Consider the following 288,358-nt stretch of genomic DNA (forward strand, 5'->3'; position numbering starts at 1 on the left):
ACGTTGCACTGCTCCATTGACTTTTTCGTGTTCCTAATAGATTTTTCTGCTGCAACAAGCACAGCTCCTCTGTTAGACAAATTAAGTCTAAAAAAAAAAAAAGATATGATGAAGAAAATAATTTTGTGCTGCAGATTTAAGCATATTTCGTCCTCAGCATGTCGTACATCAACAGACTCATTAACTCAAACAAGAAATGATTTCAGTCATAATGCGACTCGACAGGGAGCTGCTTTGAATTTGTCCTCCTCAGTAAAACTCTGCGTCTATTAATGTTCCACCCAACCCCACACCCTCCACCTGTCACGCAGCTATACTTCATCTTTTGTTACATGAACCAAGCACCGCTTCCCGTGAGTTGTTGAACTTCTGGATGCAAGATATTCAAACAATGTGTAATTTATTTCACAAAAAGAAGAAAAAGTGATAATTTTTTGCTAGTGGTGGAACAAAGTGTAACAAATTGCATTTGTCAGATTAGTGCTTGGATGCGCGTTTGTGGCGTATGCAGCAGATACATCAAGATTTCCCTGATGGGTCGGCAGCCGCTTCAGACTAGCTATCCATCGATTTTTACACATGCATCTAAAACACTTTTTTTCCTCCCCTTTAGGACCTTTAAACTACATGGGGTAATTCCGTTTTAGATTCAGACTTAGATTTAGCAAGAAATGGTTTATTCAACTAAACTATAAGTAAACTTGTTTTATCCTAAAACTGAGGTCGTATACTTAGTGTAATTTTTAAATACTATGCTGTATAAATTTCACAGACGTATGCTTGGCGTGAGTATACTTGGCGCGCACTTTAAAGTATACAGAAAAGTCTAAGATAAACATATATTTATATGGACCGTTAAAGTGCTCATTACTTCTGTAAGACATATGGAAAAATACAAGACTAACTAAACGATTGAAGCCCTGAACTAACCTTTCTCAAAAAAGAAATATTTGATATAATAATGATTTGATGGTCTTTAATTACATTATATATTTGTAAATGCACTGTAGAAGTATAATAGTGTATAAATAAGTGTCCTTTTGGTCCACTTTGAATATAAACCTGTCAACTAAACTGTGGACTATACTGTATACTAGTAATATATAAATTAGTTTACGTGTAGTGCACTTCATATATAAACCTGCAAACTAATTTGTTCCAATTTAGTGTTAAAAAGTATAAAATTACTCTACTTTTAGTACTCTACAAATACATAGTTCAGGGTACTCTTTTTATACTTATATTTTTGCTTGAGTATACTTGTAAAAATATACTTCATATATACTAGTTTTTCATGAGTTTTTTTTTTTTTACTTAAATGAGTTTAGTAAAATAGGCAGTTTAGGCACAAGAATCTGTACCTCAAATTATGTGAGTATGTACACATATACAATCAAATGACCATAATTGAATTGAAGTGATTATTTTACATTCATTGGCCCTTGTATGTGACAAACCCATTCTAATAAAGTTCAAACAAAAGTCCCCAAGCTAACAATGACTACCGGCCAGCAGATGCATGGACATACAGAGAGAGGGATGGTCCCGAGTCAGCTCCCCTGGCAACGGCCTCATTAATGCAAACACTGCGTTGCTATGGAGGCTGCGACACACAATTACTTCCTCCTCTCGCGGTTTGGGCCCAGAGGCCAAATTCCCCAACAGACATGGACGAGTCACCTGCTGAGGACCACCGACTGAACTTTATAGAAGACTTCGTGCTGAGGACTCTCAAAGTCAAACATGACCGCTGGCAAAAATGTGTGTCTTGCGAAGACAACTTGCAGATCCTGCAGGACTTCCTGGACAAACCACAGCAGGGGACTTTGGTGGTGTGTGTGACCGGCACCGGATTGTTGCAGCCCGCCGCTACTTTCACAATCCACTCTAAAAACAAGGCAGTATATTTTCTAAAACGAAGTAGAACAACCCTGACTGCAAAACGCATGGAGGACAACTTGGTGTGCGGTGACTTGTCCTGCTCGCCTCTAGACCAGTTTTCTGCACTGATTGAGGAGGTAAGACAGCTGTGGAATTTCTATTATTAACGTGCATGCAGTTAGTTGAAGAGTTTTGCATTTGGACTTTTTATTCATTTTGAAAGTCAAACTCAGTTGAATTGTGTGATTGGAATCTTGGAGAGATATTTTGTCAGATGTGAAAAAAAAAACAAAACAACAGGGGCATAAGTAGCAGTAAGAAACATGACTTGGAAGGATTAATTCAGCGAAGCAAGATATTTTTCTCTTTTGAACATGTTTTAAATTGACATGCTTAATCACTGTGGTTAATGTTACTAAGTTAACTGGGCTTTGGGCCCTATAGGAAAAAATTGACTTTTGGGCTCCACCACTTCAGTGCCGTAAATTGAAAATATTTTTTTCTAAAAGTTGCTCCTCTTTTAATTACAGGTAGTAGAAATGTACATTATACCTGCTGCCATTGATCTCTTGGTTAATTTAGGATTTTTTTTTAATTTATCATTTATTTTTTATTTATTTTTCTCTATACTGTCATTAATAGAATGAATAAAAAAACATTTATTACCAGTATTATTGTTGCAAAACAATGAAATGCAGTCTTTCAACGCAATCTACGAACAGTTTTTTTTTAAGGCACACAAATCTGTATACGTACTTTGATTTAAACATTTAATACATACAATTATGTCGTATAATAGTTAAAGGGGAAGTCAATGAAAAAAAATCTTTACAAGAATATGTTCAATACACACACACTGGTCTAAACATGGCATTTTGATTAATATGCCGTTTGCGGAATATGAGTTAAACCGTAAAATCCATCTGGGGTGGGGGGGGCGGTCATTTTGTCACTTCTGTTGCCTGAAAATGACATCACAGTTGCTCACGACCAATCATGGCTCTGCTTCAAAAAACAGGTAAGCCGTAAGTGACAAAATGGCACCACATGATGCAGCTCAAAATAGTTCGATTTTACTACTTACGGTAACTCATATTCCTCAAACGGAATTCCATGTTTACACTAGTGCAGTGCTTCTCAATTATTTTCTGTGACGCCCCCCCTCTGAAGAAGAAAACTATTTGCGCCCCCCCACCACCACCACCCACCCACCGCCGCAACTATAAATAGCATTTTCGTTGCAAAACAAACCTACACCGCAGAGCTAATACTCGCTGCGCCCAATGGTCAATGAAAGTGCCACTGCCAACTACTGGAGTGGATGTGTAATTACACTTCATTGTAGTAAGATGAAAAAAAAGGGTCACATTGCACCGCAACCCCCCCCCAGGGGCCCCGCCCCACTGTTTGAGAAGCACTGGACTAGTGAAAGGGCGTAGAATATATTTTTGCAAAGTATGTTTTGGGTTTGACTTCCCCTTTCAGCGTTAAATATGAGGCATGCAATGACAACACAGCACCACTCATTTTGAATATCAGCTGGGCAAAATAAATATTTGAGGATCTTATTCCTGTAACTCTTATAGAAGGCACTTTAACAAGAGTTAAGATGGCTGTTGTATTAAAAGAACTCTGTATGTGCACTTGGGAGGTTCTGGGTTTGAATCTTGGCCTCCTGTGTGTCTTCCAGATTCCAATGAACAGATATGTTGCATTAAAAAAAATCTGAATGCTACTTCCACTTTTGACTGAACCACAAAATTAGTTCAAATCGTCGGTCTTGCCTTCACGGCATTCATTATTTTTTTTTATGTGTTTTAGAGGTGCTTAGAAAGCAATAACCCCAAAATTGTAAGTAATTGCCTTACCTAAGACCCTCGGGGGTTCAACCTCTTGAAGAGGCGTGCGGCAGACGCTCACTGTGTGATGCACTCTTAAATAGCTACTCATTCAAATAACCTTGCAACCAGTGTTGTTTTCATATTAGCGCAAAGTGGTGGGGCATCAACCACTTATGTCGGCTTCATACCAGGGAAATGACATTGCTCTGTTTTTGGGTCTGATGTGCTCTTTTTAAAATTCTAATATGTATTCCAAGGACATTCGTTGTTAGACAACAGAAATTAATCCCTTCTGTAATATTAAACAAACTTTACAAGCTGCTGTATCAACTGAATTAAACATTTAGCTCTGTCAGAGACACATTAGTTAATTAACAGAATGGTGTTGAGTGCTGTTTTTCCTCGCCACTTCACACCTTGGCCCGGCAGCTTGCTGCAAGGCAAAATTCAAAGAGCTCAAACTTTAACATGGGCCAAGATAAGCCTCGGGTATCTCACTTTTATTTGCAGTCGAGCAAACTTAACCTGAAATTGGGCCTCCTGTATTGCTGAAATACTTTGTTTTATTGTTTTAACTCAAATTACAGGCTGAAAAAAATATTTTGGGGGTTTCTCAGATCAATACTGCAACTGGATAATACTTTTCATCATAGGTTCTTCCGTCTTTGGTTGTTACATTGTATCTTTTTGTTGCCCTGCGCTAGGTTGTGGCCCCGCTGCTGTCCAACAGTCTGAACCACACCGAGTGGCCTCAGGTGCTAGCCCAAGATGTCAGGCACCTCATCCACTCCCTCAAGAGCAGCGTGTTTGTAATGGCAGGCCAGGTCCAAGGGAAGACCCTGCTGCCCTTTCCTGTTGGTTTGGAGAGTGTGGAGCAAGCTGCCTTCGACACAGATATCAGGTAACCCGACCAAACTGGACTCGATGATAAAGCATCCCTTTTACACCATGTTGACATTTAAAAGGTGAAGTCAACCCCAAAAATATTGTGCGCGCCTTCACTAGTCCATGGCATTCTGATTAATATTGCGTTTGTAGAAATGAGGTATGCGGCAAAATCCACCTGTTTTTAAAAATCTCAGGCGGCGGCCATTTTGTTACTTCTGTCATCTAAAAATGACATCACAGTTAAATAAAGTTGTATTGCATTGTTCAGGTAACGACCTATCAAGGCTCACCTGTTTCCTCCAGCTGAGCCATGATTCGTCGTTATCTGAGATCTGAACAACTGTGATGTCATTTTCTGTCGGCAGAAGTGACAAAATGGCCATCCCCTGAGGTGGCTAAAAATTTGTGGATTTTACTGCTTAACTCATATTCCCAAAATACAATATTAATTAGAATGCCATGTTTAGACTATTGAAGGCGCATAGAACAAATTCTTGAAAAAAAAAACGACTTCCCCTTTAACACTTGTGTATTTTTGTTACACAGCCAGTATTCATGGTTCTCGTGGACCCGATAGAGCGCGGGTGTCAGACTAATTTTTCTGGAAGGGCCACATCGTAGTTCTTCTTTCCCCCAGAAGGCCGTTATATAATGTTATGATCTCTTTATGTTATCACATACACATAAAAAATTGATGGAAAGCCAGTTTTTAAATCAAAAGCCACTATGTAATTGTTTGTTATTTTAAAAGGGGAGGATTGGTAACAAATAAATGACAATATCTCATATTGCAATGTTGTTAAAAGTGAAGAAAATGTGCTTGGAACAGGAAGTTGATTCACATGATTTTCCCTTCGCAGGACACATAAAATGAGATCGCTAGCTAAATCTGGCACCCGGGCCTTGAGTTTGACACCAGTGCGCTTGAGTTTTGAGTTTTCAACAATCAATTAATTTTCTGTTAAAATACTCAGATGTTTAATTCATCCCAATATAAAGTCATGTAAAATTCTTAATATTAGCCGTTTGACTTCGTTATGTTACATTTAATAAAAAATGTGCAACCCCTTTTTTTTAACTACAATGTAATAACAAACTAAATCAGTTATAATCAAGTCCAGTGAGTGGAAAAACATAACAGCGAGCTTTCCCAACTATTTATTTTCATTTATTTGAACTTCATTAGACAACTAATTCAAGTCTGTTTACATAACGCAAGTTGAACACACTTTAGTAACAATATCAATCTCAACACATCATTCAGCCCGTTGAATTATTTGCCCATTTTTTTCCAGCCTATACACATGAGTTGCAGAGTTGCATATGTATTTCTTACACTTGCTGCATGTATATTGCGATTTCCGGTCCAACTTAGGTTCGCAGACTTCGCAACGCTTCTTTTTGTTTCTGCTGGCCACAACCTCGAAAAACAAAACAATCAGAAATTTTACTATGGCCTCTTTCCTGCAAGGCATATGTGTAAGACATTTATTGTCACACTATCACAAACTTACTTCAGGCTCAGCTTCGTCGACATCATCAGAAGCTTCTCTCTCTCTCAAAATCAATTGAAAAGCCCTCTCAGCAGATAATCTTTTTGGCCATCTTGTGAAAAAGAAACTACAATGGCAAAGCTGTATTTATAGTGTTACAACCCTAATTATCAGGTGGGATACGGTATGAGAAAATAATGCCTGGTTCCTGCAAGACAGAGGGTAAAATATGCAGGAAAGTAAACCATGTTGATTTCAATAATGATGCAACAAAACACTAGCAGTCGACCCAGAAATAAAGAAGCCAGAGTGAAGGTCCACATGACCTACACTTTTATTAGCCCCTGATCCAGTATGTAAAATAAATGCATAAGATGGGTGTCTAGTGTGCTGTTATTTAAAATGAGTTTAGATTTATGTTCTTCGCAGAAAATGAGCCAAAGCCAATGAATTTTAGGTTGAAAAAAGAATTGTTTCATTTTTCTTTTTGTGAAAAACTGAAAACGGGTCCCACAGACCCGAACACCATACAAGGGTTAAACCTGTGAAATTTCTCAGGGGGGAAACAATAGATAAGAGCATCATCCACTCTTTGGAGTCAACTGTGATTGAGTGGAGCCATCAGATCCGTGCGGTGCTGATAAAAGACTCAGCAGAGGCTTTGCTTGAAGGCAAAAATCCTACACCGCACACAGAGCTGCTCTTCTGGAAGAACAGGTCAGCAGATCTGTTACTACGGCTACAAAATATCCACTGGTAACCTCTAACAAACACGTTCAATGCTGTGTCACACGGCTCCGGAGTTAAATTATTGTACAACTTTTTAACTGTTTAATTTTTCAAAAAGCCTGTGCAGTCCCGTGAAAAATGTTATGTGGCATCTACTGATTCCAATAGAAAAGTTGTTTTTTGTCTGATTATATAGTTTTCAGGTTATCAGTATCCGATTTTTCTTTTTTTTTTTTCATCTTATTTGATTAAGGTCATAAAGTAACATATTGTTGCTGTGCTGTTAAACACACTTATAGCCCTTTTTATTTCATTGTTCATATTTAAAAAAAAAAAAAAAAGTTTTACACAGGACAGCGGCGATATAAAATGTAATGTTATTAATTTGAATCAATATTTTGTAAGTTGTTTGAACAATTGGAGACTGGATTCACACTTTTTTTTTCCCATTAATGGTATCGCAATTAGAAAAGAAAGCTTAATTACCATACCATTAGCCTCACAAATATATGAACATGTAGATTATTTGCATTTACACCATTTATTTATTTATTTAAATTACGGATGCAAGTACATTTTCCATATGGATTTTTTTTTCGAGCACCGGGGTCGGCAACCCGCGGCTCCAGAGCCGCATGCGGCTCTTTAGCGCCGCCCTCGTGGCTCCCTGGAGCTTTTCCCAAAATGTTTTAACATGGAAAATTATGGGGGAGGGAAATATATTATTTGTTTTAATATGGCTTCTGTAGGAGGACAAACATGACACAAACGTTTTCCAATACTGTAAAAATGTGTAGAATAAATATGACATTTCAACGTTTTTGTCAACGAAGATTTGTGTCATAGCCTGCGACACACGTTTCTATCAGCAGGGCAGGATGCCAGGCAGGTGGCTGTTGTAAACAAACCGGCGGCTGTGTGATGGGCCATGGATCCCAAAAGGAGAAAGAGAAAAATGACTGAGCAGAACAGAGGATTCAACGTTTCTTGGACCGAATAATTTGCATTCATTGTTACCAATTGGGATTGAGAGAAAAAGTGTGATTAGATTACTTTTGGGGAAACTAGAGGAGCGCAAAAATAGATTTAAGAAGTGGATTACATCTCCAAAACTCCACTACTGCTGCTGGTTTCGTTTGCAACCCGGGATAATAAAACGCTGAGAACCGTTCACAGGAGGTGGAGTCATGAAGAAGTCATTCATCAACATGTCAGAACATCTATTTGCTGACTAATACAAAAAAGTGAAGACATATGCCTCTCTCCGCTAAAACAGTGACGTAAAGGACATTAAAATGGCAAGCAACATCACCAATCTGCTAATCAGGACGTTAATTTAGCGCCAGCATATTCAGTACCCTGTAATGAGTGTAATGAGTCCTGTTATCTGATCGATATTGAACAGACTGCGCTTTTATGCAGGTATGTGAAATCAACATTTTGGGTTGACGACCCCTGAATCTATCTATCCATCCATCCATCTATATGCTTTAATCACAGTTTTTTATAACTGTCGCCATCCATTTTGTTCCTTTTGTTACTAAATAAAAAAATAGGTTTATTACTTAATTCAAATGCAGCCATTGTTACAGCTACAAATAATTTTATTACAAAGACCTTTAGGATTACACATACATTTTCACAATTACATAAGCAGTCAAAGCCAGACAAATGTGACCTTTTGTGTTTGCCATCTTTTTTTTTTTTGCCTTTAAAGATATGCTGATTTGGAGTGCATTTACTCCCAATTAAAATCAGACAAAGGGACCAAAATGGAGATGCTGCTTGAAGCCGTTGAGAGCAGCTATTCTCCTGCTTTTCAAAGCATCCGACGGGAAGTCCTTGCGGGTAATTAAAGACTGTTGCCTGTGACAAAAGTGTTGAAGTGGAAAAGAAAAAAAGTTAAATCTGCTTAACTGTAAAAAAAAAAAAATATATATATATATATGTATATATGTATTATATATTATATATTATATATATATATTATATATGCACACTACTTCTTATTGACTCAAGTAACTTTTCCACTCTTGACTTGGCAGCTGTTGAGGAGGCAAGGGACATCTGTACTTATTTGTCGCCACTGCAGCGCCTGTTTGAGGACCTGGAGAATAGAGAGTTTTCCGATGTCAAAGGTCAGATCGGCCCCTTGATGCACACAGTGTGTCTTGTGTGGGCCAACTCTGCACACTACAGCACTCCACCACGACTTATTGTTCTACTGCAAGAGATCTGCAACCTCCTCATCCGACAGGTCAGCTGTAGTCCTTGAAATTTGATAGAGTAATATTTGGATCGGGCCAAGTTTGGCGGTCCATATTAAAAAGCCCCTTGGGGCCATATATGGCCCTCCGGCCATAGTTTTCCGGTGTCTGCCATTAGGTAAAAGCCTCATTAAAGTTTCCTTACATTATTTCTTTTCAACACCACTCTGAAGGCAAATTCAAGGATTTGTCAGACATTGCTTTTTTTTTTTGTTTGTTTTCCTTATCGCCTGAAAATAAAAAAAGAGAAGACCACTACATGAAAACCCACCAGCACAAAAGTAATGGTCAATTCTGACTTCATCTCATCTGCCCGCTTGGATAAACTGAAAATTTTTTTTCCTTCCCAAAAACAGGCTCGGGGTTATTTAACAGCAGAGGAACTTCTCAAAGGAGAGGTTTCAGAGAGTCTTCTGAAGGTGAAAACAAGCTTGGAGACGTTAGAGCTCTTCAAGAGCATCTTTGAGGACCGCCGAGCCAATCTGGACCAGTACCAGAGAAATGGGAGCTTTGTGAAACCTTGGGACTTTCCCCTCAATTTAGTCTTCTCTGGATTTGATAGCTTTCTCAACAGACTAATGTCCACACAAGTGAGTGCATTAAAATGGATGGTGGCCTTAAAAATGATTGTCACATATTTGTGTCCATTTCTTGTTTCACTCTTTCTACCATATAGGACATCCTTTTGGCAGCAGTGGATTTCTTAAAGCTTGAGAAATTGGAGATTGGAGGTGTTAAAGGTCGAGTGCTCAGCCAGCAGGTCCAGCTTCTCCACCGGGAGTTTGTAGATCATTTCACGATCTTAACAGAGAAGCCTTATGACTGCTTGGACCTCAAAAACAAGGTGAGGAGTATTTTGAATCTTACATTATTACTTGGCCGAGCCGTCTCTTTTTGCGCAGCTTTTGAGCTGACAACCCCACAAGCAATTTCAACCCTGAACACTTCACAGCACACAAGAGGCGGGTTACTCCCGAGAACAGTATCGCGGCCCAAATGTCATCGTGTTGATCAACCAAATTGTTCCTGAGTAACGGCGGGGAAAGCAATTTACTCTGCTTGTAATACCCGGTTGGCAATTCCTGTCGGATGGCTTTGAGTTTGTGGGATGTGAAAATGAATATGTTACTGTGTGTAAGGTCAAGGTGATATGACGCAGCTCAGTGGTGTCTTGGCTGTGCGCCTAGATGTGCTTTATGCCCTGCAGGAGTTTGAGAAAGATGTGCGGGAGTTCAAGTTGTTAGCAGATGACACAGACCGGCGGCTAGGAGCCATTTTCTGTCAGGCCTTTGACGACGCTTCAGGATTGGAGCACGCCTTCAAGGTATTGGAACTTAATCCCACTCTTTGAAACACGTCATACACGCTTTGACTTGATGTCTGTAGATTCTGGATGTGTTTGGTGGCTTGTTGGAGCGTCCATTAGTAGCTCAAGATGCTTCGGACAGATACCCGCCCTTAGTAGGCATGTTTGACAAGGACCTGGACACCTGCAAATTCCTCTACCATGAGCATATTAAAATTGCAAAAGAGCTGGGTAAGTTTTATGTTAACAGTCCACATACACTTCTAAAACCCAAACAAACATTGATCCAAAAAGCATGCTCTACTGAAGTAAGTGGCATAAAAATAACAGCTCGGAATATGGCTCCAACTCACCCTTGACACTAATGAGAAAAAAAGGCATAGAGAATGGATGAATGGATGGCTGGATATATTTTTATAGCACCTTTCAGGGAACTCAAGGACCTGAAACGACTCCTGCATCGGATATCATTACTGTGTATTGTGTAAGTTGTCAGTGTACATGCCGGTACTTGCTACCTTCAAAGGATACTGAATAAAACTCATTCACTGCCATTGACAGGTATAGAAGTCAGAAAGTGCATTCTTTGTACCTGGGATGGCAGTGAATGACTAAATATGGATTTTTTTATTTTTAAATTTAGGTACTATTGCATCACTTAATGCATTTACAATACTAAATAATTGGATTCTTGCAAACTAAAGCAATTGATTAGAAATTAGGCATGATAATTTAAAAATAGAAAAGACCGTGTTTTAGTGACCTTCGTTGTCGTCAAAGTTTTTCGCAACTTGCCACTACTTTAAAACTCTTGAATGGGTGAATTAGTGAATTTTACAGCGGCGCCCGCGACAGACATTTCCTCCCACTGAATGCAGAATATTCTAACAGCATAAAGAAGTTTACACGAACATGCAGGTATAACTGATGGTGTTTTTCTGACAATAGCCGGTAACCTCTTCTCCGGCTTTAATTTGAAAGAATAATTCATACCTTACTTAAACAATGCACATATAATTGTTCCCGGTCACCGGTTTTGTGGTAAGCGCACGAATAATAGTAATACTACTTTACCACAGGTTCCGCTCCAGTGAGTAAGAATATGCCAGTGGTAGCTGGAGGGCTCAGATGGGCCCAGGAGCTGCAGCAGCGCATGCAGAGCCCCTTCTCCAAATTCAGGCACCTTTCCTACCCGTGAGTGTCCTCTCATCTCATATATAAAAAAATATCCACACTATATAGACACAAGCATCACACATAATGTCAAAATGTTATCTTTTAAAAATTAGGATGCAGACTATCATTTCCTCGTCTGTGTTTGGCTATCATTTCCTCGTCTGTGTTTGGCGTTCAAAATTCCATACACATTTTCATTACTGTAGTTTCAGTGACCTTGCTTCCCTAATAGTTGTATCCATAAATTGCTTATTGCTTTTAAGAACATTTCCAGAATCTATTCTTTTGAACAATGATTCTCTGAGCCAGGTGCCTGGACTCCTCACAAGGTGTTTGGGTCATCCAGAAGTACGAGGAGCTGATGCAACTGCTTGACAGGTTGGAGAATCTCATCTTCCGATATTGCATGACATGTCATCATGTGCATATTGCTGAAAAGAAATAGCAGAAAGGGAGATTGATCAGAACTGTTAGTTAAAGTATGGAATCCCAGTATTATCAGAAAAATATGGCACCTCACAAAACATAATTTGTACTTGATTCAACGTTCTGGTTGCATTTTGCACACAGCTACACTACATCACGGGTCTTCAATCCTGTTCGTCGAGGTCCACTGTCCTGTTCGTTTCCCATCTCTCACTGCTGCAACACACCTGATATAAATGATCCGGATCTTTATTCAGCTTCTGCAGACCTTGCTGATTATCTGATTTTTGACTCAGACGTGTTGCAGGCAGGAAAGCGGCCCAGGTGGAACAGGATTGAAGACCACTGCTTTAGTGCGTTGCAGAACTGAAATTGGCAAGGTATTGGCACGAGAGGCAAACAGGATTTTCTAAATGATTACCACAAACCAGTGGTGGGCGGTGCCTTTCGGCGTAAAAAAATTGGAGCGGTAGAAAGTTTGCTAAAATAAAATTTTTTTTGTCATATTTGTGAAAACGGTCAATATGACCTGAAACAGGAGCGCTTAAAATGATCTTTCTCTGGCCTCACCTTGAATTGTAACAAACCACAGCACCTGAGGGAAAACAACCAATCAGAGATAGATGTGACTGACAAGGTTTCAATCATATCTCATGCACTTGCGGGTGCTCTCTTGCAGAAGTTTGCTGAAACTATGGTGGAATATCCTCTCAATTTGCCAACAACCAACAATAAGACAATAATAAAATGTAATTACCCAGTGCCTACGTCCTCATGCAATTGTTTGAGCTACTGTGGCCTCATATAGCTTCAACTATTCAATTTTCTCTGCTTCCCGTCTGGGCTCCTCTGCTACCCTGTATACCGATGTAGTCAATCACAAGCAGCCATTCGCTCCGCCTCTTCGGAACATCTACAACAAAAGTCATGGACATTGACCCTATTGAAATGAATGCTGTTGATATGTTTTAGCATTTCCTGAAGCTAGCTGTTGCTAAAAAAGCAACTATGTAGTCAATCAAATGTGACTGATGCCTAAGTGAAGTTTAAGTCAAACAGGAAACACGAATGATTCTTTATGCTTTCGGTAGCCCTCAATGTCGCAAGGGTGAGGCGGACTCCTGGTTTCAAGCATGAATTGGATAACAGCCCCATCTGCTAAATATGTGATTTCGTTGGTTTATGAAGCAGCCCACATGGAACGCAATGTAGACATTCGGCTCCAGGCATGATTGATGTTCTCATTAGCGGGGCACTGCTCTGTAGATGATTTTACAGGAGTCTCATAATCTCACATGCCCTGTCGCCAGTCCCTGATGCCAAGTGAGAAATCGCCTTTTAGACCACATTTAACACCTCATTGAGGGGGGACCATTGCTGCTTTGAATTATGAAAGAGCTAATAAAAGAAATGTTTTTTTATTGCTTACTTTCTGTGACAATTCACCTTTACCCTGAAAATTTAAAGCTTGTAATGTCTCAAGGATTAATCATCGCAGTAACTTTTCAACATTTTTTGTTCCAAAGTGGCCTTCTGTCTTTGACTTTAATGTAATTGCTACACACACATTATATTGTTAGATGAAATGCCCTCTTGTGGAATTTGTCAGGACAGAACTTTGCATATTTGCTTCAAGCGATTCCCTTTTGAATGCTTTTTTTGCGCTCAGAAATTGGACACTCGAATGATCTGGCCAATTAATGTGGTGAGCAACAGGGCACGGCGCCTTTTTCAAAGCTAGTTTGATGAGAGCCAGTTTTCCCCCATGGCGTAAAGTTAAAATAACCAAAAATACGCAGTACAGAAATCTCAGTATCACTATTTTGGGCCAGGTATTCTTTCAAAGCTAAATGCTGGCATTTGAATTTAGCATTCTCATCATACTAGCACGATTGAAAAATCTATTGATCAGATTGTGCGGTTGCCGCAACAGTGCTGACAATTTTTATGAATAAGGCCAGAGGGTCGAGGTCGGAACGGTAACGAGATTGCGGCCGCAGGGCGTTGGACTTACTGGCATGAAAGGGTCAAGTGCCCAGCTATGGTATTGATGACGAGTTCACATAATTGCTCTGTTGTTGACCACTATTTCTAATAAGAATTAATACAAGTCTAACATGCTTGTTGGTATGCTAAAAAAAGAAGACAACCTGTATAGAGAACATGCCAAGGCAGATCGATCAGGGTTCCCTCGCTAATGGTGAAGGTTGTTGATATTTTATTTGTTGGTTTGAATCTCGGCTTGTCGAATCAAAGGGTCGCCGTAGCATGTCACTGAATCACTTTGACACAATTACAAATTACGAAACGGCACAATTAGTTCTATAGACACGATTGTGATGTTCGGGGGAGTTGTTTCAAATAATGCGGTTCCCCCCAATTTTTTGGAGTAATATGTTCTATGAGCCTTCACGAGCCCAAACATAGAATTCTGACTAATATTGCGTTTGGGGAATATGAGTTGAGCAGCAAATTCCATCAATTTTTTTTAGCCATCTCAGGGTCACTTGCCGTTGACTGGAAATGACATCACAGTTACGCATCACTCATTACATCACCCCACTCAGGGAAACCAATCATGGCTCACCTGTTCTCTGAAGCTGAGGCATGACTGGTCATGAGCTGAGCCCTGAGCAACTGTGATGTGATCACCAGTCGACAGAAGTGACAAAATGGCCGTTCCGTGATACGGTCAAAAACAAATAAATTTTGCTACTTCACTCATATGCCACAAAGGCGATATTAACCTGAAGGCCATGTTTAGACAAGTGCAGGTGTGGGCAAACTACGGCCCGGGGGGCACATGCGGCCCGTTAAACGTTTTAATCCGGCCCACCGAACTTGATAAAAAATAAATGAATAAACCTTGTTAATGTTTTATTTTCTAAATACTGTGGTTTTTCAATTGGTATTTATTGTTGTAATGCTTTTGTTCATTTTCATCTAAAATTAAATGTATTTATTTTCTCAGATAAAGTGAGATTACCAAAACACTCCATCCATCTGCAACTGGTCCGGCCCCTCTGGCAAATTTTAGAACCCATTGTGGCCCACCAATCAAAAAGTTTGCCCACCCCTGGACTAGTGGGACTGCGTAGAATATTCGTAAAGAACATTTTTGGGTTGCCTTGCCTTTTAAATACAAAAAAAAAAAAAAAACAGTTTTAATTGTATGTCCACATTTCATCTTTTTTTTATTATTATTTTTTTTTATAAAAAAACTAAACATCTTAAACTAGTTGGGACCAGTCTTTTTATATAAGATTATTTATTATTATATTAATAATTATTTTTTCTCAAGTAACGAGCTCTATGCATCCTATTTAACTTCCATTAGAGTTGCTGTTATATTCTAACAGTCTTCATTGCTGCCATAGGTGAGTGCCATCATTATTATAAACATTCCAGTCATGATTGAGATGAGCATCCTTACTCATTACTCCCCACTGACAAAACGCTGCATGATTTATGACCATTAGCAAGACATTGGATTGCCTCTGTGTCTGCAGTGCCACTATCCGGAAATGAAGCTCACGGCAGGAATCCAATAAGAAGCACAGTTTGCGCTGAATTACTCATCATAATAGTTGCTATTTACAGATTGATATAGCCGTACAGAGGCCTGACATATTGTCTGTCCCCGTCGTCTTGCAGATGAAGCAATGTTTTTCCTTATCCAACCTGGCCCACCGAACCTTCCATTTCTCGCTCCATCTCCTTGCCATTTGCACTTCTGTGACTATTTCAATGGAAATGTTGAAACCTCTCCGGTGCAATATTTGCGAGAACTGCTTTTGTCCCTGAAGTATACATGTTCCGAGTATTACTATTTCAGATATTGTGCCACCCTGTATGAGACTTGGACGAGGACTGTCGACAGCAGTTGTCGTCGCAACCTCAGCCTGCCCTTGATCTGCCGAGACGTATCCTCAAAGCTGATCTCGGTCAACTTCAACACGCAGGTTAATCATAAAATGTACATGATAAGGCAGAACAGTACGTCTGTAATGTGTCTGAATCACACCCCTCCTTCTTTAGCTTGCATCTGTATTGAGGGAAGTCAAGTACCTGGAGGCCAGACAGACTGAAGTGATTCCTGACGCTGCAGTGCAGATTTATACCACCAGATGGCAGTTGTGGCAGTTTATTTCCAGCCTGGAACTCGCGGCAGGACGATACAACAAGGTTAATATTAGTGTTGGGAAAATGAAGCTTCATGAAGCAATTGTAATATTTTTTTGCTCCTCTACATGGTGCTCTTGGTTTACAGCTAAAGGTTAGTACATTTACATCGCAGCTTTCAAACAAAGAGTGCCATCTAGAGGAGACAAAAATGATCACATTATTAGCTTCAATGAAGCTTCATGATTGCATCATAAATTCATATACATTCTGACTTAAAATGACATGTGAAGTGACTCTCATCAATAATTAAAAAAAATGGTGCCGTTTGTTTTCAGGGGTGGAGCAGATTAATGCCATTTCTTCATTTCATTGTGGAACAGTGATTCGAGATTCGAGTTAAGATACAAGTATAATCACAGGATTATTTAGTCATAAGTCAAGGTGCTGCTCTATTTAAATGGACAGTTCAAAGAGACACTAATTTGATTTTTTTGTTCGTTCCTCATAAATTAATCAAGTATTTTTTTATAGCCTCAGCAATGTGTTTGAATATCACAGATAAAACTTGACAGCGTCGTCAACCAACTTGAGGACGACAACACACAGCATGTCATTATTCTTGCTGATATGATCCTTTGTTAAATTATCTAATGGAAAGAAGCTTCATCCAAATCTCATGAAAAAACTTTTGTGTCCACATTTTTTTTCATTCCATTGGTACTCTGTAGGAGTGTCATTCAATTAATTATAATTGATTGTGTGTGTGCGCGTGTGTGTGTTTTTTTTTGTTTTTTTTAAATCGTCTGCTCTCTACCACATATTCTAGGTGATTCAGTCCGTGCTCGACGTGGAGAATCCGCTCCTCCAGACGCAGCTCGGGGATATCGAGACCCGGCTAAGAAAAGCTGAAGAAAGCTTGAGTTGGAACAGCCAAGGTGTGGATGCTCGACCTTATACACATGGACACTAAGAACTGATGGGAAAAAAAAAAACGTACTGTAGGACATTGCAAAACTGACTTTGTAAAAATATACCTTCAGTTATTCTTGACCTCATCTTTGGCATTTTAATAGCAGTAAATAGACAGCTGGTTGACACAGTGATTCCACAAAGATAACAGCAACCACCCGGACAAGTGTTTAAAAAAGGCCAGGAAAATAATCATAGCAAAATGGAAAGAGGACTGGATAAACATTGTATTAATCGCATCCATTACGGGTCAATTCCATGAAAGTACAATAGTAAATTAAATGGCACCTGCTGAAAGGGGCAATCCAGTCTCTTGCTAAGGGTGAAAACAAAAACATCATTATTGTCGTCATTTATTCTTCTTTCAATGGCGTTTTATGGTGTCCACTTGTAATAAAGCGGCGGCTGCTGCTGCAATATAGCATCCAGGCAATTTTCTGTGGGGTTACCATGGGTAACAAACACGTAGTTTCTAATCCACACAGCCATGAACTAATTGTAAAGACGTGTTTGGACTGTGATTGGCAGAAAGTCTGCTGTAGTTAAGACGTATCCATACAGATGACCTTAGACGTCCTACACGATTACTCTGAAGTTTCAAAAAAACACATTTCCTTAAACTCCAACTTCTTCGCTATTTCTAAGGCATTTGGCAGTATATTCAAGAGTTGCGGGATTCCATCTGTGACCTGGAGAGCCGACTCCAGAAGACTAAAGACAATGTGGAGGAGATCCAGAATTGTATCAAGTCCTGGGCAAGCCCATTATATGAGAGGAAGGAGGGGAAAAAAGACACTTTGCTGAGTCTGGATGATCGGGTCGAAAGGCTGGATCGTTTTTATAATATGATACGGTCATCTGGAGATAAGATTCATTTCCTCATGAAAGTAAAAAAACAAGTTTCCTTCAGTAAAAAATTCTAAATTAGTTTGCAACTTGGTCGACGTAATTGCAATTTTCCAATGTTATGTTCTCAGAGGAATCTTGAGCTTTTTATGACGGAACCATCGTCAGATGAGTGGAAAGCATATGTGGACTACATTGACGACATGGTCATTGATGGATTTTATCATTGCATAGAGTCTTCACTCAAGTTTTTCCTGGACAATACAGGTAAGATTGGTGGGGGAAGACAAAACAAAACTGCGTGTTCCCATTATATATTTTTTAGTAAACCACCGCTATTCACACCTGTAACCCAATTAATTGTCTTCAACAAATTGTACTTTTTTAAAAGAGAAAAATGGTTCCGATATTATCCTACTAGTGTTTTATTTTATTTATTCAGCTCTCACAGGCATGAGAAGGCATTCAAGTCACTCAAAATGAATGTGTTTATAACGAAATGACTTACCCTTTAATGCATCCTTGTGTTGGGGGAAATCAACCTAAATGAGTAATGAGACTGGTCGTATTGCCCCAAAGAACCACTGAGTACATTTAAACCAAAATGAACTGGTTCAAACCCATCAAAATTGCGAGTGTACATGTAAGTGAACGCTTGTGTATTAGCGGGAGCTGAGTTGACCACTTTTCTACTCGTTTTGAAAAGAGAGCTGACTCTAAAGAACCAGTTCATACATCTACTGTGTACTAGGTACCAGTTGTTTTGAGGTCACAGTGCTAACCTACTGGGTCAACCGTTCTGCTCCTTTCTCAAACCTAAATGTAATATCAAAATGTATTTCTTTACTGGACACCAGGGCTGAACGATATTGGAAAAAACTGACATTGCGTTATTTGGTGAGGCTGCGATTTTTTTCAAGTTTGGCCCCCGGGCCATGGTTTGCCCACGCCTGATGTAGAGCATAGCGTAGCGTGCTGCTTTTATGAAACAAACCAAAAGTTTCCGTGTTCTAAAAAAAAAAAAGATGTTACTATTGCGCATGCGGACATCGCAATCGCAATGTTCAAACGGCATATCGTGCAGGCCTACTGAACACTTTAAAGGACGAGCTAAAACTAATCACTGCCTTGGACAGCTTCTTTTAAGACATGTTTTCGGGTGTTTTATATGGCACTTGGTTGTTTTATTGGCAGCCGCCGTGCAATACATTTGTACTCGCTTGCTGTCAAGATGGACCAGGATTAATTTCAAGAATTATTGTCAGACTGCCGTCACTGTGTCCTTCCACTCACTCCCCTCACCGCCTTTTCCTCTTGGATTGCATAGCATGCCGCAAACATGGCCTGAATCGCCGACATTGTTCTGCGTTTTTACAATTTTGGGCAATGGTTCATATCGGAGAATGTCCTGAAATGAGATTCCACCCGTAAGGTCAGAGAACAATATGGTGGCACTGTCAGCAAAAAGTGAGCATTATGTATGCTTTGTGAGGAGAATAGTTCTCAATTCAATAAACTGACACTTAATGTGTCAGTGAGCTATTATGACAGGAGTGAATGCCCCCTAGAAATGCTGAGAAACTAAAACTTTTCCACCTCAAATCTTATAACAACCCTAATATCCATATGAATGTTTAATATTTCTCATTTATTTAAATCCGTTTGATACGCGTGTTAAAATGCAATTTTATTCAGAACCAATTTGTAAACAAGATCCAAACATCCGTGAGAGAAAATCTGAAATATTTAGAGGTTTCTTAAAAAGTTATATAATTTCCATTTATTTATTAATTTTGTGGTATAGATTCAATTCACGGTGAAACATAACATCAGCAGCATAAATAACAAGCGTTTCTTTGCAAATATAAATACTATAATTATTTAATCTCAGCTACCATTGTCTTCTGCATTGTCGAACTGTACGATAGAAAGTTGTCTTTTATTTTATATATCACCAGTATTCTATTTTTCTATTTATTTTGTTGTGGCCCAGATGAAAAAAACATTACAATGCCCCTATTTGAGGCCCAAATGGACCTCAAAATTCCTGATTTGGTGTTTATACCATCTTTGGAGTTTGTTGAAAGAGAAAATTTCTTTGACCTGGTCGAGAATCTCATCAATGATGTGTTCAGAGTCTCTTCATTGGTGCCACGCTTGTCCCAGCACAGTTCTTTTCCCCACTACCAGGTATTGACGTCTCTTGATTTTTGTTTTTCCGTATTTACGTTTTTGTTAGTGAGAGAAAAATGAAGCTTCATGAAGCATCTTTTTGCTCTTGGCGTTTTTGGCTTAAAGATAAAAGGCTAGTGCATTTGAAATTTATCACATTTCCACTGCATCTTTAAACCAAGAATGCCATCTAGAGGTTTCAAAAACTATCACAGGTGCTTCATGAAGCTTCATTTGTCCATGACTAGTTTTTGTCTCAAACAGAAAATCACAGAGCATTCACTTCACTCATCTAAGAATGTTATAAAAAAAATTCGCTATGACCCTCTCGCAGGCTGACATGGAAGACATGACAGACTTGGCAGATATGCGTACTCTTCTCATGGATCGCGTGCGGAGTGCCATGATGACTTGTTGCGTGTTCCGCAATTCATTGGAACGCTACAGCTACCTTTATATAGAAGACAGGAAGGAGTTCTTGTGCCAGTTCCTCCGATATGGCCGCATTCTGACCAGCCAGGAGATGGAGGTTCAAGCTGAAGCTAGTATCCATGAGACGCCACCAACATTGGATAACTTCATACAGCAAGTAGATAGGTGAGTAGTGAGGGACAAATGAAGCTTCATGAAGCACTTGTGAACATTTTTGACTTCTCTAGATGCCACTCTTTGTTTGTTAGTGGAAATGTAATAAATTTCTATTACATTAGGCTTCATCTTTAAAAAAAATATCACAAGTGCTTCACGAAGCTTCATTTTTCCAATTGCTATAGGTGAGTGCTTGCTAGTTTTCCCTTACCTCCTTAGAGACAGTTTCTGAATCATTTTACTACTCCAGTCTTGTGTAATGAAAGTAAGCGACTGGACACCCTTCTCAAAAAATGCCAAGCCAAATGCGAGTCAGGATTTTGTTAAAATGATGTCAAGGCGTGGAGCTCGTAGATTCAACATGGCAAGCATCTAACGGCTTCTAAATGTGAAAGTGTAGGTCAGAGTGTTCATTTAAAAAAAGCGGAAAGTCAGCCAACGGAGTTGACAACTTCACCAAGCAATCAAGTATGTGCCAATTAACCTGTGCATCCAAGTAAACGCAGTGCAGCTCTACTTACCTTTAAGTTTGATGTTGTGTTTATGTCTGGCTGTTGCTTGAAAGTGGCTCAGAATCTTAGCGCAGCCTAAATCATGGGTGAAGGAACTTGGTCTGGTGATGGGTATTATGTGAATTAGTTCCACGGCGCCTTAGTGGGTCAGAAGTTAAGAACCACTCTCACAGACACATTTAGAACAATTAATCCTTTTATATTTTTATTTTTTTTATTTTCATTTAGGTATGAAAAGATCTATGAGGAGGTGCAGGATCTGGAGCCAGTTCGCGTCTTCCACGGCTGGATGCGTGTCAATGGCCGCAGCATGAAGATTGTCCTGCTCAACATCATCAAGAAATGGAGTTTCATGTTCAAGCAGCACCTTATTGATCATTTAACGAACAGGTGAAGCACAGTTTAATATACAATTCAACAATAGTGCATTTACTTCACATTTCATGATCGTAATCTCCGCTATAGTCTTTCTGGTCTCGAGAGTTTCATCATCACGGCTGAGACTGGCCTGGGCCAGCAAGTAGAGGAAGGAGACTACAAAACCCTGGTGCGGGTCCTGGGCTACCTGCTGGCTGTAAAGGAGCGACAACACACAACAGATGTCATATTTGAACCACTGCGGCAAACCGTTGCTTTGCTAAAGGATTACGAACAGGAAATCCCCAATGTCGTACACAAGCAGTTAGAAGTAAGGATCCAAGATTCCATCTCCTCCAATTTATATGGCGCTGTCTTTTATCTTTAATGGAGCACTCTTTTTTTAAATTTATTATTCATACATCGTCGGTGCAAATTCATCATCGCTGCGTCTTTTTCTTCAGGAGTTGCCAGAAAAGTGGACCAATGTGAAAAAGAAGGCTATGCTAGTCAAACAGCAAGTGGCACCCCTGCAGGCTATTGAGGTGGCGAGTTTGCGAAGAAAGTGTGCTTCATTTGAAGTGGAGCAACACATCTTCAGGGAGCAATTTCGAAACAATGGGCCCTTCAGGTAACAAAGACTGCCTTTGTGAAAGGATGTGTCTTCCTAGATAATGTAAATGCAATGTACATTATACTGAGGTTGAAAGTTAATTGCATTTGCAGCAGAGCTTCAACTTGCATCTTTTTATGACTATAAATGAATATATATATATATATATATATATATATATATATATATGTATGTATTAATAATAATAATATTTAAATTTGTGTAATGTTCCGTATGCATTCGTGACACGTAATTGTGATGTTTGTAGGCGATATATTTCGCGTATCTTCGCACGAATGTCACCTTTCTCTGTGTTCTCACTCAAAGGACCGTTATCTTGAGGATCTCACATCTGAGAAGGCTAATTTAATCTTACAATAATGATAATTAATTCTTTGGTTGAGGCGCGTAGTCATAATATCTAATTGTCACATTAGTTACGTGTGTAATTGGTCTCCTAATAACACTGTGATTACATTCCATTTCTGTCTTGGAAGTCATTTTTAATTGTAGTTTGCAATTCGTGATGAGGAAACTCGCTCATGGTTTGGCAGTCATACAGGCCATTATTATCAAAATAAGACCTCCACCAGGGTTAATGTGATCCTGTTTGTATTCATTCAGATTTGACAGCGAGAATCCTCACCAGATGTTGGACGCATTTCACTGGCAGATCCAGGAACAGGAGGCAGTCATGGCCTCCCTGGTGGAATCCGCCAGCTTGTTCGAGGTGACCGTCTCTGAATACAAACAGCTTCGTCAATGCAGGTAAAAGACCCTAAGGAGAATAAAAATTCTATGCCAACTGTGGCAGTAATGAGCAATTAAATCAGCGACCCTTATTTATACTCACACTCTGAATGTGGTTGGGTTCACTTTATCTGCTGTCGTTCATCCCTGAGGCGTGAGGTGGGCCTGCTGAAGGAGCTTTGGGATATGATCACTGTGGTGGAATCCAGCATGGCGGAATGGAAAATGACTCCCTGGAGGGAGATTCATGTGGAGGACATGGAGTTGGAGTGCAAACGCTTCTCAAAAGATATTCGAGGGATGGATAAGGAGGTGAGGCACTAGGAGAGAGGCGCGATAAGTCTGTGAGACTAATCGGGTGGGTAATCTAACCTAAAGGTGTGAATATTGGGGACGAACAGAAATGACTTTCATTTTCCTGTGATGTCACAAAACCAAAAAACACACAACAATGAACATGAGCCTTTTGTAAGATCATACTCGGTACGTAAAGGCGAGTGTTTGACTGTCCTCCTAATATTTCGAGGCGAAGTCAACTTAAACGCGACTTAAAATGGCATTTTGATTATTGCGTTTGTGAAATACGAGTTAAGCTGTAAATGAACCCATTTTTTGCCCATCTCAGGCGGCGGCTATTTTGCCATTTGATGGCGACTGAAAATGACATCACAGTTGCTCAGGGCTCAGATCACGACCAATCATGGCACAGCATCAGAAAACGTGAGCCGTGATTGGTCGTTACCTGAGCCCGGAGCAACTATGATGTCATTTTTAGTTGATAGAAGTAACAAAATGACCGTCCCCAGAAATGTATGTATGTTTTGATGCATAACTCATATTTCATAAACGCAATATTAGTCAAAATGTCAGATTTAGATGCATGAACCATTTTATTGCAAATAATATTTTGGGGTGGACGTCCCCTTTAAGGTGAACAAAGTTACCCAATCTATTGGAACAAAAAATTTTGGATTTAAAAAGTAAAAATAATCTAATTTATTGTCGAATACATAATCAGTTTCAAATATATTCAATATTATTAGCAAATATTAACATTTCATACTGTACATAAAAATATTGCTTACACATTATAGATTAATGAATGAATTTAATAATTTAAAATTCCAGCCATCCTGGGTAGGCTGCCTGCCAATATTTACTGTCTCATAAACAAATTACACACATTCCTCAATTTTTTGTTAATCAGTGACTAGTCGACATCTAGCTTTTTTATTTTATTTTTTTTAATTTTTATAATTGTTTTTTTCTCCATCTCACGTTCGTGCTTCCTCTATTTTATATTGTTAATCACGACAATTAACTAAGGCCAATGTCAAACTGGCACATGGCCGGCAACCAGCAGGAACAGTAAATAATATGTATATAATCAAATAACTGCCAAATAGTAGTAAAGGAATATAGACAAGCTCATAATAAATGTGGCAACTGAATCATGGCTCTTTATTAAATTTAAACATATGGACTGTCTGGGACTCTGGGAGCAGAACTGCCACTGAGTGATTTATTCATCCAGTATTCTGATGGATTTGACGACGTACGTCACTTTATTTCAAATCCATGCATTACAAATGCTGAACGGGTGAGCTGGGACACATCTCACCTGACTTCATCCTGGACTAGTCGTCTGTCTGTCTCAATGCACAGAATCAGTCACGCCTCTGGTCTTCAATTAAACTAAAATGCATGTGTTTGAAAAGCGGAAGTAAACCACGCACACCACAGTGAGGACTCAACACTGACTTCTAACTATGAGGCTGACATGCTAATCACATGCTTCATCGTACCGCCCAAATTACAACTCATCACCAAGATTACGCATGTGAAAAGTTATCAAAGATTTACTGTAAATATAAACGACATAAATTGAAACTACAAATGTTCCCTCATTTGTTTACATTCTGTATCTTCAATGAGGCGTCAGCTGGAAAAAAACAACAACTTTTCTTGCCCTTCACACAAAGGTATGAGACGTAGGACTTCACATAAATAAAATGAACCAAAGCAGAATATTACAAGCTCTTTTACTTGTTTCTTTCTGGTGATACTTGTAGATTAGAGCGTGGGAGGCCTTCACAGGTTTGGACAACAGTGTAAAGAACCTCCTCATTTCCCTGCGGGCAGTGGCCGAGCTGCAGAACAAAGCCATACGCGTCAGACACTGGCATCAGTTGATGGCGGCAACTGGAGTTCGTTTCAACATGGACCAGGTTTGCAATCCATTGTTTTTCATGGGGAACTATGATGAATTATTGGTGGATGTTTTCGTGTGTGGTTTACTGTATGAGTAGCACGAACAGTTGGATTTTTAATTTCTGGCAAGTTTCTCAATGTTAGGGCTAGGGATCGATTAAAATTTCCCAAGTTTCAAAAATCAAGATTCACATCGATACTCAGGGGCCTGATTGCATTTTGGATTCACGATTCTCTTTGATTAATTTCATGCAGTATCAATTTTACATTCATATGGAATGCATTCTCAGAAGAACCAATGCTGCAATTCGTACAAACTGTTTACTCTAACTCCGTGCATTAATAAAAATATTATATGATATTAAATATGATATTATATATTATATTATATTATATTATATTATATTATATTACATTATATTATATATTTACATTAAGAATTGAAGCCTATGCAGTCACATTAATCATGTACGTTTAATGTTGACATGACCTTCCTTAAAAACAATAAATACATCTGCCTTCTTGCTTGTTGGCGCTGACTTCACTGCTTCCCACCATTTTGCTTTGATACGCTACTTTGACGTAGTGACAAGGTCTTGAGTGAAACCTGAATTCACGTAAATTTATGAGGAAAAAGACGTCATTAAAAGTATATATGATTTTAGGAATCGGTTTCTGACTATAGGAAAATCGATTCACTCGATATATCAATTTATTATTAGTTTTTTAAACCCTGCCCTAATCAATGCTATTGATTTAATTTATATTTTTTGTTCTAAATAATTCAAAAGCGTGTATTGCTTCCCTCCGACCTTAAGGAAAGTCAGTGTTGTTCAAACTTGCGCTCTCCGCGCGTCGACTGGGTTCACGGTGATTCCAATTGCGTCAGGCAGTACAGATGGAAACTGCTGATTGTTTTAGAACAGTGGTCCCCAACCACCGGGCCACTTTGGACTGGGCTGCACAGATGGGGGGGGGGGGAAGAAAAACTTGGAGTTGACGGATGTCAGGATGCTAATTGTCTCAGTCGTATTATGCTAATATTAAACACACAAGCTAGCAAAATGAGTAAAGATAGCACGTAAGAATGCGTCGGAAAAAAGGTTGGGGACTACTCTTTTAAAACATGGGCTGCGTTTGGAAATTAATGAGAAGGGAGCACGCTCGCCCTATTTGAACACACACACACTCAGAGTGGTGTAAGGTCGTCAAAGTCAATTTAAGAATGCATTCCTAATCAAAATAAGACAAATTATTAAATAGGTTGAGCCGCTCTTTCATTCTGCGCACGTACGCCACAGACATGAAATTCATGCATGTAGGTTTTCTTCACCGGTGATAGCAGATACACACTCGGTGGAGTCGGCTCACAAAACACGCATTTGTGCTCAAAATCTCCTCATTCGTTCTTTTAATTGTAGCACAAATCTAACACCCCACATTTTTCCTTGCAGCTGATTTGTTGTTTTGTCTTAAATTAATTTTTTCTAACAGATTTTTTATTGATATTTATCACTTGTCTATTGCGATACATATTGAGATTGATTGACTGTCCAGCCCTTATCCGAATGACGTTTTAACTATACTTGGCTGTTCTTGTCATTATCCGTGTTCATATTATTAATATTTGGAGTTTTCCTCTCTTCTGTCGCTGCATTCCCTGTTTGCTCATCATCTAATTGTCTCCACCTGGTCTTGTCAGTCTTACTTCATTTGTCAGCCAATCAGCTCTCTCCAGCTACTTGTATCTAATCCAGGTATGCCTCGTAGTTGTTACAAGTCTGTTCGTATTTAGTTTTGGGCTTCTGTTAAATGTCTTGCTTCAGTGTCCTTTGTCATGGGATCCTTTGCTTTTTGTCTGTAGTGTTGTGGCTGTCGCCTGTGTTTTGTGTTTGCAGCGCTCTTTTCGGATTTGCCAATTTTGATTTTAGATCAAACTCGGTTGTTTAGTGCCGTTGGCTTTTTTATCAAACACCAGTTGAGGTTGGTCAATATCTGTTATTAGTGATGGGAAAATGAAGCTTCATGAAGCACTTGTGATATGTTTAACTCCACTAGATGGTTGTCTTGGTTTAAAGATAAAAGCTAGACCAATGGAAATTGATTACATTTCTACAGCATCTTTTTAACAAGAGACATCTCGAGGAACAAAAGAATTATCACACGTGCTTCATGAAGCTTCATTTGTCCATCAGTATCTGTTAACATTTGCTTCGCTTCATTCAACACATCTCCTTCACATTAAATTGTATTGGTTGTTTATTGTGGTTTGTGGAATGTTGGCCCCGGAAGTCAACCTTAATGGAACTGGAATCTCATACAACAATCTCAAACATGCTCATTCGAGTCAGTATTCTGGCCATGAGGGATTCAGCTTCTCGGAATGAGATGACGGTCAGAGATGAATTAACAGAACTGATCATCTTTATGTGAAGGAGATGTTTTGCACTGCGTGTGGCAAATGGTGATCACACCAGATACTGACGAGTAGTGATCTGGAAAATGAAGCCTCAAATTTGCTTTGCGAACCAGTTATTGCATATTTTTGATTGGATCCATCAAGTCTAGGGTTACATATTTTTTTTTAATAACCTTTTAAGGTTGTTAATGGCCCTCATTCTTTAACACGAATAAAGGAGGTTCGAAAACATTTTTAAAAAAAGTTAGCGAGATGGCGTTGAACTCTGTTTGCATCATCTCTGGTGCGGTTTGCTGACTGCTCGCTATGTTTTGCATGATGACCGTCCAACCTCAGTGTTTGTGACATGTTTTGAGAATGTTTTTCCAAATTGTACAGCCTTTGTGGTATTGGAATGATTATTTTTCTGGTTGTGTACAATCGGTTATTGTGCGCAGGAAACGACTCTTGCTGATCTGCTTCAATTGAACTTGCACTGTTTTGAAGAGGAAGTGAGAGGGATCGTCGACAAGGCTGTGAAAGAGATGGGAATGGAGAAAGTTCTCTTGGAGCTCAACTCCACATGGACAGGTACCGCCTAAACTTCCACTCTGGGTTTGTTATCCTCCTTTTCCACAATATATTTTCCATTCTCTGTCTTATAATACAGCAATGCAGTTCCAGTACGAGCCCCACCATCGTACTCATATCCCCTTGCTGCGTTCAGACGAGGACCTAATCGAGACCCTGGAAGACAACCAGGTCCAGCTGCAGAACCTCATTTCTTCTAAGTACATTGCCCACTTCTTGGATGAAGTGTCATCTTGGCAGAGTAAGCTTTCCGTGGCCGACTCTGTCATCTCCATCTGGTATGAGGTGCAACGGACATGGACTCACCTGGAGAGCATCTTCATCGGCTCAGAGGACATTCGCTCGCAGTTACCTGAGGTGACTAAGAGATTCCTGAGCACTTTTCAAGGGTTATTCAACAGCAAGTATCTCTATATTTCATGCAATTGAACGATCATTTTTGTGTTTGCCATCTTAAACTAGATAAAGTGATCATGGTGGCTTTTAACCAAGAATCCATTAGTTGGCGCACGGCGCTAGTTTTCGAGCTGGACTGTTAATTGCTCCCATGATATGAAGACGGAGCCTCTATCCAGATGTTTATTATTATACCTTTACTTCTCCCTCTCTCAAGTGGAAAGCTAAATCCCTTGGCTGTGCTCCCATGTGGAATTTTCTGCAGGACTCTAAGCGCTTCGAAGGGATTGATGCCGATTTCAAAGAGTTGGCGAACTCAATGCATCAAACGCCCAATGTTGTAGAGGCCACCAATAAAGCTGGTCTGTTCAACAAACTGGAGAACGTCCAGTGCAGGTGAGGGTTAAGCCAATATGAATGGTTGTCGTTTCGACTTTTTTTTTTTTCATGTAGAAGGTTCTCACATGAATGCACAAACATGCTCACGCTGTGTATATTGTGTTTGCCTTTGCAGGCTGTCCCTGTGTGAAAAAGCTCTGGCAGAGTATCTGGACATAAAGCGACTAGCCTTTCCTCGCTTTTACTTCATCTCTTCAGCCGATCTCTTAGACATTCTTTCAAATGGGACCAACCCGCACCAGGTGGCTGCATAATTTTTTTTCTGAAGCACAGCATTTATTTATGCAGTTCAATCTGCTCCGAGTACACGTACTTGCAAAATGGCAAAATTTGCTGTTTATTCAAGTTTTCAGTGGTGGGAAATGTTTGACTGCAGCCTTTAGCTTTATGACTAACCTCAAACTGATCTCAGTGACATTATGAGGCGAAGTAGTAAAAGTTGTTTTCCATTACTACAAACCCCAATTCCACTGAAGTTGGGCCGTTGTGTAAAACCTGAAAAAAAAGAAAAAAATGCAATAGAATGATATGCAAATCCTTTCCTTTTTAATCTATATTCAGCTATACATATTCAGAATACACTGCAAAGGTAAGGTAAAACTGATTGCAATTATTTATTTTTTTAAATTGATTTAATTTTGTTTTTTTTTTTCAAAAATGTTCTCATTTTGTGTTTCATGCCTGCTACACATAAAAAAAAATGCTGGGAAAAGGCAACAAAAGGAAGGAATTTGGGAGATTAGAGAAATGGAAAAATCACTGCAGAGAGTCAAGGCCGAAAACCAACACGGAATATTCGTGACCTCTGATCAAAAAACATCACTATCATTGTGCGAAGGAAATTGCCACATGGGCTCAAGAACACTGGAAAAAAACCTTTCTAAGTTTCTACCGTTCATCGCTACATCTTCAAAAGCAAGATTTCGGATTACAAACCACTATTTTTTTCCCAAACTTTTCTCACATCCTTTTACGTTCAAGCCCAGCTACTAGCTTTGCCCCCTTCCTTCCCAAGTCCATGCTGAGCCCCAGCGAGGATTCCTTTGGAGCTTCGACTGAGATTAGCACGGTCACGAGGGTGCATTACTTGCATAAAAGTGCAAGCGAAGAAGAAAATGACCAAATCCTCTGTTTCAGTGATGTGAATTTTTGTGAGACTGAAATGGATGAGAATGCAGAGGGAGTACCGTGAGCACGGTGGCTCATGCCCGACTGAAACATGGCTACGTAGGGACCCGACTGACGTCAGTCACCTGACTTCAATGGTGCAGTCGGACAGGGATATGAAACAAGCGAGGCGGGACTGCGATTTTTGTTAATGAGAGTTGGTGCAATCGCAGACATGCTACCATGAGGAAACATCTCTAGTAGAAATGTCCATCTCTCCACCAATGGAATTCTCCTCAGTCATTATCACTGTGTACATTCCACCATCTGCTACAGAGACGCAGCTTGTGATACAATTCATGCAGCCGTTGCCAGGTTACAGCGCCTGCACCCAGATGCTCTCATCATCATTTTAGTCACTGCAGTTTTAGACACTGTGCTGCCCACTTTGCACCCGTATGTCCAATGTGGCTGCATTGTGCCCAAGACTTATATGGGAACAGGAAGACGGTGAGATGTGTTGCTAGACTGACAGAACACCTCAAGGTGGAAGTGTCACTGCACTGTGATACTTTGTTTGCTATGGTGATGGACAGATTGACAGAAAAGGTCAGACAGGAGTTTTCTCTGGCAATGTTTAAAGACGACATTGTGCTCTGCACTTCCAGTAGGGAGCAGGTGGCAGAGAACCTTGAGAGGTGGAGTTATGAACTGGTTTGGCTAGAAAGGTAGCACGTACATGTTTGTGGCCAGTGGAGTGGTTACAAAGTGCGGAGGTGCAGGAGGTTTTGTCAACTCTTCAGAGCAATGGGGAGTGTGGAAGAAAGATGATGAAGAGAGTAGTGGCGGGATGGAACGGATGGAAGACGGTGTTCTGTGTGGTCTGTAATAGAAGAGCAAGTGAAAGGAAAGGTTTGTAATGACTTAGAGATCGTAACATTGCTCAAAAGACAATGAAAAGCTTGGCGAAAACCAGAAGACTGCATATTCTCAGTTGAACTGTTTAATAGATGTCAGGAAGATCAAGACACGGGCGCGGAGCACTTTTCTGCAAGATGCAGGGAGTTCAGCTCTGCCTAGCCCATGTGATGCGAGACTCCAGGGGCTTAACTGGTTTCAAGTAAGTGACATGTGCCAGGGTCCAGGTAGATAGGAAGATGCCAAGCCAGGAGAAGAAGTCACAGGGACATAATGTCCTAGTTCAAGTTATCAATCTACTTATGTACCATAGGCCTAAACAAGCCAACCCCCCCACATATTTGTATTTTCATCATTCATCACTATATCATTATGCATTCATACTATACTTCCCACTTTACACTAAATGTAAATATTAGGAAAAACATAATTAAAGTTGCAGCTGTGTTGAACCTATCTGTAGACAAACAGATAAAATATAGTTGGTAGGTATTGGCAAGTATAAATTATCAGAAAGTTTTGTTTAATTTAATAATCGTTATTTCAAATGTGTATCTCTATCACACAATAGAATGTACACCACAGACTACAATTATAAATAATAAATAATTTTGAAAATTTTGGACGGTTCCTCAGCATCGTTCTGTCGGCTTGTTGTAGTACCGCAAGCTTCCAGGCTGAGGCGATGTTGCTCATGGTTTTTGCAGCTGGCATTCTGCATCCACTCTAGTCAAGACAATTTTGTTACCCATTCCTGCCCACGATAAATGAAACTGTTTAATAATATTTTGCACTAAATCTCTCAGAGTGCAAGCAGCACAACATGCCTTTTTTGCTCATAAACCGTAAGAAAACATTTGCATAAAATAGCTGTGAAATTGACTGCTGGTCTGTGCACCTTGAACCTCGACTTACTTTGTCTGTATTTTCCAGGTCCAGAGGCATCTGTCGAAGCTGTTTGACAACATGGCTAAAATGCGATTTGAAGCAGATGAAAAGGGGAGCCCATCAAAGACTGGCCTGGGCATGTATAGCAAAGAGGAGGAGTATGTCCCTTTTAATCAGGCCTGTGACTGCTCTGGACAGGTAAAATTGAATTCTAATGTTGTTTTCATGTCTTATAAATTACTCCGAGGCAGAGTTAAAACTTGATTAGGCAATTACTACAGAATCGCTATAACTATTGAATAATAAATGTGAAAACTCTCAAACACACGCAGTGTGTATATATATACTGTATGAGTGCCATAAAAGTTTAGTTTAATAATTAATCTGCAAATGATGTTGATTAATTGACAAATTGAATAAAAACGTTTCATTTTCAATTATTTTAAATTAGCAATGCATAAAAACAGAAGATATAAATTTGATTTATAGCTTGATTTTTATCGACAAGCTCGATAATTGTTAACCGGTAGTTGTCAAGTTATTGTTGCACCACTAAATCATTTTAATCCAGTGGTCATCAACTACCAGACTGCAACAATTGTTTTTTTTTTTTTGCAGTGTATCATAGGAGTCCAATTGGGAATGTGCGTAATCATGCTTCTACCCATTATAGTGATTAGTTTTTTTTATCTGGGTATCCACCCCCACACACCATATAGTGGATGTACAAGGATATAGGATTGCGGGAAAAACAATATGAACCCTTTTTAATTAGTTTTATATGAATTGGTCAGAACATATGATCAAGTCAAAACAACAGACGAACTCTGTCTGCTGTAACTACTGTGAAACGACGATGATTTTTTTCATTTTTAAAAATTTATTTTACTGATCATATGTCAGCCTTGACAGCGCAGGGTGGAAAAATAGGTGAACCACGGTTTTGCCCTAAAAAAAAAAAAAAAACGGTTTGGAGTTGTTTCTATTTTAGAACCATTTCCCCCGTCTCTGGCACTAAAGAGCTCTCAGAATAATTGCAATGCATGATGCTGGAACGGGTCATAAAATCACATCCAAAAGACTCGTCTTCCATCGTGCTACTGGTAAAACGTTTGAGGTAACCAAAGTTAAGTTGTTTTAAAGGCACGCACAAAACTTTGCGAGGAACAAAAAAAGCACAAGATATCTAAATAAAAACCTTATCCCGACTGTAAAGCATGATGGATGAGCTTGGTGGTTTGGGACTGCTTTTCTGCCACAGGGTCATTGATGGGGAAAAAAATGAATTTTCAAGTTTATCAAGGCAGGAGAATTTAAGACCATCTGTCTGCCAATTTAAGCTTAAAAGAAGATGGGTGAGGCAACAGAACAGTGACTCAAACGACATAAGTGAATAGCATCTGAAGAAAATAAACCTTCTGCAGTGGCCCGGTCAGAATCCTGACCTCAACCCCATTGCGTTGCAGTGGCATGACCTGTTACACCTGACATCCCAAGATGGTCAAAAAAAAATCTGTTATTGTGTTTTAAATGAAGATCAGATCACATTTTATGAAGATTAATTCAGAAATCTATTTGTTTTTCTCTGTGTGTGTGTGTGTGTGTGTGTGTGTCGTCTGAGGTGGAGGTCTGGTTGAACCAGCTTCTGGACACCATGCGTGCCACTGTTCGTCATGAGATGACCGAGTCAGTGACCACCTATGAGGATAAACCGAGAGAACAATGGCTTTTTGATTACCCAGCTCAGGTAATATGACGAAATGAAACTTACACTCGCAAAGTTCGATACACCCGCAAAGTCTAATTAGGACCCAACGAAAGTGTTGTTTGTAAAGTCCTGCCTTCAAAAAGATATGTTTTGCTTGACAATGCCACACATTTATTCCACGGCAAGCTGTTCTGTAGATCTGATTAGATAGTAAGCTGTTATCTATCTGCGTTGGCTGATGACCTTCTTTTATGATTAAAAATGACTCATACCTTCCATCTGAAATGAATCATATGGATTTCGAGCAAACCGTATCATCAAATATTGCGTGATACTTTTTAAAGTCATAAGTAGTGAAGGAGTGAGAACAAAAGTCCTACTTTTCAGGGAAATGACACAAATTTCGTTGCCTTTCCAGAAAACTGGAAAGTAAGAAATGGATGACTAAAGCCAAAAATCAATCGGACGATTGATAAACTCACACTATGACAAAATGGCGACTATTGTTATTAACTCATTCACGACCAACCGAGTAAAAAAAAAAAATGGATCTTTGACGTCTTTAGCTGTCAATGGTAGTAAATTTAGTTAATATAAAATGTCAATTAAAAGAGCGTAGCGCAAAGGTTGTCTGCGGGAGACGGAGCGACCCCGTTAAAAGTTCTGCCTTAACGTTGCCACCTGGGATCTGCTTTAACTCGTACAAACTTGGCCAAACAGCAAAGAAATTATGGTAATAATGCAATAAGTTATAATTAAAAATCACGAAAGGAAGGTATACATTATCATCCATTCAACCACATTCAAGCTGGAACCAGTCCCAGCTGACCTTGGGTGCGAGCCAGTACGGTACAGGGCTTCTATATAAATATCGTCTACACAATGGGAATAATTAAACGTGCTGAAAGAGTTTCTAAAGTAAGCTAAGTCTACTGCAATAAGTATTTCAGTAAGAGTGCAACGAACGTTCCTCATGTGTACGGTTGGTAAGTTGTCGCCGACCTAAATAGTGTGCCACTATTTTACCAACAAGATATTGGCGCTTCCAAGTATCCAAAATATTCTATCATCACTGATTGGGCTTGGCCAAGTTGTCATCTTATCAAGGCAACCTTGTTGGAGACGTGCCCAACTGCTTTCTAATTAATTTTCGGATAATTACAGTGAGCTAAAGCATTATATTGTCTTTTATTTGTGCCCGTATTGGCTCCTCACTGCGTTGTACTGCACTTGCGTTGTGCATTTTTGTATTAGTGTAAGAACAACACAAATATGAATCCAGTGATGACTGTCTAGCTGACATGGAATGTGTAGTCTCCAGACTAATCTATAAAATGGTCATGTAAAGTAAGTGCTCATTTTAATGCCGACCCCAAAATAGAAATGGCTTCTCGAGTTAATTATGTGACCCCCGCTAAAAAATAGAATGAGTTGGCGAATATTTTATGATGTGATTAATTTGCATCCTTACTAATAAGAACGCTTCTGCCCTTTTCTTTAGCCCATTTTTAATTCAGGAGAGCATCATTTATGAATACAAATTGTCATCAGATGACTTCTTTTTTGCATTAAAAGAATGTTACTCAAATGACATTTTACAGCTGTGAGATGCATCAACGCCAGGGCCGGATCTAGGCAGGGGCAAGAGGGTCCTGGACTCCTTGAATAAATGTTGTGTGACCCAACTTCCATTCACCATTTTGTATGTAAATTAGTCAGTGTCAGGTTTCTTATAGCAGTTTGCAGCAGTAATCTACAAATGTGAAGCAAATAAGCTTTTCCTCACAAGGGTCATGGGCGTGCTGGAGCATATCCCAGAGATCTTCGGGCAGTAGGCAGGGTACACCCTGAACTGGTTGCCAGCCAATCACAAGGCACACAAAGGCAAACAACCATCTGAGTTCATTCAAGCTGCCTTGCATGTTTTTGGAACGTGGGAGGAAACCAGAGAACCCACGTATGCACGGGGAGAACATGCAAACTCCATACAGGAAGGCCGGAGCCAAAATCGAACTCACGACCTCTGGACTGTGAGGCCATCGTGCTAACCAGTCGGCCCTCCGTGCCGCCCCAATTACATATCATTAACAAAATACTTTAATTACAGTGAAGCGTTTACACAAGGTGAAAATTTGTGTAATCTTTCACTTGACAAATACTAATAAAAAAATAAAATTAAATTAAATCTAATAATAAAACTAATAAAAAATCAACTAAAACAAAGTGTTTTGGGTCGGGGGAACTAACTCCTCTATTTGAACCCTCTAAAACAGAGGTATTCAATTAAAAGTCAGCGGTCCACGACGAAAATTTCTTCCAATTAAAAGGTCCGAGCCAGAGTCCAACTTCCCTTAATGTCTAGCCCATGTTCACATTTTTATATAGTTTCAATATTTAGTCATTTTCAACAAAGCGCACTTGTATACTAAACATTTAGCAATGTTCCTATTAAACACCTTTGCCAGTCAAACAAATATAAGGCGTTTATTTCACATTCAAGAAAATGTGGCTCCAGGAATTTAAGGGTGCCACTTCCAGAAAAAAACTGGAAAATATCTCGTGCAGAAATATATTAAGTGCTAAGCATTGAGTTAACATCTTTTACCTTTTTTTTAAAATCAAAGAGTTATCAGCCTAAAAAAAATGGAAAGCCTAATTATCCGAGTAAACCAGGTCAACGTGTTCAGTACACAATCAATAAAAATGGCTGTCCTCATGAAAAACTAATTCAAAATGAGCTTTGATGCCACTTTTTCTTTTGAATATTTTTTTAACTTCTCTTAATGAGAAAAATGAGTTTGTGACTGCCCTGCCAGTGACTTAAATCTGGGTTGGAACGGAGTCAGGGCCATTGGGATTTGATAGATTATTTCACACATCTGGGTTTTGTGTTTTCCTTTAAATAATGTTTGTGCAACCACATTTAAGAACTCCTTCACAACTTCCCCATCACTTGAACGTTTTTTTATGTTTCCCCAAAATCCATGATACTTTTACTGAATATTCGTTTGCATGCCGCTGGGATGTAAACGGAAATGTAAAAATCTGTTATACTGCACTCGAAGTTCGATGTTTTTGCCTGCGCTCACCTCAAACTTCAGCGGATAACTGTGCACAAAAGGGCGGTGCTTTGTTGCGTAGTGGCGCGTCGCAATGTTGCGACGGTTTCAGAGCATATGATGCACACTGGTTTTGAATTGGCTGCAGCCAGAACGAAACTAAATTTCTCCGTCAATTCATTTAAAACAAGACGCATCGACCTCGCTAACTTTTTAGCAAGGCATACTGTCAGCAGCACTCTCTTCCGGTCTGCTGCGCAATTGGCAGTGGATCGTAAACAAAAGATTTGATTGGCTCAAATCAGTGACGCCTTTTCCGTATTTACTAGAATTGCAGCGCCAACGTTTGCGAATGCGCCCTGAAAAAAAAATCATCATAGATTGGTCATGGGTCCGGTCCGAATCATCCCACGGTCCGTCATTTGGTGATGCCTGCTCTAAAAACCAATTAAAAATAACTTATTTTTTTAAAGCAAAAGTTTTAACGAAAAAAAAAAAAAATTATAATAAAACGCCACAGAGGAAGGCAAATTGTGAGGTGGACGTGCTAACGTGCTAACCAAGAGATATTTTTCTTGAAAATTCTTCTCGTAGCTAAGTATTTTCCTTACAGGGTGCGTGTCATGTGTCACAGCACAGGTGAAGAGCACAGTCCACTGCCCCCTCATATATTTCTGTCTAGACCAGGCATGGGCAAACTACGGCCCGGGGGCCACATATGGCCCATTAAGCGTTTTAATCTGGCTCACCGAACTTGAAAAAAATTAAATGAATAAACCTTGTTAATGTTTTCTAAAAACTGTGGTTTTTCAAAATCATATATATTGTTGAAATACTTTTGTTCACTTTCTTTTAAAGTTAAATTTAGTTTTTTCTCCGATGAGGTGAGGTGAGCAAAACACTCCATCCATCTGCTCCTGGTCTGGCCCCTCTGTCAAATTTTCGAACCTATTGTGGCCCACCAATCAAAAAGTTTGCCCACCCCTGGTCTAGACCCTGCCTTGATCAACACTTGTACCTTAACTGTGCAAAACTAATAGTCGGTTTGAGTGTGGTATAAATACATGTATCATAAAAGCCGCATGAAGCTGCGTCAGGATCAAGGACCATAAGTGAACAATATGGAGACAAATCATGAATTGTTTTTTTATTCTGATTAGAGGGACCAAATGTCTGCTGTGAGTGATCAATTAGAAGGAATTTAAAGATCATGTTGGATCAACTGCAAGCATGTGGGAGCATTTATTGTGGCTCCTTTCCCAAGTGGTTCATTAAACAAAAAAAAACACACTCAAGGGGGCTATTTATTACCTTTGTCTGGAATGAGGAGAACCCGTAAAAGCACCATTTTTATGCATGAAGCATATGGACATACATTATGTTCATATAAACTGCGTCTATTTTGGCAAAGCTGCGTTTCATGTTTCACCTTCATTTGCTATTTTTTTTCACCCGGACATACAGAGAATGTGATCTTAAACGGCAGGCTTTAGAAAACAAATTTTTAATGTCTGCTTTCAGGTTGCTCTTACCTGCACTCAGATCTGGTGGACATCCGACGTGGGAATGGCGTTCGCCCGTCTGGAGGAAGGCAACGACGGCGCTCTAAAGGAGTATTCTAAGAAACAGGTGTCTCAGCTTAACACCCTCATTTCCATGCTGATTGGCCAGCTTTCGCCTGGAGATCGGCAGAAGGTCATGACCATCTGCACTATCGACGTCCACGCCAGAGATGTGGTTGCCAAGATGATTGCGCAGAAGGTGAAGTGGAGCAAGTTGAAGGGAAAATGAAAGTACATCTCGGCTTGCTGTAGTTATTAATCTTCAGAATTTATATCCAGCGGAACCTTTGAGGTTTTCCTAGTGCTTGTTTGCTGCATCACTTTTCTCAGTTTGCACCAGCTTTCTTCCACATTAGGTGCAATGAAGACTCTAAATTGTCCATAGGTGGGAATGTAAATGTGCCCAGCACGGTCCAGGGTGTCCTCCACTTGACGACCAAAGTCAGAAATTGGCCCAAAGAGAAATTTTCTTCTTGGGTCTCAGGGCCATAGAGGACAAAGCCCCAAATCACTGAATTCAAGTCACAGTACACAGTAAATCACGATGGAGCAAGCATTACGGCATGCAGCTGTTTCTCATACTGGGTCTATTTATAGCATACCAGGGATCCTAGATCTGTTTAAATCACAATACTGGACAAGGTCACATAGCCTTACCGTGTTCCGAAAAAGAAATGGCCTTGAATTAGGTCTTTTAACAAGACAAACTCATAAACAAACAAGATATTGGTGCCGGACCAACACGATTAGCACTGTTGAATCCAATAGTGAACTTCACAGAAATGGTTGTTAGACAAGTAAATATTAGTTCAGTGATCCACAGGAAAGCACTTGTTTTCTCTGCTTTTTACATCGTAAATGTTTGAGTTGTTAAAGCAGAATTGAGACTCTTCTCTATAATAGGTTATTCCTAAACTAGCGGAGAATAATGCATCCAATATATTCATGCAGCGTGACGACTATTAATATATTATTTTGGTCTTTTTAACAAACACTTTGTTGTCACTTGATTTTCAGGTGGAGAATTCTCAGGCATTTGTGTGGCTTTCACAGCTGAGGCACCGATGGGATGAGAAGGAAAGGCATTGTTTTGCAAATATCTGTGATGCCCAATTCCGCTACTGTTATGAGTATCTTGGCAACACGCCGCGACTAGTCATCACGCCTCTAACAGACAGGTACGTTTGTGTCATGAATCCCCGCTTAAAGGGGAAGTCAACCTACAAAAAATTATTTGAAATATGTCCAATGTGCCATCACGAGTCTTAACATGGCACTCACTAGTTAATATTGCGTTTGTGGAATATGAGTTAAACATTAAAATCCACTAGTTTTTAGCCATCTGAGGGGGCGGCCATTTTGTCACTTCTGTCGACTGAAAATGACGACCAATCACGGCTCACCTGTTGACTGAAGCGGATCCGTGATTGGTCGTTCGTTGAGGCCAGCGCTACTGTGAAGTCATTTTCAGTCGATAGCAAGTAACAAAATGCTGGACAAAAACAGGTGGACTTTACTGATTAAGTCACATTCCACGTTAGCAATATTAAGCAAAATGCCATGTTTAGACCAGAGGAGCTGTATCGAACATATTCTTACTTTTTTTTTTTTTTTTTTTTTTTAAGCTGACTTCCCCTTTAACAACTACAATCTAATGATTGTTTCGGACATGAATCTGAATATGAAATTCAACTGTTCAGCTTGGGCTAAAAATGATCACCTGTGAACGTCCTAAAAATGTACCCACGTGATTATGGTTATGATTAGTTGGTAAACTGGTTTAAATAAAAATCTTAAAGATAAATTTTCCAATTATTGTTTTTTTTTTTTTTTTCATTTCCGGTTTCCGAATGAGATTCCAATATTATTTTATGTGCATTTAAATGAATGCAATGCTTTATTACCATTATTATGGTTGAGAAAAATGTTAACATTTTATAGAAAATGAGCAAAACCTAATTATAGCATTATCTTGGAAACAATCAATCAATCAATACACCACCCACATTCAGGAGATCACTTCTCCCATGAGCTTGTGCTTTGAAAAAGTAAAATTCTGCAATCAGATGATAGATTTAATGGAAGATATGAATATTTGGCAGAGAAAAACAAACCGATTCGGAGGGAGAATATATTTCTGCGCTATCCGTCATGCAAGTAATCACAAACACCAAAACACTTCTTCGAGAAAAGAAACCTTTCACCCCCAGTGACGTCCGTTTACGAGTTAATGCACTGAATGTCTACTTTAATATAAACATGATCTCAACATACTCCTACTACATATGCAATGATAATGTGTCATTCCAATTTATAATTTTTGGTTGATGCACAATACCAAGACAAAAAAAGATTCCAGTAATCTTCTCATGGATCACAGCAGACATCCGTGGCAAGCAAAAGCTTTTGGATCCACTCACCTGGAGGAACTTGACCATTATTTAGTTTGTTCCCAAGCACCTGTTCTCGCTTGATTCCTGATAAAGTTTTAACAACACAGAGATAAATACCTGCTTCGCGGAGCCATTTGGCAAACTGCAGAGTGTGATTATGCATCTCCAGATCTGCCAGATTGACCGGTATTCTATTTGAAGCCAGACTAAAGCAGAAACAATGGGCTTTGATGGCCAGATCAGCGGGCATTGTAGCAAGAATTCACCATATGCTGCATGCCCTTGCCGGGAGGCACAGTGTTCGTTTTGATAATGGATCGTGGATTAAGGGGCGTTTTGTCTCAAGATTTAATCCATAACTTGAGGAACTGCTAAAAGCGTGTTTTTTGCACTGCAGGGAAAACCATGTACCTCATCATTCTTTTGACAGCCCAGAACATTTGAACATGCAGTACATCCATTGAACAGGATTTATACCCCACTAAAAAGAAAAAAAAAGTGGAACACTTAAAAATGGAAAGGCCTTGTCCCCTCCAAAAATATTGAAACAGCAAGGCCCAATCTGTCCCACTTTATCATTTTTGCAAAAGGTAATTATGTGCTTCGACTTCATGTTTCTTGCTAAAATACCCAAATTGCAAACTGATTTCACTTTTACCAATTCCTCTTTTAAAATAATGTAATAATAATAGAACTGTTCTTCTGACCTTTGATTTAAAAAAAAAAATATATCATTTTGTCATGTATATGTAATATGAGGTGATCATAGGTTTGTTTGGGTTAACAGTCATGACAGCCCCCCTCAAAAGAAAATATAAATACAATGTGGCCTGCGACAAAAATTAGTTTGACACCTCTGCTCTATTGGGTTAAGGTCTGGTGATTGTCTTGGCGAGTATAAAGGCCTCAACACACCAATCTGACGTTGGTACACAGCATCCGTTTGGTTTAGCGCGACACGTCGTAAATTTGCCGTTGTAGGGTGGTCTGGGGGGCGTGTCCGCCCGATTCAGCTTGTAGAATCGGGTCAGGCTGTAGGGACAAATGACTGTGATTGGTTGTCAGCTAGCGAATCGGCGCACTGGAAAAAAAACAAAAGTGATGATAACGGACAAACTGAAAATTGAATTAAAGAGGCCGCACGGGGGCAACATGTCTGCAACACGATGCGCACACGTCAGAAATGCTTGCTGCGCATAGGTTCTCTCTTGTGGTCCGTTTAGTCACATGCTGCAATGACGTCAATGGCTTTCGCCGGATAGGTTCCTCGACACAAAATCATTTATTTATAAGCATGGAAGAGAGGAACCGCTGCTCGTTGCTCCTGCAAAGAAAGCTAACTTGGCGGTGTGTGCGTACAGTAACCTACACACCCACATATTACCGCCGCCGCTGCCGTCGCCTTGTTGATCCATATTGTGATACAATTAAATGACTGATCTAATCATCTAGGTCCCTTTCTCCAAGCAGTCACGATCTACATTGTTGTCGCGGTCACTTTGTTCGGCAAAGTAGAAAGGCCAACTGGAAATGGCCATATTATAGAGGAAACTACATCCTGGGGGCGTCTTAGCCAGTATCAGCCGTAGCGACACCCCGTGACATTTTCAAAATAACGCGAAAGTGTGAAGGCGAACTGCGTGATGTGCAAAGTGATGCGCGTGCAGACGTCGTCCGTGGGAGTATAAAGAAATTTTAAGACCTTACAATTTTTCGTTTTGGGCCATTGTCTTGTTGCATGATGAAGCTTCATCCAATGAGTTTTCCTTGTTTTCAAACATGTTTTTTTTTTTTAGTCTTTGGAATGAATTCAATAAAATAAATAAAGATGAACGAGCCTGTTCCAGATGCAGCCGCGCAAGCCCTAGTCATGGTTTGCTTTTAACAGCAAATGCAGTTTTTACTGGTGAAACCCAAAACCAAAACAAGCACTATCTAATCAAGCAATCAATGCAAAGTCAACACCTGAGTAACTTGAACCACCAGTCGCATTTAAATACATTTGCTCACTTGAAAAATGGGCCGCTTCAAACAAAAGGTGCTGTATCCTGATTTGTTTGTTCTAGATCAGGGGTGGGCAAACTTTTTGATTAGTGGGCCACAATGGGTTCTAAAATTTGACAGAGGGGCCGGACCCGGAGCAGATGTATGGAGTATTTTGGTAACTCCACCTCATCGGAGAAAAAAAACAAACATTTAATTTTAAATGAAAATGAACAAAAGCATTACATCAAAATATCTGTCTTTGACATACCACAGTATTTAGATAATAAAACAAAACCAAGGTTTATTCATTTAATTTCTTTCAAATTTAGCGGGCCGCATTAAAACATTTAACGGGCCGCATGTGGCCCCCGGGCCGTAGTTTGCCCATGACTGTTCTAGATGTAAATAAAATAAAAGGCTGATGAATAAATAAGAATACAGAATTTTGTGTGAGACCGGATAAAAAAAACCAATAATAATAAAAAGGTAAATTTTTACGACCTTTTGATATAAAGTTAACATTTGTTTGCCATTTTCTCTCTCAGTAATAAGTTCTCTGTTAAACCCGGATAGAAAATGTCAGTTGAAAACTGCTATTGTTTGCATTTAAGAGTTTTCACACTGTCAAACAAAACCACTATCAGTTTAGTGTGCTGTCGCAGTCTCATTAGACGAAAGCAATCGCGCTATTCAATCAATAACAGCAGGAATGATATTGGCACCGTGTGTGCGTCAATATTTACCGCAGGAGTTTGAAAGCCGCAGCATTATGTCAGGAATATTTTACTTTCCTGTTCATGCACACACAAAGCAGATGCAGATAAACACAGACAGATATTGCGGTTTATTTCAGAATGTCCTCAAAAACAGCCAAAGTCCATCTTCTGAGATGACAGCATGTGAGATTTCTGCCCATATTTCACAAGAGTGCCGCAAAGTATGCTGGCACTCAAATTTGGTTGATGCACTGTCTACAGATGGGATCATTTGTCTTCTCGCATTTTCAGTCTCTCTCGTTACTTTCCAATATTTCCCCCCTTCCATACCTCATTTATGAACCGGCCACTCATTAAAATCACGGCTCCACTGGGATTGAATTCAAGCCATTGTGTTTATCACCCCGATCAATATTGTGTTGATTGTCTCCATCAGTTCACATCCACGAAGCTGCTGTTTTTATTGATATTAAATCGTCCGACTCTTTGCTAGTCCCGACTGGTCGGGTCGGAGAAGAAATCACTGCTATTGCTAATCAGCGTCTATGCTAATCAAAGCACAGAAGCTGATTCTATTATCATATAATGAGGTTATGCACAATGACTTCTCAGCAAACACAGGGAAATTATTTTGCTCATAAGAATACAAATGTCAGGGGGTTGTTATTTGTACTGACATGGCTGGAATATAATTTGAATTTTTTTTTTCTTCGTGTGACTGAATCCATCGTTTTTACTTCAGGTTCTTTTACTAATTTTCCTACAAGGATTTTGTCACGGCGTCTACACCATCCTGTTATTGAAGCTGTTATTCCATTCTAAATTCATTGGCCCCCTCGTTCCCGTAGATAAAACAGCTTCCACTCTGCTAACGAAAAGATTTTGGAGCGCGTGTGTGGCGTGTTGTCTAAGCATCGAGAAGGACATTTGTGAAGTCATATCCATTATTTACATACATCCATTACTTTATTTGTGAAACTTATTACAGAAATGGATGCTCTACCGGTCTACACCATAGGTGTCGAACTCTGGCCCGCGGGCCAAATTTGGCCCACAGTTTAATTATATTTGGCCCGCGAGCTAGACCAAATGACTACGATACCATTTTACATTCTACATGACATTTATATTGAAAATGATAATAGTAGTTTTAAAAACTAAACATTGTATTGCATTAATAAAACCACTTTTCAATTAGAAAAAAAAATCTGCATTTCTATTTTAAAAAAATTAAATGCTGGTCCGCTGCTTTGTTCAAGTTTGACTTTTGGGCCCACTGTGTATTTGAGTTTGACAGCCTTGCTCTACACAAAGCGGTAATAAAATAAACACAAATAATGTGCTACGCAATTACAATAATAAAATAAAATAATAGATTCCTCATCTTTTCTCTACTGGGGACTCTTCTAGGAGACGCATTAGTAACTGACTTGGTTCTTTCTTCCTGTGGTATATGTATTTTTTTAATCTCACTTCTGTCTTACATGTAGATGTTACATCACCCTAACTCAGTCCCTGCACTTAACAATGAGTGGAGCTCCGGCAGGGCCTGCTGGAACAGGGAAGACGGAAACAACCAAAGACTTGGGGCGAGCGCTCGGCATCATGGTCTATGTATTCAACTGCTCTGAGCAAATGGACTACAAGGTGAGTCAACAAGTCCTCGCCGTTGGCTTTTACATTTCAACCACCTCATGTTATATCTTCCCATCTTTGTCTCTGTCAGCAGTATGGTACGCTTTTGTCATTCAGGGTGTCAACCATCTTCCCACCCTTTTCTTTTCATCTTCTCTCTTTTCATCCCCCCTTTGGAAGAAGCGCTGATTTGCTCCAACCTGACAGTTATTTCTTCACCGAGTCTTGTCAAAATGCCCTCCCTCAACCATGGCTGCTACCTGATTTATTATTCACTCATGTATACTCCTGCACACCTTCTGCATATAGAGTGGTCAAAGGCGGCATAAACATAATCTTGCTATCCCGCTACCGCCCGCTTCCCCAGACAGGTGCATCATTACAGTATCCAGGCATATAGCACCCCTGGCTATACACATCCCAGCAAGGTGTCAAAGAGAAGTGCTAATATACTCCGGGAGGAACAGGCTCGACAAACAGGCACTGTTTCTCATATTCACTTACTCGCTCACATACGCATTCTCGTACGCTCACAAGTTGAATCAATCCTCCAGTCAGCTCTGTTTTGCGTCAGGAAAGGATTCCTTTGGCCTGTAATTGGAGAGAAGTCAGCTGCCTCCTTCATCTTGCTCCAGCAACTCCCTAGAGGACAATTCACAACTCAGAAGTTGATGCTGGAAAAAAAAAGTTAAATGTGGGTGGGAAGGATTCTGACCGCTCATTTTGCTGTCAGTTTCTTGTTTTATTAAACGGGCTCAGGGGTTATATTCTCCGCTTATTTAGATTTGTGTTAGTAAATTGGCTCTCAAGTTGTAATAGCAAAGATATGCTCACCTGAAGGTGCTTGCCGTCTTGCTGTTCTTTTTATTCTAAATGGGCATTTGTTTATTGTGCTGAAAAGGAACTCATACAGAGATCTCATTTATGGTTATAAGTTATATGAAGTGATTCACTTCAACCAATTTTAAACATCATGCATATTGCTAATACCAATGTCAAACGAACTATGATTGTTTTAACATGAGTTGGCATTTTTTCCAGATAATTTTCCTGAATTCTTCAGTAAATAATGCATGTTTTGTAGTGAAAATACGGCTGCACTGCAGTGTTTGGTGTCACTTAGTACTGATTAGGAAAGTGACGCCAGCATACCCACTGGCGATAAATGGTTATATAGCAATGTAATTTTATTTTATTTTATTTGAATAGTTTAAAATTCAGCCTTTCTAAAAGCTCTTTATTCTGTAAATCACAGTTATTATAGTAATAATAATAATTATTATTATTATTATTGCCGCTATTGTTGTTGTTTTTTTTTTTTAAAGGAGCAATATTTTTAGTTTTCCACCGCTGTGGTTTTGTATTGAAATGGCAAAGGGATTAAAAAATAAAAAAGAAAAGAAAAATAGTAGTTTTTAATAAAGGCTAAATATTTCGCTAACACTTTATTTGAATGTGGGTTCATTAGACTGTCATAAGACTGTCATAATCATAACATGACACCTGTCATGAACATGAATGAATCCTTATGACAGATGTCAGGAAGTGTCATCTGATAAATTATGTCACTTTTGATGCAAAGCAGACATTTTTCAACTGTCTTTGTCAAGGGGTTAAAACTTCCCAAATGAAGAAATATATTCATATCCTGATTTTTTTTTTTTTTTTTTGGTTTCTGTGGTCTTGACTGTGCAGTAACTGTCTAACCTGACTGTCCATTTGAATATCCATCTCCTTGGTTCTCTTTTTGTTCTGTCCATCAGTCCTGTGGAAACATCTACAAAGGTCTGGCTCAGACGGGCACATGGGGCTGTTTTGATGAATTCAACAGGATCTCAGTAGATGTGCTGTCTGTGGTGGCTGTACAGGTAAGAAAATGTCCTGTTCTACCTTGTAATTCCTATTGTGGTCTGTGAATTCCGAAAATGGGCCTTTGCACCACTACTTGTTTATTCATTTCCCCGCGATCTTATATGTCAAGTGGTTTAATCAAATTGGGGTATTGTTTAAAAATAAAAATAAAAAATAGCTTGTAAATCAGTAATTGGCTCAACTGTAAGAGAACGAGAAAGCTTACGTGTAATTGGATCTTTTAGTAATCTGATGTGCCAAGGGTGGGAAAACCTCTTTTGGAAGTCTGCGGTACTTATTGATAAAACACTCCAAAAAGTACAAGTTTGTTAAATTCATATTTATGTCAGTATGTCTTTGAGTGCTACCTCACATTTCTTTAAGTAGAACTCCCTTTCAAAAATAGATTTTTTTTTCTTTTTACTTGGCATCCATCCATAAAATAACCCATCCATCCTTATAGCACATTATCATCACAATAAAGTTCCCAGGGTACTTTGCCATCCCTCCACATTCCAAAAACTTCCATGCTAGGTTAACTGAATACTCTAAATCGGGGGTCCTCAATCCTGTTCCTCGCCAGCCGCCGTCCTGTTTTCCATCGCTCCCTGCGACAAGACACTTGATGATCAGATAATCAGCAAAGTCTGCCGAAGCTGGATAATGATCCCAATTAAAAAAAACTGTAACTTAAAACTCATGTGACTTCTTACTGAATTTTGGTCAATTTCCATCAAAATTCAAATTTTTGGGGCAAAAAATGAAAATGAGCTTTTTGTAAAACATGCTTTTCAAGCATAATTTCAATTTTGATGCTACTATTTTTGCTGTTGTGAGAGCTCAAACATCTAAAAAATTCTCTCCATCGACAAGACAACATAAATATGGGCTTTTGATAAAAAAATAATCTATCTGCGCAATACAAAACTATTGAACGACTGAACTGAACTATATACACAAGCGCATTTGTGTAAAAAAAAAAAGGGGTCAAGGCATTGCCAAGCATCCATTTTTCAGAGTAAATTTAAATGAGCGGCAGTGGTTTTAGCAGTACTCGTCATAATCTGTGTTTTTATCGCTCGATGCCACTGGCGAAACGAGCCGTGAGTCACATGAACCACGCAAAGCATTACTCGATGGCTACTTCTTTCGTTTGTTTCACGAACGAAGCATCATTGACGTCCTGCTTGGAAGTGGATGCATTTTTTTTTTTTTTGTCAAAAAGCAATCCTGTAGGGTTAACTGTTTCGCTACTCCACTTCGTCCACTCCTATAAATCCTCATTCTCTTCTTCTTCAACATGACCCTTCCATGATTTCTAGCTAATCCTTATACTTGCTGGCTTTCTGTCAGAAGTTGTGTGAGACTCCCCTGTACACCCGTGCGTGAAAAGAACGTATACATACGTCTTTGGTAGGCTGTGTGTGTGTTTCTAAATGCGTCTTCTGGATTAAATTAGTTAAAATTAATTAAAATCTGAACTATTTTGAAAATAAGAATAAATGGATTGTTGCACATAGATATTCATTATCAGTACTAGCTACTGTGTAGAAAACAACAAATGTTTCCAGTTGTCTATGCACTCTGTCACAAAGTTCCAGTCATCTCCGGTTTTCACCATCCTACACTTCATACACAGAAACACATAGAACCAGAAATATAAATGCATCTGACCTAGCTCGCCCGTTAGAAGTCAGGCCGTTTCTGTGTTTCAGCTGATGCTCGCTGTTCTGTCATTGCACATTCTGCAATCCCGCATCAAAAGAAGCCTTTCTATGTGGTTGTGGTCTCACGTGCATTCATATCCCACCTTTGCCCATTTTGACATTACTTTCATGCAAGTGGAACACCGTCAAGCGCTATCATATCCAACTGATAAAGATGCTGATGATGGTGTTGATAATGGCGACAGTGCTCTTTAGTCCGTGGCTCATTAGTCACTGCTCAATAAAGCAGTCAGTGCTATGCCCTTGCCTTTCTGTTATAGCTGCAATGAAAGTCAAGCAGTCTTCTCTTCAAGACCCTGCAAGTGAGCGTGGAGAATTTTAAAGAGCCACAGAAATGACTAGGTGTTGCAAGGTTTAATGAATAATAAATCACGGTGCCTTATATGTGGAGAAGTAGACCTTGAGAGAGGAGCATCAAACCTGTACTGTGACAGTCAGCAGCCTGTTTCACTGCTTGGCCAGCATCAGTGGAGCCTGCAGCGCAGAGCAAAAATTCTCACCATCGCAAGCAGAGTCCAGTACGACTAATCCATTCTCTGAAAGCGGGAACGGCTACCATCGCAAGGTGACGTCCTCCATTACCAGTCGGGTCTGCTATGGCGCAGGTGGTGGGGTGAGTCCCATATTAAAAAAGCAGATGCTAACAGACGGCCGCCAGATGTGATATCATGAAGATAAATTGGTTACATTTGAACTCACTTTCAGCCATTACAGGCTCACATTGTCAATATTGTTAAATCACACTAACCATATGCACGTTTATCCGGAATACCATCTTATTGCAGATGTTAGGATTTGTCTTATTATTTTTTTTTTTTTTGGTTTTACCAGTTATAGAGCCGGAAACCCTAACTGTAAGTCTAAAACCGATGCCCCACACCAGTCGAACCTTCTCGGTGAAACACAAAAGACTGTTTAAATAACAACCAGTGAAAGAAAAGCATACTCAACTGAACCATAATTATGATTTCCTTATATTTTAATGACCGTTATTTTGCTGCTTTTTCCCCCCTTATTCACAAAGTGTACCTGGAGTGAGATAATCATACCCTTTAAAAATCATCTATTTTGATGCCCCACTTCTGCATTTTGTGATGCACCAAGTTTGTCTTTTTCCCATCCTCTCTCTCTCTTGTGTTAATACGAGTGAGTGATCTGTTGCCGGGTGCTCATCCATGCGGAGATGTTCTTCCTCTTTCCAGCTGTCAACTGCGTTACACACTTCTACCACACTTGTAGATCCATTTTAACGGCATTATTCCAACCCAAGGAGGCAGCATTGGTTGCTAAAAAATGATACATTTCTCAGATTCTGCTATTAATTGGTACTGAATGTACTTCAGAAAAATTTTAATTTTCTTGTATTTTTTAAATTGACACCATTTTCTAAATTTTGTAAAAATGTAAAATGTTATTTGCTGTTCATTTTCATTTGTCTCACGCAATATTATTAAATCTGAGAAGAATTGTGACTACTGTTTGCCTATGTAAGGCAGGTGCAAATAGTAACACTGTGCTTAAGAAGAAGTACAGACAAAATGGAAGGTGATGGGTGATCTTCTTTTCCGTTATTGTAAACAGTTTTAAAATGCCGGAAATGAAAATGATTGTGTTTTACCTTAAAAAGTAATCTATCTGTATGTCCCATTAGTCCTCAAATGTGTCTTTTGTCATTTTCTTTAAATAACGTAGCCTATATATATAAATAAACAAATCATTGAAAATGCGACAGGTCAAAATCTGATGTTTGCTGCATTGGAAAACATCGACACTGGAGTAAGTTATTTAGAGACGGGCATGACTTCACGAGAAAGGAAAAAATGGTCTGCTCTACCAATAACGGTGTAAAAATATAAAATAAAGAGCCATGACATGGACGTGCTATAAAAAGTCAGGATGGTAGTAACGGTTAAAAAAAAAAAAAAATTATAATGCATTTTCAAGACTATCCATATGCAATGCACGTCATGATGTCACACCCATGGCATATCTGCAATCTACAAAAATGAATTTGCCTCAAATCTGCAGGATGTACATTGATCGATGATAATAATAATAATAATAACAATAACACATTTTATACTTAATCCACTGTATATTTCAACAATTTTAAAGTGCTCTAGTGTAAAATATGTGGCCTTAAAGTGTATGGGACATGGAATAAAAATACCCTAAAACTTTTTAAGAAGAAGCACAAGTACAAATAATAAGATGCCAATGATTACTTTGGTAAAAAAAACAAATGAAAAGGCCTAGAAAAAGATGCAGAAAATGCTGCATTTTTGAGAGCTGGGTCCCCCTATTGGCCGTTTGTGCGTGATGTCACCGGCCCAACGGGGTCGTCTTCAGACTCTGAAGACGGTGATGACAAGCTCTCGGTAAGTATTGGTCGCTCCGTTTTTATTCTTGAATTGAAGGAGAAACAAAATGAATCTAAAAGAAGAGAAAATTGTCAGCCAGAAATGTGGCTCGATGGCATCGTACCTGCCATGATTTTACTCTCGCACTGGACCACCCTGGAAGATTTTTTTAAAGTCTAACGCTAAAACGCTTGAAAACGTCCACCATTATTCCTGTCCCCAAAAAGTCACCCGCCGTCCACCTGAATGACTACCGTCCTGTTGCTCTCACACCAGTCATCATGAAGTGCTTCGAGAGGCTGGTTCTCCAGCACATCAGGGACTGCCTTCCTCCCACTCTGGACCCCTACCAGTTTGCATACCGGGCTAACAGATCCACTGAGGACGCCATCGACACTGCTCTGCATGTTGTGCTGGGCCACCTGGAACAACAGCAGAGCTATGCAAGGATGCTCTTTGTGGACTACAGCTCGGCATTCAACACAATCATGCCGAACATCCTCGTCGCCAAACTGGACATTCTCGGCCTCCCTGCCCTCACACGCATCTGGATTAAGGACTTTCTGACCAACAGACCCCAGACTGTGTTGCTCGGCCCCTACACGTCCTCCACCCGTACGCTGAGCACCGGTTCCCCTCAAGGATGCGTGCTGAGCCCTCTCCTATATCCCCTCTACACCTACGACTGCAGCCCGGACCACGGTAACAACACCATCGTCAAGTTTGCTGACGACACGACAGTGGTCGGTCTGATCTCGGAAGGTGACGAGACAGCCTACAGAGAGGAGGTCCAGAGACTGACGGCTTGGTGCGAGGACAACAGACTGCAACTCAACATTGCAAAAACAAAGGAGATTGTCATCGACTTCAGGAGGAACAAGACGGTGCCGCCCCCCCTCTGCATCGAAGGCGTGTGTGTGGAGAGGGTCCACACGTTCAAGTTCCTGGGAGTACAGATCTCCGATGACCTTTCTTGGACACACAACACCACAGCAGTGGTAAAGAAGGTCCGCCAGCGTCTGCACTTTCTGAGAGTCCTCAGGAAATTCAACCTGGACAGGATGCTGCTGCTGGCCTTCTACCACTCGTCCATCGAGACCCTGTTGACGTACTGTGTCTCCACCTGGTACAGCGGCTGCACTGAGGCGGACAGAGTGAGGCTCCAGAGGACAGTCAAAACAGCGCAAAGGATTATTGGCTGCCCTCTCCCCTCACTGTCGGACATCTACACCGCCCAGTGCCTCAGAAGGGCTCTCAACATCGTCAAAGACAATACCCACCCAAACTCACACCTGTTCGACCTGATGCCCTCTGGCAGGCGCTACAGGTGCATCAAATCAAGGACCAATAGCCTGAGAAACAGTTTCTTCCCAAGAGCCATCTCCATTCTAAACTCACACACACACGACCACCCGTACCTTGCAGAACAGCAACGTGATGTGTTTTTATATACCCTATTCAGTATTATTTTCCATTGCACTAACTATTCTCTTATTTATCTAATTTATATATTTATCTGAGTTATTGTTGTATTGCACTGGAGAGGGGAGCTCTCTAATCTCGTTGCACACTTGAGTACAATGACAATAAAGGGATTTCTGATTCTGATTCTGATAAACCCATTATAATGTGTATCAATTCAGGAAAGTGTTCATTGCGACATGGATATTTTGTTTATTACAATATAACAACATTTTGGGGAAACAAATCAGAGGGAGTACACTTATGTTTGGCACTCACTGTAAACTTCTCTCACCATTTGAACAAAATATATACTTGTCATGTACAATATGATGTAAAAAGATCAATCGATCAGCAATTGCTGCTGGTTCACTCACAGCAGTTGTCTGTTCTGTCCTAAGTTTTAAATGCTTTATTTTGCAGGATAGGCACCTGCATCTAATTACCACACAGCATTTTGACAGTCATGGCAAAATTCTCATCTGAATATCATTAAAATATAGATCCCACGCAACCCAGCCGCCACAATGTGTTAGTGTGCCTTCCCTCCGGACACAAAGCAAACTTTCGTCTTGTGTTACCCGCGTGAGTTTCATTGCTGAAGTTGTGTATGCACCATATGTGAATTCCCTTCATTCACGCCACATAATGTCGCTACGCCAAAAAGCGCAGCTTTATTATCCCATGATGAGTCGTGTGAGTGTGCTCGTGCATGAAAGCAAAGGATCACAGTGTTCGTCCAGCTTTTCAGTAGCCACTGTTCTCTTGCTCCTTCTTTCCTTCCCTTCAAGACGTGGCCCTGAGGCCCTTTCACTTCCTGCAGAATATCTCCTCTGACAGAAAAAAAAAAGAAACATCAACTGTGCCAGTCAGTGAATCAGACAATCACTGTGTTGTTAATTTCGGCTGCAGCGGTTTTGCTAAAATGTTGACTAATGTTATTGCCAGTCATATAAATACACTCACCAGATACACAAACCGCCTCGCTGATAATTCAGGCACGCTCTTTTGCCGTATGGTCCTGTATTGGTAGCTCAATAGGTTTATTGTTCACGTGAATCTTTGGAAAATTGGCCGAAGTAGGGAATTCTCGCGTTTGCCCGACTCGTGTCGCGTCAAACATGTCAGACATGCTGCTTGGCATGAATTTAAGGCTATTTGTTCGTTTGCTTCGAATAATTCAATTGACGACTCTGAACAAACCATTACCGTGAACACGCAATGAGGCCCATCGATTGGTACGCGTATTATTTGACTCACAATAATTTAATCAAATAATGATAATTTTAAAGCTATGGTAATTAGCTTGTCTGACAATAATAAATTGAATATTATTAGAGATGTTAAATTGGACCTGAAACAACCGCAGCATGCACAAATGTTTCGCAAACATTCATTTTGATATTTGAATTTTTTTGTATTTTGAGTCACTTTTAGAAAAGTCATAAATTTTTTGTTGGACAGAATGATATTTAGAGTGTTTTAATTGCTGTCGATTTGTCAAATTGTGCAAGGGTGAAAACATTTATTTGTAGAAAATGACAACTGGTCAAAGCAACAAAAATATTTCAGTGCAGATTTCAAATAACGATGAGTGTACATTCATATCTACCCAACACTAATGTTGTGAATTTGGCAGAGTTCCTGAACCATTATTTAGTGAAATTACCCTGATTTGCAGCTTTTATGAATTTGATAGTTTTTCTTCACTGTTGAGCGACTTGACACTATTTTTGTCGTGACAATTCAAGTAGCTTGGCTATGTTCGTCTTGTAAACATCCATCTGTCTTTTGATCACATTATTTTTTTTTGGATCGCATTTAATAGGTTCTCAATGAAGTTAAGGTCTGGAGATCGGGTTGGCCATGGCCACCCACACTACACCGTTTCCTTTGACAGAACTTAAAAGACAACACACTGTAAATTACCCAATTACTAATTAATTTTTAAAATTTTCTATTCCTTTTCAAAATATATGAACTCTTCCAAGCGAGGCATTTCCATAATCGTTTTGATATATATTTGCGTTGTGTTTGCTTTGTACTGGTATCCAGGTCAAAAGTATTCAGGATGCCATTCGAGACAAGAAACAGAGGTTTAATTTCATGGGTGAAGACATAAACCTTTGCCCAACTGTGGGCATCTTCATCACAATGAATCCTGGTTACGCTGGGAGGACTGAGCTTCCTGAGAACCTAAAAGCACTCTTCAGGTCAGTCAAATGGCTGCAAGCAGCATCGCTAAAAGCTGAAATTTTCTCTGTAATGTGCACACAGTGTTTGTGTGCTAGTGGTCGCTGTGTTTGTCAATTCTTAATCGGTGGTGTCACAAAATCATCAGTAGTCAGTAAGCCCGCTTGGAGGATACTTCATAGAGGCAGCCATAGAAATATCAAATTAATGTTTAAAGAAAGTGATGTCGAGATGCATGTGATAAACCTGCCTCGCATATTTAATCAGACAATGCAGAGCTCACTGACAATTTCATTCAATTTAATCCTGTTGCCTGATCATACAGTCTATGTGATTTTTTTTTTTTTTTTTCACAGACCATGTGCGATGGTGGTGCCAGACTTTGAGCTGATCTGTGAAATCATGTTGGTAGCTGAGGGATTCATCGGTGCACGTGTTCTTGCGAGGAAGTTTATCACGCTCTACACACTGTGCAAAGAACTTCTTTCAAAACAGGTAAAAATATAAATATACATGTATCTTGATTACTTAAAAGTTTGTGATTATTCTTTAGTGTTGAGGTAGCAAACAGTTGAAACTTGTTTTTGTGGTGTTTTTTTTTTCAACTTTAGGTATTACTGTAATTTCCGTAATTTAAAGCTGTGACAGTTGGCTAAAAAACTAATTTTCTCATTCAGTAGTTGTTTCGTATCAATAGCCACGGGTGTCCACCTTATCATATGGCATGGGTGTGCAAATTTTTTTATTGGCGGGCAACAATGGGTTCTAAAATTTGACAGAAGGGCCGAACCGGGAGCAGATGGAGTGTTTTGGTAACCTCACCTCATCTGAGGAAAAAAAAATACATTTAATTTTAAATGAAAGTGAACAAAATATATCTTTGACACAACCACAGTATTTGTAAAATAAAACATTAACAAGGTTTATTCATTTAATTTTTTTCAAGTTTGGCGGGCCGGATTTAAACGTTTAACGGGCCGCATGTGGCCCCCGGGCCGTAGTCTGCCCACACCTGTAATATGGGATATTTTGTCATACACATGGATTAAAAAAATAAATAAATAAATAACCTTAAACACCTTTAATCGTTTTTTTCCCGCCCAAAATTGCCGAACAGCTACTTAGTGCCTTCTCAGTCAAGCTTTTGTCACAAAGGGCCAATTCCCCGACGTGCTTAATCAGGCTGCATTGCATTTACGTGCATGGCAGTGCCTTTGCAACTATATTTATTTTGTGTTTGAGAGATGAGGGATGCAGTCTTCCTTGGCTAGCCGTTAGCACCTGTTGTCAGTTGCGATAGTGGGAGTCGGTCTCCAAAGAAACAACAGAGAAAACGGGGGGTTGTATTTATGGCACTCGTTCCCTCTGGGTATTAAACTCAACTCAATGTTCTACTTTTGCGTGTATATCCTCTTTATTTGCTTCTAAAAAAAAGCCACATACCACTACGCACACAAATCTCAGAATTTCAGGCAGCCGGCATGCACACTCCAACTGTTAATGACCGATGAATATACAGTATGGAGGCGGACTCGGGGCTGTTTCATCGGTCAGATACGACGTGACTCTGGATAAATCTATTGAGGGCTTAAAGCTTGTCACTAACACTTCATAAATAAACCACATCAAATTAAATCAGTGTGGTTGAAATCATGGGGGGAAATTTCGTAGCATCTTATAGTCCCTAAAATACTGTTACTTATTTGTCATATCAAATTAAAACCTGCCGGGGGATTTAATGCTCACGTTATAATTACATCTCCCTCACTGCTGATATATTGTTTCAATGGACATCAACAGAGGGAAATTATTTCATTAGCCCAGGCCTAATTGCTCACTAGTTCCATTATACAGCTGTTTTGAGGAACTCTGATTAATCAGATTGTGATGTGGCTGCCTTGATTTCACTTTAGATTGGAGGAATTTGGGTTTGACTGCAAAAGATGAATTGAAAGATCAGCAAAATTCATTTGAGACAATGTTGTGGAACATGTAATGACAGGCCTGTTGAGTTGAGTTTTGTCTTATCGCATTAGATGTTGAATGAATGTCAACACACCGATTTTGGCATGGCCTGTGAAGACCACAGATAAAGACAATCTTGAAAGACACCTATCCAAAGTGGTGGAAAGAGTAAAGCTTTGCAAATGAAGTTAAGGATCTGCTCATGATCCATCCATCCATCCATTATTTGTACCACTTGTCCTCACGAGGGTCAGGGTGGCTGCTGGAGCCTATCCCAGTCGTCTTCGGGCAGTGAACAGGGTACAGCCTTGACTGTTTGCATATTTTTGGAATGTGGGAGGAAACCGGAGTACCCGGAAGAAACCCACGCAGGCACAGGGAGAACATGCACACTCCACACAGGAAGGCCTGAGTCGGAATTGAACCCCAACCTCCGCACTGTGAGGCCAACGTGCTAACCAGTCGTCCACCGTGCCGCTTGCTCATTCATCTGCAAAACTCACTGAGTCTTAGTTCGCCTCATTAACCAAAAAATTGACCAAAGACAAACAAACAAAGAGACGCCAGAAGTAGGTTTTTGATATGCCAAGTCATTCACCAGACTTAAATTCTGTAGAGCATGTATTTTATCTGTTAATGAGGAAACCGAAAGGGATAACCTACAAAGGTGTGAGCTAACAAGCTTCCGTCACTCCTCACTAGGGAATTTCAATAACACCAAGATGCTCTGTAAATTGTAACATCCAAGGATGATGCATTCTCTCGATTATGGTATAGCTCGCTAGCTAACCGTACACTGTTGTAGCACAAATGGGCATTGTAATAACAACTACAAAACTCACAATTGTGCTGGATAACAATAAAAAAAAAAACACTGGCTCAATGTTGCTTTCTAACTGTTGTGATCCTAACATTCAGCCAAACCGCTTGACTTTTTCTTAACTGCGTGTCTTTTTCCAGTCTCTGGTAGGTGATCCCATCCCCACTGTGGGCCAGTTGTGTGAACTTCCACACTACTAGTGTACTCCTAACTATGATTGTCCTTTTTTCTCCGAAGGACCACTACGATTGGGGTCTCCGTGCCATCAAGTCTGTACTGGTGGTTGCTGGTTCTCTAAAGAGAACTGATCCCAGCCGAGCTGAGGACCACGTTTTGATGAGAGCCTTGAGAGATTTCAACATCCCCAAAATTGTGACGGATGACATGCCTGTGTTCATGGGATTGATCGGTGACCTGTTTCCTGCTCTGGATGTACCCAGGAAAAGAGATTTGGACTTTGAGAAGCATGTGAAGGAATCTATTCTGGACATGAAGTTACAGGCTGAGGACAATTTTGTACTCAAGGTGCGGTAAAACTAATTTCTTGATTGCCGCTGCATTGGATTTGATTTTGTTTACAATTAATTCAAAACGCAGAAGAGTGCAAGCTGTTTGTGAGACCAAGGACATTGCGAAATGCAATCACAAGTTGTCTGAGAAGCAGCAACAAAGTCCCTTAATGGGATTTCATCTTGAACAATTTAGAAAGATATTACAGTTGTGGCACTTTGTTCAGATTTATCTTGGTTCTCACCAAAACCTGTTTACTCCTCATCCTAATCGTCCGATGGGAACGGGCCATTAGTGTCCAACGTGTCCGAGGTTTTGGATGAATTGCGCAAATATTGCAGACGTCAATGGTTGGCTGCGATGAGGCTTCAGGTGCCTGAACTGCCGATCCGATTCCTTTCGTTATATTACATACCGATAACAACCGCCTCTAAGAAGGCACCTTATGTCAGAGACGGATGAAGACAGGGCCACGGGAAATAAGTGCAATTTGCCTCGGGTCAAATGGACACGGAAAACACATAACACGACATCAACGGAGGTTGGGGCTGCACCATACAACTTAACCCTGGCACTGTGTGAGATATCCACGGAAAAAAGAAACAGAAAGGGAGAGAGAGAGAATGGCAGAGCGATCAATAACAAGCATCCACCCCTAGAGCTTGAACTTTTACTGTCTTTGTTTGTGCAGCCAACCTTTTGATTTCACGCAACACAGGGGAAAGCGGCAAAGTGAGAGAGACCGCATGCCTTTAGCATTAGCCCGTGCTAGCGTCAGTTCCCCTCACATCAAAGTTGTAATCAGCCAGGGCCTTTGAGAGTGTAAAGCCACCTGGGCTCTTGCTTGAATGGAAGGGGATGAGGAGCCGCGAGGAGTGACATCGATAGCATTGATTGAGCTCGCCATCTGTATGTTTGAGCAGGAAATGGGAAGAAAGCCCCCTTTTTTTTCTTTTATTCTCTCTCTGTTGCACAAGCTGTGCTGCCACATCTGAACTCACGATCAGCAGACCAATTCAAGAAATGTTATTCAATACAGTGGTTAACTTCCATTTATTTTACATTTTTAACCCTATGGATTTTGTCCCGAGTGACAATGGGAACAGACGAAAATCACCAACTGCTCCCAAAGTGTGCATTTCAGGCTATCCTTATCTTTGTGTTGCAAGTTTAAAATGAGCTCATTATTGTTCACCCAGTTTGCCGTCGCATATGTGGACCAAAGTGGTTTGTGTTGAATAACTACGAGCCTGGAAATATAGGCGCACCCATTCAATGAAATGTAAAATAGTCCAATAAATTATTAAAACACATACGTCAGTGTCAGACCGCGGATTATATTATAGAACAAAGCAGGTCTCTGTCCTTTTCACTTATGCAGGCATGGAGAGTCACTGCTGTCATTCTTTCTAGTTTATGAACAGCGAATATGCCGCAGTAGCCTGTCATTCTCCTCTAAATAATTTACACAGAAAGCCAAAATGTTAAGGATGAGTAGATGAACCACCACCGTCACTTAGTCTGTGTTTTGCCATTATTGTACAAAACAATCTTAAAGGGGAAGTACACTCAAAAATTTCTTTACTCGAATATGTTCTATGCATGCCTACTAGTAAAAAAATCTGATTAATATTGTGTTTGCAAAATATGAGTTTTTAGCAGTAAAATCCACCCATAATTAGTCATTTCCGGAGGCGGCCATACTGTCACTTCTGTCGACTGAAAATGAAATCACAGTTGCTCAGGGATCAGCAAATGACCAATCATGGCTCAGCTGATTGGTGAGCCCTGAGCAACTAAGTCATTTTCAGTTGACAGAAGTGACAAAATGGCCGCCTGAAATGGCTAAAACATGGGTGGATTTTGCTGCGTGACACATATTCTATAAACGCAATGTTAATCACAATGCCATGTTTAGACTAGAGAAGGTGCATAGAACATTTTATTGCAAATTTTTTTATGGGTTGACATTCCCTTGAAATATTTCATTCTGTCTGATGTGCAAGGTGGTTCAGCTGGAAGAGCTTTTGACCGTGCGTCACTCAGTCTTTGTGATTGGGAATGCCGGAACTGGAAAGAGCAAGGTGTTGCGGTCGCTCCAAAAAACCTACCAGACCACAAAACGTCGACCCGTGTGGGTTGATCTTAACCCAAAAGCTGTGACGAATGATGAGCTTTTTGGAATCATCAACCCATTAACCAGAGAGTGGAAAGACGGTGAATACAAATGTTTGTCAAATTTAAGATGTGGAATGACCTCATTTGACCAAAATGCACGTGTATTGTATCTCACAGGTCTGTTTTCTTGTATAATGCGTGAACTCTCCAATATCAGTCACAGTGGACCTAAGTGGATCGTTTTGGATGGAGACATTGACCCAATGTGGATTGAATCACTCAACACAGTCATGGATGACAACAAGGTGTGACCTGTCAGTTGCAGACAATGACAACGAGAACATTTAATGCGAATCATAATAACAAACATATTTGGAATGTGGACACAAATTTGAGTGCAATGTATATTCTGTGTATAAATATAGTTCCGTCTTGTATTAGGTTTTGACCCTGGCCAGTAATGAGCGGATCCCTCTGAACTCAACAATGAGACTGGTATTCGAAATCAGTCACCTTCAGACTGCTACCCCTGCGACTGTATCCAGAGCAGGTACAGGATATTCTTGATAACTTTATAATAGCTTTGGAATTTTCATTACGGTTATTAACTCATTTTTTTCCATTTTCTGATTTATTTAAATTTAGTTTTAATTGATTTTAAGATTTTGTCAATTTTTTAAATTAGTTTTAGTGTTAGTTTTTATTAGTTTTAGTTTTTTTTTAATCAAGTGCTTTGTTTTTTTTAGTCATTTTAGTAAACATTTTTGAGGGTATTTCTTGTGTACGTTAAAAAAAAATCAAGATAAGTAAAAATTCAACAAAAATAGTAAGATTTGCTTTCTCAGGCCACATAAAAAGGATTTGGCTAGCCGGATCTGGGCCTTGAGTTTGACGCCTGTAATTTAAATCATCGCTGTTTAGTATTCAAAGGAGACAAATATGTCATTACTCCTACGAGCATCTGAAAATTTGAATCTAATGACATGAGGCTTGAGCTCCCAAATCAACTACTTGTCCTTTTATCTTGACAGACTAAACACAATTTAATCTGTACAAGTACAACCTCTACAATAAATCTCAGCAACACGGCGTTAGCATTCAAAAGAAATTAGGTTGTATTATTTTCTGCCGCCGCTATGAAGCTATCGCTCAAGGCGAGTTAACGTTAAATCATTTGCGCATTTGACATATAGATGCTCATTTTTGAGGACATTTTTTTTTTGTTTTCTGGTTGTGTTTACAAGCCTGATACATCTTTATTAGTCATGCAACTATGTAAAGTTTATGAGGTAATAAAAATGGAATTTTAATAACCTAGTGTCACATAAGTCACTTCTATTCCTATTAATGCCTATTTAATCGCCAGTTGAACAATTTAGCACTGGTGTAGCCACAGCATTTTTTTTCCCTTGAGTCATGATATGCATAAATCCAACGGGTGCAAAGACTGTTTCACAAATTGAAGCTCCATCTATCCCGATCTCTTCAGGAATTTTGTACCTCAACCCAGGAGACCTAGGCTGGAGCCCTTTAGTGTCCAGCTGGATTGACAGGAGGGAGGTGCAATCAGAGAAGGCTAACCTGACCATTCTATTTGACAAATACCTCCCCTCCTGCCTGGGTGCCATGAAAATGAGGTGAGAGCTTTCGCTCATGGCGTATTATCAGCAAGAAAAAGCAGGATGTCAACATTTGGCTTTACACGGACAGAAGAGTGTCCCAGAGTTGGTGTGTTGGGCTAAAACAAACCAACTCCAAACACGATTTCAAATTCCATATTTTCAGATGTGATCATGTTTTTTGGAAATGAGTACCAAACCCTACAGAGAATGGTGGAATTATGTGAGTAATTGATAGCCCACCACCTCTCCCACAAAAAGATTTGTAATTACCTATAGATGCCACAAGATGGCAGCAGAGCAATAAATCAAGCTCCTTCACTCATATGAACGAAGGTCCTTGGCACCAATCTGCCATGAGTAGTGATGGGGAAAATGAAGCTTCGTGAAATACTTGTGATATTTTTTACTCCTCTAGATGGTGCTCTTGGTTTAACGATAAAGGCTAATGCAATGGCAATTGATTAATTTCCACTACATCTTTAAACCAAGAGTGACATCTAGAGGAGTCGAAAATTATTAAGTGCTTCATGAAGCTTCATCACCATGTGATCATACTTTCTGGGGTAGAATCTGCTGGGGTTCTTTTGAGTATAGGTTGGATTGTTCTATTTAGTGACACGTTTCTCCTCTTTTTTTTTTTTCCAGGTTTAAAACGATCATCCCTATCACTGATCAGAGTATGGTCCAGATGCTTTGCTATTTGCTTGAGTGCCTGCTGACACCAGAAAATGTCCCGTCTGACTCGGCAAAAGAACTTTATGAGCTTTATTTTGTTTTTTCTGCTGTCTGGACCTTTGGGGGAGCTTTGTTCCAGGATCAGGTACTGTTCGTGTATCTAGGCGTATTTAAAATGTCCTAAAAGGTTATTGTGCTAAAAGTATTATTCAACCCCGTGTGGCTTTTATGCAACACTCTCTTTCATAAAAAAATTAACGTGCTATGAATTGAAGAACTAGCAGTCCTTCAGAAAATGAGAGATCCATACATACAAGTTGGAAGATAAAACTGCTCTCTCCCAGGACAAATGTACTCTACTTTATTTCCCCATCACAGATGCATTTAAATGCTAAGTGGTTTTATTGACTGGAGAGTTGGTGGGGAATACACGAACACAACACCAAGTCGTTGAAAAGGAAAAATGGTAGGCTAGCTGTCAGTCATAAGATGATGAGACTACTGTACCTCGCTATCGGAAGCAGACAAATGGATGCATAAGGCTGCCTGCCATCTTTCATTTTTCACGATTTAACTGCACGGGGAGTGCTTGTTGTTTATTGTTTTTATTTGTCTTCTGGTTTTATATTCACATCTGATTGAATGAAACACATGGGTCCATATTTACTACAGTATATAGCACAGAAAGGAAGCAGCTTTAGGATATTGACTGAAATCTGCTGTCTCTGTGTGAATGAAGCTGGTCGACTACAGAGCGGAGTTCAGCAAGTGGTGGGTGGCAGAGTTTAAAACCATCAAGTTTCCATCGCAAGGCACAGTGTTTGATTACTACATTGACTCAGAGAGCAAGAAGTTTGAACCCTGGTCCAAAATGGTGCCCAGATTTGAGATGGATGCTGACACCCCACTGCAGGTACCATGACAACATAAGGTCGATTCAAGTTTTTTTTTTTTATGGACATATAAAGTATTGTCAATTACATCATAGCACAGATTAATGTTCTGCTATTCAAATTTATTTTGTGTTATGGCACATTTTTAATGATAATAATTATTATACGTGCTGGAATCACACATTCATTAAATATGTTTCCCGTATTCAGGCTTGTCTAGTGCACACGGCAGAGACCATCCGAGTGCGTTTCTTCATAGACCGCCTGCTGGAGCACCGTCGGCCCATCATGCTTGTTGGGAATGCTGGAACCGGGAAATCGGTCCTGGTTGCGGACAAACTGACTTCACTGGACTCTGACAAATATGTGGTTACAAATGTTCCTTTCAACTATTATACCACGTCTGCAATGCTGCAAGGTATAAACACTCCGTGTTATGTTGCTGTAGCCAATTACTTTAGGTTCTCTGAAATAGAGTAGAAAAACGAAGCTCATTCGCCAATCAACAGGGTATAAGACATTTTCGAGTGATGGTCCTCTATGTAGTCTATTTTTTTATTTTTTATTTTTTTACTAATTTTGCTAGGTTTTGGTTTTGATATTAATGTAATGTGACAGCGACAATTAGCATCTTGACATGCGTCAAGAGTCCATCATGGATGGATGTAACAGAGAATCCGGTAATTTTTCAAAATAAAATATTTTCAGCCTCAAATAATGAAAAAGTGTTTTCTTTCATTTGTGCGGCCCGGTCCAATGTGGCCCAGGGTCCCGTACCGGGTCTAAAGAACAGCAACATGGCCGCTAGTTTATCTACAGTATTGCATTTCGCTGATATTCAGCCGAAATCCCAATTTGGTCAATTTTATATTTTTTCAAAAAAATCTATACCATTGGTCAGTCCCCGTGTGTGGGTGTTATTTTTTTAAAATATTGACCAATCTAAAGTGTGAAAATGGCTTGCTGTTCTTTGATGATGAAATTGGAGGCACGACGCAAGCGACATATGATGAGGATTATTTTATTTAATAAATGTTTCTATGAACATTTTGTTTTGACAAATGACATTTAATTTAATTGGTTGTTCATTTTCCCTGAAGTATTGTAGTCTGCATTTTATCCATGTCAAAATAGTGACAGTGACTCCCAAATCCTAGTTGCAAAAATTCATTGTGTTGTTTTAACATTGCCTTTCAGCTGTGTTGGAAAAGCCCCTTGAGAAAAAGGCCGGGCGCAACTACGGACCTCCCGGCAGCAGAAGACTGATCTACTTCATAGATGACTTGAATATGCCTGAGGTGGATGCATACGGCACAGTCCAACCTCACACACTAATACGTCAACATATGGACTACAACCACTGGTACACCTCTTTTACTTTGTTGTAGCCTTACATTATATGTAACAAGTACAAGTTTGTTGTATAGTATTTTTTTCCAAGGAATGGTCAGGAACTACCAAATAAACGACTGGATTGTAACCCAGTTTAATTTCTGACATGACTGTTTTGCCATACACCAACACAGAAAGGTTTTATTTAAACAATGGAATGTCCGCGGCTGAATGATTGCTCTGTGTTTCTCAAGGTATGACCGTAATAAGCTTCTTTTGAAGGAAATACAAAATGTTCAGTACATGGCCTGTATGAACCCCACAGCTGGAAGCTTCACCATCAATCCAAGGCTGCAGGTATTTGTACGCACAAACATTCATACAGTTCAACTTGTTAAGAGCGATGATTACATTTGAAATGTTCTGGCGTGCGTGTTTCTGAGTTGATTTTGAGTCAACAGCAGAAAATTCACGATTACAACCTAACATTTATATTAAAAAAAAATGAATAAAGAATTAAAATGAGAATTAACAAAACTATAGCGCAGCTAAATATCCGAAAATTACAATTAGTCGCCAGCGACTAATTAACTCATTCACTACTAGCCAAGTAAAAAAATGGATCTCTGACGTCTTTAGTCGTCAATGGCAGTAAATGAGTTAAAGAAGCGACCCAACATTTTTTTTTTTTTTTTTTAATTTTGTGGAAGTGATTATAGTTTTTGCACATATGAACTCGTGTTTGATCCAAAATATTGTGCATACCGCTTTTATATTTTCACAGGTTGTGGTGGACAAGAGTTGTTGAATCAGAATTCTTTTCAGACAACACAACTGCAAAACTATGCAATATTACAATGCTTGCCAACCTACTGAGATGTAGATAGCTGAGAAAAAAATAAGACAAACTCCAAAAGGCCATGCCAATTTCTCTTAAATCTCACCCCCCCCCCCCCAAAAAAAAATCCCTTAAACCACTACATGGTCTTTTAGGCGGGTGAATTTTAGTTGTGGTATAATTTTTACATGCATATCTATTGTATAAGCGGCAATGTTAAGCCCATTCCCGTCCATTTAAGCACAATTTACAAATTCCTCAACTTCAAATAATGTAAATATTACAAAAATCTAACCACAGCACAAGTGTGATGATGACAGTAAATTGTCATTCTAAACTATGTTGCCTGATTATATCACATATATGGTTTCAAATCGGAGATGCAAGTAAACTTATTTAGATTCAATGTTTGCCCTGATTCCCAATCTGCCCTTTGTTTTTTTCTCTAGCACTTTAGGTTTTCATAATAGTAATAATAATATAATAACAAAAATTTAATATGTACTATAGTAATACAGTTTGTAATATTTAGTAATTAAGGATTGGGTACAGCAACAGGGGGATTTTTTTTTTCCTGAAAGGTCATAACTGTAAAGCACAATGCATGGTCAAATCCAAAATGCACAAACCTTGGTAAGTCAAACTGAAAAAACCCCAAAAAATAAAATAAATTGTAAAATGAAAATGGATTTGCTTGAAAAATATGCATCATCTGATCATTATGCATTTATACAGAATCGGCAGCCGCTGCAAGGATAAAATTCTCACATTTCCTTAGCCTTTTAATATGTGGAAAAACATGTTTTACTCATTTTTTTTCAATTAGTTTGGTTTTTGGTTATTTTTAGAATACGTATAGAAAACTATAATTCAGGTCGCATGTGCTTGATAACATCCTATGTAAAATTGCTGCGTGATCTTGCCGTATTTCCACCAAGCAACACATTTCAGCACATGCCACATTGTCTGTCAGCATGCCATCAAGCCGCTCCATATCTATTGCCACCATTTTCCATTTGATTGCTACTCTGTAAACATCATTTCATTCTGCATTTTTTTTCTGCAGCGCCACTTCTCGGTCATTTCCCTGTCTTTCCCCGGAGCCGACGCCCTCGCAACCATATACACTTCAATTTTGTCGCAGCACCTGCAGAAGGATGGTTTCACAGCCGTCATACGGAAGAGCTGCCCCACCCTGGTCCAGTTATCGTTGGCTCTGCATCTGAGCGTCGCCTCCACCTTCCTCCCCACTGCAGTCAAGTTCCACTACATCTTCAACCTGCGAGACCTCGCCAATATCTTCCAGGTGGCACACAGACAGCAAATGCTGTATAGGATGGGGAATTATCCATATGAGATTTGCTTTAGAAGAACAACCTCAGGTTAATCTATTCACCATACGATGTCAGAGGTCACCTTAAGAATCACTCACCACCGTAAAGTTATTCCACTCTCTATTTTTATGGCTCCACTTCCCACATGGAAAGAGCCAAGCTACTGTCACTAATTTTTCATTTAAATGATTATTGATTTAATAGCTTCGCCCTGAAAGCCAGAAATAAGTCTGAAATATATAATGTATTTGCACCCACATGGGTATTACTGATGACTTAATGTATTTAAAGAGTATAATATCAGGGCACGGAAGCTCAACAAGGGAGGCGCTTTCAGGGCAATATTTAAGTCAAAATACTCCACGGTTTCATGGAGGGCAGGCTCCTTGATTTAACACACTCCATTGTATAATTAATGCCGCAAGCCCCTTGGTTATAGGAACTTCAATTTTCATAAATCCACCTGGGAATTTACCAAGATAGCTCTGAAGTCTTATTATGATATTATAATATATAGGTGCACTATACTATAATCATCTCTTTGGTGCACCAATTAAAATTGTGTTATGTCATAGCTGAAATTTGAGTGCATTTATGGTTAATATATGAATAATAATAATATTTATAGAAGAATAAAAAGATACTCATACTACAAGAGCAAACAAAAAGTGTTAGTAGTACCATTTGCTGCTACTATAATAGCAGAGCTGGGCACTTGACCCTTTTTTGCCAGTCAGTCCCCCACCCTCCAGCCACAATCTGTGTACCGTTCTGGCTTCGACCCTTCGGCCGTATTCATAAAAAAATGTTGTATTTATTCAACCTTATTTACCCAGCTAAGTAATCTTAGAACTGATTATCATCAACTATGCCGATCTGACTGCAGCCAACTGATTTTGTTTAAATATGAATGCGGTGTGTAGATATGGTATGAATTGCTATAGTTAGGAAAAACTATACTCAAAAAAATTATAAGCTGTCATTAAAATTACAAAAAATATATATATATATTGAAATTGGGAGTTATAAAATAATTGACTGATTTATAATAATAAAGTGATGACTTATAATATGCACAATACACACACTATATGAAACTGTAGATCTGAAAACAATATTATCAGGCCAAATCTTCTAGGTCTTCTTCCCCTCACCGTGCGGCAAATAACGTTCAGAGCACATGTTGTCATTTTTGCATGTCTCTTTTTTTGTGAAATAGTTGCTACAGGGGTCGAAACAAAATCACAACATATAGTGAAAGTGTCATAGCACTTGCTCGCTACCTCACTTGTACTAGCATCCATATTTTGTATTTTACTTTGTCTTCTTGGTTACTGTGAATGCCGGTCAGAGACTGTGACAGTGGTGGATGTGGCCTCCGTGCCGTAATTTGACCAGGTCTGGTCTGAAGGCTCTAGATGTGCTCCTCATAGCTCACCATCATATTTAAGAATCCAGCCTGAACATCAGAGTTAAAAATAAATAAATAAATCACGAATCATAATTTATAGTAATATATTTTTTGGACCATTAGGCGCACAGTATTATTAGACACAGCGTCAATAGACACGTCTTTTTAAAATATTTTCATACATAAGGCACACCTAGTTATAAGGCTCATTATTGTTGTGGAACATTATATGTTAAATAGTTTATTCTAATTTCTACAGTATATGTATTTTATAGGTTTAGTGCTATCATGCTAAATTCCCACCGGACAGGAAATATCGAGTTAAAAAGTTTAAAAAATTGACCAGCGATATCATAGTACAGGAGTCTACATTTATATCGACATTTTCCATTCAGGTTTCAAAATTAATCTCCTCATTTCAAAGTTGCTGTTAGTTAACTTTATTTAGCAGTATAGAAACTGAGACAAAGTAAATTTATGTTGTCGTGCTGAAATTTGAATGAATGAATATTGAGTAAGAACATCAATAAGCCCCCAAAATGTACAATGATGGAAAATTTAGAGCTTAAACTTGCAAATGATATGGTAAAGTTAAGTCTGATAATGATGTCTTAAAGCTGGCGATGCTAAAGTTTGAGACTTGACATAATTAGCGTTCCCAAAGCTCAAGCCCTAATGACCCCGTGAAAAGTTAGCTTGTATAAAAGTAGAGTGGTGTAGCAGGCTGCGCCATGCAACTAACACAAAGTCCAACATTTTTTTTTTTCCATTCATGTCGGTCTTGAGCTACACTTGTATATTGAAACGCATCTGCTCATAAAAACGAAAGTCTAAAGTGACTTTCCGACAACAAGGGTATGTCTTCATCCTCTGGCTTGAATGCCGCAGGACAGATAAGAAAAGGTTGACACCCTCGTAGCTCTCATCCGTACGCTGGCAGTAATTGCCCTCACAGTCCCATTCTTGTTGCACTTTCATCGGTAGGAAGGTATATTGTTCAGTGACACAACAAAAGACTGCCCTAATGTCCTTAAGTGACCACTTAATTTTGAAAGCCAGTATTTTTGTCGTTTGGCATTTCAGATGTTTGCCTCGGCTGAAATAATTAGGAGACTTTTTCTCGAGGGTAGAAAACTGGGCATATACATCTTTTTTGTTTCTTTGCCGGTGATCTAGCATTATCTCCTGTTGCTTGTTTACTTTATTCTTTGTACTCTTTGTCTCCAAAGTGTACAGTATGTGCTTCCCCCATGCATGATTATGACGACATCAATATCACGGATCAACAGTAAATGATCTTTTTCCGTCCCAAAACATATTTTTTGACAATTTTAAAAAACGCCATTCCTTTTTCAGCACATCAGGTTTTTGAGATATTTGCATATTTTATGAAATATGGATTTGACCAAGCGCTGTAATTTATAGCTATCACTATCGCTTTAAAACTCCTGCAGCTGGATAACATCTTGTGAAGACAATGTCTGAAGGCGGTTTCCGACTGTAAGGTCAGGCTCAGGGGTGGGCAAACTTTTTGATTGGCGGGCTACAAATGGGTTCTAAAATTTGGGCCGGACTAGGAGCTTTTTTGAAATGCATTTAATTTTAAATGAAAGTGAACACAAGCATTACAACAATATATGTCTTTAAAAAAACCACAGGATTTAGAAAATAAAACAAGGTTTATTCATTTAATTTTTTTCAAGTTCGGCGGGCCGGATTATAACTTTTAACGGGCCACCTGTGGCCCCCGGGCCGTAGTTTGCCCACCCTTGGTCTAGCTCGACTGCATATGATGGTGGTGTGCATGATATCGCCGATGGAAGATTAAGAAAAAAAAGCCGAACCCGATGGTGGATGCTGAGAAAATAAAAGTGTTGTGTGGCCTTTCAAGGAAGAGATGAGACAGGCTCTTGTGGGCAGGAAGAGCTTCCAGAGGACTGGACCCCTATTAGCCAAACTGAGCCAAGAGACAGAAAAGAGACTACTTGGAGTGTTTTCCTGTATGAAAGGAGAGAAGGAGATTTGGTGGTGGAACCAAAAAGTGCAGAAAAGCAAACATGGAAAAGGATTAACTAAGAAGAAGTAAGACATTGAGAGGGCTCAGGAGAGGAGAAAAGCATACAAGAAAGTGGCAGCGGCCAAACAAAATGCATACGATGACATTTAGGCCAGGTTGCATAGTAAAGAAGGTGAGAAAGATCTTTACAGGTTGGCCGGACAAAGAGATAGAGATGGAAAGGAAGTGCAGCATGTTAGTCTAATTAAGGATAGCGATGGTAATGTGTTGACTTGTGCCATTAGTGTGATGATCGATGGAAAGAATACTTTGAGGAGTTGATGGATGAGGAAAATGTGAGCAAAAGAATAGCAAAAGTGGCAAGTGTGATGGACCAAGAAGTAAAATGATGGTACGCAAGAAGTGACAACAGCACTAAAAAACTGGAGAGCCTCTTTCTCCTGAAGACATAGGTAGAGGTGTGGAAGAATCTGGGAAAGGTAGCTGTGAAGTTGTGACAAGGTTCTTCAGTCGAGTTCTAGAGAGTGAACAGATACCTGAGTAATGCAGGAAAAGTTTCAAGAATATGGACAATGTTCAGACTTCCAAGAACTATTGCAGAATCAAGTTGATGAGCCACACCAGGTATGGGTAAACTACGGCCCGGAGACCACATGCTGCCCGTTAAACGTTTTAATCCAGCCGCCAAACTCGAAAAAAATGAAATTATTAACCTTGTTAATGTTTTATTTTCTAAATAATGTGGTTTTTCAAAGACATATATATTGTTGTAATGCTTTTGTTCACTTTCATTTAAAATTAAATGTATTTTTTTTCTCCGATGAGGTGAGGTTTCCAAAACACTCCATCCATCTGCTCCTGGTCAGGCCCCTCTGACAAATTTTAGAACCCATTGTGGCCCATCAATCAAAAAGTTTGCCCACCCCTGAGCTGCACAATGAAGTTATGTGAACGAGCAATTAAAGCTAGACTTAGGACAGAAGTATTTGTGAGCAACAGTATGCGTCCCTGTCTAGGACGAGTACTATAGATACATTGTTTGCCTTGAGAATGTTAAAAGAAATACAAAGATGGTCAAAAGTAACGTTTTTCCTTATTTGATCTCAATAAAGCCTCTGATTGGATATCCATAGAGGAACTGTGGTACCAAGGAGATCTGCAGTGACAGAGAGGTATGTTCTATTCGTCCAGGACAAGTAAGAGGGGAGCAGAACTGCACTGAAGTCTGCTTTAGGTAGACTTATACGGTGGAGGCCGCATCAGGGATCAGCTCTAAGCCCGCTCCTCTTTTTAATAATGATGCAAAGGTTGACAGATGAGGTTACACTGGAATCCCCGTAGACTGACATTTGCAGATGACATGATCTGCAGGGAAAGCCGAGAGCAGGTGGAGGAATAGTTACAAAGGTGGAGTGGAAACATACTCTGGAAAGGAGAAGGATGGAAGATTAGCAGAAGCAAGACTGGATAGATGAGCATGAATGAGAGAGCCGGAGGCGGAAGAGTGATGTTACAGTGCGAAGACATAGCGAGGTAGGAGGACTTTCAATACTTGGTGTCAACAGTACAGAGAAATGTTGAATGTGGTAAGGAGGTATATAATGGATCCAAGCAGGTTGTAACAGGTGGGGGAAAGTGTCAGGGGTCTTGTGTGATAGACGAGTCTCTGCCAGGATGAAGGAGAACGTTTATAAGACAGTGGTGAGGTCGGCACTGATGTATGGATTAGAGACAGTGCCTCTGAAGAAACGACAGGAAACAGAGATGGAGGTGACGGAAATGAAAATGTTGAGGTTTTCTTTCGGAGTCACCACGATGGATAGGATTAGAAATGACCTCATTAGAGGGACAGCCGAGGAAAAAGTTGGAAAGTGGCGATTTATATGGTTTGGTCACCTCCAGAAGAGAGAGAATGAATACCTGTTGAAGGTGATAAGTATGGAGCTTCTGGGAAAGATCTTTAACTCATTCAAATCAAGTGACTTGAGTCGACTCAAGTCCAAGACACAATAACTGGAGTCCCTCTCTCTGCTTAATTCTATGAATAGGGCAAGGCGAACAGTTTGGCACTCAACTAGGAAGAATGAGGTTTGCTTTCTGTCTGGCATGACCATCCAAAGCCTTATCTCCAAAAAGATGGTCAGAAGCAGGAGAGTCATAGTGTAGAGAGTCCCTGAAGCCAAACTGCAGTGACCACGGAAGATGTCTGTCTGATGATTCAGGGAGAGGCAATGGTGTTTAGTTGTTGGAGTGCGTGGACGGCTGCCAGATTTGCTGTCAGGCTAGAAGAAAACCGTGCTCACGGCAGAAAGACAAACAGACAGATACTGTACACGCCTCTCCTGAATTGAAACCAGCATTTAGGTATCAAAGACGGTAGAGGATGAGATAGCTTTCAGAACGGGGAGGAGAGGCGAGAAGAAAAATTCTCTTTTTTCGTTAGTGCTTTGACAGTTGCTGTCAGATATCGCCTACCGCAGGACTCTTTGCATTTAAATTAATTTTCCTGGTGCCAAGAAAATCCTGATCGACATCATTTGGTGCACCGAGCAGATGTGTGCTCTGCTGTAGAGACACTTTCTATAAAGTTCAGTTTTGCTTGCGATGTTACTGTTGTGAGAGTTAAAGACAAATATAGTCTGTCGTTTAAAGCAGGCTATGTAAGACGAATTGTGAGAGGCTATGCGATTAGTTTCATTCCATTCTCATTCCAGTCACAAAGTCTCATTAAAAAAATCGTGATCAATGAAGTCATTCATAGATCGCACTAATTATGACATTCCAGCCGATCAGCGATTTTGCGTGAAATGAGACGTATTGACTCCTTTCGATACAATCAGTCAGATTGATGAAAGGTCTACCCTGGTTGTTTGTCTAGTTGGTATATTCTGTTTGATTGATTATTAAAAAAATGATAATTGTTATATGATGTAATTTATTATGAATGTATTTTTTTTTTTATAACACTTTAATGATTTTAATCTGACCAACACAAAATTGGAAATATATTTTCAATAGGCTGTGCTCATTTTGTTAACTTAATTAAAAGTTTCATGCTTTGAAAAAAAACATTCATATCTAAAAAAAAACAAAACAAAAAAACGATATTAGAAATGGCAACATTAGAAATGTTTTATCTTTTGGCTCTTGAGGCTGAGTAATGCTGCATAGAGCATTTTTTTCCAGTGATTTGTACGACTTCAACTCCAGATTAGAGCAGGGGTCTTCAATCCTGTTCCTCGAGGCACAGTGTCCTGACTGTTTTCCAACTCTCCTTACTGTACCACACCCGATTCAAATCATGAGATAATCATCAGGGTCTGTAGAAGCTAGATCACGATCGTTTGAATCAGGTGTGTTGCAGCAGTTCGAGATGGAAAACAGGCAGGATACCGGCCCTCGAGGTTTGAAGACCCCTGGCTTGAGCAACATGCCGATAAGCTTACCACAAGCATATAGCTAATGCTATTATTAAGGCAAGTATTTAAATATATAAACAAATAATTGGAAAAAAAAAAAACAACAGTAAAAGCACAATTACTTTGACACCCAACAGCCGTTATGATTTAGTGCGATGAAAGCACTGCATCAGTTATTTACCAATTTCTTTTCACGGGCTAAACAGAGTGTTTTGTTTACTTCAGAAACTCCCACCAGCAGCTGCAAAATGTTTTGCTTAGCCTGGCGGTACTCCGCAAATGTGATTTTGATTGAGTGGTGAAATAATTTTGTAGTTCCATTTTTAATGGTAAAATGTTGGTGCTTATAATATCCTATGGATGGGCTGCTCTCACTTTATCATGTGACCTCCTTGTTATAATTGTTATGAATGCAAAATCACACTTAACTAGAGGTGTCAAATATAATTGATAAATCAACTTATTAATTCATATTAATCAACAACTTTTTTTTTAGGAATCAATGAAAAATTCTGAGCTATTGTTTAACTTAAAATTGTTCAAATATTTTGATTTCAGCTTCTCAACGCAAACCATTCCATAATTTCTGTAGTCCTTCATGCATTCAGACTGATTTTCTTTTGTGTTCAATCGAACTTAGTTTTGAATCATTTTCCGAAAGATTGGATTGTACCACATAAAAACCACTTTTTATGATATTGCTTAATTGTTGTTTAGTTTATTTCGATCCCTAACAATACCAAATAAACAACAAAAATTGGTTAATAAACAATCGAAACAAATAAAATAATACACTTTAATTAATAAAATACCAGAAAAAAATAATCGTATTTTTAATACAGTGTCGACCTTGGTCATTAGGTTTGCTGGAGCTAAAGGTGCCTTAAATTGGAATTTAAATCCTATCTCACCCACAGTTGGTTCACAGGTGGATTACTACCAAAAACAATTTTTTTAAACAATCGGTTGCTTGTTATTATTCAGAATGCCTAACAATGGTGTTCAGTATCATTTTTCTTATTTTCTTATGACTTCACCCTTTCCAGCATAGAATTATGTTTTGCTCACTTACAAAGTGTGGGCTCTAGTTATTCACACCATTAGGCAGTGAAATGAAGCAGAAAAAAACGATCTATTAAAAGTCAAAGGATTAGATGATTCATACAGTACTTGAAGAAAACATCTAGATCTCAAGTAGAGGCAATAATGTCAGCTACGTGTGATTCGTCAGTACACATACTGTATTACCAGGAATTGCCTCACACACAAAGCACACTTTCCATCTGCCCCTTAACAAAATGGATTTAGCACCCAATTGTCACATTCAGTGGGTTCAAATATGAAAGCAGATAAGCTTCAACTATCTTCTTTTGATTGGAATTGTTCTGGTTCTGTGAGGAACATTTTAACCCCCGTCGTATTACAACGTATGCTGCCATCTAATGCAAAAATGCCAAACCACATTCTGCATGCGTTATAACAGTATGGCTTCATAGTAAAAAGTGCGTGCACTATATTGGCCTGCCTGCAGTCCTGACCTGTCTCCCATTGAAAATGTGTGGCGTGTGAAGCAAAAAAAGAAACTCCGAACAGTTGAAGCTGTTTCCCAGTTTAATGTATTTATTTATATATTTTTGTCTCCATATATCGGTTAGACTGAAATAGGTGTAAATATATCCAATACATCACACGTTAAGAATTCTCAGCTAATATACTAGGATTGACTTTACAGGATAATTCAAATATACTGCCATACATATAACCATGGTATTCGTTCCCCAGTTAGGTATTACGGTATTTTCCAGGCCATAAGGCACACCTGTATATAAGCCGCAGCAACTCTTTGTTGGAGGAAACAAAAACAATATACAAGCAGCAAAGAATTTAATCTGCAGTTTTCGATGATGTAAACAAAAGTGTTGTTTACTGCATGTACAGAATGATTTTGTACAGTGAATGCACATTAAGGTAGGTAAACAGTGCCTTTCAACACGGGAACAACTTTGCAAATTATAACAGAACAGACCCAAGAGAGAAAAATCAAGATTTATTTAGCGTATTTTTTTAACTGTAGAGCGCCCCTACTGGTGAAAGAAAAATCCACAGAAAAGCCACACCGTTGTATTAACCGCATGGCTCAAAATGTAGCGGCTTTTAGTCCGGAAAATACGGTATTGTTATAATTTCTCCATAAACCTTGCACGAATATATGCATTTAACTAGACAAGCTGTGGGCAAACTACGGCCCGTGGGCCATATGCGGCCCGTTAAACCTTTAAACCGGCCCGCCAAACTTGAAAAAAATTAAATGAATAAACCTTGTTAATGTTTTATTTTCTAAATACTGTGGTGTATCAAAGACAGATATTTTGTTGTAATGCTTTTGTTCATTTTCATTTTAAATTAAATGTATTTATTTTCTTAGACGAGGTGAGGTTACCAAAACACTCCATGCATCTAATCCTGGTCCGGCCCCTCTGTCAAATTTTAGAACCCAGTGTGGGCCACCAATCAAAAAGTTTTCCCACCTCTGAACTAGACTGTTGTTAGCATTTAGCTCCAAGCGAAGTCAGGTTGTCACAAATCACGGCTCTCTCATTCATGCTTCCAAAATGTTCTCTTCGACACCTGCTTGCGTGTCTATTGTCACGTGTAGCACAGCTGAAACAATCAGATTAAAGCAAAGAAGCGCCATTATTTATGCCGCTCCTCTGGCATGCCTACTTTTCAGTGCATTTCCCACCTTTTTGTGGTTTAAATTGGAATGAAGCGCTAAGCTCCCTTCTCTGCCTTCCTGCTTAGGGCATTCTCTTTAGTAGCGGTGAGTGTCTGAAAACCCCCGTGGACCTGCTGAAAATCTACCTGCACGAGTCCAATCGTGTCTACAGAGACAAGCTTGTTGAGGAGCAGGACTTCCAGGTCTTTGATAAGCTGCAGGCAGACACGGTGAAAAAGTTCTTTGAGGTAAGTTTTTACAAAGTTTTGAAAAGAAAGACAAGGGAGGGGAGGTCATTAGGCTACCTGCTCTGCGGCTTGGACCTTGACATTGGTGAGCAACACCGAAGAAGAGAGATGGGAGGAGTGAAAATAATGCTCAACGAATGGGTGAGGGAGTGTAGAGTGAGGAGAGCATTGTAGAGAATATTAATCAGGGTGGTATGGGGGTCTGGCTGACAGGGCCTGTGCTGTCAAGCCCAACAAATTGGAAAACATTTTAATGGTTTTCTGTCCTCTGCTCGCCTCACTACACTCCTTGGGTCCATCAGATGCACACTAGTCATACCACAATAAGGAACTTGACAGTATATGTGCACATACACCCACCACAACAGACGATGAAGCAGTTTAAACCTTTGTGAACCACTCACAGTGTGATAGTGCAATATGCTGTCTTCTTTCAAATTATTTTTGCAACCCTTTAGGGACGCTTTAGACAGCAAGGATGTCTATTTAGTGTTATATAAATGCAGTCTGTAAAAAAATAATGATAAAGATGTGACGTGGAAATATTGCGCCAGAGGAGGTTGGCAGGGAAAACAAAACCAAATCTCTCCAGTGATATATTCAGGGACCCAATAGTTGCTGAAGTGAAAATGAACTCGGTCACCCTCTGCGCCGTTGCGATATTCAGCTGTGCCCCTGTCCAAACTGTTTAAGCTTAACACTAATGTTATGCTGACAAGGTTCGTGTGTGTGTGCATGTGTGAATGCACTTGTGTGCGTCCCTCCCTAAGGACATGGAAGAGAGTCTGGAAAAGACCCGGGAGATGAACCTGTACTGTCACTTTGCCCACGGCCTTGGGGAGGCCAAGTACATGGCTGTGGAATCCTGGAGCAGCCTCAATAAAAACCTGCTGGAGGTACTGGACAGCTACAATGAGGTCAACGCCACACTCAACCTGGTGCTGTTTGAGGATGCCATGGCTCACATGTGAGTGGAAAATTACAAACCCCAGGGACACTGTGGGGAGACTTACAAAAAAAAAAGAATAGAGATGAAGTGTTTCTGTCACTTTCTCAATTGTCTGTCAAGGAGATGGACTGGTTTTGCGGGTGTTTTAAGATGAATAGGTCCATTTTGTTTTATTGACTGTCAAAAGCAGAGACATGACAGTCAGAAGTTATTTGCAATAGGTGACAAAAAGACAGCACGGACAAGAATGTCATTCAGTAGAGACTGTCACAGAGGCTAAATTGCTAATAAGAATTGGCGCCCAATTGTATAACTTCAAAGAAAGCCACCGCCAACGTAGGTATGAATGAAATCCTTGAGCCGCACCTTCACTGGACTTTAGTTAGCTGTTCCAATGTTCCATCATCGTCAAAAGTTTACGACAAGTAATAATCCTGCCCAGAGCCTTGCATACTGTCGCTTTCCTGTTAAAACGTGTCCAATTTTGTAATTTCTTGAAATTTTGTCATTTTAAAAAATGTTCACCTCAATGGGATGTCTCAGAGAAACCCCATTCATGTTGAGTGATTGAGTGTGAGTGTGAGAGTGAGAGTGTGAGTGTGTGAGAGTGAATTGTTTGGCAACAAATACAAAAGAAGGAACCCCTGGTTCCATCAAATTGTTTGGGGTAGACCGATGTTTTGTAAGGTTTGGCGTTTGGCTTTCTAATTGTGAATGACGCATACCGGTACAGATGGTGGGAGCGGGTGGTATGAAAGCCACGAGAAATAAACAATATCCCATTGTTGCATTGCATCCTTATGAGTCAGATTGCTGTGACAGCATACCTCTCCTCCTTACATTTTATCTTCCACTTCCACCCATTCTCTTTACACTCATCTGACTGTCTGCACCTCCACATGCAGCTGCCGTATAAATCGAATCCTGGAGTCTCCACGGGGTAACGCACTGCTGGTCGGAGTAGGCGGAAGTGGCAAGCAGAGTCTGACCCGACTGGCTGCCTTCATCTCCAATCTGGACGTTTTCCAGATCACCTTGAGGAAGGGTTACGCTCTTGCAGACCTTAAAGTAAGCACACACCAAAGCGCAAACGGAAGTCACGATGGAAACCATGTCTGACATGCTTCCCATTCGTGTTCGCTTTATATATGTGTGAAATCCACGGAGTTGCTGCTAGAATTCTACACATAATCCCTCCCGTATAAAAACACCATGCCTGGAATTTACATGGCATTCCCGCCGTAAAAACCTAACAATCTCTTGCCCGCTTATTGCAGAATCTCATTATGTGTCACTCACCCACTCTGTGTGTTTCTCTCACCCAGAGTGACCTGGCATCGCTCTACATCAAAGCTGGCGTGAAAAATATTGGCACCGTGCTCTTAATGACTGATGCCCAAGTGGCAGACGAGAGGTTCCTCGTTCTGGTCAACGATCTGTTGGCATCGGGTAACGGCAGGCTTCACTAATTACTGTCTGTCATGTTTTGCAGGAGAGGAAAGCTTTAGCTATGTCACAGCCAACAAAAATGCAGTGCCATTTCTCCAGTGCTGTTCGCAACATTACTGAGGGCTATGGCAAGCGGAGTTCATGTGGATGAATTATTTAAAGTTGCAGGTTATGGATTATTTACCTGAGTTCTAGGCCAAAGAATTTAATATTGGTGCTGATCATTTGTGCGTGTTTGTGACTCTATAAATCTAAAGAATGACAAGTGTAGATCTATAACAAATTTTACAATGTTTAAATTGAATGGTGGTAATTTATGAATTCTGTTTTAGTCGTTATTGACGGGCTCCCCTTGTGTAGATTACATTTTAGACACCAATAAACAAAATCACTCGGGTTAACATGAACTTATTGATATCCAAAGATGTGGTCAGAAGACAAATAATACAGAATGTTACGCCTATAAGACTCTAATATATATATATATATATATATATATATATATATATATATATATATATATATATATATATATTCACACAAATATTTGTATTGTTTTAACAAAAAAAAGGCAAAGGTTTGATGAAGCATAGTCATGGACCTGCAACTTTCACCAATGAATATAGTGGTCAGCAACTGAATACTGTAGAAACAGAAAGACGAGACGATGAGGCACACACGGAGCGAGCTGATTGGCTGACATGAGGTGCAGGGCTGCTGAGACCAGTGGGAGGCAATGACTTGATTACCGGACAGGAAAGGCACAAACAGGACACATGGAACGTAGAACATGAAATAAAAATCATATATGAAAACGGTATTAAACAAAATACAGAAAATTTACTGCTAGAATTATTGGCAATGATAATGCAACCAGTATGTATTATGAAGGGTATAATGTGTATAATGATTCATCAACCCGCCCTCCTCTTCCCTTAATCCTCAATCAATGCAACCCAAACTGACTTTTGAAACGTCTTGGTTTCGAGCCAATTATAATCGGCTGCTGTATTTTCGAAGAATTATAGATATTGAATAAAATGTTTTATGTTGAATAATACACAAAGGTGAACGTAATTCCACGTTATCAATGCTGAATGCAGCCTATAAAAAATATTAACTTTATTTTGTTTCTAAAGATTACAAATCCTGGTGTATTTTGTCTCCGTACCTCTGCGTTCCTGCAAGTGACAATTCTGTCAAGCCATCGACAGATTTCAGTGACTCCCTCTACACCCATCTGGTTCCCCAACAACGCAGCTGCTGCATTGAAAATATCTAACAATACAAAAAACGAATCAAAACAACAAATAGCTTCTCTCGAAAGAGCGCCGACCCAGTACAAGGTTACGCTGGTAACAAAAGAAAATGAAAACCATGGCGCATGAATCACCTCTCAAATGCTTTGAAACTGTTTATATAGCCAATGTAAAATAAATTTAAAAAAAATTGTGTTTGATTGCTTGAAGAAAAAAAATAACTTAAGTTCTCGTGGTCTTTCCGGCAGTTATATGCATCCTTTTATTATTCAAGGCGAGATTCCTGATCTGTTCCCGGACGATGAGGTGGAGAACATCATTGGCAGTGTGAGGCCGGAGGTACGCAGCTCTGGATTGATGGATACGAGAGAAAACTGCTGGAAGTTCTTCATCGACCGGGTTCGCAGACAGCTCAAGGTGAACTAATCAGATACCCCGACACGTACTGTACAAAGAGCTTTGTGTTCTATTACTGTGTATTTCACAACTAATGATCCAGAGAAAGTTGTTCTTAGTGGCTCTCCTCGGGGAAGGCGGGGGCTGGGGGGTAAAGTTTGCTGTTAATTTGTCTCTCAGAACCTACGCCTCCGTTTGATCTCCATCTCCTCCCAATATAGCTTCGGTATGCTGCCTCTCACCTCACACATAATTTATGATTGCGGGATAAAAACATTTTCATAGATAGGTAAACGTCTGGCTTTAAGATGAGGCACTCCACAGACAATTTCCCCTTAATGATCTTTCAGAATACTTTCATAGGCGGCGGTCTTTGTCATAAATCACTGGGAAAAGCCGCAGTTTTGCTGGAGATGATTTCACAAACGTTTAACTCTTTTGTTCCCCCTCGGGGACTCTGGAATTCAAGAGAGGGGTTGCTTATCCTGTCAATATTACCATGCGGCGCCATCAGCATCCATATCCACCTCGCCGTCTCGCTGCCAGCCTTGTACACATCCCGAGGTAGAGGAGTGAATAAATGAGGGAGGTGATCCCGCTTGTCAGGCCCATGCCTGTGAAGAGTGGATCTGTAACAATGTGAAATGATCTGTCTGATTACATGGGCGGAACAGTCTAATTTACTGTTAGTAAGAAGACATGATGCCGGTGAGTTTTGTACACCTAAACAAGAAATGCGTATAGAAGTACATGTTGTTGTTATTAACGATGACCATACTATAAAATAATCATTAATCGAGTGAAGGCAGAGTAGATAAGGACATATTTACTTTCTACTGTACGGATTCCAAAAGAGCACATTTTCTTGTACACTGAACACGGAATGGGTTATTTTTGGGCTAGAAATGACATAAAGTGGCAAAAGAATTTGGAACGTTAATAGGATTTGGATATTATATAAAACATTTTTTAGGAAACTTTTGGACCATTTTGAAGGCGCTCCGTAACGTCCAACATTATGTAGTGCTATTGAAAGAAGTTTAAATTTTAAACATTGTCTATGCATGTGATGAGATAGCGTCCGAATTATGTAATTTTATTCAACATGTAAAAACGTGCTGAAAACAACTTCACACTGTCTTTTTTGCAGCTTGTAATTTACATCTTAAAAAATATCAATTCACTAGATAACATTTTCGAAAGTTTTTGTTGCTTTGTTGCGCATTTTTTTTTCTTCATTTGCTGTTTGTTTAGTTCTTTATTTTTGTCTTGCCCTTTGAGACTGTCTGTGATTAAGGGCTATACAAATAACATTGACTTGACTTGATTGACTCTTGTTTTTATTTGCGTTTAGTTTTAGGTTTAGTTTTTTTTGCCGTTTTGTTTAGATATTTGTTGTCTTTTGCACTTCAGGACCACCAAAATGATGTGTTTAGCATGAAAATGAGGTATTGTACACAAATTTGAGCATGTTCAGTTAAAATATGCAATAACCTACTAATCGAATTATACAATGGCATGTTTTTACAAAAATTTACTTATGTGCCTCTAAAAGTAAGAGTGGATTTATAGTTACCCCCAGATTTTGAGTAGTTTACCAAAGAAACAGATAAATCAATGTCAGTTCACAAATATTCTTATTCTCATTTTTTTAATGACCAATTACCAGATAACACAACAAAATATATTTTATTCCGTTTTTGAGAGGTAAACTGCTATGTTAATGCGCAATAGATTACGTAAGTATAACTAGCAATGGTGTTGATGCACAAGTGGCTCTTGAATCAAGGATGGACGAATGAAGCTTCATGAAACACTTTTGAAACTTTTGGACTCCTCTCGATGTCAATATTGGTTTAAGGATGCATTGGACATGTAACGCAGGGGTGTTAAAGTAATTTTTGTGAACAGGTCACATCGTGGTTCCGGTTTCCCTCCGAGGGCCATTATGACTGCGAACCCATATAGATGTATCACCTTACGTTATCACTTACACGCAACAAATTGATCGAAAGCTAGTTTTGAAATCAGAAGCCAGTAATAAATGGCAATATCTCATATCTCAATGTTGTTAAAAGTGAAGAAAATGTGCTAGAAGCAGGAAGTTGAAGCACATGATTTTCCCTTCGCGAGCCACATAAAATGAGGTCGCGGGCCGCATCTGGCCCCCGGGCCTTGAGTTTGACACCTGGGATCTAATGTGTATAACATGTGCCTTTCCCTCCCCGATTGAGAGTCCCCCGTCGTGTCAAAGACATGCACGAGATAATGTATAATTTGTTTGCAGTTATCTATGTTGGATATGTTTGTAGGGTCCTTTGAGTTTGCCTTCTGTATGTTTGTTTCTTTAGTGTGATGGAGCATCTGTTTGGCCCCCAAAACAAGCCAGCTGTTAGTCTCCAATCAGTCCAACATAGCCCAGAGCGCACTTACAATCTTCTATTTCACATGCTTGCCAGAGGCTGTGTTTGCTTAATGATGTAGCGACTAATAATTTATTCTCTGATTCCCATTTTTCATGTTAATTGTAGGGAGTTCTAATCATTGGAGGATCCGATCTCATATCCATTGTGTGTTTGTGTGTGTGTGTGTGTGTGTGATTGTTAGGTGGCTCTGTGTTTCTCTCCAGTGGGGAATAAACTGCGAGTTCGTAGCAGGAAGTTCCCTGCTGTGGTTAACTGTACAGCTATCGACTGGTTCCACGAATGGCCGCGGGAGGCGTTGGAGTCTGTCAGTCTCAGTTTCCTGCAGGAAGTGGACAATATTGACGTAAGAGACGCTCATCAAATGTGAATTGGTTGAATTTCGAAATGGACTGTTGCCTGTCGTCCGCAGCCCCAAGTGAAGGAGTCTGTCAGTAAATTCATGGCGTACATCCACATGAGCGTCAATCGCACCTCGAAAGAGTACCTAGCCAACGAGCGGCGCTACAACTACAACACACCGAAATCTTTCCTGGAGCAGATCAAACTGTATCAAAGTCTGCTGGGAATGAGGAGTAAAGACCTAAGTAGCAAAACGGAGCGGCTGGAGAACGGCCTGCAGAGGCTCAACAGCACCTCTGCTCAGGTATTTTTCTTGCATGCAAGTTACCGTTATTCCTCTTCTTTCATTAACCTTGCAGAGGAATCACAAGACGATGTTATCTTTATAAAGCATCTGGTCAAGCTTTGAGCTGACTAGAGGATCTTTTGAGATAATGGCAGCACGTAAGGCGTGGCTCATAACAATGGCAGCGCCAGAAGAGATAAGAATAGAGGTTGCCATTGCAGCAGTTTTATCAGAACAGTACCACTTTATTAAAAGATTATTCTTGACGGTGTGTTTGCATGTTCTTTTATGGGCTTTTTTTCATATTTTGGTAAAATTTCCCGCACGTTGTATTCTGCTGCTTACTTTTTGCACTGAGTTGCAAGGCAGGAGAACAGAAGAAATCGGTTTTCAACCTTATAGTCGGCATTGTTTTGCTTTATTATCTAGCCGTTTTATTTTTCAGCTATACAGTATATAAAAAAAAAAGAATAAAGATTATAGCTTCACATATATTGACCTACACTTATGTGTTAAATGAAATATGTCAAAGTAGTTTTTGCATCTTTTGATTTTTTTTTTCCCCCCGTAAGTAACCCTTCAAAGTTTGGGCACCCCATGGTGTCTTCTTCCATTCGGCAGATAAGGCACCCGAACGGTGAACCGAAAGTTTAAAATGCAAATAATCCGGGAGAATAGCCCCATTCCGATCAAAGCGCCGGACCGTGCGTATGTACGTAGGTGTGTCTGACTCGCGTATCACCAATCAAACTGTCTGGTCAGTTTTCATCAACTCCCGCGAAAATGAATTTTAACTTGCATTTGACGACAGGTAGGCGGTTGTTTATTTAACATTGGTGTCAGTTACGCACAAAACTTTCACTATTTGCGGCCTGTCCAGGTCCGAATCTCAGCAAATAGTGGCGGGCCACTTGATTCAAATATATATATTGTCGCAATATATATATATTTTTTTCTATACTTATTGTTTCTGTAGGTATTATTATTATTATTATTATTATTATTATTATTATTATTATTATTATTATTAATAATAATAATTTTAATATTAATATTGTCATTGTTGTTATTGTTATTATTGCTATTTTTATTATTATTATCATTATTATTATTATTATTATTATGAATCACATTTATGAGGAACTAAATATGAGCAAAAAAAAATCATCAAACTGAGCTAATGCTGCTTGATGTTTGTCTGCCAATGCATCAGATAAATGCTTTTAAATGTGAAATGTTCACATTTTTCATTCGGGGGGCAGCATGCCCCCAGACCACCCTTGGAGGCCTCCATGCACGCAGTTATGTTGTTGCATTAAATTTCATGGTACTTAAGAAAAGAAACTACAGTCCCCAGAATTGTTTCATCAGCAGAAAGCTGTTGGCTTCTGTGATTCACACATGCATACACACACACAAGCGTATTAATCACCCTTATAAAAAATAATGGGTAGAAAAATGCATCTTTTCATTTTATACCGTAAACGTTTGTCATCTCAGCACCTTTGCGGGAGCAATAATCCAATCCAGGCCTCTATTTAGTGAGCTTGTTTGTGCAAAGCAATACACAGACACGCATAGTTTAGCCTTAAATCAGACTGGCTTTATACATAAAATCTCACTCATGCAAACATATGTACAGTATATAAAGTGGTGTCACAGTGTGTAACGTTAGAGTTCCCTGTTTACAGTATATGCCTTACGGTCTGCACCGCGCACACACGTACGAGCATTTGTTAATGGAGAAGCCTTCTAATTAGAGAGCAGACTCTTTTGCAGTAGCACGCGACCATTAATGCACACTGTGCCTGTTGATGCATCCATACTACCATAAGCGCTGTTATTTAACATTCAGTGCAGGAGGTTGCGCAGCTCACCAGGGGCTGCTGTGGTCATAATAAACAAGGACCACTAGGGTTAAAAAACAACACTAAAAGACTGTAGGACATGCTGCGTTAGTGTGTGTGATTCATCCGTTCCCCAGCGGATGTTATTTTTGTGTTCCTTTACATTTGTTTGGGGTTTGTGTTTTCACTTCTTTGACGGTGAATTATTTTTTTTATTAATGTCCTCCTTCCCTACAGCAGTAATAATGCTACTTCTACAGGCAAGCCTGATTACACTAATTTTAATTATACTAAGTTTTAGTGTAGTTGTCCTTGATCTAATAAACAGACGGAATAGGAAGAATTTAAATGTATGTGTGCGTAGTATGCCAAAATTCTACTACACAGGAAGGAATGCCACAATATTGATAATTATGACAGCATTAAAAAATCCTATCATATATATATTACGTACTCGGCGGTACGTTGGACGACTGGTTAGCACGATGGCCTCACAGTGCATAGGTTGTGGGTTTGATTCCGGCTCCGGTTTTCCCGTGTGGAGTTTGCAATGTTCTCCCGTGCCTGGGTGGGGTTTCTCCGGGTACTCCGGTTTCCTCCCACATTACAAAAACATGCAAGGCAGGTTGATTGAATTTGAGATTTTGAATTAGACATGTAAGAAATTTTTGTTTTAACAGTTACATGCAAACCATCACAGAGATCGTCTATTTATATTTTTTTTCTTTCACTTAAAATCATCCATCCATCTTCTATACTGTCTGCCCTCTTTACGGTGGCAGCTGAGTGGGAGCCTATCCCAGCTGACTTTCCCAGGCCATGCACATGCTGAATTAGCTCCTCAGTGTGGAGCATCCATCTTCATTGACTGATTGGGTCGAGACAGAACCAAGAGACTGAGAGACGGGGCCTCAATACACTGACAAGGATTAGTCCATACAGTATACGTAGACCAAAGCCAGGAAGGTTTAATAATGACAACATACACATTCATCAGCTAATAAAGCAGTCTATATAAGGCAACCAAATTCTAAGATGAGGCAACATGCTAATCTATGAAATGGGGTTAGTACATAAAGAGGAGACCGAAAGCTAATTTATTTTTTTACTTGTTGTGTAAGTGCCCTCGACAAGCCAATCACAAAGTTTTTTTTTGGGGGGGGGCGGACTGATAAAAAGGCACAAAACCATTTTATTTACATAAAAAATAGCTCCACAAGCTACCAACTAGATGTGCGTTATCTATTTAATATTAACACCTCTTTTGGCTTTCGGCACTCTCTGTAAATTACGGGAATTTCCAGCCACACACATTCAGCCGATCCAGATTCAACCCGTAGTGTGGAGTCACATTTTATTAATTTATTCTTTTTAGGATCCTTAATTAGCGATTAAACATGATTTCACGATAAGGTTGTGTTGCTGTAACGGTTTGTGATCGCGATGTAAACTTAAACTGGGCTCAAGCAATCCAATTTCCAGACCGTGAAACCAGTCAAGTAATCTACCACACCACTACGAGCTGCCATAAATTGTGTATTTATGTATTTATAAAGCTCTTGCTTTGTATTTTGAAGTTGACCTTCTCACCACGACTCAAATGTTACGCATAGCATTGGTATGACTAAATAAATGGGAAACCCGAAACAAGCACGCTTTCAGCATGTGCACACCTTATGTGTTCATAGCATACCAACATACCCGTAAGCAACAATTGAGAAATACAGTCACTGTATATTTTTTAAATTTGTGTCAGCTCAAGACAAAAATATTTTGTTGCACATTCTGTGCTGTCGACAAAGTGCTACCTGGCTTCTATAACGGGTGGATCTCAGGACAGTATGCGTTAAAGCTTACAGAGAAAGCCCCAAAAGACTTTTATATTTATTTTATTTAAAGATGCATGTGTTGAATGTAGTATAGAAAGTAGCCTCGTATGCGACGGAAAAATAATTGAAAGTAAAAACAATTACATTAAGTCCATGAAGCTTATTTTTAATAAAACTAAGCCTTATTCTTAAACATCGCTGTCCAATGAAGTGGTAAACTTGGGTGTCATTATTATTCGGCATCTGCTGAATGTACCTATTAAAGTACATTATTATCAAACTCGGAGGCTCCCATCTCTTATTGAGCCAAGGCACATATTTCAAATCGGAAAAAAAAAAGAAAAGACTCACAAAATGTCGGTGCACCGGTTAATCATGGCCCCTCTGTCATTTAGTGGAAGCGAATTTATTTTTTCTGTCCATTACTATACATGATTAGCATAGATAAATTAAAATTATATTGATAGCATTTTTATTTATAAAAAACTATTATAAATTATATTTCTTCATGAACATAATTGACTTTGGATAATGTTCCGCCGCACACCTGATGATCTCTCACGGCACACCTGGTTGGCAATCATTGTTCTATGATCTTGATTACTTTTAAAAGCAATTAATCAGTAAAGTAACTAAGTAACTTTTTCAAGGTAAAACTGACTGTAGGTTGACAAAGACTCTCGAACCTTTGCCACTCGTTAAAATACGGGCTTTAGGAAAAGAAACAAAGTGGGACAAAGGCTATAACAGGCAACTTTTAAGGTGGGGATTTTTTTTTTTTTTTTTGTGGCCAATTATCAAAGGACACATTATAACAAACCCAAAAAAAGAGAATTTTGGCACCAATATTTTGGAGCGTTAGCGTTTGTCAACAAACTGAAAATGATTTTTTTTTAAATCATCGTGTCAGCATTGCCATCTAAACCCTGTAAAAAAGCCATCGTCCAAAACAAGAAATGTGAGGATTTCACATTTGAAACAATAACAGTGGAAGTTGGGGCCGTGTTTGTCTGCTCGTGCGCTCTACAATGCATCTCCAGCAAATGTTCATTATTGATTCAGCTGAGACACATTACTCCCTTAACTACATTTCTCAACCCAAATATACTCCAGAGAGAAGACAAACAATTGGTGTGAATAGAAACTTACTTGGCATGCATATTACAGTGTTTTCAGTTGCGACTCTGTGAACCGGAATTGTTTTGACAAAAAATCTTGCCTGTAGGTAAAACATATCAAAGATGCAAAGAAACAAAAGTGTTGTTTTTACTTCACTGCTCATGTCTTGCCGTTTAATTCACCTGAGAAGTAGAAAAAGGTAAACAAGGTAATCAGGTAGATAAGAAAAAGAAATAGAGGCATAAGTTACCAAAATAAATAGACATCACATGCCCAAAATCAGCCAGGATGGACTGCAGCTGTCCTGTGACCCTGAACAGGTGAAGTGGAAACAAATAAATGAATGAATGCAGCCTGGGTGATTTTACCTGAACAAAATAATGATCATCAATTGTAACTTCTTCTTGCAGCTGTTTAGATTTAAAGAAAAAATTACTGAAAAGCCCCAATTATCTAACAATGTAGTTCGTTAGATATTTAGTCAATTCTAATTATGATAATAAATACTATAGACCAGGCAGATGGGGAATTTCTGAGCCCGATTACATTATTTAAAAGAATAAATAAATCTGAAAATCAATGAATCGGCTGATTAATTTAAAAGTGTATAATGAATAAGATAACAATGAAGATGCAGGCTGTTTTTATTCTACTGTTTACATTACTTTTGTCCTTTAAATTTTATGTAATTTTTAGATCTGAGTTACAAAAATTTGCACAAAAAAATAAAGAATAAATAACTGATTATGTTATTGTAGATGTATGCTGTTTGTAAGCAACATAATGAGTAAAATTACTGGATTTTTTTTCTTTTTGTCAAAAGTATTATTATTATTTTTATAGAGCCCCATGATGTCCTCTAACCTAAAAATCACTTTTTGTCCACTCCATTTACTTCTTTCTATCACAGATCCCTTTCTCAGATGCTAAATCTAGTGATGGGAAAATGAAGCTTCATGAAGCACTTGTGATATTTTTTACTCCTCTAAATGCTGATCTTCGATCAAATGTAAAGGCGAGTGAAATGGAAATTGATAGAATTTCTGCTGCATCTTTAAACCAAGAGTGCCATCTTGAGGTGCCAAAAAATGATCACAAAGTGCTTCATGAAGCTTCATAATAATAAAAAGCGATGCATTTTAAATATGTGATGAACAAAGTGAGTTATACAAAAACAAGAGACGCGTTCAGTCATTACTTTTCACGTCATTATCGGTTTCAATTTTTTCCTGTTTGGTACCTGACTGTAACTTTTCACTCCTCTACATTATTTAAGCAGATAGAAGTGGTTACTTCAGGCCCAGCCCACACAGAAAAGGAGCTATGTATTTCTCATTTGTTTTGAAAAAGTTTCCCGTTTCGAGAAATGCTTGCATCCATACCAAAATGCTCAATCTCACCTAAAACGTGGTTGCTATAGAGAGTGGATATAATCATGTGTGGATATAATGTTCTTCATTCTCCACCGTCACTGAGCGGCGAGTGCTTGTGAATGTTAAGCACAAATGCGTCAACATATATTGGAACCACGGTCACGAATAAAAAAGAACTTTGGCAGCATCTCTTACGACCGTTTACAAAAGCTTGCATTAGTTTCCGAACATGTTTGTAACCTTTTAGGAACCCTGATGAAACTCCAAATTCGCTACGCTCGCATCACTGGCTTACATGACAGCGTTTGCGTGACGCAAAGGACATCATTCTACGTGACTCTTAACAACATTTACTGTTTAATGAGAAATTAGGAACACATCACCGTGAAATCTGCAAACCCCACACCCAATTATGCTCCATTTTGTAAAGGGCTAAAATTGGCAGAGAAAATTGGCCGACAGATGAATCGGCCGGGCCCTAATAATCATCCCTCAGTGCGATAATATCCTGAATCGGATCTGATTAGAAGGTGCAGGTGTTGCTTACTAAGTGACCGTTTAGTGTAGTTGTCAAGGACTACCTGTAAGGAATGGAAAAATGAGAGCTTTTTTGAAGCTGCTTGTCAAAACTAAGGGCCGGCTTAAATTCCAAAGTCTACAAACAAAACAGCCTGCTTAGATATATTGAATATCACCCATTCTATGCGGCAATTAGTTGGGCCTGCTTCCCCACGCAATCCCCACCTCCCTTTGCTCTTTCCCCCTGCCTATTCATCATGTTGATGGCTCACTTGGTGCTCTTCTAATGTTTGACTGAATCCATTGCATCCACTGTCACAATCTGAAAAGGCTGTCTTGCCCGCGGCCTGATTTCCTGTTTTTTAATTAGCTGAAAGACAAGCATGAAAAACAGTCTGTTTTTATTTCCCCGGTGCAGCATTTTGATGGAGTCAGATGGCGATGCAAGGCCTGTTTGTCGAGGAGTTATGAGGACTTTGTAACACCCTTAATTTCTCTTTATGGCTGTCCTTGGTCTGAGCACGTATGTGTGCGATTGTGTGCGTTTGTTTGTGTGTGCACTGATAGCAGCTCTTATCACAAATCTTTCCATTTTATTCCAGATATGCACGCCATTCATTCCTACCTTTCCCTTTATCTCCTTGGAAAGAATAAGATTTGTCCTGGTATAAGCTTAAAGGTCACATGAATGGTGTCAAGCCAAATCCTGCCGGGCACAAAATGTTATCCGCAAAGGGTGAAGCGCCTTTGTACGCTCATTTGTAGCGTTTCCCTAAAATGCCAAATATTCTTTGTTGCTTTGAGAGATTTGGACACATGTTTAGATTTCGGTCATTGAGCTCACTCAATCCAGGTCATATAACTTTGGATTCATTGAAGATACAGACTAACAAAAAATGACCACACTCAAGTGCTGGATTCAATTTAATGATTAAAAAAAAAGTAATTCTGTAGTAAAGAACTCCTCCTGTTGGGTGAAATAAATGTTTGGATCGATTGAATATCCTGCAATTTAGATTTTTCTTTTCATTTATGTCATCTTGGTTATGTTACTAGTATCAGTGCCAGTTAATTTCAAATATATGTATGTTTTAAATTTTACACAATGAGGATTTTTGGGGTCGAGCGAGTTTGAAAAAAAAAACAATCGTTGCTCCATCACCGATTTGATCAGGAGATGGATCAATATATTTAGTCTATCATCAACCCCTGTCTTAGCAAAAATGTTATTTTGCTAGACTGGCAGCTGTGCGTTACAGTGTAAAAACGGGCATAACTTGATTTTAGTATTTGTTAATTTGGTCGACGCACTACGCCTCACTGGGCATTCATATTGAATCGGCCAAACACGCCCAAACAACGGCTCCGTTAAGAGATGAAAGCTTTTAAACTTTAATGAATAACAAACCTTGTGGAGCTAGTTCTTATTTTGAGATAAATAAAATGTTTTCCGGAATTTCTTTACCAGTCAAAAAAAAAAAAAACTGCATGAACGCCATTACCGCTCACACATGCGAGAAGGCAAATGTTTTTGTCTCACAAATACACTTTGGCAGCACAGAACGAGGTTGTGTTTTGTAATGACTTATTTTCCAGATCTGATCAGTTATGTAATTGATAAATTACATAATTGCAGAAATGATGACATTACAGCAGATACCGATTTCAATCCAGTCGATCACATCGGTGTCAAGTCTCCTTTTTATATTCACGCCACTTGACTTACCCATGAAACACTTCTTTTCATTTTGGGTTTATTCTTGGGAAATCATTATTTCATTGTGATTTTTTTATTATAATATTTTATGAAGAATGCTACTACTAGTGTTTATTTATTGGAATCTGTCCAGTAGTTATCGTAAGATCGTGATATGGCCGGCTACTGACTCATCCATAGCTCGCCAGTTTTAGTTGGAGAATCAGCTGATCTCCACCTCCTGACCTGCTCCTTTCCACGTTTCATCCTCTTGACAGGTTGATGACCTCAAGGCCAAGCTAGCAGCCCAAGAAGTAGAGCTCAAGCAGAAGAACGAAGATGCCGACAAGCTGATCCAGGCAAGAACATTTGTTCACTCGACTTCAAAAAAACCTTACTGATATTTTTCCCATTTGAAGAATCTTTTTTACTATCTAGCTGGTTGCATTCTTCCAGAGATATTTTGCACTGACCCCAATACAAAAAAGGTTAAATGGCATTTTGCTTGCTTGTGTGCAAAGAAATGGATAGCATGTTGCACCCACCAATTGTTTACTGCTTTGTTTTATAGCTAGTTTTTGGGAACCACCGTTAAAAAAAAAAAAAAAAAAAAGATCCGTCCATCCACCAAATTATTTGGCTTCTACGATAGATAACAGACTTTACTTGATTAACAAATAGCGAGTCATCAGATTATATATGTTGTAAGTAAACAATAAATATGGTAATTGTGCCTTCTTCTGCCATCTGATCATGTATGCTTACGCCGCTACTCACACTAATTTATTGTCTGCCATTCGTAACTGTGCCAATATGCTATGCTAATAATTGTGGTTGCAGATACAGCCCAGTATCATGCTGAGAGCATACTTTATAACTCTGCTTGATTGTAGAGCGTCAATGTAGATCAGGGCTCGCAATTTAAAAGGGAAGTCAAAAATGTTCTATTCAATAATATGTTCTATGCAGCCCCGCTAGTCTAAAGACATATTTTTTTGTACATTTGTGGAACATGAATTAACCAGCGAAATTCAACAGTTTTCATCCATCTCAGGGGAGGACATCTGGCCACTTGTCGTCGACTGAAAATGTCACCATAGTGGGATCAGAGACCATGTGCAAGCTGCATGCATTATGTGCATACGTGCAAAATTTAAGCTATTAATATATTTAATTTTTTGATAATACATATCACAATACATGAATCAAATGAGCCACTATTAAACAACAAACAGTTTGAAGCAAACAACAAAATAAATACACTGAGATTTTTCCAGTGCAAGGGGTTCTCGCTTAAACATTCAAGGACGGCACAAATTGCTGAACAACATTTTTTCACGACAATCAACTCATTCAAAGCTGTAATTTAATAATAATGTATATATCTAATACTACTTTTGCTATTATTATATAATTATTGGTTTGGGTATTATTATTATTACTTTTTGGTGGTGAAAGTAGTAAATCTTCATTGTGGCCGATGCAGCGTGCTAAACTGTTAAAACTTCTCCAGTTTCTTCTTCAATTGCACTAAGCCATTTTAAACTAAAAAGAAAAAAAAAATTCTGGAAGTTAGAAGTGTAAGTTTTGAATCCAACAGGACCTCGTTCGCTGCCAACAACACGATTAGGGAACGCAATTTTAGGTGTCAGTTCAAGCTTTGTTGTTCTTGGTCTTGTTTTTTTTTTTTTCTTGTAAAATGAATTTCCTCAAAAAATGCGACTTATTCAAATGGCTTTTCTATCTTCTCTACTCAAAGCACTTCACACTGTTACCTCATCGACCTTCTGATGACGCAGCATGTGGGTTCAGTATTTTGCTCAAGGACACTTCAATATGGTCACACTGTCCGGGGATCAAACCGCCAACCTCTGAGTTAGGAAATGACCACTCTATCACTGAAACATATCGCCCCATACTTTGTAGCAATTTATGTTTATGTATACGTTATAGGAGTTATTTTCTTCTTCTGATGCAATTTTTGACTGGTGCGACGTATAATCAGGAAAATACGGTGTATGATAATATGCTCAGTAGTGTTTAAGAAAGTTCGGTGTTCAATTTATTTAATGAGTTTGAAAATATTCTAAATGTCATATTTATTCTAATTAGCATGCTTGCTATATTGTTTGTATTAATACAAATAAAAACAATAAGATTTTTTTTTAACTGTCAGATAATATTTTTCTGTGTTTTATGTCTTTTAAAGTTTTTACTGTAGTATAAAGTTTTGCTTAAATGTTATCTTCACAACACTAGCAGATATTATTTGAACTTTGAAACATCACATTCAGAACATATGAAAGTCCACACTACAAAAAACGTGCAGCCACTAACTCAGCTATAATACAATGTGTTGGCCCTCAGGTGGTTGGAGTGGAAACTGAGAAGGTGTCCAAGGAAAAAGCGGTGGCTGACGATGAAGAGGAAAAGGTGGCTGCGATGGCTGTTGTGGTCCGTGGCAAACAAAAAGATTGTGAGGAGGACCTGGCAATGGCTGAACCAGCTCTCATCGCTGCACAGGACGCACTCAACACTCTCAATAAAGTTAGTCACACTCCTTTAATTCAACTGCTTCTTTTTTACATGTTGGGATGTTCACTCTTGTCTCTGTTTTATATATCTATTATTATTTTTGTTGTTTGTTTTAACTAGTCCATCAAATTGGCAGAGCCAAACATTGTTCAGTGGCGTGCCCAGTAAATTACAATGGGGTGGCAGGTGAGCTGGGTTTATGCTTGACGTGTTCACATGGCCTGATTTTTGTGCCTGCAAAAAATGTCTAACTTTGTGCATGTTCTGCATAAAAAACATGGCAGACAGGCAAGTGCTCCTATTGACAACTAGTGATGTGGAAAATGAAGCTTCATGAAGCACTTATATTTTTTACTACTCTACATGGTGCACTTGGCTTCAGGAAAAACTTGTATGCATTATTTCTCCACTGCATCTTTAGACTAAGACTGCCGTTTAGGGGAGTCAGAAATGATCTCAAGTGCTTCATGAAGCTTCATCAGTCCATCACTACAGACAAGTGTTTTTCTTTGATTATGGTGTAGTGTTGTTCGTACGCCATAGATGCTGTACACTGCCCCCTATGGTCAGGGAGAATAACGGCTACGATCAGAGGCAAGCCGAGTATGAATTCTGTAAAAGTTGTATCGGCCTGTGTCCATATGGAGTGTATGTGAGTCAAGTAGTGGTGGGCCAATTAATTAAAATATGGATTTTATGGATTGATAATGGATGATGAGTGATGCAGTAACAACATACTGCCAATCAAGGTGTGTGTGAGAACCTGTGAGAGAAATAATCATGGTTAATACTCATACCTATGCCAGTTTCTCCTGTTGATGAAAGGAACTTTGATGTTCTGGATAGCTTGCTGAACCGTCTCAACACATTTTTATATGGATGGTCAATCTAAATGTATGTTGGCATTGTAATGCAACCGTGTGGAAACTGGTAAGGAGGAACCAATTATGTGCACCACAAAATCACGTGCTTAACGTCGGGCGCCATTGACACCACGTAGCTCCGCCCCTGATTACACAAGACATCCCCTTGAGATTAAATTAAATCTTAATTAATTTTATCTGATAAAATAAGGTTTTCTCTTTGTTCTACTGGCATTTTAGTTCATCCCCAGAAACCCATCCAGGTTTATGTGCTGCATGTGGGAATTTTAAAAACACCCTTTACATTTAAAAGGTTCTTTCTGGTGAAACAACCAGAACAGACAGTTCAATCACTGCTCTCTGAAGCTCTGTAAAATGTCCTAATTTGAATTCTCTGTTGTCTTCTCAAAGTCATTGCAGGTTAATCCCCTTTTCTCAACCTTTTACTTTTTCCACATTCTTTTTTTTTTGTTCCCCAAGCAGACCATTCAGACCATTCAAGGCTCTTTAATTATATGATGAGTCCCTCTATTTTTTCCCCACTTTAGAACAACCTGACAGAGTTAAAGTCATTTGGCTCTCCAGTAGCAGCAGTTACCAATGTCACAGCGGCTGTCATGGTCTTAATGTCGCCTGGCGGCAAAGTCCCAAAAGATCGTAGTTGGAAGGCCGCAAAGGTGATGATGGCAAAAGTGGATACGTTCCTTGATTCCCTCATAAATTTCAACAAGGAAAACATCCCGGAGGCTTGTCTGAAAGCTATTCAGCCTTACTTGCAGGTGAGTATGTGTTTTGTTTTTTTTTGTCCCCTTAGCTAATATTAAATGAGTATTTCCAGTTGTAGTAAAATAGCAATTAGAGTACAAACAGATCATTATATCACCATACTTCAACAGGATTAAATCAAATGAAGCTAATCAATTGATGCATGGTAATTTTTCTAAAGCTGCAATGAGATTACTTGCGCGTTATAAATAGCATCTCGCAAGTAGTTTTAATACACTTGCTGACAGTATCCACATGATACAGACGTCACTTCGTTTAGTGCTCTTTAATAGTGAAAAATAATTATATGCAGGCGAGTTGATTCTCTGATATGAGGGCCCTATTGGTCAAACAAGCATATTCCTAACTTAGCTGGGTGTTCAAAGCTGACCCTCAGGAGCTTTGTACGAGACAGGAAATGTCATCACCATGTGGGTATCATTAACAGATGAAATCTCCATACATCCTTTACTTATCATATAGATTAAATTTGTGTTTATGTCTTTAATCCATTCAGGATCCAGAGTTCCAGCCGGAACTCGTTGCTTCAAAGTCGAACGCAGCAGCAGGCCTTTGCTCCTGGGTTTTAAACATAGTAAAGTTCTACAAAGTATACTGCGAGGTCGAGCCCAAGCGCCAGGCTTTGACTAAAGCCAACGCAGAGCTGGCTGCGGCACAAGGGAAGCTCGCCACCATCAAAAACAAGATCAATGTAAGACACCTGGCATTGGACATTAATACAAATAAGGAAAAGAAACAAGATTTCAATAGCGAAAATCCAAAGCACGTATTAGAGGGTGATAAGGAACCAAGCTCTGCTACGAATAGCAAAAACAAAGCCAATGACTGAAGGATGTGTTTATAAATACCATAGAATAACAGTTTAAATTATAAATGTACTTCAAACTAAATATTTAAAATACTTCAATATAATTTAAAATTAAGCATCGCGCTTAGGAATATAACCCGACATTTTTCATTCGTTAGTGTGAGCTAATTTGAGCTCCTCAGCATAGAAAGAACAGTTGAGATACCGTGTATCGTTTCAACATACTTCCTTGACACCAATTACTATCTTCCTATTAGCACTTTCGTGGCATGTTGTGTTATTAGTGTGTTCTGCAAAGAGCACAAAATGTGCAAATGTGTAGCTGAGTTAAAAAAAAAAAAAAATTGTGAATTTGTGTATCGTGAACCGTGAATAGGCGAGACTGCATTTAAAGTTTAGTTATTCTTTTCGGTTAACGTGGCATGGGTTGAAAAATTACTCGTGAAACGTATGCATAAATATTCCTGACACATGAACGAGGCTGAACCCTGTAGTTATATGAAGTAATAAGAATTGGATTCCACCGACATGAAACAAAAACAACCCGAGGCAATAAACTGAAGAAACAATTCAGGAGATGAATTATTTTATCGCGGTTTGAGTGACAGCTGTTGACACATGAGCTCAGCCAGTAATTATACACTTTCCAGCATTTCATCAATACAAAGCTGGTGCGAGTGCTATTTAGGCTTTTACTGTTCATTAATCAAAACTCAATCCATCAGCCTAAAACCCCTATTGACAATAGCAGCTGTAAATAATTGTTTCTCAGTGGCGCTTGACATTCACCGCCTCAGAACGCCGGAGAGCCCCAGCGGAGCGTGTAGCTCTGGGCGGCCCGGAATGCTGCGGCGGTGTCTGCTGCTTGCGTCAAACCCTGCAGAGTTTACAGTGACGATTGTTAATAAGATCCAGCATGACTTCTGTTTGTCATTTCTCAGCCCCCTGTCAGATCATTTGGGCTAAAAAGTGAGTACAGAGGGAATAAGCAATCCTCAAACTAATCTCCTGAACCAGTGTGCTACACCGACTAATCCTGTTTGTCCTTGTGCTAATTGCTTCCACGTGACAAATAAATCCATCGACGGACAGAATGATGAATTTGACCAAACTTTTCACTCGCTCCCAAGTTTGCTGACAGACTACGCTGATCTATTTATCTCGGTATGTCCGTGCTATATTTATAACAAGTCACAATAATTGTTCTTTGTGTGTGTCTGTGTTTGATGGTATCCCAGCACCTTAATGGGAATCTGGCCAAGCTTACAGCAAAGTTTGAGAAAGCCACTGCAGACAAACTCAAGTGCCAACAGGAAGCAGAATCGACCGCACACACTATTTCTCTGGCAAACCGCCTGGTGAGCATATCCGTTTAGCTCAATGCATTAGTCCGACACACAATGCACAATAAGGATGGAAATTGATGCAATCAGTCAGTCAGTGTGGATGGAGGGAAAGTGACAGCCCAGTATTGTACAGTCCCAATTCCACTAAGCAGAATATTTTGCTATTTGTAGTATAGTCACAATTTGATGAATTGAAATTAAGAATAAGAATGAGGCTTTTTTTATTGTACAATATTTTAAAATCATAAATGCAAAAGATATAGCAATCATAGTGCTTAAGATATAGCAAGCATAGTGCTAGTAGTAGTTTTTTTTTTTTGCCCATTCTTTCTCTTTCCATACCCCACATTTTTCTTTTATATGATGCCATTCCGACCCAAACGCGTATTAATCCGTACGCATACAAATTAGATAGTACGTACGTATGCTGCCTCCTTCTCAAATGCAAATCCATATGTTTAGTATCTCTCTCACTCACATATGCATAATATGTAATTCTGCTGACTGGAACAAAACAAACAAGAGGACTGTTGACGCTGTTAATCTAAATTATGATTTGGTAGCAGAATGCCTGACAGCTGCAATAATAGGAGAATGTTTTTTCTTGTCTTCCAGTCAGTGGCGAATATCAATGCAAATGTTGCCAACATGCTGAAGTGTGCAGTGTTCCTGTGATGTATGCTAGAGAAGTTACCGTGGTGCCCAAGGGCAGCGTCACTTAAGTTTGGAAAAGCTTGGATATTAAGTTGAATATTGTTGATCCCTCGAGGAGAATGGCATCACTGCCGCAGTAAAGAGTAAAGGTGTTGTTACATGAGCAGAGAGGCAGTAAAGGATATAACAGCCTATTAAAAGTGGACCTGAAGGTGGTAAACTTGTTTGTGGGGATATTTTTGCGCCTTCATTCTTACGTAGTTGAGACTACAGATTAATTTATATCAGAAATGACTGAAAACCCTTCGGGAATATTGTCACAGTGCGTCTTATTTTTCAGGTGGGTGGTCTTGCGTCAGAGAACGTACGCTGGGCAGACGCGATTGAAAGTTTCCGAAAACAGGAAAGGACTTTGTGTGGTGATGTCCTCCTTATCACAGCCTTCATCTCCTACCTGGGCTACTTCACCAAACGCTACAGGTTACAGTTAATGGCTGAAACCTGGAGGCCTTATCTTAGTCAACTAGCGGTGAGTAGCCTTCATTAGTCTGATTGCTTAGTGTCAATATATATATATATATATATATTTTATTTTATTTATTTTTTTTAATTTTATTTTTTTTATTTTGAACATTCTGAACTGTGGAGAGCCACATGGCGTACGTATGACATATTGAGTATTGGTTCCCTGAAACAGGATTCGAAATAGGTTTAAAAATGACTGACTGTCACGCAAAAGTAGCCAGGCTATTTCACTTGATACACAACTGTAATGTTGACACATGTTATACTACCCTCCCATTTCAGAAGTGGGCCTATCGCGCACTCAAGTGCATAATTTCAATCATGCGACTGTGCTGCCCTATCTCACTCCAAATCTATACTTCAGGGGTAGCTTCCCAAAGAGCCTAACCATGGTTAGCCTCTCAGCTAACTATTTCAAATAATTTAACCCACTGGAGGTTTTTTGCTTCATGCTTTACTGCAGTACTTTCACTATTTCCTGTATACTCTATCCCTGTTTGCTCAAAGGTTCCCATACCAGTAACACCTGGATTGGACCCATTAACCATGCTCACGGATGATGCCGACATTGCCACATGGCAGAATGAGGGACTACCTGCGGACAGGATGTCCACTGAGAATGCCACCATTCTTACTTCCTGTCAGCGCTGGCCCCTTATGGTGGACCCTCAACTACAAGGCATCAAGTGGATTAAGACCAAATACGGTGACCGTCTGCATGTCATCCGCATTGGACAGAAAGGGTACGTTGTTGTCTATTAAAATGAGGACGTGTCATTTTCTTACCAGCTTTAACCTTACGATTCATTTATTTCGAAAGGTACCTAGATGCCATAGAGAGAGCACTCGCACAGGGCGATGTGGTTCTGATAGAGAATTTGGAAGAAAATCTGGATCCTGTTCTTGGACCTCTACTAGGAAGAGAAACCATTAGGAAAGGCAGGTAAGAAAACATTGAAATAGTCAAAAGACATCAACATTGTACTACTCTTATTATCATTTTTCATTCACTATGTCTGATAATTACCTTCTCCATCAAAGGAGATCCTTCCCGCAATATATTAGCAGAGCGTTTGCAAATTCACTCTGATGAGCGAGAGTGTGTGTTCTGAGAAGCAGGTCGTGCTCCCCTCCCATTAATTTCCGAACGCAGCCTATGATCATAAGCAATCGGCAGCTTGTGCTTGAACTGTTTCCATCTGCACTGCCTGATGCGCTGGCACACCGTGTCGTCAGTTGGAGCGCCTAGAGTGCGCTCTGCTCCTCCGTTATTGGTGCACTCTGACCAAATGGCACAGCTGAATAACGGTCTGAGTTTCCGAACGACAGGAGGGAATGTGCCCCAGGTAAAGGACACTAATTGTAGCTTCCTAACAATCTAGCTGTACACTAGTCTGGAAACAAAGCTGCTCAGCTACTAGCTAGTCGATATCATGGCTAGCAAAAACTAGCATGGTGTAAACAGAAGTAAACCGACTCTCAGCATGAGTGTTTTTACAACATGATAATCTTTCTGCACCATGCATCACCTGGATATTGGGAGTCTGCCAAGGAAACGCTACATTTTAAGCTAACTCACACTGCCCCGCTGACATGGGACTATCCAGTTCCAGTGACTACAAAAAAAAATCATTTTCAAAACTAGGGCTGTGACGATAATTCAATATTGATATGTATCGCGATAGTTGGGTGAGTGATATCAATAGAAAATGGAATAGATAAATTATCGTTCCACCCCCCAAAAAAAAAAAAAAACGGGGCAGATTCGACCTATCACTGCCCAACCCGTCACCAACTCCCTTCCATTGAGGAAATACAACCTGAGGCTTACGCATGCGCGCTGAGCTAGTGTGATTCAAAACTAACAAAAAGAAAAACGGGTGGCGTAACGTGGACTTACCGGCCGACTTGAGGAAACATCCCTCAGTTCCATCACACGGGGGCTCCGTTGCAGGGGAGGCCGGCTTGGATTGTACATTTTAAAATAAAACAAATCGGAATTCAGCCCTTTTCCCTTTTTTATTTTCAATAGTAAAAAAATAAATAAATAAAATAAATAATAATAATAATAATAATTTTATATATATCGATATCAACCGATATGGCATACATCACGTCACGATATAGTTTTCAGCCATATCTCCCAGCCCTAATGACACTCTTCTGCAAATACTTGGCAAATAAACTTCACTTACTGTATCGCCAACATCTGTATCGCGAAAGGAAATCAAGGACCAACCACATGCACATCGCAGTGAGACTAGGGTAGGATGGAAAAGCCATGTTAGCCTAAATTTGAACAAATGGTGTGTTTCTATTTATGGTTTGGCTTTTTTGTAACATACCCACAACATGAAGTGTGTTATCTCAGGTTTTGGACTGGTGTGATCCTGGTTTAGCCGCCATGTGCAGGTCCGATATTGCTCAGGGAGTTTTTGTGAAGGCTCAGACACCTGGAAAATTACAGGGAACATTGCTGGAAAGCATGTTATATTGCGGAGTAAACAGCTATAGTACTAACAAAGGTGTCAAATCTAGGTCCCGGAAGGAAAAACACGGCTGCAGTTTGGTTCTTCTCTTCGCCCCAGGAGCAAATTATGGCAGGCTTTTTACTTTCTGGGCCTGGATTTGACACTTCTGAGTCCGATCCGTGAATTGGGATATTTGGATGTTAGATCCAAACCAGGTAGTTTACCGTTTTGAGAGTGAAACTATAGAGATGATGAATGGTGACATCGGAAGTTAAAAAGCGCATTATGTATAAAAGATAAAAAAAAAAAAAGTACATGCATTTTAGTTTTACTGCTTGGCTCACGGTTTTTCTTTTCTTTTTTTCTCCCATCAACTTCGTCGTAAAACACAGAATGTTAGGTGCCCTATTGTTTAAATGTCAAGGACTTGAGGATTTTAAACAGTCAATACGAGTCAAGTCACCTTTCAAATCAATCTGTCAGAGTCTTTAAATTACCAGTCGTCACCTTTTTTTTAAAACAGGTATATAAAGATTGGCGACAAGGAATGCGAATACAACCCGGCCTTCCGCCTAATTTTGCACACCAAACTTGCCAGTCCTCATTACCAGCCGGAGCTGCAGGCCCAGTGCACTTTGATAAATTTCACGGTGACAAGAGATGGGTTGGAGGACCAACTTTTGGCAGCTGTGGTCAGCATGGAGAGACCTGACCTGGAGGAGCTAAAGGTGAGCATTTCAGTGACAGCACACAAAAGCACCGATCCAACCATCAAACTCCAAAGTGGAGTTCACCACAGAGCACTAATGTGTGAAATGTCACAGCCACATACGAGTGTTCAGACATGAAAGTGGTACCTGTCACTAAGCGCTATTATTCCAAAAAAAAAACAACTTTCAAAAGCTGCGTCCCTTAGCTCCTCTCCAGTAATACTGTCTGCTTTGTGGCGATGAAAAGAAACATTTGGTGAAGGGCTCCAGGGTCCTCCTTAAACCAGAAAACCAGCCGTAGCTCTCGTGCTTATTATTACTTATCTTTATATCAATTCATCAACAAAGAAACAGCATATAATATAAAACATCACACGAGGCCACAGGTCCAGTTAGCTTTGAATGATCCACTTTCAGATGGTGCCTTTGATTAGTAGCTCACAAAGTAGTTGTGGGATAATTACTGGGAAATCAGTCACTCGCTCAGGGAGATTGCTGCTCTTTTAATCGATGCTTGGCGATTGGGAGAGTTTTCTTTTTTTTTTTTTTTTTTAAATATTGGATCAAACGTGAGCATTGCTAATTAATTTTGAGCTGTATAACTTTTGAAACATAAAGTTTTGATATTTTAGAAGTGTATGAATACAGAAAAATATGGTGTTAGAATATTAAAATTAGGATATTTTAAATGAGTACTGTATTTTCTGGACTATAAGCTGCTACTCTTTTCCTAGATTTTGAACCATGCGACTAATACAACGGTGCGGCTCTTCTGTAGATTTTTCTCTCTCCGGTAGAGGCACTCTATAGTTCAGAAAATACGCTAAATAAATCTTGAATTTTTTTTTTCTCTTGGGTCTGTTCTGTTTTAATTAGCAAAGATGTTGCAGTGTTAAAAAGCACTGTTTTGGGAATCTCTTTATGTACCTTTATGTGCATTCACAGTACAAAATCAACATAGAAAAGCTGGTGGTGCTTGTGTTCATTTATTTATTTATTCATTTATTTTATTTTATTTATTTTATTTTTAAATTCTTGTAATTTTTAATATGTATATTTTTTTAATTTATTCATTCATTCATTCATTTATTTTTAGAAGAGTTGCTGCAGCGTATATACGGGTGCATCTTATAGTCCTGAAAATATGGTAGTCCTTCTGTTACATATTAGTTTGAAAATATATAATATGACGTAGGGATGAGTCTCATCTCATATTGATTGAAAATAATCACTCACATTCACAATTTACAGCCTTCAATTGCCCTTTACAGACGTAATGAAGTTAAGCAATGTAGAAAATGGATGAGTAGCGACGAAGAAGGAATATAATGTTATGTCTCTTTTAGGCATCTTGAAGACTAATTTCTTCATCACAGCTGACAGAAATGTGAAAAATAAATGACACATTTTTTGGTGTTACTTTCACCCTTAAACAGCAAAAAAAAAAAATGCATTGTTGCATAATTCTTCCCAATCTTATGCCACCCAATAGAACAGCTAGGCTCACGAATGTGCTCCAATAGTTTCTACAAAAAAATGACACAATCATACATCAACCAATATTTAATCTTAAAGTAAAACAAATTGTAGCTTTCCGAGTTTTTGACACATCTTTACACTTGAGTTATTTTCCGTTCATATATCAGTGTATACTTATTCCAAATGAATAATAGACGGTGTATGTTCCAGTAGATGTAAGTGACGGCCCTCATTATGCAACCTTTTGCAGCGAGGAGGATAACACTGCGGTTCCACTCACTTGATAACCAGCTGTACCTTTAAGCTGTCACTGCTGGTGTACTTTTGAGGATTAATGAGCAGCACATAGTCACGATGTCTACAGCATATTCCATGGATTGAATGTAAACGCAAGTGATTAAGTGAGAATTCACTTGATCAAAGCCCCGGCACCTAATGATGCCTCATGTCCGTCTCGTCAACAAATCTGCTCTTTTCATGTCTCTGTGTGTGTGTGTGTGTGTGTGTGTGTGGAAGGGAGTTGCTGGTGGAGCTACAGTAGGATGGCAATTAGACAAATCGCTGAAACACTTCCACGGTTCCAATGACAAGTGCGACAAGTCTTGTCTTTTCTTATAGAACGTTTGTGGCTGAAATGTGTGGGGATCGAAAGTTAATTTGGAACGCAAGTAATGGGTCGGACAGACTCGGGGACCATTTAAACAACAACTATCTGTTTATTTATATTTGCTAGATTCTGACCCCAAGGCTTTTAATCCATTAATTCAGATTTTTTAATAAATTAAAGCATGTTGGGTTGCTCAAAGCTTCACACCCGAAGTAGAAATGAAATGGTGAAGGGACATGTTATTTAATGAAGTTTGCTTCATGAGCATTTCACTGAGGAAGGAAGGCGAAGAGGAAAAAAAAAACTGAATTCACTCATCATTTTAATTAACAGTGAACGTTGAGAAGGGTGGCAGCGCGGGGTAACCTTTATGAAAACAGAACGAAATGCCATTGTGTGTATACAACGTGGACTGATAAAAATCATCAGATACTGAAGAACAAATTGGCCGCACCTATTCGTAACCATTTGAACGACTTTGCACCATTATACCTTTTAATGAGGTTTGTGTTGCTACTGAGCCATAAGAGCTCTCATTTAACCCCGCCAAAGATGGGCTAAGGAGCTTAAAATGTCAAGTTGGCTTTTCGGAGGGCTCTCCGGGGGGGCTCAGTCTATACAACCTTATGCCACAATAACTAATTCCTCTGCTCTTCCTTTCTATTCCTATGTGCATGCCTACATGTTGTTTTGCTCCTGAAGAATTCTTACCCAAGCCCGTGCTTGTTAATGGCACTTCAAACGCTCCACATCCCAAATTACCTAAACAGGGTTGCTCTGTGGCATTCATTTGGCGAAAAGATGATAGATTGCCTACAAAATATTTAAGTCCTAATTAGGGTGTTCTGCTGACTGGTTAATTGTTTATTTTTTGCCTAGCAGGGGGTAATTACATGTGCCAGAGGACAGCTAATCGCTATACACAGTCTTGTAATTGGATCTTTTGGGGAATATTTTGGGAGTGGGTTGCATTTTCCCCCAAGGCGCACATGAGTGTGGGCAATAGAAGGTCACCGTTGACTCACACAGGCCAATACCTCCAGTAAAATGTCCTCCATTCAAACTGATTTTGTCCAGCATATTCAGGTCCATCTTTAAAAGGCCAAACACATCACAAGCACTTCTGTCAAAGGGCAACGTTTTGCCTATGGAGCAAGTAATAAATTCAGATGCTCAGAAGAGGAAGTGAAATTAGTTCTAACAATGAAGCAAAATAACTTTAATCACCACAGTAGGAAATGCTGTCATAAAGAGAGCAATTAAGCAGCGTGATCGGCAAAACTCACTGCTCACCTGCTGCGATTTAAGATAGGTAATGAATGTCTTTGTCGTTACTATTTGCCACGGTAGAGCAGTAGAAGCAGCTCAGTAATGACCCAGGAGTGAGGTGGAAATGGGTCACAATGTGGAATTAACACATTGTTTTGAATTCACGCAACTTGCACTGGATCTACTTTTTCGGTCATTTTCATCCCCTTGTTGATGCTGGTCTTTCTTTTGGATTTAGTTTCGGGGAGAATAGTAATAGTTTAGCTCCAAATACAGTGGTCACCCCCTATTCTGTCATTACCATTATGTTAAGCACGGAAAGAATTATATTAGGAAAAACTTCAATAAGACAGTCATTATCAAGCGGAAGCGGCAAAGGACTATAATGAAGGGCGAAGAAGGATGAAGCAATAAAGAAAGTTACCCTTCGCTATTGACTTTGTTCTCCTCAAGAAAACACGGAACTTTGAAAAGTCGAAGTTCACTTTAAAATGTTTTCGCTTGAAGAACTGCAAAAAATGGGATGGTGCTTTATTCTAAAAGTGAATGTGGTGTGGATTAAAACCTTTACTGGCCAAATGGTGTTTTTCGATATGCATATGAATTGAATCCATAATGGCTAATATGTGTGGCTAATATAAAGGAGGCATACTATATATTAATGTGGGCAAGCAAAGCTCCCTACTTAATTTCTTGCTGGAATTGACACACCAAGGTTTAGGTTGCAGAAGTTGGCAGGCGTGTGATATCAGCATCCAACGGGAAGCTGGCTAATCTGGCCCAGCCGCTCCCTTCTTGAATCTGGCTAGCAATGAATAGGAAATTGATTAGCTCTGCCTTTGACATGCCCTTCAGTGTTAATGTCATATATTGATTTGAACCTTCAACATCCGCAACCACATCCAATAATATTGGACATAAAAGAGCCCAACAGCATGATTGATTCAATAAAAATTCACTTTCTGTTTCTTATAGTCCAACCTGACAAAGCAGCAGAATGGTTTCAAGATCACATTGAAGACACTGGAGGATAACCTGCTCTCTCGCTTGTCCTCAGCTTCAGGGAACTTCCTGGGTGACACTGAGCTCGTCGAAAACCTGGAGACAACCAAAAGCACTGCTGCAGACATTGTGGAAAAAGTGAAGTTCCTTTCGTTATTGGTTTTTGGAAATTATTTGTTTATTTCACCACACGCTCTTGAACTGAGTCGTACCATGTCAAATTGAATTGTCGTCCAACTGAATCACTTTAGAATTTAAAAGAATATTTAATCGACTTGCACCCTGTTAGAGATCTGTTATACTGATTTGGTGATTTTGCATTAATTCCAAGATATGAATCAAATTATTCAATTCAAGTTCTGTTACAAGCTTCACAAAAAATAGTATAGATGTAATAAATTAGTAATAATTGATCATGGACATTTTTTGTGGTCAATTAGTTTAATCACTTGACAGCACTATATATATATATATATATATATATATATATATATATATATATATATATATACACACAATAGACCATTTCCATACAGCATAAACACTAGTAGCCTATACGTATAGAGCACAAGATGTCCTATTTTCATGCTTTATGTTAGTGTGTAATGAATTAATAAAGATAGAAGTTGAACTCGTGCATGCTTTACTGTAGTTGTCACAACAATGCAGTGTAAAAACGCTGCTAATATTCCCTGTAGGGCTCATTATTGGACTTCCAGTTAACTATTTGGATCTTTTACTGAGCCAGAAAACTGCAGGTGCATTCGTATGCTGTGAACGTCAAATGTTAAGTGTGATAATTTTTTTTATTTTTTATTTTTTTTTGCTGCGCATGAGAATTGTATGAAGACATAACTGTGTAGAGTACTTTTTAAAGATTTTTATTTTCAAGCATCATCTCCCAAACCTTTCTTTGCGGCGAAATCAAACGTCGGGGCTAATTGTCACTTTCTCTGAGATCATTTTGCCTGAAAAAGCGTGAAATTGGAAAAGCTTCTCTGAAGTGTTTTATTAGTGGGGTGCAGAAATTCATCCTGCTGAACTCTCAAACCAAAGTGTGTACATATGTGGTGATTAATGCTTTTGTTTATGGCTGTGATTTTGTTTGACTGTAGGTAAAAGAATCTAAGGTGACAGAAGCCAAAATCAATGAGGCTCGGGAGCACTACAGACCGGCAGCTGCACGGGCTTCGTTATTATACTTCATAATGAACGACCTCAATAAAATCCACCCCATGTACCAGTTCTCTCTCAAGGTAGCCCATCTATTGACCGGCCATGTTCCCACACCCCTCAAGGGCCCTACTGTGAGATCCTTCTTAACACTCACTCCTCTTCTCCTGCCCTCCTCCTTCCATTTGCTCACCGTGTTTTATGCTCTTTGCCCTGTTTTATTGTGTTTGTGGCTCCCTAATGTGGTTATGTAGCGCTTAACGTCTTTCATATTGTCAGCCAGCAAGCTCTGAGAGGAGGCAGTCTGAGATATGGTTTGCAATCACCCTCAACTCTCACCAGTACAGTTCCTGCCCCTGCTCGGTCTATTTTCAAAGATAATCAAATGAAAACACACTTTGAGACTGCATGACAACTTGTATGGGAGGAAACAGTTTATGATGTGGGTTTATCACACCAAGTTAGGGCAAAGTCTATTTTTGCTTAGATGCTAGACATTACTGTAAAAAAAAAACAAAGCAATTAGATGCAAGGGATTTGTTCACCGCTAATCACAAATCAGATGTCGAATGAAATCCGAAATAGACAAAAAAACTATATCTCAATGGTGCAACAGCTAACTTTCTTTGTTCCTTTCTAAGGTCACTGGCTCATTTTAAATTTTTGGTAATAAATGTATTAGTTGCATAAAATAAGTTTGGGGGAAAGAAGTATCTTGGTCAGTCAGCATTGACTCATGAACTTTGCCAATGTTGACTGTGCTTTGCAGGCTTTTAGCGTGGTCTTTCAGAAGGCAGTTGTGAAGGCTGAACCCGACGATGATCTGAAGCAGCGGGTGTCCAACTTAATTGACAACATCACTTCTTCAGTCTTCCAGTATACCACCAGAGGCCTGTTTGAGTGTGACAAACTCACGTACATAGCTCAGCTGGCCTTTCAGGTACCAAAAGGCTGCAGGAATGCTCTTAAGACCCTAATCAACTGGCAGCGTGTGCTTGAAAATACTGTGCAACATTTGTCGTATCTGCAGATTCTTTTAATGAACAAAGAAATAAACCCTGCTGAGCTGGATTTCCTTCTGAGGTACCCCGTCCAACCTGCTGAGACATCACCGGTGGAGTTTCTTTCCAGTCACTCCTGGGGTGGGATTAAGGTACTTACTGTAAGATGCCGGACTTAGACACATCTTAATTTGTGTTTGCCATGTAGTATTAATTGATGCAAATTTAATTGGAAATTCTGAAAAAAGGATAATTAACTCTTCGACTGTGACATATTTGTTCTCAAACTTCAACTCTGTCATTTAAGTTGCAAAATTATTACGATCTTGACTGGATTACTTCAATTTGGAGTCAGGCTATCCTCCATCAAGCGGCTCCAGTTGGTCCAAAATGCTGCTGCTTGTCTCTTGACTGGTGCTCATAAGAGGGAGCACATTACTCGTACTCTGGCGTTATTGGCTCTCTGTACATTTTGGAGTTATTTTCAAGACTTTCTTATTTGTTTTTGAATCTTTAAGTGGTCTATCCACCCTTACGCACCTGACTCAGACCAGTTCTATTAGACGTACCAAAGACTAAGCAAAGACTCAGAGGGAATCAAGCCTTTTACGTTGCTTTCGGCAAGCCCCTTTGAATCCCATCTTTATAATTAATTTTAAAACTCATTTTTATTCTTTGGCTTTTGACTCAGCATTTGACTGAATTCCAAACAGTTTTTGAGCTTTTTACTGTCTTCATTATGAATTGTTTTTATTGTTTTTGTATGGCTAACTTTTGCTTCATGTGGATTTCTTAGTGTTTTATGGATGCAGTTAAGTTGAGTTCTTGACGTTACTGTTATATCTCCCGGACTCAGGATCTCGTTTCCTTTTGGTAGAAGTCTTGATCACACCCTATATGCAGTTTTTGCCACACTTCTTTGTTTCCGAATGCACATCATGTAGATCGGCTCACTCCTCATGATGACTTGCATGTGCCTTTTTTTATTCAGCAGTCCAGACCTAAACTGTTAAATGTCAATAGTTTGATATCGTAAATTTAAAATGTACATTGTACACAACATTCCAACTTCATTGGAATAGGGGTTTGTGTCCTTTAGCTTGCGTTCTAGCTTTTTACCTGGCATGTCACTCTCATTTTTTTTTTAAGACGTTCCTATCATTTCTGGTAGCATATGGGGACATAATTGGAGTCTGTTTTGTCCATATCATCTTCACCGCTGCTTTGACAGCCCGTGATTCACCTGGGCTCATCTTTGAAGCCCTGTGTCACTCTGTATCATTTAACATTGGATGACACATGGACAAGCTTCATATCCCCAAAGTCTCTGTAAAGAACCAGTGTGTGCTAATTTTGCCCTAAAGAGCAGAGGTCGTCCGTCTTGTCACATTTATTTAGCAGCAAACTAAATGAAATGGCAGCTTGCGTCTTTAGCCTTTTACGCTAATGAATTTTTCAATCTCGACTCCATGGATAGTATCTTAAGCTAAACTCCACTTACGGGGTTTGGAGACTGCTTTCCTCAACTGCACTCAGCCTAATGTGGATGCCCAAGCACTAACTGATGGAATTCTCTCTTGAACTTGATACTTTGATTGTTTAGTGCTCTTGATGATATTAGCATACACACACGCGCACGCACCCCCCCACACGCACACACACTCCCACACGCACACACACTCCCACGCACACACACGCATATATATTTATTTCTTTATTTATTTATTTATTCAGATTTGTGGTGTTTTTGACGGTTGTTTCATTTCTGGTGATGTCATCGATTTTTAGTTTCTGTACTTGGTGGATTACATCAAACATGTTCTATGGCCCCTTGGTGGTAATGCAAGTGTCAATGGTTTTTATTTATTACATGCCCAGTGATTGACTGGTGACCAGTCCAAGTCCCAAAGTCAGCTGGGATCAGTTAGCCCAGATCTATTAAAGACAAGCGGTGTCGAAAATGGATGGATAGATAATGACAATACCATACATCCTCAGAACTAAAAGGAAATTTATTCAGAGAGACAGTTTGACCACGTGCTTGTGCATGGAATGACACGTTTCTAATAAATCTGCTTAAAGTTGACAACATTGTCAAACACGCACATAATTTTATGAAGTGGTATGAAGTGTGTTTAACGTTTGTTTTTGGTTTTTTTTTGCCCATTCCCTGCATCAACAGTCGCTGTGCTTGATGGACGAGTTCCGGAACCTCGACCGAGACATTGAAGGCTCGGCCAAACGCTGGAAGAAGTTTGTGGAGTCTGAGTGTCCAGAAAAAGAGAAATTCCCGCAAGAGTGGAAGAATAAAACCTCTCTCCAGAGGTTGTGCATAATGAGGGCACTGAGGCCTGACCGCATGACGTATGCTGTAAGGTGAGAGGTGAAACGATCACTTGTCCCTTTGCTCTCTGATCTGTGATGCTTTTCCTGACCTCCATCGTTAAAATACTATAGATTTAACATCTTGAACTTTGCCTCAAAGTTTGAACTTAGAAGATAGCCCTTCTCACCTCTGACTGCCAACCCATTTGTCTGTTGCCCAATAACAGCTTCAGCAGCACATCTTAACTTCGTCTTAATCAATGAGCCTAATACATTAACTGTACATTATACAGCAACAAAATGTTGCCAATAATATAGATTAAAATGCACATGCAAGCAATAGAAAATAAATAATAAAATATAAAAAATGTAAATATATATATATATATATATATAAATATATGTATATATAATATAGATATAATATATATATATATATATATATCATTTTTAATATAAAAATGTTAATAAATTAAAAAATACTACTAATATAGAAGTACAGTTTTGTATCTGATCATGTGTCAACAGTGTTCTTGTTTTGACTCCCCAAAAAAATTATCCCACATTTTGAAGACGATCGATTGGTAATTTCTAACATGATGAGCAATGGACGATGGTTCTTTAATGAATGGCGGGGGTGTATGAAGGATTACAAGATTATTACGGCCTTCAGAGATCTGGTGGAGAATTTAGTGAACTGGTGCATCTGGAATCATCTTGTCCTCAATACAAGCAAAACTAAGGAGCAGAACCACCTCTCAGCCTATTGCAACATTGAGATAAATGCGTCTGGCTATCGATCTAGCTAGCTATGAATCTAGCTCCCTAAATACATCAATGGATAGATAGCTATCGATCGATAAAACTAATAAAAAATAAAACGGTGGAAAAACAAAGTGTAAACTGTAGAAAATTATTTGACGTGGTGAAAAAACAAGATTTGGAGCATTGTAAACTAAGTATATCTGGTGACATTAGATTTTTTTTTTTATCGTTACCATGGAGGATATTAATATTTTTTTAGCTCAGTAAATCAGTTAACTCAGTTTTATTTTCTTCAAAAATAATTTGCATACTTTGCAATTATTGTACTAGCTGTACATCTTTAGCTCATCATCTCAGAACAAAACACCGTGTTCAAGTTACCACTGGATCTTGCAAACCAACAGTGCTGGAGTGTGGTGCTTGTGGGCAGTTTTGAGAAATGTTTCTGAGAAAAATGCCTGTAAAGATGTCTCAGTTTAGATCCTTTTCAAGAATCAAAGAAAGCTATTAGAACAGGCTTTGAATTAAGTTTACTCCATATTTTTTGATTGCCTGGAATTGCATCAATTCTCGAGCTATTAGTCAAGTAAATAACTGTTAAAAGATTCACAAAAATAGTAGTTGAAAAATGTGATTAATCGCAATTAATCATGGAATTTTTTCATGATTAATTAGTGAAAAAATTTAATCACTTGACAGCACTAGTAAAAAAAAAAAGAAAAATCCTCTTTTCATTGTGTATTCAACATCATATAACACCAAAATGCATTTCAACTGACTGACTGATCAGAATTATTCAATAGACATTTTTAAAATTCACTGGACTTCTTCTTCCTTAGTGTTATGGACATATTCCAAGATGGCAATGCCATGATTCATTAAACTCAAATTGCGAACAAGTGTTCCAGGAGGCATGAGATGTTATTTTCACACATGAATTATCAGCACAGAGTCCAGAGCCAACCTTATTGAGGATCTTTGGCATGTTGGATTTGACTTTATGACTTCATTATTGTGAAAAGGAATGTAGCTCTGGATGGGGATGTGTTTTTAAACTGTGTAACCTTGTCAAAATGGTCATATGGCAGCACTGCGGTGAAAGCTCTAGAGCAGGCGTAGGCAAACTACCGCCCAGGGGCCACATGTGGCCCGTTGAACGTTTTAATCCGGCTCGCCGAACTTGAAAAAAATTAAATGAATAAGCCTTGTTAATGTTTTATTTTCTAAACACTATGTTTTTTAAAGACATATATTATTGAAATGCTTTTCTTCACTTTCATTTAAAATTAAATGTATTTTTTTTCTCCTTTGAGGTGAGGTTACCAAAACACTCCTTCCATCTGCTCCTGGTCCGGCACCTCTGTCAAATTTTATAACCCATTGTGGCCCGCCAATCAAAAAGTTTGCCCACCCCTGCTCTAGAGAGTCCTTTTGCTTTATTTTCATTTTATTACTGTTTTTCTATACCAGACTGAGAACAAGACCCAAATTTTTAGAGGTACTTGAAAGTCATTTGTAGATTTTCATTTTACTCACCACTAATCATTTTCCATGTTACTTATCCTAGTTTGCACCAAGATCTTCCATCCTGTTCCTCAAGGGCCACTGTCCTGCCTGTTTTCCATCACACCCTGCTGCACAACACATCTGATTCAAATGATCTGGATCATTATCGAGCTTCTGCAGACCTTGCTGATAATCTGATCATTTAAATCAGGTGTGTTGCAGCAGGGCGAGATGGAAAACAGGCAGGACCCTCAAGGAATAGGATTGAGGACCCCGTGCACTAAGGTTTCAATTAGTTTTGATTGTGTCAATGTGTAGTAAAAACATTGCATTCTGAAACAAGTCAGATGGGAGGCAAAGAGAAAGCTAAGAACCCAACTGTGATAAGAGTTTAATTTTGCGATTTACCTTTAAATAGGCGACTAGCTAAACGATAGAAGATTTCTTTGAACTTACCTGTCAAAGATACCAAAAAGTGATGCGGATAACAGTTCCATTCTCCCCACAGAGACTTTGTGGAAGAGAAACTCGGGGGCAAGTATGTGATTGGCAGATCTCTGGACTTGGCAGTGTCCTTTGAAGAGACAAGTCCGACGACGCCCATGTTCTTCATCCTCTCTCCTGGAGTTGATCCTTTGAAGGATGTGGAGAAACACGGTAATGCTCGTGCTGTTTTATCTTTAATAAGCCGTAAAATTCCTCCTCACAGCATGTGGGGCTTTATCAGAGCGTACATACTGTGACACAGCTGCCATGTCTTCATATTGTGATAAACGTGAGATTTTTGTGAAGCAGACTATTGAAGTGAAGTGCAGGCGTACTTCGTTCGCTACTCTATTTGCAACTCCATAAGATTATCAGTGAGAACAGCAGTGGTTCCATCACATTTGCCCTGTGTCTTTTCTTTTCTATAAACCATCACGGCCGTCAGACTGGGTAGATTGAAGGGATTTATGAGATGACGCTAATGGTGGAATAGGGCCAGCAGAAAGTAAATGCCATTTGCTTCAGAATTGCTTTATAGTTCTGAATTACGTGGGTGGGCTTTATGGCCATTTTTTGGCTGAGGTTGTACTGACATGGAATATGGTGCCTTAGAAGCAACACTTTTTTGGATTGGCTGCCAAATAATGTAATGCTTCATGGGGTGTTCACAATGCACAATAATCAACCATTGCCCCCCCCATCCTACGAGAGCTGTCCTTATGTCTGCTGATGTTTGTATTACACTAATTCAACATGTTGATATCACAAGCTAGTGCTATTGGATTTGACTTCCTTACTCTGCAACATCCTCAAAGCCACTGTTAAACAAACAAATCCATATCAGATTGAATCAGCTCGAGATGAAGCAAACAGACCTTGAACCTTCATCGAATCCTTTCCTAATATGATAACAGGAAGGATTTCTTCTGGAACTTGTCAGTAAGAGGTTTGCTAATTGAATATCAGAAGCCTCATGCTGAGTGGATCAAAGCTGCAGGTTATCATATCATTGCGATAGAAAAGAGCACAGTGGTTAACTTGGAACAGTCACAGAAGTACACGCCACAATGGCATGTTTTTATTACAGCGACTGGCGGCTTTAATCATTGCCATTTTCATTTCGAATATCCTGCCACTGATTAAATGATTTTGGCCCCAGTAGGGGGCTCCTATTTTTTTTGAGATAGCGAGGAGACTCACTATCTGTCTGCTGGTAGGTCGACGTTGTAATGCCACAAAACTAATTGTGTTGTTCAATCTCAACGACACAGGTAAGAAGCCATTTACTTTCTGCCTAAATTAAAGTTTTTAATGTCTTACTGGGAGTTAGATTAGAAGCTCAATTTCACTGCCATGTTGGGGTGGTTATTGTCAGCGCACCCTGGCAGCTTCCACAAGAAGTGAACATGATTTTTAATTTTTAATTTATTTTTTAATTTTTTTTACACACTATTTATTACGCTCTTCCTAAAGCGTGACTTTTGTTGCGGTAATTGGAGAAAGTTGCTTATTACCTTCTTGGATTAGTGGGATCTCAGGTCTACCTACCAATTTACAATACATGTTGCTGTGTGTTTTTTTCTTTTCAGGAAAGAAGCTTGGTTTCACATTTGACAACATGAACTTCCACAATGTGTCTCTGGGGCAAGGTCAGGAGGCTATGGCGGAACAAGCCCTTGACTTGGCAGCTAAAAATGGCCATTGGGTTATTTTGCAGGTACAGTATGCCATCAATATTCAATATGTTATTTAAACTACTGTCTGTGCCATGTTGGCCAAATCAGGTCAGCTGTGTTCACGCCCACAACGGCGCAAAATGCCCTATTTTTTTAATCATCCACTCTGCGCCTGCTTGTTCGCACCTGCCAAAATACCAACACAAGCTCCAACCTACCATAGTTTCGGGACTAAAAGGCGCACATGCATATAAGTTGCAGCAAATTTCTTCGGGGGAAAAAAAAACGATATAAACGCCGCACCACCCTATAAGCCGCAGTTTTCTATGTTGCAAAAAATTATTTGTTTACTGCATGTACAGAACGATTTTGTACTGTGAATGCACATTAAGGTACATGAACAGATTCTTAAAACAGTGCCATTTAACACGGCAACAACTTTGCTAATTAAAAAAGAATAGACCCAAGAGAAAAAAAACAAATCTAGATTTATTTTGCGTATATTTTATAGAGAGCCCCTACCGGTGAAAGAAGAATCTGCAGAAAAGCTGCACCGTTGTATTAGCCACTTGGTTCAAAATCTAGGAAAAATTAGCGGCTTATAGCCTGGAAAATACGATACCTTGGCGCAGATATGGCCATGCCTCACACTAGACTTGTACTCGGAATGAAAATAGACGCATGAATGTTAACATCTGCAGCGATGTAGTCAGCTATGTGGGTTCATTAGTTCATGTGGTACAGAAAAAGTCGGCACATGGAGCAGAAAGCAAATATACATCTGGAGTGGAGAGAAAAAAAAAGTCTACACACCCCTGCTCAAATGCAATGTTTTTGTTTTTTTGAATTTTTTTTTAAAGACCATTTCAAAATATGTTCCATCATCATACATACATACATAAATAAAAAATATGTGAAATCCACAATTCTCCATTCCACATCCACATATGTACTGTGCATAGAGAGGTACGTACATATGTTTGTACATATAGAAATATGTAAGTAAGGTGTACATTATACAAAAAGTAGATGCTTTCCTGTCATATTAATCCACACTTAATTAATTGTATTATCTTGTTGCAGTGCAAAGCATACATGATGCCATTCCCTTTGTCACTCGTTCATCTGCATGTAAAAGTGAATGAAATTCTCTATGGGAATTATTTTCCTGGAAGAACCCGGCATTCAATACGAGTACAATAACTATAGCCACAGTATCTGTTCCCCTCTTATCAGGAGGGTAAGACTCACGTTTGCATTTTAAGTGGAAACCTTGGTGGAATTATAATGAGAAATATCGACGGATAACACCGCATGTCGACCAACCCCAACCCCCCACCCCTACTTTTCTTTTAATACTGTATATATTTATATGCACAGATGGTAGAAGAGGAGAAAAAAATATGGGATGCCCCCACTCTCCACTCTAGAAGGATAGCAAAGACAAGCAGTTGTTTTAATTACCTTTGCATAAGAATTAAGATCAATAGGCTTAAAAAGGGAATGTCCCCTTGGCAACAAACCACCCACTCGCTTTATCATCAACTATCTGTCTGCCTGCTGAGAGCTAGATCCATGGCACTGGCTAGAAGAGAGGAAAAACATGCAGGGTGTCATTATCTCACATTTTTTTTAACCAGTTGTATCTCCTGATATTCAATTCACCTTGTTTTTCCACGTATTGTATTTCGATTCCCAAACCCACGCCCACACACATGATTTTGATTCTTTATCTCCAATCAGCTATATCTCCATTCCTTAACAAGTGTCGACCCCCCCCCCCTCTCTCTCATTTTGCACTTTTCTCACCTGCTGCCAGGCACAGGTCCATCAGGGCAGTGCTGGGGCATCGCCTGGTTACCCTTCAACATTTGGGTAATTATACAGCAGAAGGCCAGCTCCTGCTGAGATGGGCCAGAGAGACAGAGAGGCAGAAGCCTTGAAAGCAACCTAATGGGGGTTGAGTAGCAGGGGGGAGTGATGGGGAGGCAATCAGTCCAGCAGATTGTAGCTGAATATTCTACATAGGCCAGTCAGTGGGAATCAAGTGGCCTAAACTGGACAGATTTTTTTTTTTTTTTTTTTTGCACATTTATTGCTAAATCCACCCCATTAGCAGGCAGGATCGAGAAAGAGGTGGAGATAAGGAGAGGAAAATACCAAAAAGTTATTTGGATCATCAACAAACATGTGGTTGCCCCAACAACGCAAAGTGATTTTCTCATTGCTAACTTATTTGTGTTTGATGATGTGCTCTGAACACAAATTTGTTGATGAAGTGCTGCCTCCAAGAGTGAAAATAAAATTAATTCGATGACTTTCTGCACTTGGTTCACACTAATATTCAGACATTCCGGGTTAAAAAAAACATATGGGGCTTTTGAGAGTCATTAAATGTCTTTAAATGAAACACAAGGTGCTGCTTTCTCAAAAACATGTTAACAAAATTGAATTTAGCCTAAGATGCCAGTCATTCTGACACCTCTTCCATTGGGTCCACAATCCAGTTTGCCCCGTCCAGCACCCATATCTTTACGACTGTGACCCTGCAGGGCAGCATCCTCAGTGCTGGAGCTCAGCTGTGCAGTTATCCATAGCATGTCTGCTGAGCCAATCCTCACCTGCATACATTCCACTTTTGCCTTTATGTGCTCTTCGCTTGTGTGATGAGCAGTTGGAACCACCATTTTGCGTTCCCTCGGGTTGCATTGTATAGCAATGCATCAAAAGGCTCGCCAGCTGTGGCCGTGCCGTTGACGGGATTTAAAGATTCATTTTCTGTCAATAGATGACTGTTTGATTCAGCATTAAGAGGAGGTGAGAACAAAAGTGGACCTGAACTTTACTTTAATTTGAAAGCGATAAAATAGAGGCTGCTCCTGTTGTTGTTTTTTTTTTGTTTTTGTTTTTTTTTTTAGTCAGGCCCGCAAGTGCATCTGTCTTTCTTCACTTGTACAACTCTGTGGCCAGAGGATGAATGGTTTCATTACTCTTACAAATTGTGATGCCCTCTCTCACTCCTTCGGTTGACGTCTTTATTGCTCGACTATTTACATGCCAAGAGGAAGGGGTTGTTCTCAAGCCTGATGAAAAAGTGCTCGAATTTAGACTTCTAATTTGTATACCCATTCATTATTCTCTCGAGAGAAAACTTTGTCTTCTACCGCTATTGTCCCTGACACTTCTCTCTCATAATATACTCTAACTTTACGCTACCCCCCTTTTGTTCAATGTCTCCCAAAAATCTGAAAAACTGGCATTCCTTTCTGTCGTGTCCCGTGGCTCGGAAAAAGGGCTAACTTCAGCCATCATAAGGAAGATTAAATATGAAGAGCAAATGGAAATGAGAAAGTAAAGAGGCTTATGAATTAATGACTGGAGTTATTAGTGCTGTAATTAGATTTAGGGAATGGGCAGTGCTGCATGGTTAAATGTGTTGGGAGGTGGGTGTGGGGGCACGGCTGACTGCTTATCATTCACGGGATGTCCTGTAAGTGTCAAGACAGTTGAGATGGAAAATTGAGCTCATCCAAGCTTGTGTGATCGTACAAGTCAGCCCCGCTGCCCGGGCAGCGCTCGCAAGATGAATTTGCAGAAAAGTCAGGCTGAAGTATCAGCCGAGAACGGTTGCTTAATGTCAGCATCTTGAAAATTGGTTTCAAGTGCTGTGTACCATTTAATTTAGTGCCACTTCAAAGTCAGAGTGATAGTGGGGGTATAACAAATTTAATTTCTCCTTTTTTCTGCTACTTGTCATTATAAATCTAAATTACATGGGCAGTTTCATAAGCGAGAACCTTAAATAGTTATTTTGTGTTTTCTAAAAGTCAGTCATATCGCACTTTTGCCTTTTGAACTAGTATCTTGTTCCTTGTTTTCTTCTTGCCTCGCTCACTGTAGAATATCCACCTGGTGGCTCGCTGGCTTGGTACTCTGGAAAAACTTCTCGAGCAGCAAGCTGAGGGAAGTCATGAGAACTTCCGGGTTTTTGTTAGTGCTGAGCCTTCCTCCACCCCTGAGGGGCACATCATTCCACAGGGCATCCTGGAGAACTCCATCAAGATTACCAACGAGCCACCAACGGGGATGCATGCCAACTTGCACAAGGCTTTGGACAACTTCAACCAGGTAAAACCATGTCATGGTTAGTCACATTTTTCTCATGCATGATTTTTGTTACTACAAAAGATTCAAATCATCCAGTAGGTCCGTGTCGTTGACCTTAGCCTACTAATCTTTCCTGTCAACGATTGAATATTAATATTTAGTTTATCTAGAGCGCACGAATTGAGAAAAGTGAAGCATCTCAACATAACATAATTCAACTTTTAATATAGTTTAGCTTTTCGACCATTTTTATACTCATGTCACTCTTTATATGTTTTCTATTATAAAATAGCAAATATTGAAGCCAAAATTTATTTTAAAAAAAATACCATTATTACAAAATTCCCATTTACTTTGATTAATTTGGCCCACAACATGAAATGCCGCATACTATTCTTAATCTGACAGATTCATACAAACCAGGGCTCATTTTGTTCATGGTAAAAATCTCGATCCATGTCAATATTGATCGATAGGTTGTTTGAATTTTTTGTAATATAGCTCGATCCTGTAACTTATGATCTCTGGTATTAGACAGGTGTGATAGAAGTTTGGTTACCGTGTGCATGTATGATGTTGAGGGAATGCTGAGGAAGTTTGTATAAATGCTCAGACCCATTAAAAATTATAGGCCACTTTGCACACTTACAGTATATAGCACAACTACTCAATAGCATATGTGACACATTTTGCCGAAAGAGTAATAATTCAACCACGCAGATGCTTCATTTATTTCACGCAGCAATTGGGTGACATCATCTTTAGGAGACATCTCCATAAAATCAGGAGATCAAGGTGTGTTGCCTGAAATCCCCAAAATATTTCTACCTAATCCCGGCCTGCTGTGTTGGCAAAATGAGATGACAAATTGAAGACACATTTGTTTCAGTAATATGAACGACTACATAAAAAGATGGGATTTTGCAAAAATAAAATAAAAAATGAATAAATAATCCAAATTGGGCGTCATCTGCTGCAGTGTGAATGTAGCCTCACTCCTCATATGTACAATAAGAAAGCTAACTGAACCACACACAAGCAAAAAGTGACAAAGGTGGGGAAAAAATCCTTCTCAGGAAGAAACGGCGAACAGAACATAAGCTTTGTCGGGCGACGTCTCCCTCGGCCGACTGGGTTTGGATAGAGAAACAGAGTAGAGGGACATGCGTAGATAGACAAGAGAACAATGGGGACAATAACAGCCGTTGTATTGCCGAAGAGTAGAGTTGGCCACCTTGCTCCTCCTTCCACTACCTTACTTGCCTCTTCTGTAATTGCTTTCATGACCCTGTACCCTACTCTTTGAAGAGCCCGTAACGGGCATGGCAACATTTCCGGCCATGGCAAATGTGTTTGTGTGTGTGTGCGTGCGTGTGCGTGTGATATATATAGAGAGAGAGATATATATAGAGAGAGAGATGTATATAGATATATATAGAGAGAGAGAGATATATAGAGAGAGAGAGATATAGATATATAGAGAGAGAGATATATAGATATATATAGAGAGATATATATATAGATATAGAGAGAGAGAGATATATAGAGAGAGAGAGATATAGATATATAGAGAGAGAGATATATAGATATATATAGAGAGATATATATATAGATATAGAGAGAGAGAGATATATAGATATAGATATATATATAGAGAGAGATATATAGATAGAGAGAGAGAGATATATATATATAGATATAGAGAGAGATATATAGAGATATATATATATAGATATATATATAGATATAGAGAGAGAGACATAGATATATATATATAGATATAGATATAGATATAGATATAGGTATATATATATAGATATATATATAGAGAGAGAGAGAGAGCGATCAATTGTTTTATCATTTTGCAACAAATACAGTGTTTTGGTGCGCAAGTTAGTCCTCTGACTTGAGTCCCCCATTTCTGGAGTTAACCCGTAAGATTTAAATCAACTCACTAACGAAAAGGATGCACTGAAATGCACCCTGGCCCAAAAACTGACAAATACAAACCGAGCACTTTTTCTGTGATGTTTAGAATGAAACTCTGCGACAAGTTTAATAATGCCGAGAGAGACCGAGTACAGCCTTACCAGCCTCAGAGCTTCTATTAACTGTCATATACAATATAAAGATACAGAATATATGCATAATAATCCAAAACTGACTATTTAATAATATTGTCCAATTTTTGTAGTATTGCATATCATTTACATTCCATTTGACAGTTCTGGGTTTAAAATCATGAGGAATATTTAATGATTTTCCGGTTCGTTTGTGAGTATAATTAATATTTTAGGTCACGATGGCGTACACTGCCCTTCCTTAGCGTATTTACTTTTTGCTGAGAGTGGCAGGTGACGCACCATATGCCAGTTTTCATTCCAATTTTGCCCTCAAGATGCCAATTTACCAAAATGAAACCTTGAGCAGATGGCTTGTTCGCTCAACCTGGAACAGTTCGTACCCATGGTGGACAGATGTGAACGTGGCACTCGCGAGCAATAAATTCTCTGTTTGTTTTGTATAGTAATGTGACCAGCTAATTCCTGGAACACATTTCCTTCATAGTACTGAGTGCACTTTATTACCCGCTTCTTGTCCAATATCACAATCTTTAGCTTGTTTTTAATGACTATCCCCCTAACAAGGGTGAACCCTGCGGATTTTCATTTTATTCATCAAATTACAGGCAGGTCATGAATGCTGACGTTAATATCATATCTACATGGGCGCAAAGGTAGAATGCTGCCTTTATTGTCGTGCATGTATATTTGTAGCCAGTGTATCTGACTGTGTTATTTTTTCTCGAGTACACAGGTCATGAAAAGAAAGAGCTTTGCATCTCATTCAGCTGTGTTGAGCAAAGGGAGTATTGTGCAGAATGTTAATTAAAGCTCCAGAAGGAGTGTGTATGCAGTAGCGGTAGAAGTCAGTATGCTCTGTCGTTGTGGGCAAGCATGTGCATCGTAGGAGTCAGCTCCCCTGGGCACTGCGGCAGTGGCCCTCATCGTCACACTCCCCGTGACATACTGCTGGAATGAATAGAACCCAGCACCCTTGGTTCCATAGGCTTTATTGGCATGCTTATTTAACAGTCTCCACCAGAGATTACATTGCCATTCATGTTTTTTTATTAGCCTGTCTAGAATAATGATCTCAGGAGACAGATGGAGGCTTGAAGCGCCTGACAAGTTGTGACAATTAAAAGGCGATCCCATTGCCATTGCTTTTTGCCATCTACACACCCCACAAACTGTTAGTGGTTTGCACCTGCTGGTGACATGACTCAGGAATCTGACCGATGGTCTTTCTTTCACCAAGGAGATGATTATTTTTGACCTCATCAAGATGCATATGTTCAAAGTTGCTGTTCTGAGCAATTGAAACAAAAACTGCTCCCGTTTGCCGCCAAATTGTGTGCGTGAGAGGATCCGTTCAAATTAGGTTTGAATTCTTAATTTTAACATTATACGGTGAGTATTCTTTGATGGATTAATTTCTAATTAGTTAATTATTAAATAATGCATGGATTTTGAATTATCACGACCCTAAGTGAGGATAAACGGCTCCGATCATGGATGGATGGATAACATCTATGGCTGTCCCATGAAAGTATCTCTTTAGAATCAGTTTGCCGATTAATCATTCCATCGATTACTCCAGTAATCAGGTAGCTGAAGCAGCTGCCGGCTCGTGGCCACGTGGGTTACATTCCCATGTTCGAGTTCTCTCAAGCTCCTCTTTGCAGTAATTACAAAAAACATTTTTTATCCTTTTTCTGTCGAATGCAGTGTTTCTCAATTATTTGCTGTCACAAACCCAACAGAAGAAGAAAATATAAAGATTCCACGCACCCCAACTCTCCACTGGGATTATAAATTTGATCAGACATTGGCACAACTACCCCATTCCGCCGGTCCATCCTCCGTCCTCGTCCGTCTTCATCATTTTAAAGCGCTTCTCTCTATACATTTTGTCAGTCCACCCCCGACCTAAAAAAATAATACATACATAAACATTATTTAAAAGCCACAATAGCTAAATTTAGCCTTAAAAATGGATTTGTACAAACATTAGCCGTGTCGGACCAATAGCCGCAGGGTCACGTTATTAATTGAAGCATTATCTAAATCAGTTGTGCCCGACCACCGGACAACTTTGGATTGGGCCGCACATATAAAAGAAAAAAAAAAACTTTCAGTACTTCTGGTTTATTTATTATTCGAGGTTGACAAATATTTTAGTTTGAAAACTAGCTTCTCTCCGTTACATCCATCTTTGATCGATTCTCGACACACGCCATGATGCTAATTGTCTTGGTCCCATTATGCTAATATTAAACCCACAAGCTAGCAAAATCAGTCAAAAAATAAACAGACCTCATACGCAGACGCAAAATATCTGGTGAGCGGTTCTGGATAAAGCGTTATGGTAAGTTATATATGTTAATAAACGTGTTCTGTGGTGTAGAATTTTATGCTGATTTAAATTGTGATCATGAGGAGGTGTGAGGTTTTCATTGTAGCTTTTAATTCAAGTAAATTACAATATTTTGTTCTTTTTTTTTTTATAGGACACACTGGAAATGTGCGCACGGGAGAATGAGTTTAAAAGTATTCTCTTTGCACTCTGCTACTTCCACGCCGTGGTGGCAGAGAGGAGGAAGTTTGGTCCTCAAGGATGGAACCGCTCATATCCTTTTAACACTGGAGACCTCACAATTTCAATCAATGTCCTCTTCAACTACCTGGAGGCGAATCCCAAGGTGTGTTCTGTTTTGAATAAAAACATTTGAAGTCATTTGTGGTTGTTTGGGAAGACCGTACCAATTCGGCTACCGTGTGCTTGATTCATAGGTGCCCTATGATGATCTACGCTACCTCTTTGGTGAGATCATGTATGGGGGTCACATCACGGATGACTGGGACCGCCATCTATGCGGGACCTACCTTGAGGAGTTCATTAAGCCTGAGATGATGGAAGGAGACTTATGTCTAGCACCGGGTTTCCCTTTGCCTGGGAACTTGGACTACAACGGCTATCACCAGGTTAAGCAAACAGTGACTTTTATTGAGATGTTTTATTTCCACTCAAATTGTTGACGGAATTCAGAAAGACGTAACTGATTAGATTTTAAAAAAGTACTTGTAGCAGTCTATTTTGGGGGATTTCTCAGGTCTACATGAGTCGATGTCTGGCTGAGAATATCCTCCAACACACTGTTTACGGCTGAGAATTACTCGGATTGAATTGTTAATCAGCTCCTTTTCCAAATGAGAGTGCCAAATCAATCGCAATAAAACTCCCAGATGGGTCCCTGAATTAACAGATTGTAGTTTTCTAAATATTTCTCGGAAGTAGAGTTACTTTTATCTGAGGAAAGGAACTCGCTAACAAACTTTTGAGTATGAATTCACGTAAGTTGTTGAATAAGAAAAGCCGTTTGTGATCTGGTGGTATAAACACACAAGCAGTGTTAATAGTAAAAAATTTCTTTCAGTGTCACTCAAAATGAAACATTTTTATCTGTGCAATTCAGGTGTTTTTTTTCCTGCTGTTGCATTGGAGTTAGTGGCAGTTACTTAATGACTTCTTTGTAACAATTTGAAGTTTTCTAAAATGTTACTTTAACAGTCAGCTACATTCGTGGAAACTGATTCCTGACTGGTTAGCACGATTGCCTCACAGTGCCGATTCCGATCATTTTTGATAGGTGCTCACTAATGATTATTTTAATTAAGAATTAATGTCTTTTGATTCATTCGACGCAACACTCCACACAGGCTGGGCTCTAGTTGGCTTGGGCTGCCAAGTATTAGCCGTGGTTTAATCAATTTTTGTGATCAGCAATGAAGGGCATTGATTACTCAAGCTGAGTTAAATCCCGACCAGGCACTGTATGAAGAAATAAAACATTGAAATCACACTATTTAGTAGTGATGGGGAAAATTAAGCTTCGTGAAGCATTTGTGATATTTTTTACTCCTTGAGATGGTGCTCGTGGTTTAAAGATGAAGGCTAGTGCAATGGAAATGTATTACATCTCCACTGGATCTTTAAATTAAGTCAAAGTCAAAAATATCACAAGTGCTTCATGAAGCTTCATTTTCCCATCGCTACAATTTAGGTCCCTTTATGTATTTTATATCCTACTGTCTAACCAGCTCTTCAGATCATTTCAGAAAGAAATTTTGACAGATGCAGGCTTCATAAACTTACTGCCTCACCTCCGCCCACCTCACCTTGCCTGCTATATGATGTGATATATCTCTGAGCATAAACCCTAAATGACAGAGTCAAGTCAGAATTGAGCCAGGTCATTGTGTCAACTGTTGCCGCACACAATAAAGACTCTATAAAAATACAATTTATTTATGATACACCTGACAGGCCGTCCACTGCTTCACAGCCATCTGGAGCTAACTTCTTGGGCTGTATATTTGAAAGAGACACAGGACAGGAAAGGATTGACTCAGCAATTTTTGCTTTCATTTTTCTAAATATACAGGTCTATGCAATCAGCAAATAAGTCGAACAAGCAATCTGACAACAAAGTGTTTGTCCGTTTCAAAAGAATATGATTAAAAACTGAGAGCTCAGAGTTGAGTTTTTTTGTTTCATGTCATGTCCAACAAAAAAGCATTGATCATCATGGACCAGCAGATGGAAAATGCCTTTTTCCTTGCCTCATTAGCAGCTTGTCAAGGGTTTCAGATTTTATTTGTTTCTTGTCTTCCCTTGTCAGCAATAGTTAAGAGAAAACACCTGAGTCAAAGGAAAAGTATGATCTTTGTAACTAGTGCAGTCTGTTCTTGTAAGACAGTATAATTATATTCTGTTCAAGGGAAAAAAATTGAGAAGTTTCCTATTTGAATGTTGACGGGGAAGTCAAATTAATAAGATTCTGGAATTATCTGCCATGTAGTACAATAGGAAACTCAAACATGGATTTATTGTCCTCCAGTATATTGACGACACATTACCTGCCGAGTCGCCTTATCTGTACGGCCTTCATCCCAATGCTGAGATTGGCTTTCTCACACAAACCTCCGAGAAGCTTTTCCGCACCATACTGGAAATGCAGCCCAGGGATGGAGGAGTCGGTGAAGGAGCAGGAATGACACGAGAGGAAAAGGTAAACACGATTAATTATTGTTAGAACTGCTGCATGGGGAGATGAGATGTGTTGTGAGTTGACAACATTGTCACATTAGATGATAATGAAATCAGTCTGTTGCTCATAGTTAACAAAGGAAGAAGAAATCTTCAAATCCGGTAAAATTCCTCACTGTTATCAAGTGATGGGGAAAATGAATCTTCATGAATCACTTTTTTTACTCCTCTAAATGGTCCTCTTTGTTTAAAGATAAAGAAAAGAAATGTGATTACATTTCCACTGCATCTTTAAATGAACGTGCCATCTAGTGGAGTGCTTCATGAAGCTTCATTTGTCCTGCACTACATTGTGTAATATTTAGCTAACCACTGGACTGGTAATATTAAGATGCTAAAAAAAAGTAAAAATCTATTTGACAAGTGACAAAATTCAAATACACTTGAAGGTAATATTTACTGACTATTATGTCATCGATCCCATCTTCAAGTCCTTATTACGACAATGTAATTAGCATCTAATAATCATTAGCCTACTGGATAAAGATGTAGTCATGCAAATCTTTTTGCACCAATTATTTATTTATATTTGTATGCTTTTTTTTAATTATTTTTTTTATTATTTATATGAATACTTGATTCAAATAGGCCCCCGGGCCTTGATTTTGACACACAGGTGTCAAAATCAAGGCCCGGGGGCCAGATCTGGCCCGCAACCTCATTTTATGTGGCCCGCGAAAGGCAAATGATGTGCTTCAATTTTCTGTTTCTTCACTTTGAATAACATGGAGATCTAAGATATTGACATTTATTTGTTACCAATTCTCCCCTTTTAAAATAAATTGAAGAATTGTTGAACAAGCAATTACTTACTGGCTTCTGACTTCAAAACTGGCTTTCCATCAATTTGTTGTGTGTATGTGGTCACGTAAGGTGATCATATATTTATATGGGTTCACAGTCATAACGGCCTCTGGGGGAAACCAGAACGACGATGAGCCCGTTCACAAAAATGAGTTTGACCCCCGTGACATGTTATCATATAAAATACATGTGTCGCTGGTGAATTTCATACCTTTTCACAAATCTTAACTCCCCACACCATCTTCATGGTAAACCTCCAGTCAATGTTTATCAATACTTTTTCAAACTTAGCAATGATCCCCTGTCCCTTCTTATTGAAGTATATAGGCCACGTTCATTTAATTTTTGATTGCAAAATTCAAGTGACGCATAAAACATCTCCTCGACATGACTTGCTTAGTCCACCCCTGTTGTGTGGAAGGCTTTAGGCAATAAAACTGTACCACGTAAACACAAGTACTGATTCTGATTTGAAGAGTCAAGCTGTCACCCTAAGCTCATATATAAAGCATGGTTCTCTACAAATGTGAATTTCATGCTCGATTCTGGGAAGTTGTACCTGGTCCTAAATGCAGGATGACAACAGGTGACACTTTCTATAGCGACTGCATTCTGAAGCTTGCTGGGGTTGACTTCACCCATCGCCTTTTGGGAGATTTCCCGGTCTACTTTTTGGTTGAGTGCAGCTATGAAGTCAATTTTATTTGCCCTGAAAAGCAATAGAGTGTGAAGAATTGCGCATTACCTGTTCTAATACAATGCAAACCCAAAGTCAGCTGGTTAGGCTGCAGATCACCCGTATCCCTCAACAGGATAAGAGTAGAAAATTAAACAAATAAGCTTTGAAGTCAAAGTCATGATATTTTTTTTTTATTCCTCATGACAATTTATAAAAGTCCCACTCTGTTTGATCTTTTTCCCTCAAAAAACTTCACACTCATCTCAACATATAAACGCCAACGAGGACCTCTTTGTATTCCGTGAGCTCAGTAGCTGCCTAACTGCGATCAGATATTTGAACTGGAGAAATCCATAGTTATCATGACTGCATATCCTTTGTTTGACACCTACCAAAATCCACAAGCTGATTACTAATGCCAGTTGCCTTGAGAAAATGTTGACACAGACATTAGCTTTCATCACATATTCACAAAAATATCATATAAGCATTGATTTTTCTTAAGGGATTTGGCTGTTATTGATGGAGAAAAGCTGTCATTGCAAAAAAAATATCTTCGTAAATATTTATCGCCCTGTTTTGTTCAAATAAAAAAGTTTCTCAGTCAATTTGAATTCATACAACATCAGTCTTTTGGGAATGCTGTCTGTCCCCAGCGTTTAAAGCCTGGAGTAACTCCATCTAATTTAATTAAAATTAATTATTTCTTGAGGAAATAAAATGTACTTATCAAAATAACGTCCCATCGCTGTTCATATATTTCAAGGTGCGTACAATGCTGGAGGAGATCATTGAGAAACTCCCCGAGGAGTTTAACATGTCTGAGCTGCTCGGAAAGGCCGAGGAGAGGACTCCCTACCAGGTGGTGGCGGTGCAGGAATGTGAGCGCATGAATCTTCTCACCCAAGAAATCAAACGTTCGCTCAATGAGCTCAGCCTGGGTCTCAAGGTGAGATAATTAAAATGGAGGCAGACATTAATTATTGATAGTTCTAATAAATAAACTCATTGCTGCAGCATTGGCAAACTGTGAGGAGCACTGTTGTTATGCATTTCATAGATTGAAAATCAGTGATTGCCTCCACCAAGGAGATGAGGTTTTCATTCAATGAGACACGCTATGTTTTGTTAATTACCACAAGAAAATGGCCTTGGCCTAATCGCGTGCCCTTTCACCATGTTTCATTAAAATCAGAGTCAGCATAATCCCACTGACAGAAAAAAAATGCCTTGTGTAATTAAGGCAAATGTAAAAAAAAAAAGAAACAACCGCAAACCTTTTTTTCCTAAAAAAATAAATAAATGAAAAAAAAAAAATAGTGAGCATCGCTACTGGCAAGACGGACTCAGACCTGACTTAGAAAATTGTCGATATAAAAAAAAAAAAAAACTCGTTAAATCTGATTGAGTCATGTAGGAACAACTAAATGAAAAGCAAAAAGCAGGGTGAAAAACGTGTAAAACCGTTTGTCAGGAGTTATGAGGATCTCTCAACATTATTAGCACCAATAAATCGGCTCAGTGGTTTAAAAGCCGTGGGGTCTATTGTACCAGCAAATGGAATCATATTTTGCCTTTATAGTAAAATAAACAAGCACTAGTAGAATATTAGCTGGCATGCCGGTCCATCGTGTTCATTTGACGTGAACGTGGATGAATGGGCAGGACAAGATTATTTTAAAGAACGGTTCCTGGCTCTAGTCTGACGTCGATAAATATCCCGACGCTTATCGTCCTCGTAAACCATTTTGTGACTGACACGCGTTGGTGTCAGCGATACATCACCGACAGCAACAATGGGTGAAGGACAACATTGTTGCCACACACGTTCAATCTCATTATTCCTGAGTGCCATTGTCGCTTTATTTATATTACAGATATTTCTTAATCTGTTCTGACATGCTTGCGCTTTCTATACTGGATGTATGACACATTACATGCATCCATGCAGGCTGTCATTCACGCTCGCATTCACACCATCACTGAGGGAGAACCATGTAAAGTGTCTTTGGGTGACACCCAAATGATTAAATTATCATTATTCAAAAATAAGAAACTGAAAGTGTGATCACAAAAACCATTGTCATATTTAGAAATTTCTCCCTTTTTTTTACCAATAAAAATAGACTTCAGAAACATGCTATGGCTAGCTGCTATTAGCATAAGGGCTAATTTACAGACCAACAAAGAGAACCTGCAATTTGGAACGTTTGGAGTAGATGTTGTTGGTCACGAGGAAAAGCACAGTCAACCACGACAATATTTTTTTCAAAATATTTTAAACTGAGTAGTTTCTGAACTGAGACATTTGCGAACCGAGGTCAAACTGTGTGAAAGCTATGTGTACTGTGGATAGTTAGTCAAAGAAAATGTGAGTAAAAGCAAACAGCCGCGACTTTACATTTTGATTTTAAAAGTTATAAGCAGCATTTCCTTCAAGTTTATTTTAGCTTTGTGTTATTGTGTAATTTGTCAGAATAGGTCTGGTTTGACATCCATCAGCAAAGTACAAAATATGTGTTGAATCATGTATGCTAGCTAATCATTTGAAATAATTAGTGGCCTTGGGGAAGAAGCCTGTAGACCAGGCGTGGGCAAACTACGGCCCAGGGGCCACATGCGGCCCGTTAAACGTTTTAATCCGACAAACTTTAAAAAAAATTAAATGAATAAACCTTGTTAATGCTTTATTTTCTAAATACTGTGGTGTGTCAAAGACATATATTTTATTGTAATGCTTTTATTTATTTTTTTCTCCGATGAGGTGAGGTTACCAAAACACTCCCCCCTCTGTCAAATTGTAGAACCCAATGTGGCCCGCCAATCAAAAAGTTTGCCCACCCTGGTGTAGACTATGTCCGTTTGCTGACTACTGTAACGTTTGTGCCGTTGTTTTACAACCTCGAAAAGAAATAACCTTTGGTAGCACAAGTGGCAGAAACGTATACCTCTTATGACTCCATTCCATTGTGCCCTCATCTACCTATGTAAAAATGTGATTATTGTCTTGTATTAATCCATTAGGGTGAACTAACCATGACCAGCGACATGGAGAACCTCCAGATTGCTATTTTCCTGGACATGGTACCAGAGACTTGGACCAAGCGTGCTTACCCGTCCATATGTGGCCTGGCTTTGTGGTTCTCTGACCTGCTAGCAAGGATCAAAGAACTGGATGCCTGGACAAGTGACTTTGCCTTACCTTGCGCAGTGTGGCTGACCGGCTTCTTCAACCCACAGTCCTTCCTCACCGCCATCATGCAAGCCATGGCTCGCAAGTACTTAACTGCAGGGATTGTTTGCACCGCTTGAATTTCTTGGTGTGAAACCGCGATTTCCATGTTTGGATGACAGGAATGAGTGGCCTTTGGATTGCATGAGTCTGCAATGCGATGTTACCAAGAAGAACCGTGAGGACTTAACGTCGCCACCGCGAGAAGGGGCTTATGTTCATGGGCTATACATGGAGGGTGCTCGCTGGGACACGCAGGTATTGCTGAAATTGTTTACTGATTTTTTTTCCTTTCTTTTTCTATCTTTCTGGGGATAAGTCTTTTGACATTTCTCCTTACGGCAACACAGAAATTCAAAATAGAAGAAACTATAGATTCCTTGTCATGCCCAAAATGGTTTCCATCAAATTTGAAGCACGGCATTGTCAATAATGCCTTTTGTAAGATTAATAATTAAGATCTTGAGGGCAAAGGGGGTCTATTGATTATTTTATTGATCATGAGGCACGGTGTTTACCTTGTACTGTTTGTACTTGGCTTCCGAACTCTAAACATGCAAGGCTGATGAGCTCATGGACACGGTGTGAATTCACCTTTCGATGCACCTTAAACTAACTCTCGAAATGAAGTTGGCGATGTCTTCCCTTTAGGGATCCTGCATTCCATTTGTGGCTTGATTTTCTACTTTGCATCCCACTTGCATTCAGCTGCAGCGCCTTACTCCGCTTCTCTCGGCTCTCTCTATCTAAGCATGCTACCTCTTTAAAGAATATGTTGCCTAGCTTTCAAGCTGCATCCCTGTAGACTTGTTAATTGGGGAATGTGCAGAGTGTGCACTTGAACACTTAGATCTCCCCTTAGTTGAGTGGTTCCTTTTTTCTTCATTAAAGTTAGAGACGCAGGCAAATAGACTCTCAGTTAGATGACTCGGGTCGCTTCTCGTTGCTGCTCTCGTCACTCCTTATCCACCGCGTTCCCTCCTCGCATCTCCAAAGGCCAGTCTTGCGCCAGTGTCGGGGAATAGGAGAGTAAGCTGTACGCCGACAAGGCAGAGATGTGTAGCAATAAAAGTCAAAGATTTATGATAAGCCTACTCATCAATATTTATGACGTTCACCTCTTATTCAAAGGGGTATCATACATAAAAGAAAGCTCGATACTGAATTTGATGTGCTCGAAGTGAATGTGATTTGAAATTCAGCCATGACATACCAAAGTTACAGTATATATATATTTTTTTGCTTTAGACACAAATAAAAGGTGGAAGACTTTCATATTAAAATACAAATTGCGTGTATTACGTTTTGATGTTAACATTATCAATTAAATCATTTTATTATGAGAACCTGATAGGACAGTGCACATTGACAATGTACATTTGCATCACTGAAGCTCACCTCAAGACTATACGTTATATTTAAGATAAATCCAAAATGCAGCCAAACATTGGATTAGCTAAAGTCATGAGGATGCAAAGCTTTGCCTCTGCCATGACACCCTTACTTTGATTCAACCTATCACAGATTTTGTCTGACATCATGGAGGTGGTTTGAAATTCATCAGAGGATGACGCATCACAAATTAAACTACTGGACACAAAAGAATGGAAAATAGATTTTTTAAAGAATAATGACTCAAGATGGGCTTTAATATGAATTACACATCACATAAACTTCATGAAGCTTCATATGTAGTGATAAATGATGATTGTTAAATAATGGTTTTTATACAAGCCACAATTATTTCTATAATTTCTGAAATTTTTTCTGCATTTGTTCCATTGCATCTTAGACAATTACAATGATGCTTTGATGCATATTTTTCACACCTCTATCACAAAAAACTAGTGGGAAATACATTTTTAATGAGCTGCATTGCAGTCATATAAGGCCATGCAATTCAACTTCATTGCAGTACTTCACTGACGACACACGTCCTGCTTTAAGATATCTCACATTTGTAAAATATTTACTATTTACCCAACATGGGCTTACTGGCGTTTAATGCTCCCTTAAAGTTTTACATCGTTTGCAGATTCAATTAAGGCTTTTGTCCTCCGACTTTACCAAAGTCATCAGGATTTACCGACAGCCCGGCAATCCTCTATGCATGCATGGTGAAACTTCCGTTTGTCAGGCACTAAATGTAGGAGGATTAATTAGCGAGACAGACCTCCTCGTTTCAGTGTGTTCAGTGGGTGTTTTTTTTTTTTTTGAGGCCGGGCATTTTGACTTTGTCTCAAACACTGCTGACTTTGAAACACACTTCAAGATTATGACAATGTTGTGTGCTCTGAATGTCCCACATGGCTCGTCGTGTCAACCAGGATTAGTCCCACATTTAAATGCAGCCTCAGTGGCAGGAAAAAAAAATAGAGAATTAACAAGCTTTCACTGCACTTTACACAAATTAATTACTTCCCTTAGCACTTTGACACATGTCAATCTGTGGTTTTCTGGTTTGTCATCCCCCTCCCATCTTTCTTCGTCAGACCGGCTTGATTGTGGACGCCCGGCTGAAAGAGCTCACTCCTATCATGCCAGTCATCTTCATCAGGGCCATCCCCATCGACAAACAGGAGAACAGGAACATATACCAGTGTCCGGTTTACAAGACCCGTCAAAGGGGGCCCACATATGTGTGGACCTTTAACCTGAAGACCAAAGAAAAGCCATCCAAGTGGACCTTGGCTGGAGTCGCTTTGCTTTTGCAGATCTAAAAGGATTCCAGGAGTTTTAATGTGAAGATGGTGGTAGTGACGGTAGAACAGGGTCAAGGATTGGCTCACATTTTCGCTGACGATACCGAATGACAATTATGTTTGTATTTTTTTTTTAAAAGAAAAAGGTCTCAAAGCTTTTCATGAATCTGTTGCTTTGTAAATGATTATTAAGTAAATTGACTAATGGTATGCGAAATTGGAAAATTATGTAATTGTTGTGATTTTTTTTTTTTAATGATCAACACGTAAATTTGCAAATGAATTGAAAGTCAGCGTCTTCTACTCACCTAGTTACATATTTTCAGTTTTACTCGTCTTCAACTCTCATTGATGTTTAAGAACTTGTGCTTTCTGATAAATGTCTGAATTCTATCAACAGATGCCATTTGTTGGAAATCAACATTGATTTTTTTTTTTCGCCTCATTCTCTATACCGCTTATCCTCTCTATTTTTGTAGTTCCAAAGATTTTTCTACACCAATAAAAAAAGAAAATGCCTTTCTGTTGCATGTTCATCTACTTTACAACACGACACGCGCTGGAAGGGAACGCCCCCACGCCCGTTGAGCAAAACATAACCAAAGACATGACACGACGGAACGGACCATGACATCTTCGAATCTCGATCTGAGTGCAAATCGGTTGGGATGAGAATCAACACCCCCAAATCGAAGGCAAAGGACTACAGTTGAAAAGGGTGCCCTCTCTGGGTTGAGGATGAGCTCCTGCCTCAATTTGAAGAGTTCAAGTATTTTGGGGTCTAGTTCACAAGTGAGGAACGAATGAAGAGGGAGATTGACACAGATTGGTACAGCGTTTGCAGAGACGTGGTTGTTGCATTGGTCTGTCGCGGTGCAGAAGATTTATCAGTTGATCTATGTACCCACCCTCACCTATGGTCACAAAATGTGGGTTGTAAGGTCAAGGTCATGAATACACGCGTACAAGATGAGTTTTGTTGGCCTGTCCTGACTCTAGGCTGGGAAGCTCGCTCATCCAGGAGAGGGATCGGAGTACAGATCACTTTTTGGACCTCTTAAAATGAACTGCACAGGATTTTATCATTTTACACGATACCACTCCCTCAATCGGCATATATTGTTTTACTGTGATAGCTCTATTTTCACTCTTCTTGCAGTCATTGGGACTACTATCATGCCACTCAATGTGAACAAGTCATTACAAGCAGCAACAAAAATAAACCCTTTAGCAAGTTTATTTTCTTACAAGCGTCACATTGCGCCCTGCAAGTATTTATTATTGTTCTTGTTTGTTTTTTTATGGCCAAACATTTAATAGAAAGAGTTAAGATGATTCTGCCAAAATGCACTCTGAAAATAGAGTATGACAAATTACAGAAGGACTCTGAGCAACTTGATTTAATGCCTTTTGTTTCTGCCATTGAGAAAAAATCATTAGTTTGACTACAAAGCACATAAATTGGGATGATGTTATAATATCTTGAGATTTTATCTTAATGTACACATTTGTATTCATGAGGAATGGTTTGACAGACTTTTACGTACATTTGGTTTGATTTTCATAAATGAATATGACATATTACTGTTTAATTGCCCATCATTCCCCGACCTACCGGGGTAAGCTCCCAATTGCACCTCTTCTGAGATCAAAGACTACACCAATCTTGCTATTCAGTCTTTCCCTCCTACAGTACAATGAAAGAAAAGACAATCTCTAAAGCAGCTCATGCAGATACATCCCTATACGATAGATACTGACGCACGTTTCTATTTCTTTTTCATCCAGAACTTGGAGCGCTTTAATAATGCACTCAGAGACAGGGAGGTGTGAAGGGGGTGGAACGGATGATACATGAGTGAGAATTGAAGTTGAACAACCATAATACAGATTCAAGTGGCATTATACTATTGACCTTCCGATTGCAGCCGAACAGACCTTTTGATTTTTTTAAACAGTTTGCACCAGGTGACTTTCATTTGGCAGAAAGAGATTCCCAACAGTATCACTAACTTGAACTAGAAACAATTACAAGGTCTTGTTGCGTGTGGGGTTGACAAGCTAGCTCAGGGTTCGACAACGTGACCCACAAATAGCCCCTATAGCGCCACAAGAGTATCCCCAAAATCTTTAGGCACTCTGAGATTTCTTAAAAAAAAAAAAAAAAAATTAACCAGCGTCTGAGGAGGATACATTGTCAATACCAGTGGCGGGCCGTGCACACCTTCAGTGAAGACCTACTTAGTCCGACCTGAATAAATACTACTCATCATACCATCATTTATGACACCACGGCTGGAGAAATAATATACAGAAACACTTACACAGTACTGATTGAGTGTTTAAAGGTCCGTCTTGAAAATGGCCTTGCAAGTGGATCTGCAATTAAATCCCATAATTCGGCCATTGTGGTTTAAAAACGGAAGAATATATTTTAGATTTTACAACCGTCGCCAGTTACGACTTCCGGATGTGTTGATTCCGCGTAGCACTGCCCCCTCATGAGTGGATATCCAATCACAAAACACGTTTATCACCTCCGGCAAGAAGGCTTTACTGTCATCAACTCATGATCTGATTGTCTATCAACTGTCAAAACCCCTTGAGACACAGAACAGACGCCTGCATGATTGTATCTGAAGGCCTCGGACGAATAGTGCATGCTACTGGAATCGTGAAATCTGCCTGGCAACACGAGCTAGCTGAATTCTAATTGGATAAAAACTCTCACCTAAAAATACAACACTTGGATATAATATGACATCAATTCGAAGAATATGATCATGATTTCTTGGTTATATTAAGATAGCAGAGAAGGCCTTGACCGCCCACCACTAGTCAATCCTGATTCAGTTTTTTTACAAACAAGGGCAGTCATCTCAGTTACCCAGTTTAATCTACAAACAGGGCACCACACCATTCCCACTTTCCTTACCGTTTCAGTAGTGCAAGCAAGGGTGCACGCTCTATCTTAGGAATCATATATTGACACATTCATGCGCCACCACCACTGCGGACCGCTGCATTGAAGTCCAAACGTGGGCGTGGTTTACAGGCCCCTTAATTTAGTCTTTGTTGCACATTTTAACAGTCAGGTGACGATTGTGTATTATTAAATGACATATTTCACACAATTTATGAGTGGACAATGTTATACATGTACATATATATTAAGATTTAATTAAGCTTTAAATTATATGTGCTTAAAATAAAATTAAGGTTTTATTTGTGTCACAAATCTCAATTCAATGTAATGTTCTATTAAGAAGAGTGGTTTGATTATTTTAGTTTTTTTTAAGCACATCGTGTAACAGGTGTGATGGTGTTTTGGCCGCCATTTGCATGTCTCACTGTGGTCCACGGAATCCTCAGGGAGTTTGTTTGAATGCTGAGACGCATAGAAAATTAGAGGGAACATTGCCGGTCTGTGTGGGTAGGTTTTCTGTAGACCTCAATTTAAGGCTTTCCTTCTTCCCTGCCCACACTTTGCAGTCCAAAAATGACAATGCATTCCTGGGAGAAATGGATGATGCTGTCCACAGAGTTAATGTGGTCCGTAAACAATTCCACTTTACAGGCTTTGATCGTAACCTCTTAAAGAGGAAATAGCTGATGCCAGATCTGAGACCTGCAGCTATTCGTTTCTTTTGTATTTTGTTTGTTGTCTTTTGTATTTAGTTCCCTGGCTTCTTTTAGTCCTTCAGTTGGTTCATTGCGTTGCCTTTTTATAAAAAAAATAACAACAAAAAAAACAAAAAAACATTGGCTTCTGTCAGTTGTCACATCTCCATGTCCTTGCTTGTTACTTTGAATCTTGTTTGTTGGCATTTTTCTTAATTTAGTACATTACTATACATGGTCATCTCTGATGAGTGTAAGGGTGGGGGACATTTTAAGCATCCGTATATACGTGCGACACATTTCTCTGTTGCTTGGTTACTGGTCAGTCCAGCAAAGCTACTAATGTGAATCCTAGAAAGACACTGCTGTTTATAAAGCACCCTCACCGAATTCAAATGTAATCTAAATGATAATGTTATAGATTAAATTTTACTTAACATTCTCATTTGGAAAATCCAGAACTGTTTAATCAGATCTGAATAAATTCTCAGCTGAAGAAAGAATATGAGGTGTGTCAGCAAGGTTCTGGTACAGCCATCACTCACATTCACATCTATGTACAATTTAGAGCAGGGGTCTTCAATCCTGTTCCTCGACGATCGGTGTCCTGCCTTTTTTCCCCCATCTCCCTGCTGCAACACACCAGATTCAAATGATCACGATTGTTATGTCGCTTCTGCAGACCTTGCTGATTATCTGATGATTTGGATAGGTAGAGGACACCAGCCCTCGAGGAACAGGATTGAGGACCCCTACCCTGGAGTATACCTCAGCTCTCTGTAGCCAGTCAACTTTTCCCCCCTCATGCTTTTATATGAATGTCCTCTGTCAGGTCGTCAAGAAATGAGCAGAGTGAGTGACTCATCACTGGCAATGACTAATGAATCCTCGAGTAAGACCAGGAAGCCAAACAGCAGTCTTCAATGGAATTGTCGTGGTCGAAGAAAGCAAGACAGTTGACATCCATTCATATAAATTGCATTGAAGAATGTTCCCCCAGAACTCCTTTGTTCAGTGCATGAGAAGAGGCAAAGTTTGTGTGACCATGTCAAAGACTCCTTAAGCAAGATGCCAACCCCTACTTCCTCCTGATGCTGTTTTATTAGTAGATGAATGAGGAGACGGTGTTGAAGCGCTTTGAGTACTTTATAAGTAGAAAAGTGCTCTAAAAGTGAAAGGCCATTTCCCATTTAATTATTTTGAGAACTTAGTAGCAAGTGTCCACTGAGATATTGGTTGATAATTTCAAATGCAAAACACGAAGATTAAGAGATTAATTCCAAGACACTTGTGAAGTGTCCGACACACCCTCTAAACTCCGCACCGCATTCAGCGAGGAGGAACGTGTGTGTGGTTAATGCTCTGCAGGCAGTCATTTTCATAATAAGCGTGCAAAGTGTTGATAAATGGCACAATCTTTCCTCGGTTCGTAATGCTAACGCTTTCTCCTCACTGCTCCCACCCAGAACAGTTGACCGTGACAAAACGGATGGATTAGGCCGCAATATTGGGACAATATAAGCAGCCCGGGGTTCTGCCAGTAGAGTCACTGCACTGCCGCTGTGCAGACCAGCAGCGCAAGGAGCTGCTTTTGGCTGCGACTGGTGCCGGAGGTAATTAGCTTTGACAGAGCTGATGAGTTGCTAATTAAATGTTTATCCGAATCTGGCATCTGTCGTAAAACAAATGTCTGTTAGCGGTCTACAATCAGTGGATTATCACAAATAGCTCCGTTTCGGTGCTGCACGTGTGGAGATAAACTGCAAGACAACGGTGGATTCCGAGTACTTTTTAGGCACTCGGGCAGAAACTAGTTGACTGCAAAAGCACTTACCGCATGCATGTTGGCAGATTCCCGCGCCTCATAATGGCACTGATTATCTCTTAGTCCACATTCAAGATGTCATTCTCTGAAAGTTTTATGTTTGGCTGTTGCAATTATTTTTTTTATTTTGGAATTTTGACATGCATGAAGATGTTATTTGAACTCACGGTTTCAAAATGTGTTTAAACAAAGTGAAATAAAGTTTGTATCATGAGGTGGGTAAACTCACTCGACTAGTGTTGCCGTTTTAGTGGAAGCACCAATTATTGACCTGTTGTTGTGTCAAAAGAGGATGTTGCTTGTATATGCCAGATTTGTTTTGTTGTCTCCAGAAGAATAGACCCAATGATGATTGATGACATTATTATAATGTGAATAATTACCGAATATGTTCGCGGACCAGCATGGACTCCAGCAAATCAATTTCTTCTTCTGCCATTTCAAAGATCCTGCATTTAAAAGGAATGAAAGGAGCTGCTTCGATTGGCAGCGAATCAAGACAGCTGTGTTCACACCCACAACGGTGAAAATTGGCGTTTCACTTCGCCTTACTTCATCTATCTGCGAAAATACCAACACCCAGTCTAACCTGCCCATGCATTGATTGCACAACATCAAAAGGGAGCCTTTAGAGTTTTTCTCAGTTGCTTTGGAACATTCCTGAATTTCTCAAAACTACAACAATTTTCACAAAACTTGTTCACATTAAAAAAGCAGTATCTCATTTCTCATGATGTTAGCATCATTTATTTATTTATTTATTGTCATTGACATCACAGGTAGCAAAGCAAATACTGATTTAACGGCTAACTGTCATGACATTTGTTGAAGTTTTGCATGACTTGAAAGTTTTGGACAACATAACAGGACTATTTTTCCAGAAAAATACAACCAAAATAAGCAAAGAAAAAAAAGGTCAATGTGGTGATGCTGCAAATCAACACTATAGACGAGGTATGAAAGGTACTTCTTGGAAAACAGAGACTGACCAAAAAAAAAAAACAGTCACAAAGTGGAATTTAAATGGAAGTAATGCTCTAAATGCAAGAGAAACAAGAGCAACAATGTCAATGGAAGAAAGCTACTGGAATACACGCTCCTCTCCCCCACACCAATAAATGAGCTGATTGGCAAATGGGCAGCAGCTGTGCAACAAGGAGATCCACAGACAACTGGAACTGCAAACTAAAACTACAGCAAGTTGCACTGAGAGGAAATGTAAGTTAAAAGAGGAGGTAATAAAATTTAATTCATAACATTGTTGTAAGATCGAGTGCCTTGTGGAACAGCAATCAGACATTTTGCAAGTATTTCATGGAAAATCATTCAACCTCTGCTACATGTTGCCGCAACCCTCGATTGATTCTCTGATTGCAAATTTGAATTTTCATTTAAATGCTGATGGGTTTAGAATCCCTGTGAATTGGAGACCAGCATTATAGACAGCTATTAAGTTTTACTGTATATATTGTCTTAATTCGGATTATATAATCGCATTGAATTGCTGGCCTGGTTTAAACACACAATATGGACTATATGTCATGTTGAAACTTTTTGATAAAGACCACACTCTGGTTTATACTACTATCTTAATTTCAGAGCCCTTCTAACTGGTGTTTATAAGGTCTATTAAATCAATCCTATCACACCAGGAAATGCTGCTGCTATTTCAAACAGATTAGTTTCTGCTTTAGTTGAAAGTCACAAAGTGTTATGTTTGGAACCACCACAAACATAAAAAAAAAAAAAGTTCATTCATTCGGATATTTTGCAGTTTGTCTCAGTCAAACTGCAAAAGAAGAAAAAAATCAAGTGTTGATTTGAATCAGAAAATATGACAGCAGATGGTTTGATTTATTGACTGAAAAAGGCTGTGCTCCTAACTGTCCTCTTGGTTTATGTTGGAAGGGAGAAGTCAACGCTGGATGTGACAGCTGCAGAGCTGCAAGTCAACTCAACAGTTTGGAAAAATGTTCTAGGGTGAGTCTGTTCCTGCCTGCTGGCTGGATGCTAAATATGGTTAAATATTTGCTACAGCGAAATAAGTCAACTCTCATTCTTTGCTAATCTCACTCAAGAATTAAAGCTAAATAAATATTGAACTTGTCGTTCAGTCATCTAGTCAATTTAAAATTAATGGATAGTTATTATCGTATATTTCAAATACATGTTGAGTGACAACTGTGTCACGATCATCTCTTTTTCTGTAATGAAAATATGCTTCCAAATGTGCCAGAAACACAAAACTATATTGTCACAGCTATCACTGTCCACTATGAATTGTTGTTTTAAATAGAAATCAGTGGCGTATGATGCAAATGAATGACCAATTAAAAAATAAATATTAAATCAATTTTAAGCATGACAACAATTAAGCGATGTGGCCGATCTCGACTGATTTGAAGCATGGGGCAATTAGTTTTTGAGAGTATAAGAAGCTTGAAATAAATTTCTTTCTTTGCAGAGCAGTTTTGAAAATCCACAACTTCATTTGAGGAGGGTCTTTCTAATTTTGTGGAGCTTTTTTTTAACAGGTTAATCCCATAAAAGTTAAAGTACAGAAAAAACAAACATCCAGATAACTTTTGTCTAGTTAAGATGGAAATGAGAAAAATGTGGAAAAAAGTGCCTCTGCTTTGAGCAGCTGGTCTGTGTGTTCAGATAAAACTCCTTTTCCGGCTGTCTATCATTTTCTTCACTATTCCTTAGCAGCGTTGTCTCTCCTCTGTCAGTTCTTACTTGGCTCGTGCAGTCAGTGACTTTTTGACAAATAATAATTGAGAATCATGTGCAGTTCTGTGATGTCAAATTTTAGACCCATTTCCAGAATGCCTTTTATTTCCAAAATTCTGGAAAATATGGCGCAGATGAAGTTAAAAACTTTCATGGATGAACACAATGTCATGGAATTTTTCTAGTCAGGTTTCAAGAAGTTGCATAGCACAGAGTCAGCACTGCTTCAAGTTTTTAATATCATCCTCCTGGCAAATGATCCTGGACAATATACGTGTCTTGTCTTGTTGGATCTAACTGCAGCGTTTGACCACAGTATTCTTCTGGCTTGTTTACAGCGCCAGGTGGGCATTAGTGGTAGCGCTCTAGAGATCCTATTTGACTGGCAGGACATTTTGTGTTCGCTTAGGTTGCTTTAAGTCTCACTCTGCCACTCTGTAGTATGGTGTTCCACAGGGTTCTGTTTCGGGGCCCTGGCTTTTTTCGTTACAAACATGGAATTTCCTTCCATTGCTATGCGGATGATGATGTCAAATGTATGTCCGCCGAGCAAAAAAGACGCTTTCTCCTTGAGACCACTTTTGTCCTGTCTAGAAGAAATCAAAGCCTGGATGTCATTTAATTTCTTGAATTTCAACAAGACAGATATTACGGTGTTTGGTCCCAGTAGCCCTTCTACTTTCAACTCTGTTGACCTTGGCCCACTGGCATGTTAACTAAAGCCAACAGTCGCAAACTTGGGTTTTAAATTGTACATTATTTTAAATTATTTTAAATTGGATCGGCAAATCAGTCCTGTTGTTCGATCCAGCTTCTTTCATTTTAGGCTAATGGGTAAAGTGAAGTCCTTTCTTTCTCGGCAGCACTTAGAAAAAGTAATCCATGCCTTTGTTACATATAAACTAGATTACAGTAATGCACTTTATTTTTGGACTCAGCCAGTGATCACTCAAGCATCTCCAACTAGTCCAAAATGCTGCAGCTTGCATTTTAACTGGAGCTCGGAAGAGGGAGCACTTAACCCCAGCACTTTAGAGTTAATTTTAAGATACTTTAGTTTGTCTCCAAATCATTACCTCACTGAGCTCCTACATCCCGACGTACCTGCCCACTGCCTCAGGTCTACAGACCACCGATTTTATTTATTCATGTTTTTATTTATTTATTTTGGGGTGTGTGTGTATGTATATATACGTGCATGTCTATGAATGAGGCCAAATTTTGTGCAGTACAGTAAAGTCAGTATAATTAGTGATGTTCTTTGTTATGCACGCCAGATGTAAAAGTTCAGATGAATTATAGGAGACCTATATGACTTCAGTCGAAGCTACTCATTTAAACTAAAACAATGTAATAGGCTCATCGAAAGCCCAGTCGCAGTTCTACGTTGAGGAATGCCATTTTCGTTGTATGAGGAAAGTTCAACTGTAGGAAGTTTTGGTAATTGCTGAGGATTATACGTTGTCTAAATAAAAGCCTTGGATCATAATATTTAGTAGTTATTTTCTAGAATGTTCTTTAAGTATTTTTCTTATCTTTAAACTCATCTCCATCCATTGTTAGCCCTTGCGAAGCCTCCTTCAACTAGTATGAATCAAAAACCCACAAATCGCACAACGCATTGTGTCATCCTCTCGTAACACAGTGCAAATAAAGATACACAACACAGATAGACCTGAAGTAACAATATTGAATGTTTAGAAAAATATGAATGTTTATTTGCCCCTACAAGCATTATAATCCATTTCAATAATCTTCAACTTCGGTGATGTCAATGGAACACGGTACACATCCAAGCATGAACAGTGGTATACATTTTTTTTTAATCATCACACAGTCATTCTTTTCTCCCTACAAACAGTTTTGCAAAGACACACACAGTATAGTAGTTTTTCCTGTCAAATACTTGGTTAAGTGGGTTTCTAATCTGAACTCACAAAACAGTGATAGTTTTTAGTTATTCTTTTAAAGAATCTATTTAAAACAGACAGTCTAATACGAAGTCCATTCAGTTCAGAGCTGTCCAGGATAATGTTTCTATTATAGCTTATTTACAATCATCTACTTGAAGCAAAAGAAAGAAAATATATAATTGTTATGGTTTGCTTGCAAAAGAAAATGCTAGCCATCAGTAAAATCTCTGAAACAATATTTCCCCTCATGATTGTGCTTTGTAACCCACATAACCACTTCATTTTTAGAAATGGAATATCTGTTAGAGGCACCTGATAGTGCAAACAACATCCATTTCAGCTTCTCTCTTTGAGATGCTTTATAGTTATGAGTAGGACAGGGTGCACAAGTGATGTTTTTTTTAATCAATTTATTTATATATTTATAATGTGAATACAGGTTCATCCAAGCTCATCATTTGTGTTGCACATCAGAAATCAAGGAGAAATTTGGCCCGTGGGTTTCACTGTGCAAAGCCCTTGAAAATTTGCCAGAGAAGTTCATAGATATAGTAGATTGGCTGGACAAAGGGGGTCAGTCGAGACTTGAAAAGACACGAAATGAGGCCAGGGCCTGTGCGTGAATAAGAGAATGAAGCGAGAAGGGAGCGATAGTCGGCATATGAAAGTGACAATTTTGCACCTCCCAAATTAAAATAATCTGAATGTAGTGTACAGTGTATCTCATTTTACCGGTCTCTCACATTAAGCTAGTGGATGTTCTTGGTCCTGGAACATGGGTCAAAGTAAAATGAAGTCACTACTGTCCTACGATAATCGAGTAGTGAGCGCGCCGGCCTACCCCGGCCAATGACACAGTTGTGTTTTTGTCTGTGCAGTTCAGGCACTCCTTGGTTGCCATTACACAGTCACCTCAGTCTTGCTTCCTGTGCGGTAGTGCTGTGGATGTTGCTGTTGCTGCTGGTGATGCTGTGGGGCGTAGTGGAGCTGCTCCACAGTGTGAGTCCGTCTGGCGGCAAATGCCTGCCGCTTGGATACAGTCTGGTTCATTGCTAAAGTGTTGGAGTGTGGGGCTGCTGCCGCTCCTGGAGCTCCAGCGCTGACTCCACCGCCGCCGTTGTTCGAGGCACTGGGATGGGAGTGCATTTTGGTCATCTTGTATCGATCCATAAGAGGCGTGGTGGGTATGAAGACGTCTGTGTGCGAGATCGCACGCGACATGGACTTGTCGCTTCCATAAAACCCACCGGAAATACTACTGACCATGCCGCGTTTCAGCGACATCATCAGCTTGTCCGGCGAGAGCAGAGGATCCTGGGATAGAAGGCGGTCTTGTGAGTACAGGCGATCTTGTGAGTGGAGTCGTTCTTGAGAGTAGTGGCGGTCTTTTGAGTAGAGGTGATCCTGTGAGAGAAGTCGGTCCTTGGAGTACATGCGGTCTTTGGTGTACAGGCGGTCTTGGGAAGTATAGCGGTCCTGTGGAAGTAGGCGTTCCTGGGATCGAAGACGTTCGGCAGACAGCAGCTGTTCGTCTGAGAGAATTCGGCCTCCGTAAGGGGACATACCATTCGAGGACGTGTTGTAATCCTGCTGTGGGGCCCTCTGTGGGGACAGGACACGATCCTGAGACATGGCTCTCTGGACGCGACGGGGTCTTAGTCTTTGCTGGGACTGCTGTTGGGAGGACTGTGACTGGGGAGTTGCCTGCAACATGGAAGACTGTGGAACCTGACTCTGTAGCTGCTGCTGTTCTCGATGCTGCATAACAGAATAAGGGAAGAGCAGAAAAGAGGAAATTGTTAGTCATGGGGTCTTTCTTCAATCATGCCCTTATTGCCTACTCGCTTATTCCTGTTTAGGGATTTTTTAGTTGACTATATGATTAACTCATCAGTCATATGAAAATACTTATCTAACAATATGAGGGTGCGCCAATAATGACATAATTTCTGTTGCATAATTAAAATGCACGGGATAAATGACAGCTTCTTGAACAAATATTGTAATATAACGCTTGTCAACCTTCAAGGTACTCAAAACGATTCAATAGTGTATCCACAATAACCTACTGATGATGCAGCTTTAAGAGCAATGAGGGGGTCAGTGTCTTGCTCAAGAACGTTTCGACATGCGCTCAAAGGCTCAGGTCCAAATCCAAAGCATTAGAGTTGGGAGACGACTATCGCGTCACATGTCGTGAATATGTCTCAAGCCGAAAATCGATACTCTGGAAAAACGGTAAATTCTTTTCTGTATCGGCACAATGCATCACGGGACAAATTGCCTTTCTAGTGACCATTGGTTGTTCATGAATTTTCAAGATGAATTGTGGGAATACATTTAGGGGACTATGTATGGGATAATCAATACTCACTAAATATTTGAAAAGCACTACAAATTGGCAAAGGCACTACTGCATATATTGAAGAAGGACTGATACCAAACGCAGCCATGTTCCTACTGTAGGCTGTAACATCCATTTATCATAAGTTTTGCCCTCTATTGTTGCTCCAAACCTGCTGAATTAATTTTTTAATCCATGTTTTCCATGTTTCTACCAAGTACTACTGGTTGGTTTAACTCAAGGGTCTTCAATCCTCTTCCTCGAGGGCAGGCGTCCTGCCAATTTGCCGTCTCTCCCTGCTGCACACACAGGATGGTTATCTAGTTTCCACAGACCTTGCTGATTATCTGATCATTTGAATCAGGTGTGACACAGCAGGGAGAGATGGAAAATACGCAGGACATTGGTCCTCGAGGAACAGGATTGAGGACCCCTGGTTTAACTTGAGATAGAACCAAGACAACCTGATCTGGCTTGTGTTTACTTTGAGTAATTTGGCAGACGGGTGTATCAGCTTTGCAAGAGCCTTGACAGCAGACCAGCACCAGTAATTTGAACAAAAAAACTGCAGCAATTCATCAATGTTGCATGAGATGAGCAGTGCTTGAGACAGACTGACTGAAGTAGAAAATTGCTTCAACACTGTCCATCAAAATATTAGTATCCACTCCATGAGGCCTCTGCTAGTCAGAAATGACTGTGAGATATTATCCTCAATACTACTGTTCCAAGTACTAGAAACAAACTCATCTGATGATCGTGTCTCCGGATGTAAGAATCAGTGGAAGCCACGCCACGCTTGGCTATCCCTGGACTGAAGTGACTTTACAAGTGGCTGCCTAATAATAAAAGATAATTCGAGGGATGACATGGAAGTGGCGATTGTTCGTCAACCAATAAATGAACTACAATGCCCCAACCTTTAAGTACTGTACTTCTACTCCTCTCACTCCAAACGTTACTGTAATGCAGGGGTGGGCAAACATTTTGATTGGTGGGCCTCAATGGGTTCTAAAATTTGACAGAGGGGCCGGGCCAGGAGCAGATGGATGGAGTGTTTTGGTAACCTCGCATCATGTGAGCAAAAACATACATTAAATTTTAAATGAAAGTGAACGAAATCATTACAACAATATATCTGTCTTTGAAAAACCACAGTATTTAGAAAATAAAACATTAACAAGGGTTATTTATTTAATTTTATTCAAGCTCGTCGGGCCAGATTAAAACGTTTAACAGGACGCTTGTGGCCCCCGGGCCGTAGTTTGCCCACACCTGCTATAATGACTACTTCGACCAAATGCTGTTATTTGCAGAGAAGGAAGGAAATCCACTGTTAAACCAAAATATTTTTCAAGACTCAAATATAAGACTCTTTATTTGGCTTACAGGAGAGAATAAGCACCTCTTTACCCACCTGGTCTTGAGTGATTTTGAGTACATGCAAAGGAAGAGTGCCTCTTGCTGCCAGGTCAGGCAGGTGTCGCTTACGAGAGTAGTAGTCCTCAACTTCTTTATCTGCTGCAGAGGATATGAGGAGGGATAAAAAAGATGCAAAAGGTTGAAGAGGATATTCAGAGAAAAGATCTTGTTGGAATGCAAGGGAAGAACGTAGATCAAGAGCAAGGCATTTCTGATTTCAGAGAACAGACTGTCACCTTTACAAGATCATTGAGTTGAGTGTGAAAGAAGAGACAGAGAATTGCAGTCACATTGTAATACATGCCAGGCATATAATATCCACATATCCAGATTGGGAAGCCGACAGGAGGCTGTGGCTGTGGGGGGAAATTTCTCAAAGGTCACACAAAAGGAGATTCAAACATTGTCATATCACATAGACATCTAGTACATGCTAAACAGCATAGAGTAACACTGCACAATGATGTGTGTATTCTTGAATGTCATGATGTTCCCTTCTTTTAAATGGATATACTGTACATAATTCTGACATGCATTCAGACCAGAATATTTTCCAGACAGTCACAGAGAAAGCACTGGAGCACCAACAACATGCCATGCAAACAAATGCAAAGTATATATTGTTTAACTATCAGGATCGGGCCAGTACCGATACTCGGTTTCAGTATCAGGCCGATACAGGCCTTATTTTATGATATCAAGTACTCGTCAAAGCTTCCAGCCACTGGTACTTAAGGCAAAAAAGAAAAAATGTGGCAGAGTAAGATCTCCTCAACAGTTGTAGTAGTGGCTCTATAACTTTGGCATAATGACACATTGGTGAAACATCATCTGCATCAAAAAGAAATGTCTTTGTTCGCGATTTTTGCACCACGGTATCGGTGAGTATTCAAAGCTCTGTAAATAAGTGATATCAAACTTCCCCATTTACCATTATAAATATTAATGATTAGTATTTCTCCGTCAAAAGTTACATCATTTTGTTCTTTCTGAACGCTAACCCAAATGTTAACTCATCTGACGTAGTAAGACGTAGGGTGAAATAAAAAAAAACGGAGCAAACAGCTTTATTGAGAATTCACAAACGACCTTTGAGTCTGAGCTATATGTGTCAGGTGTTGTTTATGCCACCTGTCAAGACTACTCGTCGCCAAAATCCCCTTCAGCGGCCAGTCATGCCTTCTTTCCGCAAATCGACTCACCATGACCATTCATAATGACAAGATGTTCCTTTTCTCGGATGTAACACGCACATTGCACACTCAACAACCTTATTATTTTACTCTAAAATAATAATTTGTAATGTACAGGTATACTCCCTAGCACAGCAAACTGATTTTTTTCAATGTTGATGTCAATTTGCACTCTAAGCATTCTTGTATTGGTCCCTTTTATTATAGCCCAACACTTAAAGTTCATTTTATTTTCCCTGTGTAACTGGAAAGAACCTTTCGTCCTTTTGTTGTGACAACTGATTCAGGACCATCCCATCCGTTTGCAATCATCTGCTTTTAAAGGGACTCTCTTGATATTCTATATTTCGTTATATTTTAGTATCATGGCCCTTAAAGTGTTTCTTCTCAAAAAGATTAAAAGGAAGTGCATCCTGCTACCTTGTCATTTTTCTCTGCTCGTGCCTGCCAGCTAAACAAGGGTAAGCCGTATGGAGTGAGACCTGATGGAAGGTATTGTGAATGGCTCCGCTCACTTTGACTGGGAGCCAGCAGTGAAGTGAGGCAGGAATGATGAAATTACACAAGCCTTAAGGAATATTTGTGTTCCACTTTAAGAATGTCATGAAATGAGACCACATTGTACTCCAGAAATCCACCAAAGCTACACTAAATCAATACCGAGCTGGGCAAGGCATAAAACGGCTTAAACGTCTGATTAGTGTGCAGAAGTGGAACAGAGACAGAAGAGTGAGTTGTTTTTTGAGATACATAAGCGGGATAAGATTCACTGTACGGTGGAATCTCTAAAGTTGAATCACTCTGAGGTTTTACAATTTGGTATTCAACAAAAAATTTCCAGTTTGTAAAAAAAATCGAATTTGCCGCATGTCAATGAATGATGTTGGCGTTCTTCACAAGACTTCTGTTTGGTGAGGAAAGGATTAACGCAAAAAGAATAGCCGAAAGCAAAACTGTACGTGGCATTAACAGAAGAACATAACAGAAGGATACTGTATTTACGAGAGCAGAGAGTGAGAGAGAGCGAAAGAGAGAGAGAGAGAGAGATTTAGTATTTATAGTAAAGGGACTAACTGGAAACTAAAAAAAAAAGGGAGATCTTGGCAACGCGAGCACAAACTGAACTTGTATTATTTTTTGGAGTCTGATTCTAATTTCAGTCTAGTGGTTTTGCATTCACCAAAGTTCCCTCACAATGGGACCTGTATAGCATCCTGGAAAAAATTGCTCAAGGTCTCGTCGATCAAGGCACAAAAACCATGCATGACATCAGGGGGATCCTGCTCTTGCATGAGTGCTGTGAACTTGGACCTACTCAGTTTCTTCAGGGACGAGAAGCGGCTGAGGTCGGCTTTGATGGCCGCCTCGTAGGAGGGCGGCAGGTGGGACAGACTCTGGAAGGAGCGTGAAAAAGACAGGTCGTAGGGCTCCGTCTGCGAGGTCAGGATGCCACTTATCCGATTGTTGTCTAGAGACACGTACATACATATACAGACAGATGGGAGGGAGGAAAAAAGAATTGGGCAGGACTCTCCTTTCCACCCTCCTCCCCGTTTAAAAAGCACGATGAGACCACAGGCAACCACGATGGAAGACGACCACCCGCTGAGACGAAAAAGCAAAGATTGAAGCTGGAGTTCTTAGTCCTACAAATATTTCCTGGAGGCAGTTTTGCTGTAAACCAATCGTGCACTGTTCCCTAGCATGAAATTTTAAACTCAATGGTTGTATTTGTTCTGTATCTGTTGAACTTGCTGAACAGAAGAAGTGCCTATACTATATTTGCATTGATTTTGTCCCTGGATGCTCCTAGCGATTATGGAATAGAATAAATGTTCCTCTCTGTGTATTTGAAAGACGGATTCTACACAAACACTGGCTGAGTGTTAACCAAGAATCATTTTTCTTTTGCACAAAGGTGTTCAATGTGGCCTCAAGTTAATGGCGTGGTGAAATTTAACCAAGAGCATAATAAAATCAGTTGAATTGTTTCCTTTTGAACCTCTTATCTCCGGCCGAGTAAATACTTGCAATTTACTATCTGCTTCCTTATTGCCCTTTTCACAAAAACTTTAATGAGCTCTTGATGAAACAATTTGCTGCATGGCAGCTTTGTCATTCAAACCAATAAAAGTGTGCCAATTGACAAAATACGGACCGTTTTTCACACTACTTCTGGGCTAATCAGATGTCGGATTTTGTTTTTCATTCTCCAAATTCCGAGTTTATTAAAAGAATAAATCAATTTCGAGATGCAGTGTTTCATCCTTTCCGCAACACGGTACAGACAGAAACTGACTCGGCAATTGGGATATAAGGACATCATACAGCCCATAAATTGTAGCGCAAGAGTCTTCAATCCTGTTCCTCGAGGTCCGCTGCACTACCAGTTTTCTATCTCTCCACGCTGCATCACAACTGATTGCAAATGATCAGGATTGTTGACAAGCTTCTGCAGTCCTCGCTGATTATCTGATCATTTGAATCGATGTGTTGCAGCAGGGAGTGATGGAAAACGGCCATGACACCTTGAGGAACAGGATTGCTGTAGAGTAAAGTGCGAGAGCATGGCGTTGTACATAAATGTACAGAAATCAAAATTAAATTCCGAACATAGTCAGCAAAATCTCTTGGTTTATAGCAGGGGTCTTCAATCCTGTTCCTCGAGGGCCGTTGTCCTGCCCTGGTACAACACACCTGAGCCATCGTTATCTAGCTTCGACAACCTTGCTGATTATCTGATCATTTGAATCAGCTGTGTTGCAGCAAGGAGTGATGGAAAACCTGCAAGACACTGGCCCTCGAGGAACAGGATTGAGGACCCCTGGTTTATAGTATGATGCAACTGTACAATCGAAAAACAATCCTGTTTGGGGCTCCCTGCAACTGCACTGAAGAGTGTCAAAATGCTGTTGATAGTTTGTAGAGGTGAAATATTGTTTCATTTTGAAATTGTCTTAAAAGAGGGCAAAAGAAAGCTAGAAGAACAATTTTGTCTGTTACTCAAGGAGTCCTAATATTGTTGCTTTGATGGGACTGGAGTGACAGCATGGCTCAAACCTTGTGTGGCTATCTCAGCTTAACACCTGCCTTCTCCGTCGACTTATTCAAGGGAGCTGTTTCTTTGCCCAAGCTTCAGCTTAACCATTAAATTTAAGTGACTCTGCCTTTGGGGAATGGCTGCAGGTTTAAAAACTCCAACTGACTTTAGTGACGGCGAAGTTGGGGGTCAAACTGTATGAATATCAGGGACTCAGTGGGGTGTTTGGCACAGGACTGACTTGACAAGTGACAGGATGTGATGGGAGAAAGTGGTGTCCAACAGATTGGAAAAAGGAAAATAGAGACAAGACCACAAACAACAGATGTGTGCCTGGAGAGTGACCCTGCTTGTGACCGTATTGTGAGTTGTCATCAGGAACGGTGTCAGGCAGCCCGCTACGCCTGCTCCGGCTGAATGTGCTGCGATATGATGCCGGGAAGACGAAAAGGGAGAGGTTGCTTCTACTTTCATCTTTGCCTTTATCGCGCCTTCACACAAATGCACGAGTTTGCCATCCTCCCCGTGTCTCCCATCCACTGCGGACTTCCACGCTCTGTCAATTTTATCTATCCAACCATGCTGCCACCCACTTTTGCTCCTTAATTCTTTCTTGTCCATTTACAAGGCCCCACTCTCATTTTCTCACTCGCTCGTGCTCTATCTGGTTCTCCCATGTGAGCTTGCGAGTCTGTGGAGCGGTGCAGAGCTGCAGTCATGGGTGCGGCCCCAGACCAGCCTCCAATGAACAGATAAAAATACAGCGTTGGTAACGACTGCATGATGGAGGGGAGGAAGAGAGCAAGACAGTGGAGATAAGCAAAGCTTTAAAAAGGATAAAGGGGCAGCAAAATGATGACAAGGAGAGAAAAATAGAGTGAAATGAGGAGGAAAGCTTGAGCACGAACGACGGGGGGGGGGGTAACAACAGGGGTTCCCGGGAGCCGGAGGGGCTGTGAAGGATGTGTGTGGACTGCATCAATAAGGGATGATTTGACTCAGGCTGCACTATAGTGCTCTTCATTTCAAAACCAACGTCATCACAACACACACAAGACGCAGTGATAGACTGACTTGACATTTGGAGGCTTTTAAAATATTGCATTAGTCTTTTTGTGAACACATCTTTTTCATTGGAACGCGACCATTTCGGGAGCGTTCCAATGAAAAAATCTTTTGGAAGTGCGGTAAAAAGTGTTGAATTCCTTATAAGTGAAAACGATTTTCACATTTTAAGCTTATTAGTTTTGGCATTTTGGCAGGCATTAGAGCTGATCCATTTAGTAATTATCAAATTATAACATTTCTCATGTCGTTTTACAATAGCTGGGCTTCCATCTAACGATTTTCAGTCTCAGACTAAAAAATTAAAGTCAGATGTTTTAAAGTTTTACTGGTGTCACGGTGCCCTTTCGTCATCTCGATCGTCGTATAAGGTAGTAACTATCAGATAAGTTTTCTAGTCTTGGCCTTTCGGCAATATCGGTCTTTTGGACTTTGAGGTGACGCTCTAGTGAATCTTATCATATCTGTCCATCTATTCTTGACCTACAACATCGGAAGGGTGATCTTTACAAATGTGAGATGCGCACTAAATCTAATGGAATGCTACAATTGTATTTTCCAAACTTGAATCATATTTAAAATAAATTAACCTTATGTTCACATAGTCGTAAAAAGTCTGACAACTATGCCACTAAATAGCAGGCACACGATTTGAACAGTCAATTGCAGAGCACGTCAAACAAACAACTTACCATTCAAATTCACACCTGTAGACAATTTCTAAGCCTTCACTTAACACGTTTTTGGGATGGGGGAGGAAGGCGAAGAACATGCAAGACCTGAGCTGATATTCAAATACAAATCAGTTTGACTGAGGTACACGCACGAAGCAAAATGCTGCAGCGTGAATTTACTCAAATATTCTGCAATTGTTTCCTCGTTTTGCCAGTACCAATTATGTTCAGTGATATGTTCCAATCCAATTTAGTTCAGCTTAATCTTTTTTTTGCTGTTACTGTATTTCTACTTACACCACTTTGTTGAACTAGACCCACACGTACCAATGACAAATGTAATTCCAAACTTTGAATTCTACGACAATTTTCCTGCCCTGCCAAACTAAAGAAATTGGTCAAATCAGAGATTAAAGATGCAAATCATCACGCGGTCTTCTCCCATAGTTACTGCGTGTATGTGAAAACCTGCCAAACTCACTGGCTGATGCGTAAAAAGGCGTGTTCAAAGGCAAGAACAATAAATCCTTAAACAGATGGTGTGAAGCCCACAGAGCCCCGACCCCTACGTCATCCAAGTGGTTTGGCTAACATGGAGACGGAAACAACTGCGACCCAAAATCCACAGATGAAAAGAGGCTTGAAACTACCATCTTGTTTTGTTTTGGGTTTTTTTGTTTTCTTTTTGGAAGGTGGCAGCATTAGTAATCTTTGGAAAGACAAAATATACCGCCTAGAATTTTTGGCTTTTGTACCTCCAGCCTACATTATTCATCCGGTTCTGTGTCGTACACAAGTACGGTGCATCCATACCAAACAGCAACTTTTTATTTAGTGGAAGAACACATGTGGTGTGTATGGGGACATAAAAGATCATTTCAGTTTAACTTACCGCGCCTCAATGATCGGTGGGCTACCAAAACCAAGTAGAAAAAAAAAAATAAGTTCAGTGACATGTTGACGATGACACAAACAGAGGCTACTTCATATTCACCACAGCTTGCGACAAAATTCCCCTCTCAGAAAAAGGAATTTAATCTTTTTTTTTTTTTTTTAATCTCCCAGGCTTGTGATAAAGGAAGTGCAAATGATGTGCATTTTCTGTGCTATTTCCTGCATGTTTGTCACAGGCCACTGGGGGTTTCTTAGCAGTGGACTTTATCTAGGAAAGAAAAAAACTTGTGCTTAAATTTGAAGCCTGTCAGAGAGTGTTCTATCAAGGTTTTTGTATTTGATGCGTTGTTGGAATTGACTTCATGTTTTACATGCATACGAGTAAACTGAATTTTCCTTATGGTCACCGAGTTGTGTCCAATTTTGTCACATTTCCCCCTCAATAGGTTGACTGCATCCAGAATAACCAATGTGAGTTTGCAAAGGGATTTTTGGTCACGGAAAAAAAAAACTACAGGACTTACTCATTCGCCACCATTGACGAATATAGACGTCAAAAAGTCCATTCATTTTACCTGGGCTGGCAGTGGATGAGTTTTAATAATTAGCATTATTTAAAATAAATAAATGACATCACTTAGATACTCATTACAATTTCAGTCGACAAATACATCATCAAATATGTATCTTATTGTTGTAAGTAGATTTGAAGACCTTCCATTGCCTGACTTGGTGCAGATTCACCCCTGCTTTCCTCCTATCTCCACTGTGTATCCTTATGCAACACAGCCAATTAGTGACCACAGGGCAGTCATTAGGACAAACGTGAGTGACAGCTGTAATAGAAAATAATTTAGCTTGATGCTCCGTCGCAGCGGTGCATGAGGTTACAGTGATAACTTTTGTTCTCAGATAACAGCGGGGAACGTTGAAGGTTTCATACGGCCTGTCAGCCAGGGGACGGGCTGACCTCCAGCCAATTATTTTTTTTCCCCGAGATGGTCAGTGGCTGCTTCCTGCTCATAACTAGGATGGGAAGCTTCAATAATTCCCCCGTCCAGGAAATATAGGACCTTATTTTCAATAGGAGAAAGATATACAGTGGAGTTTGAAAGGAGAGGCAGTGTTGAATATTTTTTTTTCCCGCCGTACAACCACGTCAAGCTCTGTAATCAGGTTAATGGCCGATATGCCTTCATGTCAGACAGCGAACTGTGAATATACTCGGATATTCCCACACTCCCACTCTAGTTTTCCTTACCATTCTTAGGGGTGCGTATGGGGCTACCTAGAGCCACATGGTTATAGTTGTGCGGATGGGTACCTGCAATGACAAAAGCAATGACAGATCTGTTCAGTGTTCATGAAAAATGCTCTGTATCGAACCTAATACAGAGTTTTAGAAGGATGAGGATGACAATGAAAGAGATAATTCACAATAAAAGGTGTCAATGTCATTTTGGTGAAATATGCTTTTCACCATTTCCAAAATACTGCATTGAAATGCCACTGCAATGTTTCTCAGTTGTTTGATCAGAGTGTGAAATATCACGAAAGCAACAAAAATAATCATAGTCATGGGGAAAAAAGAAAAATGAGATGTAAAGCAAGATGTGTGAATCTGTTCATAATTATCCTGCAAAAACAAGGTTACAAACATGTTTGCGGCGGCGGTGAAACCATTCCAGGCGAAAGAAAATTATATATGATGGGGGGCTTGCGAACAAGGTTCGGCTCTTCTTGTCTTGCAACACCATACACGTAAAATATAACAGAAAATAAGAAGAGAAGCGATCCAAAATCTATGCATTTCAAGTCAGAATAAGATGGCTCAATGAATATACAATCTTGAAGAGGGTGGGAACGCCAATGACACGCAGCAAAAAAGAAAAAAAAAAAATCAATCACGCATACATGATAATCGAGGATCCTGGCAGCATATTACAAGAATATCGATTTTATTTGTTGGGATTTCGCTTTATTCAAAAATCGCCAATCCATTGACGCCAATCAGAAAGACGCAAATAAAATTTTTAACATGATGAACAAGATGAAAGATAAAGAAGATAAAATATAAATATTTAAAATGAGGTTCTATTGAATAACCTTGAAAATTAATAAAGGTATTATTGTTAACATTTATTAACAAAAAAAAAGATTTTTTGTTCATAATTTTGCCTATGCAAAAATGCAGTCTTTCTTTTTTTTTTTTTTTTTTTTTTTTTAATTTCGCAATTTGGGCCTTTATCTGATTTTTATCTCTGACTGGAGGGATATTTTTCCATTAAAAAGTGAAGTACCTGCTTATCATCACTCCCAAAACACAATCTATTAGATCTGCTGTTCGATAACTAGGAAAACAAAAAGGCCCGACTAAGCAAGATGTAGTTTAAATCGCACTTAATTGTCCTTGCTCGGTGTGTAGCGTTCAAGTGTTTGCAACACGCTGAACTCTTCAACTGCAGAAAGCAATAAAATCTGACATTCATTTATTCAAGTGACCGAGACATGAATGTTGAAGATAATACTGTCGCTCCTTTCCAAGTATTTCTTTTTGAAAATTATAATTGTTTCTCTGTTTCACAAAATATGCCCATCAAATTGGGTGATTTTATTTTCCTTTTTTTTTTTTTTTTAAATTAACCCACGCTTGGGTTAATTGTTTTGACCCACCAAATTGGGTTCAAGATTAGATTTGGGCACGCTCAAGCTGGTTCCCCTTTCCAGAAGATGAAGTACATTGAATGCAATTTTCTTAGAACTTGTTGCTGGCGGTTGGATGGCAGCAGACGCTCTGAAAATGGGTGGGCTGTGTCATTAAGGGCACCTGGTGTAAAAACTGTAGAGACCCCTTACAAGGGGACGTTGAATTCTTAGAAAATTTGTTTTTCTTGGTAGTTTTCGCTCATCAGTACGAATAGTTGTTACCCCTCGTTGGATCAAAATCTTGACCCAACGTGCAGGGTCAAATCCTCATCCTAATTCACAGGATATAAAATAACCCAGCATTGGCTCTGTGCCATTTGGACCCGCATTGGGTTAGCTTTAACACCCAATGTGGGTTACTTTGGAAACAATAGTTTTAAGAGTGATATTATTATTGGTAGCAGTAATACGTACATGGCATATATTCTAAAAACAGTTGGGTCGAAATAACCCAATTTGGGTCACAAAGGTCAATGTTAACTTTTTGGGTTATTTAGATTTTTTTTTCTTTCTTTCTTTTTTTTTTTAAGTGAGCCAATTTGTTGTTCTCTACTAAATGACTCCATTTCGAAATCAAAGTTGACCCCAGTAGTGAATTGGTCCATTTTAGACCCAAATTAATCCATTTCGAACCAATCGTTATCAAGAACCTGATCAGGTTTGTGAATATTTGCCTGTGGCCCAAAGGTTGGTTTCTCGTCGGGGTCTGTTCAACATTGCAAAGACGTGTGCCAGACACTTGCAAACAGTTTTAAGGGTCACAAACTGCAAAGAAATTTTGAACATGTTCAAAAAACCTTTGCCGCTCAGTGAGATACGGCCTTAAGATCTGGGTTTATTTAGGACTTCTAATTTGAAAATAACAAAGTGCTACTTATGGTTCCTTGGCAAGCAATGTATAAGGGGTAGCGTATTAAGCTAAGTTCCTCAGCCACATGCCGTCCATGGTCGTCTCCTCTCTCACTGTCCTTCTCTGTATACATGACATCAGTATAATCAGCACCGACAGTCTTCTGTGTTGCCGTGTGGCTACCACGGCGGCTTTAATTTGCACTTAGAGAGTAAACAACAGTTTCCCTAACTCATCCATCGTCCTAGTAGGTAGGCGCGTTTGCAGTCGACAGGCAGAGTGCAGGCTCGGCCGGACGCTGCGGAGTGGAGGTGCTTTAGAATGAAAGATGGGACCTTTAGCCAGCCCGTTGCTCTAAGAAAGTTGATGAATGACAGATATTCTCGGCGCTGTGTCGGAATGCGCGCGGTTGTCATTGTAGGTTTCGATGTCTGAGCGAAAGGAAGAACAGATAGATGGAGGACCCCGTCGTAGAGAGTTGCGCTGGCGACACTTCATTTGCTATCTGGTGCTGTGCCTGTTTAAAAATACATTAGAGCCAACTGCTGAAACATCCATTTACATCTGTCACACAAGTGACAAGAGGACAGGGAAGGCTGGCGCTCTCATCTCACGACTTTCAATATTTGCTCCGTCCGTGTATGGGGATAGATGGCATGTGTATTCATAATCTTCCTTTGCTGTTTTTTTTTCACCCTTTTGAAACTTTACATAGACGAGATTATTAGTGTTGTTTTTCTGAAAATAAAATTAGGATGGCATTGTTGGGCTTGCTTTTTGTAGCATAGCGAGGCATACGTAAATGCACAATATGAATGCAAAAGTAAAATAAAATATTTTTTTCTACCACAAGCATATATTGAGTTCCACAACTGCAACATTATTTTTTTTTTTCATTTTTGGAGATGCATTAAATGTCATTATTCTCAAAAGTATTAACATTAGTCACACCTATTAGTATATTGTAACGGTATTTAACTATTACAAATGGTTCTGCTGTCCTGCCATTTTGTACAGCTTCACAACCTTATGCCTTTCTTTTTAATCTTTATGAAAAATAAGTTGCAGAAGATCATAATGTTAAAGGCCGTTTGGCATTATTTGAGAAGGTCACATATACTGTAGGTGGTAGTTTACAGGGGCGCTTTAGCTATATCTCTAAAGCTACTGGCATCAAAGGTGACATCTTAAAGAGATCAGAGCTGGACTTTTATTCGACCTGGATGAGTTTTTATTCCAGACGGAGTAAAGAATATCACTTGGAGCAAGTCCACTCGCTGTTTGTGTCGCTGGCATTGTTTCATGTTGACACAAAAGCTGATTTTGGATTAGATTGGTCTGTAATAGAAGCTGCAATATTTCTTTAAGACCAGCCTGCTTTGATTCAAATTCATTCTACCATCTTCAATCTGACTTCTGAATCGGTTTTAACGTGAACACAAACTTTTGGATGAAAATGGACAACACCAGAACTAATTTAGATGTTTAAAAAAAAGAAAAAAGGCCTAAAATGTCCTCACAAAGCACAGCTAGAACAAGTTACAGATCATGAACCAGTTATACAATATTTTTGATTCCCAAGAAAAACACGTTACAGGCATCCACACTGGCGGAGCTGGAAAGAGGAGGTTAGGGGCACTGCCGCCCGGGTGCCAGGCCAATAATTTCCTTTGTGGTATTTTTTATATTTTTTAATTTTTTCCGGGAATTTTCTTTCACATCACCACCGCTTTGCGGACCGTCTAATATATCCTGGAGAAGAAGGCTGCAGTCCCTCGGTATCTGTTACTTATTGCCGTCATCATTAGCTCAAACTGCTGTGATTTAATCATATAGCCGATTCATGCTGATTGACGTGCTTTCCAGATTGTTGGGTTAAACAGGGTCCCCATCTAAATTGCTAAATGGATGTTTTCTATCACTTTGCTTAGGTCGCAGCTGTGAGATTTCAGGCGGTGTCAGTCAAACGCAGAGGCCGAATTAAGTGTAAACCTGTCACGTTGGGGCGGCGATGTTCCGCTGGGTAGCATTGCCCAATGATTACTCATGCCATTTTCTTTTCCGGAGAACCGCTTCTCTTGCAAACGAGTTTGTATAATAGGATCCAGATGGCACACAAGTGACTCAGTAGTCTGACATTTTATGTGCTATTTTGTTCCACATCGCATCCGTATACAGCCCTTGGGTGGCGAGCGGGGGCACGTTGAACCGACAACGAAACACCTTGAGCCTTGTGCCAAGGTTAACTAAGCATTTGCAGAGTTGATTGCAAAGACACGCTCGGAGGTATTGTGGAAACCAGACGAACATTGATCTGGAAATTTGCATTCGAACAAACAGATTGCCTTGATATCCGGAAGGCTTTGTGTTGCCCGATTCTAATGTGTGGGTGTACTGTGTTTTTCTTTTTGAGACATCGCCAATGAAGTCCTGAAGTCATAATAAAATAAAAATAAAATAAAGGAGTCACATTTGCATAGTAGACGTAATAGCAGCTAGATGCTACACCCTTTGCATACACATTATAATCATTAATGGTTATGATATCAATACGCATAGATTGTATGAATTTACATATTTTGGAGGTTGGATCAAAACAAGCTAGATCGACAAAATTCACACATTCACAACTCAGGTGGGAGTGTGAGGCAATATATATATATATACATATATATATATATATATATATATATATATATATATATATATATATATATATATATATAAATATGTATATGGCCTCCCCGTAACTTTTTCGACCTCATATTCAGTACTTTTATCTATTTTTTTAAGTTATTTGATTTGTGACCTTTGTCCAACTTTTTCATCTTCCCCGCCTGCCAGTTTTAATATATTCTATTCAGTTTTGGCCTGTCAGGTGTATTTTTATTATTATTTTTTTTTTTTGCAGTTGAAGTTGTTTCAAGATATTTTTGAAATGCAATAGTTTGCACAAAGTATAAAGGTGTTCTGTCAAAGGTGGGGTCCGTCATTGTGATGGAACAAGATTTTTACCGGGGGATTGTGTACAGACTCTGAGACAGCCTGCATTTGTGGACGTGCAGACTGCATAGAGTTGAAAAGGTGGTTAAAGATTCTTGCACACCTAGTTTTAAATGCCACAGTCCATTGTTAATGTCGATAAATTTTACAAATTGGGAGGCTTGGCTCAAAGCTGAAAAGGGGTTTCCCCACGCTGACACATTGATTACTGGCAAAGCCTTAGCTCAATGGAGGCCTTCCCTTGTAAATCCCCATATGTATTGTTCGAAATATTTCTTACTCACACCTAAAGGTGTCATTTAAATATTTAGTATTGTGGCAGAGTAAGTCTCGTGCACCAGATTTAAAGATTTGAATATGCATGAAGTTCTTCCACTTTTCAAATGTGGGCCATATACAATTGTCAAAACAATGATGATAAGAAGAGTGACAAAACGCACTGAAAATTCCTCAGGCTTACTCTCAGTCGTAACAAAAATGAAGAAATTGAGGGAGAGGGTTGTAGGGGGGAGAATCTGCTGAAAGAATACAATAAAAAGTGGATCTGTTCGCTTTCTCAACAGCCCCGAGAAGATGGAGGTTTAACATCCCTTTTACAGTGTGTATGCATGCGCGTGTGTGTGTTTAAAGTGTGTTAAGTATGAACGTGGTTGTCCGTGTCCCACTGGTTCTGTTGACAGCCCGGTGACACTTGCCTCGTCTCGCAGCAAAGGAAAGGGAAACCACCAAGGGCTTGACATTTAACAACTGACAAAGTCTGTTCAACATTTTACCGCAGAATGCTAACTAGCATAATAGCCTCAGTTTGGAGGGGGACAAAGCTTTCGGGCCCCCGGGTAGGAGCATCCTGAGCCTCCTGATTGATATTCCGAGCAAAGCACATTGATCATTTGAGGATATAAAGTATTTCCAGATGGTTCTGCTTCTAGGTTTATCTCAATCTCATATCTACTAATGAAAAAAACAAACAGCAATGAACAGAAATTGTAAATGAGCCCAACAGCGATTCTACTCGGATATCATTGTGCATTTATAAGTGCGTTCTGTAATGAGCGTCAAATGAGCTACAGATTGCGGCGCTCTCACTGTCTTCCAAGTGCAATACAATCCCACTTTGGCCTGTTTCTTTGCCCATTTCCAGTAAGTATTGCCCTTCACCTCATAAGTCACAATCACCCCCAAGACACCACAGGCCAAGTGGTTACTTGACTTCGCCATGCCTCTCCATCTTGACAAATGCTCTCAGATCGTCTCAGCAGGGGGTGGGGAAGGGCACGAGGTTGAACCTCATATCAGTTCATTTTGAAATGTGATTCGCGGTGAACCCATGTGGTCTAGTGTGACCCCGTGTGTTACAAAGCAATAAGCGATCCATTTTATCGAAGCTGAGCTTTGTGATGTTCCTAGAGAGCCGGCGCGCTTTCACTGGGTTCTGTCACCTCAACGCTGAATGACACAATTATTTTTTTTTTGCACAGTAATCTCTTCTGGAAATCAAAGTGTGACACCGTGATATTGTCATCTGATGTCCCATTGTAGGATTCATGTTCTTAGATAGACCTGTATATATATATATATATATATATATATATATATTGAGAAACATTCTTCCAACAGTTGATTGACATACCAACAGACTCCATTTGCAGACTGTTGAGTGGCAGACTTCCTTTGTGTGGAGGCGAAGAAAGAGGTAGAGGAAGGTCCGTATATCGTGAGCAAGGATAAGCACAGATTTATCTGATGTCTTCTTAAAATAAAAGAAGTAACATCATCAAAACTGCCTTTATCCATGCCTTTATAGACCAGACCTCCTCTCCACTGAGACGCGCAGTTGAGCACGCGCACCATTGCGGTTAGGACATTCATTTCGACTACACAGAAAAATACTCCAATTAAGCAGATCGAAAAAAAATAAAATAACAATACAACTCGTATGTAAGAGTACAGAGGACTGAAAGGGGGACCAGTTGGGTTTTAAGGCACAACATGATGAAAAAAAAATACAATGTAGGTCAGCTGGAACAAACATCAAGAGGTACAATACATTATTAGCATTTCATATATCTGCGTTCTGGTGGGATTCTTGAGGGCCAAATATTTCTCACACAAAGGCATTATATATTGTAGTGATATTCATCACATTGTATTGTTTTTTTCCCCCATAACACTAGCCCATACTAGTAGTTGAAACACAACCTTATTGGGGTGTAACAGTAAATACTATGTGTTTAAGAACAACATTAGTATGCACACATTTGCAATCACTTGCAAAGTAACGGCAGGAAATACAATTTAGCCCCCGCCTTTATATAGTGAGTCCAAACATTTACGGTCCACTTTCTTTGGAATGATTTTTAAACACAAGATGGGTGCGGAAATGTTTTCTAGTGAGCGTTTGCAGTTCTTTAAACTTAATGTGTAATAACTGTGTTATTAACAACAGCAATCACATCTTGTACAACTCGGACCAGAATTTGGCTAAAAAAAATGTGCCACCAGAATAAAAGAACTGGGCATCCTACACAAGGTCTCAGTTCAACACTTTATTGTTGTGCATGCATTTTCAATATATTACATATACTGCAATTCACAAGTAAGACTCCATTAACACTATGCATATTTAAGTTAGATTGTTTTGTTAGTATGTAATATGAATCAAGGTGAGTTTTTTATACTTTGAATGTGCAAATAAGGTGAAAAAGTTTTGTTTGAGGTGAGGAATAATACGTGACAATCAACCTGGAGTGAAAAAGTGCCGTGGGTTGGACTGCTGATGGCATGTAATAAGCTAGCATTGAGCTGTAAGAAGATTTAAAGGCTCAGTTTTTAACCTATGCTGATGAGGATGGCCATTGAATCGTTTTTAATAGTAGTGTATGTACGGTTACACCCCGAGGAACAAGAGCACAGGGACAAAGCTACACACGTTCATCTTCATTACACAAACACGAGAGCTATAGGAAATACAGAGGTTAGCGGCAATACACTACAATTTACACTGCAGGTTTAAGATGCCTCCAAACACTTTGAAAATATTTGATTCAAAATTCAGCTCGTTGATTTTTAGTCTTAAACACTTTTAGATGAGATTCAGGAACAATGCATTCACTAAGTGATTAGAGGCAACTTTGACCGCTTAACAAAGAACAGCCATCCCTACCATGGTGACTCTGGGAGCGGACGGGCCAATGTTTTTCTCCTAGAAAACAGAACCAAGTGGTTATCTATTAGATTATTCTGTTTGTATCATAATAAAAAAATACAATCACAACCAACATTTAACAGCAATGAGATTTAATAGTAATGCGGGTTAAATAACAAAATTGCAAAACTGTTTGGGGAAAAAAAATTAACAGTGAAAAAAAAGTATATATTCCAAACATCCCATACGAAGATTTCAGTAATTCAGAATTAATGAAAACCCTACTTAGATATCAAGTACATATAGTCAGATATAAAAGTGCTTCGTGAAGCTTCATTTGTCCATCACCAGTTTGTCGATGATTATGTAACATTTAATTTTGACGCTATCATTGATGCCACTTGACTTTACGACATGGCCATCATTATCCACGAAATGAAAAGCACACACACTTTAGCTCGCTCGATCATTTTATAGCCCCACCCCCATCCAACCCACCAAGTCCACACACAGATAGGTGACAAATAGGTGTTAAAGTGGCTGACGTCTGTGCTTACTGACACATCAGGGCTCCAGCCATGCGTTACTTTGATCCATCCTTACCGCGTAGCCATCACGTTTTTCATCGCGCCTACCTCCCACGCAGAAGGGAGGCGTTCGCCAACTCCGCGTCCGAACAATACGCACGGCAGTGTTGACCTTAAACCCATTGACTAAATAAACCGTTTTATTGAGGATAAGAAGAGATACGCCTGTTGAGAAATCAAAGCGGTGCCGCGAATAGGCTGATTAACATGAATTTTTCACGCGAGCGTACTGATAAGAGCGAGAGGTTTATGGAATCCCTTGTGAGGCAAACATGCAAAGGGCACATGTCAGCATTTCAATGCAAAACTGGAGACAGTAGTGTAGCGTAACGTCACCGTTTCTCTTCCTCCAATTATGAAATACACCTCACCTTGGTTACATCTCATTTTAATTATAACCACTGAACTGTAATATTGTACATTAAAAGAAAATGAATAATCAAGTGATTAACACTATTTGACATCAAACTTCTGTTTATAAACCGTAATCTATAATCTTCTTGGTTTATGTTCAGTGTGGTGGCCACCATATCACCAAACGTCAACGGCGACACCTTGTCAGCCTCTTAAGAGGCCTACTGGCTGATTACAAGTTTGAAGACACCTGTGATGTTAATTAGCCGGCATACCTTGAGTGAACGTGGTCAAATTAATTTAAATCTTTTTTAGGGGTACGATTATTTTTGTCCAAGCCTGTTTCATGATTATTTAAACTGTTACCTATCATTTATTTCGGAAGGCACCACCTAATACTTTTTTTTTCTGATATCCAACTACAGTTTAGTAGTTGCACACTGAATGATTTTGCAGTTTTTAATGTGACGTGAATCTCAGCATTACCTTTGTTCTGCCGATACCATTTATCGAAATGACAAATGAGAACACTTTGAATGATCTCATATTAATAAGGTATTTTCAAACTGTATGCAAATGATTACCCGTGTCAGAAAAATGCTTTATAAATGATGTCAGTATTTACAAATGCTTAGCTAAGGCTTGATAGTTTCTACCTATTGTAAATTGTGACTGAGATATTTATGGAACAACAATTTAAAAGCATGTCTGATTATTTTTATTTATTTTTTTAATCAATTTTCATTCCATTATTACTTATGACCTTTTTTTCAGATTCAAGTTAATTCTGCGACTAGTGAGTTTTTCTTTCTGTAGCAAAACGGTACTAATCATTTTTTTCCACGTGTGTACATCAAGTTACATATTTATAACTATACTAATATCTATACTTATGAAATACGCTGGAACCTCTGGAATAAACCACACCTTGGGTTGTGCAGTTTGAAATTCAAATGCATCTCTTCTATCACATAATGCGAGTTTATTATTCATTTTGGTTTGATTTGACTTTCTGTTGTCACCAATAGGGAAGATACTCCAGCTTCAAAAGGCAAACAAATACGGGCATGGACTGGCTTCCGGGAATCAATTGCATTCAAACACAACAGAGTGCCACTAAACTTGACTGAGAGCGCCCGACAACATGCAAATGCGTTCGTTTAAAAAGTCCAATTTTGCATCCAAGCTTCACAAGAATTCAAGCCCTCTCAAAAGATGTCGGCCACTTGAATGATCAACACATATTTGCTCCATCTTCATGTGGTTATATCATTTTATATATACAAAGTGCATAAAAGCGCATAATGACACAGTTCCAGTCCGGAATAAATAGTCCAATCCTCGAATAAACCACACTTAATATTATTTCAGCCAATAATCAATCAATGCCTTGATATGATCATTTGAATGATATGAATAATGCAAGACAGTGAGGATGACATGGATGGAGTGTTGATAGTTGTCAAATGTTTCCCCAGAAGACACCCAGCCATTGCTGCGTTCTTTGCTTGTTCTGTCTTCACTGCTTGTGGCTTTATGAAAGGGAACAAAAGGGACAAGGAATTCCTGCAGGATAGGATATGATGTGCCAAGTAAAATATGCCAAGTTGAAGCAGACTACATGGCTTCCTGATCCATTTTGTCTTTGACATGTTATTTTATCATATTCCAGTATTTACTCGGGATGTGATTTTTTAAAAAATTTTTTTGGCTAGTCGGTCTTAAAAAAAGAGCTACGCATTATTTATATTTCTTTATTCATTCAGTTATTGTACTACAAAAAATAAATATATAAATAAAATACAAATATAAAGGGCCAATAAAAATATTGAATGATTGCAGGAGAAGCAAAAGTTGCATTTCCTTTTCTTGTCTTTTTTTTTCTCGAACAAACTGATGGAAAGGGTGAACAGTGGTGATGGGCAAATGAAGCTTCATGAAGCATATGATGATTTTTGACTCCTCAAGATGGCAATCTTGTTTAAAGATGCGGTGCAAATGTAATCAATTTCAATTGCATTAGCCTTCATTTTTAAACCAAGAGCCTTCTCTAGATGAATAAAAATATCACAGGTGCTTCATGAAGCTTCATTTTCTTATCACTCGAACAGTATGCATATGGCTAATGCAGTTTTTTTGTGAAACCTGACGATGTGAAATTGTCATTTTGCAAATCTGCATTTTTAGGGGACTATATTCATAGACAGCATTGCAAGGACACATTTGGTCCTGGTGCAAGGCAGTTTCTAAGAGCCCATTTTCTGTGATTCCCAGATAGCCAACTTTATATCATCCACCAGTGGAGGTCTACTTTCAGTTCCTTATGAACAAACTTTGCACGCCTCCTCCTGCAAATGAGTCTCTAGAAAATCAGACTTCTGTCTTGACAAGGACTATCAGTGCATTTCTCACATTCAGCATTTAAAGAGAATTAAGGGGAGCCGCTTTGATTGGTAGCAAAAAAAAAAAGTCAGCTGTGTTCACGCCCAAAATACCGCAAAACAACCTTTTTAACTTTTTCAACGAAGCAGTCTACCTCAAATGATCAAATTCATTTCATTTTTGTCACGTTTCTTTTTTTCACCTTAGCTGCATGCAGTGCTCTCTTTTCTCTCCCTTGCTCCATTTTGTATGCTCAAAGTGCTGCATGTCTGCAACCTCGCCCTTACCCCTTCTGCTTTGTGTGAACACACATCTTGACCAACCGCACGAGGCTTTAACATAAAATGAAAACAATTCAAACCCAAAAATAGACTACTGGTTCTTTCGCTTTGCAAAATTAGATCTCATGCAACCGACTCATCCCTTATATTTACAGTAGGCCTTAAAAGAACCATTAATCAAGTTCTCTTATCTCCGCATTATAAAATCAATTTTCAATGTGTTGTTTCACCAAATAGTTCCTTGTTATTGAGGCATGCTGCAGGAAGATTTCACATTTTACCTTCATACTGCAGAAACAAAACAATCCTCGCGTTTCTACGGGACTGCCACATAAAGCAGTCGTTTATTTTGAGATGTAATTTTCCAGAGAGTAGAGATAAATCCAAAGGTGACTGCGGAGGGATGAAATTCATAAAATTCACACTTCTGAGGCTGGGTTACAAATGGCACACATTTTGTTGGAGGCTCCACTGTAAACAACACTGGTAGTGCTCCTTAATTGGAACAGCACTTTGATGTTACAGCCACCTTCGCATAGTGGGCTTGTTGCCTGAGCAGAGACACCCCTTGCCGCACAACAGCAAGGGACAGACAAGTGTAAGAGTGGTAAAGGAGCGAATCCTCCCTCCCCTCAATGCGGGCCTTCTTGTCACTAAGGTTGCTATCAAAATGGAAAATGTTAGCCAAGATGTTCTTTTTTTCAATGCTAATGTGCTGCACTTTTCCGTCTATATTCACAAATCTTTGCCTACACATTCGGGCTGTCAAAATGAAAGCGTTAACTCTAAGATTAATTGTATTTTTTTTAACTCTGTTTGATTTACTTCCAAAATTATTTGCATACTTTGCAAATATTGTGCCATATGAGCTGTATTTTTAGCATATCTCACAACAAAACACTGTGCTCAAGTTACCGTTGGGCTTTGCAAACCGACACCCGTTGGAATGTGGTGCTTATGGGCAGTTTTGAGAAATGTTTCGAAGAAAAATGTCGGTAAAGATGTCTCAGTTTAGATCATAGTCAAGAATCAAAGACATTTTGTGATTTTGCATCAATTCCAAGATACCATTCAAAGAAATATCTGTTCCATGCATCACAAAAAAATAGTAGTTGAAAAATGTGATTAATTGCAATTAATCATGGATTTTTTTTTAATTAATTAAAAAATGGAATCACTTGACAGCCCTATTACATATTGAATTTGCTTGCTAATCTCTTCTATGTACAATCCATACATCATATAATTGTGCTTTGTTTGCTGAAGCAGGAAATTCACCGAGCAGTGATGTATCTTGGGTTTACATTATGTGTGCGAGTTTCAACAGACGGAAGTAGAAGTGTGATTAAAAAAAAAGAGCCTCACAAAGAGTTATCTCAACCTATATTGATAGACTGCGTAACTTAAAATATTTATGCCAGGTTCTAAATTCTGGAGCAATGTCGCATTTGTTCAAATAGCACATGTGTTGAATTGATTGGTGGCTTTTTATCATCGGATTGTTTTTTTTTTTTTTATTTGATTTTTTTTTTTGTCAAAGATTGACAAGAGGCTGCACAATCTTAAACGATGGTCATGCTCCGCAATTACTGTGTGGGATATTTTACACACGGGCACTCGTTGAAGCCCAAGTGGCAGATGTGGAAGTACGGTGCATCCCACTTTTTCGTGTAGTTTGTGTTGGCCCTCCAGCTTTTGATTTGATTTTCTCAACCAGAATTATTTTCTCTGCCCTCCCTTAGCTCTGGGAGAGAAAAAAAAAATCCTAGAGCTGCCCATGTCCAAAATCGCTGGAAATTCTTCACAGCGCCAGAGTAATTTAGCCATATATTCACGTTAAATAGTATCTTCTGACTCATTAAATCTTCACATTTTTTAGAGGGAAAGATAAATTCCAAATTCAAACCTAACAAAGAGGCAACACACTCTTGCAACAATCGGCGTCATGCAGTCCGTGAGTAGTGTGTTAATTTTGTGGCGCAAAGTTCTGATTCCCTCGAAAACAATTCCTATCTCACCTCAGCTTTTTGATTTCTTTTAATCAACACCTCACTGAGCGCAGATTCGTTGGCGTTGAATGCTTCACTAATCACAGTGACATTAGCATATTAACAAATCAATTGGCACGATGGAGTGAATCGTTCTGTACCTGAGGTAAAATACTGGGTGTAATACTCAAATGTGTGATTTGTTTCACATCCCCAACACTGACACACACACACACACACACACACACACACCATTGCTCCCCTGCTGGGTGTATTGGATTGCTATCAGTCCCTGAGAAAGCGGCTTACATAACCACGCTGCCAGCAGCACCATCCCACGTCGGCCTCTATATTAGATGATAACATGGCTTTTTGACAATGGTGCTTCTCACTTGCAGTTTATGAGGGCGAGGACACTCATGAGCGTGCGTGAGGGAGTGAGTCAATGAGGGTATTTTTCCAGTAAAATATGTGAAAATAGAAGTAGTGTAATGAAAATTGAACATTGGTAAAGCGGCATATGAATCTGTGTTATATATTTATGCTGATCTGGTTCCGCAGTTGGCATTGTTGGGCATGAAAGCCAGTTGTGACGCAATTAACAAAGCCCAAGTTGCCTTTTTTTTTTCCGTCTTGCAAGAAGAAACGCTTTCTTCATTAACTCTTCATCGCAAAGAGCGATCCTCCAAGCACAGTTAGAGCAACGCGCCGGACGAAGATTATAAGACCGAGTGCGAAGATTTGATAAAGAAGGGCGAGTCCTATTTCGGCGCTCTATAGTACCACATGATCAAAGGGGCAAATGCTGTTTTAATTCCAAGAATCATATCTCATCTCCTGTGCACAAGCTTGTTATAGAGAATTGTGCTGTAGGACAGAGGAAAAAGGAGGATGAGGAAGAACTAAAATCAAATTACACTGCACAGTAAAGGGGAGTTTACAAAAAAATTTGAAACTAAATAAGCGTTGGCAACCACGGTAAATTTCAGCCCTGGAGTTTTGTGGCTCACACCGGCTCACTTTTGTTCTCAATGTTTAAATGAAAATATATAATTTTACCCCTCAATCTAAAACAGTTTATCATGAGAGGTGAGCATTTCGTCAATAATGATGGGGAGGTCCGTCAAATGACGAATAGCAACGAAACTTAAAAAAAAAGAAATTATGGACTAAGCATTGACGCAAGTGATTTTTTCACCCGTCACTGGAATCGTTACCAACCGAGTCAGTACTGACGGATTTTCACAGTCTGAAAATGACGGATTCCTGCTTCAAACAGACTGCATTGACTATATTTGGAAATGAGTTGTGACCCGGTTTCTCCCTCGGAGAGTGTGACAAAAGTAACTTGTACGCATTTTTTTTTTTTATTCAGCTAAAAAAACATATGCAAAAACAAACAAAAGTAAACACAATATAGAGGGACCAATTTTGCTGTCATGGGCAAACTACATTTGGTGAGATTCTCTGAATCATGAAAGCAGGCTGAGACCGAATGAAAAATCTAAAAAAAAATAAAATAATTAAAAGCCATTAGGCAAGGCAAGATCGTGCTAGTCAGAAAATCATTAACACAAGATTGGTCAATGTTGTCAAGTTAAGAGAAAAGCACCAGCAATCATTGCCAAATAACGTATCGTGTATATGTGTACATGTATATAAAACGTAAATAACATTCTACCGTGCGCTGAAAAATTGTCGTTGACAAATCATCATGCGCCAAATGTAATTGTTGACGGCGTGTGCGGGGGGCGGCGTGTGACGGTCAGGACCAGCACGGAAATACATCGGCCGTTCGGGGAAAATGCACATTTCCAGAATATCCCGATGGCCACCCTGACCCTGCTAGGCAACATATTGATTTCAACGAACAAGAGTAAATAAAAAAACGTAAAAAAAACACTCTCCTGGGATTTATTATTTTTATTTCCTCCATTTTTCTTATTATAAGGAATGAATGAATCCAGCACTCGGCCTCTGTGACCTGGGACACTTGCAGGGTGTATAAAATCACTGGTGCTGATGTGCAGGGAAAAAAAGCGGTCTGATTTTCCTAACGAGTAATTATCATCCAGACATTAAAAATTTACTTTCAGAGGGTTACAATAAAACTAAGAAAAAGATTAAAAAAACTTCCACCTGCGCACCAGCTTGCGGCCAACGACCAAATCGTGCTGTACATTACACTTGTTCATGTGATTTACCTTTAATTCCTTTAATTTGTGAAAGCGTAAGTAAAATTTTCTTTTCCTTTGGCTGTTTTTGTGACAAACGACATGATGTGATGATGGCCATAAAAACCGTGAATGGAAATGATTGCATTGATCGTTTATGACGAGTGATTAAAGCGATGAGCAAATATCAGTTTGAGCTGCTCAGTCGACTAGAGGAGGCCGTAATAATAAAAGAAAAATGACCAGGATGTTCAGCAGAAAGTCAGCTGTATGTAGTCGTTATGTGAAGCGGTAAATTCGCTCAACGTGTCTGTACACCCATCATCAAAGTTAAGAGCGTTTAACTTTGCCTTTTATTTAGATTCACGGATTTATTTTTTCACTTCTGGAACAGTAAGAATGAAAAACTGCTTAAGCATTGTCTGCCAAGTTTATAGTTTTATGATGCTGAAAGTTTGAATCTGTATGAGTCATTCAATTTCCATTATATTCTTTGGTATTTTTTTGGGGGGGAATCAGAGGCCCACTAGCATGCCGATTTGTAACGACCTTAAAGATGTATTTACATCACCTTCATAAGTGAAGGTCGTGTCCCTCCATCTTTTTTTAAGATCTCTAAAAATGTCGGGCTAAATATAAAATAATAAATTAATAAATTATTTAATTAATAATAATAATAATTAATTAATAAATGAAATAATGATGCAGGCTTATTCACTGTACTTCAATAAAAATGTGTACATGGATTGTTAAAAAAAAAAACAATGCTTGTGTTGTTGCCGCAGCAACCACGGATCGTCTACTCCTCATCTACAATTTTTTAACCCATCTATCCATTCCTCCACTTTCTATACCGCTTGTCCTCATTAAGGTTGTGCCCATTTTAGTTCTTACTTTGTGTCGCAGCTTCTTCAGCTCCTGTCGTTTTCTATTAACTAATGCATGTTTACCTCTGTCAATTTTGTATTTACCATAATGGCTTAAAAGTAAATTACAAATTCAAACAATAAGGGGACCATGCAATAAAACTTAAAAAAAAAAAACATTTGTTCCTTGCTGCCACTTTTAGTTCTTTATGTCCAATTAAATAAATTCTATCAGACTCAGCAGGGGCTCCAGTTGAAGACATTCCACAGCCCGTTAATTCAAAACTCATTAATAACGAGGCCATAACAACAAGGGAAATGTGTGGGTGGACTGCCTTCATGCAGACCTAGGAGTGAGAAATGCAGGTTTTCAATCAACTGTCATTCATTTACGAAGATAAAGGTTTCTTTAAATGCACATAAGGGAAAGAAGCCCACAGTTTCAATTAAATTTTCATTTTACCAGACTTTAACAAAGGAAATATAAATGCGCAGTGCCGTATGGAGGAACGGCTTCATGAATTGAAATGTGTTTCAACACAAAGCAGAGTGTTGAATGAAATACTGACAAATCCTTCAACATCTTTTTTTTCTGTCTCCTCTGGCCTCTTTATTGAATAAGGAATAAAAAGACAAAATTATTTGGTTGAATATCAAACAGTGTTTTCTGGTGCCCTTTTCCTGTTTCCACCCCTTCAACTTTGTTTAAATTTTTTCTATTTAATGCTTCTGGGTGTATACATATGAAAGAGAGGTTATGTTGCTATCAATGGGGTAAAAAAAAAAAAATCTGTGGCAGGTAATTAATTCTTGCCTGCCATTATATCCTGCTCAACATCGGCATTAAAGGGACTGTCTACATCGGCACAAAGGCCTACATGACTTGATGAGGTGTGCATAATTTGCTATACGAGTGCAAGACAAATCTGCATATTGATTCAACGCAATCCTCCACCTATTGATATGTCAGTTATGTGAAAACTAGCGGAGCGTATTAGCGTCACAAGCCACGCAGGAGCTCACGGGCTATATTTTCCGTTGTGTTTTAATGGCTTTTGGCACCGTGTGCCATGACTCACGGTGATGAGCTAATGAAGTCATTGAGATTTAGTGAGCAGCCACAGGCTACGGACTTATTCAGTATAGCTTTATTAACATTTCACAAAAGCGCCACTGGTCGCATCAGCAGCAATGGTGATTAATTTTGCACCCTGCCAGATCAGGCTGGAGGCAGCTTTAGGGTGTGTGAACGTGATGAAGCTTTATTGGACCATATGTAGGCATTTAAATATATTTAAATATCGAGACCCTATCACTGAAGGGTAATGCATTTTGCAATTGGGCTTTGTGTTTTAGATTAAGCTTGATTACTGCTGATGGTAGTTCTTTTCAGAACACCACGTTGAGCCAGCTCAAATTTAGGTGTAAAAGGTTAATCCACTTTGAAATTGCCCATTTGAAAATGTCGAAAGCTCACTGGAATTTGAAGTCTGCATTGAAGAAATGTGAGCAGTAGAGTTATGCAAGGTTTTACGTACCTTCTGAATGTCACACTTAAGTCAAAATTTTATTTTCCGTGCGAAATGTAAAAAAAAAAAAAAAAATCAATCTATCCTAAATAAAAGCAGAATTAAAAAATATTGCTTATTTTTTTGCCATATAAATTACTCACCCCATCCCAATGTAAACATATGACATATCCATTTTCCTTAGCAGACATTGGAACCTCAGTTTAACAGACTAATTGACCGTTAGATTCGTTTGTGTACCGTGATTGACAAATGAAGCTTCATGAAGCACTTGTGAAAATTATACTCCTCTCGTTGGCACTCTTGGTTTAGATATACAGGGGAAATTTAATACATAGCCATGACACGAGGCTTTATCTTTAATCCCAGAGCACCACTTAGAGGAGTAAAAAAATATGTGCTTCACGAAGCTTCATTTTCCCGTCACGAATTTCGTTGAATTAAATTCTTTTTTTTTTATACGTTTTTCATGGTCAGTACTGTAGAATTTTTTTGTAAATAGTCTCCACTATAAATCTGTGACCACAGTGTCACAACCCAGAAACATGTGGCTCAGTATTTGTCTGTTGATAGCGCCAGTAAACGACACCTGAAGAAGCATGTCTGATAAGTGGGATGTCAGATTATCGAGGCAATTGCAAATTTCATTTTACATCAATGCAAATGCAATCCCAACAATTCTAGATTTAAAAGAATATCAGGGAATCCCTCCTACATCAACCTCTAAAAAGATTAGTTACCCATGAACACCTACTCACCGCTTCCTTACAGAAGCGACAAATCAAACTTTTGCCAAACAGTTTTCTGCTGGTGTATAAGTGAGTCACAGATTCATATCATGTCGGGTAACAAATTGAAAGATGAGTCAAGTGGAAAATAACTGCTGTAGTATATTGTAACCAAACCAGTGAAGCATGTTTTTTTTTTGTTTTTTTTTGTAATTATGCACCGGAGCCATGCTTGAAATGTTCTCCCTGGGAAACAACTTGAAACGCACAACACGTACACGTCAAGAGATGAAATACAATAGATGTTTATGGGTGTGTTTAATTATTACATTCTGTGGTACCACAGCCAACATGCTCCCACTGACTCTTACAAAGTGTCATATTTCAAATTGGCATGCATTTCAGTCAAATGAAAGCGAGGCAGGTTGATAGATCGAGGGTGTGTTGAGATGATGCATTTCCCCCTGCGATTGCTTTCATAGCCATTACTCACAGAATAGGGTGATTAGTAGGCCGGCGGCTGACGCCTCTGCTTGCGCCTATGTGACGCAGACATCACATATGAGGGTCCAGTTACCAGCCGTAACACTGATCTCTCATTGCTGGGTTCAATCAATGAGGCCAAATAATGGATTATGCACATTCCTATCAATCAGCCCATGAGCGGCAATACAGCTTTGAAGGACGAACGGCAGCTGAGCTATTTATGACAAAGGGCAGAGGACTTTTTAAAATATCACTCAAATGCTGTCCCCTTGACGTCCTTGTGGTACATTTGAAGGGTGTTTTGAGAGAGGCGCTTGTGCCAACTTTATGAGACACTTCTGCAAGGAGATATCAGTAATGTTGGACAAATGAAGCTTCAAATGAAGCACTTGTGATCATTTTGGGCTCTTCCAGATGGCACTCTTTTTTTAAAGATAAAGTGGAAAATTAATCTATTTTTATCTTTAAATCAAAAGAGGAAAAAACATCCCAAGAGTGTCATGAAGCTTCATTTTACCAGCAGTGCTAAAAAGAGCCTTCTCCTCATTGACGTGCTAGTGATGGAAAAATGAAGCTTCATGAAGCATTTGTGATGGTGTTTGGCTCTTCTAGATGGCACTTTTGGTTTAAAGATGCAGAGGAAATTTAATCGACTTGAATTGCACTAGCCTTCACCTTTGAATCAAGAGTGGTGTAAAAAATATCACAAGTGCTTCATGAAGCTTCATTTTCCCATCTCTAGTTTTCGCCAATATCAGATATACAGTACATTTAAGCACACGTCACTGCGATTTTCCTCAGAGAACCTTGAAAGCATATCTTTCAAAATAAGTTTCAAAAAAGATTAAAAGAAAAATATATACATATATTCTGTTCTTAAAATATGATCATCTCCTTGAAATTATCATTGGGGAAACCTGCATACAGTTCATGATGTATGTTGATTTATTACCAATGGATTATGATGATTCTATTTAGAAAAATTATCTAGGGCTGATGGTTTTGCTTAAGATTTTAATCCAAATGAGAAGCTATTAAATTTAAAATAAATTTAAAACGAATTGGGTATTTTTTCCTCATTTCCTATTGTAATGTGCACTATTAGGCTGCTATGACAAATCTTGTTAACGATTAGACTTTCAGTCCGCCTGGTGACAGCACACACTTGCAGAAGATACTTTTTTTTTTTTTTTTTTGCCGAATATTTTTTATGTGTTTGGCCCAGATGAAAGAAAAAATATTTATTAATATGCAAAAATCTGACATTTCCAATTTCAAGATTATAATTGCTAAACCACATTCTCCCCTTGACTGATTTACATATACATTTTAATAACGATCAGCAAGCTCCATCAATTCTCTAATCCTCTATTTTTATTTGTCTTAGTCGTGATGCCGTACCACAGGCGCCGCTCAGGTTGCAACTGTAACCTCTTCAAGCACAAAAAGGCATACAACAGCGCGGTGGAAGAAGACATGCTGATTGAGGGAATGAAATGCCATTTTAAAATCTCAACAAGGTATTTTTTTTTTGTTAAAATTTGACTTTTTCCTATGGCTCTGTTTAAATAACATTCAGCGCAAGTGAACTTTATTTCAAGTTATTGCGCACTCACATTCATGCACTATGCGTTCACCTGGTTAATTACTTTTGTCCTACCAAGCATTTTTCAAACCGTTGATGTAATAAAGAATGCAGCAGCCTTGACGCTGATTAAAGGATTAATAACCTGTAAAAAATCAATGCGGCCCACGAGTTCAAAGGTGATTTATAATTTCACCAAGTTGAATTCCCATCAGACATTATTTAACCTTTTTATTTATTCATTACCATTAAATGTTGAGCTTTGGGATACTTGTGAGAAATCACTAACTAAAAATCAATATTACGTGTGTATTTTACACATTAAAACCTATATGGAAATGCATACCCTATCAAATTGAATAAATTAACGCCTTAAGGAATTGGAGACTGGGCGACTCACATTTTCTCAATTAGTGGTCTAAAAATATAATTGAATGGGTTATTTAATTTGATATGATCATTAGTTAGCTCAGCCACAAAGCCGTCAGAAATAAGCCATGCCCTTGTTTGGTGACTTTGGCGTGATTACCCGTTAAATCACTCTTGAGGTGTCACAAAAGGCTTTTAGTTGAGATTGTTTCTTTTGGCTATTAACAAAAGTAAGGCAGCGATTAAAAAGAGGTCGGAATTTTTTACCAAAATTCAGAGTCGGCAGGATTATGAAAATGACCCCCATCATGATTTGTGTTTGTGTTTGTTTTCATCAGCCCTGCTTCTCTGATGTACCAATCAACTCCCTCCAACACTTCGGGTCATGTCGGCGTGTGCCTCGTTATCTCGTTGGTCTGTGTGTATTTAGTACCCCGTCATTGGCGGAGTCACATGTCACGTCTTGTTTTTTTGTCGGCAGTCTTTTGTATTTGGATTTGGACCCTAATCCCGTTCATCATTTTTGTCTTTCTCTTTTATTTATAAATACCTTTCTTGAGTATATTACCTTACCTTTAATGCTTCCCTGCGCTTGGGTCCACCTTTTCTTTTCCCTCGACAACACGTAGACAACGAAACCCCCGAGAAAAATTCCGGACAGCTTCTTGGCAGATGTCAGCTCGCAAAAGATTTACATGGTTGTGTGATTTCACGCTTGATTGGTTGGCAGGTGCACCGGAGATCCAGTGATTTGTATGCAGTCCATTTTTTTCGCCAATGTCCCCTCGAAAGCAATTTAACAAAGCAAAACATGTACAGTATATTCCTCAGTGCCGTGTGCGTGCTTTTTCACACTGAAAACAAATGTTTATAATGATAACCATAAATATATCCATGCACATATAAACTATACCAGTACTTCTCAATTATTTTCCGTTACGCCCACCACCACCTCTCCGCCGCAACTCTCAATAATTGCATTTTCGTTGCAAAACTAACCCACACCAAAGAGTTAATACTCGCTGCGCACAATGAGCAAGAAGAGCGCCACTGCCAACTACTGGTGTGGATGTGCAATTACACTTTATTGTAGTACAGTGGGAAAAAAGCATGTTTCCCAGGTTCACACGCGCCCCCCCTCAGCAGCCAGGAGGGCCTGCCCCACTATTTGAGAAGCACTGAACAAACATATTTCCCAACAATTCTTGTTGTCGCTGTCATTGAAATTCATGCGTTCAAGTGTTACATAGCTCGTTGTGTGCAGTCACAATAGCCACACTCTCTCTTTGGGGTAACCTGCTTTTTCCTTGACAATCTCACAATGTTTTTAGGGTTTATTAAAAATAATATGGTACACTATGCATTGCAATTGCATGGATATGATATTCAGGGTTTCTGTCGGTTTCAATCTGCGGGATAGGCGGTTCACTTGTGACTCTAAAATGGAGACGCAGTGGAACAACTTTTATTCCCTAATTTTCAATATTCTTCCATCATATATACTAAATAGCATCTCATAAAAAGTATATTTGTTGCCTCTAACAGAAATAAAGACACAATTGACATTAGAGTGGTGTGGCCCTCAACAACTGCTCCAGTTTGCCCCTTTGAAAAATGAATTGCCCGCCTCTGCTCTATGCCCTGAAGCCAAATTAATAAGATGCTTTCAAATACTGCAAACACTTACAAAATTATAAAAGCTCCCAACTCTTAAATGAACCTTTCACAAACAAAAGTTGAAAATGTAAATTAGTTCTACTCTCTTTTCTTCTAACCCAAAATCGAAGACCAAGCCCAAAAAGCCTCGCAATGCGAATATGCAAACACCTTGCATGCAAGGTTAATGAGTGAGCTAATAGGCCTGACGGAAGTTAGTGAGTTGCCAGCACTGCAGATATCCCCCCCTCTTGAAACATGTTCCATTTACCAATATATTTCCTAGGAGGCATTGCTGAAACTGCAAAGCTAATTCCTTTTTGTTTCATTTAATATCTTCTTATTTGCTGTGTCTGCCACACAGTCCACTGCGGTGAACGCAGAGTTACAAGGGAACAATGAAGTCTGATTGAGTTTGGTGCAAAACTTGCTTACTTCTCCATGGAGATTTTTCTTAAAATGATCCAAAAGCGATAGTCTGTTAACATTCAGTTTTCCAAATTTTCTAAACCAAAATATGGTCACCAAAATGATACATTTTTTAATACAGAGAGTCAAGCATTTATTTTGATATTATTGTGCCAAAATGCTCATTTTAGTACGGTTAATAGAAGCGTCATCGCTCAGTAGATTCCATTTCACTGAAAGGACAAAATGTGCCTTATTGGGTTGTACTCGTTTTCTTTTTCATTTTTTGTTTTAGGTTGGCACAATTATTGGTTCACAAAAAGTGCATGTGGTGTAATGTAGCGAATGTTACCTGAGGCTTGCAAAGGTTTTAAAGACAAGGCAAATTTATTTGTATTGAACATTTCATGTACATGACAGTTCAAAGCACTTTATATAAACATTTTCAAACAATCTAATGATATGATGACAATTGCAGGGTATGGGAGAACCCCCAAGCAAAAAAGAAAACTATTCTAATTATGCAAATTAACAGAAGATCCACTGGGCTAGTGTTTTTCTTTTTGTTTTTTGTGTGTGCTGTTTTGGGGGGTCTACACTAATACCATAATGGTAAAGCGGTAACCATAGAATGTTTTTTTTTTTTTTTTTTAATTCTTATTTTTATTTATTTATTTTTTATTTCCGTGACCCCTTTTTCGCCTGAAATGTTTAGCAATTTGAGGTGATACTTCCCTTTGAAATACATGAATGGAAATGCAAGTAACCCCTTCCTGCCCCAAAACAAAGTTAACTTATTTTTGGTATGTGGTTCAGATTAAATACTGTATCAAAAAATAGAAATAAGTGCAAAACGACTGAATTGTAAAAAATAAATGAATAAATCCCTTTCCCTTTGTTGTATGTTAGCATACTGTCCCACTGCAGATCGCTTACAAATTGATGAATTGTGAAATAGCCGTGTTGTATGTGGGATTATGGAAAATTGTTTTTGTAAATAGTTGGACCTCTGGAATGCCTGCCCGCCGCTTAATTGTGAAATTAAGCAATCAAATCCGCCAATTTTTGAAAAATTGTCGATTTAATGAGCTTGTCTGAATTTCTGCAAATTGTGATGTCACAGTTTGGGCTAATTTGCAGGGTTAGCACAGATTAGAATTATGTCACGGGGTTGCTAATGTTTAGCTTCTAATATTCATTTGGAGTCAATATGTGGAAGGGCGAACAGAGACCGCAGGGTGTCTTTTCACTTGTTGCTCATTGCTTTTTTGAAAAGTAGTCGCGCATGGGGTCAGAAAAGACATTGGATTTACTGTCTGAAATATATATTTTCAACAGATGACAGGTAATTTAAATAAGATTGCATCAGTCTTCTAAAACAGTTTGACGTTTAAAGGTTCCACTGTGCTGGATACCAGGGATGGGAAAATGAAGTTTCATGAAAATTAATGAAATAAAGGGTCCCATCTATAGGAGCCAAAATGTATCACAAGTGCTTCGCGAAGCTTCATTTGTCCGTCACTGTTATTAACCAGTGATTAAGTTTCTTTCCATTACATTTGGACTCAAGAACAGCATCCCTCAAAATCCCCTTCTTATTTTTTGTGAGAATGCAATTGCTACGATTTTCATCATACATCAGTAAATTGTCGACACTGATGTACATTTCACCATATATTATGTATAAATAATATATCGTACGTTATACAACCAAACTAGGCTATCAGAATTCTACTCTCTTCAGTCCAGAGCTATAGGGTGCTATTAGTTGCATGCGGAGCTCCCCCGCTGAGTAAATAAAGACAAGCCTCCATTTTACGCTTCCCTTGATGTACTGCTAAAGACTTCCGCACTGTTTAGACTGGACCTGATGCAATATTGATGACACTGGCCAGGCTGGCAGAGACTGCCCCGAGCAGACAGATCAATGGCACATCCCAAGAATAAAGAGACTCAAAAGGATGATTCACATTCACATTGTGCGCTTGAAAACGACAAAAGCCGCCAATGGTAGGCTGTGATATAAAGTGTGAGTGGGGCCCACCATAAGGAGGAGCATCTATGATTATATCAGATAAGCACACCAGAGAATGCATGTTAAAACTTTTGTGTGCGGCGATTTGCATCAATGTCATGTATTTGTTGTGACCTAAAAGCTTTGCTGAAATATGCACGGGAGGGTGTAGAAAGAATCACAAGGCACTCAAATCCCGGATGAAACTGCCATTTCAATACTCTTCGTTGGTATATAAAATGTGCTACATGATACATGCGTTGAGTCATTTGTATGTAATGCAACTCCTTTTGGGAGCCTCTGTACACTTTGCCGGAAAGCCGTAAAAGGAACGAATGCTTCCTCTGTGTCATCTTACAGTTGAGTGTTAAGTAAAAGTTTAAAAATGTTTAATAAACTTGCCGACTTGAAGGGGTCGTTGCACTTAGCAAAATGCTTGCCGTGATTCTCAAAAAAACGGAATAAAAATTAACACTCAAGCCGTGAATCAGTTTGCTGTCCACGCTGATGTAGGAAAATAAAAAAAAATGCCGAAACTCTCATCTTGAATGTTAAAGTACTCACTGTGACAGTGTCAGAATGGCTGTCAGGCCAGAAAAGTAGGGCATTTTTTTTTTTTTGGGTGAGTTGAGCTTTGAATATATGCATGTATACTTTTTTTTTTTTATTATTATTCTTTCATTGCACCTATAGCCATAGCTACATACGCACTGACAGCAACATTGTATAGCATTACAGTATAACTTAAGAAACATCTTAAATGTCCCTTCATGTGGGATTGCATGTACTTGCAAAAAAAAAAAAAATAGATCAGACGGTAAACAAAATCTTAAAATAGAGAGCCAGAGACTGAACTTGAATCTGCATTCTCCTATTTTTTTTTCTGTTTTCGATGTGGTTTGTAGTTCTTTCAATTCCGCTATACAGGCATACGGGACCTCCCCGAGATAGATCTGCGCTTCCTTCGGCTCTTCCTTTGGGATCGCAGGGCCCCCTCCACTGTCACATCTGTCATTCTCGGCATGCTAGCTGGGGGCTTTCTCTCCTTCGCGTTCTCCCCTGGCTTCTGTCACCAACCGCTGTCCGTCTCCGCTGAGCCCACCCCCTTTGTCTTCCCTATGGTGGCTGCTCGCTCTGCAGTGCTGCACTGTGCCAAACGTGAGGTAATTAAGACACGGAAACTGTTCCACTCAGCTGGGAAGAACAATAAAAGGCTCCTGTCTGTCAGCAGTGGCAGCATGCGGCCAATTTGGCCTGATTTGAAAGTTCTTTTATAAATATGTAACAATTACTTTGTGCGTATCCAGAACTAATGACTTATGAAACTTTGGGGAAAAGAAAAGTTTAATGAAAATCATTTTCTTCATTCTGTTCCCAAAACTTAAACTACAGATGCCCTACAAATGCTGCCTTGCAAAGTCTGTTAATGCACCCAAGGTGAAAGATTTTACAAAATTCTGCCACTGACTGCATGATATACTGCCCGCCTTTTAAGTTTGACGGTTGAATAAAACTACCAAACCTCTTTCCACCATCAAAGCAAATTCATTGACAAACAAGATCCCTCTTTTCTCTTATTGGTCTAGAAAGTGAAGGTGTCGTATAATACAGGAAGGTTTAACTCTACGGACTAGTCAGTAAAACGGTAATAATACACACTTGGAGTAAAATTTGATGTTTACTTTTTTATGTAGACAATGTACACGACCAATGCATTTTATGACGAGTAAACTGAGTAAATGATCATATGGTAACTGTGACATGCTAAAGTGCTAACATGCTAACTGCCACTTGTGGTGCTAAGATATTTTTTCTTGTGGGGGACATGGTTGGTCCAAGCATATCTCTGTGGGCTCGCACAAATATTTATTATTATATTTATTTATTTAGATTATACAAATCCCATTTTTTTCAGAAAATGCTTATAAAATTTTATTATATGTTTATTATGAGGGGGAAATGTAGAAAAAAAAAATCTGAAAATACCCAAAAGTCAATTATCTAGGGAAAACACGGGGGAGCAAGCATATTTCAGGGGGGGGGCAGTGCTCCTGTAGTCCCTCCTAGCTCCGCTAGTGCTAACTGCTAACATTCTATTCCAGGGGTGGGCAAACTTTTTGATTGGTAGGCAACAATGGGTTCTAATTTGACAGAGGGGCCGGACCACGAGCAGATGGATGGAGTTTTTTGTTATCCTCAACAAAAATGCATTTATTTTAAATGAAAATGAACAAAAGCATTACAACAAAATAGCTGTCTTTGACACACCACAGTATTTAGAAAATTAAACAACAAGGTTTATTCATTTATTTTTTTTTCAAATTTGGCAGGCCGGATTAAAACGTTTAACATGTGGCCCCCGGGCCGTAGTTTGCCCACGCCTGTTCTAAACTATAGTTGTATTCTCTTAGTCACTGCTTTCATCTGATTATTGAAAACTACCTTTGGTTTGATTTGATGCACAACGAAGTTTGTTGCCGGTTTTTCCTGACTAAAGAAACCCCACCAAGGGACAAAAATTAAATCCCGTCGGGTGCTCAAGTAAAAGTTCCACTAAATGATCTACATTAGCAGTCTTTTTTTCTTAGCAATAAAATTGTAGGCATTGTTCATCTTTCATATTAAATTGGTGATCGCTACAGTATAGTTCATAAATGTAATATCACAGTTATCTCACACATGGACTAGTTCCAGTTGATTTAAAATGAAGCTATTTGAGGGTCTCCCGTCCTGTGTTTTCACACCTGTAACATAGTCCCTCCAGGCCTTTCTCTGCAGGGTACTAACTGGCACCATTGCTGTGTAAACGAATCTACCATCCGACATGCTCCCATTGCAAACCGCTAATGGCCCCTTGGGAAAGGTCATTATTTATCACTCTAGAAAGGACCTTTCAATTATATCTGGCCCGGTATTGTCGATGGAATACCTATAACCTCGATCAACGATAATTCAAGGGAGGGGTTGGCTGAACCTGCGCTGGTAACAATGTGGAGGCAATTTGTAGCACAATTCATAACCGATGCGGTGCGGTGGGCGAAAGTGATTGAGTAAGTGACAGCGAAGAGGTGTAGACATGGCTGAGCGTTCTCGCTCACGGACTGGCTTCAGCAGCCCCAGCAAAGCTCCGCTCAGCACGCCAACTCTTTCACATCCCACGAGAATTTCAGAATTGGACCCTAATGGTACGGCTGACAAGGTGTTGATCTCTTATTCCTCAAGCTTGGGTGCTGCGTGAACAACAGTGTGAAATGGAAGCCCAGGGAAGCTGCCACCTGCTTTATTGACAGGCGGGATGTAGTTAAATATATTACGCTTTTAATAAAAAGACATTTGAAGGTTTAGCGATCTAGATTCAGTGAATTGGATTATAGAAACATCAATTCACTGGGAACTCCAAGCGAAAGGTTTCTCATCATAGTTTATCGGTAAATGTGGAATTAGCAAATAAATTGGTGCTTAGTAAACAACTGCCCATTGTAAATTGATAACGATTACAGATTACCAGCGGAGCAGGAGTCATTTATCAGCCACTACCCCATAAAAATATCTTGACTGGAGAAGGAACTAAACTAAACAACTTCCCTAAGAAGACTCGCGCCAGCCACTTTAAATTTAGACCAAAAAGTAAAACGGGGCAAAAATAAAAACCCCAAACATTGAATCCTTTTAATTTTTAATACTAAACTAGATTAGGAGATAAATCCCTATCTCCAGATGATTAATTTGAATTCCATCCCTCGCGTTCCTCATTATTTGCACAGTGCAATAGGCGGGTATAAACCTTGTGCTCTGAATGGCAAGTCCACATTAAAATTTGGTACTGAATGCACAATTCCTAACACCCTACGCAGAGAGAGGCAATTTCCCCGTTTGTTTTTCCCGCACAATGGCCCCTGGATAATAGTCACGCAGCTGGGGAAGGAAGGAGCAAAAGTGACCAAGTTATCTGCCTTTGCCAGTCTTCGTCTGAGCCTCTTCGTTATGAATTATAGATTAGAGATGAGAGCGGGAGTTTGCCTTACAGGGAAGGTGGATAGAAAAAGCTGCTTGAGGTCAACACGGCAGAGCCAAGATCAGTCTTTTACCAGTCCTTCTAAAACACTTACCGAGGCATCCTCAAAATGCCCGCAGGACTATTTATAACAGATGATTTATCGCTCAAACCGACAAGGACATGGCTGTTTAAAATAAAGTTTGACTTTTCAATATGATGAATAGCTTCAATGAATAGATTCTCCTCCTTAGTACAATACAAAGGTTTTTCTTTTTTTTTTTACATTTTTGTTTGTATCGTGATTTAGCCCGATATGTTTTTTCCTATATGGATTTTACCGTCATTCCAAGGTTCCAGTTTATGATTTGATTTTTGGGCCAAACTATATCCCTCTCCGCTGTTTCCTTTCGGCTCGTTTCTTTATCCTGCTTCATTTAACTCAAGTCGAAAAGCTCTTGGAAGGTTTGACACCCTATATATTTCCATTAAACAGCTGCAGCTTTGCATAAGTTTGTTGACGCTTCAGAGTGGAATGAGTCCGAGAGTCGTCAGGCACGCAGCCTCTATTCCAATTTATTAGTGTACAGAACCCTGCTGATCAAAGATGATTAATAACAAATCTAAATGTGGGAAATTAGCATGGTAGAAGTCCCTGCATTCCAGCCGATGCATAAAATAGCTGCACTTACTTTAATGAGAGAAGATAAAAGTTCCCATGCTGTTCGGCGGGAAGCAACTTGATTGATGCTGCACATTAGGAGCTTTCCACAGGCCCCAAACGGGACGCCACAGCAGCCTTTTAAAGTATAGTCCCCCGTGTCATGCATGCAAGGAGGACTACCTCATCTCTCGCCTTCATACAGTCGGACCTCTACAGTACAAACTCATCCGATTTGGAAATCAACCAAAATTTCTTGGAAACGTACAAATCTTGGTATTTAAACTGCTATCACACATAGCTCCAGATCGTAGTTAAAGTGCTGTCAATGGAATGTATATTACCAAATCACATAGATCCGAAAACGGCCCAGAATGGTTCTGACCTTATACTACAAGACAATTTTATTGATACAGCAAAATTAACAGCATCTGCAGCTGTAAAAAAAAATCACTTTAAATACAGTATAACATGAAATAGTAATAATTCAACAAAGACAGTGAAAGCAAATTAAAACACAAATTAGCAAAATTAACACATATACAGTCGACACCATTAAAGCAGAAACAATGTAATATTGGGTCGAACGTATTCGGCACCTCCATTAGCATCTGGTGTCTGTTTAAAGATTTAAAGACAGATAGAAGTATCTTAAAATGAACTCTAAAATGTACTGGGAGCCAGTGAAGGGAATTCAGAATTGGGGTTATGTGCTCCCTCTTCTGAGCTCCATTTGGGTGAACAGCAGTATTTTGGACCAACTGGAGACGCTTGAGGGAGGAATGACTCCAAAAGAAATTGTATTGTAATAATCTATCTGAGATGTAACAAAGTCATGGATTACTGTTTCTAAATGCGATTGAGAATCCCGTCTGCCTAAAATGAAAGAAGCTGGATTCAACAGCACTGATTTGCCAGTCCAATATAAAATCTGTCTGATTTAAAACCCAGGTTTGAGACCGGTGGCTCTAGATAAGATGCAAAGTGCTCCAAGTCAACAGGGTGGACTGTAAAAGGGCCTCTGGGACCGAACATTGAATTTTAAGAAACTCAGTCATATCGAGGCTATGATTTCCTCTCGACAGGACAAAAGCGGTTTTAATGGGAAACGAGTCTTTTTTTTCTCAGCGGGTCTCCATAGCATTGGAAGGAAATGCATGTTTTAACCGAATGGAACCTAGAGGCAGCAAATTCAATGAAAACTTCAAGCGCCCCAAAATAGAATCCTGTGGAACACCATACAACAGACGGGCAGAGCAAGCTAGGCGAACACAAAAAGTCCTTCAACTGTACCTGCTTTTCTCATTCAGCTTGCTCGCTTTAAATCAATCAGATATTCTTGGCTACGTTCCCATCTCGCCCCTTTTGGGAGGGCCTCTTTGTCTCCCTTCCAGCTTGCATCCCGACAAATAACTACTTATTTCAAAGTGGCCGCTGCCGAAGGACAATGATAAGAGTGCTCTCTCCGAACTGTCATTTCCTCTGTCTTCCCACACATCTGACATCACTGTAATTGACTGGAGTGTGTCTGAGAGTGGTGTTGTTCCCCAGGATACCCAAGAGGCTTGTCAGGAATTGTGGGGTGACTTGTCATTCACTGACCTCCATGTTTGTGCTCTGTTAGCTTTTATAGAGAATGCTGCGAGGCTCGTGTTAATTTTGCAAGGCAGGGAAGTTGTCAAACTCAGTTCTCGGCGAAAGGACACCAAGGATTCCTTAATGAGCTGTGTGAATAAGGGTGAAGAGAAACAGCAAGTCGGTCTGTTGGGGTGGTTATTAAGGCCCTTAGTCCACATAAACCGACTTGATATTTCCCACTCACAAGTGAAAAGGCAGCATGCTTATCAAGGAAAAAAGTGCCGCTCCCATCCTTTTAGCCTTCATCTTAATTGTTGATCTATCTTGCATATTCAGTAGCTGGAACTTCAGAGACACAAGGACCAGAGAATCTTGTCTTTTCTTGAAAAATTTTGCTTTAGTAAAAAACTGCCTTGATCTTTTGTTTCTGCTAATGAATACCATGGCCCTGGTTTGCTCTCAACGGGACCTTATTAGAATTTTCCGATTGGTTATTTCACAAAATGCTGAGCAAGCAGGTCACCTAGGCAACCTCCTCTGAACTCAGCCATCAATTTATATGAGCAGTTACGGCGTGCGCCATTGTCGCGTGCGGTCAATCAAAAACGACTACAGAGCCAAGAATGCAAACGATTTTTGCATGGCTACGGCAGCCCGATGCAAATGCGAGGTTTCAAACTGAATGAAGAAGAGATTTGAGCATTGCGAACTGCGCTACTCTGACCGAGTCAGTGGAAAACCCGATAGCATCGATGTGCAACTTTCCAAAACATTATTTATGGATGTGGAAACCACATCTGCGGGTCCTCTCAGTGTATCAACTCGCACCTATTGTTCCGGCTGTAATGTGCTCGGGTTCATTACTTGTTACACTGGATTGACTACGGTGAAAAATAAAATTATGTTAGGCGGGATGCATTTTTAAATTTCCGTTGCTGAATGGCATTGTAAATGTAATATGACTGTAAAAAAACTATTATTACAAACAAACGTGATCAGAAGAAAGAATCCAAGCAATTATGTCAGTCTGCGTTGTTTGCTTGATAGCAAAAAAATATATTCAGTCTAAATTGGCTGCAAATCATTTATTTTTTTGTGGTTTTTAAATGAATGCAACATTGCCAGTTTATTTTCATCTTCCTCATTATGCTGCAGTGTTGATTACATGCACTGGACTTGGTAACTTCCTGCATTCCAACGATTGTCACTTGAAAGCTGAAATTGCACAGTCGATTCCAAAACAATTCGTGAACAAGTAGAAAGTCGCCCTTACCAAGACAATGACGTGCGGCACATGCCAGAGCGAAGGACGTTAGCTTTTATCTAATCACTTCTCCGAGTGCAAAGACTTGGCACTCTTCCCCTTTCAAAAAGACTGACACATGGAAAAATAATGAAAATGGACACATTCAACCAATAACAGCTGGCAAGCGGAATATTTAAACACACATTTGCATGCTGGCTGTCAACTCACTCTGCACCGCGTGTCCAAGGTAGAAACATTTGATCAATGGGGGCATGCGAGTTGGAAACGAACAACATCCGTCATAAGAATTCTCTCTCCATCCATCTGCACACACAGCTTTGCTCTCTTTAAACACTCTGCAGGGCAGAGAAATGTGTGCAAATGTGACAGTGATTTACGGTGTAGAGTTTCTCTTTGTGACAATGAGGGAATGCAAAAGTACACCATACTTCCTCTGTGACAATAACAATTAATTTCATCGTGCTATTGGGCTTTAGTTTGCATATGTATGCAGCATTGATATAAAAACTAAAGCTATGAATTGAAGATTTACATTTATGTTGTATGCTGTTTTTTTGTTTTTTTTTGCCCTCACACATGAAAAGTGCAACCATGTGTAAGTTTGTTGCATCATAAAAATAATTTTCATTTACTCGTGGGAAGAGCAAACAGTATAATTTATTTTTTATTGTATTATCTTATTATATAATCAAGTCTACCATGGATATATATTTTTTTTTTAACTGACCCAAGTTAAGTGTGGCAATTGGCAACCACTTGCATGCATATTGTCTCGCATATTTTCCATTCTGTTTTAGGATCACATCTCCTTGGTTGCTGTATTTAAAAAAAAAAAAAAAATATATATATATATATATAATTTTTTTTTAAATCTTTTTTTTTTTTTTTAATCTTTTTTTTTTTTTTTTTGCAGAATTCCACTCCTTCAGTAAAATCGGCACATTGTTAGCTAGCTTGTGTGTTTAATATTAGCGTAATGCGACCGAGACAATTAGCATATTGACATGCATCAACTGCAATTTTTTTTGCCCCCATCTGTGTGGCCCGGTCCAAAGTGGCCCACTGACCGCTATTGGACCGCAGCCTGGCGGTTGGGCACCACTGATGTTAACGAAAGCACAGTCGACAGGTGGTTTGTTGTATTGCCTCACAACGATACCTTAAATTTACGTAATCGTGCTGCCAAATAGTAATACATCCAAATAATCCCAATAATGTGTTCCAATCATTTAATGGGTAAGGCAAGAGCAATGAGATAAATGGAGTCGTTAGCCAGTAGGTATATATTTATTTTTAAGTGTAGACCTCTTTTTCTTTTATTATAAATGAGGTAAGGAAAGTATGCAGCTGTGAATGCACAATAAAGTTCAACGTACTTCATAGTGTCACTTTTGGAAGGCATAAGGACAAAACAACCTCATTAAAAACAAATAAATTAAAAAAAAATAAAAATTAAAAGCTTACCAAAAGCATGTCACACTACCCGGTAGGTAGCAGGTGGCTTTGAAAGGAGTCATGCAGCTAACATCTCTGCGGGAGTTTTATGACAGCAGCCGTGAAATATCTCATTTCAGTTCAAAGGCAAACTACGTGTGTTATATGCCAGTAGTCATTATACATTGGCAGCAACTGACAATTTTCAGCAACATCTACGGTTTATGCTACCACAAATAATGAAATTGTGACCAAAAAAAAAAAATGGTTTTCAATCTTTTTTTCGAGACTATTATGCAAATTCCAAATAATGCAAAATTGAAATATTACAGCGAAATGTGTTCCCTGCATTTTAGCCATTCCCGAATACCAGAAAATTATTTATTTTTGCAAATTGTGATGACGCCTGGAACAAAGTATTCAAGTTTGATTCCGTTTGCTAGGAGGCAATTTATTTTGCAACAGGCAAAATACTTTGCGCCAAGCCTTTTTTTTTTCCCTCCACATTTCTGACCAGTTGGATAGCAACCTAGGAGTGAAAGCAGTTGACACAGAATAGTGTAGTAAGAGAACAGAATCATAAATATTATATACAAGAGTGAGCAATTTGTGGCCCAGGCAGTAGCAGTGGCGGAGCGAGAGGGAGGCCGAAGGGGCACTGGCCCCCAAAAGGTGCCAGGCCAGATAACTGAATTTTGGGTGTTTTTTCCAGGCATTTTTTTCCAATTTTCATCCCATTCCTCGTGGGAACGGATAATGAATGTTTCTCTGCGTTTCCTGAGCAATTTTAGGGGTGGATATGGTCTTTTATCCTTTTTTTTCCCCCCTCACCAGGGCTCGATATTATTTTTTACCATCCTGTGCAAATTTGTTTTGCGTATCAACGAACAGATGTGAAGCATCCAGCTGTCATGATGCTTCGGAACACCCACTGACCTCACCTGTCCTCCCTCAGGGTTATCTCGCCTCACACACATACACCAAACACATTCTCTATTGGCCTGTATAATTTAACAGACCAAACATACACAAGCCACATCATGGCTACAAAACGTGATCCTGAAAGTGTGGCAAATATAAAAAAAAAAAAAAAAAAAATTATTTAAAAAAAAATTGCGGACCTAGCACAGGAAGTTTCAGGTTCTGTGGCGCTAAATATGTATTTGCGTTTTGGCCTTTCCAGCTTTGTTACCCTCAGCCAGAGGAAAAACAAGCTGTGCAAACCTCTTCAAAAAATAATGAAGCTCCACTCTGATTTATATTCAACCTGACTGCTTACTTAGTGTTCACCTCATTCTGGCTTCAATCTCTCACTGACTGCTCACGTCAGCCCACATTGACAGGATGGATGGAATTCGTCAACCTACTCTGGATTAAAAAAAAAAGTAATTTACGACAATTTTGGAATTAACTCATTCAATCTATAAAACATAAATATACCTTTTCAAAAATGTAGACCCCGCCTCCCAAAGACGGATTTATACGTCTGAGCCTTTTTTTTTTTGCGTCATAGCTCCGTGTTTGTATAGCATTAGAACAGAATATTCTTTTGGCGTTGCAAATTCAAACGCTGGGATTGAGGGGTTTTCTCTCGTGAAAATAATCGGGATTAAATGAGTTAAAGACAAAAAAAACAACGTGATTTAGATCGACAATCAAAGGAGGATGTTAATATAAAAAATAAAAAAGTGTTTCCCTCCAATGACTTTTTAATGATAGTTCACTAGTGAAAAATATGTAACTATGCAAATAGTCTTTGATTGATTTAGGATTGAATCCAATCATACCTGCCTTGAAGCTCAATATCTTACAAAAAGGAGTCAAAGAGCTGAAATCTGTCACTAATGCTTCCCCCCCTTTTACCGCATCACAAGACGCAACATTAGCATATTTTTGATATTGTTTCCGTGAAGCCGAATCAAAAGCTACCAGCGGATTTCACTTCACATGAGCTAAATGCTAAACAAGCGCCCCGTTCTGACAAGTGCACAGTTCTGCTTTTGTGTTATGTGTACCGAGGGAAGAATTTGTTTATAACAAACATGAGTCATAGAGCATAATCATTACTTTTCGTTTTTGTTGCTATTGTTCATTCCTGGTTGAAGGGGATTGAGTGTAAAAAAGCACAATGGGCTTTTTTTTCTGCTTTTGTTATTGCCTGCAAAAGTATGAGAAGGAACTGATTACATATGAAAATAGGGTTAAGCCCCCATGATTCAGATCTAATTTGAAATTGTGTTAGTGTTTGTTTGTTTTTATTATTAGTTTAATGGGTATCGTTTGGCTGGAAATAAAAGAAAGTACCCCTTTTTTTAAGATTGGAGGAATTGCTTTTTATGATAGAAGCATTTGCAAATGTCATCATTTTTATATTTGGAAAATGATTCACATCCTTGCTTTGTCAAAACTAAATACTACTTTTTAAAAAAAAAAAAAAAAAAAAAGTCTGTCCAAGTACCACCATGAACAACATATATATAGAATAAAGAATCTAGTAAGCCTAAGTGTTCATCAAAATAAAGCCGGAGGATTTTTTTCACCCCTAAAAAGTACATTTGATTGTAAGACAATGTATACTTCAACAATGCTCTTAAAATTCATTAAATGCAAACATTTCATTTAAAAAATGCAGCATTTCTATTGTATTGCACTTAAAAGTTAAATACAACTGAAATGTAAGTGAAATTCTTTACGTGAAAAATAACATGAAAAACTGTACCATCGGCAAAATTCGAATGCAGTAGGTTTGCGTGTATTTCATATTTAAAATTATTTAGACGCATGTCTATAATTCAGGGATGAAAACGTATGGAAAAAAGGGATAAAAAACGATGCAGTTGAGCAAAAACACATATTTGTGGAGTGGCGACAAACACATGCCGAAGTACATCACAATCGCTCTCAAGATAATGAGCTTGATAACACTTGTGGCTACTGTGACCAGTGGTGACACATTATATAACATACACAAAGTAAGGTATTTAAAAAAAAAAAAAAAAGACACTTTGGGATGCAAGAGGGAGGAGAGGCAGTTGGTGTTAATATTGGCACAGTGTGTAATTGCAGTGTCAGGAGGCATTTTTATTTCTTTTTAAAACACTGCATGAAGGCCAATTTATGATAATATTGTTGAATGGGAAACTTTTATAAAACCCCAAAACAAAATTATTTTTAATACATTTTTGTTGAAACTAAACTAAACTCTAAGTTTCTATTACAAATTTAATGCATATGGATATGAAATGTGAAGCATTTCAGACATGGTGAACTGCTGTCTTTGTAGTTAGCAAACATAGGACGAGTTGAAATGCTACGTTAGCTAATCATCAGTTAGCTTTGCAGTTAGCAAACAGCATGAGTTGAAAAGCTATGTTTGCTAATTAGCTATTAGCTTTGAAGTTATGAAACGTGGCATGCTACGTATACGTTCAAATATTTTCTCCCTGCTGTCCGGTCAATGTCGAAGAACTAATCAAAGGCACATAAAATTAGCCAGACTTTCGTGGTGGTGGTCGTAAAGCATCCCAGACGCTGAGTACGTCACACTACACAGGCTACAATACATCAAGACACTCTCCAAATCGGCTACGAGACACAACGTTGGTCTGCAACGCGTCTGTCGGGCCAAAATCGAGCATTCGTCGGCATACAAGTCTATCTGAAGCTAGAAATCAATGATCCACTGTTGGCCGAGGCATGACTTTGGTAATAGACCCTGTGATCATTTGCAGCAATTGATGGCAAACCGCACGTAATAAATTAGCGCCGATCAATTACAGCAAATACAGATCATCAGCGGCTCTAATTGTAGAGATGAACAGCAAATCAGAATAGTTAAGAGTAAGATTAGAAATAGAATCGTGCCTGAATTATAGCCTGACGAGCTTTTTTCTTTTTTTTAAACCAATACCATTCAACCCCAATGAAACATTATCTGCAGTCTTACTGTGGCACAAACGTTTCCATGTTAAAAAACAGGATCAAGCAAAGGCGCTGTTGCTTTGCAATCCCCCATGTGGTGACACACAGGCCATCTGATTTGTGGAGCCAAAATGGATGCGAATAAATCAGAGCTTGGACCAACATGGCTGCATACTAATCAATGTATTACCCAAGGGATAAATGTGGTCCCTCACTAATGGCTGCTTGCACGTACGTGCGTGTGTGTGTGCGCTGAAAAGATGTCCGGCACTTCACGTCGGCTTCTCTGCCATCAGTTGTGTGCGTTGTGTTAGCATCGTATTTAATTGCAAAACAGTGGCAGCAATTCACGGGGATTGTTCTGGAGGGAAATTGAATCAGGAGACATTTCACCTATATTATTGTCTCGCCGTTGATTGCCTCTGTCTCAAAGTGGAGAGCTGCACTGAAGCGGTCAGTTGGTCCATGCAATCCGAGAGTATGCGATGTAGTCTAAGTCGGGTTTGACAAAAGATTAAAATATATTCATAAAGGTTACCTTTCTGAGGACCTCGCCCCAATGTCACAAAGCCGGATGAGATGAAGTTGTGAAGGTCTGCACCACCGCTGCTTCGAACACTCTCCTTCCCATAGTGACCTGTTTGGAAACAGATGTGAGTACAAATACACATGCGTTAAAATCGCAACAAAGACAGTTGAAAGCATTTTGTAATTACCAGAGCTGGGCACTTGACCCTTCATTGACGGTCAGTCCCCAGCCCTCCAGCCGCTATCTCGGTACCCATCCGGCCTCGACCCTCCGGCCTTATTCATTGAAAATTGTCGACCCCTGGCTTCTTTCAGCCCCCAAAAAAATATAACAAGCATTAGCTGGCTAAGTTACTATTTAAATCCGCTTCATGTATTATGGTCTTATTATGGTAGCACGAGGGCAGGACTAAAATCTACCGGCAGCCTTGCTTAATTGAGCCCTTTTTAAAAATTTGTCACACACCCCAACCCCCGCCACCAAAATGGGCATCAGGCCAGGCCAGAGGGCCAGACCGTTTGCCCACTGGGACGGACTGATCCGTCCATGAATAACAAATTGCCGCAAATAATTGACGCTCATTGACAAGCATTGAGGAAAAGAAATACAAGTAAAAAATAAAATATTTAAACCCCCCCAAAAGAGTCCTTAAAGGGGAAGTCAACCCAAAAATGTACTTTACAAGAATATGTTCTATGCAGGCCCACTAGTCGAAACATAACATTCTGATGAATACTGCATTTGTGGAATATGAGTTAAGCAGTAAAATCCATTTGTAGTCATGTCAGGGGGCGGCCATTTTGGGAATTCTCTTGACTGAAAATGACATCACAGTTGCTGGGAATTACCTTTGCAGCTGATGTCATTTTCAGTGACTGAAGTGACAAAATGGCCGCCCCAGAGATAGCAAAATATTTTGCTGCTTAACTCATATTCCACAAATGTTATCAGAATGCCATGTTTGGACTAGTGAAGGCACATAGAACATACTGCAAAGAATTTTGGGAGTTTATTGCGCTTTAAAAGAGAAATTAAAAAATAAGCTGAGAACCATTCAAAATGTGTTTTCCAATCAAATCGGAGAAGAAATTCACCCAAAACTCTTAAAACACATTTAAATTATTTTTAAATTGTATATTGCCCATTCTATATAGAGTTGCATGTTTGTCAATGGGATGACCAGATTTGCGGTTTTGTAGCTTTTTGCGGGAAAGTTAAAGATTAAAGTATATTAATATGAATTAATATTAATGGCTTTGATTCATTTCAAGTCTTCATAACTGATGATAGTAACAATTCGTTACCTCCTGTCGAACAGCTGAATATCAGAATGTGAGTTTAAAGGATTTCACAGAATAAAATAATTTGTGATGCAGATTGTTTAGGAATCATATGCAACCCAATATGGAAATGTAATATGAAGCATTTCAGACATCGTGAACCTTATAACACTTGTGTTACTATAAACGTTATTTAGGAATGCAACCATTAGAAAGTGGAGAGAGCCAAGCCTTAAAAACCAAATTAGATTTAATATTACTTTTGTTATTAAATTAAAACATAATTGAGTAATAATTTTTTCTTCAACCATTTCGCCTCATGCGCCCCAATATGTTAGATCTGCCACTTAAAAAGTATTTTGGAGCAAGCGGTTATTGTGCTGTGAGCCAAAGTCGCGATTAGCCTCGATGCACGCAGTCACAACAGAGTAACCGTCCCATTTGCCATCCTTAAAAACCGACGCCATCATTTGATGCTTCCACCAATTATCCGGCGATTGCAGCTGTTAATTTAATTCCGATTGCATTATTAACTCCTTGAAGGTACATTTTTCAGTGTAATGTTTTTGTTGATTGAAAATTATGGGCTTGGCTTACTTGGTGGCAATGCAGTGACCGAGCCTTTTTTTTTTTTTTTTTCTTCTTGGCATACAGTTTTGCATACACTGTAATACTGTTATTACAAACATTTATTTCCTGTGTTTGCGCACTGCATTGCAAAGTAAAATAGATTAATCTAATCTGTTGACATTAAACTTTTGCACAGTAGTATAAGTCTTTATCTGCTTGTGAAATGTGCTTGCATGATGGATTCACTCACGTTTGCCATAGCACTTAGCCTTAAATAATTTTATAATCGATTATTCAATCGATTAATCAAATAACTCTGGTCAACAATTATTTTTAATGAGAGATGCAACGTTTCTTGATTATTTTTCTTGCACTGGTTCCGAATCTGCCATGGTGTTTTTTTTCTTCTCTAGCACATCAGGTTTTCATTATATGTAATAAAGTAATATTTAGTAATATTTTTAAATTAATTAAGGATTAATTTTCCAGTAGTTGGAACGCTTGGTAAAATTGGTATTTCGAAAAATTGTATAGATCAAATGTAAAAAACAAACAAATGTAAGAAAAAACCTGATGTGCTACGAAAAATACTTTTTTTTTTTTTAAATGTACATCAAAAATACACATTTAGTGACACATAAAGCCTTCTCGGATTAAAATTTGCGTTTGACTAGTGTAATCATATAAAATTTCTTTTTGCCTTAAAGTGTATTACGAAACAATTTTTCCCGGCTTACTTTTTACCGAATATGTTTATTTTTTTATTTGGTTTGCTTTAGTGATTACAAGAATAATGATAAAACAATAACAAATCACTCGAGAGGGATTGACGTTATACTTGCCAACCTTTTTGAAACTGATTCAGTTAATGGTTCGATCATTGTTTTCCAAAGTAAAAGAATATGTTTGCAAATCCATTTTGATTAAACGCAAAAGATAATCAGTCTACCTTTATAATGGACTACAAAAAAACTGAGGATAATTACATGTTTCTAAACAATTAGTCAATTATTAAATTAGGCGATTAATCGATCATTGGGGGCACCTGTTCGTCGCACTTTTTATTTGTCGTTGTGGGGATTTCTTTTTCTTTGTCATGACCAGGAAGTTTCAGTGGAAAAATACACTATTATTTTTAGTCAAAAGGATTCGTGTAGTGTTTTTGTTTTGAAAACTTGCAAATTCATGCACTTCAGCACAAGCCTACCACCCACTACACTACTCAATAAAAACAAAGTAGGACGATTAAATCCTCTGACACAATCAACAAAGCAAAATATATGCTGTGCTATACATTTTCCCAAGCGGAATTGCGTGGCATCCGACTCCAAGCAATTAGTTTCACCCACCCAAATACCTGTGCACTTTGACCTCAAATCTTCCCACCACAGTTTTAATGTAAAGGCTTTAAAACGACAGTCTGCAGTGCTATTTGCCCTTCTGTGACGCTCGTTGTCATTCGCGTTTGTCACCCGAGTCATTGGTAGGCGACTCCACAGCCCGCTACGGCAGCCCTTGAATCCGAAAGACCCTTCAAAAGGAATGCCCCTCATCCCGCTCTGCGTATTCTCATCTTATTAAGGTGAGGCTGCTTGGTGTGCCTGCGGCAAAAAGGGGCTACGCACCATGAATTCAATATCCTTGCTACAAAAGAAATCACGATTTTCACCTCGACAATGCCATGAAATTGAGCATGCAGTACATGAAGTGGGTGCTCTGTGGTTTCATATAGTAATATACTTAATCTGAATTCCACACAGGACACCCGCTGCTCTGTAATACCTTTGAGAGAGTAAAAATGTGAGTAATGATATCATTTTTTTTATAAACCCCAGGGTACTGTGTGGCTGTCATTGGGGAGGTATACCCGACCGACTCCAAGGTCGATTTCAGCTTGAACACAGCGATGCGGGAATACTATACATGGATTACTGATTTTAAAGCAGGTCTGTAGGGGTGGACATCATGTTGACAAATCTTTAGTTTTGCATCATTCAAACAGAAGCCCAGCCAGCTATTGTTTAAAAACAAAACTAATGCAGGGAGTGCTGCACATGCACACTCAGCGGGTTAAGGTTTCAGCTGTATAATAAGGGCCAATAATGAGATCTAGGAAAAGGAAACAAATTAGTGGAGGTCTCTCAGGGTGCGTACTCTAGTTAGTTTCTCCCCCTAGTGCAGTTCAGTTGGACAGGTGTGAACACAGCAAACGACTCTTGTGTGGACCGAAGCAACCTGCAAGAGACGATCTCGGCATGGTTCCAAGCGTACTTTTCGGCAGTTTGCACATTGCAGATGAGTGCATTTATGTCTTCTGTGATGTAGCGTGTGCAACAACATTAGCGATAGCATGAGCAGCTAGCATATAGAAGTGAGGTGATATTAAAAAATCATTAGAGTGACATAACCACAAATGGCGTGTCAATAGATTCGACTGTTAATGGACATGTTTCTGGCTTAGCATGTATGCCGTTTGCACCTGTATACATTTTCATTCATACGTATTTGCTGCCTGGTTTTGTTTTAATGTCTGATTGTAGAAAAATGAGGATGTTGTAAAGTTTTGCTTATAAAGTGTAGCCTGGTCTATTGAGCCGATATACAGCGGAACCGCGGTTTAACAGCCCCGGAAACAGGGGACCTTGTATTCAATGAACAGAAAATAATGTCCATGCCACTCAACATGCCAACTGTTCAAGTCTATTAGTCCCAGAAACGGACGCAATTTGCCGCAGCGCCGGTAATCGGCAGTGGCCAGAGACTGATTGTGTGTTTTGGGGTTGTGCTGCTCTCTTCTGAGATAAACAGGCATCCAGTAGACTAGAGCAGGCTAAAACACGCATCAATTTAGAGGCCATGTTGGCAGTGTCGATGTTACCAACAAAGACGATGAAAATCATGGACGTTACCTTAGCATTAATGTAAGCCCGCAGCTCAGTATGTTTCTCAAACATACTTTTTTTGTGTGTGTGTGTAAAGGATAGAATATAATATATGTATAATATAATATATATATATATATATATATATATATATATATATCACCTCAAACCTGGCCCGAGATTGGCTGAAAAAGAACTTCGGAGGCCGAGTGATCAGTCTCAAGACTGATTTTGAGTGGGCACCCCATAGCTCGGACCTAAGCCCCCCTGATTTTTTTTCTTTTTCTTTTCTTTGGGGCATCTTAAGGACAGATTCTACGCAGGGAAACCCAGAACCATCACTTGAACTCAAGAAAGCCATCAGGGAGGAGATGAGAGCCATTACCAATTCAGTCTGTAAGAACGACATGGACAACTTCGTGCTGCGCCTCAAGAAATGCAAGGAGGTAAATGGAGGCCATCTAGAACATATGCTGTAGAATGGGAAAAAAAAGGCCAAAGACCCTAGTGTATTGATGTGATATTTTAAATATAATGAACTAGTTATGCCCAAAGTTTCATTTCATTGGGACAAAACACTAAGAAACGGGGCCTAATTAAAGTTGGGGCCCGTTTTTTGGGGGTCACCCTATATATATATATATATATATATATATATATAAACTAATTCCAAGATGGCGGCGCGCATGGACGCAGCGGCTAACAGCTCCCCCTCACAGTGCTCCTTTTTACTTTTTATTAGTGTTTGCTTGCTCTTATTGGCATCAACTGAGGCACAACATCGATATACCCGCCAAGACATCGTGAACATTGGATATCGATGCGAAATAACCATCACAGAGGAATTTTGCTATGATCGCAAAATTCCGAACGAACTGGCGAGGCTGCCCGGCTCACCATGGCTGGTCATCGGGGCCGGGAGGCGGCGCAGGCGACGCAGAGAGAGGAAGCAGAAGCGAGGCTGCAGGTCCGGTGTCTTGCAACGGCTGCGACGGCAGCCCCATAGGCAACCACTACCGAGTCTGCACCTCACCAACGCCAGATCCGTGGTCCACAAAATCGACGACCTGGGATTACAAATCCTGGGAAACCGCTATGTGCGCGATAGCAGTGTGATCGTCGTCACGGAAACCTGGCTGCACGCAGACGTCCCCGACGCTAGCATCCAGCTGGCCGGGCGCTCGCTACATCGCGCGGATCGGATGAGGGACACCGGTAAGAGGAGGGGCGGGGGGCTCTGTGTTTACGTGCATGAGAACTGGTGCGGCGATAGCACGATCGTCGAGAAGCACTCTTCCCCCGACATCGAGTTCATGTCCGTTAAATGCCGGCCTTATTTTCTCCCGAGGGAGCTAACGGTAGTGATTGTCACAGCTGTTTACATCCCTCCCGACGCTAGCACTAGCACGGCGCTCTCGCTACTCGCGTGCGTCATCAATAAACATCAGCGGGCCCACCCTGATGGCGTTCACGTAGTAGCGGGAGACTTTAATAAGGCCAATTTAAAGACTGTACTCCCAGAGTTTCACCAGCATGTCAAGTGCCCAACGAGGGGAGACAACACTCTCGACCATGTGTACTCGAACATCAAGCACGCATACAGAGCCCTCCCACTCGCCCCTCTCGGCCAGTCAGACCACCTGTCCTTGCAGCTCGCACCTGCGTACACCCCTCTCAGGCGCAGATTCAGGCCTACCACAAAGACTGTGAAAACCTGGCGTGACGACGCCATGAGTGAATTACAGGACTGCTTTCATGACACAAACTGGGACCTCTTTGATCATCAGGACCTTGATGTCTACACGCACTGTGTACTGGACTACATCAAGTTCTGCATGGAAACTGTGTCCCAACATAAGACTATACGGACCTTTCCAAATGCGAAGCCCTGGATGTCCAGCAGGGTTCGCTCTCTCCTCAAGGCCCGTGACGCTGCCTTCAGGTCAGGCGACAAAGCCCAGTACAGGGTGGCTCGTGCTGACCTGAGCAAAGGCATCAAGCTAGCCAAGGCAACCTACAAGGGGAGGCTGGAGGCCCACCTTGCCAGTAACAGGCCACGGGAGGTGTGGCAGGGTCTACGGAGCATCACCAACTTCCGTGGCAGCAGCACGACCTCTGTAGACCCGAGTGCATCGCTGGCAGAGGAGCTTAACTGCTTCTTCGCTCGCTTTGACTCGCCCCAACCGTCACACCCCCGCACTTCAAGCTCCAACTCCCCCCCACTCATCGTAGAGGAACACGATGTGAGGCGCGCGCTCCTGGAGGTCAACCCCAGGAAAGCTACTGGACCCGACGGAATACCAGGCAAGGTCCTCAGAGCATGTGCCCACCAACTGTCACATGTTTTCTGCAGGATCTTCAACCGCTCCCTGGCTCAGGCAGTCATCCCCTCCTGCTTGAAAACTTCCACCATTATTCCTGTCCCCAAAAAGTCACCAGCCGTCCACCTGAATGACTACCGTCCTGTTGCTCTCACACCAGTCATTATGAAGTGCTTCGAGAGGCTGGTTCTCCAGCACATCAGGGACTGCCTTCCTCCCACTCTGGACCCCTACCAGTTTGCATACCGGGCTAACAGATCCACTGAGGACGCCATCGACACTGCTCTGCATGTTGTGCTGGGCCACCTGGAACGACAGCAGAGCTATGCAAGGATGCTCTTTGTGGACTACAGCTCGGCATTCAACACGATCATCCCAGACATCCTCGTCGCCAAACTGGACACTCTCGGCCTCCCTGCCCTCACACGCATCTGGATTAAGGACTTTCTGACCAACAGACCCCAGACTGTGTTGCTCGGCCCCTACACGTCCTCCACCCTCATGCTGAGCACCGGTTCCCCCCAAGGATGCGTGCTGAGCCCTCTCCTGTACGCCCTCTACACCTACGACTGCTGCCCGGCCCACGGCAACAACACCATCGTCAAGTTTGCTGACGACACGACAGTGGTCGGTCTGATCTCGGAAGGTGACGAGACAGCCTACAGAGAGGAGGTAAAGAGACTGACAACTTGGTGCAAGGACAACAGACTGCACCTTAACTCTGCTAAAACAAAGGAGATTGTCGTCGACTTCAGGAGGAACAAGACGCTGCCGCCCCCCCTCTGCATCGAAGGCGTGTGTGTGGAGAGGGTCCACACGTTCAAGTTCCTGGGAGTACAGATCTCCGATGACCTTTCTTGGAGTCACAACACCACAGCAGTGGTAAAGAAGGTCCGCCAACGTCTGCACTTCCTGAGAGTCCTCAGGAAATTCAACCTGGACAGGAAGCTGCTGCTGGCCTTCTACCACTCGTCCATCGAGAGCCTGCTGACGTACTGTGTCTCCACCTGGTACAGCGGCTGCACTGAGGCGGACAGAGTGAGGCTCCAGAGGACAGTCAAAACAGCGCAAAGGATTATTGGCTGCCCTCTCCCCCCACTGTCGGACATCTACACCGCCCGGTGCCTCAGAAGGGCTCTCAACATCGTCAATGACAATACCCACCCAAACTCACACCTGTTCGACCTGTTGCCCTCTGGCAGGCGCTACAGATGCATCAAATCAAGGACCAATAGACTGAGAAACAGTTTCTTTCCGAGAGCCATCTCCATACTGAACTCTCACACACACACGAGACCGCCCTAACCTCGCAAAACAGCATTGTGATGTGTTTCTATATGCCCTATTCAGTACTGAATTCCATTGCACTGTCTTCTTTATTTATCTAATTTATATATTTGTCTGTATTATTGTTGTATTGCACTGGAGAGGGGAGCCCTCTAATCTCGTTGCACACTTGAGTACAATGACAATAAAGGGATTTCTATTCTATTTTCTATTTCTATATATATATATAATTTTATACTGCACTGTGCGTCTTTTAGTTACAAAAAATAATTTGTTCTGCATTGGATAGTTTATGCCATGGGGAAAAAAAAGTACTTTGACGCAATGAGTCCCTTCCCCCAACCCTCGTTCCACTGTATTAAGATTATACAACGAACCCCTGGTTGGTTCATGTTATGTTTGGGTTCTTTTATTCATTCAACACTCCCAGGCATTCTTCCTTTTAATGGTCTTGTGACCAGTAAAAGAAGAGCATAATGACACATGGTTTCTTGTGAAACATTTGGGTGCGCTTCAATATTTATTATGACGGACAAACCAGAGGCGGCTTAAGGCGGCTTTTTTTTTTTCTTTAAACATCCAAGGATTCAGACCACAGAAAACTCACATGGTGTGGCTTAACGCAGATGCTCTCATGAGGGAGCTTCTATGAAAAATGATGATGCTTTTGAAATGTTGTTTTTAACATGCGAGTGATTGATTATATTGGTGGGAGTCGGTGATGTCACAGTGGTAAACCCACACACGCTATTAATTGCAGGGTGGCTACATCTAGGTCTGTGGGTGTTTAAGAGTGTGTTATGATAATTACCTCTGACTGAGGAGGTTATAGTCTCACCCACGTCTGTTGTTTTGTCTCTCTCAGCACGATTGTCATGAAACTTTGCAAAGAGGTGTTACATAGGCCAAGGGCCAGCTAATTATAAACTCAAGGGTAAATCCATTAAATGCGGGGAAAAATTAAAATTAATAGACTTGGTGCAGACCTGGACCATTCAAGTGGCCCTTTTTTTATTGTTATGTAAAGGTAAGTGCTGGCCAGGCACGGACTTGCATTAACCTCAATTTGGAGTCTCCGTCATCATATATTGATCGGCCTATCGGTCAACAGCGAGTGAGCAGCAATTAGCTCAATGCAATTAAACGACATTGCGATATTTGTGTGTGACATAGAAAGTTGGAAAAGAGCAGCTGATTTATTCTCTGCAAAATAGAAAAAGGGAACAAAGCCACATAAACAAACCTAAAGGTCATAGAAGCTGGAAACAAAAAAACAACAATAGCAGCTAAAGGTGCAGAACTATTATCGCAATCACTGATTGTCTCCCAAAAACTGACCTTTAAGCTGATAAGTGCACAAACTCTGTAAAAAATCTCAAAATAATCTTAAAGCTTTTATAAGTCATTTACCAGCAAACCACGAGAACATATATATGTTTGAGTCAACAGAGGAGGAGTCCACACTTGGAAAACTTTCAGACTACATGTTCACAAGCCACAAAGTTACCGGGAGAATGTTCTCTGGACAGACGAGACCAAACTGGAACTTGTTGGCAAGGCACATCAGCTCTATGTTCACAGATGCAGAAATGACGTATACAAAAAAAAAAAAGAACACTGTCCCTACTGTGAAGGGAAGGAGCTGAAACATGCCACCAAGAGAAATCACCTTTCAAACCTGAGACAACTGGAAGAGTTTAATCATGAAGAGTGGGCCTGAATACCTCCTAAGAGAAGCTGAAGTCTCATTGAAAGTTTCAAAAGTCGCTTGATTGCAGTAATACCCTCAAAAAAATATTAAGTTAAGGGTTCCATCATTTTTTTTATCAGTTTAAAAGTCAGCTTATTTTAAAAAAAATATTCTGTTGAACCACAATTTAAAAGCAATACCTGATTTACATTGGTTAATTGTATTCATATTTGCATTTAGTATTATTCTTGTTATTATTTTGTTTTTTTTAATGCAGGGGTATCAAAAACTTTGCATCAAATTGATGTCTGATTCGATAATTGTCCCTGAGCATACTGAAAGCTGGTAGTCATTCTTCTTCCAGTGTTACTCTAATTCTTCTGGCAAGCCGTTGAAAAAAAATAAAAAATAAAATCTGCATGTTGTGTTTAGCAATCCGCTATATGAGACTACTTGTGTTTTTTCTTTAGTACATGATGATAAAGTGAGAGTTCTTCACTCCGTGCTAGCAAACTATACATTTCGTATCTTTGCATATGAGGAAGGAAAAGCAATTGAGGGAAACAAGGGAGAGGGGGGAAAAAAAGAGGTAAATCATTGCCTCTAGACTGCGCTAAATAAATCAAATTCAGTTCAGAGAGCTACTGGCAAAACTGCATTACTCAGAGAAGCGATTATTGTTTATTTTAACTGAAGGCAAAGTAAAGGTACCCACTCTTCATTTTCAAGGTCTAGTCCTTGTTTGTGGCTGCAGGCTATGCAGTGTTTACTACACTCAGATCTAAAAAGGAATCAAGTACCAATAGATGCAATATATATATATATATATATATATATATATATATATATATATATATATATATATATATATATATATATATATATATATATATATATATATATATATATATATATATATATATATATATTAGTGCTCATATTATGCTGTCTGCACAGTTTTTGCTTCTGGCGCAGTATTTTTAAATACATGATGTTGTTCGAAAAACACGGGGAATTTCGCAGTGCACCAAGGGTACGATGTCATCACAGGACTGTAATATAAAAATAAGTCAGCATATGCCGCCAGACTGAAACGGAGCTCTGAGTTTCAGAATAACACAGCAGCTATGCGTCATTACATATTAATGCTCTTACAATTAAAAGCTGACGCTTTTGGCAGAAGTTGGTTGAGGTACTTAGCTGCTTTTTTTTTTTCTAGGTCTCTACACTTGACTGTGGCACAGAAACGCCTGAAGCATCAGCTTCAGTCGAGGGTATTCGCTTTGAACATCACCATCCTTACTTTTTGCTAAATTCCCATGTAGGTGCACGTGAATGGCCGATCAAGGCAAGTGGGTGCCTCACAGATCCTTGTGGCACTCCCACTTTTTAGGCATTGTTACATTCCATACATTTTTGTGTCATCTTGTGGTTGGGGGCGACTTAGTGCTGGCATCATCTTGCTGATCACTGGTCTAAATGCTTGCCAGCTCAGATAGAAGAGAGTTGCATATCAGTTCGTGTGCCTGCGGACTGACAGTGGAACTGGACCGAGGCAGCGAATACGAGACGGAAGCACAAAATGTAGGAATGCAAACTGCAAGCACAATGAAAATGCTGGAAGCAGATGTTTGACAGATGGCAATGTGGCAGAAAGAGGACAAGTCTACAACTTACACGCCAAAAACTAAATATATTGAAAATATTCACGCATGTTTCTTTCCTATCCAGGGGATGTCAATGCAATGCAGCTTTGTGTTGTGATAAATCTTCACTGGCCATTATTTGACTTTTTACACGTTCTTATAAATTAGGTTTTTCAAATGCACTTAAACTATGCAGTACAAGAATTTAGTTGGAAATAATCCAAAAATAATGAGCAATATTTGATAGTTATCAGCATTCAAGAGTAGGTTGTTGTCAACAAGAATTTATTTAAAGAGAGCTTTAAAAATTACACGTAATAAAAATCAGTCATAAAATCAAACGCAGTTAAAACGCAAAATTAAGAACATAAAAACAGTATTTGAAGATGAGTGTTTTTTTGTTTTTTTTTTAATCATTCCAAAGGGAGGATCGGTAACGGAAAAAGCTTGATCCCCTCTGAGCCTCTGCTGAGTCCTCGGTACCTCCAGTAGCGTCGAGTCCGCTGACCCAAGGCACCAGGGCAGATACAGAGAGCTGGAGGAGCTCAGAGAGGTAAAATGGGGTAAGACCATATAAAATTTTCAAGAGAAATAAAAAAATCTTAAATTGAACTCTAACATGTACAGGGAACCAGTGGAGGAAGGCCAGAATTAGATAGTTATGTGCTCCCTCCTACGAACTCCAATTAGGAGCATTAGCAGCATTTTGGACCAACTGGAGACACTTGATGGAGGACTTGCGGACTACATATTGAGCCAATATGTTAAAACGGATTGGATTACTGTTTCTAAATGCTGTGAAAGGATCGACTTCACCTGCTGTCTAAGATCCCCAAAAAAAAAAAACTGTAACAACAGCATCTGTGTGTCTGGTCACATACAAAATGAATAATGTCAGTCCATCCATTCATGTACTCACTGACACATAACCCATACCGTAGTCTTGACATCTGGGTACGAACATCTGGCTATGGCGAGAGCTGAAATCATTGTTTTCGCCCAGTTTGTCTGGTTTTAATACCGATGTCGGGCAAATTATCCGATTTACCTGCCACCCACTTTAGTTCCATAAAATCACACGTTGTTAGCGACTCCCTCACCCACTGTGCACCGATGAGGTCGCAACTTCCGCCCTGTCAGACGCCGCAGGGCCGCGTTACCTTGCCAGCCTGTAATTATCCGCAGTTACCGGTTCCCTTTCCCGCTGTTGCGCGCTCCCGCACACTCGCTTGCTCAAATGTGATGATTACAGGATGTTAACATTGGAGATTACGCAGCTGAAAGGTTGAGCGCTGTGGGTGCTCTTTGGGGGGGTGGGAATGCAAAACATAATGCTGAAAGTGAAAATATCCCAATGTTCGGAGGGATGGAGACAAATCTGCTGGAATCTGCCCCCCAACTGGAATTGAGCAACAGCCGTATATTTAAACTAGTGGATGCTTGTGAGAGTTTGAGTGTATCGGAGTGGATAAAAAGGAGAGCTCTTACCGTGGTTGGATTTCGAGGCATGAACAGGAGTGTAGTGGTTCTTGGATGAGGTTCTGACTGGTGTGTTGTCTTTGGACGAGCCGTTCATCGCTGCAAAGTTCTCACAGTCGTACTGAGAAATGGGAATGGGCCCCTGTTGCCTCAGGATGTCAGCAAGGGCCCTGAGAATTAAAAGTCAAGTGAAAATGTTATTACACTCCAAGCGTCTCTGCGTGCCGATTTAAAATGAGGCAATAATGCGTCTGTTTCCTGCACACCGAATAGCGCCTAATTGTTCAGACGGTGTTGTGCAATTACGGATAATTCGGGGCTTCTCTGTTTTTGTGTGTGTGTGTGCGTGTTTTTTTTTTTTTTTTTTTTTTAAGTATGGGAAGATGATGAATGGGAAACATCGCATGTGTGAGCATCTCATCTAATTAGGTTGAATTGGAATGATTTTTAGACCGCGCCAGGTGCACATGAAACCCTCAAGAGGGAACGAGGAAGAGAGGCAGAGGCAACGGCGATGAAAGAAAGTTCAAAAAGTGTTTGTTTGCTTTTTCTGGCGTGGCTTTTAAAAGGAAAATCAAACTACTTTTGCACGGCTGCACCAGCTCAAAGCTTTTGTATATCAAATATAACATCGGGGGGAACCTTTTGCTTTTAAAACGAATATTTCCGCTCCCCTTGTCTTCCTGTTCTTGATTCAATGTGCAGTGGCGCGTGCATGTCACATGACCTTGGTACAACCCCAACATTAACAATATCCATTATTCACAGTCTTAAGACTGCTCAAGTGTTGAATAATGCATAAAACCGTTCAATCTTGAGGAATTAATGTGTGTCAGCATTTGTTTCCAGATGTTGGCGCAGTCTGCAGCCCACTCATGTATGTTAAGTCTCACATGGAAAAGCCGCAGGACAAAACAGGAGCCAGCTGAGGGGATCAAATGTGGTCACTCGCTATATACGTATCGCACACCTTAAACACACCACGAGTCATGTGCAGTCATTCAAGGAGTGCGAGCGCGGGAGTAGGTACGAGGTGTGACATTTGACAGCCGGGTTGCCACTTGAGCCAAATATTGGTGGAAATGCAGCAGCATTTTTGACTGCAGTGTAAACTATGAAAGATGGTTCCCACGCAAACACCAGCGCGCGCACGCACACACACCACGCTCATTCAAAGAGAACTGTCTGAGTAATGAGCTTCTTTTGACGCTGTAATAATTTCAGGCTTCACACTTCTTTTTGGAGGGAACATCTGCTAATAGAATCTCATGTGAAAGGCTCACGTCATTTGGCTTGGAATCAATCGTTCAATTACTTTATATCAATTTCAGGATTTGATGTTAGTTATTTTAGGGCACACTAATTATTTAAATTTGCTTTTTTAATGTAACATTTCAATATTAGGTACATTGTTGCATATCAACAATGGCGTTGCTCTTTTTCTTACAAAATGGGAGCATATACCTGTGCCATCTTACCTCTAGAAAAAGTACAGAATTTTATATTGGGAGCTAACAATTGTTGTAAAGGAGGAGCCGAAATGAAGCCCGGGTGCAACCCCACTTCCCATTTTTGACATTCCAGTGTCCAGTTTGAACGTGTGCCTCAGAAATACAACACAAAATCATGACCGCTTGAACGAGGTGCAATAAAAGTAAATGAGTTTGTGAAGATGATAAATTCTGCACACGTCCATAAATGTTTTTTCTCTGAATGCCCGCTATCAGAGGTGACAATGTAATTAATTTAGTTTTGATGTTTCTAATTTGCAGTGATGTTGAAATTCACTGCAGCATACACACATGTGTCTGATTCTGAGACCTTATTTATCTGCACGTTAACATGTTCGAAACCGTTCCCAGACTGTTGGAATGCAGTTTTACACCACTGCGGAATACAGCCAGGATAATGGACGTGAATGTAATTATCTTTGTTGCTTTTTAATTAGCCGGCGTTATTGGGTCATAATAATTTATGCAGCTTCTTACCTGTGTATGTTCATCTCCTGTGGCGGTTCTGTGGCTTTGTCATAAGCAACTTTAGCCGACACTCCCATCACTATGATGAAGGCTATGATCCCACAGGTGATGTAGACTGCCGTGTTGGTCTGGTCCATCCCCTCAAAAGTCTCCCCCGTCGGTACAGGGGACGGGGCGGCCGTCTGCACCCACACCGGCGTTTGGTAGTTCTTGCACGCTTTTTGATCCAGTCTGTCTTTCTTATACTCGCAGCAGAAGCGCAGGAAGCACGTCCCGCAGCAGTAGCGATGGTCCGTGTTGTTGCATTCGAACATTTTGTCATATTGCCCGCTTACGTCGTAATAACCCAGACAGGTGTCGTGGTTGCTCGCCGGAGCGGGCTGCGGTGTCTTCGGCTGCGCGGCCACCGTGGGCGCCGCTGTGGCTTTGGGAACCTTCCTGCTCGTCTGTTTGGTTTTTTTCCCACCCGTGGCCGCACTCAGCACGCTCAGTGGATCCAGATAAATGAGAAGTAACAGAAGATGCCTTATCCCCATGATGCGCGGAACAAAACAAGACTACGATTTTTTTTTTTTCTAAAGGCAGTTCTGATTAAGCTTTGCAGAGGATTCAGTCCTACCTAAGTTTCGCCATCGAGTGCTCTCCGACTCGCTCAGTCCCGTGTGCAGCCTTCATGCTGAATGCAACTCTGGATAGATTGCCTTCAAGGGCATATCTCAGCTGTCATTGCTCATGAACTGAACTAAAGCCCGCTGCAGCCCATGATAATGCGAGGGCGGGGGGACAAGCGCATATCCAGAGCTTGTGGGCTCCCGGACTTGGGAGCGCCCTTCCCGTGGTTTTCCGGCGATTCGCTGTCCAAGGTGCTGACGACTGGCGCTCGGGTTGGTTCTGCTCAAGTCAAAGTTGGACTGGAAACATAAGTAGAGCTCATTTGGTATGATCACCACGTCAGCGACACGTCATGCATTCATTATGATATGATTGTATCGAAATGCGAGCGTCCAACTAACTTGCTGTATTGCTTCAATTCTTCAATCGAACGCGAGCAAAAAACACTTTTTTTTTTCGTTATGCGTTTGAAAATGTCCACGTGGTTAATACTAATATTCACAATCATTTATGTAAATGTAATAACATTGATTGAAAGCATTGCATTTACGAGCTGCACATTTATAAAAGATCGATGCGGAAAGCCAGCCTACCTCTGCTAAAAAGAAAAAAAAAAGAAAAAACAAAAAGACACGCTGGGAGTCCTCCTCTGTCTGGGTCCAGGAAAGTAAAGAGCTGTGAAGCAGACCACCTCTTTTTCTTTCTACTTCTCGCTTCTCCCTCCCCCCCCAGTCTCTTACATCACTGCGCTGGCGTCAGAACTCAGTCAAGTGTCGGCAAATTGCACACAACCACCTCATTTAGACCCCCACTATTCTGCAATAAAGCACCATCTATTCTAGCAAGCCGGCTTATTTGCATTGACACTTTCAAATTATATGGCGAGTCAGGTTGTTGACTGTCCGCTGCATAGCCTACTTTGCATAGTACCACATGCATGTTTATTTACATTCGCAATTTTTCTCGACCTTTTTTTTTGCGAGGGGTTTGGGGGGGCAGACATCATTATCACTCAGGCGCACACCTCTACACATGCATCATTTGCAGGATGAATCCATAATCGACTGTGCTCTCTATGTCTGGTCTGCAGCCAAATCAGAGCAGCCGTGGTATTATGTGGAAACGATGGCGCAATGCTCAAGTGAATTTTCAACACTGCTGCACTTTAAAAAACAAACTAAAAAAAACATTTTCGAACCCAACATAAATCTAGCGCAAAGTGTAATTTTACTGGGGGCATGGGTGGAGTTTTATTTATTCATTTTTGTCGACAGGTGCAAGTTTCTAAGGGGCGTTTGCGCCGTTGTGGGAGTGAACACATGACTTACTCCTGGATAATGAAAGCAGCTCCACTCCTTTTCTTTAATTTCAGCGCAGAGGAGGCAGTCTCCAATATTGCTGAAGTAGAATTCAAGAACTCAAGTGCATACTTAAGAACGAAGCGCACAACATACAGTACATTTATAAGGAATTGAAAGCAGACCGCCACTTGGTAATGACGTGAATTTGAGGAAGATCACAGATCACTTTACAGATACACTGAGAGACCACTTTTCACCCCAATCGTTTACATCTGTGTGTGTGAATCAGGTAACCGAATACAAGCGAAGAGACGAAACAACAAGGAACACCTGGACACGACACGGATGGCTGTGGAAGGTGATCGGTCGACGCAAGAGTCCCTGACGACAACAGGTGGATACAAATACTGTACATGACAAAACTACATCTCAAAGCAAATCAACAAAAACACAGATTATGACACGCGACCATCTTTATTGACATTTTATGATACAAAAGTCATCAGTCAAATTACATCAAGAAACGTGCGCAAACATTTATTAGTACTATATTTATATAATATATAGTACTATATATAGTATAGAATAATATAGTAATAGACTACACAGGCACAATAAATTACGATGTGCCAATAGGAATATAACCATGTGCTGTAAATTGGCTAAAAATGGGAAAAGTTGTTTTAACACTTGCAGCAGGTGTTATAATAATAATCAGAAGGAGAAGATTCAAGAATAAGTTAAATTAAAGGAGAGGTCAACCCCTCAAAAATGTATGCAATAAAATTAATAATAACAATAATAATATGTACCGTCACTCTGCATTAATATTGCATTTGTGCAATATGTGTTAAGCAGCAAAATCACCATCTCAGGGGGCGGCCATTTTGTCACTTTCTGTTGACTGAAAATGACATCCCAATTGCTCAGGTATTGACCAATCACAGGTCACCTGTTTTCTCAAGCTAAGCCATGATCGGCCGTTACCTGAGCCCTGAGCAACTGCGATGTCATTTTCAGTCCACAGAAGTGACAAAATGGCCGCCCCCTGAGATGAACAAAAACGGGTTTATTTTGCTGCTTAATCCACTTGTATTCCACAAACACAATATATTTTTCTTATTTATTTCTCTTCTTATTATTTTTTGCACAAATTATTTTAATATTTTACCAGCCGCAAGCTGCTACATATTGGCCTTTGACAAGATACACAGTTATAGAGTAAACCAAGTTTTAGTGTGAAAATGAGAATTTGATAATGAAGCATTTCCGAACTGCCACAAAAATAACTTGCATTTGTCATTACATCATCATATCAAAGTTCAAATGTAGACTGGAGCCTCTCTGTGTTGAGTTAATTGCAAGTCCTCATCATTTGAAGATCGTGTAAAAAAAAGAGGCAGGAGTGAATGTTGCATATATTTGACCTCATACCTTTAAGCTTTGAAGCTGTGAAGCAAAGTAAACTAAATGGAGAATATCAAGAGACTTCGCTGCTGATTTGTGCGCGTAAGAGAATCAAAAGCACGCACTCTGAACAAACAAACAGAAAAGGCAACATCTTGCCTTGGCAGATGAAATAATACAGCTTCATTGCACGGGACTGCAACAACACAAGATGAGGAGGAAGTACAGTGCAGCCTTTTGATTGATTTACTTTGAAATTTACCTTGGGGAATTTGATGTTTTGGGAAAATTATATTCAATGCGAATGGACTCAACGTTTAAATATTCGGAATTGCTGTTTCAATGCCAGTGTTGTATTAATATCATGTAGTAATAATAATGTAATATTGCGGAGAGGATTTTGCATTGTGATGGAAGTATTGTAGCTCAACACAGCCAAGAGATGGGCAAACCAGCGGCCCACTGTTTTTTTTTTTGTTTGTTTTACAAACCCAAACAAGTCTTCAAAAAATGCAGATAAACTATTAATATACATTTTACATGAAACCCGATGTGGGATATAAAAGTGCTGGGATTAAATCCAAAATATGTAAAAATATTGGGGGAAAAAAAGACAGAAAATCTGCGAATCTGTGGGTTCCAAACTGTGACGAGGCAAGTTCCAACTGTAGTTTTAAGTTTTCATATCGCCAATGATCACTAGATGGCAGACATGTCTTAGTTGTGCTAACACTTAGTCTTATAATATACTATCACTACAGGCTTAACGTTTTTTGGGATATTTAGAATGATATGCAACAGTACCTCAATTATTTCTTCTATTATTACTTCTAAAAAAAATTTCAGTCAGTTGTTATTGGCGATATAATACGAAATGAGTTCTTGCACTTAGTGTTGGTTTCTTGTTCAGCAGTTTTGTGCCATCCTTGAGTGGTAATTTTTTATGCAAGAAAACCCTTTTGTGCTGGAAAAAAAGCATTTATTACAGTGTGCTGTTAATGTTCTTTTCTTTGAACCCTTTGTTGTTGAGCTAGTGTCGTGGCTCTTTAATACATGCATTGGAATTTTTTTTCTTTTTATAGAGAATGAAATATATTAAGAGCATGTATTTTGCACATGCTGTCTTCTCATTACACAAGTTTGCTGTTTGACAATATGAGGTCAGTGTGATCATTACTAAACACAACTGTCAGTTTTTTGGTTGTTTTTTTTTCACTTCTGTGAAGCTGCCTCTGGAAAGCGTTAAAGCTTCTCGGATAAGGGGGAAAAAAAATCTAATATTTTGGTGTTCAGTCGTGATTAATTTTTTGTGAAGTTGTCTACTTTTAAGTGTAAAACCACTAAAAGATCTCGGACATGTTTACCTGACAGACGCACACAAAATAAAATTCTAGACTGTGAGGAAGAAATGTTAACCACCACCTTTTTTTTTCTTTTCTTCAATCTTTATTACAACATGTGGTCCCATTGAGATAAAGATCTGTTTTACAGGAGAAAATTGGGAACAATAATCATTTACAACAACAGACACACAATAAGGAGAACAGAAAATTAGCAGCGACAAATCCAAGACTCAATGTTAAAATCTAATAATAGCGATTTAAACTGTCGGGGATCAATGAATGAGTCAAGTTTGTGGACAGATTGTACTTAGTTTTTTGTGAATGGAGCATAACTGCAAACTGGATTTGACAATGTTGGTGCGCGCAGGTGGGAGGTCTAACGTTTTGAAAGCTACTAGATCATGTTCTATAGTAGTTAGATTTTGGTGAGAGGAGAGAAATAAGAAAATTTGAAAGTTTATTAAAAAGTGTGTTGGAGATTAATAATATGATGATTTTTTAATTCTAGAATGGAGAAAGGGCCAACCAAAATGTTGATACAATGTGCAGTAATGTGTATGAAACTTGTCATTGGTGTTCTAATGTAACACACGATTATAGACAATACAAGACATTACCATCAGTTTATGGCAATTGTCGGAATTGAGGGGAACAGACAGCTTTAATTCTGTATGACCCATCAGTTTTGATTGTGAAGTAGTAAATTCAATCACAACTTGGATTGGGATTCAACTGGGGTCTTATAAGTTGCAATCATTGGCGAAAAAGTGCACATTAAAGCACTCTTTGGAAAAAAAACCAGCTATAATAAAATAAACAGCAGGGGTCCAAAGGGAGATCCCTGCGGCACACCATTTGCCATTGTAAGTGGACTTGATTGGATAGACCATCAGCAACAATGGCCTGAATGTTGTCAGTCGGGTTTGTGAAAAGCAGTTCAAATCCTAACAAGTGGAATTTATAAAATAGAATTGTATGGTCAACCGTATCAAATTGCTGTAATTGTAACATTTCATCGCAGTGGAAAGAAAATCCAAGTCAAAAACGGAAAAACTTTAAATATTCCGACTGAAGTTTACTCCTCATGTGTGTGATGAACAAAAAATTCTATCAATAGAAATTCAATTAAATCTCCTTCCATTTAGAAACAGACATATATTACATGTGTCTGTTAAAAATCTGTATTTTACCGTCATGGGCTCTGTTTTGGGATTTTCATCAGGATTATGGAAGGACATGAGAAGAGCACCGTTCCTGAACAACAAATATGTTTTTCTGCTTGTAGCCATTTGCCCACTTTAAACATTACATAACCGCTATGTGCATGGGCAAATAGTCTAGACTCATGACCACTGAGTCATTTTTGCCTAAAAGCACTGCAGTTGTTGTGTCTGTGTTGTTGTCGAGGAAATATCTACCTTTCCAAAAATCTGCTGTATTTTCAAAAATGACAGAATAGCCAAAGTATGAATTATATTTTGACATTTTGAGAGGTTGAACGAATCATCCTGTGAAGACGTGTTGGTGAAAAAAAAATAGTACGATGAATATAAATTGTAGGAAAAAAATTGTCAACTACCGCATTTATTATAATTATAGTAAATTTTGCTGTTGTTGTGTTAAATTAGTTCATTGGAATTATTAGTGTAAGTCATTACATTTGTGTAAGTTTTGTCAAAGTTTTGAACCATTTCCTGGTCACTTTTTAACTATGACTATGTTATTAACTTTCTTCTGTAATTGGTTGGGAGAATTCACTAAGTTCTACTGCAGTGAAACCTGGGGTGTTCATCTAGAGCAGGGGTCTTCAATCCTGTTCCTCGCGGGCCATTGTCCTGCCCGTTTTCCATCGCTCCCAGGTGCAACACGCCTGAATGATCGTTATCTAGTTTTTGCAGACCTTGCTGATTATCTGATCATTTGAATCAGCTGTGTTGCAGCAAGTAAGAGATGGGAAACCTGCAGCACACCAGCGCCCTCGAGGAACAGGATTGAGGACCCCTCATCTAGAGTTTCTCCTAATGGCTTATTTCGTATTGCTTTTCTGCAAAATGGGAACATCACAGGTGTAACACTGACACCAAATTGGGAAATACCGGCTCTTGTCATGCATATTCACACAGTTGATGCGTCTTCTCGCAACTAGATAATTAAATGTGTGGCAACATTGGCACTAGCGTCTGGATATAAGGTTAAAGATTACCGCATCTCGGATAAGTCTAATTTACCATGTTTAAATGTAAAAGTAATGAGGGGAGCTGCTTTTATTGGATGGCAAATAAGTTGACCGCGTCCCCACCCACAACGGCGCCGACTTCGACCTGTCTCGTAAAATACTCAAAGAAATAATATACAATCCATCCACCAATCGTTCTCACAGTTGTATTCTATTTATGATGATTATATATCCAATATATTATTTATTTTCTCAAATTTTGCATTGTGGTTCGAGTACTCATGATTTTATAACCATCCAAATTTAGCTGGATCCTCTTCCTCTTGCAATCGTTTGACTTTGTTTGACAGACAAATCTCCAACCCATCTAAGATTTTCCTCGTAAGCATTTGGTACATTGTTGCTGTTAGCCGCTACATCTCCTTGCCGAGGAAATTCTATTGTATGTAGGATAGTCAGTTTCCATTAGAAAAGTGATTTCAAAAGCTCCCTGACAGGAACAGTCACGGAAAAATAGTTTGCATAAGCATCTTTTTTTTTTTCACTTCCACCAGTGGTATGACTGCAGTGGTTTGGGGTCGTCCTCCGATAAACTACGGCCCAGGGGCCACATGCGGCCCGTTAAATGTTTTAATCCAGCCCGCCGATTTTGAAAAAAATTAAATGAATAAATCTTGCTAATATTTTATTTTCTAAATACTGTGGTTTTTCAAAGACGCATATATTGTTGTAATGCTTTTGTTCACTTTCATTTAAAATTAAATGTATTTTTTTTCTCTGATGTGGTGAGGTGACCAAAACACTCCATCCATCTGCTCCTGGTCCAACCCCTCTGTCAAATTTTAGAACCCATTGTGGTCCGCCAATCAAAAAATTTGCCCACTCCTGCCTTATACTGTGTGCGGTGGCACTTTGGGCTGAGGTTACTCGACCAACTTTGGAAAGAAATTTGTCCTTCAGAAAATTACATTGAAATACTTTTCCACCAAAGGTATGTCCACCCCCCCCCCCTCCTGACGACTTGGACTGGATTATGCATACTGAGTGACATGTCGGGCAACTAAAGAGAGTGTGATGATATTTGCGTCTGAATGGCAATGTTGCCGATTGGGAGGCTGAGAAGCAGTTGCTTGGTTACCGCGTTTTTTACGATGTTATCCCTACTCGTAATGAAAAATGTAAACGCATGACAGAACCATTGTCAGGAATTTCACCATGAGCTATAGATGTGCTTGGGGATATCTGGATCAGGGCTGGGGGGGGAGACATCTAACTACAACACGCATACAGAAGAAAAATATATAAATACACAATAATGCATGTCTCTCCTCAACAATTTATGAGCGAGTTACTGCATCGATGAGAAAGTGTTTGCATACACAACCACTCAAAATGATAAGGCAGATTTATTTTTTTTTTGCCAGAATTGTCCACGGCAGTGTTCAGTTTGAAAGCAACTGGGCCATAAATGTTTCAGATGCATTTTTGTCCCTGCAATCAACATTTTTTTTTTTATTTTGCTTATACTCATGTATAATATGGTACCCTATTTTTTTTTTTTGGTAGGGGGGGCAAAAAATCTTTGGGGGGAAAAATTATTACTTTTGAAAATTACAGTAAGTGTTTTTAATTAGCTACTCTAGAGTAGGATCCCCAAACTTTGGGCGCTGCGAGTTGCCTACGATACTGTTTAAACCGTGATCATATCAGGTAATTATATCGGTTCTAGTTGCCTTTTTTTGCCGTTGATGTTGCTCACCTATGAATGCAAAGAGCGATTCCACCTAGAACATTCCTGGCATCCTTCAAACAATATAGCTCTCCTTTGTGTCCAACTCATCGTGCTCTGCCCGTTAGGTCTTTGCCGTCTCTCTCTCCACCTCCTGTGTCCTCTCCTTATATGATAGTTTGCTCTCGTAGGTTCTCTCACGATGCCATATATTCTTTTTTTCCACTTTCCTGAATCTCCTCATTCCACCACTAAGTCTCTTTATCTTCTTTTGTCTGCCCAAAGGATTCACCTAGTACCTTCCTACCTGATCACTGTTGCTGTATTTATCTGTCCATCAGCCACTTCCTCAGGGCTTTTCTTGATTCCTTCTTAAAGCTCTCACAACATTCCTTCATTCTTAAAGGGGAAGAAACCCCAAAATGCCAAAACTTACTTTTTTATTTAAAATAGGTATACGTATGTGGTCGTGAGTCTACAAAGTATTTCTTAAAAAAAATTCTGGACGAGCATTTTTGCTCCAGTTTGCAACGTTGCAGGAGTGATGCGATATATCTGCCTTGCTTATTCTTCCTCATGCCCCGGCGGTGTATCAACAAATGTATCATCAAAAATGCTGACATGCCAGGTTTTTGGGTGCACAAACAGTGGTAAATGTTTAGAGATTTTTTGGGGATTTATCCAGATTCCAAATGCTTTGAAAAGTCCACAAAAGCAGAATATAACGGTAAATTTGATTGGAGCCAGGCACTCTATGGGCAACTTCAAATTCGGTGTCCACGAGGTTGTCCGTGAAAAACTGTTCTGCACAAGCTGTTCCAACTATATTTGCCCAACAACCGAAGGCAGTTCTCCGTTGAGGCACCAGAATGGAACAGACGAACATGATTTCTGACTGATTAGTCAGTAATTGATTATGCTGCTTTATTTACTTTGACAACCATTAAAAGTTAGGAAATATTAATCAGCAATGGCAGCTTAGTATTTCATTTCATTAGCTAAATGTAGCAAGGCTACATAAACAATGATCATTAGCTTAATAATTTACCGCAGCAACTCCTGTACTCAAAGTTCAACCACCCTTCAGTATTTTGGAGTTGGTGCCTTAAAGAAGCGCTATAAAAATCCACTGTAGTATTGTGTAAAAAAAATAATAAAAATGTGCAACCGTATGAATCAGGTATGTATCATCGATTGGTATACACTGGTTGAAATGATTAATAGAATGACCGCTAACTTGGTGTCCAGGATTGGTCACGTGATGTTACCAGAAGGAACATTTGCGTCATATATATCGATTGGTACGGATGCCACTGTGCAACATGGCGCCCCCTAGAGGTTGATTAATTATGTTCAACTCTAAATCCAGAAATTAAGTGTTAATAAGGGTACCACGTTTTTATTGTTGCTTATTCATATTGTACATTCTTAAAAAAATTAAAAAATAGGGTTGACTTCCCCTTTAACTTCCACCATTTGATCCTTTGTTCTGCCTTCTCTCTCTTTATTTATTAATTTTTTTGAACCTCCATATTCATCTTGTACAGTGCCAGCTGATGCTGTCTGGCTCCACTCTCTTGTCGCCACCGTGCAGTGTCCAAGCTCTCTCGGGTTGCATCGTCTGCATAGGATATTGTCCATCTCAGTGCATGTGGCTCCCCTCTTGTAGCCTGCCTTCCTTCCTATTTTGGAAACTTTCATTTTCTTCCTCTTTAAAAAAATCTACCACCATCTCTCCATCCAAATTTCTCTCCGTAGCACCAAACCATTTAATGTTCCAACTAGTGATGGGCCAAATGAAGCTTCATGAAGCACTTGTGATATTTTTGGGCTCCTTTAGATGGAACCAATTTTTTTTGGTCGTTTAAATAATATTGTTAAAACTCACAGTGGTCTTAAATGTTAAAAGCATCTCATTCCGCTTTCTTTATTATTCGCAATATTGCATTGAGTCGCAAGGACAGATATGCTTCCCCAGAGTGTCCATTTCTTGTTTGTCATATTTATCCTCTTTTCCATCACTAATCATCTTTAGTGGTAGCATTACAAAAAATCCAAAGGATCCCCCAAACAAATATTGCAGTTGATTATTTCGATGCTGCCTAAGCTCAAGCTTCTTGGTATCGGACTTGAGACTCACCGATTTGTTCAAGCTGTGGTGAGGGGGGAAAAAAAGTGACAAGGCGGCAGCTGGAGCTGGCTTTTTTGTGTTGTTTGTAATCAAGGAAGGCCATTTTTCTTTCCGAATCAATCCATTATTTTCAATTATGAGCTGCTGAGCAACGGCAGCACTCTTGTGTGTCTTGTGTGGCTTTATAGCGCTGAGCAGCTGTCCCGTGCAATCCCAACTGGTGGTTTTTTTTTTTTTTTTTGAACTGTAGTGTTATAAATTATCGCCATTTGTTTACTGTTAGCAAATTGGGTGAATGGATGGGGTAATTATATTGTCTTGGGTGTGCCAACTATTGAAGTGATGCATTTAAAAGATAAGGTTAACATTAAGGAGTAACATTCAAAGCACTATAAAAAGTTTCGTGCCTCGTGTTTGTGGGGCCCATTAGTGCAACTTCAAGCTGACCAGTTGAGCAGAATAAAGGCTTTTAACAAAATTTTGAGTGCCTTAGAACTTTTTTTTTTTTTTACCCTCTTAGTAATTTTAAGCAAGCAATCATAACAAGTCATGCAGAATAAAGGCTGTGGAGACATTTTCACTGTGCTTTTCTATTTCCATATGACCACCAGAAAAAGCACTGGAGCTCATAATCATTAAGGCCAGAGGAAACGTCAAGCTTGTTATTATGCGTATATGGGCAAAAAAAAAAAAAAAAAACTTTGTTTGGAGCATTCTGGTGAGGTTATGTGGCCTACAGGGCGCATTTTGCAAATGAAATGGCTTCATGTTAGTTACGTGGCCAACCGCGAGCCTGAGACGATCGGCATTACCCGAATGAGAGGCGACTCAAGGCAAGAAAACACTTTGCTGCAACAGCACTGACAAAGCAAATGAAGTGGGCCCCGTCTGAGCAGGCCGCCATTGTTCCTGACTCCTTTTGCTCTCTCTCCAGGGGCCAATCCTTTTTACATGCCGTGTTCTGCCATTACCATGACCCAATTTCTTTTGAAAACTGTGCTTCCCAAATCGCAGAAAGAGCTCTGACTGGTACAAGAGCTTTTAACAGAAACTGCCCCCTTGAGTTAACTATGCGTGCTGCTGAGTCCTCGCCATAAAGTGCTTTGTCAAGAATTTCTGATAATGCTTTGTTTTTTTTTCGCCCACAGGGCTACAAAGAAGCCGGTGGCTCTGAGCAGACAGGCTGAGAGAGAAAACATACAGAGCTTTTCTTAACATGGAAAAGGGGAGAAGATGAAGTGGTGCTTCTTGATTATAGTTAACAGTCATAATTCCAGATGTACCTGAACGCTCCATGTCGCATTTGAATTCTGTTCTTTTAGTTTGCCAGCTGCATCGTTAAAGTTAGGGGTGGGCAAACCTTTTGATTGGCGGTCCACAATGGTTTCTGAAATTTGACAGAGGGGTCGGACCAGGAGCAGATGGATGGAGTGTTTTGGGAACCTCACCTCATCGGAGAAAAGAAATAAATTTATTATTAAATGAAAGTGAATACAAGCATTACAAAAATATTTATGTATTTGAAAAAAAAACACAGGATTAAGAAAATAAAACATTCACAAAATTTATTCATTTAATTTTTTTCTCAAATTCAACGTGCCGGATTACAACGTTTAACGGGCCGCATAGTTTGCATAGTTTGCCCACGTCTGCTTAAAGCGAATAGTAATCTAAGGAGCGGGGTAATTGTACTTCAACGTCAACATGGCATCACTAACCCCAACTGACCAACCCCAGTTCATGTGCGTGAAACTGACAATGAGATGCCGGAATGTTTCTGTAATTTACAGCCAGACTTAGAACTGAATGAGTCTGTTTGAAGACCCCGGGTTTCCTTTTGATCAGGTTATATATTCTGAGTGCAGCACGGCCGAGATTATGAATGATTCTTACTGTAGTGCACAGCCGCTTTGTAGAATGGACTGATTTTGTGTTGATGTGTAGTGTAAGACTCTGCTGGATGTTACACACTAATTGAGATTGAAAGGTTCTCTGCAATGCCATGCAATCGTCGACAGATTATGATAATCTTCGTGGATTGTCATCACTCTTGAGATGCACACTTGACATGTCTGAGCGTGTTTGAAGGAACCAGACATGAACATACTAATGAACTAATTGATGCGTATTTCGTCAGAACAAGAGACACTGATTGTTCTTGATATGTGACAGAGAGGTTGATGTTAACAATATCTTGTATTTATTCAAATTACGGAAATGGCGCAATTAGATCAATCCTATTTTCAGCATTATTTGTTGACTTCACTACTCCACAGTGACATCGTTTCGCATGTTTTTGGTCTGAGGATGAGGCAGAGCTGCTGGCAGCATCAGACGAGAGCACCGAATGACATCACTCGGTCACCTTACTTGATTTAAATTGTCTTCTATTTATGAATGTGTCACTCTGATTAGTAAGGGGAAAAGTTAACCTCAACCAGGATATTTTGGCCAGCACTCTCAAAAGCGGGGAATCATTCCATTGCACATGGAGAGGTATTTGCAAATGTGGGAGGGGGCAAAAACGAGGACCCATTTGGCCAAGTTGTGCAAACCTGGCTGTCCCAGCTGCGCATGTCGTGTTGCAACTTTCATGGTGGATTAAATTTAATACAGAAATGTAGTGAACCACATTGCAATGTATTCACAATCCTGGGATTTTTTTTAATTACAGTACTGAAAACATATCAATAATATTGATTTATCAATGCCGATGTGACTTTGAATATTGTCAGTGTGTCATTAGGAAGGTGAATGACTTGCGCATATTCAGCTGTCTAGAAGAAGGATGCAGGTTTCCCTCAAGAATTGGCAGCATCCCTTTTCCCTTCAATCCTGACCAATTGCCGTGTCCCGACTGAAGAGAAACATCCCCACAACATAATGTTGCCCCCACCATGCTTCACAGTCGGCACGGTGTGTTTTGGGTGGGGTGCTGTGTTTGGTTTTCGCCAAACATAGCGCTAGGGATTCATTCCAAAAAGTGCAATCTTAGTATCATCTGACCATAAAACCGTTATCAACATGGTAACACAGGATCTTCCAAATTGGTTTTTCCATAGCGTCGACGAGACAGTGTGTGGTCAGGGCTTCTTTCTTGCAAGCCTGTTTTTTCATTGATGATTTTCTATAGGCAACATGTGCTCTCATTAAAATGATTTTGAAAATTATTTTTAGGCCACCTAATCTATATATCAATGACTATATTTTGATATAATTGATATCGGCAATTGAGACTTCTGTTAACAGGTGTGTTTTTTGGATTGTTAGATGAAACTGAAATACTCTGCAAAAGAAGTTTTTTTTTTTTTTCAAATTGTATTTTGGAAGTGGCACTTAACCTCCGAATATGTGCGATACGTATTGATCTGAGGAGGATGCATTTGAAGAAAATGATGTCACCATAATGACCAAGCATGGATTGCAAGTGAGGATGAATGCCATAAAAGTTTTCATAATAGCTATATTTTTAGGCCATTAGGAATTTTTCAATCCCCACAGAACTTGGAAGCGGTAGAGATTTACAGAGTACATTTGACAGTGGCAGAAATGGACATTATGGCCTTCTGGAGGGTAGCTATATAACGCCTGAAGCTACGGTGGAGGTGCCTCCATATTTCATGCTCTGTAATAAGCAAAGATGATTATGAGTTGAGTATTTTGGTACCAAACATCATGATGGAATCATGTGTTTTTGTTTCGTCATCTTTTCTTGAGGTTTATGTCGTGTCTTGCTCGTTAGCTTTTTTAGTTTCCTCCTGTGCTAATCTTCTAATCAGCTCGCCCGAACCACTCATGTCCAGTCAGTCTGCTTGTATTTTTTTTTTTAATTCGTGAATTTGCTTGCCTTGAGTGAGCAGAGGTCCCCAACCACCGGTCTGCGGCCTGGTACCGGTCCGCGGGCCACTTTGGGCGGCCCGCTTCGATATATAAATAGGTAGATAAAAACCTTGCAGCTGATGCTTGTCAAGATGCTAATTGTCTGTACGCTAATAGTAAGCACACAAGCTAGCAAAATGAGTAACGATAGCACGTACGACGCCCACTCGTCACACGGAAAGCAGCGAGCGCAAATATGGAAAAGTTATGGAGTTTTATGAACCAGTCTGCTGCGGAACAAAGATTGGGGTCCGCTGCCCTATATGGCGACGGCCTTGGACTTTTTAAACTGTAAGTGAAGTCCTCCATAGTCCTATCTGAAAATTTGAATACTCTTTGTCATCCATGTATAATTTTATGACTTATTACCAGCAGACATCTTTACTGATTGCTTGAGAAGAGTTACCAAACTAAATTCATTATCCATCAACAAACCTGTTTTGGACTTTTTAGACAAACAAAATTTTCTCTGCTATTATCTGCCTTGTGTTGTCGATAGCCCATGTTTGGATCCACTAACTTCTAAACAGCTACACCTTTGCCACTTAATTGCATTTTCTTCAAACAACAGCCACTACTTAAAGTGATTGCCTCATTTCGAGTCAGAGCTTGTAAATGTAATTGAACAACTGTTCCTTTTGACTAAAGTACAGGCTCTGTGTTTCGGTCTCAACAGACAGCTGGATTGATCCCGGTCGTCCTTGATAAACTCGCCATCTGATAGCGTCTTTTCTTCTGCATTATGAATAACGTGTTTAATTGCGTTGTCTTATGAGTGCGGCGAGTTCTTACGTTAGAGACTCAATTATACACAATTGCTACTCACATCACTATCTATAATTATAATTACTATTTGGTTTTTAAAAGGTGCGGTGACTCAATCTGGTACACTTAGTAACAATGGCAAAATATGCTCGTTCATCTTCAGAACTACAGGGAAATTAACGTCCCCCCCCCCATCATCCAGAGGAAACATTTAAACCTTAGTTAAACATTAATGCGCAATTATTTATGAATTGCGCATGCGTCTCCTTACATTATAGTAAAGTACATTCTTGAGTTCTTTGTACAGGTATGTTTATGCAGTTCACCGATTACAAGTGCAGCCATCAGTTAAAGGCAGCCGCAAAGTAAAGTGGTGCACTACCAAAGCTGGGGGGGAACACAGTAAGCCCCCGCAAATCATGTCAATGCTTCCCAGAGGACGACTTTTACAGATGCCACTGTTTTTCCTCTTCACTGAGGCTTTAGCACATTGTGGGTGCTTGGACATATGTGTGCTCATATCATACAGTATCTGAAGTACAAATGTGTAAAAGTGGGTCACAGCTGCCTATAGGACACCATTTTCACAAAACCAAAGGCCTTTTCTTGGACAGGGAGGAGAAATTAAATCAAATGTCAGGGTCTTCTCGAAACGTATGTTCTTTCCTATGAAATGGAGAGCAACATGGAGAAAACACTACAACGTAAATTTTCCAAATAGGCTGTCATACTGATGCGGGTCCATTCCCCTCCCCCTCTTCTACTTTTATAGGCCTTACAACCAGCCTTTCATTTCTCTCTGATATCTTTTCTGTCTCCCAAAGATGAGGAAAGCTTGTTTCTCATGCCGACCTTATCTTTGTTGTGGGGGGGGGGGGGGGAATCCATTTTAGAGACTTGTATTTTCATTTTCAGCTTCCAAGGATGGGCCCCCCCGAATAATTCTTGTGAGTTTTTTTTAGAAGACAAATGGAATCAATTGTGCTTGAGGATAGACAATAGTTACTTGCTTGGTCAACAGTGAAAGTTTTAAATACAGGGCACATATGGACAAGAATAGAGACTTACAAGCATGAGGAGAACATGTGAAAAGATCTTGGTTTATTTAGTTCACGGGTATTTAGTTCCTTCTGACTGTGAGTCAGACGCCGTTGTTTCTGTCATGCTTCAGTAAATAAGTCACTTTGAAAACGTTGCTTCCTGTGGGCCTAAGCAGAGTTTCTGTATAGTCATGTGACTTCTTGGTTTTGTTTGATTGGTGACTTGAAGTTAAACGTCGCTAGTGATTAGGTTGAATTGCTGAAACATGAGAGAGACAAAAAGTAGCATCATTCTTCCACCAGTATACTCACATTCACTCTTCTGGATGTATCCAAATCTGCGCTCACTTTGTCTTGCCTTGGCTGTCCCTATGATGACCTGATTTCTCGAACCTGTACATCATTGCTGGTCTCACCACTTTATAAACCTTCCAGTTAATTCTTGCAGGCACTCATCTGTCATATAACATACATGACGCTTTCCTCCTCCCATTCCAACCTGCTTGGATCCATTTGTTCACTTCCTAACCACATTCATAACTGCTCTCCGGGCTGCATTTTCATACTCAGCCCAAGTCTGGCACATAGTGCGGTCTAAATGTGAAACAACACTAGACCCAGTGTTGGTATTTTTGCAAGCAGCTTGGCGAAGTTAGAAATAGGCGGTGTGCGCCTTTGTGGGCGTGGACACAGCTGACTTGATTCGTAACCCATCGAAGCGGCTCTGTTCATTCCCTTGAAAAATTGGTGTACGAGAGTACCTCACCTGGCGGAGGCAGAAAACCGATCTGCTGGAGTCCATGCAGGAAGTCGAATCCCACAAAGTATACTTAGAAGGAACTGCAAGCAGACCTCCATAGAGGGGGTGATGTAAAGTTGGCCAAAGGCTATCACAGATCACTGCTTTCCACCCCGATAGTACAGGAGGGTGATTTAAAGTGTAAAATCTTAAATTATAATGCATTCAATAAACTGATTTCTACAACGATTCAAAAGGTTCGATGGATACTGTTCTCATATTTATGAATGAAAAATGACAACCACCGCACATGAGCCAAGCTCAGAATATGTTTGCCTGCACCTCATTCACCAACTTTTTATTACGCTCACTGCGCCAATACTTAGTCAATTATTTTGATCACTTATCCATGGCAGCGATGTATAGTGACATGCTAAATAATGAAATGCGTTTCCATTATACACCAAGCGTTACAATAAAAAAAATGTGTATCCATCTTTATCCATTAATAGAAAAGAACAAATAATGAGTTGCTGCGAGTATATCATTTTTGTGTTTAATTAATGAATTTAAGTGAGGAAGTCCATTTGCGAGTAAACTAAAATGAGCTCATTATTTAAGTATTCTTACTTTTTGTGACATTTGTGTTCGGTGGCGTGGCGTGGCATTTTAAAAGCTTGGACAACACTAATTGAAGTTAATCAAACAAGTTCAGCGCCATTCACAAACATGAATGTCAGCACGGGGGAGCATCCACAAAATGAAGATTGCACCTCACGTGTTATTTATCAAGCGTGACACGCTCACATTGGTTCAAGGAACGGTGGTCAACATTAGTTCAGTATTAGTTTTCCAGCTCATTACACGAAGTTCCTTGAATCCATGTGTCTCTCCTGAGACACGTTCTGCTCTTGCCACGGAAAAATCCATCACATGAATTTAGCAACGTTGTGGACAAAGGGAAAACAAACCGTGGCTAATGCCTAAAGCAAAAAAGCTGTGTGTTATGGTTTGTACGGTACTAATGAGTACTCCAGGCTCTCAATTTCTGCATCATCCATATGTGCAGGGCCATCGGCACATGGAAACTCTGCCTCGGAAACTGTAATTCTCATCTCTGGCTTCTATCTCACTACTGTGAAACATGGATGAAATATGCCTAAAGCTCCCCTGAAAAGCGTAGCTTTTATAACGAGCTTTATGACGTCCATGCGAGCTGGTCATGCAAATAAATCTATAAGGAGATGAGGCTCATCTGAATATTGATGTTGGTCTAATCATCAGTGTTCATCTGAAACAATAATACCTACTATATGTGATCTAGCAGGTCTGTGAAGTGTTTGTCTTTACATTCGAGCCATTTAATATGCTTCACGGTGGCCCCAAACATGGGCAGCAATAGATACCGATTCAAAAGCCCCAAGCCACTGGCTACGTTAACATGAAAAGCATTAACCCAACCATTGACCTTGTTTTCAATAAGACCGGCAGGCAAGCAGGCACGCTGAAGCAAAGCAAAGAAATGAAGACAAAACAAGCAAACAAGATATCATCAGTTAGATGCAGAGAAACTAAATTGCTTCCACTCTCAATCAATGAACATTTTATATGGAGATCTCTCTCTTAATTATATTATTTACATATTAATTACATAATATCTAGATAATCCGTAAACCCCGGCCGCAGAAATTTCAGTTCCCAAGTATAATAGCTAGAGTAATCTGGATAATTGCCAATAAAAAGCAAAAAAATAATCAAAGTAAACACATCATCACAATATTGCAAACGATCGACAAATGATGATGTGCAAAATATGGTAACTGACTATTGAACTGCTTAGCAGTATATAAAACCGTATTTTCAAAACTATAAGCCACTACTTTCTTCCCCATCTTTTGAGTGTGGCCTTTAATGCGACAGGTTTTATTCATGAATTTTTACGGACCAGCTCCAACTCGCCAATAGATTCACTCATCGTCTCATCACAGTTGATCAATTAAATTACCAAAGATGTCCCAGTGGACCAATGAAACTGTCCGACTCTGTCCTCATATTGAATCTTTGAATTAATTAATGTGTTGCCTCCGTAAAGTAGCAATTAAAAGCGAAAAGAAATACTACCTCGAGTTTCGTTTGATGAGCAGAGGGAGCGAGTGCCATAAATACAGCCATTTCTGCAGGACGAGGTCCGTCTCCCCACTGTTTGTTTGGTTACTGACTCCCACCATCGCTGACAACAAACGACAGGGATAGCAACTTTAGCTCCCGGCATTTCCTGAGCACATTATGAATTTCAATGAGTAACCGATCAAACTTTTTTTTTTAAAGATTTAGCCAATTTGTTGAATAATTTGGGTTTTTTTCAAATGCATTTCAATTGCCGGCAATTATACGCGGTTACTTGCTGTTTGAGGTTCCGCCAGGGCACCTATCTTCTGTGAATAGTGAGGTTCTGATATAGAGTTTTAAGTTGTACTATCACCATTCACCACTAGATGGCAGACATGGCTTAGATGCGCTCATACAATGTCTTATACTGCCCTATATTACAGTGTGAGTAGGCCTAATTTTTTGCGGGTTTGAAACATTCAGGACAATTAGTAAGCAAAGTAAGTAAGTAAATATTTTGTATGAGTTAATATTTGCAGGAAAATGGGTTATTTCCCATAACTTTGGTTTGCTGTTTTGTCGTCCTTTAATTTTTATGCACGAGAGCCCTTTGCACTGAAATAAATAATGTTTGCTTCAAACCCTTTGTTGTTGAATAGTGGATTAAATCTATTTTGAAAAATGAAATATATCCAGAGCACATATTTAACATTTTTGTCTTATCTGCTTCATAAGTCCAATGTGCCCCCCCCCCCAGTAGCACTGATGAATAATTGTGGCCCATCCCTGCCATAATGGTTGTCATGATGAACACACCCATTGAGTTATGACACTATTAAGCACAGAGTGACTACCATAGTAAAACATCCCAAAGCACTGTTAAAGAGACTGTATGTTTTATTTTATGTTATATGACAGATTTGCTCAAAAGACTACACTGATCTGTGGTATTTTAAAAGCTGGAAGAAATCTGAGCTGGTGCTAATGATACTTGTTAAAGGGAGAAGCTTGCTTCTAATATACAAGGCTAGGAGGAGGTCTAATATTTAAGTGGAAGACTTAATCCTGCTAATTGGTTCGCTAATGGTGTCCACTGACAGCATGTTAAAAGAAGATATTTTTTGATAAGGACCCACAGATTGGGAGATTGCAGAGACTGTGATTAGCAGTATTTACTAACAAACTGCAATAGAATGAGAATTTATGGAAGTGTTTACTCATTCTCATTCATTAAAAAGTAATACCAGTCGAATAAAGCACTTCCAGATCATTGTAGTTGTTTGTGATACGTTTAAAGCTACTCAACGCATTATACTGCAGTTCTTCTAAAAGTTACCTGTCCATATTCATTCAATGCTCCCAAAAAGATTTTTGAATATTGTTTGAGCAGGAGAAAACATAATGAGAAATTTGTCCGTGGCCATGTTATTTGATTTTTTTCTGTCAGTTAGCTCTTTCGGTGTTTTTCTTCTTGTTTCCCCGATGTGGCACAGGAATAATATTCCCTTTATTAGTCCCACAATGGGGAAATTTGAGATTCGAACTCAGGCCTCCTGGGGAGACTGGGTCCTGAACGCGGCGCCTTAGACCACTCGGCCATCCTGGCAGGAAGGTTGTGTATGCACCTGGGTGCTATTAGAACCAGCCCCAAGCCACACCAGAAAGACACCAGATTGTTCTTTTGTCTTTTGCTGTGTTCTGTACTGCGTTCTGTCTCAGTCCAATATTGAATACTGCTGCTAGTTAGATTATTTTTTTGGGGGCTCTTATATCATCCAGCCACTCCTTATTGCTCAGCAATTTCTTCATTTCATCGCTGTTTGGTCAAACTTGTTGACTACTATTCTTTTTCTCTGTTAGTAGTGCTTTAATTGTATTTTAATTTTGTACCACTGGAAAATACGCTGCATAATACTTATTTTCTTCCCTCAAAAAATTACTCCAAATCAGAGGGAAATATTATATACGGATGTTAATATGACACAAGTGTTTGACCTTGTTAGATGTTTACCAGTGTGTAGACGAGGCGTAGGCAAACTACGGCCCGGGGGCCACATGCGGCCCATTAAACGTTTTAATCTGGCCTGCCGAATTTAAAAAATAAATAAATGAATAAACCTTGTTAATGTTTTATTTTCTAAATACCGTGGTTTGTCAAAGACATATATATTGTTGTAATGCTTTTTTTCACTTTCATTCTAAATTAAATATATCTTTTTTCTCTGATGAGGTGAGGTTACCAAAACACTCCATCCATCTGCTCCTGGTATATAAGATAAATTACTCTTTGATGCTTTCAGCTCGACACAGTTAATGACACAGATGATAATAACCGTACCTTATTGTACACAGATATAGAGGGGGAAAAAATCTGCATTTTAAGGTTGAATTTTAGGGCGTCCATTTTATACTTATTTATATACTTCATTGTATGCTAAAAATAAATCTCTCTACCATTGGTAGTGCTTTATTCTTTGTGTGAACATTCTATATCTACTCATCAGTTGCATATTGTTTTTTTTTTTTAACTCTATTGGAAAAAAAGACTCTGAGAAATTATTTCTCCATTTTTTTTGGATTGCTTTGGAGTCCTAGCAGTTGCATTTGGTTTGAAAAAATCTGGCCCCAAAAATGGAGAATTAAGCTCTCTAATCAAGGCGATTTAGTTGTGCAGCATGAGCAGTCTTTGCTAAAAAGTATGGCTGCTTTTCAGATCCATTGGAACGCAGGTAGAAATCGCCTTTTACAAGCTAGCCGCAATTGGTTTGCCTGCTAGCGCCAATGTTACTCTTCCCTCCTTTTTTTTCCCCCCTCCAACCTCTCCACCACCATGTGACCGCTACAAGGAACTTAACATTTAACATCAAGCCAGATACTCCGTGGAGCTCGGTAGCATTGGACATTTAAATACTCTCAAGAAAAAGCTCAACTGGAGTTCATTATGAGCCCCCTGTGCCGCCCAGATACTCTTCTTTTGAACATTTCCTGCAAGAGATGAACAGAATATTTTTACCACCCACATCAGTGTCAGGAGGCCGGAAACAAAGTGTTGGGTCTGAAGCAAGAGAAGTTATACATTGCCCAATTTTCTCTTAGCTTCTAAATTTTGGCATTGATAGCCCTGACTGGTGTGCTCAGGACTAAGCTCAATTCCGACATAAAGAATGAATGTTCAGCCCAAGATGATTTCCTCGACTCTACAGTTCGCCTTTATTTCCACTTTCCACCCTTCATTTTTTTTTTTATTGCGTTCTGCTCAGTTATTTGCAATATTTAAGCGTTTTAGCTCAGATGCTGTTTTTTGCAACTGAGTTTGTCTATGATGTTACACCCACGAGGAGCTTCGCTATAACATGAAGCCAGCCAGTGTCCACTCAACTAGAAATACATCCCGGAGGAGATATGAAGATTCGTATGGATATATAGAGCTGGCAAAAAGGTCAAGTGAAGTGATAGAGAAGACTAAATGCGATAGATTTGAATCGTTCCTTCCGTATGCGTGTTCGCAAACAGGCGAGCTATCGCCTGTTAGAAAACGTCGTTTGTCTACATTTAAACTCGAGCTCCAGCAGCCGACGCCAGTAACCTCTTGCATGCTGTGATTGCATGATTACAATTCCACCATCATGCTGGTCTTTGGAGACTTCAATCATGTTCCTCTTTCTCATCTTCAAATAACTTCCCACAACATGTTTACTGTGCAACAGAAGGGAATAAACAACTCTGGACATCCTCCATGCCTACTGCCAATGTTCTGGTATATTTCATTATTATTATTATTATTGTAATATTGTGATTATTTTATTTCTTGTAGTACAGCTCCAGCTGTTGTGGAATGCCCTATATAAATAAAGTTGTGTTGCATTGTATATAACATATTTTATGTTTAGTCTTATGCACAGTGCAACAGCTTTTTTACAGCTGAAATTGTTATAAAATGCTCTATAACCCCTCTTTAAAACTTGTTTTCTTTGCTTTTCGGTCAGTTTTCTGGGGAAACCAACAAACGTCGTACGGGTGATTCATAGAGAACTTTTAGTGTCTAGGCTTGGCAATGCAGGGGAGCTTTATTTAAATTATGCATTTCATACACAAGGTAGCACAATGTGCTTCACATAGTTAAATATAAAACATTTAAAGGCATTACAGACAAATATATTTAAGATATTTACAAGCAAGAGGGGGGAAAATAGAGTATTTAAGCCATTTGAAAGCAAAATGAGGGAATAAAAAGTAGTGTAGTGAAATTACTAAAAGAACATACAGCTCAAAACCAAGAATACAAATATTGAAATTCTTTAAAAGACCTTATTTTTTTAAATAATTATTTACCTCATTTACCTTAATTTCTGTTGGCAGTACTGAAGTTTCTTATTTTTATTAGGGGCTGTGTTTCTGTTGTCAGGAGTCTTGAATGACCAATCAAAATGCTCTAAAAAGAAAAAAAAAAGCCAACATGGGGAATTTTGTCAATCTATGATTTTGGTTTTGTCACATTTTCCTTGTGTCCCTTTTTCTCAACGTCTGCCTCATTAAGTTTTATTTTGTCCACCTGTGCTTGTCAGCCAGTCAACTCCATCAGCCACTTATCCAGGTGTTCCTCGTTCTCTCATCAATGTGTTTCTATTCACTTTGTAGTTTCCCGGTTTGTTTCCATCCTTGTCAGTTCATTGTTTTGTTTGCTCACCATACTTTTCCGTTGTTTCTTTCGCTGTCTTGGTTGACGTCACGTCCGCTTGCTTCCACCCTCAGCCTGGTGACCACACCTGTGCTCTTCGTGTAAGCCCGCTCGTCTTTCCTCTGTTTCTCTTTCACCTTCGCCTTCCAGTCGTCCAAGTTTTACAACTTCCTCTACGACCATACCTCCCAATGTTTTCTTAGATTCCGATTTTTCCAATTGAAAAGAAGCCCTTTCCAATGCCGATAATGCCTGTTGACACTTATTTTGAGTTTCCCCATCCTTTCTCCAGTTGTTTCTACCTCTGGTCACTTTTTGTCGCCTTTTTCTTTTGACGATCCGCATGAGTCCACACACAAATCTTTTACATCTGACCTTTACTGGGGTACCCGTTTGCCCATCTATAAAGTACTTCTATGCGGTGGCCAATATAAAGGTCAAGTTATGGCACCTTGCAACTTTAAATCCGATTTCAAACCTGTCCCCAAGTCACCTCATGCTTCGGCAACTCCAGAATCCAGTTCCTGCGCATCGGCAGTGCATTCAGGCACCTGTTCCCATGCAACAGCGCCAGGCTCCCTTTCCAGCGGCACAGCTCCTGCATTTACCACCAGCCCCACCCGTGCGCCGCAAGGTGAGAGTGCTTAAAAAATAACTAAGTGTGTTGTGTGATTGGTTCTTGTTGTTGCTCACCATCAGAAAATGAAGTCTCTGTGACCTGACTTTGATATTAGGTAAAATTACACTTTAAGAAGTTGAGAGCGATTTACATATTATTTGATACATGAACGAATGAGCTGGATTTACTGATATTTGAAAGCGTAAGCCCTCCAAGAGTTGTGTATGTCTATGTATGTGTGGGTGTGTGTGTGTGTGTGTCTGTCGTGCATGGGCTTTTTGCTCGACTGCATTTGAAACTTGGAACCCTGCAATCATATGGCAGGAGGCACACACTAGCCTGGCGAGATCCAGCCCACAGGTCATCAGTGTAACAAATGCGGACTCATCGGCCCAGCAGTATATAAAACAAGCTTATTTCAGCACGACAAGAAATACGGGGTATTATGTATGCTATTAGTCTTGATCCTAAGGGTGTTTTGATGAAAGCAGTCCAAAGATTCTGTATATGAGGTCACCAGGGAATGATTTAAATCGGGCCAAAAAATGTCTCCTTTCAAAAAAGATTTAGTTGTTGTGTGCTATAGGGGGATTGTGGTTTCGTAGCGCACAGCGGGCACCATTATGTTGTGGTTTGTGGCTACTACACAAGAAAAAGCTTTTCATTTGGTCCCCGGATACACTGCGACTGTTTTTTAAAATGTCAAGGACATAAAAAGCATCAAGTCATCCTAAATAACGATCAATTCATTCCCAATACATTCAAGAAAACTACCCAGAGATTAATAGAAAATCTGTTTCCTATTCCAGTGACAAATATAAATAAATAGCTATCGCAACATTCTTCCAGATCTCAGATCAAGTCATTAGTATGTAAGGGAGGCTGCTCTACCCTCGGCTAGGCACACTTTGTAAGCCTCAAGGCATCGTCTTTGTCAAACTGGATCAATGGAATGAAAAGTACCATTATAAATGGGAGGTTCCTCTCAATCATTGCTTGCCTCTTTGAGAGATGAATATCCTGGTAAGGTCTTCAATTATTTGAAATCATAAATTTAATAAAACCTGCACACGCATATATATATATATATATATATATATATATGTTAGTAATTTGAGCCACATCTTTTGTGACTCTTTTCACCCAATTTTTAACTATTAATTATTTATTTTGGTTATTTGTTTGCTATTTTAATATTTAGATATAAAGAATAAAAATTTAGGATATGGAGTTGTTTTTTTTTTTATCATAATTCTGCATTATATTGGCCTGTGCCTGTATTTTGTCTTCTAATTTGTTCCAGTGCTTTTCAACACATCAAGCACAGTCATGAAGAGTATTACAATATTTTTTCATAGTTAGTGTTAATAACTGGATCTTGGATTTTCTATTGTGCATTGCTCTGCAATTCTCACCCCGAGTGTATATCAGTCCGCTATTCATGGAGTGCTGTGTTCAACTGAATTGTGCTTTGATAGGGATCTGTAAATACAGCAGCTGTGTTGCGTGAATTAATTTTCTTTAAGCCTATTGAGTCTTCTGTTGAAAGCAGACTGCCCCTTGTAAATGTATTGTACTTGACTTCGCCAACTGGCATTTGCAGATGTAAAAGTAAACCAAAAACTGTTCTGTAAATGACAGTCACAAGCAAGTATTTAATATTCAATTTCAAGCAAGCCCCCAAGGTACTGTGGCAAAAAAAAGTCAAGTGGCAAGGTTGCTTGCTACGATTGCTATCTTGGCTATCAACAACTCTATACATTTGTCTACCAAGTACACCTCTTAATTTTTTACTCCTATTAGAAGCTGACCATGTTGTCCAATTCCCCCGGTGGTCACAGGCCCGGGCTTCAATTACTCTCTTCTAAGTCGAAGTGAAGTCGTGTCACAGTAATACAAGGTCAAGTCGAGTGATAAATTCTTGGGAGGCAAGTCCTTAAATAGGCAACACAAATCTGACTGGAATCAAGTTATGCAACTCGAGTCACTCGTTGTTGTTGTTGTTGCTATTGTTAGCCTGCGGTTAAAATTGACGATATCAAGAACTTGAAATTAGTCAATCAAATCTCCCAGGCATCATTGCACCGCCTATCACCGTAATAAACTAACTGAATCCGTTATCTCCTCACAGTATCGCTCTGAACTTGGATCAGATCCCGGAGCAAAGTGATTGAAAGAATCAGGTATGGGGTAATTGAGTTGGACCTGTAACGTGATAGAAGCACCTGGCACGGTAGTCTCAGGAGATGGAATTCTTTATTGACGGAAATAATGATAGAGGAAGAACATGAAAATGATTTAAGATGATGGAAGGAGCTATTTGTAGAATGACAGTAACAGCGATACGTCTTTCAATACTAATCCATCCCTCACACGGTGTCAGACTAAGCCTACTTCAACACAGACGTACGGGATACACTTCACATGACATAGTCCGTGTCTAATATTTCATCCCGCTCCTGAGCAAACTACCCCTTGTGAATATATTGCAGGGCCGTATAATAACCTGTGCCCGCAACAGTGCTAGTAATAACACCAAGCCTATGGACTGAGACAAGTAGACATTTTATAATGAGGGATAGAATCACTCAGCTATACAGCACCACTCTCCCTGTTAGGATCCTTAAATTACAGAATCAAACCATGCGTGCAGCACATTCTCACCCCGACATATCCAGGGCCATACCTTTCTCTTAGTCGAATCTAGTCAACTCTGATCTGCTTCGCTGAATCCGTTCAGCTCGCGGAAAAGGGAAAATGACTTGCATGGAACTGTATCAATGATCCATTTCCAGGAGAGAAAACGCAGCGGAGTGCCTTGCATTCCATTATGATCAACCCTATGGCTCCAAAGCGCGGTGAGTTTGTGTGAAAACTCCATTTGAAATGTCACCACACACTGTTGAACGCAATATTGTGACTAGCTCTAAAATGAGTCAAAGCGCTGATGGTTGCTGTCATAATTGACATGCCTAAAGCCACAAAGTGGGGGGAAAAGGGACCCAAAAAAATGCTTGCACTAGCGATTTTTTTTTTTTTTTAATTTGCCCGTCCAGTTTATCTACACATGAAAATCAGACGAGGAATCGTAATTTTAAAAGCCTATTTCAGATTATTAACTGTAGCACCCGCTCCATCGACGCACCCGGCGCTCTGCAATATTTGGAAAAAGCATCCTGCGTGTCTTTCACAAGCGCAAACAGGCGCTGCTGAGTGGGGAAAAATCTACAGGCAGGTGAACTAATGGAAAGTCTCTCAGCCGTGCACCATAAACTTTGCAGGATCAAACAAGGGAAAATGAGGGTGGAAAGAAGATAAATTAGGTATAAAGACACATCGGCTGAATGGGCGGGGGGGGGGGGGATTTGGTGTCAGCATAAACATGAGTTATTCATCATTAAATATGAAGTTTATTTAGTCGCAGGATGTACACCAACAGCTCGGCTCTGTACCTGACAACTTTGACTCCTCTGTGATTAAACCGGGAGTAAGAACTGCCAGCAGGAACTCACAAATTGGCTGCCATGCGGACATATGGATTATGGGGAATTTGCATCTGTTAATGATGCTTGTTGGAAATTATATAAATAACAATTGGCAATTGCTGAGGCTGAAACTAATTACCCACATTCTTTATTAACCGCCGTTTCGTAATCCCTCTAAGGATTCTCCGCAGTGGCGTCTTTCCAAACCTCGCCCCTGCAGTTGGCTCGGTGTGTGTACTCTCGCAACTCATCATAGTCGTATAGGTAACTTGGCCATCAACTGAACGTGTTTGGAGTATATTTTGATCCTCCCAACATATGGACAGATAAAATACACTGACAAGTAATTCCCTTTTGTTGTTGTCAACAAGGAGAGGTGGATTTAATGCTCTTGAAGTGATCAAGAAACACTGATTTTAAAAGAAAAAAAAAAATTTTAAAAACCTGAAATATTAAAATGATTCGTTGATTATTCATTTATTTTTTCTTTATTTATTTTTTTAACTCGTTTTTGCCAAAAAGCAGGGTGTGGCGAATTTCCGTTTCATTGCAGTATGGTTACGCAACTATCAGGATTTGGTTGAAGACCTTGTTGAATACTGTTGATTGATGTAAGCACTTTTCCATGCTGCTGAACTTAAGTCGGAGTTCAAGATGAATCAGTCATTAAGGCATGAAGAGAGAATCTGCCTCCAGCCGACTGCATAAAAATCGACTGAGTGCGCTAGAAGGAGAGAAGTCATGAGGGACACCAGGAAAAACGCGGCAGGGTTGGTCAGTTCTGCACTTTTAACCCCGTTACAGTATATCTGGACGTTGTCGCTTTGGAGCAAGTATACTTTTTTTTACGATAGCGTCACCATCAGGTCAAGGTCTGTTTTCCCAAATTCAATTAAATCCTAATAAAAAGCAGCATGATTTTCAACCTGTACATTGTGAGGCTTTGACAAGCGTTCTATTTGATGGCTGCGTTCAAAGAAGGGCAATTTCACGTTTGACGTCATGTGGATTCAAGGGTTTATTGTTCCATCGTTTAGTGCATGTGTAAGAAAAATACAGCTTAAGTGTCCCTGCGCCCCTTTGACAGTACATTAGAAAAGCAACACAATCAATGAAATAGACGGTGTTCCGAGCAACACAAGTGGTTATATTGCACATTACAGCAGTGAAATTGCACATTCCGATGGCAGCATGAGGTATTGTTATAGTATGTATTGCTCTGTGTATGGTGGCCTTGGAGGTCACAGTATCCGTCCGCTTCATGTGAATGCCCACAATAAAAATGGGATTCTCAAAATCACATGAACATTTACACGTGTGAGCAGTGAGATTGTATGAATACATGTGCATATACAGTAGGGCAATGGGCCTCAACATTTATTCCATGAGGACCGGTTCATGCAAATCTAGAACTTTTGCAGACCGGCAATTTGCTAGCCGATGAGCGGGCTTCGTATGTGCTAACTTTACTCGTTTTGCCAGCTTGTGTGTTTAATGTTAACGTAATGCAACCGAGACAATTAGCATCTTGATATGCGTCAACTGCATTGTTTTTTTCCATCTGTGCTCGTTGCGGGCCACAGCCCGGTGGTTGGGGAATTTTTGGAATATTGTATTTAGCTTCAGGACGGATATTAGGTCGATGAAATAATTTTGTAGCAAAACATTGGAATGCATTTTAAAAAGAATATAGTTTAGTGAGGCTATCTACGGCTGATGGACCCTGACGATCAGTCCTGAACTCATGTCTAACACGTTTCTTGGGTCTCTGCAAAATGACGATTAGGGCTTGCATTATTTTGCCTTTATAATCTACAATGAATTTGAAATAAAATACTTGTGATGTTTATTCAGAGCTTCACAAAAATGTAGCATTTTCAAGTGTAATTCCATTTTGAGGGGCTCTAAAGCACTGGCCCCCAATTTATTCCGCCGCGGACCGGTTCATACAACTCCATAACTTTTGCGGACTGGCAAGGGGGGTGAAGCTTGCTGCATTAGTGCGAACCGCAAGTTAGTTGAGGTGAGGGGTAATGCGAGTTTGTATGCGATATATATATACATATGGATGTATGGACGTATGGATGTATGGATGGATGTGCTTAACTCATTCAATACCATTGACGGCTAAATACGTCTTTTTTTTTTTACTCAGTTGGTAGTGAATGAGTTAATAGAGTCGTGCGAGGGTGCTTGAGCCAATCCCAGCTCACTATCAGGCAAATGGCGGACTACACCCTGAATTGGTCGCCAGCTAGTCGCAGGACACCGTGACTGAGCGGGAACCGATGACACTCTGCCTGCACACATCAGGCGAGCGAGTGCACCACTACACCATCAGCGATTCATGAAATTTAACGACAAATATTCTACATAAATACGATTATAAAATAATTCATGTTGATCAGTGACATGAGGTTGAAGAAAGGCGTGTCGAGTATAAAACACCTCCCCCTTGTCCTTACCTTTCCCGCACTCTCATTTAAACTGACTCTGTTTCACCTTTATTCAAATTGCATTTTCAATTTCTTTGTATTCATTCTAATCCCTTGTACCGCGACTCTTCGGTTCTACAGCCCAAGTCCATACAGATGAGCTACTGCCACTCCTTTATGGCTCTGTTACTTCCAAAAGCAGCTTATTGGTGGGATGACTTTGTCTCCCACCAATTCCATGTCAGTGCCGCTTAACAATGAGAGTACCAGGGGGAAAGAAAAGGCAGACAAATCCGGGCTTTAGCTGGTTTCATGAAAGGCAAGCAAGTCTTGTTTATGTCACCTCTTGGCTTTGAATAACAGAGCGGAGATTTTGCAAGGTGACTCATTTTATTTCATCACAATGATATACACCGCAACAGTTTTGTAAGTGTGAGCTGTGCCCCCCATGAGACTTGCTTGAGAACATCAGGAGAGGCTCTAAAAAGGTGAAAAGGAAAAATCGATCAATTTCTTTTTTATTTTGGTGGGGCGGAATCAAGTATGACTATGATTTTTCTTTTTTTTAAATCATAATTTTGTGCACTGGTGAGCTGATGCCCCAGTTTATAAATGTACAAATGCAAAGAAGTTAGACTTTGTACTGACAACTGAAAAATCAGACCTATTTGGCATTTAGCTGATTATATCTTATTTTGTATTTGGAGTTAATATTTCTTTTCCTCATACAGCAAAGTAAAAAGTTTCTGCTGAGCTGGGAAATACATTTTATAGACTTCACATTGGAACTTCTGCTGAGACGAGGATCTGTTTAACATCAGGGATTCTTGTTGTCAGCCCATGAAAGCAAGCATAATTTAGGAGAATTTAATGCAAAGCCACTCAGTGCTTGATGAGCTAGCAAGAAATGCAATGGTGCAACTGGGTCTCTGAGGGCAATCAACAATCTGAGCTAACAACCCACCTCGGGCAACATGCAGCGTAAGTAAACACGGGCAGATCAAATGAAAACAGACATTTCATGCAAGGATGTTACTTGCATGTCACTGATATACACACACGCACACACCCCCACACACACACACTGTTTAAACACAGTAAATGTGTTTGTATGATGGCATGAAAGTCACGCATACGATTATTTAAATCAGCAGCATATTCTCTTGTGCTTCGGTGCCACTGTAATTTTATTTATTTTTTTTTATTTTTTTTGCATGGCTCCCAAAGGTGTCTGCATTGCATCTCTTAGCGGAACAGTCCCCTCAAAGGCATTCATAGTTTAGGAAGTGCCATGTTGCTGGCCGGCTAACAAGTAGGCCGACCATCTTCAAAAGAAGCTTGATTTGCTGTGATTTAAGCTCGCAGTCAGTTTAGGCAATCGCTAGCGTGTATTCTGTCAGATGTGTGAAAAATTTCGGCTTGTTGCGTTGGAAAACGAAGCAAAACAACATAAAGAGCCACGATCTTCACACTCGATTGAAGTTCTGAGTCGTCGTTGGGAGTCTGTCCCCACGACTTAAATCCATGAATGTACAATTCTGTTAGAACCGCCAGGGAAATTCTGGCTTACTCTCAACTAAGTTCTTTCTTCTTCTTTTTTTTTTTTGTCATTCCAATCGTCACCAAGGGAAATAACAATCTCAGCACTCGAAGCAAGGTTCAGATGTAAAGATATTCCATCCAAGTAGCGAGCGGTGAGTTGAAAGATATTATCGGATTTATCTTGCTCTCCTTGATTGATTCTATTGGTGCAGCTTGTGTTTCACTATTTTGCATTTAACCAGTGGTGTGCCATGAATTTCACCCGGAGGCCTTCAGTGAATAAATCCCCATCATAATACCATCATTTGTGACATCACGGTTGGACAAATAATATACAGACATACACTTGCGCACTACTGGGTGTTGGATGTCAGCTCACGGAAGCTAGCTTATCCTGACTAGTCTATCTTCAAAATGACCTTGCAAGTATATCTGCAATCAAATCCATACTTTTCCCTCCTTTGGCCAATAAAGCAAGAATATATTTTAGATTTTCAAACGGTCACCGGATAAGCCTGTCTGGTGTGGATTTGATTCCGCATAGCGCTAACCTCTTGCAAGTGATTATCGAGTCACAGAACGCATTCGCACCTTCAACGTGAGACCTGCTAGAAGGCTTACTGTGACCAACTCGTGATTGGCCATCAACTATAAGAACCCGTTCGGACACATTTATTCCGAAGGTGTGCCGTACTCTGAAATCTGCAGGGCAACACAAGCTAGCTGAATTCGAATCGGATAAAAACTCTCACTCAAAAAACATAACACTTGACAGGCCTTGACCGCCCACCACTGCATTTGAATTCACCTTTGCGCATTCAATGATGATTATCAGCAATCTGTTTCCTGTCTCATTTATAGCCGTAGCAATGATTATAAAAATGTATTTAGAATGTTAGAAATGTTAACATAGAGGTTTCAAGGACATGGGATTTATTAAGTGGATAGGTGCAGGACAAGGAAGTGTTGCCAAAACGAGTTTAATACTCTTCATTCTCCACCCCCAAATTGGAACAGATGGAAAGGTTTGGCACACTTTCTTGGCTGAACTCTTCCTTTGACTGAAGCGGCTATTCTTTTGCTTTTTATACAGTATGCATACACGTCAACCATCTGGGTGTTGGGCTTGGCTCATGTGGGTTGATTAGATTTTGGAAACACTCAATGAAGGATTCGTCCTCATGACCAACAGTGTAGACAAGAGACATTGGAAACTCCGAAGCAGATCGTCGCTGCACGATTTTAATTTTAATTTGACTGACAGCTTTAAGAAATATGTCTCAAAAGTTACATCCATGCAAATTGATTGCACAAGTTGTCAGAATATGTCAGGTTCTTTGTTCCTAGGTGAATTTTTCTGAAACGGATGCAAATCTGAAAGGATTAAGCGTTTTCTGTAATAACTCATTGCAGGAGAAGCCGCATTCTAATGTGGGGGAGAACTGTTTTGCTATTCGCTCAAATTTTTTGGCCTGCACTGTGAAATAAACTGCTTTAATCAGCTAATAGTCAACCTCGTAACGAACCACAATGCTCTCTTTAAGACTACGTTACGGTTGCCATCAACCCCAGATTGGTAGCGATGGGGCATGTGCGGCCACGTTTTCCCGTTACTCCTGGTCGTGCGCTTTCTAATCTCGTAATTGATAGAGAGCGAGAGAGGGAGGGGCAGCTGGAGATAAAGACTGGAAGGAGAGCACACTGAGAGAATTCCCCTTCCGGTCTCTCTCCAATTAGAGGTATTATACAAAGAGCCCTTGGAGAGGATAGATTGCATCCCATCTAGAGTGCGAGATTACTCATGTCGGAGTGGCCCACTGAGAAAACTCAATGTTGTGCAATGTGCCAGAATGGAATTTAAGTTTCAACAAAACTCTTTTTTTTTTTTTAAAAGAACCTATTGTGATTTCTTGACATCACTGGCAACACAGATGTCGTGTCAATAAATTTGCTTGGCCTCGTGTCATGTTTTGGGTCTCCGTGACGGTGGTGGATCACTTGACCTGGTGGAAAGGTAGTCGGTGCCGCTCGTGCCTGAAATCCACAAACCCATTGGTGAAACCCAGTGGTGGGCAAGGCCTTCTCTGCATAATCAAGAAATTATGATCATATTCTTCACATTGTTATATTATATCCTAGTGTTGAATTTTTATTTTAGGTTTTATCCTATCAGAATTCAGCTAGCTCGTGTTGCTAGGCAGATTTCATAATACCAGTAGCACACACTATTCGTCCGAGGCCTTCAAATACAATCGTGCGGGCGTCTGTTCTGTGTCTCAAGGGGGCTTTTACTGTTGAGAGACAGTTGCGATAGCCAATCAGATTACGAGTTGATGACAGGAAGGCTTTCTCGCTGGCCTTACATTGAAGGTGATGAACGCACGTAAGGGGGGAAGCGCAATGCGGAATCAGCGCACCAGCCGTAACTGGTGACGTTTGAAAATCTAAAATATATTTGTGTTTTTTTTTTTTTTTAAACCACAATGGCCGAAGGATGGAAAAGTGTGGATTTAATTACAGATACCCTTGTGAGGCCATTTTCAAGATGGACCTTACAAGGGAAGCTAGTTCGTCCAACACTCACTCAGTTGTGGCGTGTGTGTTTCTGTATATTATTTCTCCAGCCATGTTGTCATAAATGATGGTAATATGGGGATTTATTCAAGTCAAACTAAGTAGGACGTCACCGAAGGCTTACGTGTGAAATGCACGGCCCGCCACTGGTGAAACCAAAGGTTAGTGTTTCTGTCAAGGTGGGTTGGGTCTGTCTGGGAATCTGATGGGTAGCAGCGGGGACGTTGCACTCTCAACACACCTGCACCCTTTGTTCCCCACCTTTGTTGTGCCGTGGAGCCACTCAACAATGACACAGCATTTACCATTATATCAATAACACACCACTGCACTGCCTACCTCACTACTACAGCATTGTCCTGCTCTGTCCTGACTAACTAGCGGTTTTCAAATACCATCTAGTTCTGTTGTTTTTCTTCATTTATGTACTGCTCTCTCGTTTCTTTCTTTCTGTCACTTCACAAACCGTGTTCTGTCCGGCAGCATTTCCAATAAATGTCCCAATACAAACAAACCACAGGGGAATGGTTTCTAACTTCCCTGTTGCACAAAAAGAGCAGTTTTAGCATAAAAATGCATGCACATACATGATTACGAAGCTAAACAGAACAAAAAAACTATACAAAAGGGTAGTAGAAGCATGTACTTGTCCCAAATGTACTCGTTTGCTAAAGAATTTAGTTTCCGGACTACTGTGGAAGGAGAATCTAATGTTGACTTGCAATTTTACCCGATTTAGCCTACGACTCACTACCAATGCCTGTTTGTGTTGAAAGCAATAGCCTGTGTACCAGAAACTGGGGATGATGTCATCATGCATAATTATCTGAATTTGCAACACTGCATGACCTGTGCAAGCATTTGCTAAGGATGCAAAATGGGTTAACGGGTGTTGTTATACCCTCACCCATCATCCCCACAGAGCTGTCAGCGATCGCATGCCCACTTAACAGTGGTAGAAAAACTTTTTCCTGATTCCAAGCAAGACTACATTTGTCCGTTTTCAGGATGTATTAAAGGGGAAGCCTTCGCTAGTCTAAACTCGTCGTTCTGATTAATATCGTGTTTGTGGAATATGAATTAAGCAGCAAAATCTATCCATCTTGTCACTTCTGTCAACTGAAAATGACATCACAGTTGCTCAAGGGCTCTCCAATCACGGCTCACCTCTTCTCTGAAACTGAGCCATCATTGGTCGTTATTTAGCCCTGAGTGACTCGACCGATGTGACCACATGGCCGCCCCCTGAGATGGCTAAAAACAGGTGGATCTAATTGCTTCACTCATATTCCGTGAAATCGATATGAATCAGAATGTCACGCTGACTAGTGGGCCTGCATATAACAAACATTTTTTGGGGTTGACTTCCCTTTAAGAAGTCATTTCCTTTTTACAAGTAGTTTTGAAAGATTTGAAAGAGTCCGCAACTGGAGCATTATGTGGCCTGATGATTCCATCATGGCTGAACACCCTCTATAAATGTGAAAATTATAATTAAAATAATTTTTTTTTAATGCAATTCATACCGCACATTTCAAATTTAAATCAAGTTTACATTTATCATTCGTGTTATTGTCAGTGTCCTTTCATCACGCGAGCCTGGGACAAAAATTGATATGGCTTGATCAACAGTCAAGTACTGAACGTCAGCCATCTTGAAACTGAACTTTGCAGCCTTTTAACCTAAAGCTAGGTAACAACAGACTGAGTTTAAAAACAGGCAAACAAACTAAAAGATATTTACTATTACATCAGCCAGACGGGGAGAAAAAACAGCAGAAGTATTCATTTTTATATTCATCATTTTGAATGGTTGTTTGCAGCCGATATAAATGCCTGGAATAAGGTTCATGGTGTACCTTTAACTAAAGTGGGGTTGTGAGTGTGTACAATTTCAGAGGTATTGCATGTCAAAGCGAGCACATAAAAGAGCGCCAAGTATATTTCTCTATTCTGTCAATGATTTTTTTTTTTTTTTTGCCCAGAGAACCCTTAGAAACGCTTCACTTATGTTCTCATCAGATGATGTCATCTGCTGCCTTCAAACTCCTTCCCCAGCAAGGTCAGGTGGCTCTCAAAACGCTGGGCACAGTGCTACTGCAGTCAGCTAGAGATAATGAGGATTTTTTTTGGGGGGGAGGGGGGGGTGACTTTCAGCATACCCTGGGGGGGGGTGAAGACAGAAAAGCTGAAAAAGTGTTCTCTGCAGCCATTTCCGATCCAAATGCTACAGAAAAAAGCCCATTTCCAAATGAAAGCAAGAGATGGTCCCGACTCATGGGGCTGCATTCTGCAAAGACCTGGGGGGGAGACATAAACAAGACGCGCACACGCCCACCACCTTAGGAGCTCAAAGCAGAAAATCAGACTTTCACACCTTTATTTTTCTCAGTTTCACCGCATTTTGTTGCTTTGTGCATATGAGCTGCAATTCACAACCTCAATTCTTCACGTCTTCATATTCTGTCATTGACATTTTCAGGTTGCCACTGACGCATACACGGACAAAATACTTTTTTTACATTGGACACACCAGAACAAATATCTCATATAATGCTTATTGAAACTGCCTTCCACATCCTGTTTTGTTTATAATGCATATTTCTGTATTTTGGGAGCCCCTTCCATATATATTTATACATTATATCCCAGCATGATGTTTGGAGTAAAAAGTCTACAACCAAAGAAAAAAACAAAAAACGGCCACCTAGTGCTTTCCCGTCGTCAGGCAGTATTGTTTGACAGCCTGAAAAAGCATTTTTGTTGGGATCCATTAGTCTGCTTTGTGTCCCTCCGTTCCCCCACTGTGGAGTCTATAAACCAATATGCATGCACCAAAGTAACACATGTATAACCTACAACTCAGTCCACCCCCTGGCATGCAGATAAACACTAAGAGGGGGGGGGGGGTTCGAATAGGAAGGTTAGAAAACAAAATGTGCATCCTCATCTAGTCCTTTTAGTAACCGTGGCAGTGAGTTTGACCTCACTTCCCTGAAAGCACAGCTTTGTGTGTGGTATCACTGACAGTAATACACTACTTTACCAGACGAGCATGCCATGATCAAATGGCTGGCACAAAAATCAAATGGTTCTCAAATTTCCTACTTGTGTCGCCTATCTTGGTGAGGGCACCTGATAAGTTGTCAAATATGGATAAGAGTTCATCCAAGGGAGGTAGCATTTGCCCGAGGGGGGTTGAAAATAATTCACTGTACGGTACATAGCTTTATCTAAAATGACAGCATGTCTGCTGAACAAATCTAATAATAACAGTAGAAATTCTTCCCGTCTTGATCTTGTCTAGATCGTTTCAGACAGCTGTGGTATATTCAATGTCAGAAACTGTGCTGAAACAGCGGTCCTACGCTGCTAGTTTCAGTTTGTATTGTTTGGCAGGCAATGCATTGTCATCGTTCTTGGTTGTGTAATGCAGTGGTCTCCAAACACCGGTCCATGGGCCACCTTTGGGCCGGGCTGTGACGGTCTGCACAGATGAAAGGAAAAATAAATAAGCTTTCAGTATTTCCTGTTTATTTATTATTGGAAGCTGAAAAATATTTCATTTGAAAAATGATCGGCTTCTCTCCGTTAAATGTCATGATGTCAATTGTCTCGGTCGCATTACGCCAGGGGTGTCAAACTTGTTTTTGTGGACGGGCCATTTTGTGGACGTAGTTCTGGTTTCCCCCAGAGGGCAGTTAGGACTGTGAACCCATATAAATGTATGATCACCTTTGATTGAAAGCCAGTAAGTAATTGTTTGTTCAACAGTTTTTCAATTTATTTTAAAAGGGGAGGATTGGTAACAAATAAATGTCAATTTCTGATATTGCAATGTTGTTAAAAGTTAGGAAAATGTGGGAGAAATAGGAAGTTTGACACACATGATTTGCCCCTTGTGGGCCACATAAAATGAGGTCGCGGGCCAGATTGGCCCCCGGGCCTTGAGTTTGCCACCTGTGCATGACGCGAATATTTAACCTACAAGCTAGCAAAAATACTGAAATTTTGGTTTGGTGTTCTTTGGATGGTTGATAAACCTTGATGCACACCATGCTGCCGCTCACAAATCAGACCTTACAGACCAGCTGTGGGCAAACCACGGCCTGGGGGCCACATGCGGCCCGTTAAACGTTTTAATCCGGCCCGCCGAACTTGAAAAAAATGAAATGAATAAACCTTGTTTATGTTTTATTTTCCAAATACTGTGGTTTTTCAAAGACATATACATTGTTGTAATGCTTTTGTTCACTTATATTTAAAATTAAATGTATTTTTTTTCTCCGATGCGGTGTGGTTACCAAAACACTCCATCAATCTGCTCCTGGTCTGTCTCCATTGTCAAATTTTAGAACCCATTGTGGCCCGCCAATCAAAAGGTTTGCCCTCCCCTGTTATAGACAGACTAATTTGGGGAAGGAGACTCACGATTGTTGTGTGGGTCCCGCATAAATATCAGTTAAAATGTCAAAAATTGGTGTATATGTACTTGTCTTAAGTCCGGTGTTAGTAATTCTTTCTGTCCAGTGCCGCCAACAGGGCTTTTTATTTCTTCATATTTTTTTTGTACTGGGTAGCAATTCACAAGATGGCTTTTGACATTGTCTGAGAACAAAAGTATATTTCTTGGGGACCACTATTGCATGTGATGCACTTTTCTGTAAGCTTTGCTTCAGGTTACAATGACTCAAAAACAAGTACACCAGCCCTAGAGACACACTTAAATCGACGAGAGGCTGTTTTGTTGCTTTTCCACTCTGATAAAGCTGTTAAAGGCCTACGTGTGAGTCATCCGAACACTTGTATTTATCACTGTTGCCAAAAAAAAAAAAGTAATCCCTCAGGTAGGACAGCCGGGAGTTGTGACTTTCTTCATAGTCTGTCGAGGAGCAAATGGTTTGTAATTTCTCATCTAATGTGCTCATGTAATGTTAGTGAGTGAACCATGACTAAGTTTTGTCAAAACCAAAAAAAAAATCGACAACCATTCAGCAAGGCTTGCTGACTAATGCAATTTATATTAGAACACTTGTTTTGTTGTTCTAGCAGGGCTGGGAATTAAATTTAAGAAAAGTCGACCAACTCAGTTGGGTCAACCACAAAAATGCATTGGCCACTTTTATGTTTCCCACCAGAAATGTGCAATATGGTCCAGCTGCAGCCACAAATGGGTGTTCTCGTTTTTTAACATGAATGCCCCGTTCTGACAACAGGTATGCCCCCTCACACCAAGGGCCAAGTCCAGTGTCGCCTGTTCTCTATGGCGTTAGATTTATGCCACAATCACGTAAGCATAATGTCAAATACCTCAAACGCAAACAGTCGATAGGAGGGTCTTCTGCATTCTTATTTTTTTAGTAATAATTCAAAAATATTTTTTTCAAATATCTTTGATTGGCTTAACTTTGTTGTCCCTTTGTGCCTCTTTAACAGGCGTGGGCAAACTACGGCCCGGGGGCCACATGCGGCCCCTTAAATGTTTTAATCCGGATCACTGAACTTGAAAAAAATGAAATGAATAAACCTTCTTAAAGTTTTATTTTCTAAACACTGTGGTGTGTCAAAGACATACATTTTCTTGTTATGCTTTTGTTCACTTTCATTTAAAATTAAATAAATTAAAGAATTTTTTTTCTCCGATGAGGTGAGGTGACCAGAACACTCCATCCACCTGCTCCTGGTCCGGCCCCTCCGTCAAATTTTTAGAACCCATTGTGGCCCACCAATCAAGTTTTCAGTTTGTTTTATTTGTTTTGTTTTTTAATAATCAAAAATCACCTCTCGTAATTGTGCATTTGCATCGTCATCATTAGATGTCGCCGCGGTAGTTGTTTTACAATAGCGCCGCGCCATTCTATTTTATTTAATTTTTTTACCCCACCTCTAAATTATGATTGGACAGTAAACAACTAAACAGAATCAGCCCTAGTGTCCGACTCCTAATTGGTTAAGATTTGTGGCACAATTGTCACGCCTGCATCGAAATCGTTTTGCACGCGTAGAGGAGCAAGAAGCCGTTAGCTTTGTTAGTTTTGTGTGTACACTCAGAGGCTCTTTTACACGTGAAACACATTTTTGGATGCACAAAACGTGTTTTCATATGCGGTATTACAATACGCATACGTAATTGTGGCATAAATCTAACGCTAAATCTATTGTTTATTGTGGCACAAATGTAACACTAAAACATAGGTAGACTATATCACCAAGGCCCACTGCGGGACACCCTGGTTCTCACTGGATCCTTCTCATTGGTCGACTAAACCCTGACAGGAACGCCCCGGCTACAGCCAGACCCTTCTCAAAATGTGTAGCTACGGGCACTCGCTTTCGGCAAATAAATTATCAAAAATATGGTTTTAGTTCTGACTTCAAAGTGAAGCTGGCAGAGCTTGGAATTTGGCCTGCGGCTCCTTGTTGGAGACCTGCTGCTTTAGATGACAGCAACACAACTTTAAATTGGTGGAGTTTTTTTAAGTGATTTAACACTGAACAATCTTAATTTACGTTACAGTACTCCCGATCAGTACTTTATGGTGGCTTAGCATTTTTCATCGAATTGTCATGACCGTTCAGTGTCTGTCTTTCCAAGTCTTTCCAGCTATCTTAGCTCAGCATACCTTGTTACTTGTGTCTGACCAGTGATGATTGTGTGTCTAAAGTGATGAGATTATTGTGGGAAAGGGAAATGTGAACGAAAAATAAATAGACATGAAGGGTGAAAAACTGGCTGCCAGTCAATCAGGAGCACATAAATGCAGACAACCATTTACATTCTGAGTAGGCAGCCAAGTCTCCCACTTGACAATCAGTGTCGAAGCATAACAGTCGACTACAAAAAAAATGTCTCATTCAGAAACATTTTTTCTTTGGGTGTTTTTTTTGTGTGTGTATAACAGTAAATAAGAATTTGAATGTGGAAACCTGGAAGTCGGGCACGCACACAGATTCAGTCTTTTTACCCTGAATGGGGAAAAAAAGTGCCTTTTTTGCTGCAACCCATTTTAGTTTCTTAATTCATTCATGTTTAAAAAAATAAATAAAATAAAATTACCCTTTCTGTTATGAATTCCAACATTTTATTTTATTTTATTTACGTCCATGGGAGAAATGTAGGCATCGCAAGCATCGTTCCATAAAAACTACTTTTCGGGAAAACAAAAAAACTGCTTAAGCCATTAACATTGCATTGTCAGAGCAAGAGCAAGCCATTTTCGAAAATTTGATTCATCTGTAATTTGAAAAAGTAATAGACTCACGTAGGGACTGACCAATAATATTTGCAATACTATTTTCTTGCCCAGCGCAACACTAGTGTAGCACCTGGAATAGTGCATTTTCTTTGAATGATGTTGCCATCAGTTGATGACCTTTCTTTTCAGGTCTATGTTGGGATGTGATATAGTGCTGTACAGTGGGGGGCAGTGTTGAATGTTTTGTTTTGAAAGGACTGTTGGCGAAGTGCGAGAGAAGAAGAAAAAAGGACAGAAGAAGAATCGCCGTGCTGTAGCGATGGTGAACTAATGAAAATATGACCTCTGTTAAGAGTAATAAAAGTTAAAATACCATACACCTAACCCTGTCCGGTCAATGGTGTAACACTAGCACAAAGCGCAGTCTTATTATGTGCATGGGTGGAGTTTATTTGATTTTTGTACAGGTGCAAGTGGAAGGGGGCATTTGCGCCGTTGTGGGAGGGAACGCAGCTGTTTTCCATCTAATGGAAATATAATGACATCCACCACACCCATCCATGGAGCTCAGAATATGTCTGCCTGCGTCCTGATCAAATCACCAAAATCGCGTTACACCACCTGTGCTACAATTTAGACGTGCTTTTAGCTGGTTTAATTCTAGTCTACTTTCTGTTACCAAATTGGCAGGTGCGCCCGGGGCATGTAATGCAGTGCAAACGCAGTCTGCCAAATTCCCAAACATGATAAACTCGACATCCCACGGCTTGAAAATGAAGATGCGCCAGTTTTTTTGCTTTGTTTTTTTACGCCGAGTGAACATGTGCCAATCTGAGAAAAAAAAAAGTCATAGTTTAAATGTAGTTTTGCAAGTATTAATTATGTTGAGAAAGTAAAAGAAAGTGACAGCAAACTCATTTAGCAGTGACACCTTGCTCTCAAAGCTAGTCTGCTTATAGTCACCGAATTGTCAGGTGCGCCGGTGATGTATAAAATTCTCGAATCTTATTCAGTGTCAATCCTTATTTTTGTGTGCCAATGCCAACATTCATCATCGATGCCAACATTTAATTACAATGCGTGTAACTGGCTCCATACAAACATGGCTTGTCCAAAAAATACTGTCTATACATTTTGCTTCGATTCCCTTTAGCCCTGGACAGCCCCAACACATGAATCCCAGGATTACACCAATCCTTGTTACTCACTGGTGACTGTAGCAAGAAGTACACATGTTTGTGTGGATCAGAGATTCATGAAAATATATTCAAGGGATTTATCCAGTTATCAAGCCACTGCAGACAATCTCTGTTAAATGATGGCGGACACCATTGCAAACGGACCACCCCGCTTGATCTACTGAGCGAACCAACTGTGTTGGGCCTGCACTGGGGCTCAACAACTCTAACTATAGATTCAATTAAACTGGAAAATGGGATTAGTGGTGAATTTCTGCAGTTTAGCAGTGTTGATGTCTCCACACTGACTCGACTTTGAGTTTTCAATGAGGACTTTCATTATAGTGCTGTGATACTCTTGTCGACGCAGTAGTATTTCCGCTTGATGGAACTTGAGCAATGACATCACAGCTGACTGATTACTATTTGATGTAGTAGTCCCCCTCAAAGGAAAGAAACTACATTAGAGTAGGCCGTGGTCCTCCACATGCATATCATGCCGAGTGAGCTTTTATGTCGGCATGTTAAACAGTTCAGGGATGAGTTCACCATGTCGACTGAGATATTACATTGATTACTTCCATGAGAAAAGAACAGTTGTGTTTTCAACTTGTGGTTTTTGAATAGATGTTATTTGTAGTAATGGACAAATGAAGCTTCATGAAGCGCTTATATTTTTTGGCTTCTCTAAATGCCATGCTTGGTTTAAAGATGCAGTGGAAATTTTTAGTGATGGTCAAATGAAGCTTCATGAAGCACTTAATATTTTTTTTTTACTCTTCTAGATGTCACTCTTGGTTTAAAGATGTGGAAATTATTTTTTGCACTAGCCTTTATCTTTAAGACAAGAGCAACATCTAGAGAACTAGAAAATATCACAAGTGCTTCTTGAAGCTTAATTTTCCCATCACTAGAAATTTGATACATTTCACTTGCAATAGACTTTGCATTTAAACCAAGAGCGCCATCTAGCCAAGTAAAAAATATCACTAGTGCTTCATGAAGCTTCATTTTTCCATCACTAGTTATTAGCCTAACATAACATCCCTCCACATGGAAAATAATAAATTTGTAGGGGGGGGGGTTATTGGAGGTGTTTGGCTTGAGCGAGAGTATTTGTCCATTTTTTTATTTTACGTTTTTATCTCACTTAAATGTTTAATTATTTTCAAATCATAAAACTTGCTATTAATTACGCAGGAAAATTGTCCTCTGAACCTAACAATTCACATTCATCAGCAATAATAGAAATAAAGTGTTCGTGATAACTGGTATTAACTTTTTGCATTTTTTTCACCCATGCACTCTTCTCAAAATCTGTCATATCAAAATGTTAGAGCAACGTTCAATGTGGGTGTTGGATAGTAGTTTGAACAAAAATATCAAAATATGCTTGCTTCTACAGCAAAAAAGTAAGCCACACGGTTACCGTATTGATTCATTTTTGCTCCAACAACAATCAGCAACAATGCAAGACATTCCTTAAATAATTTCATTTCAATTTTTCTGTAGCCATATTCCCTTTTTGTGACCTAAAAGCCACTTTCAAATCAATGATTCAGTTAATTTAGTCGGGTCAGCCGCAACTCAATTCGATGGAATTGGACAACCGTGAAAAACTGGACTATATGCTGGGCGACACATTTTAGCATTTCCAGTGCAAAGGTCGGGTAGTGTAACAGTTTCCGCTGTCGATATGTTTCAAGCTACCGACGGGAAAATCACCCGGCGTAAAATGTGTGATAACCTGAGTTTGTGTAACATTAAATATTTTGGTGCTGGTACTTTTCAAGGTCAAAATGGCATCAAAGGGTTTTTTTTTTTTTTTAAAGACAAGGAGACTCGTCTAGCCAACTCCAGTGTGCAAACCACCATGTTCAGCTATTCAAGTCGGCTTTGAATTTTGGCGAGAACCACAACTACAAAGAAGATGGAAAGTTAAAATTCTATCTTTAATCCTTCAAAATTATTCGAAATAGTGGCGTTTCAAACTTTGATGTAGCTTACCGAAAAGTGTTGCCATTGACTATGAATCTTCAATATGATCATTTCTCAGCTTTTTCCTTGAATAATTTCATAATCGTCACAGAGACACATTTGATTTGATAGGTTTCATGTGCACTGTAATAAAAATGTTTAAAAAAAATCATATTTTGATCATCTTTACATGTCAATATTATTTGTTTTAATTACTTCCTTAATTGCCCTGAAGCCCTTTTTAGACAGTTTGACACTTATCATTATGATTTGCTGTCAGCACAGCACGAGGGGAGCTTACCTACACAAGGGTAGATGAAGACATGACCAGACAAGCACAAATAGAGATTTCTAATGACATTCCAATTTGCAGTGTGGACTAGCATCTTAGTAAAGCTTAATAAAATGGAACTATTTCCCTGTGTTGCTCTTTGTGGCGACAGTGAGAAAAAGGAGAGTAGATAATGAAATCAAGAACAAACAAAAAGAGGCTCAGAGAGAAAGGACAGAGTGACAATGTAATTAGAGGTTGTAGAAAACGAGCAGTTGTTAAGCTGCATGCAGTCACCGAGCAGGCAGTTATTATGTCGATAACCCCAAAGGAGGAGGGCTGTGAACTTTGATAATACATTGGAACCTCTGAGATTGAACATTCAGGGGCACTCTAGTTGACCTTCCGTTTATCATTTTGAAACTCTAACAAATGCAGGGTTTTAAAAAAAAAATTGCGTGTAATGGTGTTTTTTTCTGCAACATTTGCAGAGTACACAAAAATCTAATTAAAGACCCTTGAAAGTAAAAAGAAAAAAAAAAAAAGTCAATCTTAGTTCTGAAACACTCCCAAGAAGAGTGTTGTTCACACGTCTGCTAAATTTGAATAAATGAAAAAAAGAAAGGCCAAGGATGTAAAATGAGGCTCCAAAATTAAGAAAAGAGAAAAAAAAAAAAAAGGATCCTCACACCTCAATCACAGAGTACATTCACACATTAAGGAAATTGACAGTTTTCGGTGAACCTAACATGCATATTTTTGGAATGTGGGAGGACGCACGGGGCGAACATGTAAATGCCACACAGGAAGGCCAAAGCCCGGATATTCAAAGCTCAAGTTCAGAACTGTCACGTGAATGTGCTAACCAGTCAACCACCGGGCCGCAAAAAGCACCAGCCAAGATTCTGGATGAGTCTTGAAGGAGGGCAAGGGGACCTGAAGTAACTGCAGCAGCGTCCATTCCAAATTTGTTTTTATTTCCTCCTTCAGCTTCATTGAGTACTGTGGAACAAGAGTGATGTACGAGATGAGCTTTTTCTTTCTACAAATTTGCTTTAGGTGCAGTCAGGGATCTTCAATCCTGTTCCTCAAGGGGCCAGTTTCTTGGATGTGTTGTCTCCTTGCTGCAACACACCTGAGTCAAATGATTAGGATAAAGATCCCGTTATCCAGGATCCGCAGACCTTGCTGATTATCTGATCATTTGAATCAGGTGTGTTGCAGCTGGGAGACAAAACATCCAGGAAACCACCCCTGGAGGAACAGGATTGGAGACCGCGCTCAAGGCAGTACTTTAAATTTCTGCTGTATATAAGCATCTTTTTGTTGCTTTTTTTTTTTGCAACAGGTGGCTAAGATTCCTGATCAATGGAGCAGGGATCAACTTGTGAATTAGATTCGGACATGTTGCAAAAGACAAACTTGCTGAATTAAAGTACTGTTTGCTGTTCTAGGTGGAGCTGGTGCAGGTGTCATTATCAACTAATATTCTGTCCAACATGCTCACAGATTACGTGAATAAAAAAAAAACAACTTTAATCCTGCTTTTTCTTTGACTTTGCATGCAGGGCAGTTTCCAGTAAGAGTACCGTCAGGGACTCTGCCACAGACGCAATCCACCAGCTGGGCAAAGAGACAAGTTCTGCAAACACGTGGAAGGTCCTCAAAGCTGCATACACTTTCAATATTGAGACATGCAAATAGACATACTAAATGGCAGCTTGACCGGTCACTCGTTTGTAGTTAGTCCAATTTGGGGAAGTCGCTGGAGTTTGAGAAGCTCAGCCTGTTGTTGATCAAGCTGGTGCAGTAGAAAGTTCCAGTTTACAGTTGCTAATGTAACACTCGATTCCCTGGGGGTGGTGAGTGCTAGTCCGACATCGGGGTTCGTGGGAGAAAGAACAGCACACGGAGAGGGAATAGCTCCACATACGACTTTATTCATTAGTCCGCTCACTCCATATCTCGAGAGCCTCTCTCTCGCTCGTTCCTCTTTACACTCCATATCCCTCCGCCAATACAACAAAACAATAGTCCCCCTAAATAAGAAATGAAAATAGATCTATACAAATATAGACATTCTCGTGAAAATAAATCTTACACTAACATTTGAGTTGACTAAAAATGAGTTGCTATGGTCCTTGTCATTGCAGGTGAGACACTACATTTGTTATTGATGACGTAAGCTTTGTCTTAGGTCCACATGCTGGTCAGTGAGTCCTTGTGAGCCAACTGACAACGTCATGCAGTGATGAAGAGACTTATCTTTAGATGACATCCTGATTGTCACCTTTTACCCGCCCGAACTTGAATAGTGCACAGCATGAAGCAGGCCATGGTGTTGCGGATGACTGCAACAAAGGGTTCAGTAAAAGGTAACTGCGTTTCTGGTTGGTAATGGATGTCTACTCGCATGTTTCTTGTCACGGGGATGAAGCCACTGGGGTGTTTCGAGGTGAAACATAACATGTCTGCCTGAGGATGAGCCCTCTGCTGGTAAGAGAAGGAACCTTTTCATCTCAGCTAGGATAGTCCAGTTATTTCTGCTAAATTGAATGACCGTTCTTGTGTCCAGTGTGGCGCACGATCGAGAAACTGTTTTGTTTGTCACTATATGGGACCCAAGCCTTTTACTATTCCTCTTGAGCTCACATGATCCCAAACCTCAAGAATTTAAAGATTGCTCAACTTTTGAAACACGTGGACACAAACAGGAGTAGTACATGTTACACTTGTGTCCACAGCACTGTCTGATGTGCAACTCTCACCTCAACATTTCAAGCAGCCTTTGAATAGTTTTCCAATATAATGACCACCATGCGTGAAAGGCTTCAAATGAGTTGAGGGCAAATTTATGAATAAAAAGCAAAGACTCACATTCAAGTTGAACAATTTATTGTACAAGAAAGCTAACGTGACAATTTAAAAGCATTTTACCAGTCAATCTTGGTGTGGGCTAATTCAAATTGGAAGCAGCTTAAGTGTGTGCTTGACGAGCTCAGGTGTGTTGTCATTTACTTCGAATGACACGCACACTTGTGAGCACATCTGACATCTTTCACTGGGACAAAAAATAAGTTCACACTTCTGGGTATGTTTTAAATGACACGAGCTCTGCCGATTTAGTAATGGGGTAGTGTGTGAAATTTAATGATTACTTCCCACGATATATAATCAATTGCTACAGAAATAGTGATTTAAGGAATAGTTAAAGGTGTTTATCAGTGTTCTTAAATATTCACAGTTCTTTGTATTTCATATTTACTTAACTTTGAGAGTTTTAAAACGAAACCCAAAATTTGAAAATTAATGAGAATTTGTACTGAAATATAAGGATGAAGACAAGAATTTACACATTTCAAAATTCTGTGTTGAATAGTGTATTATTGTCATGCAAGCCTTTACTTTCGGTGGTTTGAATTTATTACTATTCCCTGCTGGATGTTGGTCATGGTAGAACAAACACTCAAACATAAAAAAGTAGTAGGCCTACAGTGTTGTACCTGACTGCGAGGTACTGTGGGATGTTTTTAGTACCGGTGCACTGTGCAACCTGAGATTAAATACCATCAGTATTTACAACGCTCCCATTTCATTCACCACATCAATTAATGACAAAAAGTAAAATAAATAAATAAATAGCCATAGTGTATCTGCTGTTGTCATAGCACCTGACAGCAACAACACTGTCTGTGGCCACTACAAATGCAAGTTCACAATGGAGCACTTGAATGTTAATTTTCTACCTATGAATGTATTAGTAATGCATCACTCCTACTTCTACGACATTGTAAACTTACAGACTGACGTACAGACTAACTGAACAGGTGGCTAGTAAGCATTCTGCGCCATCAGGCTCGTAACCCCAGGAGCGGCTTGTTTACGTCCAATCATGTCGTTTGTGGGCGGACTTTTCACTGTGGGTGATTAGGATTTTGCTGAGGGAAAATTGCATGCTCACATTTGGCTTTTAGCACCTGTGATCGATCAAAAGCGTGAAACGCATGGTGAGGACGCAGATGCTGCGGCTTTTTAGGAAGTTGTTTACGTCCACAGACGCTTATCAGTGTATGCCTTGCTTTTAGACACCAAATTGCACGAGCGCCACAAAATGTGGCATTCTAACGACACACGTGATTAATGAACTCAACCAGCAATTTGTTGCTAATTTCTTAGTGCAGCCATCTGACGTCAAGGTAATGCGGCGTGGTGCAAACACAGAGGCCCGAAGGTTTGAAATATCGCTTAGTTTAATCGGGACATCTTATGGAAAATTAAGTTATTAATGCACGCATACAAATGGTTGTATGGATTGCCTGCCCAGCCATCAGGTGTGAAATTAAACACTCAAGTAAATCTTTCAACGCAAGTTTGAGTTTCTCAGCCAATGACTTCAGAGCTGGCTGTGCAAAATTCCCGAGGAATAGAACCACTTTGAAGTTGTGGCCGAAATATTATCATGTCAAAGCCAGAAGGCGCTGCAGTGTTGGCACAGATTAGCATGAGCTACATTAATCGACAAGTGTATTTTGGTGAGCTGGTGATGAAATGCATGTGATAATTGGGAGAGACAAGTTAGGCATCAACTTGATTGCGTAGTGTCAACACAGTGGTGGTGCTGGGAGTTTCCATGTCCCACATATACAAATGAAAACTTTAATTTCGCTCTCTGGGCTCTGCTAATAGAAGGAAGTGATGCTATTGTGTGTGTGTGTGTGTATATATATATATATATATATATATATATATGTATATATATATATATATATATATATATATATGTATATATATATATATATATATATATGTGTGTATATATATATATATATGTATATATATATATATATGTATATGTATATGTATATGTATATGTATATGTATATGTATATATATGTATATATATATATATATTACGAGAGAGAGAGAGACAGCAAAAAGCGATACACACAGCTGTGTGAAGAAGAAATTGAGAGCCAAAATAAGGCTCTTTAGTTGCATTTAATTTGAGCAAAGGAATGAAGTGCAATAAATCCATCCGTCTCTACAGTGCGACCTGGTCCGAGCTTAACTGTGAATTTGCCGTGTGACAAGAGGAGAAAGGTTCCAGTACGTTTTGCAATGATAGATGCGTTTGGCATAGTTTGCTCGGGGGAAAAAAGCATCTATGTTTATGATAAAGATTATACCCCATTTAATAGCGTGGAGACACACGGCTATTAGTACGAAGCGGAAATTACGGTGACAAAAAAAGCAAATTAGTGAGCTAATGATCTTTAAATAATCTTTACGAATTATGAAAAACACGGTAAAAGTGCTCATCTCTGCAATGTTGTTTAGTTGCTTGAAATACACAACTCTTTGAACTCTGTGTTTGAAGTTGACAGTAAACGTCATTTGGGAGCGGTATAAAACAGCTTGAATTCTCCTTTTTGAAGAATTACTCGCTATGTGCAAAACTGATGATTATTACGAAGTGAGTTGTATTGTTAAAGCAAAAAAAATAGGTCAAAATATTTTAAAAGCCTGTCAAGTCGAACCCTCGTATCTCAATATACAGTATAGTACAGATCATTCCAAAATGCCCCGTCGGCGCTTCACATGAATTTTACTCACATTCAGGTTTCAGTTCTAAGCAAAACTAAATGTATTCAACAGAAACCTCCCATAAAGTGGGCACCCCAGCAGTAGTCTGTCTCTTAATGGTTCTTCTGTTCAATTTGTCACTTGCTGCAAATACCTAGGAATCTGGCTTGACAGTTCACTTACATTTCAAACACACGTCAACATTCCGCTCCTGAAAGTCAAAAGCAGATTAGACTCCCCCGACTGAAATAAATCATCACTAACACATTCTGCTAAATTGTTTCTCGTTGAAATGACTTTCCTTCCAATCCGAGATTACGGAGATGTTCTATATACCTGTAGATCAGCAGATCAGCTTGAAAAACTCCCGTTCACAAACTAGACTCCATATATCACGCTGCCACGCACTCTGTCACTGTTGCTCTCTTTAACACCCGCCTCTGTGAAACGTACAGTTAAACAGGCCTTACTTCTCCAATCACACAGACACCGGCACCGGCATTTGTACACATTTTAAGAAGTGCTGAAGCGTTTTGTGCTACTAACTACGATAAATCGTAGACATTAACATATATATATATATATATATATATATATATATATATATATATATATATTAGTGTTGTGAAGTGATGAATTTTTTTCAACTAATTAATCCCAAAACATTTCATGATTAATTGCGATTAATCGCATTTTTCAACTACTACTTTTTGTGAAGTTTGTAACAAATATTAACTTGAGTAATATCTTGGAATTAATGCAAAGTCACCAAATATGAAGTATATTTAATTCAAAGGCTGTTCTAATAGCTTTTGTTGATTCTTGAATACGACCTAAACGGAAACATCTCATATATATATAAAATCCACTTAACTCAACTGTATTTATATTTTTAAAAAAAAAGACTGTAAAATACTTGATATGCAAATGTTAGAATAGTATATGTAAATGTTTCTCTTTGAATAAAGCTACCAATAATTGAGTGAATTAGATTAGACATTAATGAGCGCCTGTGAGTAGCCCGAGACCACAACAACTAGGATTTTTGCTCATGTGAGGCAGGAGGTGAGACGGCGTGTGTGGGCAATGCATCAAAATGCCTTTGCGGCTCTGCTGATAACACGGCACTGCCTCCTGAATGATAGGTTTGATTGAATTAGCCATCCACTTTTCTCCACGCTTCTACTCCACAAAGTAGCTTCATCCTGCTGCCAGCCAAACGCTTGTGATTGAAGAGTCAGTGAGGGAAATGTGAGGCGTTGGAGTGAAAAAGATCAAGATAGAACAATAAAAATAGTGTTTTGATTGAGATGGACTGGACTGTCCCAATGGGAAACCTCTTGGTTGTTTTTCCCATCCTATCTTGAAACTAAAGAAGAGAAACGTGTCATGGTTTTGCAAAAGGGAGCATTCAACCGTCACACCGAGTAGTCGCTCAACAATTAGACACTTGAACAAAATCAGACCCTCACATGAGTGATTAGACTGCACGGCACATTAATCAAAAGTGCATTGAGCTGAAGAGTGCTACTGTATGTCTGAAAGCATTTCATCCAGAAACATCTGAGACCAGGGATATAAAAAGGAACATGCTATGGGGCGTCTTTGTATTCAACTTGCCGCACTCACTGGCAGAATAGGAAACATGAAATGGGGAGGGGGGGTGTCCTCCAAGTGGTGAAGAGGTGTCACCGTGGATCATGTTAGATCCTACAGGCTCTGACTTTGAGCACCATGACTGCTTATTAATATTCCTGTCTCACTGCGGGCTTTCATGACGGCTGAGATGGGATTGCCGTGATAACTGGAGTACATGGCAACGGATGCAATCCCTTGAATTACCTGGAACCTGACCAGCAAGCTAAGCCGCCTATAAAGCAGCCTGGAAGTAAATCAGGACCTGTAATTGGCTTGTTTCCCTCCTTCTTTCATGCTGTCGCGTTCCTCTCTTCCTCTCGAGCATTGTTGACACAGTCGCAATTTGTGGTTCGTCTTGCTGTTTAAGAAAAGATGGGAATAATAAGTTTGAAGAAAGATGGTGTGAAAAGAGTGTTTTTTTATTTTTTTTTATTTTTTACAAAACCTTTGGAGAGGAACAATTGTGTAGCTGATTTGAATAAAGCATTATTTATGTATTCAAGAAATGTTTTGTTAACTTTCAGAGTGTTTATTTGTTCGTCTTTTTTTTCTTTTTTAATGAAGTGCACAACAAAAATTAAACGATGAATTCTCCTGAATATTAACATGCTGCACGTTTACTTGCAAATGCAATGTTAGAATTTGGTGATATGTTTTTCACGAATCTGTAATATCGGACACGAGTGGGATTTATTTTTACAAATTACTGCCCAATATAAATATTTAAAATGGCTTGCTCCCTTTGACGACGCAAATAAACCTGTAAAACAATTACAATCACTCAAAAAAACTTGTGTATTGTGATTTACAGAAGTTAGGTTTACATTTAACATTTTTTTTTCTCCAGATGGGCTTAGGTTTCATTTCATTGTTGATGATTCCAAAAACATGATGCCGGCGAATCTTTGAGTTGCTCTCTGAGTTTCATCTTATGAACGAAAATATAATCGCATTCTTCCAGATGAGATGCGGATACATCGCTTCACCTTTAGTTCAATCGTGCAGCACATATTCCTTCATTTTCCCGTAGAGACGTATACTAACATAAAAACGCCACCGTGTCAACGTAAGATGGCTGTTCGTAGTTATGAGCATGAACAATATTTTTTTTTCCAGGAGCGCACGGGTGTCAAAGTATGTTTTTGTTCTTTTTTTTTTTTTTATTATGATTATTATTACACATTAGCCACCTCTGAACTCAGCCGGTCAGTGAGAATCCCGGCCTCAAATCCGAGTTGAAAAGTTCAACTAGACAATATACCGTACTCTTAAACTTCCTTCCGCCACCACCTCCACCCCTTTCTCCCCCTGCTGCATTGCCTCTTTAGAATGTATTACTCATACGTATACCTCTGCTGCTTCTAAACGATTACACCCTGTAGCCGTGCGGAAAGGGCATGAGAACGGCGCTTGATTTCTGAATGAGGTGACACCCATATAAGCAGATCTGATGTGAGGTCAGACATACCCGAATGAGATGCCGTGCCCACGTCAGTCAGCCGAGCACACATGGCAAAGGTGAAATGTGTGGTCTCATCACTGTTGTCATGATAACTACCTGCCTGCGGCTCTGGGTGGGTTTCTTCCCTTATCCTCCTTACCTGACACGCTCGGTTAAAACCTGTTTGATTTTTATCACGGCCGCCTCCCATATTTTATAACGCTATTAGAATTTTAAGGCTCGTGAGATATCACTTGTAAAATTGAATCTAACCATTTTAACACATCTTATCGCACCAGTTTTTGATATAAGTAGGTAAGAGTCAAATCCTTATTTACTTGTCCATATCTGAAGTTATTACAGGCCATCAATTGCAGGGAAGGAAGATTTTGTATCGCGAGATTGATACGATGATGTGCATAATAAACGACAAATTCGTTGATCATTTTGCGTTATTGCGCTGATGTGGAATTGATTGCGATTTATGTCACAGACGACAGGGTAGAATAAGCACGCATCTTGACTCCAGCTAGCATGATGCTGGTGAGTTACTCACAACTCATTTGTGGCACGAGAAGCATGCTAGCTATTTTTTTTTTTTAACTAATTATATTAAGGTTCGAGCCAAGATTTGAAACAGGTTATTTATTTTTAACTGTTGGGCAGATGTGATGAACATAACACCAAATAAACACAAAATAAAAATAAAATAATTAGCCTGTGATTTTGCTCAACTGAGGCATAGATTAAAAAATAAGAATTGCCGAAGGAAAGTCAGCTTCATGTTTTGTTTTTTTTATTATTTTTGACTGCCATGCACATATTAATAATAAGTAAATTCACAGTAAGACAAGCTATTTATTCACCCCTCTAAAACACCGCTGACTCTCTAGTGCAGGGGTGTCAAAGTCATTTTTGTGGACGGGCCACATTGTAGTTATGGTTTCCCTCAGAGGGCCGTTATGACTGTGAACCCATATAAATGTATGATCACCTTACATTATCACATACACACAACAAATTGATGCAAAGCCAGTCAGTAATTGTTAGTAAAACAATTCTTCAATTTATTTTAAAAGGGGAGTATTAGTTACAAATAAATGGCAATATCTCATATCTCAATGTTGTTAAAAAAAAAAAGTGTGTTAAAAACATGAAGTTGACGCACATGATTTGCCTATTGAGGGCCACAAAATATGAGGTCGCGGGCCAGATCTGGCCCCCGGGCCTTGAGTTTGACACAGGTGCTCGAGTGCATACTTTATTGAGCAGTTCTCATTTTATTGTAGCTTGTCGACTTTCATTCAGCGAAGGTGGATTGTAAGCCAGGACAGAGATGTGTGTATTATTATTTTGTGGAACAAAATAAGATCAATTCTACAATTCATTTAGCGATGGACAGTTTCATGAAGCACTTGTAATATTTTATTGACTCCTCTAGATGGCGCTCTTTGGTTTAAAGATGCAGTAAAATTGTTGGGAATTTTCATTGCACCTTGCCTTTATCTTTAAACCAAGAGCACCATCCAGTGGAGTAAAAAAATATTGCAAATGTTTCGTGAAGCTTCATTTTCCCATCACTAAAATGTTGCAGTATTTTCAATTTACTCCTCAAAACTCAACATTCAATTCTGTAAAGGAAAAAAAAAGTCTTTATATCTTTGCTTGGTAGGCAAATACAAATGTAAATAATTTAATTCATCACTGTCTATCTTGTTGTTTGTAAAACATTCTTTGCGGCATTATAACACATCTGGAAAGTCTCTGTATCTAGAGTTGGAGAGTACAAGTTTGACTCCAAATGTGGATGAAAATGTGAAAACGGCAATTAGTTGTTTGAGTGATGCTCATCCACTGTTGAGGTGTCCTTGAGCAAGGCACCATTCCCAGTTAAATTGAGCCAGTGCAGTTTGCTTGCCTCTCATTTTTAATAACCCCTTGCATGTGTGTAATGTTGTTAAGTGTGAGTTTTGTTTTTGTTTTTTTTATGTTTCCTTATCATCCATTATCTTTACTGCTTCTTCTCACAAGGGTCGCAGGAGGGTGCTGACTATCTTCGGGCAGTTGGCAGGGGACACCCTGAATTGGTTGCCAGCCAATCGCAGGGCACACAGAGACAAACAACCATCCGCGCTCACATTCATACCTAGGGGCAATTTAGAGTGTTCAATCAGCCTGCCATGCATGTTTTTGGAATGTGGGAGGAAACCGTAGTACACAGGCACGGGGAGAACATGCAAACTCCACACAGGAAGGCCGGAGCCGGAATCGAACCCACGACCTCTTGCACTGTGAGGCCATCGTGCTCCCCAAAAGCACAGACATAATTTCTTTGAATTTTAGTCACAATTTGCTTTGTGCCATGTGCAACCAGGCCAATCAGACTGATCTCTCTTTTTTTTCTGTTCTATCGATTAATTTATTGTACAATCTCTCAAAGAGTCTGCATGCGTGTTCAGTGACAGCAGTGACAGGGGTGTCAAGGACATTGGAAAGAGGCGAGGGTCCCTGTCTCACACAGGGACAGGGGTAGAGTGTAATGAGGTCTCCGCAGGATCCGTGTCAAACCACCTGTCATACGCAAACACGCACACACCGCGTGCCATTCCATTTACTTTGATCACTATCAGGATAGGGATCCATTGCCTTCCACTGATGGAAGTCGATCCAGGACCTTGATGAAGTCTGTACATAGTTTGGAGACAAATCTGTAATTCCATCCAAGCACTAACACATTAGAAAATAGTTCCAGTCTGATTCACCGACATTGTTGTAGACCATTAAAGTTGCTGCGCTGGGTTTGCCATGGGCTTGGCAGCTGCATTTATTTTCTTAGAAATATAAGAAAACTGTTTGAAAATGTGTGTCCACTGGGTGGGAAAAAAACAATCTATATAAGATACAATATGCCTTCAGACCCAAATGTTAGCAGAATTTCAAAGAACACTGTTTGCTTTTATTTAATGGGGTGTGGGGGCTTTATTGCTCTGCAACATCAATATCTGAATTTTAAGAGCCTTATGTCCATGAGACGCGCCCTCCTAGAAATAAACACCGCCATCTAGTGTTGTTTTGAGATCAACCTGAGGAGGTGAGCAAGTGGGAAGTGTTGCAGTTGATAAATAGAAGATCCAAAAGTCTTCAACCCCGCAGTGCACTGTCACCCAGACCACCGGGTGTTAGCCTCTTCTCTCTCTTGTCTTATCAGATCCCCAGAGAGCAAAATAGATGCACACAAGTGGCACAAAAACCCCAGCAGTAGACAGGGTATCTAAAATCAATAGTTTTCTGGGAATACAGCCAGAGGGGAAAAAAAAAAAGAAAAACCTGTCTTTGGTTAACTAATGGACGTGTTTTGTGTAAAGGCCGCTGTTCACATACGAATACTATACTGTTCATATTTTTGTGTTATTTACAGGATATTTTAATGTAAGACCAATTCAACTGTTTTTAAGTTTGTCAGTCAGCCAGAGGATGCTACACAATCAAGAGTGAAGGTTTTTTTTTTTTTTTTGCTATTATGCATTCATTTGAAATGGTGATGTAACAGAGTGACAGAAGGCAGGCGGCAAGATTGCATTTTTGTGCCTTGTGAAGATAATGATACGGCTTGTGTTGGAGAGAGTGAAAGAGAAGGTGTGGCTTCGGCCAAGAAAACATGACTGGGGTTTATTAGTGCCTGCGGACATGGCAAAGTCAGACAAAAAAAGACACGGAGCCCTACATGCCCGTTTGGTTTGAAAAGTTACTTGGAAAATGTAGTGATCAAAGTGACATGCTAGTTTTAAATGTAACTTATATACTGGTATATTAAAGCTACCCATGTCGCTTCAGCACCAATAAAATGACAGAGTAATGAGTTAAGTAGCAGTTAGGCAGCCAACAAAACTTTGTAATTGCACTATTGGGAGTCACTTGTTCACCATTTTTTAATTTTTGTTTTTTAAATCAGAAATGCAAGTAAATCTTTCTATATAATTTTTGCACTGATTCCAAATCTCAGCTCATTTTTCCGCTAAGCGTATCAGATTTTCATAATAATAATAATAATATAATACTTAAATAATAATAATTAATATAATAAAAATAATAATAATTAATATGATAATAATAACAATTAAACTTATTAAATTTAAATTAACTGACTTGAGTTGCGGTGACGAGCTTTGCTAGCAACTCTCGTGTTAGCTTCAGGATGTAGGCTACCTGATCGTGTCCTTATATTGTGCTGAACATGTGGGATGGTAAAATGAGTTTTTGTTGGGTTGCACGGAAAACAAAAAGTACTGTAGAACTCCTCTGTGAGACTCAATAAGTTGCATGAATTGCTTAAGGTATGGCCTATGGGGATTGAGGAGATGTATATACCTCGGCTGACTGATTCGCGGGCACAGTCTAGGCCAAGCAACGACGTCAAACGGAAGAGATGCATTTAAGGTTTAGAAGTGCCTGGGGAAATGTAGCTTCTGTCAACGCTACCACACGATCACTATGTTATCAAGAAAGTAGCTTTGCTAGTGAATAGCTCTATGATGTTGAAAACGGCGCTCCCACGAACGCGCTACTGAGAATTGCAGTTAAACTAGCTCAAATTACCTTTGATGAGGGAGTTTCATAAATGCACTCCCCAAACAGGTACTGTGAGACACTAATCTAATAAAACTTGTTTTGTTCTGGGGTCAGAAACTAAATTTGAAAAAAATCCCATGAGATGTGAGTTGCTTCATCAAACGAGTGAGCACCTTACAAACAGTGCTTCAGAGTATGAGGTGACTGTGCACTCCTGAAATAGTTTCAGACAGTTATGAAAGGCCTTCATCATTCCAGATGAGGAACACAACTAAGTAAATAAAAGAAGTGGAAGTATGCGTTTTGTCTTGTCACGGTACCTTGACTAACGGAGAGATGATGATGATCCTAAGATGGACATGTTTTTTTTTTTCTCTCTCTCCTCTGCACATATTCAAATTGTGCAACTGGACAGCAAAAAAAATAATAATAATAATAATTTTTGTAACTTCAACGAGTAGCCTATAGGTCTGTTCTGAAAAAAGCTCACCTGTGATTGGGACATTACGATTTCCGAGTAATATTAGTCCTCATTTGAAAATGCAAACAATCGCAATTTCTAGAAATACAATTGCATATTAAGATTTAAATAACTTTTTCCTTCAGAAAGATTGGTGATAACATTTTAAGTGGGTCAAATAATACCGTACATGAAAAAATGGGCTCATCGGTCTGAGCAGAAAAAAAAGGTTTAATGTGGTTAGACCCCCCAAAAAAAGCATATAAATATGTATGTATAATATATATATATATATATATATATGAGTGCGTGTGTGTGTGTGTGTGTAAGGGGGGCCGCAGGGGCACTGCTCCCCCCTTCTAGCTCTGCCAGTTGTTTCACAGCATGCTGCCTTTTCTTATAAAATGTCCGCTTATCTAACCACATTGTGGTACCTGGATAGTGAATTGCTTAGCGACCATTTAATAAGGTAGTTTTCATAATTATTTGAGCTTTGACATCGCACACTGGGATTGGATTCCAGCATACCCAACGTACGGTACGGTTTTACAGAGTGGAAAACGGCTCCTTCAGCGTGGAATGGTGAAAGGAAACGAGCAATCATGACTAATAGAAGAATAGAGGGGGGAAAAAAATAAATGCCTCTGGCAGCTTTTGGAGAAAGACCTGGGTAAGAAATGAGATCCTTGCTTATATTTAGCTGCAGTTACCACTTCACAGATTTTTATCTGCGTTGGTAGAGACGTTCACTCTGCTTGGTTATCTATTCGTCAACTTTTCTGTCACAACCTGCAGGGAGGTTCTGCTAGATTGATTTACAGGCTTGTAAATCCCTTAATCCAATGCTTCATTGGGTTTAGGGCCTCTTCTCATGCCAACCTGATTCTGCACCTCCAAGAAAAGTCTATGATTGAGCTTTGTCAGTTACTGCCAGTTCTACGTATAACTTGCAGGAAACAGGCCGTGATTGATGATAAATGCCTGTAGCAATTGGATGCTTAGGCACCAAGTAACCCAGTTAACTGTTGAGATCCCCTTCATCAGATTTTCGCCAAAATGTCATTCCTTTGTCCTCCAAGACCATGTTTCTGGCCAATTTCAAACAAACAATAGGTTGAGTTGAAAGGCTTAATGTGATTAAGAAACGATCATCTACGTCAATGGCAAGAGCCCGCGTGCTCAATTGGATTACTAATGGGGAACGCAAATGAATAGTGGTGAGGCAAAGGGAGCATAGTGGAGACTTGGCGGAGGCCTGATTTATATTCTGATGCAGTGGGCATATTGTGTTGATAAAATATGCTCGATAAATCAGGTCATTGTCCTATATGTAAAAAGCCATTTCAGTTTTCAATTGAGCGCCGTATAGAAAACCTCGGAGCATGTCACTTTGGAACTAAATTGTCAAGACAGTCATGTCTCATTAATTTCACAAAATCAATTATTCTCTACTGGATAGTCTCCACGTGACCAGAATAGAACCAAATTTTGTGAAACTATGCAATCCATTCTTTTTTTTTTTTTCGGTGTCATTTTGAAAAATACATTCAAACAATTTTCACACCTGGCTTGTTTTCCGAAGGCAATTTTCCCCCCCAAAAAAGAATATTGCGACATAACCTTCATTAAATTGCTTATCTGGACTCAGACCCAAAGGATATCTTTGACTTGCCAAGACTTTTGATTGCCTTTGGTTGCCAGTACCCCCTCAGGCTTGTTGCGGTATCCTCAAGGAAGAAACGAACCCCCAGTTGCTGATGGTGCCGTGTCATTGTTTAATTTCCCAAATGTCTGATTAATTCAGGTTTAGCCACAAACTTGGATGACTTGATGACAAAAATAATCTGTATGCTTGCATGGACTCGACCATAACACTTTGTTGTTGTTTTTTTTCCATTTTCCTCCAAGCAGCATAATGGTGTTTGGTCCTGATTTCAATTGTTTCCATCATCTCGCCTCTATTGATGGCAATTGAAAAGTGGTTCTTATTAAGCTGTTGGTTCTTGGTAATTGGATTCATAGAAGTCTTTTGTTTTCCTGCTTGACAATTCTGCTCATCGATTCATTTTACGCCACAAACGTGTGATGACGTTGCATGCAATGCGGTACTTAACTACTCCAATCGTGGTTTACATGTAGCCTCGTATCCCGATTAGAAACCCAAACTGAACGAAAATGAACCACTTAATATTCTTTTGCCAAGCAGATCCCAAGTAATTTTTCATCTTTTTTATTAAGCAACATAATTAGCACATCCGTCATAGCATTGTTGACCTCTTTCAGTGTCCTCATCATTTAATGTGCGTTCTGTCATCTCACACCTACTTTCATACTAATAATAATGCAATATAACTTAAGAGCGGGCGTGACAACCGTCTGGTTTCTGTCATCAGGAACTGCCCACACATCATTGATTTTGAATGTACATGGACGAGAGATGAAACTTATATAAAAAGACCCGAACAAACAATAAAAGAACTCCCCAGCTCACTTGTCAGATTCTGTTGATGTTCGAGACATTTGTCCTTTGACAGTGGCAAAGAAAACGATACAGATAGGACCATTTGTTACGAACCAAATGAGTCTACATTTTCGAAGCATAGACTTTTTATCTCCCATAATCCTGTTCTCCTCACAAACAAGCCAATCAGTGTGACGACCTTGCAGAGGACAGTTTGGCCATAAGACACAAGTCTCTTTTCTGCCATCTTCCCCTGTGCCTCCATCCATCCCCCATTTAATCCCTCCCCTTCACACACTGTCTGATTTTAATGACCGGGGTGAAGACAATAGCCACTCAGAGAGGAAAATGGCATTTGAGGGGGAGAGCTTTCATAGGCATTCACAACGTTCCTAAGCATGATTCTTCAGCTGAGTTCAAGTGGAGCAAATCTCAAAGTTAGAACAGGCAAAATTGCAATTGGAGAGCAGATCTCCCGGGGGCAACAACGAGAGAAGCCCTCATGCAAAGAATCAAAACTCGGGAAAGAGCAGATCTCCACCAAGGTGTCTGTTTATCATGTCTGACGCACCTAAGATCTTGGTAACTCTCTAGAGATTTTATTTAATTACATTTATAATGAAAAGCACAATTGTAGAAACTCCAAAATTGTCTTGGTAATATATATATATATATATATATATATATAGAGAGAGAGAGAGAGAGAGAGAGAGATTTATATATATTTTTTTATTAATTAACAAAGAATGAACAAAAGAAAAATTCAGCACACACACACAAAAAAATGACAAAAGGCACTTTTGGCATCAAGTGCAAAAGGGGCTCCGTCAACCAACGGCGCCCCCTAATGCGTCCCTGCTCATGGTGCAACATAAAATATTGTAATTAAAATGCAAATCACAACATATGGTACACAGAGGATGAAGTAAAAAGATTGGAGCATACCATTTTTTGTGACTCTCTTTGCCTGTCTGTTTAAACTGTGAAATGTTAATCTTCTCATAACACTCTTTTTATAGTATGATGAGCTGTAGTAAATTACATTTTAAAGGGCCGAGCCATATTTCCACAGATTTAGTGAATGGAACTCAAAAGTAATGCATAAGATGTTAAAACCACACCACTAAACAAAAATAACACTCTGCAATTTTATTTTGGGGTCTTCAAAAAGCCCCAATACTTTAGGTCCTGTCCTCACATCTTTCCAGACCAGACCATCTCATTTTTGAACAAAAGAACAGTTCTTTATTAAAAGTTACATTGATCCAGTGAAGCCACAATTCCTGCAGGAAAAGCATGGAGACGTAATTTGAAAAAACATAGCCAGCCTCTGCTGAGTAAGAACGAGGGAGCAGACCTTACACTTTAATAGAAAGCCTGAAGTCTTGCTCCAAGCAAACCAGTCGCCTTCGTAATGAAGGTATAAAATGAATTGAGGATGCATTTTAGGCCATGGAATGTGACTGATCTGCACTGTGACAATTGTCGTCACGGCAAAGTGGCCATATTACTAAACTAAACCTCTTCAAAGTTTCAAGTACAATTGGCCTACTGTACAGTGGACCCTCGATTTAACAGACCTGGAACTAATGGACTCCGGGTTTAAAGGACAGAAAATTCTGTACAGTGGACTGCAAAAGCCCCTTTGAGCCGTATTCGTAATTTATTAGTGATTGTTAATTCCAGAATTGGTTACAATACAGTACAGCCTAACAAACGTGCCAGCACGGCGACCATGTTGGCAGTGGTGATGTTCCCATCAATGGCAACGCATGGATGGATATACGCGGCGGCCATGTTGGCAGGGTTTGAAAGTCACAACCAAAAGCACAACTGAAAACATTCACAGAGCAAAGAGAACAAGAAGTATCTTGTTAAAATGGTGAAAAAAATTTATATATTGATAACTTTTAAACACATTTGCAAGAAAAATATTTTGAGACAGAAAGAAATAAAAAGTAGCTCTCTGAAATTACTAAAAAAAAATGGAGAGCAATTTTGAATTTGAATGCTTAAAAGACGTATAAAGGGAAGGAATATGAAGAAAAAATATTGTTTTTTTTATTTGGGGCTGACTTCACTTCCGATGGCAACCTCTCAGGTCCACTTCATGATTTAGATTTTTTGGTTTACGAAGACTTGCAATTCCTGATTGCAAGATGGTTGCAGTGCCTGAAAGCCATATTTCTTTGTTTTCCTAATGTGGTGAAAGCGTGAAGACACTTAGACAAATTTACCATCTCTATCACATCAGGGTACTTAATAAGCCAAATACAAAAAAAAAATGGTTTCCTGACTCATATCATAAGCTTCATATAGACTTCACTTAATTGGCTTCTTGTGTACATATAATCAAAATGTCCAAAAAGTGTCAAATGTGCCATGCCTCTCAGAAATAGCAAACAGCAAAGTGCACAACAGTGAGTCTTCACTCTGATAACACAGCAGACCCATAACAGCATATATTTTCTTTATTTTCTTTCACAATGCGGCACTTCCACACTGGCGCTTCAATAGGAAGCTCATTCTGACTTTGAATATAATCAGGTTTAAGGACAATGGAGTTGCCTGGGCAGCAGTGTATTCTGGTTACCATCAACATTTAAAAAATATGGATGCATTGAACACGCTAGTTTGCAGTTTGCCAATACTGTAGTTTTTAACCATCTCAGGGGGCGGCCATTTTGTCGACTGAAAATGACATCTCAGTTGCTCAGGGCTCAGGTCATGACCAATCACAGCTCACCTGTTTTCTGAGGCTGCGCAACGATTGGTCGTTAGCTGAGCCTTGAGCAACCTTGATGTCATTTTTCAGTTGACAGAAAGTGACAAAATGGCCGCCCTTGAAATGCAGAAAAAGGGTTGGATTTTAATTATTTTACCCATTACACAAACTCAATATGAATCAAAATACCGTCTTGACTCTTGAAGGCACATAGAACATATTTTTGTTCAGAAATATTTTCAGTTGTCTTCCCCTTTAGGATTTCAGAGTTCAGTTCATTCAGCCTCTTGAAAAAAAAATATAATGTGAGGATAATGGATGGATGGTTGGATTTTTAATAAAGAAAATCACACTCTATAAAATAGTGCATATTTGTTGGATATTTCCAGTGATGTTTATTCCATGTTTATAATTTATGAAATAGGAACTTTTTCCTCACATTGGACAGAAAGTGAGTTAAGGTAAGATTTTAGATGAATAAATGCTCCAAAAACACCTTGGAAAATAAATGTCTACGTGAGCGTGTGACTTATCCGCCACAAATAGCATTTCTTCCTCTCCATGCTCAACGCCTCAAGGATAACATCTCGAAAACGGTGTTCCCTTAAAATGCACTCTATCAGAGGAAGTGCAGCCCTCCTGTTTTTGCCCCAGGTGGCATCTCAAAATTGAAACCCGAGTTTCATTGAATCCCCCCCCCCACACCCCTCGCCCCTTTACTTGTGGAAAAGACAGGGTAAACATTTAATGAAATGACTTATCCAACAAGTTCCTTAAACGCTTTTAGAAGTTGTGCTGGTCCCTTTATACATCACGAACAGGCAATGGGAACTGAAATGAAGCGTGGGAGGATAGAAGCGGCTGTAATAGGGAGATGGGTGCAGTTTGTGAGGGTGGATGGGCGCTTTGGGTGGGGGTTGACTGTTTAAACACTCACAGACGCCCATGCGTGTCGAGAATGCCAATCCTTGGGGAAATCAGGGCATGGGAAGCCGTCAGCCTCTCCCGTAAAGCTCCCCATTTCTAAGCACAGCGATCTGACATTTTTGAAATGTGAAGCGGCTGAACCACCTGCCGCACTAAGAGGTTTGATATGAGCTTGTGATGAGATAGACAAGGGGGTCTCGTTTGTCGAATTTTTCGATCTCATGACTCCCTTTCTCCGCATTGCTCCCCTCGCTGCTTTTCTCTTCAGATTCATCATCGGTGAGCAATAACTTTCGGAAGTGTCTCTGTATCGCTGTAATGAGAACAACCCCCTAGATATTTATTGATCTATGTCCTCAATTACCTTGCAGCTCTCAATTATTTTACAGTAACAGTTGCAGCTCCTTTACTTGCAGAAGCTGCTCAGGATAACTTGACTCTCCAATTTTGCCGCTTTCTGGCAAAGATTAAGTGTTGCTGCACTACATTCTGTAGCCTTTCTGATTGATTCTGTACCTTTATCTCTAGAGACGGCCATGTTCTTTGTGATTCAACAATGCATTAGTGAACAAGTCTCTTTTTAGTATCGGGGCACTTTTTTATCCATGCTGTGATCCTTAATATCAAATAGAGTACTAACTCTGCATTATTATGTAATTTTATGTGACTGAAACCAAATATTCGATAATGATGATATGAAGTTATAGAAAAACTAAAATATGGGCAGAAGCAATGTGACCTAAATACACATTAAGGGCCCCAAAGCGGGAAAAGGAAAGAGTCCCATAATAACATGGGGTTTATCAGCATACATTATTGAAATCCCTTGCATGCTCAAGATAAACCTGCTCAACCTGGAGCACTTGGAGATTACCCTGAAGCATACACATCCTTTACCGAGCAAGTCAATCAAAATGTTGAAGTAACAACTGTAGCTGCTTATCTCAGAACTCTTGGACTTCTGGAAGGACCGGACAGTCTTAAGTTGTTTTGACTTTTCATTTTGTGCTGTGCTGTGTTAGTTTCTTGCCTTACCCTCTGAAAAATATGCGATGACATTAAAAGGGATTTTAAATGATTTAATGGCTGGGGGAGTGTGGGGCCCACAGGGATTTGATTTATTTTCATTTATTTATTTATTCATTCATTCATTGTTTTATTTATTTATATTTGTATTTTTATTTATTTATTTTTTATTTATTTCCATCCATCCATTTTCTGAACCGCTTCTTCTTACTATGGTCGCGGGGGTTGCTGGAGCCTATCCCAGCTGTCTCCGGGCAGTAGGCGGAGTACACCCTGAACGGGTTGCCAGCCAATCGCAGGGCACACAAAGACAAACAACCATTCCTCGCTCACACTCATACCTAGGGGCAATTTTGAGTGTCCAATCAACCTGCCAAGCATGTTTTTGGAATGTGGGAGGAAACCGGAGTATACCACACAGCCACAGGGAAAACATGCAAACTCCACACAGGAAGGCCGGAGCTGGAATTGAACCCACAATCTCTGCACTGCGAGGCCATTGTGCTAACCAGTCACTCATCGGGCCGCCCTTATTTATTTATTTATTTATATTCATTTGTTTTTTAGGGAAAGGTAAAAAAAAATCTTGTAAAGCTTGGGAGCGTCTCTGACTTGAGATTTCTTATCTGCAACTGAGTACTATATTTGCTTCCCTTTTCCATTAACACTTCCAATTCCATCACATCAAACTTTATTTTGCGCTTGGGCTGCTCATCCACATTTGGCGAAAAACACCTGTTACTCAAAACAAAATGATCTATTCTCCATGTTTACACCTGTTTCCAATTGCAATGTAATTTTTGTCAATTGTGTGATACATGCAAATCAACTGGGCACACAATGTTGGAGAGAACACACAATTTACTGCCGGCAATTTCTTTCTTCCTTCTTCCTCCAAATGCTTTTTAATATATGGTTAATACCAACTGCTAAGACTTAAAAAAGAAAAATAAGAAAGAGTTGGCTTGTACATTTTTTATTGATTGGATTGACCAATCAATGCCCTGTGTGAAGCACAAAAACATACAAAAAAAACAACATTCCTTGCTAGTTTGCTGAATGCTGATGTGTTGGGGTAAACTCATGCACCCAACTTCTCCCCGCTAAGCCATTATTTGGGGTCTTAGAAAATCGGACCATTAAAGCCATAATTTTAGCAGATCACATGAAACACGGCCACTAACATCAATTACAATTTGGTAACGTTAACATGCAATTTAGCACCTGTTATTTGGGAGTAAATCATGCCAGTAGAGTTTATGAACAGTACAAGCATCAAGTAGTTTCTTTCAACTTACTCAGTACTTTATGGGAAGTAGCAAATCGTATTTTTCACAGTGTGCTGGATCTGTCTGTAGAAGGTCGATCAGATAAAAATCTGTGCGCAGCAGGCTGTTCTTGCAGAATTAGAACATTAGCCTCTGCAATCCATCATCAAATGGTTTGTTCTTGCCAGCTAAGCCATGAAAGGTAATTTTTGTTTTATTTTTATTTTATTTATTTATTTTTTTACCATGACTGCCTGTCTTATTTTGTAGGGGATGTCTAAATAAATCTAAATGCATCACTTTTTTCTTTCATCACTTCATCTTTTCTTTTTATTGTTTGTATTTAAAAAAAAAAAAAACAACCTTGTCAATGTGAACGTGGTTTAAACTGCAGTTTAAGTTTTCTGAACGCAACCCCCCATGTTGCTGTTTTAAAGACTACTGGCGCCCTCTAGCCATCAAATGAGAATACACAGGTACAGCAGAATGCATCAAAATAAAGTGGAACCTCTACAGCTCATCTGAATTTTCTTCAATAAGCACATAAGTCAGTTTGAACCATGAAGTACATCATTGGAGAAAAAAATCAACTGCTGCTTCTTGCAGTTAACAGCAAAGCTTAATATGTGAGAAAATGTTTGTTGTCCGATACGATTACCTGTTTTACCTCTCCTGTCTAAAGATGGAGGAAGTGTGCTAGCATCGCCTTGATGGCTTTTTATTCTATCAAATTGGTACAGTAGATCTTGCTAACATAACATTTAATGATTTAAAGTTATATTACATTCTTACTACAGCCAAACTCACACCTGTTCGACCTGATGCATCAAATCAAGGACTAATAGACTGAGAAACAGTTTCTTTCCAAGAGCCATCTCCATTCTAAACTCTCACACACACACATGACCACCCTTACCTTGCAGAACAGCGACGTGATGTATTTTTATATATCCTATTCAGTATTTTAACTGAATTATTGTTGTATTGCACTCGAGAGGGGAGCTCTCTAATCTCGTTGCACACTTGAGTACAATGACAACAAAGGGATTTCTGATTCTGATTTCTGATTCAGAGCTATTTTGTCACCAATATTGCCCACTAAATTAATACTACACAGAGACTGAGTATTTTATTTTTTTTCTTGTAAAGCAGGTCAATCAAGGGATTGTTTGGGTTGACACGTTGTAGTTTCTGGATACTCGATACTTGCATTAACTGTGGGTGTGTTGAGTTTTGAGCGAAACATTGGGGTGGAGATAGAGCAGCTGAATAACAAAGAACTGCACAAGCAAAAGGCCACTTAGGGATATTTATGGAGTGCAATTCGCAGGAGCGATTTATGGTTCATAAATTGGACTTGAAATATCACCGTGAAGATGACTTACTCGCTGTTATGTCTTCGGACTAATTGAGGTGTGACTGTGTTCTTCATAATAATTGAATAGGGTTTTTTTTTATTCTGACAACAACATACAGCCACGCCCACAAATGTCTCTTGTATTCATATTAAAAAATTCTACCTTAAAAAAGTGTCTTGGTTTTGATTGAATGTCATATTGAGAGATTCATCAAACTATTAAGGAAAAGCCCTCAGTGTGACGCTTTCTATTCATGATGGGAAAATGAAGCTTCATGAAGCACTTGATGATTCGTACTCCTCTAGAGTGTGCTCTTGGTATAAAGATTAAAGTTAGTGAAAGATAAATTCATAACATATCCACCGCATCTTTAAACCAAGAGTGCCACCAGAGAGGTAAAAAATGATCACAAGTCCTTCGTAAAGCTTTATTTGTCCATCACTACCTCTAGATCACTACAATGCACAAAAATAATAAACTTCAATTAAAATATAACCCATTGTCAGTCAAAACTGAGCCAAGACTTCCATCTCCACAGCTTCTTGGTCCAGAAGTGTTCAAGGGGTGCGCTTGAAGCATTTCCAAGCCAGCCGGGAGATGTAAGGCCACTTCAGAAAGCCGAATCTCCTAACCTTTATCGCACCTTTCCTTAACCTTTGTGGAAAATGTCATCAGGTCAAGGCAAGATGAAAAGGTGCTTCCTTTCAAACATTGGGGGGAAAAACAGCGCAGTTTGAAATGAATTTGACTCTTTTCCTTACAATCATCGTGGGATGGCATGTATTGTTGCTAAGGATTATCACATATCTCCTTGGAAAAAAAAGGTCTTTTAAAGGTTGCGTCAAGACACTTTTCCTAAGTATTTGTATAATTTAGACTACTTTTTTTCTCGTACTTCTGAGTCATCTTGCTTTCTTTGAAAAGCAAAAAAAAAAACTGGGGCTGGGAGGTCAGTTCTGAGAGACAAAAAAAAATCAAGTTACATGTTGAATGTGTAAGAGTTATGAAACACTGGCTTAATTTTGATGCTGTTACCGTAGCTTTACTAATATTGTAAAATGATTAATAATAAATGATAAACTAGATTATGATAACAGATGAAAAAAACATATTCATGAATGCAAAATACAAAATACACGTTTAATATAGAATGTTACATGGAGAATTCTTCAAGGCCTGAAGCTGGTGCGTTTTTCCTGGAGTTAGACATGGGAGTTGAATATCTTGCTTCTCTGAATCTGTTGCTTTGCGGTCTGAAATTGAAAAAAAGGGTCTTTAGTATTGTTTAAAAATGTAAAGTGAATTACAATTACCAAATGATTGTTCGACCTTCTTCTCTACCGATAAACAGTAATACCAAAAAGCTAGATTTGTTTTTATTTTATTTCCTTAAAAATTTTATTCTCATTATCTTATCAACCAGTGAATGCAACAATACCGTTTTCATTGTGAGGAAATTCCAAACTAATAGCATAATAGTCATTTTAAGTATTCTTTAACAGTGACATTTTTTAATGCTAGCTAGTAGGTAATAATAGGTGCTGTAATTTTTTTGTACATCGATATAAGCTACATACACCGAATTTACAATACTGTAATTGCTCATTCTTGAAAGTTTTCTTTCACACCATGTCCTTGAACGCAGCACATCGAAAAGCCCTCGGCGCTTGCGGGTTACAGTGACGTAAAAAATAAGGCGTGGCTTGCTCGCAGGTGAACGGAACACAGAGCAGGTGTGATATCGGCGACATGTGCCTCCAGAAAAACAAGTTCAAGACTTGAGTGCCGTTACACGGGCCCGCATCTGGCTCTCCGCGCGCTATGGCTGCCACCTGCGTGGGCAACTGCGCGCCGGTGTTCTTCCTCGCCATCGTTTTTGATGCTGCTGGTCTGGTTGTACTTCTCGTGGGGATCTTTGGCAATCTCAACGTGGACGGCCGCTTTTACGGAGATTTTCTCATCTACACGGGCTCGCTTGTCATTTTCCTCAGTTTGGTGTGGTGGGTTTTGTGGTACACTGGCAACGTCCGACTTTACTCGGACCACAGGAGAGATTCCCTGGACACCACTTTTACGCTTTGGGCGAGGAAGCTGTCTGAGAGGCTCTCCAGAAGCGCCATGATGTCTCTGGAGAAGAAGACCTTCGGCAAAGAGATGAACGGAACCGCGCCTCGTAATGAGCCCACTCGGATTACCTGGGAATTGACCTCGGGTCACGACAACAAGGGCTTTGATGGGGGGACTGAGTGCAAGCCAGATGGTAAAAACGTAGAGTTGAGTGCGTTGAAGAACTCGGATGTGAATCTGCAAGCTGTGGAGAACAAATCAGAGAAGTCGCTCTGCCTGGAGAAGGTGTGTATGAAGTTTTGGAAATATCCATTTGTCATTTGCGACTCTAGGTTTGACTGTAATGTCTTTGCATGTGGGAAAGCAGTGCCACAGTTGCGATACTCACGCTGATGCTGCTGTCAGCCTCAGCTCTTCCCAAAACACACATGGCAGCCCCCAGGCCCTGCCTCTCAAAGGCACATCAGTGTGCCAAGACACTATGCGTGTTTTCTTTGCATTTTATACTTTTTGTGCATTCAAATGCTTTTCGAAAGTTTATTGGAGGGGTTAAAAGTTCAAATTAATCATTTGTGATAGTGTCTCTCTTGCAGATTTGTGAGTTGGCGTGAGCGTAGCCCCCAACGATAAACAGTGGTTGACCGTAATGCCTACAGGACGCTAAATTATTTGCTTGTTGTTTTGCAAATTTATGACTAAGGCCAATTAACAGTATGAACTTCCATCTATTCTGTATTCATGAATTTACCACAGAAAAATCGTTAGAAGCGGAAAAAAAATCATTGTTCAAATAGAAATTACAGTTTCAAAATCAGATGATCCTTTGGAAAATTTACAAATGAAAGATTACACTGCAATATAATACAGGTTGCAATACACCAAATTTAGAGTGTACCCTTAATTTATTCAAACTTGTCAAAGACTCTTAATTAAAGTAGTCCTCATTACACATTGTTACTCACGGCTGAATTTGTTGGCCACGTTAGTTTCTCAGCAGAAGCAAAGTCTATGACCAAGAACTCACTAACTCATGAATTCAAAACCAGCAAGGTGTTAACTGTTAAGGCCACAATAATCTGCAGTGAACTACCCTACTTTTTTTTTGACAGACTTAATTTACAAAGCAAATATAAAACCTAACACGTTTTAAATCTCCTTCATGCCTCACTCACAGTGTGTGTTTTTCATATGCTTATGCTTAATTGGCTTGGTCCGATGTAAAAGCGCATTACAATGTCTGAGTTGCTGGATTAAAACACAATATTAGAAAAAAAAATAAATAAAAGGCTAATATTTGGACCAATAATATGAATTTTTAGGTTTTAGGGCTGCTAGGATGAAAGCAAGTTTCTTTTTTTTTTTTTTAAGTGATCCAGATATGCTTCTCTAACTTGGCTGCTTCTACGTATACAAAGTACAGTATATATACAAAGACTCTATGAAACATTTTTAACAGGTTTTTACGCTTGGAATATTTTTTTTCACTGTATAACTAATTGTTGCGTTGCATAACAGTGTTACATTGCAGGAACGTGTCTGTATAAAGCGTAAACAAAATGAAATGCTAATTCATTGCTGTAGCTTGTTTTCTATACTCTTATTGTTTCACCATGTTCAACTGACTGCCACAAAAATGTTTAAACAACAAAAGCTAGATGTGACCTAAGAGTTCACTTCACCACCTCCTGACACCATCGACGATGTTACCTTATTTTGCAAAAGTTCAGGCATGCCTTTAAAAAACATCCATTAACCTGTAAAGCGAACAAACAATTCTAATTGTAAGTCATGACAGCATGTTGGCCTCGTTTCCATCTCGCTATCGCGCCGCTGAGGTTGCTCACTGCCACCAATTTAAGTCTTATCATCACTGCTTCTGACCGGTTATGACGGTGAAATGGCTCACTTTATTGTCAGGTATTTAAATGGCAATTGCAGCAAAGCCCATGCGTTCCGGGAAAACAGGCATCATTTTACTCATAGCTTTAAAATCCATCGTCAGAGGTGTGTTGAAATGTCATCATCGTCAATGTGTGTTCGTATGATCATGATTGCACCACCCAATTAGATTCTTGTAAAATACTGCTTTTATACTTTTGACTTGACCTTACCTCTAAAATTTAAAAGCAGTTTACTTGTAGTCCTCCTGATTTGTTTTCAAAAACTGTGATAACACTGCTTTGGCTGACTATCAATTTGCCTTAAAGCAGGGGTGGGCAAACTACGGCCCGGGGGCCACATGCGGCCCATTCTACGTTTTAATCCGGCTTGCTGAATTTGAAAAAAATTTAATGATAAACCTTGTTAATGTTTGTTTTTTCAAAGACATATATTTTGTCGGAATTCTTTTGTTCAGTTTAATTTCAAATTAAATGTATTTTTCTTTTTCTCAGATGAGGTGAAGTTACCAAAACACTCATTCCATCTGCTCTTGGTCCGGCCACTCTGTCAGATTTTAGAACCCATTGTGGCCCGCCAATAGAAAGGTTTGCCGACCCCTGACTTAAAGGGAAAGTCAACACCCCAAAAAATATCTGCAATATGTTCAATGTGTCTTCACTCGACTAAACGTGACATTGTGATAATTATAATAAGCCATCTCAGGGGCGGCCATTTTGTCACTTTCTGTTGACTGAAAATGACATCAAAGATGTTAATCACGGTTCATATGTTTACTGAAGCAAGTAGGCTCTTAAAGGGGACGTCAACCCCCATAAAAATCTTTGCATTGAATTGTTGTATGTGCCTTCATTAGTCTAAACACGACATTCTTATTAATGTTATGTTTGAGGAATATGTATTAAGCAGCAAAATCCACCCGTTTTTAGCCATCTCAGGGGCTAACATTGTTACTTTCATCGCCTGAAAATGACTTCACAGTTGTTCAGGGCTCAAATAACGACCCTTCACGGCCGTTATCGACCTTCAGGTTGGGAACTTTCTACGCTACACTTGAGCCATGCTGTCCATCATAGCTATGGATAATTTGTATTTTGTATTTTCTTGCATCTTCCGAACCTTGTTAATTTATTTATTTATTCATGAGTCAGAGTGGTTCTGCTCACCTTCATTGTTCAGTTTTATTTCAGCCAACTTGGTAATCAGGTGGAAAGCCAGACGGCCCTTTGGCCCAAAAGGCGCAATTGCATTTTAATGGAGCTCAGCGGTTTTTATTGATCCACAGGATGAATGGCGGTAGGGAGACGGGCAACACACCCGCGCCCCCCTCCCTCATAAGTATGCCTTATACACATTCACACTACACACTAGTTCCAGTTCGTAAATTTGAATGTGCCTTGGCCAAGTTCTTATGATCATGAGAGATGTACTGTGTGAAATGGTGCAGTCAGATGAACAAACACTGCACCCTGAATGCCAATGTGTTTCTTCCTATAAAGCTTTTTTTTTGGGGGGGGGGGGCTCAGTTGTCTTATTTATGAAAAGTCCTTATTTTGCTGCTTCTCTCTGGTGTTCGTTGTGAAGAATTTTCCTGCAGACGGATTCCTTTATTATTCATCTGAAACTTGAATGATTCCATGTGTTTAACACTGACACGGAGTTAAAAGTTGCATGTCTGTGAGCATGATTTATGACTTGCCTCGAAACAGTTTGCCAATTGAAATAGATTTTTCAGTCAAATAATTTTACTGGGAGAACAATCTTACCAAGCTGAACTAGTGACCTCCTTGTGTCTTGATGAATTGTATTGTATCTGTTGATGCTCATTTTTTCACTTTGTTTTATTTCCTCGACATGCAGTCTCCTACTCCAGGATGAAATTAATTTTCAGTATCTGCAGGACCTGACAATACCTCTCTTCTTCTTCACAGGTTGGATTCCCTTGAACGATGAATGGGTGCTGCTTTTCAAAAACTTTCTAAAGACTGAAAACCTTCAGCCCCCCCAAAAAAATACTGGCGCCACTTTTTTTCTTTTTTAATTTTTTTTTTTTTAAAGATTTCTTAATCAGGGACAAGCCGGACTCAAGGCAGGACGGCTGCACACAGAAGAACATCTTTCATATGTAAATAGTAAATTCATATTTTTTTTATGTGCTGATTTTTTTTTTTGAAGGACAAAATGTCAAATACTTTTCAAGGAATAAAGTTTGCCTGCGGTTGAACTGTTGTTGTCGTTTGAAAATGTTCCTGCTCGCTGCAAATTTGATCCTAGATTACGTTGAATTGTTGAAAGACCAGTTTTCTCTTCCAGTCTCTCTTTACTGCTGTTGATTTACCAAATACGAAACGTATTTTGATAATACATAGCTCATCTTTTCGTAATAATGATCCTTTTTTTAAAAGTAAAAAAAAGCACAAAATAAAAATTGGACATTCACATAGGCTGGAGATGAGATGGGAATATTTCTGAAGATGAGCATCTAAGGAGGCTAATCTGTTCATCATTAAGATGTAGAAAAGAATGTTGCCATCAGGTTCAGTCTCGCAGGTGCATTGAGGAGGGAGCAGACATTTTCTTGAGTTTTTCCACTTTAAGCTACTTCCAGGAGTTGGAAAGGTCAACTGGAAAAGCGGTGACATTTGTTTATGTGCAAAGCGTAGTCCACTTGGTTACGATGGATTACACGCCTTATCTTGGCCGCTGCCTGCTGTTTTTCTTCGTGGCTGTCTTCCTGGATGTGGCCGGCGTCATCCTCTTCCTTGTGGGAGTTTTTGGACCATTCACTTTCTGGGATTTTTTCGTCTTCTCCGGACCCCTCGTTCTTTTTATGAGCCTGGTGTTCTGGACCTTCTGGTATCTTGGAAACCTGGATGTGCCATTGGAGGATCTACTTCCCAGATGAAAAAATATTTTCCAGAGATGATCTTCAAATTAACGGCCTTAAACATGGCTTGACTTGTGCTTATGGAGCTCAAACTACTTTGTCATGTTGCTACTTTGACAATTCCGTTTCCTCTCTTTTTATTGATTTCCTGCTCCCTCTGTTGTCTGGGAATTTTTTTTTACGTTGTGAAATCTGAGTAATGGTCGCTCAACCCATTCAATAGAAACCAGTCAAACTGGGTTCATTTGTTACTGGAGCAAGGAGTGCCCTCATTTTATAAGAAGTGATGTCTGCAAGGAGCCAGCTGCTATCAATGATCGTAAAGACATAAAGTGCAAAGTCCAAGTTTTTGACTTTTTTTTTTTGGGGGGGGGCGTACTTTGCTGTAATCTTTACGTGAAATATGCAGCAAAGGTGGTTTCCATTCTGAAGTGGGCACACCCTGTTGACAGTGTGGCTTATATTTAAACTGAAATAATCTTTCACGTTAACAGTAACAATACCACCCAACATAAGAGCTTTCACTTTGTGGTTGGCAAACAGTTACAAAAGCTACAACACCCATAAAAGATTTTATTACTTTTTTGCCCTACATATACTGATGATTGAACCCCCCCTCTAAAAAATATGTCATTTGTGAGGCCTCACATAGCGGTGACGGTTCACAACTATGTCTGCTGTACATTATTCATTCAAAGAATGAATAAGTCAACGCGGATGTCAGAGGTGTCACAAACTTCCTGGCAGGCGGCCTCCGTGGGATTCAATTTCCTCCACACCTCGTGCGGACAGGCAAGACACAAAAACACACCCGTGTGGGTCAACTGAACATGACACTGTTTGACTTGACACCGCGGTGACAATGGCAACAATGATTGAATTGGAGGTGGCACGTCACACCTCTGCAGCCTGAGTGCTTTTTTTTTCCTTATGATTTAACTACAAGAAAAGATTGCGGGTATACTGTTTTAAAAAAAATTAAGTCAAAGACAACATATATAAAGTTGTGTTCAAACTGTGCTTCAGTTATGATTATTCTTGAATGCAAAGCTAATTATTCATGCCTTGTTTGCTGTTGTTTGTTTATCATATGACAAAGGTGTCACCGTTACTGTCGGGAGGACACGCAGTACTCTAAATTATTTTTTTTTCAAGCCTCAGAAAATATAACTTTATTTTTGGAAAAATTTGCATGGTGCTAAGTTTCTCATTCCGGAGGATTTAAAGTTCCTGTGGTGAAAAAGTCGCAAGTTCGAATCCAGCTATCGATCCCTTTTCAATCGCACTTAACCTCATTAATTAGAATTAGAAATCCCTTTATTGTCATTGTACTCAAGTGTGCAACGAGATTAGAGGGCTCCCCTCTCCAGTGCAATACAACAATAATACAGACAAATATATAAATTAGATAAATAAGATCGCGAGTATGCTGGAGCCAGTAAAATATCCATGCACAGTTTACTGTACATAAACAAAACAAAAGTAATGGTATTATGCCTCAGAGACATCCTTCCACAAGAGCAGTTGAATAAATTAAATATGGATTAGAGTTAATGTCCCCAAAGCTAATTGGATCCATCATAGTAATATATTCGCCTCAGAAATCATTTTGCTACATCTCAGTTCAGCAAAGGGCCCTTGGGAGGGTTTGACTCTTGAGCTAAAAATGAGTCTAAAATAAGGTGCTAAATTCACTTTTGGCACATTTTTAACTCAATGGGCTCTGTTTTCGTGAGTGGCATAAATCCTGCGCAGTGTATGTCGTATCTCTCCAAGGAGGCGGGTTCGACCTAATTTGTGATTTTACAGATGGCCGCAAGCTATCTTAGCTGTGCGATGGAGGGCTGCGCCCCTGTGGGAGTGATCACAGTCGATTACAATCATGGCCAACTAAAGCAGATGGTTTTATTTCCTTTAGTCGTG

The 288,358-nt window shown here is 39.6% G+C and overlaps 6 protein-coding genes across 9 annotated transcripts; 5 read left to right on the plus strand and 1 right to left on the minus strand.

Moving 5' to 3' along the window:
• Positions 1-1,667: 1,667 nt before the first annotated feature.
• LOC148317138 (dynein beta chain, ciliary-like) lies at positions 1,668-11,603 on the plus strand. The gene is made up of 10 exons (XM_088283823.1): positions 1,668-2,018; positions 4,427-4,623; positions 6,662-6,820; positions 8,550-8,680; positions 8,878-9,089; positions 9,456-9,689; positions 9,776-9,943; positions 10,307-10,423; positions 10,486-10,636; positions 11,497-11,603. Exons 1-10 carry the CDS (start codon positions 1,668-1,670, stop codon positions 11,601-11,603), a joined length of 1,827 nt encoding a protein of 608 aa, XP_088139949.1.
• A 2,567-nt stretch (positions 11,604-14,170) lies between these two features.
• LOC148317139 (dynein beta chain, ciliary-like) lies at positions 14,171-22,961 on the plus strand. Its single transcript, XM_088285228.1, has 13 exons — positions 14,171-14,213; positions 15,367-15,384; positions 15,662-15,969; positions 16,046-16,192; positions 16,959-17,067; positions 17,747-17,988; positions 18,079-18,214; positions 19,941-20,137; positions 20,454-20,716; positions 21,448-21,609; positions 21,685-21,907; positions 22,041-22,207; positions 22,814-22,961. The coding sequence occupies exons 1-13, from the start codon at positions 14,171-14,173 to the stop codon at positions 22,959-22,961; spliced, it is 2,163 nt and encodes a 720-aa protein (XP_088141354.1).
• A 168-nt stretch (positions 22,962-23,129) lies between these two features.
• Positions 23,130-92,498, plus strand: LOC148317140 (dynein axonemal heavy chain 9-like). Its single transcript, XM_088285229.1, has 34 exons — positions 23,130-23,251; positions 25,012-25,167; positions 28,007-28,139; positions 28,219-28,496; positions 28,801-28,931; positions 29,050-29,176; positions 31,893-32,045; positions 33,469-33,594; positions 38,136-38,375; positions 39,194-39,354; positions 44,762-44,918; positions 46,670-46,774; positions 54,361-54,518; positions 54,855-54,993; positions 57,521-57,808; positions 59,800-60,010; positions 60,089-60,216; positions 60,353-60,461; positions 61,401-61,548; positions 62,179-62,353; positions 62,948-63,121; positions 63,312-63,519; positions 64,299-64,464; positions 64,688-64,790; positions 66,338-66,577; positions 76,255-76,416; positions 77,187-77,383; positions 78,271-78,433; positions 78,691-78,814; positions 80,348-80,490; positions 83,077-83,238; positions 83,305-83,538; positions 92,182-92,262; positions 92,475-92,498. Exons 1-34 carry the CDS (start codon positions 23,150-23,152, stop codon positions 92,496-92,498), a joined length of 5,406 nt encoding a protein of 1,801 aa, XP_088141355.1. The 5' UTR covers positions 23,130-23,149.
• Positions 92,499-94,280: 1,782 nt separating this feature from the next.
• On the plus strand, positions 94,281-135,069 carry LOC148317141 (dynein axonemal heavy chain 9-like). The gene is made up of 23 exons (XM_088283822.1): positions 94,281-94,450; positions 95,850-96,080; positions 96,584-96,778; positions 98,134-98,253; positions 99,236-99,424; positions 99,928-100,163; positions 100,241-100,363; positions 102,415-102,619; positions 106,932-107,096; positions 108,074-108,214; positions 108,901-109,071; positions 109,162-109,284; positions 111,315-111,508; positions 114,237-114,385; positions 115,804-115,931; positions 119,791-120,018; positions 124,571-124,762; positions 124,854-125,045; positions 126,962-127,132; positions 129,420-129,602; positions 131,678-131,931; positions 132,008-132,143; positions 134,378-135,069. Exons 1-23 carry the CDS (start codon positions 94,346-94,348, stop codon positions 134,603-134,605), a joined length of 4,059 nt encoding a protein of 1,352 aa, XP_088139948.1. The 5' UTR covers positions 94,281-94,345; the 3' UTR covers positions 134,606-135,069.
• A 9,386-nt stretch (positions 135,070-144,455) lies between these two features.
• shisa6b (shisa family member 6b) lies at positions 144,456-212,282 on the minus strand. Of its 4 annotated transcripts, XM_088284027.1 has the most exons (10): positions 212,146-212,282; positions 210,950-211,851; positions 208,971-209,131; positions 195,816-195,914; positions 165,034-165,072; positions 156,573-156,635; positions 155,310-155,330; positions 150,954-151,106; positions 148,441-148,544; positions 144,456-146,437 (listed from the first exon to the last, which is right to left on the minus strand). In XM_088284027.1, exons 2-10 carry the CDS (start codon positions 211,474-211,476, stop codon positions 145,580-145,582), a joined length of 2,025 nt encoding a protein of 674 aa, XP_088140153.1. In that variant the 5' UTR covers positions 211,477-211,851; positions 212,146-212,282; the 3' UTR covers positions 144,456-145,579. The 4 variants fall into 4 exon arrangements, with proteins under 4 accessions (XP_088140153.1, XP_088140154.1, XP_088140155.1 ...); XM_088284028.1 differs by lacking the exon at positions 165,034-165,072; XM_088284029.1 differs by lacking the exon at positions 150,954-151,106.
• Positions 212,283-281,261: 68,979 nt separating this feature from the next.
• LOC148317143 (uncharacterized) lies at positions 281,262-285,772 on the plus strand. Its single transcript, XM_088284742.1, has 2 exons — positions 281,262-281,934; positions 285,480-285,772. Exons 1-2 carry the CDS (start codon positions 281,404-281,406, stop codon positions 285,492-285,494), a joined length of 546 nt encoding a protein of 181 aa, XP_088140868.1. The 5' UTR covers positions 281,262-281,403; the 3' UTR covers positions 285,495-285,772.
• Positions 285,773-288,358: the final 2,586 nt, after the last annotated feature.

Source organism: Idiotropiscis lumnitzeri, chromosome 20, assembly GCF_059441095.1.
Source record: "Idiotropiscis lumnitzeri isolate Australia: NSW breed Sydney's pygmy pipehorse chromosome 20, RoL_Ilum_1.0, whole genome shotgun sequence".
NCBI classification, from domain to species: Eukaryota; Metazoa; Chordata; class Actinopteri; order Syngnathiformes; family Syngnathidae; genus Idiotropiscis; species Idiotropiscis lumnitzeri.

What these genes read in the sequence shown, in the direction of transcription:
- LOC148317138 (XM_088283823.1), top strand. Translation starts at nt 1,668, where the DNA reads ATGGACGAGTCACCTGCTGAGGACCACCGACTGAACTTTATAGAAGAC. An exon ending in ACAGACTAATGTCCACACAA is followed by an intron (nt 9,690 to 9,775) that starts GTGAGTGCATTA and finishes TCTACCATATAG; the next exon opens with GACATCCTTTTGGCAGCAGT. An exon ending in GCTTGGACCTCAAAAACAAG is followed by an intron (nt 9,944 to 10,306) that starts GTGAGGAGTATT and finishes TATGCCCTGCAG; the next exon opens with GAGTTTGAGAAAGATGTGCG.
- LOC148317139 (XM_088285228.1), top strand. Translation starts at nt 14,171, where the DNA reads ATGCCAAGGCAGATCGATCAGGGTTCCCTCGCTAATGGTGAAG. An exon ending in CGGTCAACTTCAACACGCAG is followed by an intron (nt 15,970 to 16,045) that starts GTTAATCATAAA and finishes CTCCTTCTTTAG; the next exon opens with CTTGCATCTGTATTGAGGGA. An exon ending in TCGTACACAAGCAGTTAGAA is followed by an intron (nt 21,908 to 22,040) that starts GTAAGGATCCAA and finishes CTTTTTCTTCAG; the next exon opens with GAGTTGCCAGAAAAGTGGAC.
- LOC148317140 (XM_088285229.1), top strand. Translation starts at nt 23,150, where the DNA reads ATGGCGGAATGGAAAATGACTCCCTGGAGGGAGATTCATGTGGAGGAC. An exon ending in TTCGAGGGATGGATAAGGAG is followed by an intron (nt 23,252 to 25,011) that starts GTGAGGCACTAG and finishes TGATACTTGTAG; the next exon opens with ATTAGAGCGTGGGAGGCCTT. An exon ending in CACGTCTGCAATGCTGCAAG is followed by an intron (nt 63,520 to 64,298) that starts GTATAAACACTC and finishes ATTGCCTTTCAG; the next exon opens with CTGTGTTGGAAAAGCCCCTT.
- LOC148317141 (XM_088283822.1), top strand. Translation starts at nt 94,346, where the DNA reads ATGGCTGTTGTGGTCCGTGGCAAACAAAAAGATTGTGAGGAGGACCTG. An exon ending in CTGACCTGGAGGAGCTAAAG is followed by an intron (nt 102,620 to 106,931) that starts GTGAGCATTTCA and finishes TGTTTCTTATAG; the next exon opens with TCCAACCTGACAAAGCAGCA. An exon ending in CTGCAGACATTGTGGAAAAA is followed by an intron (nt 107,097 to 108,073) that starts GTGAAGTTCCTT and finishes GTTTGACTGTAG; the next exon opens with GTAAAAGAATCTAAGGTGAC.
- shisa6b (XM_088284027.1), bottom strand. Translation starts at nt 211,476, where the DNA reads ATGGGGATAAGGCATCTTCTGTTACTTCTCATTTATCTGGATCCACTG. An exon ending in TGCCTCGAAATCCAACCACG is followed by an intron (nt 195,915 to 208,970) that starts GTAAGAGCTCTC and finishes GTTTCCAAACAG; the next exon opens with GTCACTATGGGAAGGAGAGT. An exon ending in CTCGTCCCTGAAGAAACTGA is followed by an intron (nt 148,545 to 150,953) that starts GTAGGTCCAAGT and finishes TATCCTCTGCAG; the next exon opens with CAGATAAAGAAGTTGAGGAC.
- LOC148317143 (XM_088284742.1), top strand. Translation starts at nt 281,404, where the DNA reads ATGGCTGCCACCTGCGTGGGCAACTGCGCGCCGGTGTTCTTCCTCGCC.